Consider the following 288,358-nt stretch of genomic DNA (forward strand, 5'->3'; position numbering starts at 1 on the left):
GTTTAAAAAAGGCGTTTTAGGGGGGAGTGGACGATTCTTAACTTTTATAAAGAATATCTCTTTGGGTTTGAGACTTTAGGGATCTTATTTATTCATGAACAGCTTGTAACACTCCAAAGAGAGAGGAAAACTTGAAATCGCATCATATGACCCCTTTAAAGAATAACGGAGTCTACACCACAGCTATAATGCTAAAGGCACAGAGAAACGATATCGGTGGAATCACTTTCAGAACAATATTTGTTTTTTTTTTAGCTTATGAACCTTAAAAACATTGACAGCCAGTCAGAGTCAATCCTGCGATAATGAGCATGAGACTTTAAAGCGGCAGACAAGAATGCGCTTGGAATAAACAGACTAATAAACAGAAGATATCGTTCACTAGTGTGGACACTAATACAGTTATTTTTATAGTTATCATTCTTGGTATGTACATTTTATTTTTTTATATAGTTAAATAGTTAAGTAAAAAATAGTGTTCTTCAGCATATTAGCGTTGAAATTGGAATTAAGAATTATTAATTTATTACTAATATTATTCTAGTACCTAATTCCTTTGAATGCACAGAATTTTAATCATGAAATCTACGTTTCCATGCTGGTTTATTGTAGCATCATTTTCACTGATCTATAATATAGAACTGGATTGCTCATGACGTCATTAAAGTGAAGCCGCCGTGCCGCCATATTGGTAATCCCTAGTAGGGCTGCACGATATTGGGAAAAAATGACATTGCAATATTTTATTTTTCTGCGATATATATTTCAATATGAAATCTAATCAAATTTTTTCTTAAAATGGGGTGAGCACACTTACATAAATGATTTAAACAATTAATAGGAATTTGTATGATTTTAATGAGAAAACATCACTTAACAAGTCAGCGTTTATAAATATGAAGTATCTCTGTACATTATTACAATGCAAACACCCTAGGCATGTAAACGGTTATTTTTAAATGAATAATAGGAATTTCCCCTACTTATCAAAAAGCTACGTTCATTACAGTAGTGAGCATCATGAACATGATAAACATCAGACGGACACGACCTCAACACATATAACAAACGACAAAGTGTTCGTTCTGAAATCTGAATTTATTCAGAGAAATAACTGACTATATACAGTACGGATTTAAAGACGTAAAGCTTTATTTCCCAGATAGTAAGTTAAGCTTTTCATTTCATTATAGAGCAATATTAACAACATAATTGTATTATTCCTTATAATATATTAAAATCCATTTCTGATACTAATACGTTCATGTTTAATAATTCCTGAATCATTATGTTCATAAAGTAAGGTATATTTTGTGTTGGATCGTTACCTGTGTTGTCAGTGCGCAGCAGACACACCCACCTGAACGATTTAAATATATCGCTTATCCTGCCCCAAAAGACCATAAACACTTGCAAATAACATCTGAAATAAAAATTAATTTATTACACGTAACATAAAAACGAGTCCCGTTTGACTGATTTGCTTCAAATCGAGTTATTTTAGGGCAGTGGTTTGAATGTAACTCAATGGTGCTCTCTGCTGGTAGGGATTAGTAAGATGGCGGATCGGATCGTTGGTAGTTTCGGATCGTTGGTAGTTTAGAACGCGATGAGCGTTCCAGTCATATATATATATATATATATATAGATCAGTGATCATTTTTCATATTTCTCCTTAAACAGCATGTAAAGACAAACAAACAGTTGTTGATGCCTTTAAATGTTGCTTTATGTGCCAGACAGTCTCTTTTTTCTTAGTTTGAAGCTGCTTTATTATGTAATGCAATAAAATACAAAAAAAATAATTTGTGTCTCTTATGTTTCAGCATTGATAAGGTGTCAAAGGTGGCGTCTCCTGTGCTGGTCATCCATGGCACAGAAGACGAAGTGATCGATTTCTCCCACGGCTTGGCCATGTATGAGCGATGCCCACGCGCCGTGGAGCCTCTGTGGGTGGAGGGCGCCGGGCACAATGACATCGAGCTTTACGCTCAGTATCTCGAGAGACTCAAACAGTTCATCACGTTTGAGCTGGCTACCTCCTGAAGACGCCGCGTGGCTCGCAGCAGGCCGAGGCGCACACACACTCACTCGTGTTGTGTAGGGTTCCCCTTTCACCCAGGGCTGAGGACGCCATCAGTACTTGCACTTGCTGACGAAAAAAGCTGAAGTCTCTCTCTTGATATTTAGGAGCAGGGTGTTTTCATCCCTACTGGGGGAAATGTGTTTCAATGATTTCGAACCACTTTCTATTCTTTTATACTTGATGAAGAAACTTTGACATTTTGCACCACATTCAATGTTGTGTTTGATGATTTGATTTTCCCTGTTTTTTTCTTTTTCTTTAAATGCTCCTCAAGGGTTAATTAAACTGCACTTTTATTGTGCAGGTATTTTCAGGTTATATATATATTTTTTGGGAAGTAATTATGTCATGGCATTCCGTTTTATTATGTTTCAAGTAGATTAGTACAAGAGAAACCAGTAACTGACATTTTACATGGACAGTTTATGTGTGTGTGTGTGTGTGTGTGTGTGTTTAGGAGTGTTCATACGCACACTTGTTTGTGTGGTAAAGGGCGCTGTCCAGTCTAAATAATTGCAACTTGGGCTAATTAAAACTGGAAGACCTGTGGAAGTGACTTGTACCGTAAATAATGAGACGAACTATGAATACAGTGAGGAAGAGTCGTATTGTCTTTTTTCAGTGGTGAAACACGGTGCTTTGTCGCAACACAACAGTCAGGGCATTAAGTCGCAAACACTACATCGTTCAAATCATGGGTTATATTAAAAATGTGAAATTTCAAGCTTTCTCCGTTGCTTTTAGCATCGACCTTACAATAAGCCTTATGTTTTTAGATATTTTGCTCCGACATTCCTGTCAATGATTTCTCGGAAATGGGATTTTGAAGATTTTCACCGGACTCCCGCTCGCTGCTACTCTAATGGGAAAATCACTGTGAAAACTGAACCTTTGCTAGATATAAATAAGGTACCGCACCTCCTCACCACTTTGACGTTCATTCGGTTTTCCAAACATCGGACAAATCACAAAACCCAGGAAAATTATTCATTCAATGTTTTTATTTTTCCCCCATATGGAAAATGAAGGCCTTTGTTTGTAGACATTTCACCATAGCATTACACAACAGGATGACCAGAAGTGTTTTCCACGCTAATGAAGGACGTTGATTGTTACCAAACAGGTGCGATCATCTGATTGTGTTTTTAACGCATGGCAGAAGTTGTTGTTGGTAAACTTGACTGTAAGGTTATGCAGTGGCGGTTCATGTATGACGATGTTCGGAGATGAAGCTCCTTGACCTTATGGGACTTGACTCTTTTTAAGGAATGGCAGAAACTGACCACATCTTAGCCTGTCATTGCTTTTGATACTGACATTTTTACAATGTTTTTTCAGTAATGATTAATATTAACACCTCTTTTAATGCTGGTTTGTAAGATAACCGTATTGTACATCCTCTCTATCTCTCTTTCTCTCTCTATATATAGGTCTGTAAAATATGAAGTAAATGGTATTTAGCTTTGATTTTTATTGACACTGGAATCACTGTATGCAAATATGATGCAGAGAAAACCCTTATTGGTACAGACACTTTTGTGTGTAGGTTTCTTTTTTTTTAAATGTATATTTAAAGCCTTAAATGTGTGCAAGAACATTATTGTTCTTTCTGTTGGTTGTTGCTTCATTGCAACACAGTGGTTATTGTATTGCATATAAAGGAATAAAGGATGCATGGAAACCCAAACTAGTTTTTTTTTCTCTCTTTTTTTCTGAAATCGTACAATTACTCATGTTATTGCTTTTTCTTTTAGGTTGAAAACATTTACCTGCAAACAGCTCTGCATGTATTAGAAGGTCATGTGTGCTGTTGTTCAATTCAAGTCCTTACAGAGTGATGCTTCTAGGACCCCAAAAAAGTAGCTGTTTTTAATGCCTAATGCATCTATTTCTAGACTATCAAAATAGCTTATCCAGGTGTGGTTTCTTAGTGGAAGCAGCAGTAAATTATAAAAGACATGTTGTATGCCATGCTTAATTTGTTTATGGAAATAAGGACTAAATCCAGATAGTATTGTCATGTATGCATCATAAAGGGATTTTCTTATCAGGCACAGAAAAATAGTATCACTTCTATTATACTTAGAAGGTTGGGTTTCTGCAGAGGCATGGAATATAGTTTGATGCTAGACGTGATCAATAAAATTGCTATCCAGTTTTCTATTCAATGAAAATCCTACCGTACAGGAGCTTGTGCCTACATATGGTTAGAAACAAGCAAACACAAAATAAAAATATATTTAAAAAATATAAGAGCACAGGCTGGTTATGACTTTATGAGCTTAAAATTAATAGTTCAAAATGTCTGGTATTTCTATTTTGTATCAGACATGGAGAAAATCATATGTCGAAATTAGTTCTGTAGTGCATCAAAAATAGAAATAGGCCAACTGTAGGAGTCCATCATCTAAAAGAGCAACGTGACACAACAGACGCTTCCAGCGCAGACAGTACTATTGATTATAATGGGACTGATCTAGTTTTGACAGCCACATGTCATTTATGGACACTCTATTACTTTTGATTCCGGTGAATTATGTTTCAGACCCATGTACAGAATTATCTCATGTTTGATGTTTAATTTGGAACTTTTTATCCAACAAAGTCTTATATTCCGACAAGGGAAATATTTTTTTTTTTCATGTTTGTTCATTTTACACCAATCTTTAATAGTCAGCACGGTGTAAGACTCACCTGTCTGAACTCATCTTCAATGCAGTTATAATGGAAGTTACATAGCACCTCTCACCTCCTTTGATCCTTCAAACGTCAAACATCATCTTAAATTTAACAGTGAAGTGAATCAGTGCCGTGTCTAGACTGAAAAAAAAAACTGCTGTTCCTGCTGTTGTTTGGATTAGAATACAGTTACTATTGCAGGATTATGTAGTGTGCAGACTCTGCATATGCGCATTTTCTTTCTGTTTATATCCGTATTTCAATGGAAGTGAACTTAATGGCTTTCTTGGCCCATTATTTGATTGGCCAACCATATATGTATGTGTGTGTGTGTATTAAATGCAAAACAACAATTGTATGTGACATGCTACCTTCATGCCCAGCTAACAGGGAACGTTCTCAGAATGTTCTGGTAAGGTTATTTTAAAGTTGTGAACAAATGTTCTTACAGTAACATTAATAGAAAGTTTATTCAAAGTTTTCAAGGTTTTTAATAATGGTTTCAAAATGTTATGCTTTAGATTCTTTCGTTCATGGGTTTTCTAATTTTTACTAAATAAAAAGCAGTAAAATTTCTTCCCGTTGTTAATTTTTCTTGTCTATTTAAATTCTATTTACTAACTCCCCACAAACAATAATGTACAATAACTGTTATTTCCTGAAAGCCAAGAATTTTCTGAAAAAAAAATAAATAATAAAAAACGACACCTTGCACTTGAAGATACCACATTGTTTTATACTCAAAAAGACAAAATGAGTGAAAACGGCCTATTTAAGCTTTAGGTTCTAAAGGGTTCATGGAGTGTTTTTCTGAAACGTTTGATTTTAGCGTTAATATTTTCAGAACATTCAAAAAAAGTGACATTTGCAAAATAATAAAATGGAACACTCAACAATTTTTCTAATGTTGGAAATAACCAAGAACATTTTTGAAATTACAATTTCATACCATAATGGGAAAGTTAGAAAAACGTTCTTGCAACATAATTTTCTTAGATGGGTAATGTCTCGTTTCACTTACTGTTCATACTGTTTATATACATATATATACATACAGGCAGTACTGCTCTGTATTCAGTGAGCCAGTATTCCATTGTGAACCTAGCCTTGTTTTTTCTACTTTATCTATAAGTGATAGTCTCCATGCTAGTTCTTGCTCCAGACTTTCCTCGATTCCATCTTTCTCTTGCTCCATCTCTCTCCCTCACTTTGTAAAAGCCATTTTCATTTAGAGAGCAGCAGAAAAGTTAGGTTCTGACTCATCTGTTACAGCCACTCACGGTTTACATTGGCCAGGTTCCAGAATTCCCGCGAGGGCGAGGAATTGGCAGAGCTTTAGGTTGAACATGTCTGCTGATCCAAACAGTTGGGGAGGGTGAATGTGGACATCCAAGAGAAGCCACTGGGTCACGGGTGTGTATCCACTGTATTTGTAACGTGAGACTGGGCGCAGAGTTGATAACTTGGCTTCCGGTGTCTGTAATGCCGCTTGACATTCAAACTGGTATTTGTTGACGTTATTTTATTTCATTATCATAATCATACTGGTTTGTAGTGCAAAGAGTTACACCGTTTATGGCAATTCTTAGTTATTCTTTTTATTTACCTGCAGCAGCTTATGAAGCAGATGTCTTGCACAATGGCTTTTGCTTTTAAAATGAAGTGGATACATGCTACAAGTTTTGTTTGCTTTGGGTGTGTGTAGGTGTTTTAAAGTAAACATGAAACACTAATATGATGTATATGAAATAGGATATCTAGTGAGGGGAAAGGTAGGGCGTAAGACCAAAAACATGAGAAGGTAATATAGCCCATTTGGGTTTCATTAGATATATACTTATTTTTTGTAAGTTTTTCCTCGAGATGGATGGCTTTAACAGTCTTCTCCATGACATAAGGGCTAGAAAAACGAAGCAGAGCATCTTAAGAAGATTAGAAATGTTCATTGTAGACCAGTGTCCGATCCCTTGTTATCCAGTGTCCCACATTCCCAGGAGGACTGTAGGAGTTCCCACACTTCGCCGGGCAGATATCCACCCCAGATACCCAGACAGGAGGCATCTCAGTCTGCCCTGCGTAATCCGCACAGGAAGTTTAGCTTTCCGGAGAGTTTAGCTTTCCTCTTCCAGACTTGGAGAAGTGACCGTTTCATTGGGAATGGGAAGCAGGCTCGCGCTGCCCGCTCTGCATTTTCCAATGTCTTTATGAGACAACTGAAGCATATTTAACCAGGATCAAGTGCATACTTTCCAAATGAAACCAACAAAACAGTGATTGAAACTTTCATATGCCACGGCACTTTGATTTAAAGGGCTTGTTTTATACTTTTTTCTCTCTCTTTTGAGATTATAAAAAAAAAATGTGTAAGATTCATATTTATATACGGCTTCCTCTTTAGCATTGTGGACGTAAATAGGGAGTCAAATATTAATGCTTTGAGTTTCATATGTCAGAAATCTTCTAGCTGGGGAAGATTTTTCCCCTTCTGCTTAGTACAATGAGTTTTTTTATAGCAAAAGATCAAGCTAAATTTGATTCCTTATAATATGACCCCTTTAATTTATGATTTTTATTTATTCATTGGATCGCATGCACCTTATCTAGAGACAGAAAATCGCACGCAGAGCTCCAGAGACGGCAGTCACACTGTCTTGCGTTCAACTTCGGAGGCCATTAAACTTGACCTTTTCAGTAGCAGGGAGATTTGACTAAGTGAACTCGGATGTCCTTACGCTTGAATGCAAAGGAGGACAAGGTATTTATTTACCTATCTCAGCAAGCCAATGTGAGGCAGCGTCAGCATCTCTGCCGGGATAATCTCCTTCCAGGAAAAACAATGTGCATTCTAATTTTCATCACTGCATTTAATGAGCCCCATGGTTGTAGTTTTGTCTGTTGTTTTGAGTCCTTAGAGAGTCTTTGCTAATACAATTAGGAATGCCGTTGTGGTGTTCTCATATGTTTGCCGAATATCAAATAAATATCCTCAGTCTACATGCATGTGTCCTACAGGCAATAAAAGTGGGATTTTGAAGTGTGTGATGTATGGGTGAAATTTAAATCCACAGAGAGATTTATTTTAGATGTCTGCAAATATTAATGCATCATTCATGGAGCTGATACCATCAGTCCTCTGTGAAATTAAATGTGGCCACATCACAACTTTCCTGAATTTACAAAAGCAACTGCAGGACCATTGGAAATATTGGCAGTTTTGGTTGAAAAAGAATCATTGCCTTCTCTTGTATACTTAGTAAAGAAAATATATTATTAGAATATATATTATTAGATTTTTTTTTTATTTTGAATAAATGCAGTTCTGTTTAACATTTTATTCATCAAATATATTAGACAGCAGAACTGTTTCCAACACTCATAATAAATCAGAATATTAGAATGATTTCTAAATTAACATGTGATCGACTGGATGTTACATGTGACACTGAAGGCTGGAGGAATGATGCTGAAAATTCAGCTTTGCATCACAGGAATACATTCTTTTTTTTAAAGTATATTCAAATAGAAAACTATTATTTTAAATTGTAATAATATATCACACAATATTACTCTTTTTTCTGTATTTTTGATCAAATAAATGCAGGCTTGATGAGCAGAAGAAACTTCTTTCAAAAACATTAAAAATAGTAATGTTTCCAAACTTTTGGTCTGTACTGTATGTGTGTGTATATATATATATATATATATATAAATTTATTTTTCAATTTTGGTTTTAATACTAATAAATATAAAAGGATATAATATATAATAAATAGATATTTTAATTTATTCTTTCACATTTATTTTTTCAATTGCAATATATTCTTCTTCCATAATATCATAGCTGACATGTAAATTGGTAGTCATGTTAATGTTTAAATCTTTTGCTGAGAAGGACTTTTTATATGCATGCTGTTCATTGTATTTGGTATTCTCTGTATAGTAACCAGATCTCGACTACTATCGGAGATATAAAACAACCTCCATCCGTCCATCTGTTGTTTAAATAGATCAAAACCCCTCTAAAAAAATATGCACATTTCTTTTCAGGAAGTGATCATAATTATGTTCAGCATGCTTCTCAAAGCAGTTTTCAGTGTGTAAGGAAGAAAGCTAAATGCAGCTTCATGAGTCATTTAGGAGAACCTGTTTATTTGGAAATTTGGTTTGGATTCTCAAGTCAATATGAATCACAACAGGATGCCACTTTATGAAGTTTTGTCTCTTGGAACAATGATGATAGCGACCTCTATGGATTAAAACTGATAACTGTTATACAGTATGAGTCAACTCCCTCTCCCTCTCTACCGGGTCATAAATTCATAATCATTAGGATTCATACCAGTGCTGCTTTTCACAGATGTAGACAAAACTACAAGCGCATCTTTCCATCAGTGACAAGAATGACTTTCTCATTTGCAAGTCACTTTGACTAAAAGCATCTTCTAAATCAACACAAAAAGTAAATTGAATATAAGCACCTTTGTTGTTGGTGTTTTGAATAAAATATAAGCATCTACTGAAATGTGAGCAGAATAGAACTGAAGTCTCATCATGACGCAGTCATAAGTGCAGTTTGCAGTGTGTTGTTTATTTTTTGGGGCATGACCTTTTACATACTCCCTAATGATTAATCATCTCATCTACAGTCAGAAGCTTGTCGAACGCATGTGCAGTGTTTAGTTGGATATTGTACATTGAGTTCTTGAACCGCACGGGGATCCGTCGAGCCAATCAGATTAAAGTAGGCGTGTCATCGGATTCATCCGACCAATCGTCGCGCTGTGGGCGCGGCTTCGCACCGGGGTTGTAAACAGTGGAAATCGGGAATGGAGGTGTGTATAAATATCAGTGTGTCGCTCGTGCTGTCTTATGAACTCATGCCGCGCATCAGCTGCTTGTAGTCTGCACTGTTTCCGTGGAGCTGACAGCAATCTGCTCACGCTACAGGTTGGTCTGCACTTCTGGACCTTAATCTTTGTGGATTTTGAAACTCATGAATGATGCCACTGTATATTTTCAAGTGTAATCGAGTGAGAAAAGTGCGCTTTGATTTCTGCTATCTGTATCTCACTAGTGGCGGTGTGCGTCAAGGTGCGTCTTTTCTCATTTCGTTCCACGCATTACGCGCTCGTGTGTTTTATCCAGTGCCATTTTTGCATAATGTCAACAAAACCGGCGCGTGTTTGCAAGCAAGACCGGTCAGACATTGAACAGAGAAACCTATTCCAGTTATGTGAGTTTGTGGCAACATGTTTCGCAGGTGCAAGTTCAGACAAAAAGAGCATTAACAGCTCGCGATTGTGACACGCGCATCATTTCACCTGAGCGCCATCAGCACCTGATCGATTTGACAGGTTCATCTGATTCCGAAACTGACAGATTGTTTTCTTGCATTCTCATGTAACAACTGTTAGATATGTAATGTGATATGAAAATGTGGTACAGTAATGTGCAATAGTGTAATAGACTTCACTGAGTGTGATATTGTGTAGAATCACTATAATATTGTGAATGTAGTGCAAAATAGTATAGTATGGTATATTTCGGTATAATGTGGGATCATAGTGTGCTCTATTGAGTTGTATACCTAAAATATAAGCATGCACCTTTACCTTTCCCACGACTCCTGGAAAGTAGGACCAGTGTGAAGGACGACAGTTTCCACACATTTCATCATCTTCTTGGAAATCAAGGTATGTAGAGCTTTATTATCATCTATTGTGCATGTGACAATATTAAAATGCATACTTACACTGCAAATGGTGTAATAGTGCTCAGTATGTTGTGTAAACCAGTTTAGCCGGGAAAGAATTAGATCCGCATTCCACCCAGAAGCTTCACGGTGTCAAAGACAAAAGATGATTTCCATACTGCAAATACTGTGGAAAAAAATCATTTTCTTAATGGCATCTCCGTCTTTGTGGTCACAAGATGACTGGCATGGGACCAAAGCCAGAAGTTCATGTGTGGAATTCATTGTACTCAGGAAGTGTAGGCAGACTCTACTGTGTCCAAACAATGCAGACTGGCAGCAAGTTGTTTTCATGCATCTGTGAAATTACAGCCCCTCGTATGTGGTGCCCAGCTAGTGGGCAGTTGTTTTATTTCTAGCCCCATTCATCAGCCATGATTCATCAGCTAAATGGTGTGTGAAATTGTAGAGGGTAGATATTTCACTCTCAAGATATGCTGTGCGAGAGGGTGGGAGTTTATTTATTCATTTAGACTACTTGTTAGTGGAAACAAGGAGAATGAAACCTTGTCAAAGTGTTATAATTCATTCATAGTGTGTGCAATAGGAGTGCTATTGCTATTTTAGTATTTAATATACTAATAGTTTTAATATACAGTTAATACATTTTTAGTTTTAGTGATTTTAGTACTTCCCCCAGCTAACTCATAATGTTCTCATAACGTTCTAGCAAGGTTCTCTCAAAGTTCTGAACTAACAGTCATATGTTAATATGACATTTGTATAAAGTTATCTGGTCTTTGCCAACATTCTCAGAAACATTTCGTGTTTTATTTCTGAAGTGTTTTAGTTGGACGTTCATTTAATGTTTTTTGATGTTTTTGAATGTTGTTTTCATAACTTAATAAAACGTTCTGAGAACATATTTTTGTTAGCTTAAACTTTTTATTTTATTTGTGCTACAAATAAAAAATAAATTCTAATTCAGTAGAAACTAAAATATCATAGAGACTTTGGGTTTTGCATGGACAAGAACATTGCAAACAATGTTTAAAGCATCACACTGATGTTCCGGTGGCTGCTCCTCATGCTTGAACTTGAAATGGTAGCATAGCATGCACTTTTGAACGCAGTCCAACATTACAGCTCTGCAGAGCTGGATGTTTTATTGAGAGCTTTCAGCTAGTAGTTACTCGTGCAATGTGGGCAGGGGTCTTGTGTGTGAGTGTCAGCTATTTTAGGCTGTTCATTAAACACCTATGAGATGCAATGGCTGGCTTCAGGGTGACCTAGTTGAAGACAGGTGGAGGAGGACAGATGTCCTGTTGCACTGTGTGTGCATGTATGCACGTGAGTTTAGTACACAGTGTTCGAATATGGCCAGTTCCTTCCTATTGCAACAGCCTTTTAGTCAGGTGTACGCCTGTCCTGTCTTGAAATGAGCTTTCTAGGTTGTAGAGTTGTTTTCCAGTTTTGTCAGTTTTGACGTTTTATTTCAGTTAGTATGTTGCTTTAGTTAGTAGATAGCAAGGCAGGACACTAGGTTTTGGCACAAAGCCCTCTGTATTCCCAGTGCCTGTATCTTTCTCTTATTCTCTCTCTTTCATCCTTTCTCTTGCCTCTGGGCTAAATCTAGGCCTGAGTTATAAAACAGCTTGTAACTACAGTCCACGCCTGACCACAACAGATACAATCCTTGAAAAATCACTAAAGTCATATGAAAGAGTGCATATTTTAGCACCTTATCACCAATGACTCACTTGTTTCAAGCTGCAGTTAGAAAAATGTCATAAATGGCGTATCAAAAGCATCGTGAACCTTTATTTCATGACTAACATATGAAGTCATTATTTGCTTGATTCCTTGACAAGCCCTTCTTATCAAAGCAATCTGTAATTATGAAAAGAGTAGTTCACTGAAAAAATAACATTCTGTCATTATTTCCTGTTGTTCCCAATCTAATATTTTTTTTCCAGTGGAACTCAGAGGATAAATGTTTGAAGAATCTTCATGCAGTCCTTTTACACATAACTTTATAGTGATCACGACTGTCAAGCAGTGTTCTTTTGGTATTATTTATACTGTACCTATACTATTATAGTGTTTATAAAAATTTTGAAGTATGTTTCAGTAACTTTGATTTGTGCTTTAGTCATTTAGCTTTAATTTTTTTTGCTTGTTTGTTCAAGTTAAAGTTTTTTTTTCTTTTAAGTTAGTTTTTAATCTTATATTTTACTTTATTTCAGCTTTATTTAAATGAACAGAAACACTATTTTTAATAGTTGTACTATTAGTTAACAAAAACAATACTGCTGTCAAGCTCCAAAAAAGAATTAAAAAAGCACCTGCAATTCACATCTTAAGGATTCGTACTTGTGTTAGAAAACATCTAGACACAGCGGAATAGAGTTGAGGGGTCTAATTATTTTTAACGTGGCGTCTTAACAATGTGGTGCACATGGTGTCAGATGCTGAAAGAGCATTGAGATGTTTTGAATGTTGAAAGACGTTTATGTTTACATGGGTTAAAAATCCAAAATGTGGAAAGCAAGAATGCATCTTTATTTTATAATTCCTAAAAAGAGAGAGAGAGAGAGAAAAAAAAAGAATTGGCATCAATAATATTTTATATTGAAGCCATTTAATAGCTTTGTATTAAGAACACATATGGCCAAAATGTATTCATTGAAATATACTCATTGTGATTAAAAATTTATATTCAGTAGATATGAGGATTATCAGTTAATAACCACTTGCATTTCAGTCTATTCCTTACACAAACTTATTACATGACTGCATATAGTATGGAATCCTGTTTTTGTTAAATAAAAAATGTAAATTTGATTTAGAATCTCACAATTCTGAGTTTGCTAAATAAACTCAGAATTTCAAGATATATATACACAGAATTGCGAGATTTAAACTCAGAATTGAAGATTTAAACTCAGAATTGCAAGATATAAACTCAGAATTTCAAAATATATACACACAATTGTGAGATTTAAACTCAGAATTGAAGATTTAAACTCAGAATTGAAGATTTAAACTCAGAATTGTGAGATTTAAACTCAGAATTGTGAGATTTAAACTCAGAATTGTGAGATATAAACTCAGAATTTCAAAATATATACACAGAATTGTGAGATTTAAACTCAGAATTGCGAGATTTAAACTCAGAATTGTGAGATATAAACTCAGAATTTCAAAATATATACACAGAATTGTGAGATTTAAACTCAGAATTGCGAGATTTAAACTCAGAATTGCGAAATTTAAACTCAGAATTGTGAGATATAAACTCAGAATTTCAAAATATATACACAGAATTGTGAGATTTAAACTCAGAATTGTGAGATTTAAACTTAGAATTGAAGATTTAAACTCAGAATTTCAAAATATATAAACAGAATTGCGAGATTTAAACTCAGAATTGCGAGATTTAAACTCAGAATTGCGAGATTTAAACTCAGAATTGCGAGATTTAAACTCAGAATTGCGAGATTTAAACTCAGAATTGTGAGATTTAAACTCAGAATTGCGAGATTTAAACTCAGAATTGCGAGATTTAAACTCAGAATTGCGAGATTTAAACTCAGAATTGTGAGATTTAAACTCAGAATTTCAAAATATATATACACAGAATTGCTAGATTTTCAACTCCGAATTGTGAGATTTAAACTTAGAATTGTGAGGTATAAACTAATTCTGACTTTTTTCTCAGGATTGCAATATATATATATATATAATATAAATGCAAAATAAACATTTGTGTTATATGGAAAAATATCAGCACCGAATTTGCAACTATTTGTTTATTTATAGCTAGCACATTTTGGTCAAATTGTATTCATAAATAAAGCTGGCACACACCAGCCCACAGTGCACCTGTCGTGTTTTGTATGTCTAGTGCATCTGAGAATGTTTGTGATATTTCCAGTGCGTCTGAGCTTTGGCTTTGGCCTGCTGCAGTCGGGGGGATTGCGGCGTTCATCCACATAATGTCATGACACTTACCCCAGCTCATTTCCATGTAAATGAATAACTACACGGGATATGGAATATTGACATGAATATTGAAAACAGCGAGAAGATGGCAAGTGAATGTAATGATTTCTATCTGCAAGAGGCCCATCTCCATTTATCACGGAGTTGGAGTCAATTGAAAGGTGTAAACGAATTTGAGTTTCTTCTCATGTGTGTAAAATTTGATAGATGGGTTAATTTGTGCTTGAGGTGTAAATGTAGGGTCTGTTAAGATTTGCTAATTGGTTAATTCTAGGCTCTGGTTAAGCCATACCTGTATGCTGTCAAGGGTTTAAAGATGCAATTCAATGTCAGATTGTAGTTAGTGCTGATTGAATTTTAAGTCTCAAGAGGCTGTGAATTGCATAGCTGTGTGTTAAAAACGGATGGCATGTGGTTGTAGCTACTGTATATAAAATAGTGGTCACCTTTATTTATATAGCGCTTTATAGAATACCGTGTCAAAACAGCTTTACAGTGTTAAACAGGAAAATAGTTTGTTTATAAGAAGATAATAACGGAGTCATTATTCCAGCTAAAGTCATTTTATTGATGATTCAGTGATGGCCTGGCCTGTTCATAACAAAACAGGAATTCTTCCATAAAGCAAATCAGTGATTTAAATAACCGGACATATCTATATTACCCCTGAAGATGAATGGTTGGTTTGGTTGCCTTGTATAAACAATATGATTTTGGCCATTTGCACGTTACAAAGTGCACTAATGCATACAAGCATCTGCACATTTACAAGATCGATGAAATTCAACCTGATTAAATTTTCCACCTTGATCATAAACGGACCCGGCAGCATGAAGAAGCTGCACGTGTGCATTCATTTATTATGACCAAAGATCGCCTGAATCCATTCCGAAGAGCCTCAAGGTTATGAATTTGCAGGTGTATCCTGACAGCACCATATCTCTCGGATGGTCTATAATCTCTCAGTTCACGAAATGAACAGCACGTTTGTCAGCCCTGACGCCTGTCAGAAGGTAGAGTAATTCATTGGCTGTCAGAAGGCAAGCAACAGCCTTGTTTTCAACGCAGACTGTCAGATGTTACCAACAAACAAGGTAAATTGAAGAAGCTTGAGGAATACCAACAGCTCTTAAAACTGAAGTAAAGTAGGAGTCCTTTGGCTTCCATTTGAGAAATGCATTTTTGGCAGTGAAGACTTGATGAATCTTGCGGTGTCGTCTCCTAACAAGTCGTAAAACTAACCACCGAGTCGTAAAACTAACCACCGCTAAGAAACATTTATTCATTCTTTTTATACAAAGAATCCTGAAAAAAGTATCATAGGTTCCAAACAAATATTAAGTTATATTAATATATATATTAATATAATATATTAATATAATATTAATATATACACACACACACACACACATACATGTATATCTGGAAAAAAGTCATTTTGCTTCCATTCTGCAAAAGCATTTTTGGCACTGAAGATGTTTTATGAATCTTGTAGTTTAGCGGTGTCAGTTCGCAACAGGCTGAACAACTAGCCACCAATTTGTGGTAAAGGAATGCATTGCGGACTTGACTGCTGTCAGGTAAATGACTGGTGACTGTGAACCCATGTATACCTGGCAGGAGCAAACACCTGCTCCAAGCCACTAATGTATGGGTTGCTAGGAAAGACAGTGAGATTGCTGCATGAAGCTGTAATGATACAGACAGTAGTATTCCCTCAGGATGCATGTTAACAGAAGTGTTGCATGCACAAGGGCCGCTCACTTTCTCCAAGACTGACTTGTAGACCCTCTAGGGATCTTTGTTCCCTAAGACGGAGAAGAATATCAGACCTCTTACTGCCATCTTTATCTGTGGTTGGGGTTGGAGCTCTGCCATCTGCTGACAGACAGAAATGGAGCTATATGTCTGAGAACACCCTGACCATCCTCAACGTGCGTGTGAGAGATATGGCTGTCTGTTATCCTTGCGACGTTTACATGATTTTTGTTTTGTTTTTTTGCCGATCCTCACAGCACAGCCACAGGGTTAAATTATAAATAACGGTGGCAGATAGACAAGAACATGCAACAAAAGATGATTTATGGCATGAGAGATGCCGCTCAAGTGTTTTCTCATGTGAATTGCTCGTGTTTGTCGGGATGCTGATTATTGATTCTGAGGGGGGTTTAGTTTGGGGGAAACGCGGATGATCTGTAATTCAGCTGTATCCTGATAAACAACAGCAGCAGGGGGGTTGTTGATTAGAAACTGTTGTTGAGACAGATCTGGGAAAATGGAAATCAGAATTGTTTGTTGAATTTTAAACTCAACTGAAATGATTCTAGTGATCCTCGCAAAGCAATCCCAGACTTGTATATGTGGAGTACAAATGGTCCGTTTTTGAATTCATGTCTTTTACACATGAGTTGAGAAACTATGGGTCGCACTAACTCGGGTGCGCACTAGGCATGAAACACTCAAAAAAATAAAGGTTCTTTATTGGGATCGATGGTTGCAATAAACCTTTAACATCCATGGAATCTTTCCATTCCACAAAAGGTTCTTTTATAGTGAAAAGAAGTTCTTTAGATTCTTAATATGTTCTCCACGCTAAGAAAAAAAGGCTCTTTTAAGAACTGTTTACTGAAAGGTTCTTTGGGGAGCCAAAATGGTTTTTCCATGGCATATCTGTGAAAATCCTCCTTTAGAATATTCATTTTCGTAAGGTGCAACCAGTTGTTATCACTTGGTTCCATAACCTCTTAAAGGTACAATGTAAAGGAAGTATCAAGAGATATTTTCTTCCATATTGTGCCGTGCTTCAGAGTGAAATGGGTCCTTGTAAGTCGGTGATTTAGTTCTATCCGTTGGTTGTTGATTGGATGGAGGCAAATCTGGAAGCAAGTTTGTAGTGGATTGTAGGAAAAGAGGTGGGGTTTAAGCTGACAAAATGATTGAAGAAGTCCAGCATATGTTACTAGAGAGAGGTCAGAAGTTTCACCTGAAGAGTTTTTGACTTTTTTTTATAAAAAAAATTGGATGAATCGTTCACAATAAGAGTAATACCATGCATTTAAAAAGTAATTACAAATAATAAAAAATAGCCACTTTAAATGCTCAAGCTCTTTACAGTCAGGTTTATTCTGATTGGCTGTCAGTTTTTTTATTTTTTTTATTTTTTTTTTATCATTCATCAGCTGAAAATATCTCAGCTGTGATTCCAACTATATTGTTCTCTGTGTTGTATTCATTACAATTGTGGAGTGGAGTTCCCTGTGCTCATAAATTTAGAATGATTATTAAAACAATCAATATCATTATAGTTATCATACTAGATGTTAGCAATTGATTCAAGCAGTTGTATGAAACCAGTTTGCCAGAAAAGGCTGTCTGGGGTAAATTTAATTTGAAAATCTGTAAGTACACCATTATTAATGGCATAACATTAACATTTCTGCATGCTCCCGGTCACATTTATTATACCACAATACATTTCTCATTGCTGTCTCTAAATTAATTGCCTTTGGAGAGCAGCTCACGTTCTTTGCATCTGTTGCCTGCACCTGTGTCATCACCATTCTGTGTGTGTAAAGTTAGTCTGAAAATCCAAAGGGACAAATATTTCAATAACACAATGAAACAGTATCTTCTCCTTCTCTAGTTTGTTACACAGCTACAGTAGTAAACATATGCCATTGTTGGTGAAGTGCCTAACAACTCCAAAAAGTACATTGCACTTGCCTTATGTTTTCTCCAAATTCCTAAAAAAGTACCTGCTGAGGAAGATGCATTACTTACATAAGGACTCGCTCTAAAACACAAAGCCAAAGCTGCTTCCCCAGGGCAAATCCAGCATCTGCTTGTTCCACTTAGCTGGATGCTAAAATGTGCTTCATATATTAGTTTGTGACCCTTAACCCTTCAAGGGCATGTTTAAGGTCTTGTAAAATATTGCAGCTTGCCTGAGACCGAGAGCTAAATATAGTCATTCGGCCTTGTTATTGTGTTAGTAAGGTGGTTAACAGCTTGTATTTAGATATTATTCTGATACAGATATCCTACAGATAGATATCCTGCTGTTAATGTGAAATAGTCATCCGTTTGAGTACTGTAACAACCCTTAAACTTTTGATAAGTTTAGCATGGTGGCTAATTGCCAACCTGACAACATAAATGGCGGCATGCTAACTTTAGCCATTCAATGCATAAGAAGCAAATGCAGCAATTTTATTACACCCACTCCTCATTAATACCTGCCTATCAAATGTACCAGTCACTATCAGGAAGTGGCTACTACAGGAACGTGTCTGATTATAATAGTTTATGAGAGAATTTCTGCTAATCTGCTAATCCTAACAATTTAGCGTCTACATTGTTCAGCATGTAAGAAATGCAACCTCTGGAATACATGCAGCACTGAGAGTTAATTGCCTCTCTGGGGTGACAACTGGTTTATTTTCCGTTAGTGGAGAATCAAATCATGGGGACACATTTAGCATGCTTGTTTCCCCTCCAGGATGTTGAAGACCCATCAATGAGCGCTAAAAGTGTGTTGTGGTGTCATGAATATCAAGCAAGCTCTGTGTTCTGTTGGTGTATATTGACCACATGTTTGTCCACTGCAGTGACACACCCATTTATCAAGTCCTTGAAATGCAATCTACAGTAGATTGTATCATGTGCCACTGAGTACATTCCTTACTAGAGGTCAACGACTGCCTGTTTTCCTCAGGGAAATGATCACAGACAAGGTCAGGAGTGATCTGTGTCTTGCTTCAGATCATATTCTACTTACTGCCTGGCTAATATTGTTCTGGAACATGGAACATTAGGCAAAGAAAAAGGCAGTATCATAAAAGGCAATGTGCACATTTTTGTCTCAGTGTCTCAACAACCAATTATAACTCAAAAGTTTCTACCATTAGGTTGGGAACTGAAAACCGATTCTGAATCAGAATTTTATATATATATATATATATATCCAGTGAAGCATTCTGGACATTTCTTTGGCCAATGCAGTATAGATTCTTGAGCATTTAAGTTTTCAGATGTTCAAGAGTTTTTTAACAAAATGAAAATCATTCAATTTTAGCATTTTCAATAAATAAATAAATACAACATGTTCTGTGCAGTTACAGTTGGTTTGGGTGCAAATTGGCACTGAGTAATAATTTATGCACTAATAATTTGTGTGTTGCACCAGTAAACCATTCATATTTGATAGTTCCTTAACATTTATTATTTAAAAATACATTTTTTTCTTTTAAATGGTTATGTATCACCTTTGCTGTATCATTGTATCTGTAAAAACAAAAGAGAAGGTTTTAACATGCATAAAATACATTGCTAACCAAAGTACTTCTGTATGCAGATTTAAAGGATGCTTATTGGGTCAGTAGAGGTAAAATTAAAGACATACTAGCTGTTTACTAACCAGCTGAAGTGTGAATTTTACATCCCAACTTCTGATGCATCCTGACCCAGAACTGTTAATAGTACAATTCCAAACCTGTGTTCTCAATATCTTGATTTCCATTCACAACAACCCATCAATCAAAAAGTTTGTTGGCAAGTCCTTGAGAGGAATTATCATTAATATGATTTTTAATTTTTTTTAAAGGGAGTATAAAATCAAGCGATTGGCGGAGGTAGAACGTAGCAAGGCTCAGGCGAATGGAGCGATGAGTTGATCTACGGCCTTAATTTCCACCATATGGCCTTGAGTGTAAAAGCTATTGCTTGATTTCAAACACATGCTTTTTCAGGCCAGTAAACCTACAGGATTGTGGGATGTCAGTCAAGTCTGCTCCCAGTGAACTGGAATCAGCTATTAGCCAGCGTGCTGTTGTGTAACTCTGACTTTCGGCTGGATTTTTGCCCGGTCATTGAAGCCAAGTCTGCAGCCCTGGAGCTCCACCACGAGATTCCGCTTCAGATAAACGCGTCATCCATTGTCTGATATATGCACAGCTTTATGAGTGACTCCACTGTCATCATTTTAGTCACTTCATTAACACAATCTTTGTTAAAAACCAACGGCAGGCCTGTTTGTCTGCGACCACCTTGGGCGACTTAAGCGGATTTGCAATTAGAATAATGGACAATCTTCCATGAAATCTTATAAAACAACACTGAATTAAAGAGAGCTACAAGAGACCGAGCAATTTAAATAGGAAAGGTGGGAAGAAACGAGTACAAAGAACGTCTGAAAGCGATACTTAAACCAGGCCTATAACCTTATTTAGGGGCCCACATGTGGTCTGAGGGGACAAGAGAAAGATTTGCAAATAATTAGTGGCTCTTAATTGAATATTTTCCTCCTTTTGTTCGACGCCGTTTCATTTACAATCCCTCAATCGTTCTACCTTTCGTGCCTCCAATGTTTTCAATAAGATTAGCACTGCGGTTTGAGGTGTATCCCCTGCAGATAAACGCTTTGGTCGCTTGAGATTTTGAAAGTATGCTATTGTGTTTTGAAGTCAAACAGTGTTAATGGTGCAAACATCAAACGTTATAGTAAGGTATTGAAACTCTTGAATAGACGTTTGGTTTAGTGAGGAGGAATGGTAAGTCTGAAGGTCTGTTTTTGTCTGTCTTGGCTGCTATTTTTTTATATATATCCTTGGGTAAAGGACAACTTTTGTCTGTATTTATGAACACTAATAGCGTTTTTTAGCTACTGATGGAGTTTTCAATTGTTTGCTTGTTTGTTTTGTATCAGAAGCAGCTTTTTTCCCTCTGTGACCTTCAGCCTCATGCACTGAACAGATTGAGCAGTTTATTTGTACAGTGATTCACACTAGCGCTGACGTGTTGGCTTTGTGCATGTGTGAGTTTCTGTTTGAGCTAACATGGCAACTATCACTCTCTCAGCTTGGATTTATCTGTTTTCGCCGTCTCTCTGGCTCACTCCCATTATTCTTTCATCTAAAAAGGCAACTCAAAGCCAACATTCTTCGCTTTATTGCTTCAGCTCCTCCTTAACACTATTAAAAAATGTATCCGTGTCATTGCATTAGATATCTAAACATCAAACCAAGTAGCATTTGTGCTCAAATCCAGCAAGGTTTTTTTTTGGCGCTTAATGACTTCTAATCAACTGGTGTTTTGGTGATTTTTAGTGGATATTTAAACTCAGTTTCCCTCAAGTTCAACCTTAAAACACCCTAGCATACAAAATAATTTCAGATCATGCAGGAAATATAAGCAATAGTATTTAATGTCATACCCGAGGACATCTGTTTTTAGTAAATGGTAAATTACAAATGCTTATAACCAAACGTTAAATGCACTGTAACAGTGTTCATCTGTTTTACCATCAGAATTAGGCCGCCTCCCACTCCTTCCAAAACCCACCATCCAATGACATCAGCAAAACCTCATTTGCAAAATGATTGACAGACAGAAAGTGGTTTTGATTGGATAAAAAGTGTAGTCCTCTCCCCTTGACTAGCTTAAAATGTCTGCTTTTGCTGTTTTATCTTTCGAAAATGCCATTTGATTTGACATTTTGTTATCTAACGCAGTGACATTTAGACATTTGTAAGTCTAACTTGTCCAAATACTTTTCTAGATTCAACTCAATCCACAACCTCCCAAGACAAGTCCTGGCACCAGCTCCTGAAATCAGCTGGCTGCTCGGACTGACCTGTGGGTCAAGTCAATAGTCTCTCTGAAGTCCACACACATATATAGCTTACAGCAGCAGGTGCCGCTGGCTGTACAAAAGGCCCAGCTATGTCGCAGCTGCAGTGCATCAGCAGAAAACACATCACCACACACATCTGCTGGTGTAAATCGCAGCTGAAGTCTGCCAAGATACACCGCGCCTAACCTCCAGAAGGCTGTGTCAGGCAGAATTATCGTCCTTGAGGGTGAGTGATTTGTATTGGATCGTTACATGCTCTAATGGCACCTTAACACCTAAGGAGAAGATAAAAAATCCCAATGATTATGTGCAATGATATCAGTTTAATTAATAGCATTAATGAAGTCTGTTTGCAACCCATTTTTGTGAATGCAAAAATGTTTTTGAGTAAATATATATATATTCATTCAAAATTGAACATTTTAATTGGACCATTTTAATTTCTTGTTGAATGGAGTGCATGTTCAAATAGTTGCATTAAAATGTCATAAAGAGAGAGAGAGGGAGAGTGATGTGGGACAGGATAAAAAATTTCAAATTTGAACTTGCGGCCCATTTGACTGCCACAGTTCATTGATTTTGATTCATATACCTTCAAATGTGAACCACACATCTGTTAAGCTTTGAAACTGACTGGTTAATCAAAGTGCTACCATCTTACTGAATGCATAATTTAGTTTTTCAAATAGAAAAAGTGCAAGCAGTCTGTATTCACTGATGCAGTGCCATTTAAAAGTTTGGGATTGGTGAATGGAATCTCTTATGCTCACCAAGGTGGCATTTATTCAATAATAAACACAGTAAAAAACAGGAATATTCTGAAATATTATTGCCCTTTCCAAAAACTTTTTCTTTTTTTCCATGTATGTTAAAATATAATTTATTCCTGTGATGCAAAGCTGAATTTTCAGCATCATTACTCCAGGCTTCAGTGTCACGTGATCATTCAGAAATAATTCGAAAATATGCCTAATTTGCTGCTCAGGAAACATTTCATGTTTTTATCAATGTTGATTAATATTGCTTGGGAAACAGTTTTTTTTTTTGATGAACGGAAAGTTCAAAATAACACCATTTATTTGAAATGCAAATCGTTTTTAACCATAAAAATGTCTTTCCTATCACTCTTGATCAATTTAATCCATGACTCATATTATTTCTTAAAAAAACATACTGACCCTATACTTTTGAATGCTGGTGTATGTAAGATTGCTGAATGTAAAGGAATGTAAAGATGGACACGTGCATGTCAGAATCGTGTCTGGTGTCCCTTGCGTGCCGCGGGTCACTGGTGGAGGCTGAAAGCGGCTCCTGCCTGAGGAGGTTGAATGCCTCCAGCAGTGCATTCAGAAAGCACCGCGGGGAGCTCGGGTTAGTTACGCATGTATGTCACATTATGTAAGCCTCATGTATGGAGAAATGTCCCAATGCAGAAATAACTCAATTAAGTCTGTTTTCTAACCCCCTCTATCATTTTTTTCTCATTATATAACATATTTGATGAATTTGACATGATTTTTCCACCAGTGCTTTGTGACTAAACGCAGAGTTTTGGTCCCAGGGCAATGGAAGAATGTAAAAATTGTAGGGTAATGGGTATTTATGGAGATGAGGAGATCCGTGTCTGTGTTATACTGGGAATTTACCTTTCACCAAGCCAGTTTAAGGCTTTAAACCCACTGACCAGAGGACCTCAGACCGTCTGAGCTGCTGTTGAGTTACTCAGTATCACATTGCAGCTCAATGTTGCAGTGCACTCTTTGATCAAAATGCATATTCTCTGCGAATCAACCCATGACTAATAACCAGAGACGCTTTTCATAATCTTTGATGACATATGTGCATTTTCATTGAGGAGAGTAAGGTGACAATACTGCTCCATTACACAACTTTCCACATGGTTTTATTGACATACTCTGAATGCTTTATAGAAATTATATACATTTTGACCCCCCCCCCCCAATATTTTGTATCATTTTTTTTATTCATTTAAATATTTTTTAAATAATTTGTATCTTCTATATTTTATTTCTTATGGATATTTAATTGAATTTTATATAAAGCACTTTGAATCTATGAGCACCTTTTGTCTATGAAATGTGCAATATAAATAAACTTGCCTTGCCTTAAGCATTGGATACATACATGAAAGTCATTAATTTTGACACCTTCCTCTCTTCTGACTACCAGTATCCATCTTTCCCCTCTTCTTCTGTTTGGAAATGTTGGAATTTTGGCAATGGCTTTGAAAAAAAAAGATTTTAAGTCTAAGTCAGTGGGATAATTAGCAGCTATGGAAATTCGAGTAGCATCATCTGTGGACTGTGTGTGATTGTGATGCTCCAGTTGCCTTGCAATTCTGCCGTCCAACGGCGATTCTGGATCTCAGGCGGTCACGGTAATTACCAGAAATGAATTGACTTGATCGTTGCATCTTTTCTGTATGCTGCCGCTCTAAATTCTCAGCTGTGGAGGTAGCTGTAGCTCCGCTGGTCTTCCGGTGCGTAATTAGGAGTCTACAGGTGCAACAATAGTCCCAGTGGAGGGCCGGAAGAATGATTGACGCTAATGAATTTGGTACAATGGTGTAATCAGTGCTGAACGTGGCCATGTGGGTGTATGTAAGGTGCCTGTGTGTGGCTTTCTAAGCTCTTTTGTTCTGTGTGAATTCTGTCCAGGTCCGCTGGGTTGCTCTCTGCACAGCCTGTCCAAAATCTCTGCCTTACCTTCACACCGATGCCTTTCTTTCACTCCTATTCTCTCCTTTCCCTTTCATCCTTGCCATCTCTTTTACATGGGGTTTTCACATTTAGATTGCTCTACTTCACATGTATTGTGTGAAGTGCTGAAATATGTTTCTGTTAAAGACATTTTGTGCATGTGAAGGGTTTGTCTCTGTGGTAAATGGCTGAAGTGAAGTCAAATGGCTTTGGAACATCATTAGGGTACGTAAATGATGACAAAATGTTCATTTTTTTGGTGGATTATTCCTTTTAATACCAAATACCCACAAGTAAATTTCCACTTATTCAGGGAATATCATTTCACATCAGCTTAGAAAACCATTTGATCTCGACTCTATATTTATTTAGCATGAATTTCAATAGTAAAATACATTTGTAATAGATTCAAACTGCTCCAGTAGCACTTTTCTCCACTCCTCTCCATGAAGCCAAACACTGACCCACATATCTAACCTTTTTCTCCAGGGCTGGTTAGTTTGCTTGGCTGTTAGAAAGCACCGACCCTGTACTTTATGACTGCTTTAGGACCTAATTTTGACTCCACGACTATAATTCAAACCTCGAACACCGAATACTTCAGAGGCCACACACATTTCATGTAAACATACCCTCTGATATTAAAAATATACTTGTGCCATTCACAAATATGAGTATGACTGAAAATAGTTCACACCTGTGTCTGTGGCGCCAAACTTGTATTAAGTCCCTTTATGTCTGAATCTTTGGAGTTTTTTAATCACAGATTCTGTGTTCCTCTCCCACAATCAAGAGGAGATGGTCCCTGTAATCAAGTTCACTCCACATGACAATCATAAGAAACACTGTGGCTCTGTGTAAAGAACATAAAGCCACTGTTTGCCTTGTTTACAGCTGAGCATCTTCCACAGCTATCCAGGCCAAAATGAATCACATCTGAACCTATTTACCCATGTTTTCTTATAGAATTCTGTTTTGTACCCTCCTCTGTATATGTAAATGCACATGTGTATGTGTATGTATATGTAATATGTATATAGTATGTGTATTCTATGCATAAGTCTACATGTATACATCTATGCCTATGCATATGTCTATATTTATGTGTATATGTAATGTAAGTACACAAGATGTGATTCATTTTAAGGCTTAACTAAAAGTAATGTTACTTGGTATATGCATCAACTCTGACTGATTCAGGGAGTTTTTTTTTATGATATACACATGCACTGATCACTCATGCGTAAGACCAGGAGTATTTTTAATTTTTTTGCATGCATATAGTTTTATTTTCATTGACTTTTAGGGTACATTTGCATTTCCATGTCCTCTCCTGCATCCTCACATTCTCTGTGTTCTGGCTTGATTTCCTCTTTAAATGCCTTTAATGGGTAAATCTGGGAAGACGCAGGACCAGGCATCACCGCATCAGGGGTTTGGTTTTGTTTCGCGGTCCTCTGGGACTTGTGTATTGTTTTGCGGTACCTCAGCTTTGAGCTCTAGGGTGCGCAGTGGGACGAGCAGAGCTTGAAAGATGTGTGTGTGTGTGGCATTTTCTCCAAGGAATGAGTAAGGCAGTGCCTTCTCACTAAATTTGTATGAGAAAATAATCAACAGTACAAAAATAAAACAAAACAAATATTATGTAATATGAGATCAAATAGTGTGCACTCAATTCTCTAAAGTTTCACACGAGCAGATGAAGTTTCAGAGGGAAGGAGCATCTGCTTTGAGCTCACCGGGTCTCATAAGACACATTACATGCAACCTAATAATCCGATGGTAATCCAACTGGAAGCTCAGTTGGAACAAAAAACATCATGTAAAGCACCTTTATTTGAAAAAACAATTATGCAAGTAACTTGGAATTTTATCTTTAGGTCACAGGCCGCAATAGAGAGGGAAATTCAGTACTGCAACATTGTCATACAAAAATATAGAAATAAGTTTAGTGATGATTTAATGTTCCATAAAACGTAAATCCTGAAAATAAATGTCAAATAAACTAAGACATGAATTTACATTGGACTGGAGAGTCTGAAGACTCATCATTTCAAAAATTCACTTTTGCTGTGTGTGTGTTGTACTGAAAACAAAATCCATGTTTCAGCCTGGCATCTGACTGGTGTCAAGAAGGAGCTGGGGCGGTACTGGCAGAGATAAAGATTGACTGACACATACTGAGAAACCGGAGATGGAGGGAAGAGTGTGAGATGTAGAGAAGACACTCGATGAAATCTTAGACAGGACGGATGGACAGACAGATGGATAGGAGGAAGGAATACGGTGTGTGTCTTGATAGGCCGGTCATACTGTGTTCTCAAGTTGTAGTGCGGACAGAAATGGGAAATAGAAGATGACAAATTCCCTACCACAGTGTGATGCTGTCTAATAATTATAACTGCAAAAAAATGTGTTGTGGAAAATTCTGAGCCCAGTAAGGGACGGGAACAAACCAATCAGTCTTCATGAAAGTCTAATGCTGAGGCCATGATACTCTCATAATCGATATTTCCCGCCTTCTGGAGCTAAGTTTAGCGTACAGATAGGATGGGCAGGGGATAATAACCATGACAAAGGGAGGTATCTGTTAAAGAAAGAGTCGAAGAAGCATAATAATGCACAATCAATCACCCTTTCTCCATTACAAAGCACAACTATTGATCGCTTCAGCATGTTTTTTCATATTTGTTGTATTGCCGTTGTTTTTTACAGGTTGCATGGCAGTCATAACTCTGACCTTCACATTGTTGTAGAGCCTGTTTGGCACTGTTTGATCCTAATTTACCATTTTTGGCTCTAGTGTGTTTTTTCAATGGCTGCCAGTGTGTTATTGACTCGGGTTGTGTTGCCAAGCGGAGCTATAACCACCAAAGACATAAAATCATGACAGCCTCAATATTCAGATTAGTGCTTCATCGATATGAGTTTTTTTTTTTTTATTTCAGTGGCAACTTGTTAAACTTTTACATTTTGTCTTTCATATTTGGTGGAATTCTTTTCACAAATCTTTCTTCTGTCAGTCAGATCTCGTTCAAAAAAATAAAAATGTTATCCTGTCAGATCTAATACTTCATGCTTACAATGCAATGTTATTTAAAACAAAGCAGAAAAAGAGTGAGCATATGCATGCAACATGCTACTTTTGATTAACTAAGGGTATTTCTTTGCACTTATTGCATTGCATGAAAATCATAATTTTGATCTTCAATGTTGAATCCTTTTGCATATTTGTTCTAACTTAGCATGTTTAACTGTAGAGATTAACTGTCGTTTGGTTGCAATGTCAAAACTCTCTTTATTAACTCAAATCTGGTCGACAGTTTGTCCGATGCTTCACGTTAAGAATGCATTGTCATTTGTTTTGTCTGCCACTGGCCAAGTTCCTTATTTAGAGCTCAAAAGGTTTAAGTGGAATGTCCACACGTGTTTTGACATTTGCAGCTGTCAGTTGAAAATGCAATTAGTTTGGTTTTCTAGACATGTTTGAATGCGTGGGCCAAACATACCAGGTTGAGTCTTGCCGCTCTCCTCACTGGTGATTAAGACTTATGTAATGTTTTGTGGCTGGATGTGGAGTGGACTGAGAGAGTCTGTATATATGTGGCGACTGCGTGTAGGAACTTGCCAGAGAAACACCGCGTAAAAATTATAGCAATGCAAAGCGAGTCCAAGAACCCTAGTCTGCAGTTTCTCATAGCTTGTGTTATGACTGCTTTCTTATGCTCTGGACTCCCTAATAAGGGACACAGGGTGCTTTTTTAAAGAATCGTTATGCATGAACATCAAAGAAGCGTTTTCTCTCGCGCCCCTCGAAACACAACAAATACACATTTGCACACACAATCACGCTCTCAAACTTCACAGCTTTGAGTTTCACCCCCACTAACTCATTACCTACATATAATTAGTCTCTGCTCTTAATTGGCCGTGCAGCGGTGAGTTGCATGTTAAGATCTGTAACAAAATATTCCACCTGCCCTGGCATGACCTAATTATCCTGAGCTCTTACAAACACATCTCGAAATTCAGAAAAAGTGTGATGTGTGGTGATGTGCTTCACTTAGAAAAATGTTGCTCATTACGAATTTACTGCAGTGTAATTTGGAAAACCACTGGCGACGAGACAGAGACCAATTGTGGATAGATGAGTTTGTATTCAGGTGTGTGTGCAAAGGTGTTTGCCGTGTTTGTGAGCAGCACGCTCCTTTGTTGTGAACATGGGTCTCACTGACCTGGTGCATGTATTATGTTGACATGTTAATCCTTCTCTTGGCACCCGGGATGCTGAAGATCTTTCCATTCCTGCAGAAACCTTATGTCCACGTTTGTCTTGATTTATACTGTGTGACGGAAAGGAAAAGAACATTGACAGGACTTTTCTCTCTGAAGATCTTCTAAACATTCAATTCCACTACTAAAAGCGAGAGAAAGGAGAAAGACGAGAAAACTGCAAACTTTGGCCAATTTCTTTTTCTGTCGCTCTCCAATGGAAAGTACTTTCCCTGTAGTCTGTGCAGTAAATAACAAGGCGTCAGGCTGCACAAATAAGTAATTATATGTATGAGCCTTAATGTGAAAGGTACACAAATAGCCCTGTCAAAAATGTCTGCATCAGAGAATGAATATGCTATGCAAATTCCCTCTGTCAGTAGTGGCAACAGCACGCAAACTCATTTATCGCCACTGCAAGTGGCAGGCTTTTAAAAAATTTTTTTATCAAAGTCTAATAAAAAAGATCAACAATAACCGGTGCAAACCTAACAAGCTAACTCTTTTGTAATTGGGATGAATTACAAGTATTTTTAAATAAACATTTTTATGGTCATTTCAATTCGACAATAGATGGCTCATGAAACTTAGCAAATAATCAAAAGTTAGTGGTGAATTATAATGGTAATAAGTTTGTTGACTGTAAGTTGTGAAGCAAAATGGGAATTGTTAGAGTAGTTTATTTTTTGGCTGGGAATTTAATGCAGAAATGGATTGTATGTAATTCATATGTTTCAGGGAGATGCTTCATGAATGTCTCTGTCTGTCTGATACACGTCTCTCCCCAGCGGCCACCATGACTGCATGAACAAGGGGAAGTCGTGGCCTAATGGTTAGAGAGAAGGATTTATAATCCAAAAGGTTGTGAGTTTGAGTCTCAGGCCAGCAGGAATTGTAGGTGGGGGGTGTGAATGTACATTACTTTTTACCTCCTTCAATACCACGACTGAGGTGCACCGAACCCCAAACTGCTCCCCAGGCACCGCCGCATAAATGGCTGCCCACTGCTCCGGGTGTGTGTTCACGGTGTGTGTGTGCACTTTTGATGGGTTGAATGCAGAGCATGAATTCTGAGTATGGGTCACCATGCTTGGGTGTATGTCACGTCACTTTCACAAATCTCAGAAAGAGAACACGAGAAACCATGGGAAGACAAGAGAGATGAGATGTATGCATTGTTTGTGTTTTTCTTCTTTCTTAGCAGTTAAAGAAATTGACTGTCTCTTCAAGGCAATTAGAGTGGTGTGGTAAAGCTCTTGAGAGCAGTCAATAACAGATAATGTGAATAACTGAGGGTCTTACGGGCACTGCTAAGTGGTCCTTAATCAATTAGACTCCACAAAGGCCTTTTGAATCAACGCCTCATGATACTTGGCTTTTCCCCTTTGCTAACAAAGAACAATGTGGCTGAGTAAAAAGTCATTAAAGGGCAGAGATGTTTGATTGCTGTGGGTTCACTTACATACTGCCGCTTTGTGGGGTTGCTTCCCTTTTGTCTTATTTACAATATGCTGTCTTAGTTTAAATTATAAATATATAATTTAAAGAGATGTTTTGAATGAATCATTTGAAAGAGTGACACTCTCTGTCAGTGACTCATTTCAACTTAAATATATCAGTGGTTTTGAACAAATCATTTACATAATTGTTTCAGTCACACTCTTGTAAAGTCAACTTGTTTGTCAGTCACTCATTCAAAATGATTTAAATGAGTGATTCAATGATGCACACATAAAATCAGTGTTTCTTCCTGAATGAATCAGTGTTTGTGAACAAATCATTTGAATGAACGATTCACAAATACAGTAATTTATCACCACCTTTTGGTGTATTGCACCAAAATATAGTAAGCAATATTAAATGTACTTCTTTGTAAGGTAATTGAAACTTGAATCAAAGTTGTTAAACTGTCACTAACCTGTCACTGCAAAAACAAGTCCTGCTTGAAACCCTGATGTGGTCTATTGGAGAAATGGCACATTCTTGGCTCGATAAAAAAAGTGAGAAACCTTTATTATATTCCGTAATCAAATTCCATGAACTGTTTTCTTGGTCCAGCACTCATGCCCTCTTTTCATACACTGACCTTCCAGGTCACAGTGGAAAAAATTAAATTCCTCTAGCCTAACATGAAAGATTTAGACCTATACAACAATTCACTGCAGTGTTTTTCTTGTTCAGCTTACCTCATAAAATAGTCTGTCCATGAGAGTATTGAAAAATCCTTTTTGAATATTATATTTTCAGGTCAGGCATTGGAGGATTATTGCAATTATATCGGCAGTGCTTGCAGCTGGCATGAATCGATGTTCCAGTGTGCTCACTGAGCACCTCAAAAGTCCATTTATTTACGTTTATGTGAACATGATGGACAATTAAAGAGCCTTAATACTGAACTGATTAGGACCTGAAAAGGCCTGATTGGTGGTGAAAAGTGGTACCTGATGAATTGTGCTGAATGTTTTTTTTTTTTCTTTTTTGCACAGCTGCAGCAGTCTGGCCATGGTTACAGTGTTAGACACATTCTTCTGGATGTGGCCTTGGTGGCTTTTTTGTTTTTCTCACTGCTTTGACTAAGAACATCTAGAATCTCACATTGTTGCAAAAAAAGAGATCTGAGCGATTGGAGTGTCGCACACTCATATCATTGTCTTCTAAAAGGATTAGATACTTTCTTTGGCCTTACTTGTTGAGCCAAAGGATGTAAAAAAAAAAAAGTTATATATATATATATATATATATATATATATATATATTTATTTATTTATTTATTTATTTATTTATTTATTATATATATATATATTATATATATATATATATATATATATATTTATTTATTTTATATATATATATATACATATATATATATATATATATATATTTATTTATTTTATATATATATATATATATATATATATATATATATATATATATATATATATATATATATATATATATATATATATATATATATATATATATATATATATATATTAATTATAGGTAAATATGTTTTCATAGTAGTTTATGTATGTCTTCCTAACACATTTATAAAAATTTTGAATCTCATGTGAGAATACAGTTTATATATATATATATATATATATATATATATATATTTTATTTCTTGCAATATTTTTCACTTACTATAACTCAATGTACTAACGTAACTAAATGTAAATAAAATTCAATAAAAACTATATGCACATACTGCAAACTTTACAAATTAAAATGAAAACTTAAATAAAATGAAATTTAATAGTATCTCAATAATACTACATTATATTAATTTATAGTATTATACATTATTAAAATATTATTTTATAAAATAGTAATATTGTAAAATAATTTTAGTAAAATTAAAAAGTAAGTGTCTACTTGAATATATTGTAAAATATAATTTATTCTTTATATAAATATAATTTATTCTATGCTTAATATGTTTGTGGAAACCGCAATACATTTTTCAGGTTTCTTTAATGAATATTGAATAATAATGATTTATTTGAAATAAAAATATTTTGTAAAATACTATGTAAAATATTGATCAATAATTGTAAATTTGTAATTGTAAATTAATTAATACATAATGCTGGTTTTATTATTATTCTTTCACATTTTGGAAATTATATACATATTTTGCTGTTTCCCAATTTTTCTCCTGCAATATCCCAAAATATATAAAATATATGTATATTAATGAATATATTGTTTTTATTGACTATACAGAGATCTGCATTACTGAAGGGTGACATGGTGTGAGCAATAAAGAACTGTAACTAAAGGGCTTTACTGTCATATTCATCATCAAGAGCAGATATAAAATTAACATGAATTGCTATTAGTGTTTATTTTTGCAGTTGACGTCGTGAACCACTTGTGCACTTAATGGCCCCAAGAGATGCAATAACAGTCTGTCAGACACCATCATCTCTGTCGGGCTATGAAGTTTACACATCTCTGCGCTGTAAATGCAATGCTTCATGATTTTGCCTTTTGTAAACAACTAAGTGTGGGAAGTTGAGCATTGTTTAAACTTGTCAATCCAGAGTTTTTAGAGCTTTTAAGTAACTCAGGTCCTGTCTGCACACCCACTACGAGGGCATAAATACATCTGTGGATGGAAAGGGCCAGAATTTAAATGCAAGGCTGCTGCATTTGCACAGGAAAAAATCTATTTCACAAAGAAACCACTTTCTGTTTCATATAGAACTTTTTTTTTTCCAGTCTTGATTTAAAAGCAGATAAATAAGTGACCTAAGGATAAAAAGCCTGTTGGTCTGCAGAATGCTGCAGTTAAAAAAAAAAAGCCACTCTGAAGGCTTTGTGTGTAAATTAAGATGTATATTAATAGTTTCATCTTCCTTCAAACATTTTCCAATAATCTTACATTTCATCAAACAGTTTTTTTTGTTCATTCTTGATTTCATCTTCACCATGCTTCTAGTTTTTAATTCTTGATCTTCATTTGTGGCTTTAAAGAAATGTTATCACAGCACTTTCAGCATCTGTTTTTTTTGTCAGCGGTGGGCGATAATGGCTGTCACTCCCATTATGATGTTCAAGGCTGCTGAAGGATCTGCTTCAAAAGGAGATGCTTAAAATAAACGATAAGGCATTTTTTTTTCTCAAATCATCCTCCCACTCCTGTAAGATGCATCTCTAATCAGCCACCAAGTTAGAATATTTAAATTAAAGACTAGTGCCAAGACACGAGAATGAAACACAGGCTTGATTTATTGGAGCAAAGAGTCTTTGTTCATTTAATTGGCCTTAAATGAAAACCTGCATTTAATTCTGTCCTAACTATCATTTGTTTGGCAGGAGAATATATAATAATGCATCTTCAGGTAATTTTTTTTTACAATTATTTATATAGTGATTTATAGAATACAGATTGTGTCAAAGCACCTTTACATTGTTAAATAGGAAAGATGTGTGCTGATAGTGCTAGTGGACCGTAGAAAACAGTGACAGTCAGTTTGTCAGTTAGAGTCAGTTCATTGTTGATTCTGTGATGTCATCGTCCAGTTCAGTTCTCTTCCAGTAGTGTTTGTGCAATCAAATCAACAACATTGCCAGAAATTGTGTCCCCAATTAAGCAAGCCAAAGGTGAAAAAAACAACCTTGGAATAAACCAGGCTCAGTTTAGGGGACCAGTTCTCCTCTGACCAGATGAAATCAGCATGGTGTGGTTTATTTCAAGGCTGCAAGGTACATCAGATTGAGCAGAGAACTCCTCTGGTTCTCGTGGTCTTGAGCCGATGGCCGATGAGGTCTTCACAGGGTGTCTGTCTCTAGGTGCTAATCCACCATCTAATCTGGATATAGACTGGATCTGGGTTGCTATCAATTATCAAATGGCCAGAGTTTTAAAATCGCAACTGAGTGCACTGTCTGATGCAATCCTGATCTTGGTAGAAGAGAAGTTTATAAAGTTATTACTGCTGTGCTGTTGGGAAATGTCTGTGCCTGCTGATGCTTTTTAGTTAATTTAGCCTTAATAAATACCTGGGGTTTACTTCTAAATGAGATGAAAAGAAAGCTGATCTATTGGCTTTTAAGACTTGTCTGTATGTACAAGTAATTTCTCTCCATGCAATATGAAATACCTCTAATTTAGTTTTTTTCCGCAACAGAATAAAAGTCTTAATTATGTATAATATAAATTTTATAATATAACACACAGATTTTGTCAATTTATTTTTTTATTTTTTATATATTAACACCGTTATATATAAATATATGTATAGTATTAGAATTTCATTCAATTTTCAATACTTTAAATATATAATCAAACAATCTCAATCATTGTACTACTACTTTTACCATTCATATTATATTTTAATGTAGCTATACGTGTGATTTGTGTGTAATATCTGCCATTTTTAAAAATCTTTAAACTTTTATTTTTTAGTTCCAGGTTTAAGTTAGGTTTTTAATCTCAGATTTTCAATGTAGTGTCAGATTTTTGTAGCTCACCGTGTATATACATATGAAACAGCTGATGCCTTTTTTAATAAAAAGATGATTTAAGATTCAAGTGTGACAGCTGAAATGACAGCAGTGGAAAGAGACTAGAATAGATAAAAAAAGTAATATAAAGTATGAAAGAAAAAGATATCTAGTGTGCATGTAGAGCAGCGTGCTTCTCTCATCTAGATTCACCCCAGGGAAGCACACAAGTGCTAGTATACTATGTGCTATGTACAGCCAGTGGACAAAACACAGCATGATAGTGGCTTCAATCAAAATGCAGATTTAGGTTTTTGCTCACCCTGAGCTCTCAACCTTCCCCGGCTTGCCTGCCCCCCGTCGTTAGTGTAGCCTGTCAGTGCTATCACTTGTCTTCCCGTCTGATGGGCGGTGTTTACCTGTCCAAACAATTGCTCTCTTTAAGGTACATTGGGACTGACAGCGGCACGACATTCAACTAAATCTGCTACTCAGTCATTGGATGAGAATTTGGGAGAAAGAGGAAGAGAACGGGATTTTTATTTGTCACCACAGGGTCAGGGCTGGTGGAAATGGTTTCCACAAGCTTCATATACCATTATGAAAGACGGTTCACTCAGAGAAACCTGAAATTAATGTAATAGTTCATCTAAAAATAGAAATTTTGTCATTGGTTACTCACCCTTATGAGTTTCTCATGTTATGGCTGATGATAATAAATGGGCATCTGAAATAAATATTTTGTATGTGAAGTATCAAAGTTTGTGGTTAGAATGTTTTTGAAAGAAGTTAAGAATTTTTATTAAAGCAAGAATGCATTAAATTTATCAAAAGAGTTACGACATTTAAATGTTACAAAAATGTTATATTTCAAATAAACCCTTTTCTTTTGAACTTTCTATTCTTCAATGAATACTAAAATAAATTTTGGTATTCACAAAAATATTAAAGGAAAACGCCACCGTTTTTCCATATTCCACTATGTTCTTCCGTCATCTTAGACGAGTTGGTACTGTACGTACCTCTCCCGTCTCAGTGCATGCATTCAATTGCTGTAGCTCGCGGTGCCAGTATGTTAGCATTTAGCTTAGCACCATTCATTCCTTAGGAGCCAAACAGGGATGAATTTAGAAGCCACCAAACGCTTCCATGGTTTCCCTATTTAAAGACGGTTACATGAGTAGTTACACAAGTAAGTATGGTGACACAAAATGAACCATGGCGATTTTCTAAACAGTAAAAAAAGATAACTATAATGTATGGCGGAAGAGCACTTCGCAGCACTTCGACCTTGGCGCAGTAATATCATCACTCCTGAAAGCTCATAATGTTGGTTGTATTGACAGAAGTTAGAGGGAGAGGGGTAGTTTTCAGGAGTGATGATATTACTGCGCCAAGGTCGAAGTGCTGTGAAGTGCTCTTCCGCCATACATTATAGTTATCATTTTTTATAATTTTATTCTTACTCGTGTAACTACTCATGTAGCCGTCTTTAAATAGGGAAAAACATGAAAGTGTTTGGTAGCTTCTAAATTCATCCCTGTTTGGATCCTAAGGAATGAATGGTGCTAAACGAAATGCTAGCATAGTGACACTGCGTGCTACAGCAATTGAGTACATGCACTGAGACTGGAGAGGTACGTATCAACTCGTCTAAAATGAGGGAAGAACATAGTTGAATATGGAAAAACAGTGGCATTTTCCTTTAAGCAACACAACTGCTTTCACAATTGATAATAATATAAATGTTTCTTGAGCAGAAAATCAGCATATTAGAATGATTTCTGAAGGATCATGTGACACTGAAGTCTGGAGTAATGATGCTGAAAATTCAACTTTGCCTAACAGAAAATAAATTACATTTTAAAATATAGTAAAATAGAAAATAGCTAATTGTGAGTATAACAAACTTCTTTCAAAAAGATTAAAACATTTTATCAATCCCAAATTTTTGAATGGAAGTGTATTCAGACTGAATTTATACCGCACAATATTATAATTAACAGTATGAAATACAAACTGTGAAATATAAATATTTATTCTGTTAGAAAACATTATTATTATTATTTTATATATATTTTTTTTTATTGAAATCAAAGATAGCAGCTAATAACTGATATATCCATTAAATATAATCGTTATTGACTGACATTCTTCCTCCACTGACACTCTGAAATATTAAAAACTGCTTGCTTTTTAGAGTTTTAAAGTTGTGGTGATCTTAAACTGTTGTTGTATAAAAAAAGTGCTGCATATATAAGAGGGCTTTGATTGATGTATTAGTGACAGAATTGTCATGATTTCTTTAATTATGATTATTGGACACATCATGCCACAATTATTCAGTATAAAAAAAGTGTCAATTTGTAAAAAGTGCAACTCAAGTTCTCACCACATCACTTCCACCTGGCACCTGTGCCTGATGGGTAATGTATTCTGTACGTCTAGCCTTCAAGCCCCGCTGCATTACAAACATAAAGATGATGGGAGTGGAGATTAATAGGAAATGCGGTGAGTTTCCATCACATGCGGCATGTCAGGACAGCACGCTAACCAACTGTTTAATACGATGCATCGGGCTTGGAAATTCGTTTGGCTTGGAAATGCCTGTGCCCGCTATGCGTCTGGCACATGGAAATGAGGTGAGCTTGTTAAGAGAGCAAAGCTCGGCTGAAAAGTTATCAGCGGCACACATCACTTCTGTGACGGGCAATACATCAAATGTTTAGCTAGGTTATTTGCCAGCTTGTCATGGGAACTTTGATGCAAGGCAATTTCGCAACCTTGTGAATGAAGGGGCCTTTAAAACAAATCATTTGTACTCTTTTTGAACACTCTACACATTTTCTTAGCTAGGCCTACATGCACTTGTGGTGATTTAAAGGAATTGTTCACCTAAAAATGAAAACGTACTCGGGCCATCCAACATGTAGATGAATTTTTTTTTTTTCTTCAGAACATATTTGGAGAAATTAAGCATTGCATCACTTGCTCACTAACGAATTCTCTGCAGTGAATGGGTGCCGTCAGAATAAGAGTCCAAACAGCTGATAAAATCATCACAATAATCCACAAGTACTACAGTATCCACACCACTCCAGTCCATTAATTAACATCCTGTGAAGCAAAGATATGTATGTTTGTTAGAAACAAATTCACAATTAAGATGTTTGTAACTTCAACTGTTGAATCCTTTACCTTTTCCAGTGAAAAAGTCAGTTTGTATGAATCAGGAGAGAAATATGCAAAGATCAAGCACCGTTTATTAGCAAGAAACAGTCCAAAGTGGATCTAAATAATATGTCAGTGGATTTTGATGTGAGAAGGACAACAGGGGATGGACTTTTCCACTGGAGGAAGTGGATTATTATGAGGTCTTCATAAGCTTTATGAACTTTCTTCTGATTACACCCATTCACTGTGATGTAAAGCTATATATCAAATCTGTTCCCGAACAAATTCTTCTTCATCTCGGATGTCCTGAGGATGAGCATATTTTCAGCACATTTTCATTTCTGGATGAATGGCAACATCACCTTACGTGACTAAACGACACAATCTGTATGATTGCGCTTTACTTTGACCGTCATCCACAAGTTAATTTGATTGCAGTCGCTTGTGGCAGAGGTATCTGAGCTCTGATTTGGAAAGATGTGATTCTTTTGTGCGTCCGTGTGCTTAAGAATGTGTGACTGCTTTCTCTTGTCTTCAGTGCATGCAATCCATTCTTTGAATTCCTAAATGCAAGTGGCAGAGAACGGAAAAGTTTGCGAACGTGTGTCCTGAATGCAAATAAAAGCCTCTTCTTGCTTTTAACTGACGAGGATTGACTCATTCTTATCTCTTATCTTGCCAACTATGTCAAATGATTAGTGTCTGCCTTCATCAACACAGTAGCTCAGAGTAACAACCTATCAGCAAGTGTTGAGCAAACATTCACAGGCGTCTCACCTCTATCCCAGAATATATGCTCACCTGAATCTAAAATGTCATCTCTTATGAACTTGATGTACACACTGATGAAGCAAGTGCTGAAGGGATGACGTATCCTTGTAGGCCAAAATTTGGAAAGACCTTCTCAAATTAGCACTTCCAGTTCCATCTGCCCCGAAGTCAGTTTGTTTGTTTTTGAATAGGGTTTTTGGTTCAAAACTTTTAACTTTAAGCTGAACATTCACTAAACATGAATATAGCAATGTTTTATTCCATTGGTTATTGAACGTATTGCAGTAGTTTGGAAATTAAAGGTCTGGTGAGTGATGTAGTGTTAATTTCGTCACCTATTTTTAATTTAGTCTTAGTCTTGTGCCAATATTTAGTCATATTTAGTCATTCACATATCTTTTTTTTGTTAGTCAAGTTTTAGTCGACTAAAAGTCTCGTCATTTTAGTCTAGTTTTAGTCAAAAAATTGTAGCCTTTTTAAAAAAAATAACCATTATTGCTGAGATTATTAATGATAAACATTTCAGTAAAAAAAAAGTGTTTCACATATCTCAAACATTGGTTAAATGTCATAATTACCTGACAAAATACACTTGTTGAATGATTTTTGTTGAATGCAAATGTTAAACGTGTCTGGTTTTCAATTTCTGATTTAGGAGACACATTTACAAATGATTAACCTGATCTGATTTTTTTTTTGAGCGGCGTGTGGACTAATTCTTTCTACGCACACACTATTTTATTTCTTGATAACAGACCACTGCTAACTATAACACACAAATATGGAGCCTCTTTCTTCGACCTAGCATGTCGTCGTCGCTCGTCACTCGTGTTCGCTTCGGGTGTTGTGTGTTCAGCAGTTTCATGTTGCAGCAACAGGAGTATGAGACCTGTAGCTTGAGCAACAGCATGAAGCCGAGAACTCGTTCTGAATATGTTAAAGGTGTAACAGCTGATTAAAAAAAGCAGAGACGATTGTAGACGAAAATGAAGAGAGATTTTATCTTAGTTTTTATTTTATACAAAACATTTTCATCTCGTCTTTTTCATCTCGTCAACAATAATGCATGTTTATGTAGTCTTAGTCAGTGTTTTTGGACAGTGGTGCAATCTTGTCATCGTCTCGTCTTAGTCATGAAAAAAAAGGTCGTTGACGCTAATATTCCGTCTCGTCTCGTCTGACAGAATTAACACCAGAGTGATGCTAAATGTTAAATGCTCTATTGCATTAGGAAATTATGTACCACCTCATTAAACCCTACTCTAAGCATAACCAATGGTGTTAACAAAAGAAAACCTGAGATACAAAAAAGCGTGTATTTTAGCTTGTATCTGAGTTGTTTTATTATTAATAATCTGGCCCGTAACTGTAATTTGTGTGAAAAAGAGTAAAAGTTGTTAGTGTTTTAGTGCCACTAGTGGTCATTTCAACTGGAAAATGCAGTGAATTGTATGTATAGGTACAAAAAATGTAGGTGGAGGCATTTTGAGCCAATGTTGCCTTTTCCATATAATAGTTCATAGTGACAGCATATCGCATTTTTCTTTTTTTGTTCAAAAAAAAAGCATATGGGTTTGAAATGACATGAGAGTGAATACATGATACATGGTTCTTTTTTTTTTTTTTGCTTTTGCTTTTTTTTTTTTGCTTTTTTTTTTTTTGCTTTGCCTTTAAAATACAAGCTATAAAGCTGGATTATGTTGTTGTGCAGTAAAGCTGTTGGGATTGTCATTGGTATACAAGGCAGGATTTTCACTTATCTGAAGCCAATACTCCAGTCTCTCACTCTCTCTTTCTCTCTGTCTTTTTTAATTAAGCCCGGGCGATGCTTGTGGCATTCTGGCAGATCTCTGATGTACTTTATGGTTTTGTGTTCCCGTGATGTTTGTGTCAAAGGTGTTTAATGCGCACTTTATATTTATCATTTATTGCTTAATCTTAACAATGGTTTAAATCTTTCTAACGTGAGTGTAATTAGCCTTCGTTTCTTCCTCCCAGAGGATTTGTCGATGTGTGTGGTTGAGACACATCACCCGCGCAGTTTTCCTGGAATTACTTCATCATTAACTCAAGTGTTTTTACTGAACCTGAACCTGAAATGTACTGACCCCTCATGGAATATAAGCAGTGCTTAATTTGTTAATGATGAGGTTTCACAATAAGCATCTGGTGACAGATCCAGCATGATGTGAACGAGGGAAGTCTATCCATCCATCCATCCATCCATCTATCCATCCATCTATCCATCCATCCATCCATCCATCCATCATTCTTTTCACCAATATCCATCCATCCATTATTCTATTGATCCATATCCAATCCATATATTGTTCCATCCATCCATCCTTCTTTTCATCAATATCCATCCATTAATCCATCCATCCATTATTCTTTCCATCAGTATCCATCCATCCTTCCATCCTTCTTTTCATCAATATCCATCCATCCATCCAGCCATCCTTCTTTTCATCAATATCCATCCATCCATCCATCCATCCATCCATCCATATTTTCATCAATATCCATCCATCCATCCATCCATCCATTATTCTTTTCATCAATATCCATCCATCCGTCCATCCATCCGTCCATCCAGCCACCCATCTATCCAAATTACACTTATATGTTTTTCTTTGAATTTCAGTTCATTTTACTTGCACTTAAATTTGAATTTGAATTCTACATCCTGTTCTTCAGTTTAAATCCAGGAATTTAATTGGAATGTAAAAGGCATTCTGGTGCACACTTCTGCTATGTAGGTCAGTCATTGAGTTTTGAAACAAATCCTGTTCGTCCCAATATCTCTGAAATTTTGTACTAAGTGACTGTAATGTAACTACAGCACCACAGCCAAAGCACTAAAAATTCATTACATACCATTCCAATGATATCCTGGAACTTGCTTTTAAATCCACCTCCCTGTGCTCATAAGTGAATGTCTGAGATCTGTTGGATCAGCAGACAACAATCTGAACCAGCTGATGCCTGTTTACACACCACTGGTGAAGCGAGTAGAGATGGAGATCATCAAATTATGAACCCTGTCCTAGTTTGGCTGCAAATGTCTGTTGCAGTGAAAAAGTCATGTGGCTGTTTATAGAGGTTACGATTCACATCCGCTCTCCGAACTTGTCTGAAAGCTGATCTGGCCTCTGACCCAGAGGTGTTTAGACACATTTTCATGTCCTGAAACCCTCAGCTTCATTGAACATGACGTTCAATTCATTTCTGTTCCACTAGCACTGCTGTATGGTGCCATGAGTTAATTATATTATGGCTAAATCTACAGCGATTTTACTCTAGATAGAAGCTGCATCAGTTTATAAAAATATATTGTGTTTTGATGAAAAATTGTCAAGTTAAACTGCCTATTTGCGATGTGTGTAGCATATATTGTTTTTTTTCCCCTTGTCACTGAAGCTTTGTGTAACCTGTTGCTAGTTTCCCTGGGGATTAATGTAGTTGTATCATATCATGTTGTCTTAAGTGATAATGGTCCATGGGTTCACAACGCTCGCCCTTTTCTTGAGCCACCGTTGACATCCAGACTTAACAAGTCATCCTTTGAGAGCGGCTCACCTAATTAAACAAAAACATCATTACTGCACTTTTATGTTCTTTAAATGGGTCATAAAAAATGACATTAAAATGAGAGTCGTTTTGGAAAACAACCATAACATTTCAGTGGAGGGTTTCCGTCGTCGGTTTGAGAGATTTGTGACATGCGTCAAAACAGATTAATCACAACCTCTTAGACTGATCTACATTAATTAGAGCCTGTTCTCCACTTCACCCATGCAAGAAGCTTCTCCGTTAATTCTGAAATCTTCGGTAACACTTTCTGTGAAGCTTTGTATCAATTTCACTCGTCACAACAATAATGTCCTATTTTCACTCAAGTACATCTCAATGAACAAACTGATATCATGTGGCCACTTTTTTCAAGGCCAAACCTTTTTGATAATTCACGCTTTTAGATTTCATCATTTTTTTTCATTCAGCATCATTCATTCCCTCAGACTTAAATATTACATTTCTTTAGCTTTTGGGGCTTGGAATTTATGTATTTTTTTTCTCTGTTTTTCCCGGTCTCTATATTGCACATGGGGTGTTTTTAGAAAGGTTTCATCATTGTGGGAGATTAAAAAAGAGAGAAAAGCCACGGAGACGGTGTTCCCTCTCACTGCTGATAAAATGATAGCTTTACACTTTGTCTTATCTACAAAAGGAAAAGAGGCTTTTGGTCCTTTGTCAGCGGTGGCAGGAATAAAGGAATCTGCAATTGATTTTGACAGGTTTGGGCCTTTATTTCACACATTGGAGCTTACACACCCTCTCGCACACCAGGAATACAATGGAAGAAAGACAATTATTATTTTTTTTTGTTTTGTTATTTTTTGCTATCATACATAATCCAATCCACTTATTTTATGGCCTGCGATTCAACAAGGCTTGAAGAGTTCCCACTCATGGGTGTGTACTGTATGTGTAATTAATTATGGCGACAGGAATTTCAGCATCTAGATCTCTTATAGTGTGTCTTTCCTCAAGTCGTATTCATGAGCATGTGTTTGTTTTTTGTAAGTGTGTGTTTGAGTGATGGATCATTCGAATGTTCTTTGGGTTGTGGATTTTGTAGTAGGTGTTCCCTTCCTTCCTTCCTTCGTCGTGACCCTTCAAATATGCTTGACCGAATAAATGTTTCCACCAGCGTCTACTTCTCATGATCTTCTTCTTTGAGTTTGTGCATTTATGACAACTTGTATGACATTTATGGCTTACAAACACGTTTGTTTTTGTTTGTAGTTATTTGTTTTGTAATGCATCGACTCTGAATGACCATGTGGGTTTTATTTATGACACATCATCAGCAGATCCAATGCATCAGCTCCTAACAGAGAGTCAGAGCTGCGTGGAGTCATGTGTTCGTAAGCATCCAATGGCTGTGGGTGTTCAGGCCACGCAGGTGTGTTGCTCATTGAAAGTGACAGTGACATGACATTCAGCCAAGTATGGTGACCCATACTCAGAATTTGTGCTCTGCATTTAACCCATCCGAAATGCACACACACAGAGCAGTGATAACACACACACTGTGAGCACACACCTGGAGCAGTGGGCATCATTTATGCTGCGGCGCCCGGGGAGCAGTTGGGGGTTCGATGCCTTGCTCAAGGGCACCTAAGTCATGGTATTGCAGGTGGAGAGAGCACTGTACATGCACTCCCCCCACCCACAATTCCTGCCGGCTCGAGGCTCGAACTCACAACCTTTCAACTGGGAGTCCAACTCTCTAACCATTAGGCCACGACTTCCCATTGCTCTGAGATAATTACACTTCATTATGCTACATTTGCCAAAAACGTCGAAATGACTTATTTTAAAACCACAAAATGCAGTCAAAATCACACATATAAGAGCATCAGGGGCGTGGAACAGTTTTTAGGAGGTAGAGAATGCAAAAGAAATCAGCAACACCCTGTTCATCCCAGCTTATGTGTCACTTTGCCAGTAATGAAGATGTAATGTTCAAAGTCTGAAGTCATAATGATATTTTTATTGAAAGTGTGGGATTTTTATTTGTATTAAATATAATACACTACCATTCAGTTTGTTTTAAATATTATATTTTAATGATTTTTAAAAGAAGTTTCTTACACTGACCAAGTGTGCATTTATTTGACTGAAAATACAGTAAGAACTGTAAAAGTGTGAAATATCATTACAGTTTTAAATAATTGTTTTCTATGTGAATATATTTTAAAATGTACTTTTATTCCTGTGATGCCAAGCTGAATTTCAGTTATTTTCAGTGTCACGTGATCCTTTAGAAATTATTATTCATGCTCAGGAAACATTTATTATTATTATTATCAAAATTTATATTTTTTCCAGAAAAAACAACAATTTGTTTTGATAAATAGAAATATCAAAAGCATTTATTAGATTATTTTTTTTTGTAACAATATAAATGTATTTACTGTTACCTTTAATCAATTTAATGCATTCTTGCTAACCAATAATAATAATAATAATAATAATATAATAATAATAATAATAATAATAATAATAATAATAATAATAATAATAATAATAATAATAATAATAATAATACATTTCTGACCCCAAACATTTTAACAGCAGTGTTAATAAAAATACAATCCACAGCTCAACCTGATATCTCAATACATATGTATTTGGATTATTTTAATTATTATTATTATTATTTTTTTTTAATGCATTTTTGTGATTTTTGTTTATTTTATTTTTTATTTTTTAATTCTTTTTTTTTACAATAAAATAACTGTTTTATTGAGTTTTTATTACAAACAAAAGAAAAAGCACAGAATAAAGTGTAACAAAACAAACAAACCAAATAATTAGTATTTTTAATTAGTAGTTAATTTGTGTTTTGGCGGGAGTGTTGAGATAGGATCACTTAAGTGTTTGGAGAACACTTTGAACTTATTGTAAACGTTGTAATTCTTGTGCATATTCAAAAATGTAGAAGTGTAGCGGGACAAATGCAAAATTGTGAAGATTCATTTCAGTTATAATAATTGCTAAAACCTTCCACACATCAACATGCTGGTGTACAATTCCACAATTGTATTCTATTGTATTCTACTGCTTTTCATTTGAGCAAATTGAGAGTGAGCATAAAAAGCCAAATCCACAGTTAAATATTTCTTTTATCCAGGAGAATAATGGCTCATATGCAGATCACCACCTGTTGGTGGAAAGCAAAGAATTTGCTGAAAGCTGTCCTGCTGAGTATTGGGATAGCAGATGAAATGACATGAGGAATTAAAAACACTTTTGTCACCGGGTTAGGTTTCTGCTCACCAGTCGACCGTACCAGCGCTGAACCCTCTTATCTCCCATCACATCCTCAGATTCAAGCCTGTACCAGCTGAGCCAGTCAGAGGAGGAATCTGAAACATTCTGCTGCCTTTTTGGATGTGGATTCATAACATTTAGAAGTAGTGCACAATTGCTCACTTAACTTCAAAACCAGCTGCAGCATGTTGGTTAAATCAATAGGAAACTGTTAGGTTAAGCAAAGTTTGCTACTCCTTCTCTGCATTGGGGAGTAACTAACTAAAAGTGATGCTACTTAAGCACTGTGCACACAGCTTTAAGTGATAATCAAAGTATCGATGTGTGAACTTCCAAAAGAACTTGAAAGTTCATAACCAAGAGCTTCCCAAATTGACTAATCATTGATGTGCATCCGATGTCTAGCGTCCTCATCTAATCTTGACTCTTTAGTCAAGCAATCCTTTCTGTAGAAGAGGCATTGTGCTGCCGGAGACTCATCGCACTGTTAATCTTAATGAGTGCTTTTTCACTTTTCTGCCGTTCAGTGTTAACTAATTATAAAGCGCACCTGATGCACATTCTTTCGTGACACATCTGCAGTTTCCGACGCTCTTCGTAGCTTTCCGTAACCTGTTTTCTCTGACGTAATTGTGACGCAATCAATTTGCCACACAGAGATTTCAGTTTTCTTCCTCAGTCACTCTTAAAATCACTTTTGAATGAACAAATGTTTCTAACTCCACAGTGTTGTCATATAATCAAAGTGGGATGCTTTTAGTGCAGTGCAGTGTCTTCTTTGCACCGTGGTGGGTGGAAAAAAAGATGCATGTGTGTTGAAGTAAGATTCAGTTTATATTTTGAATTGATTAAAGAAGGAATGTTTGGTGCATGTGAGGTGACATTTTATACGTTTGAAATAAAATGATAAAAATAGCTGGAAAGAAATCTACAGTACATGGCCAATAAAGTTTACCAGCCAAAGACATTAACCAGTCACTGTGTCTGATAAAGTGAAAAAAAAAAAAAAAAAAAAAAAAAAAAAATATATATATATATAATATAATTTTTTTTTTTGTATAAATCCTTTTTCCTCTTATGTGTACCAATGGGAAATCTGATTCACTGCATCGATTTGGTTTGTTCTGACATTTCATTTCAATCAGTACATTCAAAAAGATTCACATATTCATTTGTTTCCCTGTGCAGCATTTTACATATTTATTTTATTTTATTTTATTTATTATAATTTTTTTGTGTGTGTGTGAAAGTAAGACATTTCAGTTTAAGCAAAACTTTTTTTTTGCTTGTCTCTTCTTCTCTCTGTTTATTTATATTTAGAATTTCAAGATTTTTAATAGTTTTCGTAATTTTATTATGTGCTTTTCTGATTTTTATTATTTATTTTAAATTTCTATTTAAATGTATTTAATTGTACAATTTAATTTAAATGTACTATTTTTATATTTTATATTTTCACATTCATTTTAGTTAAAGTTTTACTAATTTTGTTGTTTTTGTAATTTTTATTGAATTTTTAAAAATGTCTATATCGGTTTTATTAAATTTAAATTAATTATTTTAGTTTAGTTATTTTATTTTAGTACTGCATAGTTGAAATAAATGAAAATGAGAAATGTTTCCTTGGCAACTAGCTTGTTTATTTATTTAATTTAATATTTGTTTTATTTCAAGTAACTTATTTTTTCATGTTTTTTTATGAATTATTTTTAACTATAACAACCCAGTTTAGTGCTTCAACTTCACCTTATTTCTTTCAGTTGACAAGACAACATTTCTAATACATATATATATAAAATACGTTTTTATGTAATGTTTATACATTTTGTAATATTCATTTCCGCGTTTCAATTTGACAAATGACTTTTAATACTTTTAGTTTAGTAACACTGATACACAAATTATATTTAATCAAAGTTTTTAAAGTCTTATTTATTGTCAGATAGTCCTTACAATGTAATTTAAGACAATAGTGGCAAAAAGATACGACTGTTTTCAAATAGGTTGCAGAAATGACACTTCGCCTTTAAGCTGCTAAGCTGCTAAGCTGGTCCAAAGTGGTCTACAAACTCCAAGCATCCAGCCTCGCCGTTTACCAGGTGACCGTGAACCAGTTGATCATTTTTCTAGACTATCTCGGTCCAGCAAAACTCATCGCTACCTGGTTCAATAAGCCTTTGAGAACCACCTCCAAGTCATGTGGTGTTTCTAAAGTGAGGTGCTCAGGTCAGAGGTGCTGTGCTGTGTTAGCAGTAAAAACTCTCTTGTACTTGGATTACAGCTTCCTGGAGAGAGCCGGCTGTAAAAATAGCTGTTTCAAACAAGCTCTTTCTGAAGGCTCAGATTCCCCCTGGCCTCCAGAGAGTGGTTATAACCTTCACTGTCTTCCGTTCTCTCCCTGTTAGCACACATACGGCTCTCATTTAATTAATAATCACTGCTCATCACTCTAGAGGCGTTGTACCTTCAGCTCACGATGCAACGTACAGCTTGTATTCACGTACACAGGAAATGCTGCTGAATCAAGGAGATTTGAGCGAAATATTTATTTATTTATTTTTTTGACCTATGCATGGGTCTCGCAAGCCGAGATAACAGGGCATAAATGCTGATCTTGGCAAGATTTTATTGTAAACTGCCATTTATGTCTGAAGTCAATGTAAACAGACAGGCTGAATCATCTGATATGTAATAACTGATTAATGCAGCAGATCTTATGGTGTAAATGCTGCCTAATAGACCTTCTGCATTCTGTAATGTGATTAATTGTAACCAAACAACAGAAGTGATGAGAAAAAAAGAAGTGATGAGAAAAAAAGAGAATTGCTCACTGCTCTTGTCTGAATAACTTTAATAGCTTTAATCAGCCTCTACAGTTGCGTGCAGAAAAACATCAAGCGCTCACTTTGTTCTTTTGTTTGTCATTGTTGCTTTGTTCTTACTTTTATTACTGAAGGTTTGCTTGTCTGTTTTGAAAAAAAATACTTTAAGGCTAGATGCCATTGTTTCAATGTATTATTTATAATTTATGTGTTTTTTATTATTTAGTTTGCATTAATAATATTAATACAAAGAAATGTTAAAATGGCAATGTTTATGTCCTTCCCAGATGTTTTTATTCAAAGCAATTTACACTGCATTCATAGTAAACATTTATATCAGTAAATGCATTAATGCATAAATATATCAAAGCTTAATTTTTGATTGGTAATATGCATTGCTAATAATTCATTTGGACAGTATTTACAGTATTTTCTCAGTATTTAAATTTTTTTGCACCCTCAGATTTCAGAGTTTCATATAGTTGTATCTCGGCCAAATATTGTCTGATCCTAATAAACCATACATCAATGGAAAACATATTTATTCAGCTTTCAGATGGCAAATAATTCTCAATTTCGAAAAATGTACACTTAAGACTGGTTTTGTGGTCAACGGTCACATTTATGCATTTGCCAAATACACATATTCAAAGTAACTTACATTACATTCAAAGTAAATATCAGCTCACACATATCCTGGGAATTTTGCATTGCTAAAGTGCTGTGGTATTTAAGCTACAGGATTGTAAAATTATTTAATAATTAAAAAGTTTTCAAAGAGTTCAATTAAATTGTAAAGATTTGAAATTTGAATTAATATTTATGAATTTGGCAGATGTGTTTATTCAAAGCGATCAATAATGAAGTTATAATGCATTCAATATGTTATACGTTTTTGCATCTTTTGACTTTTTTTCAGAATAATATAAATACAAAAAAAATGCTTTTGCTGTAGTAAAACTGAGAATTTTGAAATTTAGCTGATTGTGACAAAACTACCGTATTTTTCGGACTATAAGTCGCACCTGAGTATAAGTCGCATCCGTCCAAAAATACATCATGATGAGGGAAAAAACATATAAGTCGCACTGGACTATAAGTTGCATTTATTTAGAGCCAAGAACCAAGAGAAAACATTACCGTCTACAGCCGCGAGAGGGCGCTCTATGCTGCTCAGTGTAGACTACAGCACTGAGCAGCATAGAGCGCCCTCTCGTGGCTGTAGACGGTAATGTTTTCTCTTGGTTCATTTCTCTCGGTTCATGTCAAATTAATTTTGGTAAATAAGTCGCACCTGACTATAAGTCGCAGGACCAGCCAAACTATGAAAAAAAGTGTGACTTATAGTCCGGAAAATACGGTACTTTGGTATATTTAAGCTCGCTATCACAACATGCATATCTTCATGTGGAATATTGAATATGTATACTGTACTGTCATTGATATTTTGGTCCATATCAATCTGTATCTTATGGACTATCTGTATGATGCTTCACATTTTAGGGCCTCTTGTCACTGTCATTGTATTTCCTTTAACTGCTGCTCTGGGTCATTCCTGTTTGCTCCCGTAAAAGTCAGCCAGTATGTTTGAAACACTTCTAAGAGTAATGAAAGGGAAAAGATAAACCTCCCATCCTCTTGTGTGGATTCCCTTCCCTGATCAGCATGACTCACGTTGATGTCTAGACGTATATAAATCATGCCGATGTAGAGATGTGATGTAAAGTAGATATTTTGCTATACCATGTAAAACTTGACACACACACACACACACACTCACTTACATACATACATACATATATATATATATATATATATATATATGCTATTATGATGCATTTTATTTGATCAAAAAATACAGTAAAATCATTCTAATATGCTGATTTGTTGCAAAAAAAAAAGCAGATACACAAATATTATTGTATATCATCTTAATTACAAACTCAATTGCAAAAGAAATGGACAATCAAAAATGGTAAATAGTAATCAACTAAGCCCTTTTTTGTCTTTCTCACTGCTGAGATGTCAGACTTTGTTGCATGTGAGTTCTGCTGGTGCTCTTTTGCTCTGTGCTGATAGGACAGGGTCAACATGAAGGACAGCAGTGGAAGTGTGTTATCTGTGAGGGCCATGGAGGGCAACAGACTCTGTATGAAGATAGACAGCCCAGAAAGAGATATTTGACTCAAATGCAGATAGCATTGGGAGGTGAATCCGGGAGGCGAGGTCTGGATCACAGCAAAGCTTGTCTTCACAAGGGTGATGTAATGTTTTGGAATTGACTTTCTCAGTGTTGGGGATTTGTAATGAAGTCTGAGAGGGCATGCAGGAGTGGCAGAGCGGTCTGCAACAGATCAGCATGAAAAGGAACTCCGTTTGTACACTCTCAGGACAAAATGAGAGGTGTTCTTTAATGTGCAAAACTCACCGCCTTGATGTTAGAGTGATGTGGGTCACTGCTAAGGTTTTTGGGTGATTGCTAGTTGAGTTCACATCCAATTCACTGATATTCACTGATATTCTGCTTAGGGTTCTTCTTATTAGATGTTTTGGTCTACTGTTTTGTTCATCAGATTAAAATTATTTACTTTATTATTTATGCTTTTGGACATTTTACTTATCCTCTGGCCATCAAAGATGTTTGGACTCTTATTCTGACGACACCCATTCACTAAATCTGTTCTGATGAAGAAACAACCCTTACGGAACAAAAATATCTGAGAATATACTGCAAAATATAATGTGATGTATTTCAATATATGGGAAACTACTGCTTATATTTTTCAATATAATCCAATATATGCATTGACCATGTATGCCAATATATTGATACATACAAAAGTATTTAAAAATGAAGACAAAAATAACATTACATGTGATATCCATAAAGTTGTGTCCTTCATTGTGCACATATATTGCACATCCATATAAATGTGAATGAATGAGTTACAGCAGATTTGTAGTTTCCAGCATGCTTTGCTTCTGACTGTTAAAGGAAAGTAATTTTTAAAATTAAGTGTTATTTCATGTGTTTTTCCTCAATATTAATAATAAGAGGAGATCTGTAGGGGGAGTGTAAATGTTCTATTATTTAGGGTTTCCGGTAAGCCTGAGTTTTTGGGGTAACCACTGTGCTGAAGAGTAGAGCCTATGATTACAGGAGGTTGACAACTGGCCTAACACCAGTAAGACTATATATTACTTTATTTTAAAATTAATGGCTATGTGTGCACTCTTAAGCACGCTGATAGTCTCTTTGCTAAATACTTTACTACATGCACGTTTTTCCTGTAGAGTCTTGCCAAAATTAACAGCAGCTCTCATGTACAGAATCATTTGTGCATGTTACACAAATGACGATGGACGACTTACATCGCAAAGCTGAATACTTGGTTTAAATGGTTCGGTTAGATAACGAACTATATGCTTGATTGAGCAACGCCACTAATTGTGTTTGCATGCAACATCCAGACAACTGGTCCACTGCTAACACACATAGTCAAAAGATTAAAATGTGCTTAAATGAAGAGGAAATTTCTCTGGTTAATAATGCACATTTATGTTAAAAATGCAAGCAGAGCTGTGATGAAAGATGCATGTCACCTTCAACGGCTCAGCGGGCGTTAGCCTCATAGATCTTGTGGTATTTGACTCAGGGGAATCGATGTGCATTAGAAAACCCAATAAGGGATTTTTTTCCTGTCAATTTTCACTGAATTCCATCACGCCTGGCACAAAGACAGTATGCTGGAAGCAAGAGAGCAGTCTGCTGTCTGCTGACTTTTACACTTTAGCTGCAGGGAAAGAGAAGGTGGTGCTATTTTTGTGTGCATAGAAGTCAAACTACACCACACCATCGATTTACCTGCTAAACATATTTTCCCTCGGTGTGCTGCATATCTAAATGTGATTTTGAAATGGCAGTTTGCACAGTGTGACATGGAATTACAAACTCTAAAATGTGAAATGTCAGATTTTTAAAATAAGTCTCTTATGCTGCATTTACAATACAGTAAAAACAGCAAGAAGGTGAAATATTATTACAATTCAAAGATTCCTATTTGAATATATTTAAAATGTAATTTATTCAAATCTTTAGTCACATGATCCTTTAGAAATCATTCTAATATGCTGATTTGATGACCAAGAAATATTTCTTATTATCATCAGTGTTTATACCGTTATGCTGCTTCACATTTTTGTGCAAACAGTGAGATGTATTTTTCTTTCTCAGAATAGTCAAAAAACAGCATGCATTTGAAATATATATCTTTGTAACATTATAAATGTCTTTACTGTCACTTTTGATTAATTAAATGCATCCTTGCTGAATAAAAGTATTCATTTCTACTGATCCCAAACTTTTGACTGTGAGTGTATATGTTCAAAGAGCTGTATGCTGCATCTTTTAAATTCATAATCCATAATAACTTCTTATTCTCTTGTAGGTCTCATGAGAAGTATCTCTCTTTGGCTTTTAAAGGGAGAGGCTGCAGTTTGACCTGCCGACACTGTACCTGTTGTGCCAGGTCGACATCTGATAGCAGAATAAATGAGCACATGGATCACTGAAGACTCAAATAAACTCTTATTCCATCCAGCACAGACTCGAGTTTTCATTTTTCACCGTTATTGCCAAAGTGTCATCGCAACCATTGCTTTGAGCCACATTATTTCCTGTAGCACTATCAGATGTACTCTAATCTTAAAAAGATAGTGCACCCAAAAATGAAACTTCTTTCATCATCCACTCACTCTCTGGTTGCTAAAAAACACACAGGATTTTTTTCCTTTTTAGTGCAACACAAAAGGAAAAAAGTGTCTAGACTGTTCTTTTCTGTACAATGGGATGATGGTCTGTCGAGCTAAAAATAATGACACATAAAAGCAGCTTTAAAGTATCCATATGCTATATTCTAAGTCATACGATAGCTTTGTGTAAGGAACAAGCTGAAATTGAAATCGTTGTCTGTTTGTTCGTTCTCCTTTTGCATGTATGAAAAAACAAATTATATGAGAGTCAGCCAATGAAATATATGGCTGGTTATCAAGTCAAATTGATTGTCGCCTTACTGTTTATTCATGCTTGCACAGTTGTAACATATTACATTTTGAATAAACCAGATGAACACTCCTTGCAATATTCCAACAATCCTATGCACAAACCCAGATGGGAACGGATTGCGGTGCCAGTATGATGAGAAGTTAGCAGTTGCAGTTAGCAGTCTTGCACTTTATGTGCAAGAAAACATTTACCTTTTTAAAATCACATGAAGCATCGTGGGGTCTCTTTCCTCATTGTATAATTGGTCTGTCAAGCATAGATGGAGTCTACAATAGCAAAACCATGATACAGGATTCCTGGTATGTCTATAACGGTTATGTATTGTATGTGATATATGTATGTAAATGTTTAGCTTTAGATGTAAATTAAGTAAAATTACAATTAAGTAACTGTGTGATTTATGTGTTGCAGGTGAGGTGCCTTTAAACTCTGGACCAAACCAACAGTGCTGAAAATGAAGATCTGTGTTGCTTTTATTGTAGTAGCTGTTCTTCACATCGCTCAGGCTGGTGAGTTTCTGTCTCTCATGCCCTGATGCATCAGTTTTGTCACAAAGTGCTTCAGTGGCATGACTTTTTGCATAAAATAAAATAAATGAAAAAAGAGAAAATAAAATAAAAATGAATAAAATAATAAATGAAAATGTAAAATAAAAAATGAAAAAAATAATACAAAAATGAAATAAAATGTATCTTTAAACTACTAAGCTCATTGTACTTTGAAAGCATAACGTATGCTTTGAATAAAATAAAATGTAAAATGTAGATAAAATATGTTTGTTTGTTTGTTTTGCATGATTCATATGGTGTTTCAATGGCATGACTTTTTGCTTAGAATAAAATTAATTTAAAAAATAAAATAATAAATTACAATATAAAATAAAAATTGAGTAAAATGAACATCAAATAATACATTATGTAAATATGAAATCCAAATATTTAATAGAAAATACAAATATGAAATAAAATAAAAAATATATATTAAAGTTTCCTTGAACTACACTATTATACTTTGAAAGCATAAATTATACTTTGAATAAAAATATTAAATGTACAATTAAAAAGGCATTATATAAAAAGGAATGTCTTTTTATCTTTAAAATACATGATTAATTTTTTTAGAACAACCATTGAGTTTCTGACATGTTAACATAAGCATTAACATGACTTTGTTTTCATAGCCTTGGTTGCATAATTTCTCTCTCTAATAGCCCTTTGTGTTTGTCATCCCTCTGTTATCTTCTTTAGCTTTCCAGGCTGAATTGTGCTTGATGTACAGTATCAGAGATTAGCTAGCATGTGGCCGTCCAAAACACTGACATCCTTTTAGACTCATTTTAATCCATCCTACAGAGAGAGGCCGCTTGACTAAGAGTCTTGTTACTAAAGAAGTCTCTTGGATTTAGTTTGCCAAACCCACAGAATCCCTTTAAGATTTTTTTCCACCGTATTTCATTGTAGTCCAGCAAACTCTAACTCAGGTTTAAGCCAAAACCCAACAGCACAAACCATATCAGGCCCGTAAATGTGGTGCATTTCTGCTACTTTCAACTTTGTAGCTTTACAAAGTTGCTTTTGCAAAGTAGCTTTACTATAATTTAACAAACTGAAGTTGCTTTCAGACCTTGTAGTTGGAAGTGTGATTTGCAATTATAAAAAAGCAGCACAGCCTTCCACATTAAAAGTAAAAATGGATGTATTCTGCAGTAGACGGTCATAATGGTTGCATGATTCAATACAATCACCCGAATCTGTGCGAAAACATGTTTTTTTATGTGCATTTAGAGCAGGATCGATCCATTCCAGCAATGCCTTTGAGCGAGTGCATTCCTTTGGGGAAATCTGCATTTGAACAGCTTTTTGTTGAGGACACGAAGAATGATGGCTTTTCACAATTTTGTTTTGCGGCATAGATTTTATATATTGCAACTGCTGGGGACAAAATTAATGTATCGCTTCAGGACAGCTAGTTAGTGGTCACATTAAAGCGTTTGTTTGAAATGACAGGCTCCTGTGTTTTCTTTGATTGTGTCATTCTCTGAGAGCTGAGCTCTGGATGAATAGGGTCATTTATTAAAGCCACGTTTTATCTAATAGTTGCTTTGTTCTTTCCTTGCCTGTCCCTAGTTAGCTACTTTTTCAGATTTATGTGTAACCACATTGTGATAGTGATATTTTTGAAGTGTGTGTTTTAAACCTGGTAATTTGCCAATGAAATTAACGACAAAAAAACTATCCATGGTGTTAGAAAAAGTGAAATAAATGCTGATTATAAGTACTTTTAAATTAATTAATAACAAAATATAGCGAGGTATTTACATTTTATGTATGCTATCCGAGATGTACCTGTAGATGAGTTTGTTTCTTCTTAAGAACAGATTTGGAGAAGTGTAGCATTGCATCACTTGTTCACCAGTGGATCCTCTGCAGTGGATGGGTGCCGTCAGAATGATGCCCCGCACATCAAAATCCACCCACATATTTAGAAGTGTTTTCACTTGAGGACTTGTATTTTAGCTGGAAACAACGGTTTGAAGTTGAAACATCTTAATGATGGATTTGTTTCTTGCAAACACGCAGCTTTTTGCATCACAAGACATTAATTGATAGACTGGAGTGATGTGGATTACTTGTGGATTATTGTGATGTTTTTATCAGCTGTTTGGACTCATTCTGACGGCACCCATTGACTACAGAGGATCCAGTGGTGAGCAAGTGATGCAATGCTACATTTCTCCAAATCTGTTTCTATGAAGAAACAAATTTATTTACATCTTGGATGGCCGGAGGGTGAGTTCTTTTTGATTTTTGGATAACTATTCCTTTATTCCTTCATTGCATGTTTTGATTTACAACAGGAAAGACAAATGCATGAGAGTGTGTTCGGACCTCTGCACTATTAGGTCACCCACCACGTCAAATGTCCACCTGAAGCAGTTTTGCAAGTAGCTGAAGTGAATCCTGATTATGAACTTTAGAATTGGTCTGATGCAAATCTTTTGCTCCCAGTAATTGACTTCATCCTCCCAAACATCTTCATGACATGTGCTAAATTCATAATTTTTAATTGCAACTTGGGCTAGAAATCCCTCAGGTAAGAAAAATAAAAATTAGATCTCTTTAATATCTCATCTGTTTGGCCTAGACAGCAAGAAAATGAACTGAAGAGCAATTGGAGATTTCTGCTCAAGCCTTTTCATGCTTCTCTTGACAAAAAAGGGCAATTTCTCATGTTGTGCTATCAACATTTTAATTAAAAATTTTTTTTTTTTTAATTTAACAAAATTATTAATTTACTATTTAAGTTTTTTTTTATCAGTTTAATTATTTCAGTTTAATTATGTTCATTTTCAAGATTTTCCTCTAGTGTTTATATTTTATTTCAGCTAAACACTGAATTACATTTATTTGTAAATGTAATGATTTTGATATATTTGTTTATATATTGATATATTTAATTATTTAATTTACTCTTAATTCTGAGAGTAAACTGTACTCAGCTATTTCTATTTCTTCTATTTCTGTTGATACATACAGTAAATGAACATTTAATATGATAACCCAAATTCTCCTGAGATATGAAAGCGCAATAAGCTGTTCCTCTGGCTGATTATTAGTCATTATTTTTGTTGCTGCATCTCAAGGCCTTGACGTTTTGTAACACAGAAGAAAATGCATTGGAAATCTCAGTGAAGCCCTTTACTCTCATTTCAAAACAGAGATATGGAAATGCTCATGATGACAGTTCTCAGCTGCTCTGGGTCTGGAGATGTGCCGTGTGTATTCGAATCAAGTGCGTGGCTTCTCAGAGGTTTTTACAGCATTAAAGGGAAGAATGAGAGCCTTTTAATATGTGATGACACTTAAAAGTCTGATTGCAGTCAGAAAAATTCTGTGGTTCATCCACTGACTTATTTTTATCAGAGCAGTAATAACAGACAGACCGAAGAGTTATCATGGTCAATTTTTTGTCTAGACATCTGAGAAATAAAGGTCATGTCTGTTGACATCTTAAAATGTTTATTTCATTTGAAGTTTTTTCCTTGCAGTAGGCCTATCATATATTTGTGACCCTAAGGTCAATTTATTATGGTTACGATGTTTTTTTCTTCTTGGGAAGGACATTTTGAGTTCTGAAAGTTGTGGTATGCTTTCATAGTACGTAAAGCTTTTTAATCCCAAAAGCTCAAGGGAGGTTTTATTTCTCTCTCTCTCTCTCTCTCTCTCTCTCTCTCTCTCTCTCTCTCTCTCTCTCTCTCTCTCTCTCTCTCTCTTTTTAATGAACACAACTTGTTCTTTTCAGGTCTTCTATGAGCTTATTTACATTTAAACATCTATATCTTTTCCAGTTTGTCCAGATAGGTTGCCTGGTCTACAACCCTGGACTCCTGGACACAATGAAGCCCACAGAGTCACCATCGGTCACGGCCGCAAAGTCGTCCTCACATCATCCGCGACCGTCCATTCCATCGAGATCCTCAACGGAGGTAGATCTTCCTAATAAAACCTCTTTCAAACATCTCCACAACATTAAAGTGCCGTGAAGATTTACATCCCTCATGATGAAGGCGAAGCTTGACATGAGCCGTGACAGGCTTAAATCAAAACACATTTCAGACGAATCGCCCTGAGCGTGGAATATTCTAGAGTTTGATGGGGGAATTCCATCACAATCCATGCCAAAAAGTAACCATCTATTTGTTCTTTTAGAACTAGAATTGGAGAACCTCCTGCATGCTCACTGGTTGAAAATCAAGCAGGAAAGATCAGGATTGGTTTGATTCTTTTGTTCTTTTTAGGGAAGCTTGTGATCGCCGATTCCAGTCGACCCATTTTTCTGCGGGCTAAGCACATCCTCATCGGGAACAAGGGTGAACTTCACATTGGCAGTCAAGAATGTCCTTACAAAGGCAACCTCACCATCTCTCTCTTTGGCAGGTATGAATATAGGCTTTGAAAAATCATCAGACCTCCTAAAGGAGGAGCTTATGATAAAATGTTATTTGCTTCACTTAAAAAACACAATAAACAAACATTAGGAAGTATTTGAATAAAAATATGGAAATATTTGAATCACAAAGTTTACATTACGTATATGCAATAACTATGTGAATTAAAACATGATAGTGTAGACTAAATATCGCTTGTCACTAGGGCGAAAGATGCCAAATACCGAGTTCTGGCATGAAACTCTAGATGGCGCAGTCCGATAGGTCTAACTTAATCTAACCGTATTACATCATTATCACATGGCAAAGCTGACTGCTTCTCTCCTGTATGAGTAGGTAATGAGCTCGCTGCTCATAATTCAGATATATGACTAGTGCTTGCTGTAGCAGTTGCAGCGTGCTTCAGAAACCCTCCACCTTCCCCAGCTCCACCTGTATAGATCTGCTACGGGGTGATTCATGTATGCTATATGGGTTTATTTCATCTGTTATATTTGCATCAGAAATATTTCTTACGTGCTCACAGCAGCATGTTGTGGATGTATTTGCAGTAGCAAGTCTTGGTACAGCAGCAGCGTAGCAGATCTGTTCCGCCAAGACCAAATACATTAACATTGTCATGTACATTATCATGCCAATCCCTCAGAGAGTTGTCATGACAGAAAAACAAATATTTATTCATTTAAATTAATTGTTTAATAAACTGGTTGAATGAATGATTCAGTAACTCACTCACAAAGTCACTTTTTTTTAATTCCTGAACAAATCAGCAATTCTGAACAAATCACATTAATGAATGATCAAGTAGTTTTTGCATTCATTGCTATATAGTTTTATATGTAACAATATATAGCCATGATCCATGCATATATTGCAGTATATTGAAAAATCTAATCTTTAGTTTCCCATTAATATAATTTAGTACATCGCATTACATTTTCCAGTACATTCCCTTAAACTTTTGTTTAGTAAGAGTAGCCTTGCTGCTGACACAGTGTTAAAAAAATTAATAAACAAAAAATAAACATATCTATGGTGTTAGAAAAAGTTAAATAAATGCTGATTATAAGTACTTTTAAATTAATTAATAACAAAATATAGCGAAGTATTTAAGTGTTATGTATGCTATCAAAGATGTAGATGAGTTTGTTTCTTCTTCAGAAATGGATTCATATCAATCATTTGCAGCCTTAAATTGGGAATTTTAAAAGCGTTCTCTTCAATGCTAAATGCATGGGATTATTTGCTAATCTGTTGTTGTTTTTAAAAAGGTCTGATGACAGCGAGGCCGAACACAGTTATTTTGGCCACAAGTACATTGGCATAGGAACTGGAGGAACCTTGGAGATTCACGGCCAAAAAAAGCTGTCATGGACTTTCTTGAACAAAACCATCCATCCAGGGCAGGGTAATGAGAACAGTTACCGTTTCGAAAGGAGCTGGGGCAACAGAGGCATCATCATTCACGTCATCAACCCAAAGACCGGAGATGTGCTGCACACTGATAGGTCAGTGGGACACCATCTCCCCTCCACATTTCTTGCTCTTAAACTTAATTTCTAATTAATGCATGCTTGCTTCTTGACAGATGAAAGGTTGTTACTTCAGTACATCATGTAAAACCAACTAGCTGATGGCTTTAATGTGCAGTTGGAATTAAAACCGTAATTACAAATCGACTGTCAAAACAAACAGCGCTTCCAAGTTGGCATCTTCACAGGCGATTGATCTATGACTATTTTTCATCATAGAAATGAGCGTCTGTTATTGAATCACAGCCTTAAAAAAAAACATTCATACTCAGTATGCTTACTGGCTTTTGTAATGTTCCTTGACTGGTCTGTTCTAAATCTCTGTGACCCACTTTTACGTTAGTATGTGTGTGTGTGTGTGTGTGTGTGTGTGTGTAGGTTTGACACATATAGGAGCAAGGACGAGAGCAGACGACTGGCCCAGTATGTAGACAAGGTGGAAACTGGGCAGATCTTGGCCATGGTGGTGAATGATGAAGGATCCAACAACCTGGAGGATCTGGCTAAAAAGGCTCTCACTAAGCTGGGTAGCCAACACTTCCATCGACTTGGATTCCGGTACGATGACCCATTTCCAACGTAGCAATAGTTGCTTATCCATGACCAGTCTAGAATTTGCTTTAGCATTAGTTAAGAATTGGACACTGAATTTAGGGCAGTCTTATCCAGTCAGGTACTGTATGCGTGTGTCAGTCAGCTTGGCTGCATTCATATTTTCCCCTTTGCATTGCCGCTGGTCTGAGACCGGTGAAATATATTTCTTGAAATAGCATCTGAATCAGTGGCAAACCCTGTTCCTAGTTCTACCTTCCTGCACACAAATTTAATACAGCTGACAAACTAGAGGAAACTTTTATAAAGTGTTTGATGGAAATGCATAAAATATGCCTCAAGGGTGTGGAGAAAAAGCATAATAATAATACATTTTACTGGTATAGCAATTTCCCTACTTTCATACAAAGTGCTTGACAGACTGGATTATAAAAGGAGGTAATAAAAAAAATAAACAACACATAAAAATACAAAAAGCAAGCCATTTTGAAATCATTAGCTTAATTAATCTGCAATTTATTCTTTTGCACAAAGGATCGTGTGCAATATTAGCCTAAAAAGCATGGAGATGCACATTATGAAAATCTACTAAAGCATATAATCGAATTCTAATTGTATACTATTTAGGAATGATAATGAAATTAAGATGCTGCACGTGATTGGTTGGTTTAGGTGTGTTTGATTAGAGTTGGAACTGAATTTTGTGGGATGGTCCACCTCCAGGAACAGGGTTTGGGAAGCCCTTTCTGTTTATAGTATATAAATTGCATGGATTTATGAAGTCATTACTAGAATTAATTCTAGAACATTGCAAATGGGCTGCACATCGTTATGAATTAGGAATGAAAAATCTGAGATCCAATTAATTTATAGCTGCATGCTCTGTCTGAGCATCAGCAATCATCAAATTAAATTTTTCTTTCTCCTCTGGGATTTTAGGAGAAACAAATGAGACAAAGCTGATATTTAAATGAAACCAAATACATCAACCTCTCAGTTTTATTATTATAATTTTTTTTCTGGGATGGTTAGGAAATTCTGTGGCTCGTTCGAATGAAATTGTTGTTTACATGAGCGAAGCTCGTGTGTGTGAATAGTATCAGCATAGCTGTGACAGATAACAGCTTTGGAGTAATTAAAATGTTTAATGAAACACCAAGCTACAATCCGGAATCTGTGCAACATGTGATGCCATGGGAAACTCGTTTGTTCCTAAACTATACAATTTGTTCACATTTAAATAATCCCACTTTTTTTACTTATTTTTTGTGAGCAGGCAGATTTCATACATCTTTTCCCCTCTCTAATCTAACTCTGCATGCGTACTTGCTTCCTTAGGTGTGAAAATGATGAAGGCCGATGAAAATGCCAGTGACACAATGGCAGGTTCATTTGCTACTAAGTGCCTTGCTACAAAGCTATAAAGAGTATCTTCCAAAAATTCACTGCCACTTATATGACAAACGTGCAAAAGTGGTAATTGTGTGAATGTGCTGTATGTTGAAGATGGTCGGGGAACGTAGTGCTAATAATGTTAATTCCATTGTTTTACTAATGCACTATTAAAATGACCTGAGCTAACCTGAATTAACAATGAACAATTGTATTTTTATTAACTAATGTTAACAAAGATTATTAAATACTGTAACAGATACAGTATATTACTCATTGTTAGTTAATATTAGTAAGTGAATTAACTAATGGGATCTTATTATAAACTATTGCCAAGTAAACACAATTATATATAATAAAATAAATAAATGCAAAACATAAATACAATTTTATTTATACAACAATGTTAAATATTTAGATTATTTATTTTATTTATATAAAATAAAATATAGATTTTGTTAATATTTTTAATTTAATTTATTTTTTTATATTTTCTGTTTTATTTTAATTATATTTTGTTTTTGTATATATAGTTTTTTAAGGGTATTTTATTACTTCAGCTTACACACTTCAGCTTGTGTGTGTGTGTGTGTGTGTGTGTGTGTGTGTGTGTGTGTGTGTGTGTGTGTGTGTACCGTATATAATTAATGTTTAATTTTTATTTTATTTCAAGTAACTCATGTTTTTTTAGTATTATTATTGTTCAGTTTTAGTTATACATACATACATACACAGACACAAACAAAATTGTTTCAATTTTAGTTAACAGTAAAACCAATGGCACTGATTGTTTCAGACCACTAATGTTGGTCACATTCAGAAGCGGATTTAGTGATTTGGGGGCCCCAGGCAAAACATATGAATTGGGCCCTATGTATTTGCAGACATTTACACATTTAACCTGGAGGTTCCTTTTTTGTTGTGATGCTTGCTGCTGCATAATGGTGCCCCAAAGTTGTGTCCGATGTGTAAAAAATTTTCATGTTATAATGGCTTTCTTTAATGTTGTAGACCACAAAATAGCAATTGATTTACAGTGTTCACCAAAAAACAAACAAACAAAAATATATAAAATGATAAACATCACAAATGAGACTTTAAACATTTTTTTTTTTTTTTAAAGAAAAGAGATGAATCGGAAGTATAAATTATGATATTAACTTAAAACAGGGTTATGTGGGTGGATTTTTGCATTGGTCTGAACAAAAACTGCAGACGTGATTACTGGAAATGCACATTGAATCTCCGCCAGCAGGAAGCACTTTTGACACTTCAGAAATGCAGCGTTTTTCCCCGTTAACGGCTGTAAACAAAGCAGCGCTGGGCTCATAAATGCTACTTTATCAGATATGCCATGGAAAGTTTTCTGAAGATAGTTGGTTCCCTTCATTCATTCATATAAAAACTTGATTCGTTGACACACCTTGGATTACACACCTAAGGATTATATCAATTTATACTTGTGTTCTTATGAATAAGGAAGCAGCTATTAAAACAATAAACATAAAATACGCTCTGTTGCTCAATATTTAATTACTTGATTAAACAAGCAGGATAGTTCAAGCAGTGTGTTCAACTCTGACACACAGACGGTTGTCATGGTAATAAACACTGTAAAAAGCAACCATTCGCGTGTCTGCGCTTAATGTGCATCTCGTAGATGAAAAGCATTTTAGGGGGCCCTTGGCTTTTGGGGTCCCAAGGCGGTTGCTTACCTTTGCCTAATGGGTAAGTCTGCCTCTGGTCACATTTAAAATACCATGTCAACAAAGTCTATCTGAGCAGAAATTTGGACTGAGGAACTTTTGGCTTCTTAGAAAAAGCCTGATCTCTCTTTTCTACCAAAATATCTGGATCGTCACGTCTCACGGGCGTCGCACTCCTGCTGGACAGCAGTGACACCTCTTTGGCCTGTCAGTCTGGTCTAGCTGAAGAAAATTATCCTGATGATGGTGTCAGGCTTTTTCCTCTCAGAGTGGAGCAGGGGCTGATGGGAAACTCTGGCGTCGTAATTACCCAGTCCTCTATAAGAAAAGTGCGAGCCGCCAATCACACCTAAAGTCAACATCATTTACAGCAGTGAAAGTCCGAATGTTTGTCTAGAAGGGACAACTTATTCATGGCCAACTCTTCAGACTTGTCTGTCCCTAACACAGCTTCCTCTCTCTCCTGTGTGTGTTTCTCTGCAGGCATCCGTGGAGTTTTATTACAATCAAAGGGGACGTGTCCTCAGCGGTCGAGGATCATGCCGTCTATCAAGGTGCGCATCTTTTGCCCATTTGTTCGCCCAGCGATGGAAAGTAAACGGGAGCAGTGAAACGAACTAACTTGAAGGCGAGCTGATGCTGGAGTTTTGTGTGTGTTTGTGTGTTCAGGAACCAAGGCTTCGTCTGAGGCCAGGTGCTCTCGGGTGTTTCACACAGGTTACGGAGAGCATTTCACCATCACCACCATCAGTCAGTGGGTTCAAGGTACAAACACGCTTCACCACTGCTACTAAACACACACACACACACACACACACACACACACACACACACACACACACACACACAGCACTAGTTTGCAGGTCCAGGTTGTTTTATGCTGGTTTGTTGTTGGTCTAAATGGTGGACCATGAAAACTTAATGGAATAGTTCACTCAAAATGTTTTTATTATTTTATCATCCGTGGTGAAGTCTTATGAAGGCATATTATCTTTGCGAGAGGTAAATCTTTGCATGATGATAATATGGGGAAATTATATTAAATTGGGGAAGTCGTAGCCTGGTGGTTAGAGAATCGGACTCCCAATCGAAGGGTTGTGGGTACGAGTCCCGGGCCGGCAGGAATTGTGGGTGGGGGGAGTGCATGTACAGTTCTCTCTCCACCCTCAATACCACGACTGAGGTGCCCTTGAGCAAGGCACCGACCCCCCAACTGCTCCCCGGGCGCCACAGCATAAAAAAAAAAAAATGGCTGCCCACTGCTCCGGGTGTGTGTTCACAGTGTGTGTGTGTGTGTGTTCACTGCTCTGTGTGTGTGTGTGCACTTCGGATGGGTTAAATGCAGAGCACAAATTCTGAGTATGGGTTACCATACTTGGCCGAATGTCACTTCACTTTCACTTTCATATTTTCATAAAGAAAAAATGCATTAAATTGATCATTTACAATGTTCAAATAAATGCTGTTCTTTTGAACTTTGTCATCAAATATATAAAAAATGGTTTCCCAAAATATATTTACACACACACACACACACACACACATATATTTATACATTATATTTTTAGATTATAATATATACATATTTTTTCATTAATTACATTTATATAGTATTGAAATTATTATTTTACTTTTTATATTATATTTTATTATATAATAATAATTTATTAACATTAAAATTACATCCCATTTATCAGTATATTAAAATATATTTTAGTTTATTATATAAGAAGTAAATATAATTTGTACATTTATTAAAATTATATTTATTTAAATCCATATATAATTATAGATTATATTAAAGTCTTTTTTTACGAATGAACATGTAAATGTATTAAAATTAGATAATTATATTTACATTTTATGAAAAAAATATGTTAAATACATTTATTTATTACAAATATTTTTATATATTTTATTAATAAATAAAAAAAACGGTGTAAGGTCAGCATAATTTAGAATGTTAGGCTCTAAAATGGACAAAAAGCAGCATAAAAGTAACAGATCAAAATGTTTCTCTCACAGTGTGATCACATGACTTCAGAAGACTTGTTTAAAAAAAAATACTGATATTTTCCATTATATTGACTGATTAAAAAGGAGGTATTGGGTCTAGAGATATTTTCACAGTGAAAGATACTAGTGGATTAAAAATGAAGAAAAGGACACTTTAAAGTGCCCCTGTAAAAGTAAATGAGAGAAACAAGTCTAGTCCGGTGGCTGCATTCATGCGATTTTGTTCATTAAATCTAAGGTCTCTTTCACATTGTGAGAGGAGAGAAAAATGAAAAGGCCAAGAACCTGCAACTCAGCGGTTGGTAAAACTAAAAAAAGCTCTTGCAGAACAAGCGTTATTTTCCCTGCAAGAGAACATATCAATGTCACTTTAAAAATGCTAAATGCTAGAGTATTTTACAAATAAAAAAAAATAGAACAAAACAGGAAATGTGCAACCCAGTGCGTCAAAGTGATGGATAATTATAATTTGTAGCACAACCTCTTGTCAGACGAGCTAGTTTTATGGTGATTTCATGTTGAGTTTTTGTTCATGTGAAGCTTGGCATTATAAATCACATTCCACCTTCTCAGACATCTCACATCTCAGATGTAATGTCTAACATCTCCCGTTGTGTTTCCTGAAAGAATGACATGGAAATGAGGCGAACTGTACCTTTAACTAGTATATCTCATGGACCAGTTTGGTCTTTCTTGTCCTGCTGGTTAAGCAAGTTCTGGTGACCAGCTGTGCCAGCCTTTCCAGCAGGGCTTTATAAAAATGTCTGACACCATGTCTTAACCAGGCACAATATGACAATATCATGCAACAATTAGTTGGTCTGAAAGAAAATCCCAGAACAAGATAACATAATCATAGCCAATTACAATATACACCGTATTTCCATATTTGATGTTTAAATAGATATAGAGCTTCTGTTCAGAATGTTTTTTTTTCAAAATGTTAGAATGTTGCAAAAGATTACTATTTCAAATAAATTCTGAACGTTCTATTCATCAAAGAATCCTGAAAATCAATGTTTCACTGTTCCCACAAAAAATATGAAGCAGCACATCTGTTTCCACCATTGATATTAATTAGAAATGTTTCCTGAGCCTCAAATAAGCATTTTAGAATGATTTCTGAAGGATCTGAGGGATTCAGATTTGAATTGAAGAAAATTCAAGAATTAGCATGGAAGAGACCGCAGCTGCTGAGGTCTCTAATATACAAATATCGTAATTTAGCGGTATTCCAAAAAAAGATATTAAAGTAGATTTAAATAATGCTGCAAAAAAATGAATCTTGACGAGTCTTCGCCCATATGATGTGTGAATGATATTAATTAGGATTCATAGGGATCCAACATGCTATATTTGGTTCCCTCCACTTCCAGTTTCTCAATCTCCCTATGAATCTCTCCCAATATCCCACAATTCTCTGTGCTGTTAGCTAATATCCGCGTGGCGTCTGTCTGTCCGCCCCCGAGTCCCAGCAGCTTAATTACCCAGCCCACCACTTACACCTGTACGTCCTCAACAAGTGCCTCGATCATCCCCATTCTGAAGATGCCATCTGTTTGTTCATCACCAAAGTGATAATTTAGTTAACAAGTGTGCAAGATCTTATTATGGGCAGAGAATGAACTCATTTAGACGTAGAATTAAAGTCCTGACGTATGATTACAGTGCACAGATGGGGAAAAGTGGGTGAAATTTGTTCTGGAATTCCAGACATGCTTTAAACTTTGAGACCATTGATATTTTATTGCACTCCTAAAAGTTAACTTTTGTTGGATATACACTACTGTTCAAAAGTTTGGGGTCAGCAAGATTTTTTAATGCTTATGAAAAAGGGGGGGTTTACCACTTAAATATTTATAATAATAGATAACTGTTTTCTTTGTGCATCTATTCTAAAATGTAATTTATTCCCTGTGAGTCTAACCTTAATTTTCAGCATCCAGTCATCAGTTACACATGATCCTTCAGAAATCATTCTAATATGCTGGTTTGCAGTTCAACAAATTTTCAGCAATTAAAAAAAGGAAGACAGACAAATGTTATGTTTATCTAAAGTCATTTTTCCTTATAAGATTGTTTTCTCTCAACATGGGCACAGGAGTGCTGTCAGTCAAAAAATTGCAAAACAAAGTAAATTATAATTCTAATATTTTCTTGTAAATTAAAAATGCATTGCTTTGCTAGTTGTTTGAATAAAGTGTTTCTGATTACGTAACTGACATTACTTGTAATGCTTTACCACTGCACTCTGACAATTTTCATATGTTCATATACACCGTAAAATTTCCACCACACTCTTGGAGTGGATTCTGAGAGCTCTTTTGCACTGAAGGGCTCTTTATAATTTGTTGTAGCTCCTAATCATTTTCAAGTATCCCCCGAACAGCGTGAACACTTGAGATTTCTGCCCTGATCTTAGCTGAGATTGAAGGAGGAACATCTTTTCGATTGCATGGCGGAGTTGTCTTTTTATTTTGTTTGGTTTGATTTGAATGTGATGCAACAAAAGTATGCTGAATTCCCTGTAGGTCTGGCAATGCAGACAGCAAAACAGGGAGGGCGAACTGCAATTATCTCTGCATAAATAGGCTTTGACAGGCGGAATTGCAAAACAGGAAGATTATAGATGTAAATGAGACTAATATCTACACAGAGTCTGTCTGTCGGGCAGCGCTGGAGGGGTGGCAGCGCTTTAATCACTGTGTCTGTCCATGTGTTTTTTTTTAGAGGCTGAATGGACTGAATGGTTTGACCGCGATGACGAGAGGGGGTCAGGTGACTGGGAGAAACTGACCGAACTCCACAAAGCTTTTCCAGAGCGTCTGTGCAGTAACCCTCTTGATATTGAGGTAAAAATGTGTTTGAGTGAAATGGAATACTAACTAAATGCTAATACTAAAACTGTCACTAGGGTGGTACATTTTCATAATCTACTAACATGCACTTTTGAAGTACTAATAGGCACCTTTTATGAGTAAACAATGTATAAAGATGTATCGTTAAGCTTTTGTAGCCCACCTTATGGTACCACCCAAAAGCTTTTTTTAAGATAGTGTACTTACTTAATTACTAAATGTTTATATTTTTACAAAAATTGCACACAGTTTCAGTATTTTCGTATTTTATGTTATGGCCGATAATCAGTTATTTATTGTAAGTGTAATCAGGCATTAAAACCTTATCATGTCCAGCAGAAACAATGACATAGAATAAATGTTGACTGTTTTGAATATGAAAAAAAAACCCTAGACAAAAATAAAATATAACATTGAACTAAGTAGACAAATATTATTTAGAAAATTATAATATTGTTCAATATATTGTGCATACTTAATAAAATAAATCACATTCTTTTGTACACATTACACTACTATTCAAAAGTTTGGGGTCATTTTAATGTTTTTGCTCACCATAAATGCATTTATTTAATCAAAACATATGGTAAAAACAGTTATATTGTGAAATATTTTTACAATTTAAAATAACTCTATTTGAATAGATTTTATTTCTGTGATGCAAAGTTGTATTTTCAGCATCATTCCTCCAGTCTTCAGTGTCACATGATTCTTCAGAAATCATTCTAATATGCTGACTTGCTCTTCAAGACACATTTCTTATTATTATCAATGGTGAAAAAGTTGTGCTTCTACAGGATTCTTTGATGAGCAGAGTTCAAAAGAACAGCATTTATTTGAAATAGAAATCTTTTGTAACATTATAAATGCCTTTACTGTCACTTTTGATCAATGCATCCTTGCCAAATTAAATAATTAATTTCTTAAAAAATAAATAAAATCATATTGACCCCAAATTTTGAATGGTAGTGTATGTGAGAGAATGACTGCTTCATTGAATTTAAAAATGTCTTCCTTTGCCTTAAGGCTGAAACTCTTGACGGCATCCCTGCCAACATGACAGGAGAAGTCTTCTCCAAGTTTGACAGAAAGTATGGCTTTGTGTGCCTCAACAAAGAGCAGGTGGATGGGATTTGCCACAACTACCGCGTGCGTTTCCTGTGCGGCAAGCTCGGTATGTTTGAAACAGTCTGCTTTTGGCTTCCGGAGAAACTATTTTCTTTCAGTTACTCATGTCACTCTAAAAACTTTACAACACTGTTTCATAGAACACAATTGGTAATTTTAGTATAATGGACCTCAAGCTGCTCTTTTGCATGCAATGAAAATGAATAGCAGCAATATGCATATCTGTCTATGCCCGGCACAGCTGCTAACCTTTGTTGTAACGAATGTTTGGATATGGAGTTACATTTGAGCAAACAATTATATATTTCCTATACTGTAAGTAAAATTACTGTAGGTGTTTTTTACTTGTGTGTTTTAACTTTATAATCAACAGCACAGCAGAAACAATGACAAAGAATAGGATTTACTAATTTAAAAGTGAAAAAAATTAATCATATGACTCTGGCTTTATCAGACAAATAATACAATTATAATATTGGCCTATATAATATGCATTCTTAAACAAATCACATCTATTCCAGTTTTGCCATCCTTTTGTACACCGGGTTATTTTTGTACATCAAGTTAAACAAAATTAAAATCAGAAATGTGACCTTGGCAACTAGCTATTTCATTTATTTATTTTAGTTTTTTTTGTGTACATTGCTTTTTTTTATGGTTTTAGCTGTTTTTAGTTTTAGTTTCAGTTTTAGTTAACTTTAATAACCCTGTTGAACACATTACACTAATGTTTAAAAGGTTGCCATAAACCAATCAGATTTATATAATATGCTATTTACATGATGGAATTTACAGTCGGAAAAACGGAACGCTTCTCTAGTGAGGGAACAGTTCTAAAAAAAAAACATTGCAAAATCTATCCATTATTACATATAGGTATTTTATATTTATTTGCACAATAATAATCTTTTACGTTTTAATCCTTTAATTTTTCATTTTAAAAATGTTTGTGGGCTGCTGCGTGTGCCAGACTTTAGACCAGGTTTTGGTCGATCAATGGTGCAGTCTATTTCAGTTGCCTCAAATTAGCAACGTGCCAGCAATGCACCTGAACACACCTCGTTTACAGACCAGCATGCCCATGGGCGCACAAATGGGCGCAAATGCATTTGCAGTTTAAACAACATGGCACAGGACGTGAAAATGACAATACGCGGGCTGAAACTGGCTAAAAACACTTGCGTCGTGTCTGGTGCCGCACTACACCAGGTATATGATAGGGCTTTTGATCTTTAAGGAGAAAGACAGTTGTCTAAGGTAGCAGTGGTCTCTGGTATGGCATAGGGATGAGTGGCACACATTTGGGGCAGTTTTGTGGGATTGAACCCACTCTCACACTTCCTGTTATTAAAAAGGAATTGTCTTAGTGCTTATATTTTTCCAAGCAGCTCCCAGTGCTACATTTTGCCACCCCCATCAATGGATAAACAGCCTTGAAGCTAAAAATGTGGGTAGGATTGATGACAATAGCCCTGTACAGATCAAATCAAGTTAATCAAATCACGAAAGTGAATAAATTAATTAAAAAATATATTTATCTACATCCACGCTTGACAGTTGCTTGAGCTTGAGACTTTCATCACTAATTAGCAATGTTCACACCACTGCAGCTGCATCAGCAATGTGACATCAATGGAAATCTTTTGTATTTATAGATAAATCTAAGATGCATTGTTTCTGTGCCTTTGATTCTTAATTTTGGTTTGGGCACTTTTTTTATTTTATTGTATTTTTTTGTCAAATATTTTCTAAAATATAAAATCGGCATTTCGTTCCTTCCGAACACAATTGTTTTCCAATCCAATTCTTGATTGATTGAAGTCCTGTCCAACATTATTGTCACATTAAATGTCCTGCTTTTGCTTTAACATGTCAGATTATGCAAACAATATGGTGTATGCATAACATTTGATGCTTACTTTAAGATGGCATGGCATAGGGATGAGTTTCTGTTACTTTAAGACGTTGATGTTGAATTTCAGAAGTAATTTCTGTCAAAATTAATGAGAATTTGGTAAAAAAAGGTCCTTTACCTCCAACTCAACAACTCTGAAGCCTTTACAGACAATTTCTGCTAAATGTCAGCTGTTTTCAGTCAACTTGGGCCCTTACACTTGTTGAATAAAGTGTGCACTTTGCAGCCTATATTTAGACAAAAAAAATGGTCGGGAAAGCTTCAGAAATATACTTCCCGCTCTACTTTGTCATTTTTTCACATTGATTTTATTCCACTAAACATAATCTGGAGTGCATGAGTGCACCAAAACTGACATTTTATTGTCAATCAAGTTAAACTGCACTCAGAGATTGCAGGTCCAAATTCCATAAGTGACGCATTTTGTGCTTCTCCTTTCAAGGTCACAAAAAGGCCCAAAGTATTTTTCAGTCACATGTTTCAGTGTTTTATTTTCCCAAAATGGATCAGAAAATTTTGTTTATTGGTTGAAATGGGTTTGTATTAATCCAAACCACTCTCGTTCTGTAAATTCAACCCAGTCTAGTTGATAATGTGCCATTTGTATAATTGCTAACATGCTGCCACGTAGCTTGGTTTTTTTCTCTGTCTGATTACAAGTAAATTCTTCATCTAGTTGTTTTTGCTTTGAAAGACATTTTCAAGAATTCTTGACAGATTGTGGCCATTATATGAACTTATTTAATGTATTTTCTCATGCATAACAAGGAATTCCCAGGACAATTCCTTTAGTTTAATTCCAAGGAAACACATATGAAATACGTTGCTTGAATGAACTGCAAGATGCTTTGGATAAAAGCACCTGCCAAATGCTTAAATGTAAGAATAATGTTCTCATTAATGTTGCCATGTAAAATATGGCAGTGTCATCATGTAACCTTGTGTCTCACAATGACTTATCTTTCGTTAAATGTCTCTATCTGGATTTGATTTATGAGTCAGTTTTGTTTTTAAAGGGTCATCTATCAATCATTTAATTACAAATGAGATCATAAGATCTTGGCTCAGGAGTAACGTTTCTGTCAACTTTTGACTGGTCATGTATAAAATATAAGATTAAATGCAGCTCATGCACATATGTGTTTTGTGCATCTTTAATGGATCTCAGATCAGATTAGACTAACAATGCATATAAATCTTTATATAGATCAAGACAGTTATTGACCATATGTGCATGCTAAACGTGTGTTGTGTCCTTCAACAGTGCGTCCACAGGCCTCCATCTCCATAGACACTTTGTCTAACTGTAGTATTCTGGAGCTCGCGGATGAACCAAAGGGTTGGACATCTGGCGACAGGATCGTGGTGGCCAGCACAGACTACTCAATGCACCAGGCTGAGGAGTTCAGCGTCTTGCCTTGTCCTTCCTGCACGAAGAACCAGATCAAGGTGGAAGGTCAGTTATAGCTCTGAAACTCTTCATTAAAGGTATAAAGCAATGATGAAGTTTAGGTGACTGTCATCCGCCAGCTGCATCCAATGTGCAACCCACTTTTAGTGGTCGACCAATATATTGCCAAGGCTGATATATCAGTCTCCATTAGTTTACGTTGTCTGTTAAACAGTATTAATGCTAAATTATTAGACCGAACTGTTAAACAAATAAAGTAAACTTATAAGGAAAAGGAAATAGCATTTGCTTTTCTATTATTATGGAAGCTTGTTTTCGCCACTGGATGAAAAAGTAATTGCAACTCTTTTTATTTCTTGCAATTCTGTTTATATTTCAAAATTATAAGATATAAAGATATAAACTAAATAATAATAAACGGAGCAATTCCAATAGGGTCCTCGCACTGCAGTGCTCGGGCCCTAAAAATATGAGATGTAAACTCCGAATTCTAAGAAAAGGTCAGAAGTGTGTGATAAAAACTCAGAAATCTTAGAAAAAGTTAGAGATGTAGATGTAAGTGAGATGTAAATTTCTGAAGGATCATGTGACACTGAAGACTGGAATAATGATGCTGAAATCTCAGCTTTAAGTCAGAAATAAATGACATTTAGAAAACAGTTCTTATAATATTTCACAACATTAATGTTTTTCCTGTATTATTGATCAAATAAATGCAGTTTTAGTGAGACTTCTTTCGTCTTACATGTCTTACTTACACCAAATATTAGTGCAGATAGCACACAAAATATTGAGAAAATAACCAATTTATGATTAAATATGAAACTATTTTATTACCTCTTGCTGGTATTGAATGAATAATGTTTTATTCTCAATTTCAATCATTTAACTCACCATTAAGTTTTTTTTTTGTACTAAATATTAAAGAAATATTTCAGATTTTATAAACAACATTTGTGCCATATTTCTTGATTAACACAAAACTCATATCTTTTTTTTGTTTGTTTTGGTTTTTTGCATTTCCCTTTTTAGACAAAATTTATGGGAGGAGAGTATTTAAATGATTAATGCAAGGCGATTTACTAATGTTTGCCATAGACAGATCACTGGTATTTGCGCCATTATTTAACACCCAAATAAAGCATGTCTAAACTCATTTAGTTTGTGTTGTTAGTAGATTACACATACCTGATTATCGTTGGCTCTGCTTGTTTGCATCTGTTCAGCAATTTGTGCAATGTCAGTAGATCACCCGCTCTTTCCACTCCCATTTTCCAAACCCTTTTTTTATGTTAATCAACTTTGTGCCGATTGAACATCACTTGTATTGTAACTGTGATAGGAATTTAAATGCACCACTTTTTATGAAGCGTGTCTAAGATGCATTAAAATGTTGGCTACGTAGGTGGCTCAAGAGATTTTGAAACAGAGCCTATTAAACAGCTTGACAAAAGTTTAGTATTCTGGAAAGGCCCAGCTAGACTTCACAGGCTTCAATTGGTTGAATTGGTGGTATGACTTGCTGAAATTGCAGTCCACTGATCATTACAGTACATCTAATTTGGAGAATATTATTTTAGCATTAAAATCAGGAGGTGTAGCAAGAAATAATTCAAAAGAATTCCACAGAGGAAGTTCTTTTTGCAGGCTCTAAACACCAACCATTGTTGAGTCAAATTCCTGAATATAATTAAACTGAAAGAAGATAAACACAGGTCAGCTTTAAACATCAGAACAAAAAGTCACATACACACACACACACACTTCAGCCTCAAAGTCATCTTCACTTTTGAGTGCAATGTGCTTTCCTGAAACTGATGTAAGACATTCTCGAACCCCGGGAAGACGAGGATGAAGGGATTTTTACAAGTTTTTTTTACTTGAAATGTGAGATGTAAACTTCGCAATTCTGTTCTGGTTTCCGTCAAAACATTTTAATGACAAAAACTATTTTTGAAATTGTTATTTGTATATATAAATATGTAGAATAAATATAAATAACATTTTAGCAGTTATTTATATGCTTTAATTATCTATATAATAAATAGTGATACCATGCATATCAGCTTTGTATCAGCCATCAGCCACTCTGCTCTCCAATATATCGGCATCAGCCATAAAAAATAAATAAATAAATAAATTAATTCACTCAACCACTACCCACTTTAGTTATTCTAGATCTGGGTTATTCAAATCTTGCCCTGGAGGGCCAGTGCACTGCAGAGTTTAGCTCTAACCCCGATCAAACCCACCTACCTGTGATTGACATTGTGAAAGACATTGACTAACAGGCTCAGGTGTGTTTGATCAGGGTTGGAGCTAAACTAAGCAGTGCACTGGCCCTCCAGGGCTAGATTTGAATAACCCTGATCTACTGTAGGTAGTACATTTGTGTGGAAAAGTAACATGTTTTGTTAAAATCTACGCAGTGAGCAAACTTTTTGCATATTTTAATGCACAGTTACGAACTATTTACTGATTTCAATGAGATTGTGTCAAAGCAGCTTTACAGTGTTAAACAGGAAAAACGTGTGCTGATAATGCAAGTGGACAATCAAAAACAGTCCGTTTAATATTAGTCTTACTCAGCACTTACATAAGTGCACAGGAACAAGGATGCTGGAAGTGTGGCTGAAATAACAGCTAGCTGATTTCCGACTTTGTCTGTGACACTTCAGTGCTGTCAACAGGATTTCATCATGGTACAACCCGAATTCCGGAAAAGTTGGGACGTTTTTTAAATTTGAATAAAATGAAAACTAAAAGACTTTCAAATCACATGAGCCAATATTTTATTCACAATAGAACATAGATAACATAGCAAATGTTTAAACTGAGAAAGTTTACAATTTTATGCACAAAATGAGCTCATTTCAATTTTGATTTCTGCTGCAGGTCTCAAAATAGTTGGGACGGGGCATGTTTACCATGGTGTAGCATCTCCTTTTCTTTTCAAAACAGTTTGAAGACGTCTGGGCATTGAGGCTATGAGTTGCTGAAGTTTTGCTGTTGGAATTTGGTCCCATTCTTGCCTTATATAGATTTCCAGCTGCTGAAGAGTTCGTGGTCGTCTTTGACGTATTTTTCGTTTAATGATGCGCCAAATGTTCTCTATAGGTGAAAGATCTGGACTGCAGGCAGGCCAGGTTAGCACCCGGACTCTTCTACGACGAAGCCATGCTGTTGTTATAGCTGCAGTATGTGGTTTTGCATTGTACTGCTGAAATAAACAAGGCCTTCCCTGAAATAGACGTTGTTTGGAGGGAAGCATATGTTGCTCTAAAACCTTTATATACCTTTCAGCATTCACAGAGCCTTCCAAAACATGCAAGCTGCCCATACCGTATGCACTTATGCACCCCCATACCATCAGAGATGCTGGCTTTTGAACTGAACGCTGATAACATGCTGGAAGGTCTCCCTCCTCTTTAGCCCGGAGGACACGGCGTCCGTGATTTCCAACAAGAATGTCAAATTTGGACTCGTCTGACCATAAAACACTATTCCACTTTGAAATAGTCCATTTTAAATGAGCCTTGGCCCACAGGACATGACGGCGCTTCTGGACCATGTTCACATATGGCTTCCTTTTTGCATGATAGAGCTTTAGTTGGAATCTGCTGATGGCACGGCGGATTGTGTTTACCGACAGTGGTTTCTGAAAGTATTCCTGGGCCCATTTAGTAATGTCATTGACACAATCATGCCGATGAGTGATGCAGTGTCGTCTGAGAGCCCGAAGACCACGGGCATCCAATAAAGGTCTCCGGCCTTGTCCCTTACGCACAGAGATTTCTCCAGTTTCTCTGAATCTTTTGATGATGTTATGCACTGTAGATGATGAGATTTGCAAAGCCTTTGCAATTTGACGTTGAGGAACATTGTTTTTAAAGTTTTCCACAATTTTTTTACGCAGTCTTTCACAGATTGGAGAGCCTCTGCCCATCTTTACTTCTGAGAGACTCTGCTTCTCTAAGACAAAGCTTTTATAGCTAATCATGTTACAGACCTGATATCAATTAACTTAATTAATCACTAGATGTTCTCCCAGCTGAATCTTTTCAAAACTGCTTGCTTTTTTAGCCATTTGTTGCCCCCGTGCCAACTTTTTTGAGACCTGTAGCAGGCATTAAATTTTAAATGAGCTAATTAAGTGGATAAAAGTGTAAAATTTCTCAGTTTAAACATTTGCTACGTTATCTATGTTCTATTGTGAATAAAATATTGGCTCATGTGATTTGAAATTCCTTTAGTTTTCATTTTATTAAAATTTAAAAAACGTCCCAACTTTTCCGGAATTCGGGTTGTAGTTCAAAACTAGGTGATTGGAGGCATTAGATGAAATTTTGCATCAGAGAAAATGTTGAGTTACAGCATTTAGAAAAACCCTTCCTCAAAGGCACAAATGGGTTCTGATTTCAAATAAACGCCTTGTAAAAATCCCTTCATCCTTGTCCTCCCGGGGTTCGGAATGTCTTGCATCAGATTCAGGAAAGCACATTGCACTTGAAAGTGAAGATGACTGTTCTGGAGAACTTTGAGGCTGAAGTGTGTGTGTATGTGACTTTTCGTTCTGATGTTTAAAGCTGACCTGTGTTTATCTTCTTTCATTTTAAAGGTCCCGTTCTTCGTGATCCCATTTTTCAATCTTTAGTTAGTGCGTAATTTTGTTGTAAGAGTATAAATAATACCTGTAAAATTCTAAAGCTCAATGCCAAGCGAGATATTTTATGTAACAGAATTCGCCTACATCGAACGACCCGTTTGGACTACATCCCTCTACTTCCTTCATTAATGACATCACTAGAACGTTTTTTGACTAACCTCCGCCTACAGGAATACACAAAAAAAGGGGGCGTGGTCTTGTTGCGCTCCGACGGAGAAGAAGGAAGAGTTGCGTTTGAAGAGTGTCTTTGTCGCCATGTCGTCGAAACGCTGTTATTTTCATCTCCGAGTCCAATCACCTTTGTTTGTGCTTCCCATTGACGCTGTACTTGGAGATCAATGGTTACAATTTATATTTAACTCTGTTCCCGAAAATTATAATCCACATGTAAAACTATGTGCAGCACATTTTGCTGAGGACAGCTTCCTCAATCTCAATCAGTTTAATGCAGGATTCGTACACAGATTATTCTTGAAAGATGGAGCAGTTCCCTCTTTGTCTGGAGAAGGCGTTGTTTATGGACCACAACCGGTAAGTGTATTTTATTTTAAGTTGGTGCGTTTAACAGTTTCTGCAACTTATTACACAAAGGGCAACACTGTTTAGCTTTGTTAACTAGATGGTAGGGCTGTGCAAATAATCGAATGCGATTTTCATGCGCATCTCGTCAGTAAAGGCGTTCTGTGATTAGAAGTACATCTCCATCACGTGCGTTCAGATCAGGATTGCCAGGTTTTCAAAACAAATCCTGCCCACTTGCTTCTCAAAACTAGCCCAATCGCATTTCCAGGAGGGCCGCGTGCACTCAACTGGTGTCAAATCACAACACAGGAACCGCTGGCCCAATCAGAACTCATTACGTATTTCTGAAGGAGGGACTTTATAGAACAAGGAGGTCATCAGCCCGTTTTTATGACCGTGGAAACAGCGGTATACAGATAAGTTAATTGTGTGAAAAACATGAACACATGTTATATTGCACACTGTAAACACAATCAAAGCTTCAAAAAAACACAAAAACGTGACCTTTAATTATATTTAGGAATTTGACTCAACCATGGTTGGTGTTTAGAGCCTGCGAAAAGTACTTCCTCTGTTGAATTCTTTTGAATTATTTTTTGCTACACCTCCTGATTTTAATGCTAAAATAATTTTCTCCAAATTAGATGTACGGTAGTGATCAGTGGACTGCAATTTCAGCAAAGTCATACCACCAATTCAACCAAAGTCTAGCTTGGCCTTTCCAGAATACTAAACTTTTGTCAAGCTGTTTAATAGGCTCTGTTTTAAAATCTCTTGAGTTGCCTACGTAGCCAACATTTTAATGCCTCTTAGACATGCTTCATATGCTGCATAGATGGCATTTAAATTCATATCACAGTTACAATACAAGTGATGCTCGATCGGCACAAAGTTGCTTAACATAAAACAGGGTTAGATTTATTCAACAGGAAAAATTAGTGTGAGATCACAATGCCATAAAAATAGATGGGAGTGGAAAGAGCGGGTGATCTACTGACATTGCACAAATTACTGAACAGATGCAAACAAGCAGAGCCAATGATAATCAGGTATGTGTAATCTACTAACATCACAAACTAAATGAGTTTAGACATGCTTTATTTGGGTGTTAAATAGACTGGTGTTTCGTGGGCGGTTTGGTTTGCACAAAATATAGTATTTCACTTTCAGACCACAATGCTCAGATTTAGTGCCATCAGACTGCTAAAGATTGCCAGTTTTGTAAGATGTCATCTAACAAACTTCAGGTTGGACTTAATGTTAGCCTCTCCCAGAAGTCACTTCTTTCAAGCTGCTCTCAAAGAGAATCTCTTTTGAAGTGTTGGAACGATTGGTGATGTCGGGATAGTTTCTCTCGTTTCATCCAAGTACCATAGGCTGCTGCTTTTCCTTTGTGAGGTTAAGAACGATCTGCTTTAAAATATAGGTTTTAGAAAAGCAAACAAAGCTATGTTTAATGTGCAGTTGACAACAATTGAATATGGATTGGATGATAAAGGAAGACAGGTGTACCTAATGCATAATGCATTGATTAAGGATGTTTATTTTTGTAGGCTAAACAAAGTTTTTGGGTTTGGTTAACCTTAGCAGATCCAGTTGAGATGCTCTGCTTTACTTATTTATTTATCATTCTTGGTGTAATCTCTCAAGAAAACCTAACCTTGTTTAAGAGTATTTTTATGATTTTTATATGAAATGCAACTTTGAAGACCACTTAACATTCTGTCTAGGGATGCATCGTTTAGGGAAAGAATTTAATTATGGTTTTTAGACAAAAATTGCAATGTGATTTTATTTGTTTGTTTTTTATTTTAAAAAAGGTGGTGTGCTTGTTTGTAAGACTTTACAATTTGGCCAAAAATTTGGTGAATTTATATGTGAACATCAATCAGTCAATTAATCAATCGAATCAGTCAATCAATCAGTTATTAAATTATGATAATTATTACAAAATAGAAACTCAAAACAAATAAGAAATATTACGGTTTTAATATTACACTCTAAAATAAAAATGAGTGTTTAAGAAAATACATATAAAAAATAAAAAATATCTTAATCAACATCATCATTTTCAAATCAATGTCAAATCATCATTAAACTTATTTCGGCTCAAAGCCACGGGATGCACGTCACTCTGAAACATGGCTATGTTTATTTTGTCACAATCAATAACTACCTTTAATAATCACACTAAGCAATATAACAATTTCAGGTAACACTTCATTTTAAGGTGTCCTTGTTACACATGTTACATGTACTTACTATTGTAATAATTAATTATGCATTATTACATGCAAGCAACCCTAAGCCAAACCCTAATCCTAACCCTAACCATATAGTAAGTATACACTCACCGGCCACTTTATACAGGTACACCTGTTGCTTGGTAACACAAATTGCTAATCAGCCAATCACATGGCAGCAACTCAGTGTATTTAGGCATATAGATGTGGTGAAGACGATCTGCTGAAGTTCAAACCGTGCATCAGAAATGGAAAGAAAGGGGATTTAAGGGACTTTGGGATATTTTCTTTCCCCTTAGTACCAATTGAGCTTTGTTTAAATGCCACGGCCTACCTGAGCATTGTTTCTGACCATGTCCATCCCTTTATGACTACAGTGTGCCCATCTTCTGATGGCTACTTCCAGCAGGATAATGCACCATGTCACAAAGCTCGAATCATCTCAGACTGGTCCCATTATTCTGCAGGAATTCTCTAGAAATCCTGTTGGGGTACGCCTTAATATAACTTTGCAGCACAGCAGAATGAGAAATCAGTGAGCACTTTCTGACTGCGCTGTTTTGAAAAACGATCAATGCCAAGGAAGATTAAATCGTTCTCAGCACAATATTGACATTGATTTTCAGTTAGTTTATTGTGGCAAAGACAGAGATTTGTGCTAGAAAACCTTCTCTCGGTAACAGCAGAGAATCAGTGACCACAGGATTCACTCTCTTGTTTCTGAACGAGAGTCTTGGCTCCTCCTAAGGTTTCTTGCTCAACAAACCTGCCATCTAGGGAGTTTTTCCCCTGACACAGTCACCTATGGCTCCCTCACCGCTGGTATTGAAGTACTATTTTGAAACAACGGCTGAAAATGCTGCTTCTCAGGTACACTGTAAAACTGAACGATGGATGTAGATCTGAATCTTAAAAATGACTTTTATTGGTGTAATTTTTATTCAGAATGTCATAAGTAATATATTTTGAATCAAATAAAACCAATTAATTTTAGATAAGTCCATATGAAGCTTTTTTTTTTTTTTGATTATTCTAAGACATAAAGGCATGTCCAAATGCCTTAATCGGGTCGATTCGTGGCTACTTAAAAATATTTATTAGTGTTAATAGACTTAATAGACTTTAATGCTATGGTGCATTAAAAGTCTCTCTTCAACCAGATTCCTCAGAAAATGCCTTTATTGTGATAGACTAGGCCTATTATGAATATAACATCCATATATATACATACATGGGTTAATTCATATGTACCATGGTAAATCCATTGTTTTGATAACTGTGGTGCACTCTGCTTATTGTGAAGTCTGTAGAAACTTGAATCCACCCAGCAGTAGTGGACAAACTTAGACAAGATGTTTTTTAAACTTACTGTTTTAGGTTGATATTTGTAAAAAGTGGCTTATTTAAATCTGAATGAGTGCATTTAATTCATACATTTCTGTTTGCTGATGCAGTTGTTGGGTTGAATCAAGACAGTTGTGGATTTCATAAGGGATTTAGATGAAGCATATTGACATGAAGCTGCTGTATTTGCAGTCTCACGTATTTGCTGTGATTTTAGATTGTGCTCTTGAGCTCTGTTCTACACATAGTGTTCCTGTAGCTCAAGTGGTAAAGCATTGTGTTAGCAGCACAAGGTTGTGGGTTCGATTCCCAGGGAGCACATGTTAGGTAAAAAATGTTAGCCTGAATGCACTGTAAGTCGCTTTGGACAAAAGTGTCTGCAAAATGCATAAATGTTAAATGTAAATGTTAAATGTTCTCACTGAAATTGAAACGCATATTGAAGGAACTTAGAGAACAACTTTAAAGTAATGAAAATGTGCTGAACATGTACTCACCCTCAGGCCATCTGAGCTGAAGAAGAGTTTATTTCTTCATCAGAACAGATTTGGAGAAATGTAGCATTGCATCACTTGTTCACCAGTGGATCCTCTGCAGTGAATGGGTGCCGTCAAAATGAGAGTCCAAACAGCTGATAAATACATCACAGTAATCCACAAGTAATCCACACCCATCCAGTCCATTAGTTAATGTCTTGTGAAGCGAAAAGCTGTGTTCATAAGAAACAAATCCAAGAATTAAGAAATGAGTCCTCTATTCTCCTCTAATATTGTATTCTCCATTGAAAAAGTAATCTTGTCTCAATCAAGACTGAAATATGCACAGATCAAGCAGTGTTTACAGGTGAAAACCATTTAACAGTTCATAAACAAATTTGTTGCTGGATTTTTGTATGAGAGGACAACAGGGAATTAACTATTTCCACTGGCCTGAGGGTGAGTACATTTAAATTTTGGGGGGAACTATGCTTTTAAACAGGAAAAGATGTCATGGGGAAAGAAATATTGACATAATTCGAGATAAATTCAAGATTCAGTTCTTGTTATCAAATACAATTTTTGCATCTGCAAACAAGGTAGGAAAAATAAACTTCAAAAAATAAAATATATCCTCTAAAAACAAGGCGTATGCAAGTTTGCATATTTTTTTACTGGACAACAAGACAATAAATTATTATTTTTTGCTGCATTACATTACCACAAGAAGTAGGATTTGAATTCATCATATTTCATGATACATAATCTCATAATCATAATAGTATGAGCAAGTCTCCCATTACCTGCTCATACTAAACACACAACTGTTCTGCACACAAAGTACTTTCGCATTCTTTAAAAATATGTCCTTATTATTTGTGCAGTGGCTCAAGACTGCTGATATATCCCATCATTCCAGTCCTCATCTCTACCTCAAACAGTCTGCATTTTTTTACTGATGCATGCCAGACGAGACTCTGAAAGGCATTACAGATGTATGTACAAAGTATGTGAAGTTTCCACATGGTCTATAATTTAATCATTTTATGATGCTGTTTTGATTTTGATAACTTCCTCTGCACTGTTGTGTTTCATTCAACTCAGAAAAGGCTCACCTTTAACCCTTTTGCTCTGCTGAAAATCCTAATTTGGCTTTCTCAGTCAGAGATGATCGGCCTTTCTAAAAATATCTTGTAAAAATGTCTCCTTATGCTATATTATTACAAAATCTTGGATTCAATCTTTTTGTCAGCATGTTTTCTTTCAGTTGGCATATATTTTTTGTAGTCCTTTTTAAAACTGATTTGTCAGAGTCCTGATTGATCTGAGCTTATGCACCTCAGTTTTTGGCAATAATTTTGCCAATGTTTGCTCAAAAACTGTGGTGCAAAACCTCAAATAAATGAGGCCAAAAAGGAAATACTGTATAAAATCTGTGCTAATCGAAAGAAAACAAGTTAAAAAGATTGAATCCAATTTGTTGATGACAAAAAAAAAAAAAAAATTGGTACTGGGAACCCCACAAGTGTATCAAAGTGAGGGGGAAAAATCCCCCAAAAGTAAAAAAAAATAAAAAAAACAATTAAATATTTAAATTAAAAAATAAAACCTGTTTGAGCAAAGTCAGTAAGTTCAGTGCAATAACATTAATAGATTTTCTGGGAAAAAGAAAAATCTAAATGACTGGAACCCAACATTTCAGAAGCATCCTATAAAATGCAAACAGTTAAGTCATTTCTGAAGCTTTTGATGATAATTTGACACCTGCAAAACAATTGTTAGCTGAATAGCATTGTTGAGCCTTAGAAATTTGGTTACTAAAGCCTGGCTCACACTACAGGATTTTTTGCCTGATTTAGCCTCGAATTCCCCCTCCTGAGAATCGGAGCAAACATCTTGTCATCGGTCCCGATGTTCGGCGTGGAATATCTGGTAATGTGAGGCGTTCACCGATCGAATCTTGCACCTCCCGATCTGCTTGCACACAAATCGGGGCAGCCATGATTAATATCAAACATGTTTGATATTTAGGATTTAAATCGGGATGATGATGGCTATATGATTACGTCAGTACTTTCACAGCCAATGCGCAAAACAGCTGATGTACGGCTCCATTGGATAGTGAAGGCAGAGGAAACTGTTTCTTGACATTTTGTAGGAACACGACAGTCTGTATAATGTGTCGAAAATGCATCACAACCGTAAGGAGAAAGAGAAGCGCTGGAGTAAACCACCTCAGTTTTGAATGCACTGGGTGAGTGCAGAAAGCTGCTAGCATGCTAGCTAACATATGTAAACAAATATCAGTGACGAACTGCTGCGTGAGATCACGCCACGCGCTCCTTCTGGTATGATAATCTTAATGATATCTCGTAGTGTGTATTGCGCCGCGATGTTCAAATCTTGTAGTGTGTGCATGTTTAAGATTTGAGGGAAGATAATCTGCGAAGATTCTCCTAATGTGTGTGCTGCAGCCAGATTTCATAATCGGTTAGGATTTTAAAAATCCTTTAGTGTGAGCCAGGCTTAATGGTCATATTACAAAAGTGTGCCATGTCATAAGATCTGATAACTTCAATATTCTAAATGAGATTTTAATTGAACTTGCCATGGTTACTAAAAGATTCTAATTTAGAATGCTCCTGTAATACGACCCCAAGGGATTATGTTTTTTGATATCCAAACATCTCTAAAGCAAATGCTACTATCCCAATTTATTTCCTAATACAAGTGTTAAGCAATCGAATGTTTTTTTTTTTTTTTTTTGAGATTATTATATTCCACATAATATTCCACAGATTTTGAATGGAACACAGAATTTGCGGTAGCAATTGCAATTTCAAATAGCTTCGACATTTTCCAAAACATTCCAAAGCTTCCTTTTCAAAACATGTCAGCAAGCAAAATATTCTTCTTATTATTTTTTTGGCTTCTTATTATTTTTTAGAGAGCCTTGTACAGGTATTATTTCTTACAAAAATGCTTTAACCCCCCCAAAATTCCTGCTATACTAAACAAAATATACAGTATAATCTTATATGGCGAAAAGCATGTTGTTTCGAACACATTCAGTCTCCAAAGCCACCACATGCATCCATAATTCCAGGAATTAGCCAGCTCTGTTACTATGCATGTCAGTGCAAAGCATTGCTCATATTTAATAAGCAGTTTGGCTGTAATATTTAGCTTTCTCATTGAGGATTTTCCAAAGAGCCTTTTCCCCTTTCTATGCATTAAGTTGCGGGACATCAGCGTAATTGCTCCTGTCAAGGAATAGCAAGAAGGTTCCTCTTTTCAGACACTGCCTCTTTATTTCTAATGTCAGCTCCATCATGTTCTCTTTCTGTTGGAGTAGACTGTGTGTGGCTTGTTAAATGGTTTTTTATGTTCTGGATAATAAATTCAGCTTTCTATTACAATCAAACACAAATGTCTGGAAACGAAGTCTAGTGCTTTATGTCTTTCTTTGCCCATCCTTTGCATATCAAAGGAACTAAATACTTAAGAGAGGACACATAACCGTAGAGCGATCTAATTAAAAATCAGTGTGTAATAGATAGCTCAGCTATTTTTAAATGGCAGAAGTTTTCAGTCATCAAAGAATTGCTGCACAAAATTGAATTGAACTGAACTGAATTGAATCACTAAAGCTAAAACTAGTTCTTCCACTTACATTGAAAAAACATTTGGTTTCCATTGTTACTAGAACTTTCACTAATGCCTTGTTTACCTTATTTTACCAGTTTATACTGTCAAAGGCCAAAGGTCATTTATTAATTATAGACATGACAGATCTCCAGCTGATTTATTCACTTACTTACTTATTTACATTTTATTTTTTCCTTATAATAATTTTATATTTTATAATTGCGTTGTATATAATCTATCTATCTATTAAAACTCATTATACTTTAAGTCACTTATCAGTACATGCATTCTTTGATAATCAAGCTTGCAACCATTACATTTCTAAACCCTTTTGAGCTATAGGAATGTATCCATATACAGTACATAAAATAAAAAAACATAAATAATAAAATACTAAAGAAAATGAGCGATGCCTGACATTTAAAGCATGCAGTATTATGCTGTTTCTTATGTTCATGCATTTTAGTTTGACCAGCACAAAAATAAATAAATAAATAATGCAAATCTGACATAAAAAAATATGTGATTTGAAATCAGATTTTTGCATATAAGAAATGTAAAATAAGTTAAAAAAAATTTGTAATAAAAAAAATACTACACTATACTGTTTAAAGGTTTGTGGTCAAGGCTACATTTATTTAATAAAGAATACAGTGAAAATAGTACTTTTGTGAAATATTATTACAATTTAAAAATAACTTTTCTACTGTAATAAATATAAAGTGCAGGGTGGATTCAAAATGAATTTTTCAAAAATGTTTATACGCATGTAATTAATGTTACTACTTTATTTTATTAAATTTTCAGCCACCAAAGATGCCTTTTGATTTGCACAGAAAGACATTACTCACATTTTCTACCAGAAAAGTAAACGCGTATGCTATCTTATATTGTGTGACAGTTTTTTTTTTTTTTTTTTATCTGTACTGCCAGTTTGCTGATCTCAGTTGTTGTACAACAACCTTAACTTGGTGTCACCTGATGCCTTCATTGCTATTATAACCGGCGCAATCCTGCCAAAAAATGACTGTCTGTACTGCCTGGACGCACAGAGCCATTATTCCTTACAAATGAATGATTTAATAAGTCCTAAAAACTGTCTTTCATATGAACATGCCACCTAATGGGAGCAGGTTTTTTCCGATAAATATGCTTGTGTGTGCAGGCAAACTCTTTTTCTGTGTGAGTTGCTTTGAATTTGTTGTTGTTTTCCAAATTCACACTTTTTTTATCTGTCTCTTTTAGCCTCTAATATATCTTTTCATCTCTCACTTTCTGTCTCTCTCCAAAACAACTGTTTCAGCATCATTAAAAGCATTTCCAGCTGTCCCACTGTTGATTCCTCATCTTCATGCCTCCTCATAATTTCTTGTGGCAGCTATCCGTTCGGCGGACAGGACAGATCTATTTTAAGAGCCAAGTCAGTTCCTCGCTCCTTCAGCATAGTGACACCAGACAAAGCTGGTGTTTAATAAACCCCAATAATGTCTGTTCCTGTCAGTACACAAGTCTATGGGGCTTGGGGTGCAGGTAAATGCCGCTGATTCACTTGGACGATTGTATTTATCACATTGTCTTAACCATGACAGTTAGCTGAGTACACTGCATTTTGAAAATGCTGACATTTGTTGTTTCATTGCAAAGTCATAATGCAACATGCATGACTATGTAATGTGAGTATATTTGCCAGTAAGGTTTTCAGCTGCGTCATGCATCCAAATGATAATTGTCTATAATGCATAGAGACTGGCATCATCTGGACAACATATTCTACTGTAACTGTCAAATTTGAGTAAACATCTACCAGATCAAAAGGCACACATTGAATAGATGTATACATGAATGCATTTGGCTTATGCTTTTATCTAAAGTGACTTACAGTATAGTGCGTTCAAGCTCTGCATTTTATCGGTACATGCATCCTTTGGTAATCAAAACTGTGACTTTGATGTTTCTAGTGCCATTGAGCTACAGGAATGAATGCATACATGTATCTATATAGAGAAGCATCAAGAATAAAATCCTGAAGCAAATGAGTGATGCTTGCCATCTATAGCATGCAATAATATGCTGTTACTTTAAGGTTCAAACTCAAACTCAAAAAGTTGTTTGTAAAAAAAAAAAAGTATCATTACCCCAGTCTTCAGTGTCACATGGTTCTTCAGAAATGATTCCAAGATGCTGATTTGCAGCACAAATAAATAAATAATAAATAAAGCCCATTTATAAATTGTAGCTACTGTATGACAGATCTCCATCATATTTATTCATTTATTTATTTATTCATATATATATATATATATATATATATATATATATATACACACACATACACATGATCCTTCAGAAATCATTAGAATATGCTGATTTGCAGCTCAAATAACATTTATTTTTATTATCAATGCTGAAAACAGTTGTGCTGCTTCTTATGTTTGTGGAAATCTTGATCTTTTTTTTATGATTTTTTGGTGAATAAGCAAGTTCAAAAGAGCAGCGTTTATTTAAAATAGGAATATGTCATTACATTAATTCTCACATTTGATACATGAATACATCCTTGCTGAATAAAAGTATTAATTTCTTTTTTTTCTAACCCCAAATTTCTTAATGGTAGTGTACACATTTTATTGTCATTGAGTTACTTTAGTCACATGTAAGTAACCATATACTGTAGATATACCTTTTTTTTTTTTACAAACAGATATGACATAATCACTTGCAAAATGACAGTCTGTGCTTTATTTGAAAAATTCTGTGCAATATAAGCAAATGATAATATTGTTGTTTTTTTTAAATTGCTTAGAAATGTACCACTTCATTTGAAGTATCCCAACCTGTGCAGAACAAGTTACACACCAGACTTAATAACTTCATGTTAGTGGTTTGCTCAGATCACTAATCACAAGTATATGAGCTATAGCAGTGTGTTAATGAATTTGTGTTTTGCTAATAATCCATATGTTTATGTGCAAGCAGTGTCTTACCTCAGACACAGTTTGTTCCATAACTGAATTAAAGATAATGATGTGCTGTTCTACATATAAATATATATGTGTCTGATGTTGCTGAAGAGTACAGGTCGAGGTCTGCTCAGCTTGTGTGCATGCACTGTGACACACACACACACACACACACACACTAATTAAAGATGGACACTACTCGAACCACACTGAAAGTCTGCTCACGTAGGTCCCTCTGCCAGCAACCCCTGGTTGTTCGGTGTGTGTGTGTGAATGTGTGTTTAATGGGTAATTTTTCAATAGGGCCCATAATTAAGACCTTAATGGCACCGAATGCATGTCTGCTTGAGAATCAAGGCCTGGATGTGTGCATGCACACGTGTTCACGCACCAAGACCTCTGGCGAGCAGAGGTCGCGCATTCATTATCCGCTGGGGTCGTAATTTGTCTCGACTGCCTGCACGATTAGAGCAGGTTTGTGTCGCTCGTGGGCGATGGCAAACAAGCGAAGATGTCATAAAAACAAAGCGCCTGGTCTATTCATCACGACACATTTAAAGATGCGTGTTGCAGATACGGTGCTAATGATGCTCTCATAAGAGATTGATGGGGAGAGCTTGTCTCTCTCTGTTTCTGTCTCTGATGCGGAAGTTTAGGACGCTCTCTCACTTTAAGACTTCTATAAAAGCCATTAGACAGTTTTCCAGCCCTGAGGAAACTCATTTAATCCTCTTCAGTTGTCTATGGAGATTGCTGTCACAAGCTGAGCGAATGCGTGTGTTTGTTTGTCTGAACGAGTGTCGCTCGGCGTTAGAAACGAGCCCGCACTTACAACACAAAGGCTGTTCAGAATGGTAGGCAGCATGATTATTCTGTCTGCCTTGATGCCTTCTTTAGAGCATATTTGTAGAAAACAGTCCCTGAATGCATTGCAATACGTTCAGTGAAAGAAGATGGCAGACAGAACAAGAGAAATGTTGATTATATACCCTATTCAGTACTGAATGGTGGAACTTATTTATTTTGTAAACATATTTCTTTGTTGGCTTAATCAAACTCCTGTATGATAGGACACCATTGTGCATTCATAATGTTTAAAGTAAGTTCTAAAAGTTTCATATTTTAAAATTATAAATAATGTATGTAATATTATAAATAAAACATTTGATATTATAAAAAGACATTTTTATGAGTTTAGTTTTAATTTTATATTATTTTAATTGTATTTATTTAGTTTTATTGCTTATGTGAAGCTTAATTTCACCCACATATTTTTTTTATGACTTGGGAAAAAAAAAAAAAAGTATATATATAAGTATATATATATATATATATATATATATATATATATATATATATATGTGTATATATATATATATATATGTATAATTTTTATTTATAATATAAAAAAAATATTCACTTTCCATAAAATATTTAAATTTTTTATATGGAGCAAAATTCCCTCCATAGTGCTAATGCATAACTAGATCAAGTTCACTTGTCAAGAGTAGTCACACTGCTAAAACAACAGACCATTTAAACAACTGAACAGATGGAGTAACATACAGTTTTCACAAAGGTCAGAGATACTGATGATAGAGCTAAACTTAACCAAGAATATTCTTCTAATTAGGAGGGTCAGACTCGCCCCAACCCACCCAACATCCCACCCTGATTGGATCATTCCATTTGTTCATAAGTGAAGGGAATCGTGTTGATGTAGCATCGTTCTGTGTGCATGTGTAATTTAGCTGGGTGTTGATGGGTGGAGAGTATTCTTGCTAGGCTGTGAATTAGGCGTTGATGTTTTTTGGTGGAGTGTGTAAGTAATTTAGTTTGTATTGGTGTGGATGTAGAGTGACCGGATGAGTGTGTGCATGTGTGTATCGTATTCCATCCCTTTTTCCAAAACACCTCATCTGTTCACACTCTCTTTAGGATCTGAATGCATGTGATGAATCGTCAATGAATCATTATTTTGGAATGATTTTTCATTCAGTTGAACTGATGACACTTATTTTAATTGGTCAACATTTAGCAAAGTGTTAGCAACCAGCCGGAACACTGTCTAGTAAACTGGAAAATGCAATGAGCCAGTTTCATACTCCTATCTCCTGCATGAGCACCAAAGCTCACTGTGTCAGAGCAAATGCACTAACTGCTGGACAATGGCTCAGACTGACTACAGAGATGTCAAATTTGACTCAGTGGGCTTTTGCAGGTGACTCTGTGTGTGTGTGGTGATGGAAATAGACCCATCTGTTGGATTTTCCCCACTGCTGGCTGCGAAGCATTTTCAATCTGTTGACCCCTGTTTGTTCTGAACTTTCACCCTTTCCTCATCTGTGTGTTTGGTGCCAGCTGGCCATCAGCTCATTTGAGGGTGATTCTAAGTGTTCGGATACGCTGAATTGTGTGATTGAAATAGATTGGCATTCATCTTATCAGCATGCAACCAATAAAATGGCGTGCAACAATTAGGCAGCTGCAGACTGCTGTTTGTTTTTAAATTAAAATGGTCAGGGTTATGAAATCCGTCGTCATTTTAGAAACCCGAAAGAGTTTATTTCATAGCTCAGGAAACTCAAGTCCTCAATTAAGTGAATAGGAAGAATTTAATGAAAAAATTGTGGAGCTATAGTTGAACATTTTGTTGTGCTAAATCTTTTTTTGCCAAAAAAACATTTAGAATTATTTTAATAAAATATTTGTGATTATTATATTATATAATAATATTAATTAATTGGTTATTTTATCTTTTTATGGACCCTTAAATTTTCATACAGGGCTGTCATCTTCTGATATTTACATTGTCTTTGACATCTTTGACTTCTGCAAAGATCTCTATGCACCTAGGAGAAGCATTTGAGATATTAAAGAGATCTCATTTATGATTTTCCTCTTTCCTCTGGGTCTCTTTTTCCCGTGTCCTGTTCCTGTCCCAGACACATCTGTAAGCCCCCCTTGATTGTTAGACAGACTCAAGGTCCAGCCGTATAGTGACTGTAGTCATTTTAAAAATGAATGAATGAGCTTTGAGAGGAGCTCATCTATTAGGAGGAGCAATTTGTCAACATGACCCAGTCTCTCGGGACCCGATGGAGGAAGACATTGTGGGAAATGAGAGATCTAGGCATCCCTGTTTGTGATTATCAGATGAGCTCTGAGTCCTGGAGCCTCTTCATCCCAGTATCTGGGTCAGACAGGAAGAATGTCTGAGAGTGGAATCACATCTCTCTCTTTCTCTCTGTCCCTCTACACCATTTCCAATTTGAGGTATGGAATTCCCCCCCAAAATATACGTTAGCTCAAGAATTGTCTCGCTTGCTCTCCCTTATTGTTCTCTCTCTACTTCTTTCAAATATTTCTGCATGTATTGATTCTCTCATAATCTCTTTTTCTCACTTTGCCTGCTGCCAGAGCTCAGTCCTGCTGCAGGACTTGTAGTGTCCAGAAAACTCTGAGAACTTCATATATTATGTGTGAGACTGACTTTTCTGAAGAAGGAGAAAGACAAACAGACCAGACAGAGATTGATTGAAAGATCTATCTAGGGCTGGGGGACTCCTGTCTGTCTGTCTGTCTATTAGTATATCTCTTATATACACTTATGCACTGTTTTCAAATGTCGTGAATTAATTTTTATATGGTTATTTCATTCATGTCATTCAGCATTGTAGTCGAACAGCTCCTTCCCCTCCATTACATAATTAAAGCTGCGACAGTTAAGAACAAGAAATCTGCACCATTCCACACTTTTTTCATTTATTTTTTTATCAATTAAGTGCATCATCTGGGAATTTAAAATGCACCTTTTCTATTTCTAATTTTCAGTCCGAATGCACTACATGCACTTATACTACATGATTATGCAAATTGGAACACACCTATTATAAAAGATTACATAGCGGAGGTGTGATGAAATTGTGTGAAATTTTTGTGTGTGTACACAGGTAAACCAGCATACCTTCACATAGGGGAGGAGGTGGACGGTGTGGACATGCGGGCAGAGGTCGGACTGCTGACTCGCAACATTTTGATCAGAGGCGAGATGGAGCCGACATGTTACGGCAATGATGCCTGCAAGTTCTTCTCCTTCGACACGTTTGGTGGACATCTTAAGGTAGTCCGACCCTCCTGTCACTTCAAACACACATTTCTCTGTTAAACAGCAGCCACAGTTGTCTTGTTATGCCTGCATCCGTACACTAGCTCATCCGAACATGGATGTTCACACCCTCAGAATGAGTTATTACAGCAATGGCACCTCTAGCTAGACATTAACACTCTGTCAAACTAGCAGAATGGATATTTTTTTTGCCTTTGGTTCCTGCAAAGTGCCTGTCATTGTGTGTGTGTGTGTGTGTCTGTGTGTGTGTATGTGTGTGTGTGTGTGTGTGTGTGTGTGTGTGTGTGTGTGTCTGTGTGTGTGTGTGTGTGTGTGTGTGTGTGTGTGTGTGTGTATGTGATGGGGCGACTCAAGCGTCTGACCTCTCTAGTAACTGGCCCAGATCTGACTGTTCCTTTCCCTTCCTCACCTTCGCTGTCATGCAGAAGGTTGGCCCATTTCTCCACTCAAGAAGAGATTTCCAACTGGGTCATCCTGTCTTCAATTTGTGAGGAAACCGCTTTTGATAAAACCCGCCTCACAGTAATAATTTTAGAAGTGATACATGTTAAAATAAGTAAATTTGTTATAATTCTTGCTAATAAAGAATATAAGCCCTAAAAGATTAAATCGGTCATCTTTTACTTAACCTTCCAAATCCAAATGGCTCTCAGCAGTGAGTATCATTTAAATAATATAAATCTTTGAGGCATTGCATTTTTGTTCATTTTAATGTTTCAATGTTTATAGTTCTAGTCTCCATCTAGAAGCAACTGTTCAGCAACTCCATAGAAACCAGCTAAAACATCCTAAAAACTCTTTAGCAACAAGTCAGCAACCAGGCTCGGACAGCAACAGATATTTAGATAATCGATTAATCTTAAGAATATTAGAACGATAAATGGACTAAACACAGATTATTCCACAGATTAATCAGTAGGCATTGGTCGATTATTCAGCTTTTGTAATTCATTAAAATACTGAATTATACATATTCTATACATTTTCATATATGTACATAGAGCTGATGTAAAAATCCACATCCCTAAGATCAGATGCTTTCTTAACTGCTTTTTTCTCACCACTGTCATATTTGTTGTGTGTTTATTTTGTTCAGCAGCATCAGGAGAGTAAACGACTAACAGTAAATGACTGCTTGCTTATATCAAACTTCTTTTTACCTCAAACAAAGAATGAAAAAGAGCTTCAACAAATGACAGCATTTCCTTTTTTTAGTTTTAGAAAACTTTCCCAAACGCCTCCTCTTCTTCTTCTTCTTCTTTTGGTTTTAATGATGGCTGGCAAACCAAATTATAGGAGCATTGCTGACACCTACTGGACAGGAGTGTGGACAGAAGATTGACAGGAAAAAAAAACACAAACAAAATTTTCTCAATTAACCCAGTATTTCTCAGATTTATTAGGAGACTACACAGTTTCTCAGATATATTTCCATCAAATTCTTTAGTGGCATGTTTTATTTCCAATTTGCATCTCTAACTCTGTTCTTTCGTATATTTTGCAATCTAATAGAATGCATGGTAGCACTTGATTTTAAGGACCAATTCTCATTATTAACTAGTTGCTCATTAGCATGCCTATTACTAGCATGTTGGCTGTTTATTAGTACTTACAGTATAAAGCCCATATCAATGTCTTATTCTGCATGACCATATGGATTGCATGGGAAGGCTGAATTACAGTCTTGCTCTACAGCGCCACACTGGTCAAACCATATTATTGCAGGCTTTTACATTAGGTCATATGAGATCAAATGACTATTCAACAACAAAAATATTTGTTGACAGGGGCTCATAAATTATTAAATTATTTGGTTGGAATGAGCTCAGTAATTTAATGAGAGCTGTATCCATGTTTGGGTCAACATGTCAGTAAAAAATGCTCTTCGCTCACATACCCATTTGAAAACATGTTCAGCCTGCTTGTTTAGAGCAGTGAACCCACTGACATCCGACCAGACGATTTGAGCTTGTGTTTATGGTTTTCAACCACAAGGGAGGTCATAAAAACTGCCTTCCGTGTCCGTGCTGTCACATTCTTATGATATTTGCCAGGCTAATCTAATTTATGATACATTTAGAGAAATGTCAGGCCGGGGTGAAATTGTACATTTGGCCATCCAAAAGGATGAAAGACATTAATTGGAGCCAAAGTGTGCCACCTTCCCCTGGGAACCATCAAATCATCTTACTTTCACTCCCATTCTACTGCATTGCACAGATATGACATGCAGCATATTTCAAGTCCTTTGACTTGAAATGATCTGATGTAGGTCACAAAAAAGGCAGCCGTGAAGTCCAAAATTGAACATTCTGCCAGATGTGCGAGAGCTAGAGAAGAGAGGAAATCAATCCGTCTGACACCTTTACTTCCCGCCCATGCATATATTCATGCATAGACTGGCATGCACGTCTCAAATCTTATTCTGAAAGGATTACGATATTTACATTTCTTACTTTTGATGTTCCTTCATCTAGAATCTCGAGTTTCAGATTTTGAATTTCCATATTAAGGAGTACAACTTGCATAGACCCTGATGGGATCACCCAACTTGGATATTAATATCATTGTCCAAAGAGTGTAATTTTCTCCTATGTTTTACTCTTCAGGTGGAGCGAGGTTTCCGCTCTGTGCATATGGAAGGGGTAGAGTTTAAGCACATGGGGCAGCAGTCTATGGGTCACTACCCCGTCCACTTCCATATGAACGGGGACGTGGATGAGAAGGGAGGCTACAACCCGCCAACTTACGTGAAAGACCTGTCCATTCATCACACCTTCTCCCGCTGCGTCACCATCCACGGCACCAACGGGCTGCTGGTGAGTTTCAGGGGAACAGGTTATGTGTGCTGAAGACATCCATAATGAGTCTCTGCTGCAAAATAATAGAATGGAATCTTTAGTTCTTGATTTTGATCAAATGGAATCTTTTATTTATCGTTCCCTTAATTTCCACACAGCGTTGACAACTACTGGAAAAAAATATTCACTGAAAATTCACTGAAAAAGTAAATAATATCTAAAAATCCATAAACGAAGATAACAATTATTTGAGAATCCAAATATCATAAGATAAGGCTTTTCAGATAATGTATCTTGAATTAAGTTTTACGTAACAAAGTGACAATTTTTTTTTTTTTTTTTTGCTTTAAGCATAAAGTAATCTAAAGGGCTGGCAAACAATTTTCCAATGAAGTATGTCAAATAAATCTCATTAATGGGGAATATTATTGGATGGAAAAGCACAGTAGTTTAAGAAAAAGTTTATGATGTGGATGGATGGATTTGTATAAATATCTAATCACCCTTTAAACGAGATAAATGCAGAGATAAATGCAGAGATGAAAAGCTTTTTTTTTTCAAATTTTGCATGAATATCTTAAAATCCTTGATAAATGTACTAGAGAAGAAAAGTTATTTTCTTTAATTTTTTAAAAATATAAATCCTTAAATCAAAAATCCATGTATTTGAGAAGCAATGTTTTTATCTATATAAATGTAAAATACTTATTTTTGTAGAATATATTTTGAATTGAGTTTTTTTTTTTTTTTTTGTAACCCTTTTACGTAACCAAGACTAGTAGTTTAATACAAGCCAAAAGCAGAAAGGCTGAAAAGATGAATCCTGAAAAACTTCTACAATCTAGAATATGGCTCAGTGCCTTCCTGCAGTAGCTGCTCCTCAATTCTTAGTGATCTCTAACTGTCAATCATCTGTATGATTTTGATTGACAGGCCGCAACCCTGCACTCTTTGCAAGACTTACATTGAAGCTTCAGGAATGGAAAACAGGCTAGTCAGGAAAATAAAACCCTGTAGTCAAAACCTTGTAATTGACAAACTAGGCTTTCTGTTTCACACTTGCATGATATCCAGGTGTTTTGCTGATACTGATGCCAACCAGCAGATTTTCCAGTGTTGTTTACATCATACGGGAGCTGAAAAGAGTACTTGGCTTCATTTGACTCTATTTAGTTACATGAAATATGCTTTGTCAGAGCTCAACAGAACTGGAATATGAATCTGTAATTTATTGCACTGCAGTCCGTCCTTGGCTTATTTTCTAAAAAGTGTGGAGCTGCTGTTCAAACACTTCTCAAAGATGCAGGAGCGCTGCTGTAAGCTGCTTTATTTTCTTCACAGGAGACGAGGTGAAAGGTTACAGCACACTGAGGTCGCTTTATTCGTTTGTGAAAGCATGCTATGATTTTATTTCGGAGCCAGTTGGGGGGCAGCATCAACCTCAGAGCTCTGACGTGAATAACTCTTTGACGATGGTTGCCTCTAATACGTTTAACAATGCTAAATGTTCTTCTGCCCAGCGGTAGTTGTATTACACACTGAGGTAGTTTGCAATTCACCTATTTCTTTGAAAGGATTCATGGAATTGCTTTCAGTCCCAAATACCGAGTTTGTTTGCCAGCTTTCATTGAAGGGATGATGTATCCATCAGCGTTGTTTGTGGGGGCAAAAAGTGCAGCATTTCAGCTTCACCTAAGGCTTTTTGAAATGTGTATTCACAGCAGGTGCTCGAAAAGAGAAGATAGCTGGCATCTTTTATGGAAATATCTTGTGGTTGTTTTTATGTTGAGTTGTAGGTTACCATGAGCATTGCATGATGGAATAGAAAATATGAGGATTTTATCATGGTTTACTCACTTTTAAAACCTGTTTGTTTTTCATGACATGCAAAAGGAGATTTTGGATGGATGGATGTCCAAACTTTGTGGATGGGGTTTTAAACTGACATGCTTCAAAAAAGCAAAATGAGAGTGGTGCATACGACTTGTGTGCTATACTGTGGTGGTCAAAAATCTAGGTTTTTTTTTGTGTGTGATGTATTTTAGTTTTGTTAATACTTTTATGTAATATTTTGTATTTTTAGGAGATTTTATGGTACCAAATTATATTTATGGAATAGTTATGATCCATTTATTACCTGTTAACCATTTTGCAAGCATAGACCTGAAAATAACATTTCCAGCTTAACTGTAGTAAATGTTAAATGCTTTTAAGTTATAGAAGTTAAAATGTATTATTATTAAAAACAAGTAAAACATTCTAAAAAACAAAACATATATATCTACACAGATTTTAAATTCTTTATTATAAGTTATAGAAGTTTAAATGTTTCATTATGAAAAATGCACAAAATTATATATTTTTAAACAAGACATTCTAAAAACAAACACACACACATGCAAACACACACAAACAAACACACACACATGCAAACACACACACACACACACACACACACACACAAATATATATACAGTATAAAAATATTTACAAATGAAGATCCTCTACTTCCCTTTTTGATTCAGATTAATTTTAAGAGTAAATTATGAGTCACTGGGTTTCTTTTAGATTTTATTATTTGCCAACTGGACAGTTGCTAAAAACCTCATCTTCTGTCGTAATTTCTGTCTTAATTTCTCGGTAGGTGAAGGATGTTGTGGGCTATGATGCTTTAGGACACTGTTTCTTCACTGAGGACGGACCGGAGGAGAGGAACATGTTCGACCATTGTCTGGGTCTGCTGGTGAAGGCGAGCACACTTCTGCCCTCCGACAGAGACAGCAAGATGTGCCGTGACATAACCTACGGAGCTTATCCTGGATACGTGGCCAAACCGCGCCAGGACTGCAGGTAAAACTCACTGACCAGAGAGATAAACATGGGCAGGACGGTGTGGATGATTGTATCTCAAGAAACCACAAATATTTCACCCTAAAATCAAAAGAAAGAACTATTTTTCCTTAGGAATCCCGAGCTAATATTAAGATCAAAAAACTAAAAATAGATATATAAAATAGCTATAGATCAGAATTGATTCTCTATATTAATATTTAATTTTTGTATAATGTTGTGTATTTTATGTTTAATGTAATACAATATTACACACACACACGCGTTTACTTAGCTACTGTATCTAAATGGGGACATTACAAAGATTTCTATTGTTTTTATATACAGATATTTAAACACTTTTTAACCTAAACACGTCCCTATTCCTATCCCTAACATTAAAACTTTCTGCATTTTTACAATTTATAAAAAAAACTTTGTTTACTTTTTTTAGACCAGTAAGTGGGTACACACACACACACACACACACACACACACACACACACACACACACACACACATATATAAATACTTTTTTTTCAAAAAGCTTTTGTAAAATGTTTTTTGTTCTTTTTAAATATTACTATTTAGATTTAATTTGTTTTCCAGTTTTAGTTTTTATTCATTAAGTTTAGTAATTTTAGTCCTTCAAACATTTTCAAACGTAAAATGTCTTATAAAATGTTTTTTTATCTAATATTTAAATTTTATTGTATCTCAGCTTTATTTCAGATGACAAAATGTTTTTAATAGTTGTATTATTAGTTAACGATAAGAACCCTGATGTTGACTAATTTATGTATATATTTGTATATGCACATAAACATATACTAATATATAAATTAAATAGTTGACTTCATGGAACCAAAGGGCTCTTGGATGACTGGATAATAGCCAACCATCATAAACCAACCCTAGTTTAGTTTAGTTTATTCTTTTATCTTTTATATCTAAGCAATATTATATTTATCACTGCTTTTATATCAAATAAATTAAATGCTAAATTATCATATTAATGTTCAAATTGCATTTCCAGTATTTGTGATACTAACTGCAATATGGCTGTCATGCAGCAAACTGTTCAGCTCTAATTTTTTATATCATTAAGTGTTAACATTGTCATGATCATTATACCTCTGTAGCTATGTTTTGTTGACTCATGCCTCTAACAAACCCTCTTTTAGTTGTTTTCTCACTCTCACTGGTATTCTTTAATCAAGGCTTCCTCTTCAGAAAGCAACTTCACAACATGCGGTTGCACTGATGATCGTTTCCGCCCAAGCTCATTATTGTGTAATGATTTTTATCCTTAGATGCACTCGCATTCTTAGAACCTTGGATAGTCTTTGCTAATTAAAATAACAACATCCCCACATTAAGAGACCCTGCTAAACTCTGGCAAGTGAAACTGTCTGGGTTGGGAAAACCGGGATTTGGTGTTGACAGTAAATATGTTTAATTCGTGCCGCAGAGTTGCAGAGAGCTGGGAATTGCTTTGAAGTGTGGTTAAGTGTGCAGCGTTAGGATGAAGTGAATATGTATGGAATCAGATCCTTCATTTTTAACAATGCCTAGTTACACATCTTAAAAACATTGCCAATGCCACACAAAAACGTCAATAGGCAACAGATGCTTTTATCCCCCCACATTGATTTTTATCTTCATGCAAACACCTTTTCCGTGCATTTATTCCAGTTCCATGTAGCATGTGTAACGAAGAGCCTTCCAAAGCATTAGGGAGTTGAATTGCATTAAATTGCTAATTGCTCTCATATATATTGCATGAACGATGCACCATTTATATTGAAATTCGGTCAATAGAGAGGATGAAGCTTTATAGCTCTTAAATTATAGAGGAAGACACTGCCAGAGATCCTGTAATATCACACATTAAAATATTGCAGTAAGATTTTCATATCACATCATAGACAGATAGACAGATAGATAGATAGATAGATAGATAGATAGATAGATAGATAGACACTTTCTCTTCTCTCTCCCCAACCAATTTCCCTTTCCTGTTAATAATAAATTGGCACAAGCAGAAAAAGGATAAATCGCTCATGTGTTTTTTCCACATATTTAGTTACAGTAGAGCCGAATATGGTTCCAATGAGGTTAAAAATGAACATGTGCTAAATGTCAGCTGTGTTTGTTTATGTTTGTGGCGGCAGAATTGGGCAGCAATAAGAAGCCGTACAATCTAATCAGTGTCCTTCTCTCTCTTTCTCAGCGCCACCTCCACCTTCTGGATGGCTAACCCCAATAACAATCTCATAAACTGTGCCGCGGCCGGATCCGAGGTTAGTCTCGTTACCACAGCGATGTCTCTGATTGATGGTGCCACTGTATCTCGGTGGTTCCTTTCCACCTACCATGCTTATTTGTGATGGATCATACAGCGCCGTGTGCTGCTTAGCTGCGGATATTTTTTATATACCGCTGTGAGCTCATTCTCAATGCGTTTTGTGTCATTAGGATGCACATGTAATGTGTGTGTGTGTGTGTGTGGTCTTGCAGGAAACAGGATTCTGGTTCATTTTCCACCATGTCCCCACCGGTCCATCGGAGGGCATGTACTCCCCTGGCAAGTCCGAACATACACCCATGGGGTTGTTCATTAATAACAGAGCTCATTCCAATTACAGGGTGAGTGTGAGTGTGTGTGTGTGTGTCATCGTGAATGAAAGTGGGCCATGGCACTGGAGATATAGATGCCGCTAGCACCGCTCTCTGTATACACCATTAAAAGGCCGATGCTTGAGATTGATGACCTTGTTGTGCAAGCGAACGTTTTCTCTCGCCCTCCCGCTGTAATCTATGGCGTCATTCTCAGTGCGGCCACCATAATTGAAATATAATTCATTTTGAGCTGCTAGCTACTTAGCCCTTTAGTAAAACATGATTTAAGGGTTGGGGAATCCGGGGTTGGTGCTTTTGTGCTGAAATACAGTACCATCCTCAGTACTGTGCAACTTATCTTTATGATAGCAAGCTCTTACAGTGAGGAAAACTGAGATGTATTTTTATTTATGTATTTTTTGCATGTAATCTGTTTTTTGTTTTTTTTTAAGTTTTAAAGTTTTGTTTGGAAAAATAAATTTGTTTTATGTTTTTGAAAAAGTTTCTCCTGCTCATCAAGGCTAATCAAAAATACAGTAAAATTATGAAATTATGTACAAATTTTAAATAACTGTTTTCCATTTGAAGACATTTTAAAATGTAATAATTCCTGTGATTCAGTACTGAGTCTTCAGTGTCACATGATCCTTCAGAAATCATTCTAATATGCTGATTTGCAGATCAAGAAACATTTATTATTATTATTATTATTATTATTATTATCAATGCTGAAAACAGGTATGCTGCTTAATATTTTTGTAGAAATAGATGGATATTTTTATATATACGGTAATAATATTTTGCAACATTATAAATATCTTTAGTGTCACTTTTAAACAACTACATGTAAGCAATTATGATTGTACTTCTTGGATCTTTCTTATACGTTTTTTTAGTATTTTTTTTAAGTACTAGAAAGTGAACAGAATTTATTTTGAAATAAAAAATATCAATACTTTTGATCAATTTAAAGCATCCCTGATGTATAAAAGCATTAATTCCTTAAAAAAAAAAAAATTTTACTGAGCCCAGACTAATGACTGATAGAGTATAAGGGCAAGTCTATATATAATTTTGTTTTTATTTTATTTTTATATGCCTTCACTAGTTAATTGTAATCGGTTCTCCAGTGTAATGTAAAAGTACAAATATTACATATATTCTCTTAATTAGTATTAACTTATAAAAAATTCATAATACTTAAAGAAGAGTGAACCAATTGCTGTATATATCAGTATTTTAATTAGGGTGTAGCATGACACTCATGTTTTGTTTATGTATTATGGTAGGCGGGGATGATCCTCGATCACGGAGTAAAGACGACTGAGGCTAATGCGAAGGACAAGAGACCTTACCTCTCCCTCGTAGGAGCGAGGTTGGCATTTGCAGTTTCTTACCTCTGCTCCGAAATGATAAAACTTACAAAAGTTTGTCAGAAGTAGTACATATGACCAGTGCTCTATTTTTCAAGTCTTCTGAACCCAATATACCTCATCTTTGACAACCACAAAGATCATGCTGCTAGTTAACCAGCACACTAGCTTAGTTCATAACATCACTATTCTGGTACTCGGTGTGGCATTCTGGTCTTTTTAGAAGGGACAATAAACTGTATAATTAAGCTATTTAATTTGCATTCATGCCAAGCCTTTTTATTGGCAGGTACGGCCCACACCAGGATGCAGACCCCTTCAAACCAAGAGTTCCTGCTCTAATCCACCAGTTTGTGGCCTACAAGAACCAGGACCATGGTGCATGGCTAAGAGGAGGAGACGTTTGGCTGGACGATTGCCAGTAAGTGTTATTTTTATTTTATTTTATTTTAGTTCAGTTAAGTTTATATATACATTTATGCAGACGTTTTTATCCAAAGCGACTTAAAGTGCATCCAGTAATTGAACGCACAACCTTTTGTGCTGCTAACGCAATGTTCTACCACTGAGCCTAAGTTAAGTTAAGTTAAGTTAAGTTAAGTTAAGTTAAGTTAAGTTAAGTTAAGTTAAGTTTTCCACTGGCATTTATGTCATTATGTCATCATCTTAACAGCATATTTAATATATATATTTTTTTTTCCACTGGTATTTATGTCATTGTGTGACATTGTCATTGTGTCATTTTTTTTTAGCATTTTATTTATTTATTTATTTTTCCAAATAAATGTTTACTGTCTGGATTCTAGATGCATGCATCAAATATCACTTACAAAATGCAATGTCCACTGAACGGCTTCATTAAAATTGATTATTTAAATGCACTACATTTTTTAAATAAAAATGATTTGCTTGTGAGTTATTAAACATAGCGTTAGTAAAATTGGCAAATAAATTCTCATTCTTTTGTGCATCTCTGATAGATTTATGACTCCAATAATGCTTGTTTGTCAGTTGTGATTGTCTGCACTCTTGAATCTGTTGAGAGTTATTGCGGTCAGCGTTGACATGTTCCTTCATCTTAATTGCACGCAGGTTCGCTGATAATGGAATCGGCCTGACTCTCGCCAGGTAAACTCGATAATCACCATTTTCCCTTTATTCTATATTCTATTATTTTCTTAGCACACATTTCAGCAGTCTAAAAATGAAATGTGTTCATATTTGCTGAATTCATTATAGTGCAGGGCGTAGTGCCTGTAATTGGAAAATGCCTTATATGGGTGACTTCTTAAGATGCAGGGAGGGAGTCAGGGCTTTTCTGGGAATGTGTAAGTAATTTACTGGTGAGAACGCAGCAGGGAATGGGTGTATATTTTCAAAAGGTGTGGATCCGCACACTGTTTTTCTCACTTTGTGCTTGTGTGTTCGTGCGTAGTGGAGGAACCTTCCCGGATGACGACGGCTCCCGTCAGGAGGTGAAGAACTCTCTTTTTGTGGGAGAGAGCGGGAACAGAGGGATGCCTGACTTGAACGATCAAACTTGGGGTCCGGGCGGCCCCGATCATCTCAGCAGGTCTCTGCCAAGAGGAGTGTGAGTGTTGTGAACCCCAGTTTACCATTTATTTAAAAGTGTTGTGAATGGTGTGGAAGTGTGAACTAAGGTTTCCAGGGAAACATTTGATCATTTCAGTGGCTTTGCAAGAGAAAAATCACTCTTTGACTTTGACCTCTTAATGCCCACGTTTTTCCAAGAGTTAAAGGTTCTATAAGCCATTTTTATAGATTGGCACTTAGAAAATATGCCCATTATCTGACAGATATCACTGAATTAGATGTCCTGAAACATCACAGCCGTCCTAGAACTGGTGAACTGAACTAATTTTAATTAATTTTAAACACTGAAAGAAATAATTACAAATGCCAAGAGGCTTGATTTGTCAGTATGAATCTGCACTTAAAATTAATTTACTTCTGTCAATATATGTTCATATATGGCATTTATATGCATCAAGATCCATTGATTGGAAATAGATTGGACCATAAAGAGTGGATCGAGATGGGTTGAAATATTCAAAATATCAAAAAGGAGTAATGTAAGACAAACAGATTTGGAGGAATTTTGCATTGCATCACTTGCTCACCACTGGATCCTTTGCAGTGAATGGGTGCCGTCAAAATGAGAGTCCAAACAGCTTAACAAAACATCATAATAATCCACACCACTCCAGTCCATCAATCTGTGAAGTTTGTAAGAAAGTAATTAATCATTAAGATGCGTTTTTAATGGCTATAATACAAGTCCTTTATCCATGATATTGCTGAATCAGGAGTGAAATATGCACAGACCAAGCACTGATTACAAGCAAAAACAGTCCAAAACAGTTCTTAAAAAATCTGGGTGTACTTTGATGTGAGAGGACAACAGGGGATGGACTTATTCACTGGAGAAAACATTATTATGGATTGTGGACTCAAAGCCTTTTTTAGCCAGAAGCAAAGGTTTAAAGTTAAAATGCCTTAACGATGTATTTGTTTCTAATAAACATGCTTTTTCACTTCACATGATGGACTTGTGACTGATGGACTGGAGTAGTGTGGATTATTGTGATGTGTTTATCAGCTGTTTTGGCTCTTATTCTGACGGCACCCATTCACTGCAGAGGATTCATTGGTGAGCAAGAGATGTAATGCTACGTTTCTCCAAATCTGTTTCCATAGAGAAACAAATTCATCTACATTTTGGATGGCCTGAGAGTAAGTATATTTTATTTTTTTGGGTAAACTATTCCTTTCAGAAAGTAAAAAGGCCAATTTTAGTAATTTTGACTGAAGGTGAAATGTGTAGTTTCTGCTACACCTGCAATAAACTAAATAGCAAAATAAATAGCTGCAAGCCTTAATTAGTGGAATCCAGTCAGTAGAGGAAATTGCTGCAAAGATGAAATATCTTTAGTGAGTTCTATTTACAATTGGGAAGAAATCAATCCAAAGTTTCAACTTTTACTTTGTTTTCTCTGACGTCTGAGAGCAATTTATCACTAGACTCCTTTATACCTGACAGGGCTTGAGGATTTCATGTGCTTGACTTTCATCTGTAATATTGCAGCTCAGCATCTGTCACTTTATATTCTGTCTTCTGTTCCTATAGAACATGCTGGATTTTGTGTGGATGTGTACAAAAAATGAATGCTAAAACAATTTTACCATCATTTTTATTGCACCCATGAGTCAAACTGAAAAAATCTCTCTCTCTTTCTCTGAAAAGTGTCAGGTGCCTTCTTTAAACTTCAAGCTTTATTCTTTTAGATTGTAGAAAAGAACTTTAATTTGACAGTTCAGCCATCACGGTCATTTTAATTGTTCTCTTAAAGGAACAGCCATTTGTAGAAATGATAAGCCACATTAGAACAGCAATAGTGGTTGTAAATAGATTAGCAAAAACAGCTGATTCAAACAAAATAGCAATTTTGTACCAGTTGTTATTTATAAATTCACTACACATTTATAAAGTCTACCTTTTTGCATTTGCATTGACAAGCTTGCATTTTAATAAATACATTCCAAAAAATGCATCTGTTTAACTTTTGCAAACTTATACTGGCTATTCAAAGATGCCATATATATATATATATACACACACACACACACACAGTTCTCTAGTTGCTAGGCAGCCATACATCCCATCCATCCCAAAATGAAAGAAAATGCAATTAACCCCAGACCCATCATGCTTGCCAAGTTTGGCAAGTTTCCATTTCTGGGAGTGCATGTTATAACTGTTCAAAATGAAGAAGAAAATAGAAAGAAGAAGAGCAGTTTCATTCCTTATAACTGTTCCAAACCCCAAAAAGTAATACGTTAATCTTTTCTGTCTAAAAATAATAATAATAATAATAATTATTATTATTATAACAGTAAAAATGTATCTTAGTCAAAAAAATGTATATTGTATGAATGCACTAGTCATTATTTTGTTATTCAAAACAGGGTGATTACTGTTAACTAAAAATTTTACAAAATAAAATGTAAATATTAGATGGAAAAAACTAAACAACAACGAGAAAGTCTGCAATTGGCAAATAACTGAAATTAGTTTGTTGAATCACAAAAATTACTAATTGGAAATAAGTATAAACTAATGCTAAAATGAAAATAAATGTAACCTAAAGAATAATTTAAAAAAACAATCAATAAATATAATATTCTTATTTATTTATTTTATTTATTACTAATATTTATCATTATTAATATTATATTATAATATTCTTATTAATAACAACAACAGTAAAAAAGTCATTTCAAGATTTTTTTCTTTCTTTCTCAAGACAAGGCAAAAAATATTTTTTTTGTGATTCAATTCACTGTTATTATCATTAAACTATTTTAAAAATGTAATTGAGATAAAGCTAAAATAAATCAAATATGAATATTGGATGAAAAATCAATCAAATACGTTTAGGTTGAATTACTAATATTACTGTCTGAAGATAAAAAAATTAAACTACAAACTTTACTAACTTGACATGAAAAAGTACATAACAAATATAAATATAAATTATATAAACAAGATTTTATATAAAAACTATTTGAGTAAAAATACATTTTCAAGGTGATAAAAGACACTATATAATAAAAAAATGCAAATAAATTGTCATTTTTAATTTAGTGCATCTAGTTTCTCAGAAAATACCATTTCTGTTGATTTTGTAAATGTTTTTCTCCGTTCATATTTGAAACTGTCCACTGTCCATTGCATCACATGGAGCAAGTGTCGCATCCTGGAGGTTATTTGATGAGTGCAAACCAGTTCATGGTTGTCATTGCCCTCTGCCCTGCAGGAACTTCCCCATTCGTGGAATGCAAATCTACGATGGACCAATCAACATCCAGAGCTGCACCTTCCGCAAATTCATCGCTCTGGACGGGCGACACACCAGCGCTTTTGGCTTCCGCCTGAACAACTCGTGGCAGAGCTGCCCGAACAACAACGTCACCGACATCACCTTCGATGAAGTGCCAGTAAGCGCCGCCCCTCGAGCGATGTCCCGTATCATCCAGATCTCTGTGACCCCTGTGGCAAAATATATGTCAGCACTCATTGTGCTCTGAGCTACTCTGATTGATTCTGTGCAGGTTGTCAAAGAGGATTATAACATTTTAGAGCGTCTCCTCACTGACAGAGGTTGTCCTTCCTCTAGTTATAATCACATCTCTCCCACCTTCCTGTCACTTCCAATAGTCAGATATGAAGCTTCATTGGCTGCAAAGTCTAATGCACAGATCTGATTAGGATTGTGTGGCAATGCATATTGAATGCCAAAATAAATATTTTGAGCATTGCTTGTGATTTATGATATATACTTTCTATAAGTGCACAGCATTGCTTTAAGATATTTCAAGATATAAGAGTCATGCATCCCAAACAAGTCAAGGCAGAGAACTAATATAAATGTAACAAACTGTATTTTTAATTTTATTTAATTTTAGGCTCATCCAAATCAGAATTTAAAGTCATACATTTTAAAATGTAATGTTATAATAATACTTGTTTAACTTTTGCTTTATAGTGTTTATTTAACCAGACTATCCAAAAGTAAGCATTACCAAATGGATATTTAACATACTATACTGTTCACAATTTTGGGGTCATTTACATTTAGTCATTTAGCAGACACTTTTATCCAAAGCGACCTACAAATTAATGGGTCAGTAAGTATGTGTATATATAAAGTATTAATTTCTTTAAAAAAAATTAATTATAAATAAATAAATAAATGATTATTTATAATTGTATTTTTTTTAAAGAAATTAATACTTTAAATCAGCAAGGATGCATTAAATTGACAAGAAGTGACAGTGCAGATATTTATGTTTTAAAAGATTTCTATATTAAAAACTAAAAATCTTTCTGTTTATCTAAGAATTCTGACAAAATGTATATTTCTTGAGCAGCAAATCAGCATATAAGAATGATTTCTGAAGGATCATGTGACTCTGAAGACTGGAGTAATGATGCTGAAAATACAGCTTTGATCACAGGAATAAATTACATTTTAAAATAGATTACAACACCATTCAGTCATTTTAAATTGTAGTTGTAATTTTATGTATTTATTTTTTTTGCTGTATTTTTGATTAAATAAATGCATCCTTAGTGAGCTTAAGATACTTTCAAAAACATTAACAAAATCTAACATAAAAAAAATGTAAATGGTACAGCAGGTGTGAATATATCAATAGATCATGTACAATATTCTCAACTAAGATGTTTAAATGTAGGTTAGATATGTGTCAGCTTTAGAACCAATTAGATTTATTGGTGCAAATCAGATGCAAACAAAACAGTTACAAAATCAGATTTTTCATTTTGTAACAAAACTTGTCTTCAGAGAAGTTAAGTCATTTATAAATAATTTCCTCATTTCCCATGTTTACTTATTCCTTGTCTCCAACTGTGGCTCTAGATTACTTCGCGCGTGTTCTTTGGTGAACCGGGCCCCTGGTTCAGCAAGATGGAGATGGACGGTGACAAGACGACCATTTTCCACGACAACGATGGCTCGGTGAGCGAATATCCAGGCGCTTTCCTGGTCAAAGAGGACAACTGGCTCCTGAGACACCCTGACTGCATTGACATCCCCAGCTGGAGAGCTGCCATCTGCAGCGGGCACTACGCCCAGGTGAGTCTGACCCATACCCTCCTGGTACTCCCAAAACACTCCCATGTTTGGTGCAACAAGCATGTTCACTACATGTTCAGTACATTCCCAGAACTTGTGTTTACTTTTTTTTGACAAAGCCGGACACCTGGTTAAACTTCTTTGAAATTTGTTTTCTTTAGAGAAAGGCAAAGCTGTCAAACACTCAAGGGTTTTTTCACGTGCACTTAAATACCATGCAAAATATTCTGCCCCCCACCTCCAGATTTACATCCAGACCCGAAACCCAGCCAACCTGAACATGAAGATGGTGAAGGATGAGTATCCAGACAAGCCGCTGGAGCTGGTTGGTGCTCTGGGAAAGAGGAACCACTACCAGCAATTCCAGCCTGTGGTCATGCTGAGTAAAGGATACACCATGCACTGGGACCAAGCAGCTCCTGCCGAGGTCACAATCTGGCTCATCAACTTCAACAGGTCAGCGAGCGAGCGATTCCATCGACTGAGCACTGCACTGATGATGCATTTTTGTTTGCCAACCCAGGAGCTCACATCACCCTGGTTCCCTGGACAAAGACCCAATAGGATTTCTCCATTGGATTTTGGAATAATGCAGAAAATAATGCCTGTGACCAACAAAAGCATGAGATTCTTAAACATTTTGGTCCATCATGATAATCTTCACAAATTAGTATAACGTCCACACACTAAAAAGTGTTGGGTAGTTTCAACCCAACTTTGGTCAAATATGGACTAACCCAACCATTGCGTAAAATTTTTACATCACATTTTTAACCCAAAAGTTGGGTTAGTCCAAATTTGACCCAAAGTTGGGTCGAAATAACCAAGCATTTTTCAGAGTGCAGCCTAAATAAAATCACCACAAGAAAAGAGTTAAACATACTCCACCATGGTCAAGTTAATTCATTTTTACCATCACTAAGCTTCTGACAACTTGTTCAGGTTTTATTTAAAAAATAAAATAAAATATTTTCCTGAGTTTGGATTAGAATACTCCTTTTATATCTTGAGCTTGTGTTCACCACAGACTTCAAAAAACACATTGACTTCAGTACGATGGATCTAGAAGGGAAAAAATGCATCTCGTTTCTGGGTTTTAGCCGACAAAAATTTTGTCACTTCTGCAGCACACTATAGTCTTGATAGTTTTCACTTTGCTCAGGTTCAAGCTTTTCTTGTTGACAAAGTTCGGGTTGAATTTATCACCTTTAATTATTGATATCTGTTTTCAACAAGAGAGCATTTTAAAGGTCTCCCAGCAGTTTTCCACCAAAATAAAAAAAAGTTTGATTATAAATAATAATTAATATGAAATACTTATATTTATTTTTCAGTACTGTTGCAACAGTAGTATATTTCTTTATTGATGTTTTTAATTTGTATAATTTAAAAATGTCATATTGAATTCCTTCTGTTTTGTCGTTAGCTGATCACATGTCTGTTTCTTCAGCTATAAGGAAATTGGGGGCGGGGCATTCTGTTTGTCCAAGCAGTGGGTGTAAATGCAGCCTAATAGACCTGTCGCTATATCATTAATTATAATCAAACCACAATATTAACAGAAAATCATGGAAATTACTCACTGCTCTTGGCTGGATGACTTAAGTGGCTGTAATGAGCTCACTAGGATCAAATGTGAGAACTAATTTAGAAAACTGTACAGCTGAATTTAATTTAAAATCTTCTTGTCAGTGAAACTCCAACATAATCACTGGTAATGTATCATATTAAGATATGAATTCATGTATATCGTTGTGAATGTGATTACTTCATTATTAGTTTGATTTCTGAATGTTTATTTGAATATTTTATTTTATTTATTTAGTATCTGACTTGCTTGTAATTAGTTTCTTTGTTCTTGGTTTAATTACTGAATGTTTATTCGTCTTGATTAATTCCTTGTTAAAACATGCAGCGGTTTTTACTTAATTAAGAAACAGTTAAGAGAGCTGCATGCTGTTTTTATTTTCTTTGTTGATATTTATATTTATGTTTACTTTTTAAATGAAGGATAATCCAATATTACATGAACAGGTGCCAGAATACAGCATTATACATAAAATATGTGCACAATTATGTCCAAATAGCAAAGTTTATAACAATGATTATCAATTATATTTAATAAAATACACATCAATCCAGATCCTCTGAACTAGGACTGTTGCGCCCCCTAGTGACTGAGTTAGCCAGTTAGCATGCTTTACTCATGACAGTATTGTTGTTGATTTATTTACAGGAATGACTGGATAAACATAGGCGTCTGCTACCCAAAAGGCACAGAGTTCACCGTAATCTCTGACATCCACAACCGCCTGACCAAAGAGACGAGGAAGACCGGGGTGTTCATGAGGACCACTCAGAGAGAAAAGATGGGCCACTCTCACCAGACGAGAGGATATTACTACTGGGAGGAGGACACTGGGTAAGAGCAGATGTGTCTCTGCGTGGAGACTATCCTCACTCCTGTCTGCAGCTGCAGGTGTGGTGCTAGTGAATGTGAACAAAATGTCATAGCAAATAGAAATGGCCTTCTTTAATGATAAGAATAGTTGAGAGAAGACAGGAGATGATGCAGAGAAGTGTGGGATCAGGATCAGGAAAAGACGACCCAGTCTTGGGTCAGTGTTGGTGCATGTGTGCTAAATACTCCAAATGCAATACTGATAAATTGAATCACTACACAAGTAATTGAATAATCAACATAATACAATACAATACAATACAAACCCGTCAATATGTATATATATATATGTGTGTATTGATAGTATTATATGACATTATATTTGCAATTTATATTAATAATATTTATTAATATAATAAATTTTATATAAACATTTAGTTGTCATTTTACTTACACAAATATATATATATATATATATATATATATATATATATATATATTTGTGTAAGTAAAATTAATTAAAATTAAATAAAGACAAAGCTGAATATTCAGCAGTCATTATATGTAAAAAAATATATAATAATTGTGACATAATGTGTCTTTACTGTGATTTTTATTATTATTAGTTTTTTTTTAACAATTGAATGTGTCCTTGCTGATTAAGAGACAATTCTATAAAAAAATAATAATAATATAATAAAAAAAATTTAAAGTGATTTTTGAAATGCTGAGGCACGGATTCCACAAACAAATATGTTGTAATCACAGGTATAAATAACATTGTAAAATATATTAAAATATAAAGTAGTTATTTTAAATGTGTGTGTGTGTGTGTGTGTGTGTGTGTGTGTGTGTGTGTGTGTGCGTGCGTGCGTGCGTGCGTGCATGCGTGTGTCACTTGTTTTGCCCATGGGTGATTTTTATTTTGTTGTTGTTGAACTGGTGATAATTGTATTTGACCATAAAAAAGAGCAAATGATTTCTTCAAATGATACAAATGTCCCATCTGGCTTCATTTTTTTTTATCAATGACCCATAAAGAAGGTCTTTCTCCATCTTTTACTGATGAACGGCTGCATTTGTGATAGCTAATAAACTTATGATCAGTTAAAAAAAAAACACACAGAGCAGAATGAATCCATTATAAAGTCAAATTAAATAAATATGTTTACGGCATTAAATAAAATGGATGTTAAATATATTCAACTAAATGTTCTATACTGAGCAAAATAAAAGTTTTTATAAGACATCTGTGTTTTCATAGAGTATGAAAAAATAGCTTTTCTTAATTTAGCTATGTCAGTCTTCTTTTGCTAATAAAATATAATTAAACTGTAGTGATGAGGAATATCACTCGATTGGAACTGCTGTGAAATTACCCAGGAGGCTGGATGCTAAATGCTGCAGTTTTGTCAATTATAAGTTTTGATGTCGTTTCAAAAGTCACAGCTTCCAAACTCCCGCTGTTGCTCCCATCCGTGTGCTGATCTCTCTCTCTCTCTCTCTCTCTGATGTCTGTCTGCTGTGTTCCCCGCAGGCTGCTCTTCCTTAAAATCAAAGCGCACAATGAGAAGGAAGACTTTGCGTTCTGCTCGGTGAAGGGTTGTGAAAGAGTGAAGATCAAAGCGCTGATTCCCCCTGGCAGCAGCCCCAGTGACTGCATGACTGAAGCCTACCCCAAACACACAGAGATGCCCATCGTAGATGTGCCTATGCCCAAAAAACTGCCTCGCTCCAAACTGGTGAGGAGACACTTTTGACTCTACAGAGCATCTGTGTTTGAAGTCTAGTGTGATGCTGCGGGTTCCTTTGAGAAACAAACAACAGTGCTTCTGTCAGCATTGCAGGTGTTTGATGGTCTCCTGGCAATCAAATTGTCCAGGATAAATGAGAATATGCAGTGTTAGCGTTTGTTCAACAGATAGTCCTCTTTCTGTGAACTGGTTCCTCCATTGTGGTTGACTGAAATGGGTTTTAAATGTCTATACCCACATATATATGAATTTATGTGAATTATACAAAGATAATATACAGAATATATGATAAATTATATAATGATTAATATTATCGATATAAATTTCTTCATTGTGTGTGTGTGTGTGTATATATATATATATATATATATATATATATATATATATATATATATATATATATATATATATATATATATATATTTATACACACACACACACACACATATATATATATATATATATATATATATATATATATATATATATATATATATATATATATATATATATATATACACACACACACACACATATATATATATATATATATATATATATATATATATATATATATCAAAATGTGTCTATTTATATGTGTCAAAATAAATAGTGGTCAACCAATATGGATATTATTATTATAAAAAATCCATACAATACAATTGATATATTATACATTTACAATTTACATTTATAAATTATTTATAAAATATATCAATGTAAATTATATATAATTATTTAATATATTTGTATATATTTACATATAGCAATGATTGCTATTTTAAATTTGAATAAATAAATAAATAATAGATCTAACAAATGACAAGAAAATTACACGAGAAATTATAATTAAATAATTAATGAAAAATAATTGTGTGTTTTCCATTGTCAATAGGGTTGAAAATGAAAGGAGTGCTAATGCTTATTCAGTCAAGTGGAGGAAGCATATTAGTCTATCACTTATCATCATCTGCATCTGTGTTCATATGATGTTATTTTTCCTATTGGTGCAGTCAGTTTTCTCACAAGTTCAATTGCTATTAGTTTAACCACAATGGCTCTTCGAGTTCTGATATTATGGTATATGCAGGTTGTAAGTGCAATCATCTAGAAAGAAGATATTATTAAATGTATGATTATTGTAATCTCCTGTTTCCTTTCCAGCCTCACACGCCGGAGCACTTCCTTGAAGTCAAACTAGAGTCCTATAACACGCGCTTCTTCCACATCAAAGAGGACTTCGCCTATACTGAGGTACAAACTCTTAATAATGTGCTATTAACACCTGCAGCATCACTTCTCATTAGCTGGTTAGCTTGCCTACGCCTATGGTGGTTCGCTGGAGTTTAGCTGGTTTAGTCTAGGTTTAGCTGAGCATTAGATTATATTATTTTTTTAACTAATTATTTATTTATTTGTGAACCCTTGTCAAAAAATCCTATTGGAATTTCACTTTGTCTTATTGGATCTTACTGGATTCTTAGAATCCTATTGGACATTCTGATTGATTTTATTGGAATTTCACTTTGTCCTATTGGATTTTACTGGATTCTTAGAATCCTATTGGACATTCTGATTGATTTTATTGGAATTTCACTTTGTCCTATTGGATTTTACTGGATTCTTAGAATCCTATTGGACATTCTGATTGATTTTAATGGAATTTCACTTTGTCCTGTAGGATTTTACTGGATTCTTAGAATCCTATTGGACATTCTGATTGATTTTAATGGAATTTAACTGTGTCCTGTAGGATTTTATTTGATGCTTAGAATCCTATTGGACGTTGTGTTTTATTTAATTGGATTTAATTTTTTCATGTAGGATCTTTTATTGATTTGTATCATATTGGACATTGTGATTTTTAAATGGAAATTTATTTTGTCTTGTAGGATAATAGTGATGTTGTTGTTGTTTTTAGATTTGTGGAAAGATGATTATAGGGATAGAGACAGACCAAGATAAAACAAATAAAAACAAAGCTTTTGTTTCTGTAGGTGAATGGCAAGAAGATCTACCAAATGGAGGACGGCATTCATCTGACTGTGATCGAAGGCCACAGCGGTAAAATCCTGGAGTCTAAAGGCTTCAGGAACTCCATACTGATGGGAATTCCAGCTCAGCTAGAAAACTACATCACAAACCTCAAAGACGAGTAAGAATAATATAAAATATATGCATGAATAGTTAATGGCCATACAAAGTCAAATGCATGTGCAATGAAATTTCTAATTACTAGGGTTTCTATTCAGCAGGGAGGCATTCAATTAATCAAATGCCAATTGTTCCTTAAGCAGCAACTCAGTATATTTGAATGATTTCTGAAGGATCACGTGACACTGAAGACTGGAGAAATGATGCTGAAAATACAGATTTGATCACAGGAATAAATTACATTTTATAATATATTCAAATAGAACACAGTTATTTTAAATCGTAATAATATTTATCTTCTCACTTCTCCATTTGAGCTACAAGATTGATAGAAAGATTAATGCTGCATATATTTTCATGTATAATGCATGAATCAACAGATTACATGCATACAAAATCAAAAGAATTATATACTGTGTCATTGAAGCTGTTGTTTCTTGTGTAAATCAAAACAAAACAAGGTTTTCAAGAGGTCAGCAATGATCTTTTTGTTTCAGTTTTTAAAGAAACTTTTTGGGGGGGGGGGGTTTACAGCATCTCATTATCAGCCATCAGAGATGTTTCACTTCCCATAGCACTTCGATGTAGAGAATTATATGTTGAATTCGAGTGGATCCCACAGGCTTTGTGCGACACATGGCACTTTCCAAATTGGTCTGTGCTGTGAAGTGGGAGTGCAGATATTTTATCGGTTCTGCACAGTTAAGTCGGATAGCGCTGGAGTGTTTGGATTCTCACATAAAAGCACTGAACAGGAGAAAACCACACAATCATTCAGGGGAAACCAATTGTATGTTTACATATGCATCAGTGGCCTTGAAATTTAGCTTGGGTGGTCACTGAAAAATGGTCAACTAAACTACAATATCACAAGTTTTATGTAGGTAAAGTAAAACAAAGTGAAGCCTAATTTGAGGGGTGTAGCAGCCACGTCAGAGGGTTTTTCTTTGAATACTTTTAATGTGTTCCTCCTCTATTTTTAACCGCTGTGTCTGACTGAATCTCATTTTTTGCACTTGTAGGTCGGTGGTTTTGGTAACGTCTAAAGGGAAACTGGTCACCAGAGGGCCATGGACCAAAATCCTCCAAACCCTCAGAGTAGATCATACGGTGAAGTTGAAAGGTAATAAGATTCCCTCGTAATAATTCAGCATTGTGATAGACATCTCTCATTATCAGTACATGAGGGAATTTACATTATTTATAGGTATGAAACAAATGTGCATACTAGGAAACGCTTGTAGCCAATCAATGTAGATCATATTATCTAGTACGTAATGTATTTTGATCTACCACACTAAAAGGTTTGGGGTCAGAACAAATTAATAAAGCTTTTATTGATCAAGATTAAATTAAATGGATCAGAAATGGCAGTAATGTATTATGTTAAAAACTATTTTAATTTCAAATGTAATGACTACTGAAAATTCAGCTTTGCATCGAAGGAACAGATAAAGTTTTAAAATGTATTCAAATACACAGTAGCTCTTTGAAATTGTAATAATTTTTTTTTAAAGTTGTTTTTTTCTTTCAAAAACATTACAAAATCTCACTAAAACCAAGCTTTTGAACTGTTGTGTATCTGTTAGTGTCTCAGATAAGGATCCACACTTATTTTTAGCTATAGAGTTTCATCCCAATGGTATTTGGGATGCTTTATGATAAATTACCATTACATTCGTTAACAGCACCAAATGTTGCACAGACCATCACCGCATGACGAGTCTGTACTGAAATGAAAATGAAAAATACTCCTACACAAGCAGATTTTCTGATCCTGATCATCTGCCTTTATATTTTCCTGTTATTTTGATGACTGAAATGAATGAATATTGATTGATTTGAGATTATTTTATTCTATGAATAAAAGGTTTTGAATGATATGGGAGAAGATGAGACTAGCACAGCTGAACTACCGTTTCATACAATATTTTAAAATAAGAAATAATATTGTTCAACAAGGATGCATTGAATTCTGAGAATTGCGAGATATAAACAGAATTACAAGATTTAAACTCTAGAAAGCTGTTAAATAAGCACCACAACATCAAAGACTGTATAATTAAGTAATTGACACTTTTTACAGTTTGGCAAATGTTGACGCACATAGTAGAATCTCAAACTGGCCTTAACCAAGATTTTTGTCATGAATGAGGTAATTAAAACTCATTTTGTGGCCTTTTTTTTCCAGATAAACTTGCCTTTGTGGGCTTCAAAGGCTCTTTCCGGCCGGACTGGGTGAAGATGAGTGTTGATGAAGAGCGGGCCAAACTCCACCTAGTGCTGCCCATCCCTGTGATTAAGATGATGAAGCTATGAAGACGAGCAACACACACTGCAGGACTTCTCAATCTCGCTGTAGCAGCACTGCTGGACTAGCCCAGCTACAGAACTACTGATCCTAAAGCACCAATCACAGCCCAGCATGTGTTTATGTTACCTAAAAACCCCTCCCAGCAGATTACATTGTATGTGACAACGTGGACGTTGTGATTTTTGGATTGTGTCGTCAGTTGAGTTTCAAAAAAAAAAAAAAAAAGCGAACGCAACATTCCTTGTTTTTATCCATTTCTGTGATGTTTGCTTTCATGTTACATGTTTTTTCTAAATATGTAGAAAAAGAGGTTTCAGATTGTAAATGTCGTGAGGGTTTTCTCATTTTAATTTTGTTAGTGTTGAATAAGAGAATCAGCAAAACAAACAAACAAAAAAATTATAATCTAGCCTTAAAGGAACAGGTCACCCAAAAATGAAAATATCACTCATTTAAATTTAAAATTAAAGTTAAATTTTCCAAATTTAACTTCCAAAAGCACTATGAATGTAGTCCATGCATCCATATTTCACATCTTCTGAATTAATCCAATATTTTTAAGTGAGAAACGTCATGTGTTGTACATGAACATATTTAAAAATAACAACTTCTACATTTTTTGGTGAACCGTTCCTTTAAATCGAATAATCAAGAATGGATTTGAATCTGAGCATAAGTAAATGCGAGTCTATCATAAAATGATCAAATCTGGGATTAATTGGCTTTTCTTCCATTTGGCAAGAAGTACAACATTGTCCCTTTGCCGAAATAGCTGGTCTTTTTTCGGAGCTTGTAATTTGTTAGTGTTTTTGTATGTTTTGTGTGTTTCTAAAAAAAAAAAAAAAAAAAAACCTAATCCTGATTGATAACAGAGATATATTTTGTACTTATTTATTGTACAGGCACTATTACACAAATCCAGAAGGGACATCTTTTAAGGGACTTTTAAGTTGTAATGTAATTCTGTTCTATCTGTAAAAAAAAAAAACTATAATTTTCAATTCAAATATACATGACATTAAGTTGTATATGGATGTGATGTAAATGTGAATGATTAATAAAACCGTATTACTTTAGATAAGAAAAAAATATATAAAGACTTTTGTACACAAATAAATCTTTTTTTCCTCAAAATTTTGTAGTTATGCTGTGTTTCTGTATATGTATTTTTACTTCGCTTTTTTATTACCTGGAGATGACTTGGAAAAGCACATGAACCATATATTGTTTTAATCGTGTGTTTACAGTCTTCACGTTTCATCGGTCAAATCGTTTCTTTCTACTCGGCTTAGTTACAGCTGAGGTTGCTTTGGCTACAGGGAAAGCTGGATGCCTTTATCCATATTAAGGATTTCCTGGTACATGTTTATGCCTCGGTCTTGAGTGTTTTTAGGGAATATTTGAATTTGTTCACATGCTACTCATGCGCTGGACAGTCATGCATTGGACTCTACTGAATGATGCACTTCAGAGGGGATTTTGAAGTGTGAATATGCAATGATGACTAACAAAGATATTTGTATATACCCTCCAGACAGTAACATAGTGTCGACCCACATCTGGTATGAGTGGAATCCACATACCCATACAGTTTCCCACATCTGAAGAAGCATTTCCACAGCGACTGTAGAGCACTTCATGGTGCTTTACTGTGCAAACATGTCCAGATCATTAGGGTGCATGCATGTGTGTCCTTTATGGTCATATTTCCAAACCATCTGCTGAAGAAACTCTTCATGGTCCCCTACCCCAACATGAACACACAAGACATGTACCATCAATCAACATCAGCTTATTTTAAAGTAAATTCCAGCATCACTCTTGTGATGTTTGAAATGCCTTTGTGTGATAGGAATCTGTACTTGGACCCACGTGTATATCTAGATAGATAGATAGATAGATAGATAGATAGATAGATATACACACATACATACAGGTCCTTCTCAAAAAATTAGCATATTGTGATAAAGTTCATTATTTTCCATAATGTAATGATAAAAATTAAACTTCCATATATTTTAGATTCATTGCACACCAACTGAAATATTTCAGGTCTTTTATTGTTTTAATACTGATGATTTTGGCATACAGCTCATGAAAACCCAAAATTCCTATCTCAAAAAATTAGCATATCATGAAAAGGTTCTCTAAACAAGCTATTAACCTAATCATCTGAATCAACTAATTAACTCTAAACACCTGCAAAAGATTCCTGAGGCTTTTAAAAACTCCCAGCCTGGTTCATTACTCAAAACCGCTATCATGGGTAAGACTGCCGACCTGACTGCTGTCCAGAAGGCCATCATTGACACCCTCAAGCGAGAGGGTAAGACACAGAAAGAAATTTCTGAACGAATAGGCTGTTCCCAGAGTGCTGTATCAAGGCACCTCAGTGGGAAGTCTGTGGGAAGGAAAAAGTGTGGCAAAAAACGCTGCACAACGAGAAGAGGTGACCGGACCCTGAGGAAGATTGTGGAGAAGGACCGATTCCAGACCTTGGGGGACCTGCAGAAGCAGTGGACTGAGTCTGGAGTAGAAACATCCAGAGCCACCGTGCACAGGCGTGTGCAGGAAATGGGCTACAGGTGCCGCATTCCCCAGGTCAAGCCACTTTGGGCTACAGAGAAGCAGCACTGCATGTCATTCGGAAATCAAGGTGCCAGAGTCTGGAGGAAGACTGGGGAGAAGGAAATGCCAAAATACCTGAAGTCCAGTGTCAAGTACCCACAGTCAGTGATGGTCTGGGGTGCCATGTCAGCTGCTGGTGTTGGTCCACTGTGTTTTATCGAGGGCAGGGTCAATGCAGCTAGCTATCAGGAGATTTTGGAGCACTTCATGCTTCCATCTGCTGGAAAGCTTTATGGAGATGAAGATTTCATTTTTCAGCACGACCTGGCACCTGCTCACAGTGCCAAAACCACTGGTAAATGGTTTACTGACCATGGTATTACTGTGCTCAATTGGCCTGCCAACTCTTCTGACCTGAACCCCATAGAGAATCTGTGGGATATTGTGAAGAGAAAGTTGAGAGACGCAAGACCCAACACTCTGGATGAGCTCAAGGCCGCTATCGAAGCATCCTGGGCCTCCATAACACCTCAGCAGTGCCACAGGCTGATTGCCTCCATGCCACGCCGCATTGAAGCAGTCATTTCTGCAAAAGGATTCCCGACCAAGTATTGAGTGCATAACTGAACATAATTATTTGAAGGTTGACTTTTTTTGTATTAAAAACACTTTTCTTTTATTGGTCGGGTGAAATATGCTAATTTTTTGAGATAAGAATTTTGGGTTTTCATGAGCTGTATGCCAAAATCATCAGTATTAAAACAATAAAAGACCTGAAATATTTCAGTTGGTGTGCAATGAATCTAAAATATATGAAAGTTTAATTTTTATCATTACATTATGGAAAATAATGAACTTTATCACAATTTTTTGAGAAGGACCTGTATATATACACACATATATATATATATATATATATATATACATTCAGTGTAGAATCTATGCAATGGATTTTGCATTAGGGTTCTCCATTATTCTGCCATTATTATCAGAGTTCTGTAAGGATTAGACATACAGTATGTGTCAATGTAGGAAGATGAAAAACAAGTGCATGCAAGAATGGATGAATGTTTAATGGATAATTGCAAACAAAAAATTCTTTTTTTATTTCAATTAGATTACATTTATCATTTAGTAAAGTGCTGAAAAGCTCAGTTTTCCATGAGGTGTACTTATGTTTTCCCTGGTATCATGACATATGGGGCTTCAGACGGGAAAGGATGATCGATGTCTCTATTAGCGCCTAATGTTGCTCTCTTTCAAACTGGGGCAATGACTCCGCCACTGCTAAACTCATTTTCTTTTGCCAGAAGCAATTTGACTGATTCCAGATCAGTTCGTTTCTGTCACATCCTCCAAACGCATTCCAGCATCCTTCAACAAGCTAAGTAAACCTTAAGATAAATCTGATATTCTCTACTGCTGCTGAGACCAGACTGCTCATGTCCTAGCTTGTTGCATAAAAGAAAGAGAAATAATGTTCACTCAACATTAATTGATGTGGATTATTGTTATGATTTTAATTAGCCGTTTGCATAATTTCACCTAATCGGTTCCCACGAACAAACTAACTCAAAAATACACATCTTGGATGGCTTGAGGGTGAATGAATTTTCATCTAACTCTCATTTTTGGGTGAACTATTCCTTTAAGTGCTACACTTTTTCTGCATTGGAAAATGTGACACCAACTGTATCCAATCATCAATGCAATGCACGAGACTGCACAAGATTATTATAAAAGTGGTTTATTATTTGATTCAGAGTGGGAAAAAATTAGGCGAGTAACAGTAAAACAAATTGAGGAACTGAAACAAAGATTGCTGGTTGACTCATCAACCTGTGTGTCAAAGTACCTGGTAACACCTGTTAGAGAAACACTCCTTCAGTCCCATTAAAACACTGCGCCTTTGAGGCTCATGTATCAAAGCTCCTGCTTGCTTTTATTGCCTCTGTTGGCTGCTTTCTTGTCTCCTTTCTTCTTGGTTTTATTTTGCTCGTTCCCCTTGGCATCTTTCTTGGCGGTTTTCCCGGGGTACACCTGTCCTTCCACGGTCACATCCTCACAGCGGTCCTGAGCAATCAGGAAGTCTTTAATCTCCCAGGCGTAGCTCCCATCACGCAGCATGAAGATGACACGGTTGGATCCCACCACAAATCTGATGAGGAAGATCCAAGATCATTTCTAAACAAACCTTTCCAAGACTTTATGTTCAAACAGTTAAATCAGTTTTATACAGTTGAACTGAATCAACGCTGAACTGGCTGGAGCTAAACGAGCAGCTGTTTTACATTTAATTTTTCCTGTTATGAAATATCTACACTTGATGTTACACAGACAATGAACCTATAATAGAACTGCTTTGGCAGTCGATCAATACCTTTATCGGAAACATCTGCAAAGGAATGTGGTTGTTACCTCTGAACATCAAAGTTGGCATTGAAGAGGCTTCCCTGCCACAGGCTGGTGATCTCTTCCGTCTCCTTCTCTGTGGGGTTTCCTGACACGGTGGCAAACACCATCAGGGTCCTTCCTTTCTTGGACATCTTCAGAAGATCCTCTGGTTTAGACGCATCTATTTTAGAGAAGTCGATGGGTGGAGGAGACCGTTTGTGCTCAGGTAAGTCGCCTTCCTCAATTTCATCATCTTTCTGTAATAAATCAAAAGATGTCAATCACTGAAGAAAAAAAAATATTTTTTTTAAGATCTACCGGCAAAACTTAAATTACTGGTAGATATAGGACTGGGCAAAATAAATGATATATAAAAAATTTCAGCTTATTGAATGCATTGCACAGCCCTGCAGTTGGATTTCATGCAAGAAGGAAAAATGTTAACACAAATGAAAGATATCAGAGTGCCATTAATAATTGATTTTCTATAGATTTAATTTATTTTCAAACTCGGTTTTCATTCAATATTTTATATGCATACTTTAAAACTTCAAAGCTTATTTTATTAATACACTTCTTACATTAAAATACAGTATTTAATATTTAGAATTTAAAACTTTAAATATTTTATAGGCTTGCTTACAATATTAAATATTTTCAAACTTTAACCATTTAGTGTAGCTTCAGAATACAAACATATGCAGAACATATTTCAGCTTTAACTTTCACATCATTATATAATTTGATACTTTTTAAAGTAGTCATATGATGCGATATGATTTAAAGTTTTCCTTTCTCTTTGGAGTGTTACAAGCTCTTGGTGCATAAAGCAGATCTGTAAAGTTGCAAAGACTAAAGTCTCAAATCCAAAGAGATATTCTTTATCAAAGTTAAGACTCGTCCACGCCCCCCCCCCCCAAAACAGCTCGTTTAAACACGCCCACACATGTCTACGTCACGATGTGGGAAGTTTTTCATAACACCAATCAAATGTTCACGCAAAGAAAGATAGCTTAACTTTTATTCTCACTATTACCGCCGCCGCCATGTCATGAAGGCACTGTGTGTTTCGTTGTGAAAGCGAAGCTACTTTGTTTGGCCTTCCAAAAGAGGACAAGAGTAGAAATCAGTGGTTAAGTTGTACTTACAACACTGCTCCAGAACTGTTCAAATCAAATATTCAGATGTGTGCAACACATTTACCAGAGGACTGTTTCCTGATCTGCCAGCTGTTCTGACTCACAGCCTGAAAGTACATTTTTATATTTAATGAATTTTCCATTGATGATTCAAACGCTAGTTTTGAGGAGTCTACAGTAAGCTTTGTTGTTTGTCATTTCTCCAATCACAAATGCAGACATGGTTTTATGTTTATGCAGCGCAATGCAACGCAATGCGTAAAAACACAGCATAAGTCATTATAATCAATAATTATGTCCCCACTGGATACAACAAATGCCACGTTTGTAATAAGTTTAAATGTTTTTGTCTCGGCACTTCTGTGTTCTCACCAGGACACGGCACGACGGTATGGTGAGGGGTGTAACATTTTCATCACACGCTAGATGTATTCGACCAATCACAATGCACTGGATAACTGGCCAATCAGAGCACACCTCGATTTTCAGACCGATGAGCTTTGTAAAAATCGATGCGTTTCAAAGACGCAGGGCATAGAGGAGAAACAATAATGTACAGTATGTGGAAAATAATGTTTTTTTTTTTTTTTCCTCAAACCGCATAAACATTTCATCACACCAAATACACAAAACAATGTTATTTTTTAGCAACATCATATGACCCCTTTAAATGACTGCGACTATCTGTCTGTCTGTCCGGCAGTCTATCTATCTTTCTATCCATCTATCTATCTACCTGTCCATCTATCTATCTATCTATCTATCTATCTATCTATCTATCCATTCATCCATCTATCCGTCTGTCTATCTATATATCTTTCTATCTATCCATCTATCTATCCACCTGTCCATCTACCTGTACATCTATCTATCTATCTATCTGTCCATCCATCCATCCATCCGTCTATCTATCCATCTATCTGGCTCATCTGTATACTGTGTATGCAATAATCATGCAAAATAAGACAATTTAATACAAGAATAGTACATCTGACATTGTGAAAATCTTCATGTGTACATAAAGAACTAAAAATAAGTAAGAAAATCTGACAGCGTGAATTGAAATACACTTGTTGTCATAGTAAGAACCGTTTTCGTCAAAATACTAGTTATGACACTATGTTCCTACAAATGAAGCGTAGAGTTCACCTCAACATCCAAACGCGTCAAAGAACAAACCAAATGACAAAATGAATTCTGAAAACTCGTCTGAAAGAGATCCCATATTCGTTTGCAGTGGTTTTGTAGTAACGTTAGTAACTTTAGTTCTTCGGCGGTTACCATGGTATGTTACAGTGACTGCAGTCCGTTCATACCTCCCACTCCTCCAGCAGTCTGGCCATATCCGCGTCATTATAATCCCTTATGTCTTTCTTCTTCCTCGGTTTAGTGTCTGTACAGTGAACCGATATGAATAATATGAGAAAAAGCAAAACTGATACAGTCCTGCAGCTGACGGGTGACGCCATCTTTAAACATGGAGCTCGCTGATTGGTTGAAATCTTTCCTCTGGTCACGGGTTTAAGGAAGGGTGCGTGTCGACGTGATCACGTGTTGTACTTGTCGGAGGTTTTTGAGTTTGTTGCACAATCATAATAATAAATCATCACATAACGAAAATAAAAACTAAGTTTAATCATATACAAATGATGCACCGAATTCAAAATAATGCAAAAAAATTCTGATGCAATGCATGTTTTTGTTTATTTTTTGCATGTACTCCTTACATTAGCCCGAGTACAAAATAAACATGTAAAACGAAAAGATGTGCTGTATGGAGGCCAAACACATAATATAAAGAAAGTCATTGAATGTGCATGGTAAATAATCATCACATTTGAAAAGCTTTAGTGGTTTTTTGTTCAGTTTTTGTATCTCTGAAATAGGTTAGTTTCAATGCATAGGCCTATCTTGAGTTCAGTATAACTGGTAGACGTGCAATACACTTACATAATAAAGTAACAACATGTACTTACATAATAACTCTATTTTTTTAAAGCTGTTTTGAATGATCTATAATTAATTAATAATTAGGGGGGAAATGCTGACATGCACAACACTTATGCTTGTCACTTAAGCCTAACACTTATGCTTGACTGATTTTTCTGAATAAAATTATAAGTGGGCTACTTGTTATATATATATATATATATATATATATATATATATATATATATATATATATATATATATATATATATATATATATATATAAATATATATATATATATATAAATATATATATATTTGAAAATATGTATATATATGTATATATTCATTATATATATATATATATATATGAATATATATATTCAAATTTCACATTCAGAAATTCTAATTTACTAAAAATAAATATGATTTTGTTGACTGAAGACTTTACATAGAAAGAAAGCAAAGTTTGAATAACACTTGATAGTGGAACTGTTTATTTATTCATTTTTGTAGCTGTTTTTTAATTTTAAGTTTGATGTAGGTACGCATAATAAATGTTCAATTTTTCTGAAAATGCATGCATTATAACTATACTGACATACAAACTAAGAGGTAACCAAATATAATTGTTTTATGTTTTTTCAGCTCTGCACAGGCTAGTGCTTGTTCATGGGATGCATATGAAGCGTGAGGCTCATTCAACAGAATCGGAACTGTTTCCTCTCAGGACACCCCACCCAATGGCACTGTGCCCTGCAGTATTCACTGCCTCAGCCCCCAGTTCACATCTAACACACTACATACACATGCTTTGTGTAATACAGTAGCTTTATTCTGTTGGAATTGAATGAGGAATCAGACCAAACAAAGTACATCAAGGATTTGCACTGAATATCTAGAATATTTGTTTGTTAAAACTGATGTAGAGCAATACACTGCTGTTGAATGTAATGTCAAGGGTTAAAGATAAACTAAAATGTATTATGTCTTCATAATATGTTTGTAAGTCCTAATAATGCAATGCACTTAGATTTGTCATCATATATGTCCCTATAGGTTGCTTAAAAGCCCTTCCCGTCCCCAGAGAGGAGGGTTTTCAGTGCACGAGCCCCGCCCTGTTGATTCTGATTGGCTCCTTCGCACTCCCAGAGTCTCTTGTTATCTAATGAAAAGTACTCTACTGCATTTACGTCATAGTTTTTGTAGCGGTGAATCCGGTTTCCCTGTCCAAGATGAATTAGCTGTTGTAAACCCAGTCTGGGTATTTTTACATGCGCGGTAGGGTGATTATTATTATTATTTTTTTTTACATTTATTTACATTAGCGTTATGAAAACCCCTCGCCACAAATATGTATACTTGGGTTACTTAGGTGCAATACAAAAGAGGATGAGTGAAAGCAAAACAAATGAATATATATATATGTATGTATGTATGTATGTGTGTATATATATATATATATATATATATATATATATATATATGTATGTATGTATGTATGTGTGTGTGTGTGTGTATATATATATATATATATATATATATATATATATGTATGTATGTGGGAATGCACTAAACTTAATTGTTTCTGGGTTAAATATTGAATATTATAAGTCAAATCATTGGTAAAGTAATCCCTCTTGATCCAAAATTGTGTACATATTACAATATCCTCTGCATTTTAAAGTCATCAAACATGAAAGGTTGTTGTCAATTCTCTGTTTGCTAGAAGCTAAATGAGTAACTGTATGTCTGGGAAAAAAATAAGGAAATTCTGGCATGACTCAATAGATAAAGGTTTTTCTGAGGCAAGGCATGATGACCTCATGCCTTGCCTCAGAAAACCTTACCTTTTTTATTGAAAAACAAACTTTGAGTATTTTGGTTAATTTAGAAAGTGTTCTATGACTTTGTGAAGAGTCTAGATGAAGACTTCTTTGGGGAATTGATGGACATTGAAAGTATATAGACAAGTATGTTGATGCTCTGTTATTTTTTTAAGGGTATTGAGTTGTCTTTTATTCATTTATTATTATTACATTTTATTTTCTTTTTTCTTTTTTTATACAGTTACAATGAATTGTTTAAACCTATATGACAATGTATGACAAATAAAAAAAAATGTATATAATGTATGTATGTATATGCATGTGTGTGTGTGTGTGTGTGTTTATTAAATTAATTCAAGAAAATAAAAACAAATACATTTTCAGTTAAGAAGACCGACGTTTGAAAATAATTAAAAATAATAATTAAAACAAATAAACAATAATGTAACCGGCGTTTCCGCTAAACTAAAAAATACTCCGCTGTATGCCGCACTGAATGCGAACATTGTGAAAGTAATAAATAGCCACACGCGAGAGTACCTGTTGGATTTACAGGGAAGAGGAAAAACACCGGAAACAAGAAAAAAAGCTAAACAACCAAAAAGCCGCAACATAAGGAACTTATCTGGAATTCCTCTTTGGGTGTAACTTTTGCAGTTGTAGTTGAGTCTCACATCGGGGCCTCGGGAAACGATGACTGGCGAGGAATGCACGCGACTTCACGCGCGGCTAACGTTACGTTACGTTACCTCAGAACAATAAGCGTATCGTTTTGAGCAACTGCCGACTTCAAAGGAGGGATTTCGTATCGCTGACCGGGAATAATGCCTGTGGAGTGTATACAAGTGTCAGAGGTTGAGGGAAGCTAACAGGCTATTCAGCCACACCCTCCCGCCGCTTCCTGATACGCAAGATGTTGCGGGAGACTACAACCGACGCGCGAGACTCTCACTAGCGAACGGACTTCGTTGTCGTCGCGGAAACGGCATTAAAACCTTCAGCCGAGCGTTAAAAGAATGGCAAGCAAAAGCGAAACTATCTGCCACTGGACAACCGTTGCTTTCCTGCTGGAGAGGGCGTATGGACAATAGATATGTATAAGGAACTGAGTTTGCCCGCAGAACTTGGATTGTGTACGAAAAAGAAACGGCTGAAAGTCGTTCGGGAACTTTTTATAAATATCCGAGGAGTCGTGGGATGATGGTGCAGTGGCGGCGGGGCGCGCGCGCGTCTCCGCTTCGGTCTGCGGGTCAGCAGGACGGTCAATATATCAGCAGCAGCAGCAGCAGCAGCATCACATCGCGACAGCACATGTATTTAAATGCATGTAATGTGCATGACACGAAGAAAACCTGAAATGACAGATTTCGCACAGCTAAAGTAGCGATTCTGGAAGTCAACCTGCACTTTGCCTTAATCTGGGCATCTTCTCGTACATGGCACTGCAGTAGCCTTTTTTATTTTTCTTTCCTTTTGAAGAGTTTTGGTTTCTTTGCATTGTTGGAGCAACATTGACAACCTGTGAAACTGATCAGACTGTAGCCTACCTTATCAGAGGTAGTTGTGAATTCTGTTTTATTTTTATTTTTTTAATTCTCATTATGCACACCTAAAACCAGATTATTTAAACATTGGGCAATTCTGAGTTTTTCATTTGAAGGGATATTTTAATTACAGCTCTCATCAGCCTCTGTTTGCCCATGTTGTATATTTTTTTAAAAACAATATCCCAATATTTTTCTAAAGTACTTCCCTTATTCGTGCATTGAGTGAAGTTTCATATCATTTTGAGAAATCAAACCCAATTGGACTTTTTCCTGAAGGACGTTATTGACTTTTTGGCCAGTTTCTCTCTCCCACTGAAAAGGTGTGGGAATTTTTTTACTGAAGAAAATGACATAAATCACATGTTCGCACAAGAGAACGTATGTTGTGATCTTTATTTTGAACATTAGCGTGACCACACTACTATGGCTAGTAGTGGCTCGGGAAAATCAGATAGTGAGGTTTCTACCAACGTCATTAGCGGCAGCTTGCAACAAAGAAAAAGACTTTCATTCATCTGTGACGCATGCAAGAGCAAAATGCAGCTGGTGGCGGACCTGCTCCTGCTGTCTAGTGAGACCAGGCCGGTGGTGAACACCGATGGCATGCCTGTAGCAGAGACGTTCGAGAAATGTCGCGACACGGTGATCGCGCGAACCAAGGAGCTGTCGATTATCGTTCACGATATCCAGAGCCAGCTCAACATGGGGAAGTACGTGGAGGTCGGGGACCGACTGGTTGAGATGGGCAACCTGGTGGTTTCGCTGACTGAGTTTTCGGCGCATGCCGCATACCTGGCGGCCGTGGAGATCCCGGGCTCGCAGGTTGCCGTTCCCGGTCTGGTTGACCGCTACAAAGTCACCCGATGCAGACACGAAGTGGAGCAAACGTGCAACGTTCTCCGCCTGACGGCTCTGGTCGACCTAACGCCGCAGCTCCTTCTGGAAGTCTCGCAGAACATACTGAAAAACCTCACCATGCTCACGGACGCCTCTTCTCTGGCCAGTGATAAATCCAAGGACAAGTTCGCCAAGGAACAGTTCAAAGCCAGCGTCAAGTGCATGAGCACGAGCGCCACGGCTTTGTTGGCGTGCATGCGCGAGCTCAAGACCTGCCCCAGTGAGTTGACCCGCAACCGCTGCGTCCTCTTCAGTGGGCCGCTCGTGCAGGCCGTGCACGCCTTGGTGGGTTTCGCCACCGAGCCGCAGTTCCTCGGCAAAGTCGCCACCATCACCCCCGAGGGTAAAGGGGTGCAGACAGCTGTACTGGGTGGCTCCATGAGCGTGGTTTCGGCCTGCGTGCTCCTTACCCAGGGCCTCAGGGATATTTTCCAACATCCCGAGAGCAGCTCCCAGATGCCAGTCTACCGGGAGCGGCTGCGGAACTCTGCATGTGCCGTCTCGGACGGATGCACACTCCTGTCTCAGGCACTAAGGGAACGATCCTCTCCTAGAACTTTACCGCCAGTTAACTCTCATTCTGTGAATTAAAACAACTCCCCGGCACGTTATTTTGAAGTACCAAAGAATCTAATCAGGTTTCGCCCAAACATAAACTTAAAAATAAAGGTTCTATAAAGGGTTTTCGCAACGATTCCATTGAAGAACCATTTTGGGTTCCAAAAAAGAACCTTGCAGTGAACGGTTCTTAAAATAATCTTTATATTCCTAGCGTAAAGAACATTTTAAAAACCGAAATAACCTTTTCTGCATTTGGATGTTAAAGGTTCTTCGTGGAATCATCAATGCCAATTAACCTTTATTTTAAAGAAAGTAAATGTAGTGTTTATAAATCTGACTTTTCACGGCAGTCGGCTTTACTCAAGGTCACATTTGTAGGTTTTACTCAAACTGGACGTTATTGGGGGGAAAGTAGCTTTTACTAAAACTGACAGCTTTTGCAAAATCTCTGTCGGTTGAGAATATAATATGGCCAAAAGCGGTCGTTACAACAGAAGCCTTAAAATGAAACTGAAAGTCTTTACCTCAGTGTTTAGCTGAATGGATGTCTTTTAGATTTGTAGAAATCATCAGCATTGTATGTTGATGTTCGTATTCCATGTTTGAATTTGTAATGAGTAAAAGCTGCTGTGAGTGTGTGCCATAGGTTTTACACTATTTACAAGACTTACTATTATATTTTAATGTGCTGTGTTTTTTCCCTTTGTCCATGCCCTAATTTTTTATCATGCATGTACTGGAGTATTTATTTCAAGTAATTAAAAATGGTGTTTCTCATGACTGTTATTGTGCGACAACTTAGTCAAAAGATTTAAATACTTGATTATTTTAAATCTACGAAAAAAAGGCTGAAAGTTTTCACTGGATGAGCAAAACGTCAAAATATGTGCTCAGAGCAAATAAATCTATTCATCAGGAGCACTAGAAATAAGAGGAAATCTGGTATGTTGATTCAGTCATTTTTGTGAAAGAAACTAATTTAGTGAAGCATTTGATGTTGTCAAAGAGTTTCTTTTTTTTTAATGCATGTGCTAAACCTAATAATCCTGGCGCCTTTAAAGGGCTTTCTTTTTACGTAGATCTTCTACTAGTTCCTGGTGTTTTCCATTTGTTAATTATAGTCCTCGATAAGCCTCCTGCTACCTTCATCTGTGTGTTTGAAGTCTGGAATGTTTATCTCTGCTGTCGCACATCTTATGTGTAGCAGTTTATCTCACACATTTCCTGGACAGAAAAGCATTGATAAGTCCATTAATGCAAGACACACTAGTGTTTTCAAGCGTTTGGTCAGATTTCAATGTTAAAGTGCTTTATATCTCAGGTATTATTAATGGGAAAATCTTGAAGTGTCTTTTCCTTTTTTTGAAAGCCAAACTGTAAATGCCACAATCTACGTTGAGGTTAATCTCACTAAACCTATCAAGAACATGCTGTGTCATGTTATATTATAAAAAAAAAAAAAAAGACAACACATTTATCATGCATATTTACATGATGGTATGAATTATATTTTAAATACTGTAAAAAAAAATCACAATTAAGCACAGATAGCCCAAAATTTTACTAAATTTGTAATTAAGATTTATTTATTATTTAGCATATTTCTGCAGTTCCCTTTAAATTGGGTTAAAGTTTAAAATATTGTAAGACACTAAGTATTTTACTATTTTATAAGTTTTTATTATATTTATTATTTATATAAATATTGTACACGTTATAAAATTCTTGATGTACTATAATTCTTGATTTAGTTTATTTTTATAAATCATATATATATATATATATATATAGGGCTGCAACTAACGATTATTTTGATAATCGATTAATCTGTTGATTATTTTTACGATTAATCGGTTTATGTACTTATATTTTAGTTTTTTCCATTTTTCCCCCAAGTAAATTATTAATAAATGGCCTTTATCATTCAGCATAGATTTAAGAGATTTTAACCATTTTGCACTGTCATATCCTCATCAAAAATATACCTGGAGTTGTTTTATTGTGTTAGTAATCCTTTGTCGAACTCTTCTGCAATCAGAACACTGACCCATACTCTAGCTAATTTCACAAGATTTCAAATAATGTTTTCACCATGGCAGTCCTTAGACCTCCTAAAGTAGTTTAACATCCTGAACAAAGCTTATTAAGGAATCTTTCCGAACATATTTTCACGAAGAATAAGGATAAAACAGAATAAAATTGCAGTACATTGTATTTTATTATTTACTGGGAAAAAGCTTTATAGCTTTTGCTGTGAAATTGTAAACAATCCTTCAAAAAAAGTGCCAATGGCATGAAACCTGAATGGAACTCACAATTTAAAGTAAAATCCATCAGAAGGTTGTCCAGAAAAAAAAATAGGACACACACAAAAAACCTGCTGTGTGAAAAAGAGCAGTGAATAATACTTAGAAAAAAAGTGCATTTCAAATATCTACATTTACCTCTCTCATTCAGTCATAATTAGGCTGCACGACTGAATTTTGAACTGTTAAACGACAAACTGATCACAGAACATGTTTGTAAAGCTTTAAATGTTAACTGTTAAAAAGCAATGTTATCAGCTTTTATGACTAAACATTTGCAAACAACATTGTACTGGAGAATCTGCACAAATGAAAGTCTTAGGGGCCGTTCACAAATCGCGCCTAAAAACGCGTGGAAAACGCTAGGCGCACCGCTTTCTCCTTCTTTCCAAAGCGCTCGCGCAGAAGCGCCCCTGAGGCGTCTGCCTTTGCTAAGCAACCATGACGTGCTCTCTCCTTGAAGACGCGGAAATTTCAGCAAAGGATAAATGGATTTGCAGCTCAAAAAATCGCTTGCAGTAGCTCTGCTACTAAATTTATTTCAAAATGGAAATCCATATACAACTATGATCAGCTGTTCCTTTCATCTTGACTGAGCTTTTAACGTTGTTACGGGAAAGGATGAAGCTGATTGGTTAGTTCTTGTCACATGACCCGCGGTGCGGTTGCTGCATTCTGAAAAGTTGAGATGTTTTTAACTCGATGCGGTGCGGTGTTGGAAATAACGAACTTGAGCGCGCAAAAGACGCGATATGTGAACGTCCCCTTAAACAGTGCAGTAGTGCAGGTTACTCTTCTTTTTTTAAAGGCTCAATGTAAAGTACTCCCACATCACGCTGAATGCTGCAGACATAGACATCATATGATGTCTATGGCTGCAGAGACGCTGTTCGGGAAGCACGTGACATAAAACAAGGCCAGCTATTGGCTATTCGCTACTTCTCCTGTTGTACTGGCTGAGTAAAACCTCCGGTGGCTCATTACTGCCACACTTTGGTCACCGCAGATTTGAAATATGCACGAAATGAGCCGCTTACGGCAAATAAAAGTTATTTAGCAACGAATCGATGACTAAATTAGTTGACAACTATTTTAATAATCGATTTTAATCGATTAAATCGATTCGTTGTTTCAGCTCTATATATATATATATATATATACACACATATATATATATATATATATATATATATATATATATATCAATATATATATCATTTAGCTTTGAATTACAGTGATGAGAATTTTGCATAAAATGCATATATATATATATATATATATATATATATATATATATATATATATATATATATATATATATATATATATATATATATATATATATATATATATAATATATTAAGGTTAAATTTGACCGGCACACGTTTTTGTGATACTAATTTGGCAGTCTACTTTGTTTTAACTACAAACCCCCTGACCCTTCCTGTCATACTCTTCATGCTGAAAAACAACAACAACAAAAAATTAAATTGTTGCAGCACAACAGGAAACCAAATGACCTCTTCTATCAGTTGTCACTTCCTTCACAGCACAAAATGTCGGAGAAATAATTTCAGCCCAGGTTTCGCCCATTTCCTGCAAAAAGAGTAGTGCAAGCTCTTCCCTGGGCCTATTATGTGAGTGGTTCTCCTCGAAAAATGTTTAAAATGTTAACGTTTTGAACATCTGAAATGAAAACTGACTGACATGTTTACATGGAAAAGCCAAAGTCTGAAAGCTTTACTGTAAGCTTAAATGTTATATTCACAGAAGCAGTCATTATTGCCAATGTAGATAAATACATCATGAACTAGATGTGATTGGAGCTGGTCCAGGCAAAACTCCCCGATCGCTTAGAAAAGTAATAACACAAAGCGCAACTGAATTTGAGTTAAAAGCATCTGTTAAAAGAAATAATGTAGAGGTATTTTTTATGCCTGTGGCACAAATGATGCACAATGAGACTCAAAATGTAATACTTAGATTTAAATTCACTAATACCTGGTAAGTTTTGCTGCTGTGGATTTTGGCCTAAGCTTTAGAGCGCCATGGATTTGTTCATGTGTTATTAACACTTTGTTACTCATTTGAGATCTAATAAGATGCCAAGTAGTGAGAGTAGAATGAGCTCATAAGGAAAAACCTTATCAAATCTAACCACATGCCGCCTTGGGGCTATAAAGCACTGTGTGAGGGGAATTTCCTGTTTGACGCACATAATTTTGTTTCCCTGTTCTGTTCTATCCACTATGCACTCAATGCAAAAATAAATCAATTGAATGAATGAATTGCATTAATTTGGATTACACAGTTTGAACATAAACATACTGTAAACTAAATGCACATTTGTCAGTCATACATACATGAAAGAGGTAAAGAACACAAGTAGTTAATTGTGTAGTCAAACGGATTTCAATTTGTTATGCAGTTCAAATGAAATCTTAAATATTTGACCTTTTTCCACTTGTTTGGCATAAATCGGCCGATATAGACGTTACAAAATATACATTTTAGTAGATTAGAAGACTTAAGTATGAGAGTTGAAATGCAGACTACATTTTTGATAAAAACTCTGATATAGGTTGGTTTAGGATTAGTGTGTCAAACAACAGCTGTGCTCATGGTCAGAAGTGATGTCTCTTGGAAACCGAGGCCAAATGTCAGTGTTGTGTGATTTGATACCAGTGGTATCAGATGTCCCTCTGCTCACATAAAACACAAAGCCAGGTCATTATGCCAGCATTTGCGTAGGGCAGGTCATGTTTCATTTTCAGCATTTTAAGGAATCTGCATCACAGTTGGTAAATATAGAAATGTTTTGCTAATAACTGCTTAAAGGTCATATATCTAAATATTTACATAATGGCTTAGTAACAGAGAATACATGCACAGGTGATTTATATTCAGTTTCCAATACAATATTAGACAGGGTTCAAAGCTGATTCATTCAGGAATGTAACAAAGTGTAAATACTTGCCATACTGACATTGTATTGAGAGGATTGATCCTCAAAAAAAATATTGATGCCCAATATTTACACTAGTCATTATTTTGAAAATGAATGTGCAAAATAAACTAAGTGGGGAAAATGTAACTGGCAGCACTCATACAAACAGACAGAGCTGATACTGACAGACAAAAAAAACCATAATTATATTATATACGTACACATATGCAACAGCTAGGTGACTTATTATAATGGGTTTAGCGGAAGATTGCTTTGACTTCTCTTACAATGGTATATTTTAAAATATTCTGTAACATTTTAGGTCTATTAAAATGATGGCATTACTGTTGAAAGGCTATATTTATATATTTAGGCTTCAATATTACTTCATACAACAATACTTCATTTATAGTAAAAAGATGACGTGAAATAAATATTTAAAATATACTATTTTTATATTGTTTCTACATTCATTTGGAGATTCGGTATGAAAATATATGTATGATTACAAACTGTAATGGTAGGAGCAATTAATCCTGATTAATAACAGAATAATTGTGTGATTCATTAAATACAAGTTATTCATTAATATATATATATATTTTTAATTAAGCTTTTTTTTTAACTTGACACACACATAAAGTATGCACGCACGCACGCACGCACACATACACACACACTGCATATAATATTATGCAAATTTTAAAAAATGGCCATTCGATGACCTTTGGGAAAATTCTGAGAAATTAAGCTTAACATATTATTAAGATTAACTTCTTCTTCCTAATTTCTAATGTGAAATATATACAATATTGTATAAATATATATTTCCTGACATTTCCAGGACCTTGTGAATTGTGATGATCAGTTCATTTCCTGCTCTAAGTGTCAATGGAAATGCTTCTTTTTAAATAGAACTATCATTGAGTTTTAAAAGGATGATTTCCACACTGTAATATGAACCGTATATTGGGAGTACTGTAATATTAATGTGAGTGGTGTGGAGAGGATACATTGTCCTGTGCCATCTGTTAGCTGTACATCTGCCCTAGCTGAATATTCAGCAGAAACCACCCTGAAATCCTCCGAGCCAGAGAGCTAAAGAGAGAGTTTGGCAGGAAATCAAACGGAGCTGAAATTCCTTATCCTTCCCCTTTGGCTGACCTTGGACCAGACGTTTTTTTTCACACTGCCCTCTCACATACACCAGGACCTACATCTGTATACCAACTGCTCTGTTCCTCAGCATTATATTTCCTCATCTCTTGTCTTACAGTAGCTCGCTCTTACGGCTTTGTGTTTGTACACAATTCTCAGTCAGTCATTACAGCCGAACCTTTTTTCTCTCCAAAAGCTGTTATTGTCTCTCCTGCAGGACCAAAGGTTAGATGGCGCGGTTCCTCATTGTCTTTATACAGCCTCTGCACTTGGGAGGATGACAGTTGAGAAACCTTTCCTGACATTGTCTGTATGGCCTCATTGTCTAATGAAGCCTGGGAACAAAGTTATTTCCCTGCTATGGGCCAGACGTGCTGCATGATGCCAAATGCAGACGTCTGATTACGTGTGTTTGCTTTTGTCAGATGATGAGTTGAGGAAATACTCTATAATAATATAATATAATATTATAAAAGCAGAAGAGATCGTCTGCATCTTGAACCTAGGATTTTATCAGTTGATAAAACTAAAACCAAATAAACATAGACTGAAATGAAATATAAAACATTTTTTATGTTTTTGAAAGATGTCTCACTAAAGCTGTATTTATTTGATAAACAATACATCAAAACAGTTATATTGTGAAATATTATTACTATTTAAAAAAGGGTTTTCTATTTGAATATGTTTTAAAATGTAATTTATTCCTGTGATGCAAAGCTGAATTTTCAGCATCATTACTCCAGTCTTCAGTGTCACATGATCCTTCAGAAATCATTCTTATATGCTGATTTGAGCACCAATGATAATTCAAAACAATTGAGCACCAACTCATATAAAAAAAAAAATTGAGAAAGCTCAAATTATGCAACTTCTTTAGAAGATGAGCGCGATTATTTTTCAAAAAGATTGCACTGTTTTACATTTTTATCAGATGTTTCTTTGGAAAATTTTAAAATATGGCTCATAATGTTGTTTCATGCATTTTTCCTTGCATTTTGATTTCTGCATCAATGATTCAAAGAAATAAAATTCAAACATCACACAGCAGCTTCTATCTAATTCAATGTGAAACATTGAACAGATTAAGGAACAGAGAAAAAAAATAGCCTTGGCTGCATTTGTGTTGTAATTCATCTTTGTCCTTCCCATTGGCTAATATGAAACAGCACTATGAGCATCCTATGGGAACATTCCCAGAGAATGATCTCATTCCTCTCTGACAGGCAACATGCTGAACAAACATAAATAATGTGTTTACTCAAATAGGGCTCAATTGTGCAATAGACAAGAAAGAAATGATTCTTGACAGAAAACTAACATCTGTTAGCTAAAACCTCAGAGGAGCTGCCACACACACACGTGCGCATGCACACACACACACACGCGCGCACACACAGGCTGCAGTATTCCTGCATGGGCCTTACATTCACACACATGCACACAGAGTGTTATGGCAGGTGAGAGAGAGGATTGTGAGTGTGTTTAATTTGATCCCAAAGTCTCCGACGAATTTGAGGTCAGAACATCACACGTAATGTTTTGCTACCGGCCAGGGTTTACACTTTTACATTTATTTATTTAGCAGATGCCTTTTTCCAAAGTGAAATAAAGATTATAATAAGCGAAGCGATAACAAAAGAAGTGCTAGTAATATAAAGTTTCAAACTATATAATTAGAATTGTGTATGCATAATGAAATAAATATTTTAATATAATGAAATCATATATATTTAGCATTTATCATTATCTATTGTATTTTAAATATATTTTCTATAATATATAAATATCTAATACAAATGAGTTGATTTTTTTATTTTCTATTTTATGTTGTCTGTACATTTACTCTTTTAAATGTACCTTTTTAGAATCTTTATTAAATCGATTTTTAATTTAATTTAATTTTAAATGTAGGTATACAGTATGTCAGAACCATTGTTTGCTGGATACAGACCTGAGGCAGCAGTACAGTGGCAGCATATGCACATGTACGTGTGTGTGTGTGTGTGTGTGCAGTTATTGTTTAAAAATATATGCAGCATATGCACATGTACGTGTGTGTGTATGTGTGTGTGTGTGTGCAGTTATTGTTTAAAAATGCTACATGCTGAAAGTGGTGTTGGTGTGGGAGGGCAGAGAGAGGGGTGTTCCTTTAGCAGGGCAGCCAAAGTACAAATGTCTTCCTCTTGGCTCTGTGTCTCTCTCTTTCTCTCCCTCCCCCACTTTAAGGTGGGGCACGTTTCCTCTGACACACACACACACACACAGACACACACACACACGGTCTTACAGTTGAAGACCATCACCATCTATATACGCAGCCCAGTTCTCTCTTTACTGTCTCTCTTGCACCACAGGATGACAGTAAGGTCAGTATGAGAATAAGAATGTGAAACTGAGGTAGGGATGTTTTGAAGAATCCAAAGAGCATTTTGTTGTTGTTGTTGTTGTTGTTTTTACAGGCACTGGGTACAGTTTACAGAGGCCCAAAAAATTATTTGAACACTTAAGTCCCATTTAAATGTGTTTGAATGCCATTGTATTACCTAATAAAATTTCTAATTAGCCAGTCAAGACCTTGAGAAAGCTAGGTGTTAGCTTTCACATTTTGCAAAAGCTTGGTATCCAAATGATTTCAGGTGCCACTGACTCTCATAGCATGGACAAAAATACTGTGGAGGTCAATGGGACCCGAAACTGTTTGGTTACCAACATTCCTCAAAATATCTCAATTGTGTTCCAGGTTTGGTTTTCTTTCTTTTTTTTTGAGCATTTAAATCAATTGGACATTCAGTGAACATTCCTGAAATAACATTTTGTGTAAGCTGGGACATTGCTTAATACAGCACAGTATACTTCCTGTATACTATTTTTAAAATATGTGAAACAATGCATTGCAAAGTCAAGTGATTAGTCCCATGACATTTACAGCTCAGGTGTTTGGCTCTTACATGGTCCCTTGAGTAAAGATCTCAAATCATGTACTTCGAGACAATTCTGTGCTATTTAACAAGTGGGAATGAAAACAAATTATTATAGACCTGCTTGGGACATTTGGGTATCTTATGTTAATGGAACATGTGCCTACTGTAAACAATATACATAATACATAACGGTATTATGATAGCATGCTATTCTGAACATAGCCAGTGTCATGTGTCTTTTTAAGTAAAAGAGAATGTGGAGCATTACAGTTGATGGTCACCAGATGGCAGTAACAGACTCGAAATCCTGTACCTGTGCGCGCTCTCTCTCTCTCTCTCTCTCTCTCTCTCTCTCTCTCTCTCTCTCTCTCTCTCTCTCTCTCTCTCTCTCTCTCTCTCTCTCTCTCTCTCTCTCTCTCTCTCTCTCTCTCTCTCTCTCTCTCTCTATAAATAATGCTGCTGTCTACCATGAGAGGGCGACACTGTCAAACAAGCAATGTGATTATGAACTGATGAGTTTGCCTACTGTAATGATTGAAAGTCTTAAATGCACAAAAAAATTGAGCCTGATAATTACAATATTTTAGAGTTGCTTTCAAGTAGAATTTTAATTCTTCAGTCTTATAACTGAAGAAGTTTGCACCACTGATTCTGTAATTTTTTTAAGCTGCTTGAACCATTTATATTGTATAAAGTGCTATATAAATGAATAAATGGGACATGGATTTCTGGTGATTTGAATTTGCATTGTTTTAATGATCACTTTTATAATTATTAATTCAATTCAATTCAAGTTTATTTGTATATCGCTTTTTACAATACAAATCGTTACAAAGCAACTTTACAGAAAATTACGTTTCTACAATATTTAGTAGTAGCTTATAAGTGGTGACTGTCAGTTTGTGCAGTTTAAACAGGATTTTTAGTAAGATGTATACAAGACCTAGTCAGCCAGACGATGAACATTATTAATATTATTAATAATTAATAATTATTATATGATGCAGTCACACTTTTTTATAAACTATTTTTTTATTAATTATTATTAATATTAGTAGTAGTAGCTGCAGTAGATTAAAGATAAACAATGAATATATCAAGATTACCGCATAGGCAATAGGCAAATTTATTATTAAAAATAGACTAAATGGGAAAAACTAAATGGGTAAAAATTATGTCAATCATTATAAAAAAAAATAAAAATAAAAAATACAAAATGGAACAATTGTGGATGTGGGTTCATAGTGCTTAGTGTGTTTTATTAAATTTTTAAAAGGTATTAAATTTATATTACTTTATTATTTTCCATACCATAGCAGACCTGCAACCCATTTTCACGACTCATAGCGCTGATATACATTTTTTCAGCACTGCATGGAAGCTTGTTTTCTACCACGGAATAAAGGAATAAAAAAAGGTAACTGCCTCATAATTCAGACTTCTGAGACAATTTGAGAAAACAAAATCAAAATTGTGAGATATAAACTATTGTATTAATTACAGTTATAATAAAAGCTTACAGTATATGTCCCAGTTCTGAGTTTATATCTTACAGTTTATCTCACAATATTTAATTGTGAGATAAATAGTCACAATTACCTTTTTTTTTTTTTGCATTAATGTATTGATATTATAATGATATATAAGTTACTGGAATGGAACAGGTATAAAACGAAGTCTGTTTGTGGAGTCCTCCCTGGACTGTGTATCCTGTTTATCCCATCAGAAATGCACTGCTCTGCACACACAGACTCATTCAGGCTAGCCATGTGTGGGTAAATGTGAGAGTGAGTATTTATGTGTGTGTGCGTAAACTGAGAAAATATAGGACTGGGATTAGTTACAGTAAATTACCCCTGCAGTTCATTTAACACCAACCCAGCATGTACAGCAAAGCTGCATCTACTTACTTAAACAGGCACTCAGTCAGAGAACTCCATCATATCTACAAACTCTCCAGACCTGGACACTCAAAGACTAAAGTGATATCAATGCAGGATACAAAAGCATACTCATACTGACTAAACCTGAAGGCACATGCATGAAAATGATCAGATTTGACTTGAAACTATTTGCAATTCCTGAAGGACATTGCTTGCTAGGTAGAAATTGTGTTGAAGTGTTAGGTGCATTTAGCTTGTAAGTTTTGTTTATTTTCTGTCAGCTGCACACAAGAATCAGAACAGGTGTGAGATGAAAAGGTATGTGAATAGTTCAAATATGCAAAAAGAATAAACCAATGGCAATTCAGTATGCAATTAGATATAAGAAAGAGGACCAATCACACATTAATGATGTCATTGCTGTCAGTTCACTGTCTGATTTTGAATCACTGAACATTCCTTAATTTTTTTTTTGTATGATTATAAAAGACTAAAATGGATAATAAAAAAAAGCTGCAAACATTAAATGAGAAAAACTAAAATGACGTTTACATTTCCACTTTTCAGGTTTTTCTGAATAAAAAATCTCTGCTAATTTAAAGAATGTCTCGTCTAGAGTTTTAGAAAAGCTGTGCTCAAATTCACAAAGACACTAAAATCTGCAATCAAGTTAGAAATTTCAATATGAACTCAAATAATTTGCATCAAATTCTTCCAAATGAACTGAGCTGTCATCTATGTTAATCTTACAAGTCTTTACTCCCACTGTATGTCAACGAATTATTCATATGTATTTATTTTTAAAGTCTCCAAGGGAATTTTAAGAAATCCTATGAGACAAACCTGATACTTAAATGAAACACGACAGAGAACTCCATTAAGTTTCCCGAGCTATTAAAGAGCAACCTCATGGCAATCAGATATTCCTCTGGGTGAAGCTCTTATAGTAACTGCAGCAGTGCTAGTATTTATAGCATTACTGCAATCTGCCATCATATAGTCCCACTCTTCTTACAGACGCAGTGAAATCATGTGTAGAGTTTTGCATCTTTTATTCTGCTTTTTATCTTTGATGCCATACTAAAGTTACTACACACACACACACACACACACGCAAGCACGCACACACACACACACTGAAAAGTTTGGGGTGGGTGAGATTTAAAATAATGTTTTTAGTCCCTTATGCATGTATTTCTATTTGGAAGAAAGCAGCATGAACAACCTTTAGAGAACAAACATCTCTATTTGTTATCTTTAAGGAAAAACCAAAGTCATGTGGGTTTTAAAACAACATCAGCAAATGTTAACAGAAATGTATCTTAACTTCATCATTCAAATATAACTCCATTTATAACCAATATGCAACTACAATAATCTATTATCTAAGAATGCATTGACTGAGTCACAGAAATCCTCTTCTCTGTCATCTCTGGTGGCCAGTAAAGGAAAGTGTTGCGTGTTGACTATAAGGTCACTTACAGATGGAGAAAGCCTCTTTCTTCCTCTCTCTTTAAACTGTCAGACAGGAAGAGGGCTGTGATTTGATGGCTGGCTCTATGAGACGCCACTTGTGTTCATCTGGCCACTGGAAAGGGAGAGTAGGCGGCAGTTACAAACGCTCCTCTTAACTCACTGACAGCCTCTGGCACTACTCTGAGTGAGAGAGGGCGAGCAAGAGAGACATTTCTGAGCATAGAGGGGGAACTTGTTCAGCAGTGGACTTCTATCATGCTGAACTGACCCGCTTCTTCCTTCTGGAATACTCTACCAAACTGCTGCTAGGACGAGAATCACAACGCATGGATCATTTCACTGCAAGAAGCCAATAATGCTCAGCTTTGGTGAGTCTTTCATTCCTCTTCGGTGGAAACTTACATGCGACGTTTAGCCTCACCTGATTCAGAGCTCAGAAACAGATGTTTAAGACACAAACACACATAAGTTCACCATATCAGGTTAAATGGCATCAACAGAATGAATGCAGATTTAATAGCTTTGCATGCAATCGCTGCACACGTATCCCAGAGCTTGTGCATGTTTCCTTTGATACTGTCCTGAACTCCAGACGCTAATGTTTGTCATAATTAGATCGGATGGAGACAGATCCATCAACATGGTCCCAGCTAAACCATGCAGTCTGCCCAATGCATCAGTGGAAGCATAATATGCGCTGATTCATACTGAGCGTAACATACAATTTATTACCATTATAAAAAAGTTGAAAGTTGTGTCTCAGAATAATTGAATGCAGGGTTTGCTGGGACGGCTTTTAGTCATTGCATAATATGGAAATGGTTTGATTTTAAAACACTCTGCTTGCTGGGATCTGACAAATGCTTTCGATTAAAACAGGAATTGTTTATACGGTCATAAACAATGGCAGAGGTGTTTAAGAAAGAGGGGTAATAAACAAGGGAAACGTGAAAACAAAACAATCTAGAGTTAAACTAGCTATTCAGTTAGTTTGCAAATATCAATAATTACCCTAGCAACCACCAAGGGCACCCTAGCAACTACTGTTATGTTTCATGCATAATTCAGTTGTATTGTTTTTGATAAAAGGCCGTCTGATCAACAGGGAGGACAGGAACTAACAAACAAACACATTTTCTTAAAGGTTTTAATGGCTATTTATTTATCTAAATGCTACTTCTGTCAAATCATCATTTCACGTCATCATTTCCATGAAACAGTGTTATTTTTGGTCTTTTTTTCTTTCAAAAGTCTTTTAAACTTAAACTAAACAGTATGACGGCTCTGTGCCATTACATCAATGTTTAAGTCAACACATTTCAAACGGGAAACTATTTCATACTGTGCCACTGAAATTACTGCAAATTATATTCTGCACAGTTGGAAAATATTGTTGCAAATGACAAAAATAGAATGAATATGCCATTAAAACTTACCATTTTAGGTCAGTTTACTTTTTTTTTTTTGTTTATTTTTAATACAACATTATGTACTAGTTAACTTACACACTACAAACATAGTTATTCTTGGAGGTAAATTAAAATGCATAGCTCAGATCACATTAATTTACCAATATTGCAATGTGCAAATTTTTTTTGCATTTTCTTTCACTTTTTTTATTTATTTAGTTTTTAAGGATCATATTAAACAATTTACAATTTAAAAGTTTTAAAATGTTTACAAAAAATGTATAGACAAAGTGAAGATTCTTGTTGCTTTGGATAAAAGTGTCTGCTAAATGAATAAATGTAAATGTATACTACCAGCCAGAGAGCTGATCTCAGTGATTGCAAGAAGTGTTGGCAGATTTGCTACGTTTGCTCCGGCCTAAAGTAGGCAAGCACAAGGCTTTTTTCCTCGTGAATAACCCATTCATCTCAGTGATACATCCAGACAGCATTAAGAAAAACAGAATTAGCTTGTGCAAGACCCCACAAACATACAGGCTCTGTTTTAAGAATTAATTCTAAGTATTTATTATTTAAAGCATTTCTCTCACTTCATTTGCCATCTTTAATGTATTTTGCCATACAATATTACTATAAGTAGTCACAATAATTTATTCCAAACATGCAACATTCAAAAATATGTGATAGCTTAATGTAAGAAACAAAGTGAAACTCAAGGTTTCAATCGCTAAAAATCTCCTTGCTCTGTGAACTGAACGGTCACATTCACATCTCTTTTAATAGATAAATCCAAACTTTAAAATTACAGACTGCGTTGTTAACAGACGCTTTTATGCTGCCTTCAAGTGTTAAATAGCGTGTAAATAGACTGTCTGGCGCGATGAATCTTTATATGGTTGTCAGCCAATGGAATGCTGCATTATATTCTTTCCGACAACAAAGCACTTGAATGCGACAAGCTCATAACCATGACTTCATAAGTGGGAAATGGGAATTTTCCAATAGCACATGCATGCAGCATTAGTGTCTTGACCCGCGTTTCTTGTTGATACGAGACAGAATGTCTTGTGAATAATCATTCTGCCTACCTTTCTGAACATCTTTCACATCAGCAGCATGTCTATGATTACTTTAAATGCTGTCTATGTAAGTAAGCAGCTCACTAGGTGTTGGAAAAGAGCCTCACTGTTCATTGCAACAGGATCCAAGCTGCTAACGAGCCCAGACAAAGCTCTCTCGGTAGACTAATTACCCTATCAAACTTCAGCAGCACCAGAACCTTAGAACACTTTGTGGACACTGGAGTCATTTGTCAGTATTTGAACTTGGGACTTTATGTGGCAACCAGTGCCAGAGAGAACAAAGGAGCTGCTGGGTAATGTAGTGTTTAAAGTGAAGTGAAGAAGAAGAAGTGATGTGTGTCCCATGGTTAAACTATGGTTAGTGTAGCAAGCAAGACCCCTACCACCCCACCACCCCAGGAGGCCAGGAGTGGGAGCTGCTCTCATAAAGTCTCATTTGTCGAGGTCATAATATTTCTAGACTTCAGACAGGGGAAATGTTTTAATTCTCATATGAGCGGTCTGAATGATACTGAGTGTCATGCCTTTCCATATAAGTGATTGATGTAAAAGTGATGTGGATTCAATGTCAAATAAATGTTTGACAGATAATGGAGAGAATGTGTTATGACTATATATTGGCCTCAGAATATAGTTGAGGGATAGTTCACCCAAAGATATCTAACCTAACCCACACGAGAGCACCCCTGCCCCTACGTTTTACTGAAGGACAGAAGCATAAAATGAGTGAATTTTATGAATCCTGCCATGATAAAGTAATTATGTCACATGTTATTTACCGGATCTGTCTGTACTGTATCTACCGCCCCTCACATTTCAAAACTTGAGTGTCATCTGTGCAGTACATAGGAACAATATCAGCAAATAACTGCTGACTCCAATGCAGTTAGTTTACTAACTGAGTGTCCCGACAGAATCAATCTGTTGAGTCTCACTCAGACCTGAGAGCTTCTTGCAGACAATAGCACAAAAGGACTTCATAATGCATGAATATCTGAGAGGTCATGAAATCTTCTCTTTGTGGTGCAGTAATGCTCACTATCACCACCAGGTGACTATGACTTCATTCTCACCAAAGTACATCACAGTTTAGACGCCAGCAGTCACAGTATATTCCCCCATGTCAGCATGAATATGAGCTCATCTCACATGACTGGTAATGTATGTGCAGCCACTCATTTATAATGCATGACGGATCCTGTCATGCCTGTAAGGAAAGAAAACAACAAAACCATGAATATTGTGCTCATAATAATGATTACATTTCTGTTTGCATTTGAGAGATTTGTATGATTTTATTGCCTTTTCTATTTAGAAAGATACAATTGATAATCTTACATTTAAATGAAGAGCCAAAATCAAAATGTCTTAAAGGGGCAGTTCAACCAAAAATAAAAGTTCTGTCTTTATTTACCAACCCTCAAGTCCGATCCAAATTCTCAAGTCCTAAGAGACTTCATGGTGCTTTTTTGTTCTCATTGAAAACTCTGTCACATTGAACGATTGTTTGTCTGAAAAAAAGCTGCATGATGCAGTCTTTTGTGTTTAAATGAAAAACAATACAACAACTAAACAAATAGTGGAGCATTACTTTGAAACAATTTACACTTAGAAATTGCTTGTACATTTCACTGATAAATACAAAGGTACTGCAAGTAAGACTGAATTAAATGCAAAAATTAGTAGTACACTAAAATACTCTTTTTACAGTGTAGAAAGACTGAAATAATATTTTTTTGTGAAATGTACTTAAATCATTTTTGTTTTATTTACAACTTTTTTACCGTTTAGAATTAAAACAGCATGAGGGTGAGGAAACAATGTCAGAATTTTTTCTATTTCTATTGTATTCCATTCTAATTTTATTTTTGCTATTTTTATTTTATTTTATTTACGGTTAACTAACCCTTCATGTCTGTGCAGTCCATTTCAGCTGTATATATTTCCCTGATTTTGAATGCACACAATAATAATAATAATAACAAAAAATTAAAATAAAAAAAATACCTCGCAGTCATTGGGCAATACCTTCTCCTTTCCCCCCGTCATGGATCAGCGAAGAAAAGGGCTCTTATCTTCATCTGTAGCATCTGTGATTTCTGAGAACACTTAGGGCACAGGAGGATGGAAGAATGGACTCCTAACTGAATTTTCTAATTTCTCTCTTTTGCAGAGCGGCCCCCTCCATTAGCAGTGATGCATCCTGGGACAGAACCTCCCTCTGTGGCCATCCTGCCTCTGAGAAACTCCGACCACCAGCAGCAGCATCACAGGAGGAGAACCAAGAGGATGGAGAGGGGCAAACCTGGACTGCACTCCAAGAAACTGGCCATCCTGTCACGGTCGCTCATCATCTGCAGCTCCAGCAACAATGAGGACGCGTCCAGTCCAGAAGAGAGGTACCATGAGCCCTGGGACGCAGGGTTGGAGGAGAAACACCACTGGGACCCACTGGAAGGGCCAGTGGGAAGTTCGGAAAAGTACATTACGAGGAGCGTCAGTGTCCAGGCACCTCAAGAGGGCCCCAAAAGAACTATGAGGAGGTCCTTCTCCATCAAGGTATGTGTTACTGATGACAGCACAACAGCTGAGTTTTCCTATTTGTTGCCTGGGATGACATCACAGAAGTGAGCTGCACAGATAGAATGAACTTATGTCAGATGTAGAAAGACCTGCATTTAAGTTTCTATGACTCTTTTTTCAATTGTGAATAATTCTGGGTAGCTATATATGTTTTGACACTTACATTTATGCATTTAGCAGACTTAAAAGGGAACAGTTTAGGCCTAATTCATGAATTAATAAAAAGTAGTGGAACCTCTTTATAGCTCAGGGCATTGCATTGGATTGCATAGAAGAAAACATATGTGTTTGCCAGTCACTGAAGTGTTTATATATTTGTAAGGCGAGTTTGTTTATTATATAGCACAATGCAAACCAAAGAGAAAGAAAACATAAATTATTAAATAGATGATGGCACAATAATACAAAATAATTTGTTGTATCACATTCTGTGAGTAAGTTGTGCAGAACAAATATAAAATGTATATTACATTACAAATGACCATGGACAAAAATTCAGTGCAGTAATCATACAGTGTGTAATAGGAGACGGACACCTATAAAACTTTTAGAAATTGTATCATGGTGATGATATCTGCGCATGCCAGAGTATTTCTCAAAAGTTTTCCATGCAATGTTAAACCTGGCTTGCCTGGCTGGATCACAGGGATGTCTCCTGCTGAAATGAATCATTATCACATGGCTGGTGTGTTGGGAGATTCTGTGGTTCTGCCCAGCTCATTACTCCTGCAAAAAAGAGAGCTTGTTGTGATACAGAGAGTCACAGAACGCAGCACTTATAGAGCTCACACAGGACATTCATGTGAAGTCTTAAAGCATAACATACTGATAAAATACCACGTGACCTTTGCACAACATTTACTCTGTAATGGCACTGCTGGGACATTATGAATAAGAGATAAGCTATGTTCTGAAAGGAATGATATAGCCAGATGATTGACATGTGGCATAACTTAATCTGGCCAAGATCAGCCAATTTAGACAAGAGCGGACACCAAAACAGTAACAACCCATGTTATAACATCATGTTATAAGATCACCAATACAAGTTCAACCTAGAGCAATTTAGATGAGCAGTGTAGCCAATAACAGACATATCTGTTGATTTCTTAAACGCAGTGGCCAATCAGAGGCGGTAATTACAATCCATTCACTGCTCAGAAAGGTTTTTTTATTTATTTATTTATTTTTCTACATGCTCACGAATCCATTGATTATAACTAGGGATGTAAAGATTCATTCAACTCACTATGCGATACAATTCACCATACGGATTTCACGATATGATATTGTCACTTTTTTATTCTATTTTACAAAATGAGATTCAAGACAAATTCTAAATTAAAATATGTCATCTTATTATTGCTTGGACAAAATACTGTACATTTCTTTGTGAAATTTATATAACGTATGCCAAATTAAATCAATAAATAACACAAGCCAATTAAATCTCTTCATTTAATAAATAAACTAAGGCTTTGTCTGTGCTCTTTCCCTACAATTAGAGGCAGGGCCGGCTCTAGGTTATTTGGTGCCCAAGGCGAGAGAAACCCCCCCCCCCACCCCCGGGGGGAAAAAGAAACTCCACAGTTATTCCATAGTTATTCATTTTTTATTTTAAATGTTCACACAACAACTCTTTAAAAGCAACAACCTGAAGGATACAGTAGAAAACAATAGAGAAGCATTAAGATCTCACCTCAAGGAAAAGCAGTTTTTAAAATTTTATTACGTGTTTTCATTTACCCCATCATTTAAAGCACTAAAACCAGCTGTCAGATGTTTTCGCGCCACTCTCGGTTGCTGAGCAGCTGAGTTTGACAGCTGCTTGTCAGAGTGACTCAGTCGTTTTTTAGGATTGTAAATCTAGTAAAAGAAATGGACAAATACAAGCAGTGTGTGGACAGTGCCCGGTAAAAGTGTACAGCGTGTGTGCAGCTTTCATAATACGATACATACATTTAATTAACTTTTTTTTTTTTAATTCTGCAATTTTGCGCCCCGTCCAGCAGATGGCGCCCCAGGCGGCCGTCTGTGTGGCCTGTCGGCAAAGCCGGCTCTGATTAGAGGCAACCACTGGATTTTAATCACGATCCAAACAAAGATTCTGCATTCATGCTGCATGAGCAGTTTTCAATCTAAATTAGATTGCATTATTCTGAAATTTGAAGCAGAATGGTCTGACTTAAATTTTGTGAAATTATGCTACATGAAATATCTGCACAAAACAAAAACAGCAGATGGGTTGATTGAGAAGCAGATTCGCTCTCTGCCAGCAGGTGGCACTTATGGAACAGCAGCGATACAGCGTTTCCTTGGTTACCACAGTAAACAAAGCATTATAAAAACTGCTTTAATATGCATTATACAAAGTCAAGATGAAAAGAAAATATCATACAAACTTTTCTGAAGACAGTCAGTTCCCCTCAGAGATACATTCATATAAAGTTCTATCCCCAACTGTATCGCAATTCATTTAATATCTAAAACGAATCTAAAATGAATTTTCACATATTTTAATAGATTTTTTTTTCAATATTTTTTTAATTATTATCTATCTATTTGTTTATTTTAATAATATTATATATTATATTATATTTTTACTTTGGCTTTTTTGGGAAAAAAATGCATTAATCAAAAATGAAAACAAACAAAGTGAAAAATAAGTGAAAAATAAATAAATAAAAAAAGTTCCCAACCCCTGCTGTATGGTGGGCTATTTAAAAAATCCATGTCTATTCAGGCATCACTGTCTCTGACTGAATTAAAAAAAAGGAGAGAGAGAAACGTTTTGAATGATGAAACTTGAAGACAATAAACTGCGACAATGTTTGATCTGTGTTCTTTAAGCCATATCAGGTATTTTCACACTGATTAAGTATTTTTATAATCCATTGTCGCTAATCAACATAGCCTTCAATAGAGTATAGCGTACATTTTCTGCCTCATTCAGTGACAAAAAGCCACATCAGATCAATAAAGGAAGTTATTTCAAACATTTGACTGATGTTGTTGAGTAAAAACATGTTATGTTCTCTTTTTTATGGACAACAGGTTTAGAAACACTTCTCATTAAGAGCTACCTTATTAAAAAATACAAAATAATATGTATGTATATATATATATATATATATATATATATATATATATATATATATATATATATATATATATTATTTTGTATTTTTAATAAGGTATAAGGTAAGGTATCCTTGGTACTAAGGTAAAAGAACATCAAAATCGCAGCCAAATGATTTATTCATCAGACTGAAAATGAAAGGTCAAATCAACCATATTGCATTGTGGGATAGTGTTTCACAAATGATCTCGTGAATATTGCATGCATACAGAACATTTGCATACTGTGCAGAGCAAACATACTGCAGAAATAGTATGAGTATGTTAGTGTGGTATTTCCAGCAAAAGTCGGAGTGAAGATTTTATAAGCACTTGGCAGTTTTGATCATGATGATTTTTGTTTCCTAAGCCCTGTATATATGAAGTTACCCCGGTAAAACGAGCCAGTGGCACTCTTTATTACTCATCTAGTTAATTCGGTGAAACATTGCAGCTCTTTATAGTAGGGCCTGTAAAGGTCAGAGATGTGGTTCATGGTCTTAAAAAGCACAGCTGTTATGGTCATATTTACCTCAGCTGTCAAACCGTAGATATTTCTGGTTGTTAACAGCTCTTTTTATATGGAGGAATAGTAGTGCCTTGTCTGCCTGATCTGATGGCTCCTCTGAAACAGGAAAGCAGTTTCTGGAGAATGTGTGTCGCCACACGGGAAGAGGCTCTACAAGTGGGTGATAACAAACTTCAGTCCGGCAACAGTGGTGCTACTGTTGGACGAGAGTTACACAGGTAATAATCAGCTCATTCAGACTGGTTTATATGTTTTCCAAACACAGGGTTCAACAATAAGGATCTTTCTGCTGGGTCAAAAGAGCAGGTCATTTCACTGAAGCATTTTTATAGTTAATACACTGTAAAAACAGTTAATTACAAAGATAATTGTAGTGCATTTTACAAGAATTACTATTGCAGTGTTTATTTCATCTTTGATTTAAATTCAAATTAAATCCTACAAAAATGTTTACACTCTGACTCTGATATTTTCTCACAAGACAAATATGCAAAGATAACTTTTATTATTAAAAGTTAAATATTATTGATAAAAAATGGTATATTTAAAAGTGATAAAAAAAATAGTTCAATAATAAAATAAGAATAAGAATAAAAAGAACAAATGAAATGTATTGAGGAACTCTAAATAAAATTATTTCCATTAAATAAAAATGATTTTTTTATAAACTGTAATTAATTGAAACAAATTAAAATGTTTCTTATTAAATAATAATAATAAATACATTTTATGGTGGAACTCAAAATAAAGTTATTTACATGAAACAAACATAATTATAATATTGTTACAAATACATTTTAATTGAAATTAAAACAATTGTAATAAATAATAATAATAATAATGCACAGTTTTCTTCTTCTTCCTATTATTAATAGCAGTAAAATGTGAATAATAATGATGACAAAAAACTCTTAAATCATTTAAATAAGATCCACACCATCCTTATTGTTGAATTAATGTCCTATTCACATGTTCCCATGAAAAATGCAAGTGTGTAAACATGCACCACACATACACACAGCTCTCTGCATATAACAGGATAAACGTAAGTGCCTTAATGCACATATTCTGTTGTTTTCTGTCTCTAGGGACACGTTTATCTACTTTGGAGACAGACTTGCCCCATTTAATGGACAGGTTATAAACGATCAAACAAAACTGGAGGCTGATCCAGAGAAAAGGCCTGTGCTGAAGACTGTGTGTAGAACCACCAGCACTGAAGTAAGACTTTATCAGCTGTGTGTCTATTAAAAACATTCCTCTGATCTGATCTAAGGCCAGTTCTGTGGGTTGGGATAGATGAACGTCTATTCTAAACATTCTGAAAATGTCAGACGACCGGCCGAGATCCCAAATAACTCCTACACTCCTACAAACTCAGCTATGCCTCTGTAAGCAGGCGCACATTGCTTTACAAAATCAGAAGGTCTATTTCTCTGATAAAACCATCTATTGTTCTTGTTTGAAAAGTCAAAATGACTGCTGTTTAGTTGAGATTGGTTTCAATTAGCCATATTACAGAAATACTAATCAGTGAACTGGAAAAATATCATGAAGTTGACTGCTTTGGAAAAATGTATAGGAACTCTTATAAATGTCTGGAACAGTTTTAATAACTGCTTGATTCTTTTCAGTAAAATTAACCATTTTTCTATGGAGTTAAGGAACTATATAAGTTATGTTCACTCAAACAAGATAGGCATTACAAAAAGAAAAAGAATGAATGTCAACGACTTTCATGAGTTTACAGTAACTGAATAAAATGTCAATGCAAACTCGTCATTTTTTTTTACACTCAAAATATACAAAAAATAGCCAAAAAATTAGTTAACATATGTTTTAAAATATATGCAATATATGCCACTTTTATGTATATTTTTAAAAGTATATATGTTGCCCTCTATACAGTATTTTAGATTAAGAAAAGACATATCTCACATTTGAAGAAAAACTTAATTTGTTGTATATAACACAATGCCCCCCAAAAAATTTATTTATTTATTTATTATTTTTTGTTTCTCTCTCTCTCGCACACACACACACACACACACACACACACATATATATATATATATATATATATATATATATATATATATATATATATATATATATATATACTGTGAATCTTTGCTTGACTACTCCTTTTATGTTTCATTAATCCTAAATTAAGGCTACTGTAGTTAAAAATGTATTTTGTATTTACTGATTATAAATGTATTTTCGTGCCCCTGAAATATATTTTGGTATATGAAAGTTGAAACTAAATATATATATATATATATATATATATATATATATATATATATATATATATTTTTTTTTTTTTTTATATATATATTTAATTGAACTTCAATGTTTAAAACATAAATTTAAATACATTTTAGCCAGTTTTTTTTTCTCCATATGGAAAACTTTATCTCCATAATTCCAGACTGTTATTTGTGGTTGCTAGGTTGTTTCTAGGTGGGTGCTTACTGGCATCAGTCAAAAGAGCCCACCATAAATTTGCTAGATATGGCTTGGGTCCTTTTTTAATGTAAAATATGTTGTTATTATTTAGCCTTTATCATATACCACATGACAATTGCATCTCTGATCACTTATAAAATTAAAAATATACTTATTTCCAAAGCGACATGATTTGAGGTATAATCTGTTGCACAAATGGTGTGAGACAAGTTATAATCAATTATGGTTTCTTCAAATCACTGACCAAAAGTATAAAAAATAGCAATATTGATGCTTACCTTAGCAAACATCACAGAACCATCTAAGCAGACTTGGTTGGACCTCTCTTCAAACAGATCTGAAATGCACAAGTCAAATGTGATTAAACAGACTTTAACCAACACAGAATCCATTCAAGACACTGAGCAGATCCCAGATGCAGCAGAAACTAATTTAATTCAGGACGGAAAAAGAGACACAGAATGGTACAGGGTTTTTGGAATGGTCCATTCAGACTTTGAGGAGAATCATGGCATGTTTATCTGTTGTTTGCACTGCAGGGTTTCTCTCCATGTGAAAGCAGAGCTCTGTTCGCTAATGTCAATGAATCACACCAGCTTGGCTACACTTTCGGAGAAAAGGAGGCAATGGGAAACAACAATAACTTGAAGGTGCTGAGCAAACCCTGTTTTTCCCTTCAGCTGGAAAATCCTCAGGTTCAGTGACCTTTGTGAACTTTAGCTTAATAAGGGTCAGATGTTTCTATGTTTTGAAAGAGGGGTGGGTGGTATGAGTGAAATGGATATGTTATGGATGCCAGTTTCTTATGTTTTCTTATTTATAAAAAGTAATGTTTTGAGATATTTACAGTTTGAAAGTTTAGGGTCAAAAAGGTTTTTTTTTTTTTTTTAATGGTCCAAAAGTTTTTTTAAAAATCTCTTATGCTCATCAATGATGCATTTATTAACTAAGGCACAGTAAAAAGAGTAATATTATAAAGTGTTATTACAATGTAAAATATCTGTTTTCTGTTCAGATACACATTAAAGGGTAATTTATTATCACTACTCCAATCTTTATTGTCACATGATCCTTCAGAAATCATTCAGATATGCTGAAAATAACACACACACACACACACACACACACACACACACACACACAGTCTCCTTGTGAGTTATATTGTCATGATTACCAGCAAATCAGTTGCAAGAGAATAGCGTCCCAACTGTGAGATATAAAGTAGCAATGACAAGAAATAAAGTCACATTTTTAAGGAATAAAGATGCACATGTGAGATGTAAATACAATTACAAGAAATACATTTACAGTTACTCGTGGTGATTTTACTGATTTTGATTTAGGTCACACTCTATATTATACTAATACCATGTGCGTGTTTGCAGATGCCAGTTATTAAGGTATCAGACGATGACAGCAAGAACTGCGACAACGAGGATCAGAGCTGCCAAGAGACGTCATGCAAAAGATCTCGCTCCAACTCCACCAGTGAGACAAACCTGCATGAACACAACCCAACTCAAGACACCTTAAACTCAATGCAAGAGTCATAACACTATCCTGATGAATCTCTCAGTGTTGATTTTTATACAGTAGTATCATTTAATTGTGCCAATCCCAATGCACTGAAGAATAGCAGCCTCTTCATTACATAACTTCATAAACTCATCGCAAAGCAGATGTGAACACATGTTTTTGTGCTCGGACTCTTGCTACACTGATGATTTTCATGCTTTTCAGATTGTCCAACATCGAGAGCACGTCTTATGTAACTTCACATATCCACATGGTTTCAGGTGTTCACCCGTACTGGATCGGAGACTTGGATACCATCATTATGAAGACACCAGAGCTGTTCCCATGTCCCACGCACGCCAGCGCAGGCTTTTACGGCAACAGGAAATCTCTCTCACAGCAGCTGGAATTCCCTCATACCATTCCACAGGTGAGAGATGGAGAGACGCTCACAGAATCTGGACTCTTTTGGTTGCATTAAATGGATATATAAAGTCAAGTCAAGTCACCTTTATTTATATAGCGCTTCTAACAATACAGATTGTGTCAAAGCTGCTTTACAGTATAGAAAAATAGGAAAAGAGTGTGTCAATTCAAAGAGGAAATTGATATGAGAGCGATTCGGTTCCAAACCTACATGAGTTTCTTTCTCCTGCTGAGCACAAAAGAAGATATTTTGAAGAATGTTGGCAACCAAACAGTTTATGGTAGCCATTGACTTCCATAGTATTTTTTTTTTCTCCATACTATGGAAGTCAATGGCAACTGTTTTTCAGAATTAATTTTGTGCTGCGTTGGCCAGTCTCAAGATGCATTTTTTTTATGTATTTTTTTTAAGTTGAACTTATTTTAAATTGAGTTGCTCTTTTATAATAAAAACCGGTCATACTTTAATGTTCATATTAATACAAAGTATTTTCTCATGTCTGCCGAGATTATTTATTTAAACTAAGCTGCAAAAATTGGTCATTCAGAAATTGTCATGGTCTATCACTCTATTATGGTCCTGTGTTATTTATATAGCTACTATTACAGTATTTATTAATATACAAAATTAGCTTTTCCATATATATATATATATATATAGTTTTCATTTTAAATTTGAATTTAAGTTTTAGTGATTTGATGTTTTTGTGTTATAGTGACTTTAGTACTTCAGCTCGAACGTATTATATTTCCAAAGGCAACGTTATTTAACTTATGTTATTTGCAAAGACAACATGTCAAATTTTCTTTTGCATATTTACATATTATTTTATTTAAAATTTATATCAATTAACATTTAATATATATATATATATATATATATATATATATATATATGTGTTTTTTAGGCTTAATTTACAGTAACAATACTTGTATGGTCAAAATTACTTTATATATTATACATATAAATTTTAAGTTATACACCACACACACACACTATATAAATATATATATATATATATATTGCTTTAAGTATAAAATTAAAAGTATTTTGCATTTTATGTTATTGTTTTATGTTATTTTTTTACATTTGTAAATGATTATTATTTTTTAATTATAAAATCAAATGCTCAATTCTAAATTCTATGATTTGTTTCTTTTTTCAATTGTGTCCGATATACCAGATGTAAAAAAAAATCTCAACATTTTTATTGCACAGTATACATCAAGTGATACAAACAAGTTCACCGTGCCGATCACTATTTGTCTAGCATAGTCCCTCATCTTGCAGGCCGATTGTGAGTTTAAAGTTGTGGAGGACTTCACTGAGAAAAAGAATGAAAATGAGCTTAATTATATCCAAGTGCCTGGTTAAACTGGATTGCGGAAGGTTAGTGAATAAGTAGTGGGTGTTTCCACTGAAATAAATTAGTGTTGCATCTGTTTAGTTCAGGACTGAACAGTTCTAGATGAGAGAACGGCAGTGAATGGTGAATGCCTGGCCTTTCAGCTGTTGCATTTTATTTGATAAGGTCATCATTATACTAGTAATCAAATAAATGGCTGTTGCAGTAAGTGCTCAAAGCATCTCTCGTTCTCTAGAAGTGCTCTCTACAAAGTGCTTTCCCTCTCCACATCAGTAAAGTGTCTATTTTTAATGAATGTCATGGGAATGGCACATGTAACTCAAATACACTATGACTACTTCTGCTTTGTGTAGCAGAATTTGATGAAATGAAAACATCTCATATCATCCTTTTTGGCCCTGAATATAGGCCCTTGACCTGCTTACCACATTATTTGTGCTCTTTCTGGTCTCTGCAGGCTGTGGTTAGACCATCTCGCTCTCTAAGTGCAGCACACTTGGTCCCTTCCTGCAGTGGCGTACAGGCCTTCATCATCTCCAACATCGTCCTCATGAAGGGCCATGGAAAGGTATCCAAACACATATATGCAGCAAAGAATATGTTGCATTGAATTTTAATATATGAATGGCTGTTCCCGGTATTCCAGGGTCTGGGATTCAGTATAGTTGGAGGAAGAGACAGCATGTATGGCCCAATGGGGATTTACGTGAAGACCATTTTTCCTGGAGGTGCAGCGGCTGCTGATGGACGACTACAGGAAGGTGGACTCATTAAGTTAAATATCACACTGTAATTTGTAATGCATGAGTATATCTATGCAGATCTATCCAGACACTTAGTTCAAAATGAAGCTTTCCCCATCAACACTCACAGCTGCATTACCCAGAAAATGATCGAAAAAACTATATTACTGTTTCTGGTTTACAGGAGACGAGATACTGGAATTGAATGGTGAATCTCTGCACGGCCTGACCCATGAAGATGCCTTACACAAGTTTAAAGTTAGTAACCTCACCTGGATGGCTTCATATTTTAAAGTTGAACTGCCAAAGAAACATATGTATATTGGTAGACTAATGGGATGTTTTAAGGGCTGATGGCTGATATAACTTTAAAATAAAAATGCCACAGTAAAAACTCTAATTGGTTAACTATAAGTGGAAAAAAAAACATTTAACCTAAAATACATTTTTACAATTATGTGTATATGTATTATTTTTTTCCATTTAATATTTACATTTTATTTTCAGCTTCAAATATATATATATATATATATATATATATATATATATATATATATATATATATATATATATATATATATATATATATATATATATATATATATATATATATATATATATATATATATAACTTTTTTATATTCTATATAATTTTTATATCTAAATTTTTAATGTGCAAAAAATATGAAAAACAAAATACAGTTACAATACAGTGTAATTCTAATAAAAACAATCATAGCGACCCATTTTTAACATGAAACTTAGACAATATGTCGAGCTATCATTAATCCATCAGGTTTTACCAGCAATAAACTGTGTTTGTCTTTCTGAAGCAAGTGAAGAAGGGTTTGTTAACGCTGGTGGTGAGGACCAGTCTGCGGATGGGTGCCGTGCCGGGCAGCCATGGCCAGGTGTCTCAGTTATGCCGATCCAGATCTCTGAGCTCCAGCACTGGTATCAGTCGAGTCAGTGCTGATCTGGGAGACTATAACTGCTTCAATAACCCCGCAAAAGCCCAGGACAGAATCATGATGGAGATCACGCTGCAGAAGGGTGAGCATCCAAATCTCAGTGATCAACGCTCTGTTCATCACATACACAGTAGTACAATGGCCGTGAAATATTTTGTCAATCAGCCTTCCAAACTGTGCAAGGCTATAAAAATTAATTCAGTGCCATTCTCATGCAAAGCTACTTTGTGACTGAAGAAGAGTATTATACAATGCAAAGGTGGACTTGTTTTATGATATTGTAATGATGATTTATCATGCTTTTTGAAGCTTGAAGACTTTAGTGCCTATATTTGCATAGTAGAAATGACTAGAAATGACTAGAATTGAGTTGCTTGTTTTGTGTTTCACAGTAGAAAGAAAATCATTCATGTGAGTTGAGTACAGTAGTTTGCATCACTGGATATTACAGTGTCATTTGACATTTTTATTATGAAAAAAGTTCAAATGTTTCATGTCTAGAAATATTTAGAAAATCTTACCCCGCACTCTTTTACTGAAGCTCCGCTGCGCTGGGATCTCGGTCATTTTGACGCTGACGAGTGCTGAGGCAGGTCAGCCTAAAAATGTGATTATTTTGGTTAAATAATACATATTGGAGGGGACAGCTTGGCCATTTCTAATTACTTGCTGGTTACAGCCTTGCTAAAATCATATGTTATTGTAATAGATTATGATGCCTACAAACATCTGAGAAGATAATGTAAAAATGTATTTCTAAACGTGTCTTTTCTGCTTTTTCCCAGAGTTTGGTGTAGGTTTAGGTGTTGGCCTGTGCTGTGTACCTTCAGCTGGCAGCTGCCCGGGAATCTACATTCACACGCTGTCACCAGGATCAGTGGCCCACATGGATGGACGATTAAGGTATGACACATTAATAGAAAAGACAAAGATCATATGGGAAGCTAGTTAGTTAGGTCAACAAAAACGATATATGTAGTCTCAACACAAAATGATTGAGTTAACTTAAAGTTTACAATATAAATGGATTGGACGTAATGAAATTAAGTTGTGGCAAAATGTTCAAGAATGTTGGATAAGCTCTTTTCAACAATGTAATGTGCTCTGGTTTTATCAAAGCAAAAACTATTTAAATTGATGTTGAGAGGCTACTTCCAGGTAGGGAAGCTTCCACAATGTTTTACTTCAATATTAAGATGCTTTAAGCTGAAAAGGCCTATATAAACTGCACATTGTGTTATTCATGGCAACATTCTTTTATTTTCACGAGTTGGTTATTTAAAAGGAACCAAACTGCAGCGATGTGAATTGTTGTAATAATGTGTGCAGTTGCTGGGTAGGTAGTAAGTTGTTTATGTGAATGTTTGTTAGATGTGGCGATGAGATCATGGAGATCAATGACACGGTGGTTTGCAACATGACGCTGAACGATGTGTACACGGTTCTGAGTCAGTGCAGCCCAGGACCGGTTCAGATCATCATCAGTCGACACCCTGACCCAAAAGTAGGTCTGCTTTCCTTTCAGACATGTAAGAGATTATCACAGGCCAGATTTACTAAGTCACACTAACAAAAGCTGTGCTAAAACAATTTACACTTCACTGTGGCTGTGATCAGTCAACTTTTGTCTTCATAGCTCTAAGTTGTCAGAGAGTGTTAAAACATAAAATTGCATGTGTTTGAAGGTTTCTGAGCAGCAGCTGAAAGAGGCCATCGCTCAGGCGGTGGAGCACAGCAGACTGAGGAGAGACAGGAGTCAGTGGAGTATGGACGGATGTAACAGCAGTGAGTTACTGATCTTTAGTTTGCTCTGAAATCAACTTGTGACAGTCATTTCCAAGGCCTGTTTCACACATCCTGCATCTGCAGTTTTTAAGTAATGTTGCAGCGTAATTGCAACTCTAACTGTAGCTCTACTGTATGCAGCATGTCAAGTGATTTCGAGGTCACTGAGTACTTCTTTTATTAATGCTACCAGGAGTGGATCAACATTTTCAGTAAATCTAATTAATATTATGAGGACCACAGTTGCATCCAAATAGTAATGCATCTTAGCATTAGGTGGTTGTGTTTACATGAGCGAAACAGGCCAAGTTGAACACTGTTTTAGTTATAGTGTTAACATAGAAGTGGGAACTTGAGACTCATGACTAAAAAATAGATGAAAATATTACAAACAATAAAATTGCCCACCTGAGACATCATCATTTATAACAGGACTTGAAGGGTTCCTACAGTCGTGGAAAACTTGGAAATGGATGGAAATAATCAGATTTTTAGATTACCAGACCTCAAAGGAAATAAGTTAATAATACTAATAATACTAATAATACTAATAATAACTATATATATATATATATATATATATGTGTATGTATATATATATTAACTATATAAATATTTGCATGTGTGTGTGTGTGTGTGTGTGTGTGTATATATATATATAATAATTAATCACATTACTCATAAATATATATATATATATATATAAATATTATACTACTCTGTTAGATATTGTATTTTGTAAGTGTTTGTGTAGAGAACAAATAAACTGCGCAGTCAAGATTTAAATATCAATTTGTTTGTATAATAATAATAACAATAATAATTTAAATCCAATTAAAAGGATTGGCACTAAATGGAAACCTTAATCAATTATTATTATTATTTCAATTAATTTATTAATTATGAACTCATGGAAATTCATACGTCAAAAAGTTCTGGAACCCTGGACATGAATTAAAGGCTCAGATGTGTCATGTATGCTTAGTGTCTTGGTTAAAAAATTAACTTGTCCATGATTATTTCTACTGTGAAGGAAATCAGTAGTTGGTTTAGACATGTCTTTATCTGATCTCAGGTCTGAAGAGATCCGATGCCTGTTCTCACAGCAGACAGAAGTGCATCCGCTGTCTGGACCGGAGCACCAGTCAGCAGACCTGTAGACGAGCACAGAAACCCATGATCCGATCGTGCAGTGAGGGAGGCTACAGCCAGCGCTGTATACCGTCCAGCCTCACCACCCAATCCTTCCTCGAGCCGGAGCATGTCTCCAGAGTCCAGAGCATGGACGTCTCTTTAACAACCAACAGTGAAACTTCACTTAATTACACATTGTCTCCAGCCTCATTCACCGATGACGACTATAACATCCCCAATAAATGTCCAATGAATTTCACTGGACAACAAACATTAGATGTGCATGCGGGTGTGGTGAGGAGCTCTATGCAAGGAGCAGCAAACCAGCCATGGAGGTACTGCAGACGACAGGAAGTCAGCAGTCAGGAAGTGCTGACTGATTCAAGCAGCTCTAGCCGAGGTTCACCAGTGAAAGAGGAAGATCTGCTGCTGTCTCAAAGCAACTGCCAGGTAGGGCAAAGTCACATTTATGAAATGCAACATTTTTATATAAACAAAGAATATTTTGGCTCAGTTACAATGTTTATTTATTTGTTTTCTCTTCCTTATGTAGTTTTGCAGAGCAATACATATGTCAGTAAGGTTATGCCCAGTGAATTAATTATATACAGGTTTAAATCTACACATTGCATTGCATATCATACTACTGAATTTGTGCTCTCTGTCAAAGAGACTATAAAAGTAGGAGGTTTTCACTTTAATACTGATGCATTGCCCATAAATGGTAGCTGAGTAATTCAAGACATGATTGGCTTCACTGCAACCCTTGCCTTATTGGAAATTTTTTATGGGTAATGCATGAGAACATCTTGCACCATAAATGTCCAAGCTGTAATATTTATCAAAGTAAAAAAGGGCATTCATTTTTTCGTCTCATATTGTTTGACTGGATTTTTTAATCGATCTGACTGGAAAGCAAATAGAAAATTATATATAAACATAACAGTGTGTGTCCATTGTTTAGTTTTATATGAAGTCATTTCTGATAAAATGATACAGTGAATATTTTCACACCGTAATATGTCACACCATAGGATCATACTGAAATAAACTAAATGGGGACTGATGTAAAACATGTACCTGTATATATATTCACAAATGTATTTTCTTTATACTAATATATATTTACTTAAGAAATATATACATTTATGCCTAAATAGACATCAATTTTACAGTGGCTATCATTATTTAAAATCTTATATTGCCTCATCCATTGTTTTATTGTCTCTCCACATGCATCTAGTTTTTCTGCAGTCTATACAGGGCTTTGAGAAAGATCTCAAGGCTTCTGTTTAAAAATGTACGTAGAATGCTCTCTCTTTCTGGACATGTTCATGTCAGTGTTCGATGACAATTGTTTGAATTGTTTGAAACATTTATTTGCACAATAGTGCATCTTTTTGTCATATGTGTGATTCAGGTATTAAAATGCTCGAGTGTTTGGCATGAGGCATGGCTCTAATGTGTGAATATGCCTGGGTTTCTGTACGCAATGCATGACGAAATGATGCCGGATGCATTTCTACACCTTTTCGAATTCTTTGTAAGACTCAAACTCAGCCAACGATTTCCTGTTTTTGTGACAGGAAGTGGTTGAATGCGCAGAAGTCAGAACTAAACCATCTGCCTGTATCTCTGAGCGTAACAGAGTCTCAACACAGAGAGGGGACAGACAGCACAGAGGTATGTTAACCTGAAATACACCTACTACTGATTTGTTAAATAACAAAAATAAAAACATTTCATGTATGTTGCATAACTTCGATTTAGATGTTTATTTTATATTATTCTGAGTAAGTTCAAAACATGAATGCTGAGACTTTACATTTCCGCTAGTACATCTGATATTAGTAAGGTCCTGTATAGCAAGGTTTTTTAAAAAGAAAACCAACATCATTTTATTTTTTCGTTTAAACATTAATATTATAGTTGTTCTATATTTGAATGAAAATAAAACAATTGTGACAAATATTGGATGTGAGGCAGCATGTGAGTTAGTTCTCACTTTGCACTTCTCTATTCGAAAGCTCATTAAAAGAAAATTAAAAGGACGTGAACACTGTTATGTTACAGGTCCAGAATCCCCATCTAAAGTGTGTAGTCCAAGTAAGCGGGTTGGCCTGATACGTCAGGCTCATTTAGAGGTCAGTACAGATCAACCACTTGACCCCTGGGTAAAGCTGACCGACAGCCCAGAGAACCAGCCATACTGCTACAAAACCATGGGTGACCATATTGGAGATAGTGAGGTTAACGGCACTGCCTCTGAAACCACTAACACCACCTCAGACTCCAAACCTGAGCAATCTCCCAATGTCAAAAAAGGCCCCCCGGTGGCTCCAAAGTCTGCATGGGCACGTCAGAGCATTAAGAACATTAAGTCTGGGAAGCCGATAACAGAAGCTTTGAAGCATCCGGATGACAGGAATCAAGATACTGCCAGGACTTTTGGGATAAGTCTGAGGGCCGCTTCATCGGGAGCCAATTTGTCAATCAGGCAAAGGATCAGCTCATTTGAGACTTTCTCTAGTGCAGATGGATCTGAAAGGCCAAGCAGGCGACTGGCCCCAACTGCATCACTTCCTGCAGTGGAGAAGACTGCTAAAACCTCATCTGCAGACTACAGCAGTGCAGGGAGAACTAAAGTTACCACATGCAACTTACACAATACTGATGACTGCCAGTCTACACCAACAATTTCAGCCACCACCCAACCTCCAAAAGAAGAAAAGCAGCAACCAGCTTCCATCGGTTCAGATATCATTTCAGAGCCCCATCCTGCAGAGGAAGAAGAACAATCAACTTCTCAGAATTCAGAGCCCTGTAAGCCGATAACTGCTGAGGAACCTGCTCTTGACTCTACAAAAGAGGTTCCACCTGCTACAGAGACTGAGCAAGAACCCTTAACTTCTCAAGACGATTTGTCCCTCTCAAGCCACGTCCCCAGGAGATCGAGCAGCTCAAAGGAGGGTCCTGCAGAAAAAAACGAAGGTGCAGGAACTCATGCGGTGAGCTTGAGGACCCGGAGTCTACCCCTCAGTCCCTCTTCAGATGCCCCCATCTCAAGCGGCCTGGACGGGGAGAGCCTAGGGATCATCTTGTCCTTCAGCAACCAAGTGTCCAATGCATTGATGCGGTCCATGCAATCCCTGCCGCAGTCCCCTTGCATTCGGTTTGGGAACCCCTGGAGTGCCCCACTAGAATCCTCTATTGATGACCTAATAGAGGAAGACTCTCCTGGTGAAAAGCCCCCACATTCAACACCACTAGAGAACAGCGAAAAGGGTTTCTCTGTAAGGTATGCAACTTATCCAAGCATGTTATCTCTGAAAATGTTGTAGGACAAATGCGCTTGGAAGATGAAAGCATTTGGGGTATAATTACACTCTGTGCAGTGTTGTGTTGGCTGAAGGTAGGGGATAAGATCACTTGCAGGGACTGAAGCCAACAATGTCAACTTCTTTCATATTGAGAACTGGCTGCATGATAAAGGCATTGCAGAGGTTTGAATCATTCGGGAATCTGTTTTAAATGAAACAAGAAGCGGAAATGCAGCTCTTTTGAGTTAGTCACAAAGAACAGACCATTTCATGCTAATATCTTGTAAGTTCTCATACTAGTTTGTATCACCACTAGAAATAAAAAAAAAACTCTTTCCTGTCATGCATATTCGAGCTAAAGTTATCTACACATAAATGTGGTGAGATGTTAGTCAACTGGCCACAACATGTGCAAGTGGAACATAAAATTAGCTTGTAGTTCGAAAAAGTGTAATGCTGGCCACACAACTGAAGATTTTAAGCCCGATTTGGGCAGGGGGAAGGGGGGTGGCCCGGTTCGAGGCTTGTCACAATTTCATGGCTAGGCACAGTTTGCGCATTCTGAGAATTATAATGTTAAACTTTGGTTGAAACAGTCTTTAAGACTGTGGTCTCCACCAGTTTTAAAAACGGTATAGTGTGTCCCAATCCCAAGTTGTCCAATCCTGCTCCTGGAGGGCTGCTGTCCTGCAGAGTTTCGCTTCATCCATAAATAAACACACCTGACAAAGCTAATCAAGGTATTTAGATCCTTTACTAGAAACTTTCATGCAGGTGTATAGGAACAAATTTGAGTTGCATTCTGCAGGACATCAGATATCCAGGGGCAGGATTGGACACCCCTGCTCTAGAAACCAACCTTGCCTTGGCAGTGTCCCAAAAGGAAGTTGAGGGGCTGCGGATGCAGTGGTTCCTGGAGCCATACCCCACTCACCCCCTACGTTTTGCATGTCTCCTTAATGAATTCTATAACACCCAATTCAGATCACCAGCTCATTAGTCGAGACTCCAAGACCTGAAATGGGTGTGTCAGACAAAGGAGATGGTCAAAATGTGCAGCGTTGAAGGGGCAGGAACGTGGTTGGTGTAGGGGAATTTACAGTTAAAACGCAAGGACGAGATATGTCGCAATGAAGACCAGGAGTCAGAGATGAGTTCAATTAATAATAATAATTTTACTTGAAGAAAATAGTTTGCAATTTCATCAGCAAAAGTCAGCTTCAATACTCTCAACGGAGTTCGTAGGCCGCCCCCGTACAACTCAAAATCAACCACAGTTATACCCTGACAGAGGATACTAATTGCGTCAGTACATAAGTCAACAAAATTCTGATTGGTTCCAAAACCTAGATAAACTCTCCAAAGACGTGTACAGTATCTGATACGCTGGACACTGGCAGTTGATCGTTTGTCCTGGGACTGTCTGAGCTTCTCCCTGTACAGACAGATACTAACACACATACACAGAGAACTTATCTAAAATTCAAGGCTTTCTAGCACTGGCGAGTGTCTTATCATTACGGTTGGATACACACACATAATATGTGGACATTAATCTTGAGGAAAAGAAATACAGGGTAGAACAGGATTCTTTAATATCTCATAAGCGCACATAAGGTTACACATTTCACTCTTGCCATAACTTGATTAATAGTCGAACAAGAAATCATGTAATAATATAATTAATATCAGTATGAAGGATATGGCAACTTGGCATCCACTCCTTCATTGGGAACCAGTGGTCAGGGCAGGGACACCTTCCTACAGAGCTACAACCCTGCTCCAAGACATATTTTCAAGTAATTCTGAACACCTTGGTCAGCTGGTTCAGGTGTGTTTGATTAAGACTGGAGCTGAACTCTGCATGATGGTCATCCTCCAGGAGCAGTGGTACTGTAGCACTTTCAATCAAGCTAACTTATTATATCTGGTCTACAGCTTGGCAAAATTGAGAGAGCGTACCATCGAGAGAGGGGAGGAGTGCGAGAATGAAGAATGTAAACCTGAACGACCGCTCACTTCAGCCTCTGATGTCTGTGCCCAGTCCATGATCTCAGCCCTTCCACCACAGGAGATACAGCAGATGATCCAGGAAGTCAAGGATCTGGATGAAGACACGCTAAGGGTGGGTTATGATCTGGTTTGATACAACAAAGTACATGCTGTTAGCTATTATCTAGCATTGATTACTTCCATATCCTGCTCTGCAAACCTGAATATGTATGAGATGTGTGACAGAGGAATCATCGGTTCTTTATAACAAAACAGCAAAAATGAAGTCCTCTTAAAGATCAGTGAGCTTTTTTGTGTGCTGCTACATTTTAAAGCTCATTTGCTAACTGAGTTGAAAATATACAATAAAACATGCATCTCTTGGTCAAGAGTGTGACTTTCTGATCACAGCAGTGTTGTAATCTCCCTCTTGGGTGCATTTGCTGCACTGTTTTGCATTTATGACCGTTTCCTTGACCAATCATTCCTCTGCTATATTTTCTATCTGCAGTTAAACAAAGCTGTCTATATTGCTTCAGGTTAATTAGGTGATATACACTGTTTACATGTCCTTAGACATAATGTGCTTTGTGCTGTAGAAGCAAAATGCAGAAAAAGAGGAAGTGTCAATATTTAGCAGAAATTTATTGAGGACATGCCAGCTTTACATTTGGTTTTATAAATAAGGGAACTGTAAAAGCTATCAAAGATGAGTGGTTAGCTATATTTGTCTAGTTAGCAGGGTTGCATTATGGACTCAATGAATCAAAGAATATTTTTAAATTTTCTATAGTTTATTTTATATGGTACTGTGGTGTGACAGATTTTTCTATGCAGTCTCTCAGTCATTTTAGATGGAGTTTAGCAAGTCATGTCACAGGATAGTTTTAACTCTAACAACTAGACTAAGGCTTTCAAGTCCCTTAATATAATTACATTTTTTGTTGTATTTATAAATAAATAAACTAAATAAAAGTTTGTTTAATGATCAAATTACTTTGGTAGTTCTTATAAATAATATAGATTATGATAAAAAAATAAAAGAAAAATAAAAACAGTTTAGGTCAAATATGTTTGAATAAGCTATATTATAATCATGTGATTTTGACATAATAATTATTAATGAGATTCTTATGTGCTATTAAACACTAGGGAAGGCAATTTCTCTATATTTCTCTCAAAACTCCATGATGTAATAGAGTGGGAACAGGATTCAGCCCGCCAAATCATTGAGAGAGCAGTTCTTTACAAAGCATGTTTCAGAATAACTGCAATGCTAAATGCAGCTCTGCAAAAGTGTTTTTGAACCACAGAATAAGGCTGATTTGGATTTCTTAATGTCCACTAGCAACTGGAACACATCCACGTTGTGATTCTACATAAAGAAGAAGGAGCTGGCTTGGGTTTCAGCATTGCTGGCGGTATTGATCTGGAGAACAAAGCAACTACAGTGAGTGACGTCTCTGTATCTCCATAAACCCCACACCACAGTTCATCTACTTCACCTGTCAACAGGAGACACAGCCTCTTCCATTTTGTCATCATTTGCACACAAGCAGATCGGTATTATTTTTCTTGCTTCCCTGAAACACAAATTAAGATCTTGGGTAGAATATCCAAGCTTTAAATCTCTGGAAATCTCATTCATGTGTGCACTCAATTAAAAAAGATTTGATGTCACTGACAATAATCGATCCCTATGCTTTCACAGTTATTTTTGCACATGAAATGTGAAATCTACACCAGAAGGGACGATTTTGGTCTGTTTCTTAGCCAAAATCGTATGTCACAATATACTACTTCTGAGGACATTTTTTGAGCTCGGCAGTGAATATCATTATGAACTTTTATGTATGAAAAAATACAAATTTTGACATCGTGTTTTCTTACAATCTAGTACAAGAAAAAAAAAAAAAAAAAACGATGACCTTTTTAATTCACATGCACACTTTTTTTCATAAGACTTTTATTCAGCAAGAATGCATTAAAAATACATTAATGTTACAAAAGATTGAAATGAACAGCACAACAGTTTTCAACATTGATAATAATAAGAGTTTTTTTATAATGAGTAATGATGCTGAAAATTCAGCTTTGCATCTCAGGAATAAATTACATTTTACAATCTATTCAAATCGAATACAGTTATTCTAAATAGTAATTAAATATAGTATTTTTGACCAAATAAATGCAGCCTTGGTGAGCATAAAGGCTTCTTTCCAAAAAAATAAAATAATAATAATATTCATACTGACCCTAAACTTTTAGAATAATTTAGGATACAGTTACAAATGCGTAGTGGTTCCACTGTCTCTGTAAATGCAACATTTATACAGTTAATGCTAAACAATAGTTCATTTTATTTATTGTATATGTACCCAAACATGTACCTTCAGGTTCACAGGGTGTTTCCCAGTGGTCTGGCTGCTCAGGAGGGCACCATTGAAAAAGGAGATGAGGTGCTGTCCATTAACGGCCAAACACTAAAAAACATCACACACAACGATGCCACAGCAATTCTCAGGCAGGCCCGCACCATGAAGCAGGCGGTGATAGTGGTGTCCAAGAACAAAGATGCAGAAGGGAAAGAAGGCACTAACATTGAGCCCAGCTGCAGCAGCGGGGCAGAGAGCAGCGTCACAGGTGAGCCAACATCACTGACATCAGCACAGAGATGGCATTAATGTTTAATGTTAAACGTTTGATAGGGCTCAAAAAGAATACAGGAATGTTACAAGAGCTACATGTTGTGTAATAAAAAAACTGTATGACTAGAGTCAAATAAAAAGGCCTTTTTGACTAGTTTTCACTGAGGAGGTGAATTCATGTTTCACAAATGTACTTATTCTATCCATATCCAACACAACAGTTGTCCTTACACAACTTTGGTAGAAAATGCAGAGAAAATTTACAGTTGTAGATAACTTTGATGGAATTTTATTTTTACACAATGCTTTATAATTAAAGCCAAATGTCTAGTGCTGCCATTATGGATTTAGTCTTTTAATATATTATTTGAGTTTTAAGATGTATCTGGATGCACTATTTTAAGAATTGTTACTCAAATGTCATTTAGAAAATGAATCTTATCCAAACAGTGCACAAATATAAATATGCAAAATATGCGTCCATTCATTCTGTATGGTTATTGATTCCAAAAATGACTCTTAGGGGACGATGGAGGTGAAGTTGTAACATTCGAGCTGGAGAAGAACGCAGGTGGAGTTGGATTTAGTCTTGAGGGAGGAAAAGGCTCCATTAATGGAGACAGACCACTAACCATCAACAGAATATTTACAGGTGAGCCTATGTCTGAACCTTACAGGAAAAGTTCCCCCAAAAATGAAAACTTGCTTAAAATGTACTCACCCTTAGGCCATCCAAGGCGTAGATGAGCTTGTGTCTTCATCAGAACAGATTTGGAAAAATGTAGCATTCTATCACTCGTTGGTACACTGTTGGATGCTCTGCAGTGAATGGGTGCCGTCAGAATGAGAGTCCAAACAGCTGATAAATACATCACAATAATCCACAAGTAACCCATGCCACTCCAGTCCTCCAGTTAACATCCTGTGAAGCAAAATGTTTTTATCAGCTGTTTTGACTCTCATTCTGACGGCACCCATTCACCGCAGATGATCCATTGTTGAGCAAGTGATGCAATGCTAAATTTGTGTTGAGATTACTGCACCGTAAAAATGTTTTCTTCTAAGAAGGAACTATAGAGTACCCTTTACAAGGAAATACTATTTCAGTCTTTCTGCTTGAAAATGTCATGTTTAATTCAAGGTTGCTTGTTTCTTTGGAAAAAATGTGAAACATTTTCAGATTGTAAAATTCTGGACAAAAAGTGTTTTTCAAAACCTAATTATTTTCAGTTAGCTGAAAGCAAAATCAAAATAATCAAAATACAGAGGTGGAAAGAGTACAAAAATATTCTACTCAAGTAAAAGTACCATTACATTAATGAAATTTTACTTAAGTACAAGTAAAAGTACCAGTCTAAAAATCAACTCAAGTAAAAGTAAAAAGTAGCTCATTTAAAATTTACTCAGAGTAAAAATTACTTAGTTACATTTTAACAGTGGGAGGGAGTCAAAAATGGGACAGGCCAAGGGTGTCAAACTCAGTTCCTGGAGGGCCACAGTCCTGCACAGTTTAGATATAACCCTAATTAAACACACCTGATCCAGCTAATCTAATCATTTAGGTTTATTTGAAAACTACATGATATGTGTGCTGGAGCAGGGTTAAAACTAAACTCTGCAGGGCTATGGCCCTCCAGGAACTGAGTTTGACACCCCTGGTATAGGTCTATTAATCTCAAACTAGTTGTTTTTAATTAAAGGAATCAGTTATTTAGAATAATAAAACATTTGGGCTGTTACCAGGCAAATCAGTATCAACAAACTCATCTTTTAATGCAGAGGAAATGCAGAAGATTCATTGGAAGTGGCATTTAGATCTATTACACTAGTGCAGGACAAGAATGCATTTAACCTGCAGTTACAAATGCATGAATAATGTTTTGATATACAAAACATAAAATGTTGAATACTCATTTGAAATTATAAGAAATTAATTATTTAAAAAAATCAAAAGATACTTTAAATGTGATATTAAAATGGCCAGTATGTGTCAGCAAGTCACTGTTAATAAGTGAGTCATTGCGATTGAACCGAATCATTTAAACGGTTGATTCATTCAGGAACGAAACACTGTCACGTTGCTCAGAGACGCAAAACTGTGCTTTGGTGGCTGTGTTTGGAATTATTTTCTGTTTTAGAAATAGAGCTAAAAAAGGCAATATGGTGTCTAAAACGCAAGTCTCTTAATTAACTTGTTTACTGAACTGTTATATATATATGTATGTATGTATATATTCATGATGATTTTTGGAGGAAAAGACGGCATTCTTTGTGTGATTTTGATTTAATGTATGAAATTATATAAATATGTGAATTTTCTGCCCCTATATCTTCAATTTTGTGATCATTCTAAACATAGGCGCCGATTTATGTTTTTCTCCGTGGGTGCTCAAGGGCGCAAGCCATTTAAAAAATAAAAAAATAGACTAGGCTATTAAAAAAATATTGCATTTCAGAACCTTAGGCTAATGGACAGCGGCCGATACAAACACACACAACAGCGTCACTTCTCAAAAATACAAACAGGATTGGAGATGAAAAGTTTAACTGACACGTAACCGCTAATGCGTTCAGCTTCTTGGGAAATTAATGTTTTGTAAATATTGATTAAAAGACTATTGCGAAAGGACAGCGTTTCCATTAACCGATTGTTGCGACTAAAATAATGAGTTTCTGGGAATGTCTACCTCATTTATGTTTCGAGGTTTCTTTTGATAGTGGCATGGCTTTTCTTTGAGGTTTCGAATCCATTATTCATATAGGCTAAAAAAATATTTTTTTATTTTATGTATTTAACAAAGAACTTGTATTCTGTCCAAAAGTAGGCTACTTTTGTGTCCATTAGTTTTTCCTCTTTTAAACCGTATATAGGCCTATACTTGAGCAGAAAAATGTTCCCATTTAAACCCTGTTACGAACTTTAAGGAGTCTAGGGAATGTACCGTAACATTTACATATTAACGTACTGCTGGGTATGAAATGAGGTGGAAGAACATGACAGACAAAACTTTGAAAGAGAAAAAATACTGGACGTTTATTCACAAAAAGCCAAAGCCACTAGATCCAGTAAAATAATGTCGATATATCAATATTAATAGGTTTGGCTTTTTTTATAACAAATCTGTCCATTTTAGTCTGATTAATGATTAGTGATTACGGAAAGCAGTAAATGATTAGCCTACATACTCGCACGGCACTGTAAAGTGGGGGATGGGACGTTTTCAGAAACGCTGTGATTGGTGGATAGGATATGGAACATGCATGCGACTGGTTATGTCACTGACACTGACAACAACATAACCAATCACAGTGTGGCAGACGCTTCATAGCGCCAACTGCAATGTTTAATTTTAAATAAATGTAGCCTACTGGCAGTCTGGCACTGGCACACGTGGGTGCTCATTTTCCGTGGGTGCTCGGTATTTTCCGTGGGTGCTCCACGGTATCGGCGCCTATGATTCTAAATGCATTTTAGGAGACTGAATCACACAGTGAAAGAACGCACTATAAGCGCGCACATCATTAAAACAAAAAATATGATATTATCGCAGATGATATATATAGCACACTCCTCACCACTGTCTTTTTGGCTAATTTGTGCAAAACCTCTTGCTAAAATGTCAAAGCTTCATTTTAACCACCAATGCAACGATGCAATTATTTAGCTTACCTCTACATTCTTGCGAAGGGTTGATGTCTTGTCGAGATTTTATAAGCTGCTAGTTTGGTCTTCCTAAGCAAGTACAGCTTACACTGCATAATAGAGCATACATATGGCCAGGGGTTCACTTCATTTCCTTCGAGTTCAACTTCAGAATATGACGGGGTTTCGTTTTCAGCGGTGTCTGCACCACTAACGCCTGTTTTGACCGTCTGCATCTTTCTTGTGATTTTAGCGCCAGTTTGCCCTCCTGCCCATTATTTACTGACGTAGTTTCCAGGGAGCGATTTTTTTTTTTTGTTTTTTGTTTTTTACTCAGTAATTAATGTGTTTTAAAATGTAGCGAAGTACAATACTTTAAACAAAATATACTTAAGTAAAAGTAAAATTACAGATTTAAAAAAATACTTTAAAAAGTATTAGTACACAAAAAAGCTACTCAATTACAGTAACGCGAGTAAATGTAATTCGTTACTTTCCACCTCTGTCAAAATATTTGATAAACCAACAAACATGGTGTAGGGTATGTGAAGAACATTCTGAATGGTGGTTTTCCCATTCTGCAGAAATCTTTTTGTGAAGTTATGTGGGTGCAGATTTCATGTGGGTCTAAAAATAAGTTTGTAACGTGAATCATATAATTTTATACTGTATTTTCTCTTGCAGGGAGTGATGCTGAGCAAAAGGGGCTGACGTCTGGTGATGAGGTACTGCAGATACAGGACTCGTCTCTGCAGGGTCTCACGCGCTTTGAGGCCTGGACATTCATTAAAGGCCTTGATGATGGGCCATTTACACTCGTCATTAAGAGAAAAAAATGCGAGTAGAGCTAAACTCCACTCAGAAGCACCCAGAAGAAAATACTGGACTTACAGTATTCCAAATTTGAATCAACTTTAAATTATTATATTAACTTAATTTAAGGCCTAGAGGAAATGCGTCCACTTGCTAAAAATAATAGACATTACAAGACATTGCAAAATTTCTTAAAAGCTGGGTTCCCATATATTTGACCAAACGTTTTTCAACCAATCCATTTTTATTTCACTTTAATTTTTCTTACAGAGACTACAATCAAAAATAAAAAAATTCTATCCAATTAAATGTTTCGGAGTTGAGCAAGAAAAATGTTTTCACTATAAACATTAACATGGTTTTTCCCACCACTTTCCTGAGTTTTGCTAGCCTGGGAATCCCATTCCTTGATATTTCCAGGTTTTCCATGACTGTTGTAACCCTTCAGTTGCCTTGATTGCTCTATTTTGCCATGAATGCATTTTGACAGTATGACTTTCATCTCTCATGTGCATCACCGCATGATGTAGTACTACATAATCAGGAAAGCTTGTTTTTCTGAGCAGAGTTTTATAGCGCATCACTGCGCTGGTATTCTACTGTTTTACTGTCACAATCAGGGATTCATAAAAAAATTAAAATAACAAAAAAAGTCAAGTCTGCCTGTTTTTATGCAATGATTTGCACAAGCCTGTAAATAATTTCAGATATATTTCTATACTATTTCACCAAAGCAGAATGTAACGAATGTGTCGCAATGCATTTGTGGCACAAAGTTTTCAAGAGATTAGAAATAGAATATTTCCCTCGGTTTTTTTTTGTTAGTTTTTTTGCCAAGTGCTCCCCCTAACAGTATAGTTATCTAGTTTTTCATCAAAGGCTTAAAAATAATAAATATATTAATTTGATATTTAAAAAAAAAAAATCTATTATCTAACAGAATCCATCTTTGACAGTTTAGTACAAGTACTGTGCTTCTAATATTCTGGTCGTTTTTCCTCTTAAAAACAGCCTTAATATACTGAAATTGTGTCAGCACAAATATGTTTTACATGTGATTTCTTAAGGCTTGTAATGTCCAAATAAAGTATGACACAAATTATAAATATGGTCAATCATTTTTAATATCTGAAAACAGAATCTAAAAAGAGAATCATACAATGGGTTTATTAAACAGTGCACAGATGTCCCACAGTCAAAGGCAGGTGGACATATAATAAACTGCATTGAGCAAAAACAGATTAGAAACATTTGAAGTCAACATGAAATGAGAAATGACCTGATTTCAATGCATATTTCCAGGTCCATCAATGCATGATTTTAAAAAGGATGTACTATGAAAACATACTGACTTGCTCCACCTCTTACAGTATATGACTTTTCTTTTTGTCTGCTGTTACAAATCCCTCATCCTCATCCCTCAATTCTCCCATCCAATCAGCTGCCTCCATTTTGGCTTGTACCGCCCACTTTTCACCATCCAATAAATTCCAGGAGGATAAAATCAAGTACCACCAAATCTTTTATTCTAAATACAGTTTACAGAAGTAAAATGGCTTTCGAATGACATTTCATGTCGACTTCAATAATTTTTTTTTTTTGTAATCTGAAATAATCAAAACCTCTTGCTTGACAGAATTGACAAACTGAATACACTGCCTTTGGAATGTAAAACTGAGTGCACGATTAAAAACATATAGAGAACTTTGCACAATAATACTGAAGGCAAGCACAAAATCTTGATTCCCAAAATAATCCTGAAATGCAGTAGAGCATACTGCTCATTTACAATATATAAAAATAATTTTCAAAAGCACAGAACACATCTCCAGGCCATGAGCATGCGTTCACATTAATTTCACTGACGTCATACAGGCCAAAAAAAAATACAAAGTACCTACTGGTTAAGACGCATGTCAGGACAATCGTGCAGCTAGACACAAAGAGTAATTAAAGAGATCAAAAAGAAGCAATAGGTTCTCTCTGAGGTCAGTCATAACAGTGATATACACAGCATTAAACAGTGCCTTTGTCCATGTGCGATAACATTAATTTCTATGCACTTATAGGAGAAAAATGTCTTAGTTCCATATTTTTGGAATGTTTTAAAAAAATGTGAATTTAAGAAGAACTCCCTTTTCATTTATATGTGTACATTTGAATTGAATTGGCCAAACCCCACAGGTTGCAAAACTGGAATAGAATTTCGAATGAAATTACTAATAGTGGAATTGAGATACAACAGAGGAATCCATTAAAGTAACACTAATGGATGACTAATGGAACTAAAGGGCGAGTAAATAATGACAGAAATATTACATTTTTGGGTAAACTATCCCTACGCTACTATAGCTTCCACCATGATCCATGAAATGATTATCTGATTATGTAAAAGTATGTAATATAAGGACTTCTTTACGTTATTGTTTAATAAAACTTATATAAATTCGAATTCAAACGCTCCATCTGGTTCTCTAACTCAGTTTAAATACAGAAAAAAAAGGAATTTCAATCATTCTTAATTATTCAAATTCCACACAGGATTCCACTCAACTCCCTGTTCCATCAGGATTCCCATTCATCTTTATAGTAGTTGCTGGTCTGGCTTGCACAGAACCCTGTGAATACTTGTATACACAAACACAAGGTTCACGAGTTCACACTTACATATAATTAGCTGAAGTATTATAATGCATATTTGGTTTGCTGTCCGGTGAAGGGCTCTGAGCTCGGGAATGGCCTGAAACTAGAATACCCCATATATAAAAGTGTAAAATTTACTCTAAGTGGAGGAGATGGGGTAAAGGGGGGGATGTTGATAAACCGTCAATGGAGACAGGTAAGTCAGCTGTATTTATACCCTGGGGTTGATTATCTTAAGTGTGCTCCCACCGTGCTAATTAGGCTAAGTATCTAACGTGCTTCTCCCAAACCTTGTTAATAAAACTTCATATAGTGTTCCTGTAGCTCAATTGGTAGAGCATGGTCATATCAAGCACAAGGTTGGGGGTGCGATTCCCTGGGAATACATAATAGGTAAAAATTGATAGCCTGAATGCACTGTAAGTCGCTTTGGATAAAAGCGTCTGCTAAATGCATAAATTATTTTTTTTTATTTAATATAGTTTTAATTGGCTATTAGTGGACAAAAATGCTTTATACTGACTACATAATCACCAGCAGGGCCCAACAGAGTCATGCTAACCAGCTAAACCTTGAGCCTGTGGGTTCTTATCATAATTCTGTCATAATTGTTCTGGCCTTTTTTTATTGTCAGTCTAAAAAATACAGTACATAAACTCAGTTATGTTAACCGAGAACAGCAGCAAATGCGATTCTTCAAGTGTATCTGAAGAAATGTGTCTGTCAGTAAACACTGATTTGCCACAGCCATGTATGTGCTAAAATTTCACAAAAAATACAGAAATACTTATGGAAAGTTTCAGCATATTTAACAACCAGACTTTATATGATATAAGGGGTCAAGCTTGGGCATCTATCAAGAGCTCAATTATTCAATTAAGCAGCATCGTCCGCCATGGTTGTTGTCTATCTTCTCATTCCCGCCTACTTCAACACAGAATTATGACGTTTGTAGTGTATCAATGACGTACGGAGTCGGATACATGTGACCTGGCCGTTCAGACGGAGGTCGCATTTCAAAAGATCGGATACGTATCGGATTTAGGACCACATACCCAAGTGGCCTGGGTCGCATTTGAGAAAAGATCGGATCTGTGTCGTTCAGACTGTCATGAAAAGATCAGATACAGGTCGCATAGGGGCAAAAAAAACGGTATTGGGTCGTTTCAGCCTGCAGTGTGAACATAGCCTTAAGACAACTGTCCTCAAATATGTGACTAAAATTCTAAAAACAGCTTATTAAAATAAGACTCTGTTACTAGTGAACTGCCTATTTAGGCCAGACATAAAACACACTCTCCTGAAACAGATGCAGTTTTTGCAGGTTTCTATGTACATTTAAGACACTTTAAGACAATGTCACAAATTTATGGAATAGAGTGAAATGATCACAAAACCTCAATGCTCTCTAAATGTAAATGTCTAGGTTGTAACAGTTTGAAACTTCCAACAAAACTCATTAATTTTTTAATGCATTTTACTATAGCTTATGGGTTAAATAGCTATGCTCCCAACCATAAATAATATGGAAATAACTTATATTGTAACTTCTGAGCACACTGCAAAAAAATAGATGTTCTTCTTCAGGTATTTTGTCTTGTTTTCCAATGCAAACGTCTAAAAATGTTCTAAAGGGGTCATATGATGTGATTTAAATTTTTCCTTTCTCTTTGGAGTGTTACTTTGGATTTTAGCATAAACTCACTTCATTTTGTCCAGTTAAGTTTGGTTTCATACTTCATATATTCAGTTTGCACTGAATGTATCTTGATGAAGTATTTTCAGATATTTGATCAGCCACAATAATAAAGACAAAAATACTGAGGAAATGATTAATTTTTGCAGTGCATGCAACGCATGCAACAGTTAATGCCATAACTTAATTAACTTTCTGCACCTGTTTAAGACATTAATTTTTGTAGGAGTGAATTAAGACTTATATCAGCAGAAATCCTGTAAAAAAAAAAAAAAAAAAAAAAAGCATCTGCCAAATGCATAACGGTTTGTGCAATATTTCATCGTTTGAATTAAGTTCTCAGAATTTCTGAAATACCATGGCAAACAAAACGTACCAGAACTCTGTACATATAAAACTGGCTTTGTGCAAGTGTGTTTGTACATGTGTATACCAAAGTGTATTGGAAGAATCAGGAATAAATCTAAAATAAATTCACTTTCTACTAAAGCTTGATTAAATGCAATTAAGTGCATCCAATTCTTAAAATATTCACATTTTGAGTGATTTTACGGCTTTGGTCAGGTTACTGTAAAACTCCACCATATTAGTGGGGAAAAATGAATCGACAACCGAACGAGGAAGCAAACCTCCAAGATCAGTCTGGAAAAAACTAAACAGCTGCGTTTTGCCTGGTTCCCTACAAAGAGAGAGAGAGAAAAAAGGTAGAAATTGTATGCTATTGATGAAAAATTCCAATGTAGTTTTTTGCCACCATCTGCTGTCTGATGGTTCAATTACATCAACCAAAGACATGAGAAACTCACCCAGGAACAAGAACACAAGAACAGCCACAGGGATGGTTGAAGCCTCTGACATAGCCAGGTTGAGGAGGACAGTTTGGATGGCTTACATTGGTGGCTACAAGTTATCAATAACAGCATTATTAAGATAGATATCAGGTCTGATTTTTATTTATAATAATCCTACTCAGAACAGTGTCGGATTCAGATCCAATTAAAGGAGAAAGGCTGTGTATACCATTTGATGAAACCGTGCCATCCTCATAGCGTTTGATGGAAATGACATCAACAAAATCTCGAGGCGATATTATACCCATAGCAGCTGAAGGCGTGACTGTCCGAAAGACCGAAACAGCCTAGGAAATGACAAAGAAAAGCTTAAGAAATGTATAGATCTCCACATCAATGCAATTCCATGTGCATCATGGCATTGGGATTAGAATTATTAATGGTGGTGCCAAGTGAAATGGCAAGAATAATTACTATTTTCAAACAGGTATCCCAGATGCTTCTCTTGTCTGACATTGATCGAAGGAACTCCCTCAAACTCACGCCACTGGTTGAGCCAATCGCCCCTTTCACACAGAAATACCAGTAAATCAGAATCAGAATCAGAATCAGAAAGAGCTTTATTGCCAAGTATGCTTGCGCATACAAGGAATTTGTTTTAGTGACATAAGCTTCCAGTAAACAGAGACAACAACACACAGACCAAAAAAAAAAAAAAAAAAAAAAAAAATTTACAGGAGAATTACAAATTGGCAAATAAATAAGTGTATAAACAATTGTGCTATAGATGATAATGGAATAGGATTGAGTGAGATGCAGGAATGTTCTAGGATGGAGGGGTAACAAATAAATATAAGGATATTGCACATTTTTGCATAAGCATAAGTTTAAGTGGGAAACATTTAACTGTTCATGAGGTAGATTGCCTGGGGGAAGAAACTATTCTTGTGCCTTGCTGTTCTTGTATTTGCGGCTCTGAGGCGCCGGCCAGATGGCAAAAGTTCAAAGATGGGGTGACTTGGATGTGAGGGATCCAGAGTGATTTTCTGAGTCCTTTTCCTCACTCTGGATGTGTACAGTTCTTGGAGGGTGGGCAGAGGAGCACCAATAATCCTTTCAGCAGTCCGAACAGTTCTCTGTAGTCTTCTGATATCTGATTTTGTAGCTGAACCAAACCAGACAGTAATTGAAGTACATAGAACTGACTCAATGACGGCTGAGTAGAACTGTTTCAGCAGCTCCTATGGCAGGTTAAACTTCCTCAGCTGGAGAAGGAAGTACAACCTTTGTTGGGCTTTTTTCACAATGGAGCCAATGTGATTGTCCCACTTCAGGTCCTGAGAGATGGTGGTTCCCAGGAATCTGAATGACTCCACTGCAGCCACAGTGCTGTTCATGATGGTGAGTGGGGAAAGTGCAGGGGGGTTTCTCCTAAAGTCCACAGTCATCTCCACTGTTTTGAGCGTGTTCAGCTCCAGGTTGTTAAGACTGCACCAGACAGCCAGCTGCTCAACCTCCTGTCTGTAAGCAGACTCGTCACCGTCCTGGATGAGGCCGATGACTGTAGTGTCGTCTGCAAACTTCAGGAGCTTGACAGAGGGGTCTTTAGAGGTGCAGTCGTTGGTGTACAGGGAGAAGAGCAGAGGGGAGAGAACACATCCCTGAGGGGCACCAGTGTTGGTGGAGCAGCTGTTTGACATGAATTTCCCCAGTCTCACTAACTGTTGCCTATCTGTCAGAAAGCTGGTGATCCACTGACAGATAGAGCTAGGAACAGAGAGCTGGGTCAGTTTGGTCTGGAGGGTTGTTGGGATGATGGTGTTGAAAGCCGAACTAAAGTCCACAAACAGGATCCTTACATAAGTCCCTGTTTTGTCCAGATGTTGCAGGATGAAGTGCAATGCCATGTTGATTGCATCATCCACGGACCTGTTTGTTCGGTACGCAAACTGCAGGGGGTCCAGTAAGGGTCCAGTGATGTCCTTCAGATAAGCCAGAACCAGTTTTTCAAACGACTTCATGACGACAGACGTTAGAGCCACAGGTCTGTAGTCGTTAAGTCCTGTTATCTTGGGTTTCTTTGGAATGGGGATTATGGTGGAGCGTTTGAAGCAGGAAGGCACTTCACACAACTCCAGAGATCTGTTGAAGATCTGTGAAAAGATGGGGGCCAGCTGGTCAGCACAGATTTTCAGACAGGCTGGTGTAACGCCATCTGGGCCTGGTGCTTTTCTTCTTTTGTTTTTCTTGAAGACCTGGCGCACATCATCTTCACAGATTTGAAGAGCAGGAGGTATGGAGAGGGGGATTGCAGGAGGTGTTAATGGTTGTGTAGGGAGATGGTCAGAGTGGGTGTTGGGGGTTTCAAATCTACAATAAAACTCATTCAGGTCGTTAGCAAGTCGTTGATTAGCCTCAGTGCAAGGGGATGGTGTCTTGTAGTTTGTGATGGCTCTCAGTCCTCTCCAAACTGAAGTAGAGTCGTTGGAAGTAAACTGGTCTTCCAACTTTTTAGCGTAGGTCTTTTTAGCCGCTCTAATCTCTTTGTTCAGTGTGTTCCTGGCCTGATTGTACAAGACCCTGTCCCCATTTCTGTAGGCATCCTCTTTGGCCTGACGAAGGTGTCTGAGTTTTACTGTAAACCATGGCTTATCATTGTTGAATGTTAAATAAGTCCTGGTAGGAATGCATATATCCTCACAGAAACTAATATAGGATGTTACAGTCTCTGTGAGTTCGTCCAGATCAGTGGTAGCAGCTTCAAAAACGCTCCAGTCTGTGATGTCAAAACAAGATTGTAAATCCTGCTCTGTTTCGCTGGTCCATCTCTTCACAGTCTTTACTACAGGTTTAGCAGATTTAAGTTTCTGCTTGTAGGTCGGTATGAGATGAACCAGGCAGTGATCAGAACGTCCCAAAGCTGCTCGTGGAACAGAGTGATATGCATCCTTTATTGTGGTGTAACAGTGATCCAGTATATTACTGTCTCTGGTGGGACAGGTAACATGCTGTCTGTATTTTGGCAGTTCACGGGAGAGATTGGCTTTATTAAAGTCCCCAAGAATGATTAAAACAGAGTCCGGGTGTTGTTGTTCTGTGTCTGTGATCTGATCAGCGAGTTTCTGTAAAGCTGAGCTCACATGCGCTTGAGGAGGGATGTAAACACTAACCAGAATGAACGAGTGAAACTCCCGCGGCGAATAGAACGGCTTGCAGTTGACAAACTGCATTTCTAGATCAGGACAGCACATCTTCTTTAACACAGTTACATCTGTACACCACCGTTCATTGATGTAAAAGCATGTCCCGCCGCCGCGCGATTTCCCCGTTGATTCTGCGTCGCGATCCGCTCTGAACAGCTGAAAGCCCGGCAGATGGAGCGCGCTGTCCGGTATGGCGTCATTCAGCCAGGTTTCCGTGAAACACAGAGCAGCAGAGTGAGAGAAATCCTTATTTGTCCGAGAAAGCAGAAGGAGTTCATCCGTTTTGTTGGGTAGAGAGCGGAGATTTGTGAGATGGATGCTAGGCAACGGCGTTCGAAATCCGCGCTTCCTGAGTCTGACGAGCGCTCCCGCTCGCTTTCCCCGTCTGCGCGTCCTGAAGCGCTTGATCAGCGCCGCTGCTCCTCCGATAACAATGTTCAGTAAAACGTCTGTATAATAGAAATCCGGAAAAATATCATGTGGTGTGTTCTGCCGAATGTTCAGCAGTTCATCCCTGGTGAAACTGATCATGTTTGTTAAACAAAAAACAGGAAAAACGAACAAAAACAGTACAAACACTGGAGAGCCAAGCACTGAAGCAGCCATGTGCGGCGCCATCTTGGATCACTATCCAAGTTGCCGTAAAATTGCCGTAAAATTACCATAGTGACTTTACCAGTAAATAAAAAAATGTCAGTGTACCGGTCAGCATTTTTGCTGATGTTTTCATTTTTGTGTCAAATGTCCACATTCATGCAGATTGGCCCAGAGACATCGCATTAAACGACTTTAAACATTTCTTTGACTTCCATAAATAACGCGGAGTAAATGCATCAGAAGAATGTTATGATTGACCCAGAATAGACGTCTTTCATCATCGCGTTTTGCACTTGTACATACTCATGCAGATGTAATCTTGTGCTGTGTTCACACAGAGCGCATTACCGGTATTGATACAACTTCTCATACCAGTATATTGCCGGAATGAATTTCTGGTATTTTTAAAAAAGGTCCTGTTCACACATGATCTCTTAACGGTAATTTACCAGTAAATACCATTTGAGCGGAAGGGGCTAATGTTGCTTTTGGGCTGATTTGTAAACAAACAAACAGATCAATGTGCTATTGAGAGTGAGGAGTTGTCGTCATAGCACAGAGCCCCTCCCTCGATATCACAGTCTCCGCCATGTTGGCAGGACACCGGCGGCGAAACAGGATTGTTTACATGTGTTGTTAACTCGGTAGTAGATGAGGTTTTTGCAATTCTGCACTGTTTTACCATGCCTGGAAGTAACTGCTGCGTTAAAAACTGCTGTAGTACCTCACACGTTACATATGAAAAACATAGGAACAATGGAATAAAGTTTTTTTAGGTTACACCAAGCGCAAAACAGCGGTATTTGGCGAAGCTCTCAGGCATCCAAAATATCGACCCATTCGAGCTCCCTGCAGCTGAATTTGTGAATTATCTTGTTTTTGGTGTAAGTTACTACACAATGCAGGAGTTTAAAAGCCACAAGTCTTTGGAAAGTTACGAGGCTTTCTGCAGTGGCTGGGTCCATCTACAAGCCTCCAGGTGGTGAAAACTGCGTTGTACTGGCCAAAGTAAGTTTCTTCACATGCGTTTAAGCGTGTTGTAATTGCAATACATTTAGCAGACACTTTAGATTAGATTAGATTTAACTTTATTGTCACTGCACATGTAGGTACAAGGCAACGAAATGCAGTTAGCATCTAACCAAAAGTGCAATAAGCAGTAAGTACAGAATATACAAGGTCTATGTACAATAACTATACAGATTATTATTAGTATTATGGACATAATTTACAGATTTTAAATACTATTAGCATGATATACAGATAGGTGTACTATGAACATACTATACAGATGGATTATGTAATAGTGTATGTACACTATAGGCAGAACTATGAACATATGAACATAATTACATTATTGCAATGGACAGTAAAGTGCATAGAAAATATTTCAGTTTGCAAATGGATTATTCAGTGTTCCTGGATGAACAGACAGTAGTGCAAGTAATAACAAGTTACTTTTTTTTGCTTGTTGTGAATAAATAAATAAATCAGTCAGAGTGTTGAAGAGGGGGAGGAGTCTGTGTGTGTGGTGTGGGGGGTGTTGAGGGCTGTCAGAGGGCAGAGTTCAGCAAGGAGACAGCTTTAGGGAAAAAGCTGTTCCTGAATCTTGTGGTCCTTGGGCAGGAGGTTAAACAGTCCAGTGTCAGGCTGAGAGGAGTCCTTGAGAATGCTGCGAGCTCGTTTCCTCTGGATGTCCTCAAGAGCAGGAAGTGGTGTCCCTGTGATGCGTTGGGCAGTTTTCACCACCCTCTGCAGTGCCTTGCGGTCAGCCACTGAGCAGTTCCCATACCAGACTGTGATGCAACTGGTCAGGATGCTCTCAATCGCACACCCGTAGAAGTTCACCAGGATGGATGAAGACAGCTGGTTCTTCTTCAGTATCCTGAGGAAGAAAAGGCGCTGGTGAGCCTTCTTGACCAGGCTGGAGGTGTTTGTTGCCCAGGACAGTTCCTTCGAGATGGTGGTTCCCAGGAACTTGAAGCTGGAGACACATTCAACAACCATCCCGTTAATGTGGATGGGGTCATGCGTGCTTCCTTTCTTCTTCCTGAAGTCCACAATGAGCTCCTTAGTCTTATTGGTGTTAAGGAGCAGGTTATTATCAGAGCACCATGTGGCCAGGTGCTGTACCTATTCCCTGTAGGCAGTCTCATCGTTGTCTGTGATGAGGCCAATCTCCGTGGTGTCATCTGCAAACCTATTGATGGAGTTGGATCCATGCACAGGCTTGCAGTCGTGGGTGTAAAGGGAGTAGAGGAATGGGCTCAGCACACAGCCCTGTGGTACGCCAGTGTTAAGTGTGATGGTGGTGGAGTGGGTGTGGCCTGACCGAACATGCTGAGGCCTGTTGGTCAGAAAGTCCATAATCCAGTTGCAGAGGGAGGTGTAAATGTCCAGGTCTCTAAGTTTTGTGGTCAGCTTGGAGGGAATGACGCTGTAAAATGCTGAACTGAAGTCAACAAACAACATCCTAACATACGTGTTGTTATGGTCCAGGTGGACCATACCTGTGCTCCTATTTCTGCGGTAGGCAAATTGGTGTGGGTCCAGTGTGGGTGGGAGGCAGTCTTTGAGGTGTGCTAGGACCAGTCGCTCGAAGCACTTCATAATGATGGGTGTGAGTGCTACGGGGCGATAGTCATTCAGGCACGTTGGATGTGGACTTAAAACATGTTGGCACAGTTGCTTGGGTGAGGGACAGGTTGAAAATGTCTGTGAAGACCCCTGCAAGCTGCTCTGCACATGCCCTAAGCACAGGTCCAGGTATGCCATCAGGGCCAGCAGCCTGCGTGTGTTGATCTGGCTCAGTGCAGTGTGGACATCTGTGGAGGTGAGTTTGAGGGGTTGGTTGTCTGCTGAGTGTATAATTTTGGTGGCCGTCTCCTTGCTGTCTTGAAGCGAGCATAAAAGTCATTTAGCTCGTTAAGGAAGGAGACGTCTGTGACCATTGGAGTGGAGTTGCTTGACTTGTAGTCACTGATGATCTGGATGCCCTGCCACATGCTTCGGGGGTCAGAGTTGGAAAAGTGTTCCTCTACCTTCAGCTTGTAGCAGTACTTGGCCTTTTTGATGCCCCTTTTCAGGTTAGCCCTGGATTTATTCATCTGACCTGAAGGCAGTGTTGCGGGCTTTCAGCAGAAGTCGCACCTCCTTGTTCATCCATGGCTTCTGATTAAGGTATGTTGTTATCTGTTTTTCTGTTGTAACACTGTCAATGAAGGAGTTGATGTGGTCCAGTACAGAGGAGGTGTAGATATCAATGTCCGTGTGAGAGCCACAGGCAGCCTGAGAAGCAAACATACTCCAGTCAGTGTGTTGAAACCTGTCTTGAAGTAAAGAGTCTGCTCCAGTTGGCCACACTTTGATGGTCCTCACTGATGGCTTCACATGGTTGATGAGGGGTGAATACTTAGGGGTGAGAAACAAAGAAAGGTGATCAGACTGTCCGAGGTGGGGGAGGGGGGTCGCGATGTAAGCTCCATTAATGTTTGTGTATACCTGATCCAAAGTTTTGTCTCCTTTTTTTGGTGAAATTTGGGGAGCACTGTTTTTAATTTGCAGTGAATAAAATCACCCGCGACAATAAAAACAGCCTAGTTTACTAATGGCTGCATGAAGTTCGTTCAAAGCAAGCTTGGCATTAGCATCCGGTGGAATATAGACTGCGGTTATTATGGTGGAAGTGAACTCCCGTGGCAGATAAAAAGGTCTATATTTAACCATGAGAAACTCTGTTAGCTGAGCAGTGTCTCCCAACAATGACAGTGTTCGTACACCAAGTTTTGTTGACATAAATGCACAATCCACCACCTCTTGTCTTGCCGGAGTCATCTGACGTTCTATCTGCCCGGAACGTGTAGCGTCCGACTAGCTCAATAGCATTATTGGGTACGTCGCTGTGTAGCCATGTTTCTGTGAAAACCATGACATTGCAGTCCAAAAGTCTCTTACTGTGGGTGATGCGAAGTCGTAACTCACACTTCTTACCAAAATGACAAAGTAACTTAAATAACTGTGACTGTTTCGTAAACACTAGATTGTAACGAGATGATCAATGTACACAAACGTTTCCAACATGTTTTGATGTAGGCTAAAGCTGTGTATGTTTAGTTATAATTTGATTTTAGCCCAATGACACATATTGTACCAGGTTTTTGTGTTGGGGGCTGCAAAGTGGACAAACATTTCTGGGTTGGCTAGGGTATTGTTAGTTAAATGTGTGATTGCAAGATGTAAATGTCCTGGTTAGATTAAAGCCATTAACAGCGTGAATGCAAGGTGACTTACATCGTAAACAAGATAATTCACAATGTCCATATGTGTGCATGGAGGTAAATGGTCCAGGTCTCTGTGCTGCTGCAGGGAGCTCGTATGGGTTGATATTTTGGATGCCTGAGAGCTTCTCCAAATACCGCTGTTTTGCGCTTGGTGTGAGCTTGTTCCTGTAAGGTCCCCTTTCTTTCGCCTTATCTTTCTGCATTGCTTTACTTTCTTCATTTCTTTCTCGTATTCGTAGATCCGTTTCTGTTCTGCCGACATAATAAATGTGCAAAAATTAAAGAGCTCTGGAATGTTTAGTCGCACCTCTGTGAAATTCTGAAGGCGTTTCCCCTTGCAACCGATAGCGTGTCCTACCATCATGGCCGACCGGCTCAGACCCCGCCCAAATCAACCGAAATCGGCACGTGACTCCTCACTCTCAATACACCCAGGAAGTTAGCTAACAAATGGCTTAGGCTACTTAAAGCTGATTGTGCACATTAAACTGGGATACAAGAAACGGTTTCAAAATAAAAAGTACAATCACCAATCTTCGACAATCTAAGAAAACTGAAATAAAACACTGTTCCTTAAACCTAGCTGAAAGAGGAACTGGTCAGGTCATATGATTTAATTTAACAACAATCTCCTTTCACATGGGTGTGTATCTGGGTTTCTCTTACCGTCGACACCTGCTCAAGCAGCTCAAACTTTTTTATATTAGAATCCCATTTCACACGTAGTCCATTGATTTCAGGTTTCAAGCAGTCCCACACTTTCTCTGGACTGCCATTGACAATCCCCTCCCCCTTATACCTGAAAACCCCAAAGAACACACAATCACTGCTCATGCATATTGGGGACGAAGGTTAAAAGTCACTGCTGTTATGTTTGCACAAGATGTCGACAGCATGTAAAATGCTACAAAAAACAAAATTATATATAATATAAAATTTAGATATATATTAATTAATGCTGTCAAATTGATTAATTTTGATTAATTGCTTACAAAATAAAAGTTTGTGTTTACATAATATATGTGTGTACTGTGTATATTAATATGAATCGATAAATACATACACATACATGTATATGTTTAGGAAATTTTTTATTTTGTGATGGTTGTTTTTATCTTTATTTGTTTGAGCAGTATATATCTCATCCAAAATAGACATTGCTGTGTATATTTATATGTATATATAAATAGATATATATACATAGGCCACAACTTTGGGAAGTTGTGTATATTTATATGTATATATAAATACATATATATATATATATATACATAGGCCACAACTTTGGGAACTGCTCCGGGTGTGTGTTCACAGTGTGTGTGTGTGTGTGTGTGTGTGTTCACTGCTGTGTGTGTGCACTTTGGATGGGTTAAAAGCACAGCATGAATTCTAGTATGGGTCACCATACTTGGCCGTATGCCATGTCACTTTCATATATTTATACAGGTAAATACTATAAATCATATATATCTATCTATCTACAGGTCCTTCTCAAAAAATTAGCATATTGTGATAAAGTTCATTATTTTCCATAATGTAATGATAAAAATTAAACTTTCATATATTTTAGATTCATTGCACACCAACTGAAATATTTCAGGTCTTTTATTGTTTTAATACTGATAATTTTGGCATACAGCTCATGAAAACCCAAAATTCCTATCTCAAAAAATTAGCATATCATGAAAAGGTTCTCTAAACAAGCTATTAACATAATCATCTGAATCAACTAATTAACTCTAAACACCTGCAAAAGATTCCTGAGGCTTTTAAAAACTCCCAGCCTGGTTCATTACTCAAAACGGCAATCATGGGTAAGACTGCCGACCTGACTGCTGTCCAGAAGGCCATCATTGACACCCTCAAGCGAGAGGGTAAGACACAGAAAGAAATTTCTGAACGAATAGGCTGTTCCCAGAGTGCTGTATCAAGGCACCTCAGTGGGAAGTCTGTGGGAAGGAAAAAGTGTGGCAAAAACACTGCACAACGAGAAGAGGTGACCGGACCCTGAGGAAGATTGTGGAGAAGGACCGATTGCAGACCTTGAGGGACCTGCGGAAGCAGTGGACTGAGTCTGGAGTAGAAACATCCAGAGCCACCGTGCACAGGCGTGTGCAGGAAATGGGCTACAGGTGCCGCATTCCCCAGGTCAAGCCACTTTTGAACCAGAAACAGCGGCAGAAGCGCCTGACCTGGGCTACAGAGAAGCAGCACTGGACTTTTGGACAAATTTTGCATGTCATTCGGAAATCAAGGTGCCAGAGTCTGGAGGAAGACTGGGGAGAAGGAAATGCCAAAATGTCTGAAGTCCAGTGTCAAGTACCCACAGTCAGTGATGGTCTGGGGTGCCATGTCAGCTGCTGGTGTTGGTCCACTGTGTTTTATCAAGGGCAGGGTCAATGCAGCTAGCAGTGTTGGGGAGTAACTAGTTACATGTAACGGCGTTACGTAATTTAATTACAAAATTAATGTAACTGTAATTAGTTACAGTTACTAAGAAAAAATTAGTAATTAAATTACAGTTACTTATGAAATTTTTGACGATTACAAAGGGGATTACATTTGAATATTTACACACATCCACATACAGATTTAACTGATTTCTTTCCCAAATTGAACTGACTATTCTGAGACATAGGCTACGCCCTAATAATTTCCGGGATGCGGAAACACAGTCGTAGAATCCAGTCATAAAAACGAAATGCCTAACGCGGACGGAATATGCCACATTTTGGATGACTAAATCAAAAGTAGGTCAGTACACTTGAATCAAAACATGACATGGACTAGTGTCTGTGAATATTAAGCCCCAAAAATGCAACATATGACTCCTGCACGTTCTGTGTGTCTATAGGAAATCAGGCGCGGACTGGACACCGGGAGAACCGGGACACTTCCCGGTGGCCTGGCAGCCGATTTGGCCCGCTATTTTAATATCATTATTGTATAATTGCCTGCCGAATGTAATAAAGCGATCATTTGCGAATCCGCCATTTGATAATTAAATCTCTAATAAATCATGAATTGTTAGTCATGACTCGCGCGCTCTCCGCGCCTCCGCCAAACGGTTTGGATCAGACTCAGAGTAATCAATGCGAGAGAGAGAGAGAGAGAGAGAGAGAGAGAGAGAGAAAGACTGAGAGAGAGAGAGAGAGAGAGGGAGAGAGGGAAGAGAGTGCACTGTGGAAGCGCACAGCTGGAGCCGAGAAGTTGAACTGTTCAGGGTTTCAGGTCAGTTTCATCTGTAAAGATGCTTTTTTGTCTTTTTTTTTATTATTTAATCAAGCAGCAGCACGTTGCTCATTAGTCATCACTCAAAATACTATATAAAGGACATCATTATTATCTGTTGTAATGTTACAGTAGTAATTTAGCTGAAAAATAATCAGATTTTTTGTGGAAGCTAGGACAGACAACAACACAACCCTTACGAAAATTAAAGTTTTGTTATTTTACTAATAATCCAGAGAAAATGGTTACTATTGTTTAACTGTGATAACCAAAAATTATTTTACAAATTTATTTATTTAAAAATAAATAGAAATCCATTTGCAAAACAAAAAACAAAACAAGGTTATTGTACTTTTATATAGGCTAATAAAAGCATGGTCAATTTTTGTAAGGGAAAAACATGACTCGTGTACATTATTAGGATTTTTCTATAAAGATATTATAGTATTGTAGAGTATTGTATTGTACAGTATAGTTTTGTTCAATCTTGAGTATTAAAGTCACGAGAGAGATGGATAACAGGGCAAAATAAAGAGACTGAAGAGAAAAATGGAAGTGAAGGTGCAGTTCAGGAGAGAACTTTTAATTATTTAGCATTTCCCCAAATTAAAGATTTAAACCTTTTTTTATGTCAGGTCCAAACAAAAAATAGTTTTGTCCATGAATTTGTTTGTATGAGTTAGAATTTTCCAGTCTGAATTTTTTTCCCAGTCCGTCCCTCCTGTAAATTAATGGCAAAGACATGGTTTCATTTACTACACATAGGCCTACTGAAGCTCGCAGTGTTTTCAACCTCAACGCCTCAATATAGGAGTACACGAGCACATAAACATAATTTCTAGAACTGCTCTGTGTCACTTCATGCATTTTACTTATTTTGAGAAAACTATCATCACATCATATACAAAGAGACAGCAGTTTAAAAAAAACACTAATGTTTCAGGAGTTTATTATACAGAATATGACACATGCTTATTAGATAACTGTATTTGAGTTGATGTATATGATTTTATTTATTATTATTTAATTTTCACAAATTTAGAAATGTAATCCAAAAGTAATTAGTTACATTACTTTAATAAAGTAATTGAAAAAGTTACACTACTATTACATTTTAAACAGGATAACTTGTAATCTGTAACCTATTACATTTCCAAAGTAACCTTCCCAACACTGGCAGCTAGCTATCAGGAGATTTTGGAGCACTTCATGCTTCCATCTGCTGAAAAGCTTTATGGAGATGAAGATTTCATTTTTCAGCACGACCTGGCACCTGCTCACAGTGCCAAAACCACTGGTAAATGGTTTACTGACCATGGTATTACTGTGCTCAATTGGCCTGCCAACTCTTCTGACCTAACCCCATAGAGAATTTGTGGGATATTGTGAAGAGAAAGTTGAGAGACGCAAGACCCAACACTCTGGATGAGCTTAAGGCCGCTATTGAAGCATCCTGGGCCTCCATAACACCTCAGCAGTGCCACAGGCTGATTGCCTCCATGCCACGCCGCATTGAAGCAGTCATTTCTGCAAAAGGATTCCCCACCAAGTATTGAGTGCATAACTGAACATAATTATTTGAAGGTTGACTTTTTTGTATTAAAAACACTTTTCTTTTATTGGTCGGATGAAATATGCTAATTTTTTGAGACAGGCATTTTGTGTTTTCATGAGCTGTATGCCAAAATCATCAGTATTAAAACAATAAAAGACCTGAAATATTTCAGTTGGTGTGCAATGAATCTAAAATATATGAAAGTTTAATTTTTATCATTACATTATGGAAAATTTTGAACTTTATCACAATATGCTAATTTTTTGATAGATAAATAGATAGATATGATTTATAGTATTTACCTGTATAAATATATGAAAGTGACGTGACATACGACCAAGTATGGTGACCCATACTCAGAATTCATGCTCTGCTTTTAACCCATCCAAAGTGCACACACACAGCAGTGAACACACACACACACACACACACTGTGAACACACACCCGGAGCAGTGGGCAGCCATTTATGCTGCGGCGCCCGGGGAGCAGTTGGGGATTCGGTGCCTTGCTCAAGGTCACCTAAGTCGTGGTCAGAGGTGGGTAGTAACGAGTTACATTTACTTCGTTACATTTACTTGAGTAATTTTTTGGGGTAACTACTTTTCGGTTGGGTCCCTGCCCATGTAGGTGTTGATGGAAATGAAGAGGTGGATATTCTAGCTAAACAGGCCTTGAAATTGGATGTGGTTAACATCAATGTCCCTATGTGCAAAGCTGAAGGAAAATCTATTATTCAGGAAAAAGTGATTGGGATGTGGCAAGAGCAGTGGGATAGTAATGACACTGGCAGACATCTTTACTGTGTGCAAAGAAATGTGGGAGGGGGTAGATCTAGGGATGGAAGTCGGAGAGAAGAGGCAGTGTTTAAGGATTGGCCATTCAGGTCTCAATAGATCTTTGTTCCGTATAGGGAAACATCAGACAGGAGTTTGTGATTATTGCGGACAGCCAGAAACAGCTGAACATGTCCTAATAGAGTGTAATAATTACATGGAAGAGCGTAGTTGTTTAACATCAGTCCTATATAAAGAAGGGAAAGCGCTTACTTTAGTTAATCTATTAGGAGATGTATCTAAAAGTGTTAAAAATCAAGTTATGAGGTTTCTCAAAAATACGGGGTTGTTCTACCGAATTTAATATGTAAATATTTATATCATAGGAATGCGCATAGGTGAATAATTCCCTCTGACTATTCTCGACGACCACACTCATATCCGGTAGGTGGCGGTAAATGCACCTTAAGTTGGTCTGCCAACCGCCAGTTAAACTCTAAAAGAAGAAGAAGAAGAAGAAGAACTACTTTTCGGAGTATATTTAAAGATGGGTACTTTATACTCTTACTTGAGTAAATTTTGGGGGGGAAATCTGTACTTTTACTTCGTTACTGTGGGCGACGCTCCTCTCGTTACTTTATCTTAATGCAATAAATGTTATAAATGTTTATTCCAAACGCGCCGTCTACTTTTCTCTGGACAATGAGCGATGCCCAGTCGCGGATGATTCATTCTTTTGAGTCAATTCTGTTCAAAGGCTTGATCAAACCAATTGGCAAACGAGTGAATTGGTTCATGAATCAGTTTGAATGAGTCGTTCAGTTCCCTGCCGCGCGCGCTGAGCGTCTCTGAAGTGGTTCACTCGGAGTTGTAACGTTTAAGAACAGAAAGAGCGCTGAAAACGTGGCTGGAACTGCACTGAATTGAAATCTGCAAAGGTTATTATTTGCTAGCGATGGAGATCCTTATTAGATGAACACCGCGTGTGCTGTCTACTGTTTAACAGGTAATAACTTGGGCTACATTCGATTACAATACACGATAGCACTGTGAGTTTGTCGTACGTGTGTGGCTTACAGAGGGGAGTCAAGTTGAATGCAGCTTCCAAAAGACAAAAAATAGCCGATTAAGATTTTATTAATTTTAATACAGTCACACCATATCATCAGCTGCTAAATTCAGATCTGTGATTGCTTGCTGGCGCTGAGCCAGAGATAGATGTGTTTTTACAGCACTGCGCATTATAACCAATCACACATGATTCTTTTGAGCTTATTAAAGCATTGGCCAATCAGAGGTGTTCCGATGAGTCATCGCTAAAATGCCGGTGCTTCCTTCACTCGCTCACTGACTGGAGACCTCTTTCTGGCGAATTCTCTCGTCAGAAACAACAAAGTGCAGATGTGTGTACGAATCTATAATTAAGATATTGATTTCACAGTGTTAACAGTTTCAGTGATTTTAATGGGAGTTTCTGAGAGTGATTGAAATCTAGACTGTCAGTGAAAATGATCTTTAATAATGTAAATGCTATTTGCTCTCTTTCGAAAACAATGAAAGATTAGTAGCAATATTTATATCACATTAACTTTCAATGTTAAATTCACATTTAATATAAAGTCAGTCATATTAAAAATATGTTAAGGCATGACACCTATATCTGTTACTTAAGTAAACAGACAAGGTTTTATAATAAATTACATAAATTGGAGTAAAGGCTGATGAAATATATACATTTATACACGCACACATACATTACATACATTTTATCTATATATCTAAATAAAAATAGGCTCAGTATGACCCAAAGTAACTAGTAACTAACTACTTGAGTAGATTTTTTATCCGATACTCTTTTACTCTTACTCAAGTAACTATTCAAGACAAGTACTTTTACTTTTACTTGAGTAAATATTTCTAGAAGTACTTTTACTTTTACTTGAGTGCAGTTTTTGGGTACTCTACCCACCTCTGGTCGTGGTATAGAAGGTTGAGAGAGCACTGTACATGCACTCCCCCCAACCACAATTCCTGCTGGCCCGAGACTCAAACTCACAACCCTTTGATTGCGAGGCCAACTCTCTAACCATTAGGCCACAACTATGTATATATATATATATATATATATATATATATATATATATATATATATATATATATATAAAAATATACACAGCAATATCTATTTTGGATGAGATATATACTGCTCAAACAAATAAAGGGAACACTTAAACATACAATGTAACCCACAAGTGTTCCCTTTATTTTTTTGAGCAGTATATATTACACATATATGTTTTTATATATACATATAAATATACACAGCAATGTCTATTTTGGATGAGATTAATCGATTTGACAGCACTAAAATAAATGTAAAGAAAAGAATAACTTTACATATTATTTTACTATATATGTTTATTATGCACAAAATTACAAGGTTCCCAGCTTTAGACCAACAATGACTTTTTTATGACTTTTTAAAGACATTTTGGTAATTACTCTTTATTTTTTATAAAGCATTTTATTTTATATGCCCAAACTAATGGCATTCTGGTAACTTTATGTTTCATATTATTTAATGTTTAATTATAGAAATGTAATTAATTTTAGAAAAAACAATAAAATAAAACTAAAGCATTTGTTTACAAATTTAAAAATCCATATATGGAATAAACATTTAATTTTGGGTACTTTATACCAAAATCTTCAAGTCTTAAAACTTCAGAACACCATACAGTTATAATAATTCATGTCGTCAAAATGGTCCCTATTTCAAGACTAACCCGGTGATTATACCAAATCAATATTTGCCAAGTTAAATAACTGAGCATTACTAAAGCAATGCATGTTCAAAAGAGGAATGTCCTTGACTCTGTTATTTATGTTTCATACCCTGACAGCATGAGTATGGATATGCATTGATCTCAGTCTCACAGGCTGAATAATGCCCTTTTTTATTAGCACGTAATATTTCTCATATGATATGTAATAGGAGTTTCCCTAACTAGAGTATTTATAAGACAGAAAGACGAGAAGTCAGCACATATGACATCACGATGACAAATTCAGGATCGTACTGTAATTTACAAATTTATACTCACACATATCCCGCGAATTCACAAGAGGGTCTCCAATACACCACGACATCATTCTAGACAAGAAAACCAATGCTTGTTTATTGACAAACAGCTGCAAAAGATGCAAAATGACACATTTCTATTTCACACCTACAGTTTTCTTGCATGCTTTCCATCCGGACTAGTCTTTTCTGTAGCTCAAGAGACGATTTTCCACTGATCTGGCCGTGTGCATATAATCCATGATTATGGGGAGCGTGTAGTTTTATTTTATATTACTTTATTGGTTTGTCTTCAAACAGCACACGCATTCAAAACCTTCTCTCGTGGTTGGGAGCTGTTAAATATCGTCAAATTACACAATTTACCTTCGATTCTTCCAGGATCTTTGTTCAAGTACGTCCAATGTCCAAAAACTAACCGTGGCTACAGTTAAATCTGCCAGTTTCTGGTCTAAAAGGTCAGATGTTTCCAGTTCATTCATCAGTGACAGATGATCACAGAGTGACTGTCATCGTGACCGACCGGATAATAATTGATACAGTTCTATAGAGATCAACAGAACGATTCAATTAAACATGCACGATCAGAACAATAAAAAATAGACAATTAACCCATGTAATTCCATAAAATCATCATGATTTAAAAAATAAATGGGTAAAAGGCAACTTCCTCAGTCTGTTCTCGGAATAATGTTGCATTCTGGGAATTAGAGTTTTCTGGGTCGATCCTTTTACAGTACATTAAGGTCAGGAAACTTTTTTGACCAAAGAGCCTTTTTCACCCATTTTTGGTTAATGCATTCCCCCAAAAGAGCCACAGTAAAAATTATGCATTATTATTATTTAGATTTTTTTCTGAATAGAAAACAATAAAAAAGTTGCAATATAGAATTAGTTGTGCAGAGCGTTTACCGTGAACGTAAGTTACCACATGAAGAGCATAAATCCTCTATTCAGAGTGTGTTTTTGAGTAAAGAACAACTCACAGTGCTGACATCGACTAAACTCATTTAGTCATATTTCTGTCACACAAAGAATCTCTTATTTACATTGTGTAATCTCTTATTTGTTTGTTATAATGAATGGATTCACAAGCTTTTTGATTACAAATCAGTTATAAAGAGTGTGTGCTAAAATGACGAATGGGACACCCTACATCAAACTTAATTCCTGGAGGGCTGAGCTGTGCTTGGCATAGAAGTACAGCAGGAGCGATTCAAAAGCATGAGGAGTGGCTGCTTTCTACAGCTAGAACCAATCTTCCCTATTTGCAAAATCTTGTCAGGGACACGTCCGGGCAAAAGGGCATGTCACCCTAGCCTATATGTTTGCCTGATGGTCCACAGTGACAGCGTTTTACACCCAGTCTGCTTGATGTGTGTTTTTCACTGGTTGATTCTCACATTTTTTATTTAAATGTATTTTATTTTAATACACACCCAATCTTGAAGATGTTTGCACCCTTGCATCACACAACAGAATCTACAAATGTCCAAACATTATAATTTATACATATTTATATCACATTTAGACATGCAAAGAACACTCATATAGACTAGTCATTTCTTTGTGCTTTACAAGGCAGAACTGCAACTTTTATATGAAAAAACTGTATTACATAAGCAGTTAAAATATAGTGGAACCTCATAAATGACGGATTTGGAACACACCTCATAGACAGCTACTGACACTCAGTGTCTGTCATTTGCATGTTGCTATGCTATATGCTAACATTTTTTAATTAATATTTTTCATTATTGAATGAAATGCACTATATTTGTAATAAATATTTCTCTCAACTTTATCCACCATCTTGGATGGATTTATTCTGCGTTTCAGATGTAGTTGGAGGTGGGAATACTCAAGTTCCCCATTTGCAACGTAAACATTTTCTAATCATGATGTGTTCCAAACAACTTGCCTCACCTCCACTTAAAATAACCAATGGAACATCAACTTTAGTTGCCATCAACTTTGATTCTCCTTGAATCAGGGATTGATTGACCTGCTCTGAATGAGTTGGATATCTAACCTCGAGCACCATTCAATTGGTTATTTTTAAGTAGAAGTGGGGGAATCTCATAGACATGTATAGGTAGATGCCACATTCGACTGCTCCGGCACGTTGATGTGTCCGCAGTCTTGGAATGGTCAATGTTTCATCACTTCCAGTAGAAATCAATGAGTTAATCCAAGATGCCACAACATTGTGCAGCCTCTGGTTGTAAAAACCCCCAAAATTTTAATTCCATAATAAATAGGATAAACTTTTACAGGTGAGAATATGTTGGTTTGTGCTTTTAACAAGTTTTAATCAAGTTTTTTAATGTTGTGTTAGCTAATGGCTTCATCTTCTTGTATTCTGTTAGTTAAACAAAATTGTCTTCTTAAGTCTATTGCAGGTATAGATATTCATATGCGTATAACAGCGGTTGCAGATGCACAGCCAACTTACTCTCAAGTGTTCATGGTCCGGCTTTGACCCCACCAATATGGAGGTGAGTTACATACAGTATAGTGGCCCATAGATATAGCTACTAACAAGGCATCTATGTATGCATGTCTATGGGAGAATTCAAGTTGTTTGGAATGCTGAATTACTCATGGTGCATTCTGGTAAAGGATGCATATACAGGTGCTGGTCATATATTTAGAATATCATCAAAAAGTTGATTTATTTAATTAATTCCATTCAAAAAGTGAAACTTGTATATTATTTTCATTCATTACACACAGACTGACATATTTAAAATGTTTATTTATTTTAATTTTGATGATTATAACTGACAACTAAGGAAAATCCCAAATTCAGTATTTATATAAGTACAATTTTTTCTGCCACATATTTTCTTTCCCTTCGCCTCTCTATTAATGTGTTTGGACACAGAGCTCTGTGAACAGCTAGCCTCTTTTTGCTCTTTTGTGTCTTGCCCTCATTTTGCAAGGTGTCAATTGTCGTCTTTTGGACAACTGTCAATTCAGAAGTCTTCTCCATGATTGTGTACCCTACAGAACTAGACTGAGAGACCATTTAAAGGCTTTGCAGGTGTTATGAGTTAATTTACTGATTAGAATGTGGCACCAGGTGTCTTCAATATTGAACCTTTTCACAATATTCTAATTTTCTGAGATACTGAATTTGGGATTTTCCTTAGATGTCAGTTATAAACATCAAAATTAAAAGAAATAAACATTTGAAATATATCAGTCTGTGTTTAATGAATACATATAATATACAAGTTTCACTTTTTGAATGGAATTAGTGAAATAAATAAACTTTTTGATGATATTATAATTATATGACCAGCACCTGTAAGGCTGCTTTACAATTTGGCCAGAAGAAGGCCTTTTAAGGTTTGAATACTTTTGTCCACAATTTAGCCCTGATTCGCAGTCTAGACAAGTGGACCATAGTTGCCAAAATCAGAGTCATTCAGTAGATTTACTCAAGCAGTCAGAGTTCACAGCAAATTGTGAAGTGGTGATGTCACTGACTGATTTTCTCCAGCTGGAGGATATAAAACGTATTTGTTATTTTGAGCCTATTTTAGAACACATATTGTTTTCATTTGTTCCCTAGCAACGACTAGGAACAACTTAAAAGTCATCAGAAATCTATTCCGATTTTAAAAGCCTTTAGAAGGCAGGATAATGTTGCAACCTGCCTCATGAAACAGACTTGGTGTTGGTGTACACCTAAAATGCTTCCTACATAGAAAGCTTACCGGTGTTTTCGAGCAGAGCCATAATCTTTAAACACGTTAAACGTTGGAGCAGACAAGATCATTAGTTCCAGGAACATTGAGTTTAACACTGCTCTTGGATTTCGTTTTGGTCAGCTTGGCGCTGGACTTCAGGTACTTCTTTTTGTTGTGAATGACCTGGATGTACTGGTCTGTGCTGCTGTTTTGTTGGTCACTACTGGACGCCAGCGATGCCGAATCCGACTCGGTCAGAGACGGCTCCACTTTATGCTTGGTCTTGGGCTTGACGTATGGTTCACCGCACCGAGCCGATTCCGGACCTCGAATGTTTGTCTGAGGGTCGTTCACCCAGTCTTCTTCATGATCATCCTCTTCTTCATCGCAGTATAAACCCTGCTCCATAGACAACTGACTGTTTGTTGTATCGCCAATGTAGAATCGCGCGGTCTGATGGAGATCCGACAGTGGTCGTGGACGTTTCGACTGTCTGAACGACGCCCTCTTCGTGCTGCTCTTCGGATCTTCCTCCTCCTCTTCCTCGTTGAGGTGTGGCTGGTGGCTTCGGTGATGAGGACGAGGAATGTAACATTTCACGTTACGTGGATAAAGCTCTACGATCTCCGTTGGTTCGTCTGCGAGGCGGTAATGTCTCGGTATGCGTGTATTTGAGCGCATGAGCTTCTTGCGAGCTTCGTGTTCATTGACAATGATGTAACGTGTCGAATGTGCCCGGTGGCCCACGTAGCTCTGAGCTGTGATTACGGCGGGCTTGGTGTGCATGGGCCGAAGGGTCTTCTGAAATTGTGGATCGGAGTGGATGTTTTCAGCATACCGTGTACACGGGTTGTAGGCCATGTTGTGGTAGGACTTGGAGCGGCAGGAACTGCTGGTGCTGCCCAAGTACCCAGAATGCCTGGATATCAGAGAATGCAACATATAACATAGGTATGTATGTTTGTACATTTTCACCCTACCTTTTATAAACTCAAGAAACAGACATTTACCTTTATGATGCAGCTTGTAATTTATGTTAAAGGAATAGATCACATAAAACTGAATTTTTTTGTCATTCCAAACCTGTATTTTTCTTTCTTTGTGAAACAAAAAGGAGATGTTAAAAACTGGATGGTGATTTTTACTGTCAAGGACTAAAAGCACCATAAAGCAATCTGTCCACATAAAATAGAAAATAATATAGGTTTGGAATGTTTTCAGTTTTGGCGAACTGTCCCTTTAAGTGGTATGAAGTGAATTGCATTTTGTGGAATGAAAGGTGAAGCCAAATGAAATTTTACTCTCAAAGTGCAAGTACTGAAGTCCTTATCCATGATCTCACAATGCCAAGTATAATATGTAATAAAGAAAAGTACAAGTTTTTGACTTGTCCCTCAGTTAAAAAAAAAAAAAATAAGTGAAAAAGCACATTTACAGTAATGCCCATAAACAATTTAAGTCAAGCGCGCCAGTGTTCTGAAGGGTTTAAGACCAGAAATATAAATTTTGTATTCTGTTAAAGCACTTAACATTAATTATTCAGGAAAACTTTACTACAGTTTATTGTTTGGTCAGTAAAGCTGTCTAAATCATACTTTTTGAGCTGGGACTAATTTTCTAAGTGTATGAACATCTGGTTATGAATTACTGATATGGATTACTGCAGAATCCTTTAGTGTTTTTAAATCGTCCCTTAAAACTTTCCCTTTTAGGGTAGCCTTTGTGTGATTTGTGATTACTTTGTTATTATATTGGATTTTTATTGTATTGTTTGGTTAGTTTTTTAATGCCTGCACTATTATGTGAATCTATTAATTTCATATTTTTTATGTAAAGCACTTTGAGGTGCTACTTTTAAAGGTGCTATATAAAATAACGTTTTTTATTATTATTATTTCTCCAATACATTTATTTCTCCACAGCATTTACAGTTTTTATTTACCATTTTAGTTTTAATAATTTTGTTAAGTGCTTTTGTCATTTTTGTGTTTTGTTTTAATATTTATATTTAGTTGTATTAATTTTAACACTCCAACTTAAACGAAAATGTTACGTAGCAACTAACTGAAATAAAGTTTACGTTTTTCATCATCTAATATTTAGATTTAATTTCAGCTTTATGAAAATTAAGAAAAAATATTTTTAATATTTTTAATTATACTTAACAACACTGCTGTAATCATGATTTGCACTTTAAAATAAATAAATGAATAAATGAGGACAGACATTATTTTATGCATTAATCTATATTATGCCACATTGTTTTTAGCAATGCTTTAAAAGATTACTGTCATAGGTAGAAACAAGATGCAGAATTATGTTTATTCATAATAAAAACTTCACAAAGATGCCAAACCTGATGGGTATGTACTCCACTCGTCGTACTTGTCTTTGAGGAACTGAAGGGCTGCTGTGCATTCTGAAAGAACTACATGGACAAAAATGGAGGGCAGTGAAGCTTAATGAACTGCAGATGTATGGAAGCTAAGCAGCAGTGGAAAATAAACCCAGAGAGCAGGACAGACCTACTGGCCATGGGCTCCGATTTGTGTTTCTGCCGCACAGGGACAGTGGGGCTCTGCGTCGCTCCAGCAGCTCTAGCGATGTCAAGCCGTGAAGCCGACTGCGTTATGGTCCGGATGCTGTTGCCCTGGCGGACGGGAGATTCGAAGTTGGTGATGCTGCCGTTGCGGCGTGGAGGGGAGGCAGAGTGGGCGGACGACTCCATACTAGTAATGTCGCTCTCTTGTTCTGACTTTTTATCACCACCCTCAGGTCCCTGCAGACGCGCTGTAAATCACACATTTACACACCCAAACTGGTGACAAGCTTAAGCTCAAGGTGATATTGGCTTATGACGTTATATATTGTGAGTACATAACTTTGGCAGGTACTGAAATGTGTCCGAAACATTCTCTTGTATTTGTAATGAAGATAGTTTATGGACAAAATACCTGCAGCTAACTGAAATACTTTCTTCTTGTCGTCCGTGCGTTCCTGCAACAGGAGATTTAATTAACGTTATAAAATAAATTGCTGGAGAAATGAGATTATATGAAATCCAAAGACCTTATCCTGTTTCGCTCGGGTTCCTCGTTGTAAATCACGGATCTGTTAAATGAACTGAAATACATCATGATGATATTCAATTCAGAGTAACTCACGGTCTGCAGCTGCATTCTCAGCTGGCTGTTGGTGACTTTGAGTGATCTAGCGATGGATTGGAGGTAGTAGATCAGCATGCTGAAAGAGACAGTGAGAAACAGCACAAGGTTGAGTAACTGAAGGCATTTGTCCTGCTCGCCTGGTTGAATTATGTCGGCTTGACGAAACCAACATGCTGATATTGTACAAACAAGGGAACGGATTTTTTCTAACTCTCTAACCATAGACCAAAAATTGTAGATGTAACTCCTAGAGTTTCTAATCTAAATCCTCCAAACTCAACAGCAATGAAGCTATGCTGAATTAGTCTGCTGTAGGAAGAACACAGGTTATCAAAAACACCATACATACCATATATCCCACTTATTGTTGTGAGGGGGGAAGGGAGGGGGTGGACACATTAAATTGATCAAAAGTGACAGTAAAGAAATGTATTTACTTATATACATATATACACACACACACACACACACATATACATATATATATATATACATATATATATATATATATACATATATATATATATATATATACATATATATATATATACATATATATATATATATATATACATATATATATATATACATATATATATATATACATATATATATATATACATACATATATATATATATATATATATATATATATATATATATATATATATATATATATATATATATATATAAGACTGCATTTCTCTAGTTATTTTCTGTGTGGTAATTAAGGCCAGTGTAGACTGAAGTACTTACAAGAGCAGGAGCAAAGCAGGCAGCACCACCACAGGACTGGTGACGTAATTCATCACTTTACTGAACCACAGTGGGAAGTCATTGGAAATGGTTTCGGAGATGATGTCGTAAATCTTCTCCTGGCCACTACAGAGCAGTAGATGAGACACGAAGAAAGGCAGCTATGTATTTTCACGTAAATAATTCTTATACTGTGCTAAAATATGATTCTTAATGCTGAATTGTCCTGCAGTCAAATATCTTTGTCATGCTAAACTGTATGAAGCAGGCAAATTAATTTCTACATATCGATGCTGGTCAATTTAAATTAATTTCAAATTGAATCAATTTCATGTGTGTTTATTCATTTAGTTATAAAGATAAATGTACAGTCCGCTGGCCATCAATGCAAAAAAAAAAAAAATATATATATATATATATATATGTAATAATAATAATTTAAAGTACTGTTATAGTTTTTATTCATTTTAATTATTATTATTTTAACTTATTAATACATTATATTTAATTATTATAATCATATTTATTATTAATTAGTTTACATTTTCTAATTTCCATTTTAATTTTAGTCCGTTTTAGTAATGCATACATACATATTTTTATTATTATTAATTTAATTCATTTTTAGTTATAGTTATTTTAGTACATCAAATTAAACTTAATGAAAATGAGAAATGCTGATTTGACAAACAGCTGAAATAAAATAAATGTATGTTGTATATATATATATATAATTTATATAAACACAACTATGGTATATTGCAATGTCTTTGCATTTCTGTTAACATATACTTGTCTCAGGGATAGGTAAAAGTATTTCAACACATAAAAAGGACACACATCACATTAAAATGATGTAAACAGTGGACAGTTTTTTTTTTACCTGAAGGGTCCACAGTACTGAGACGGCCGGTACCTCACAATGGCAAAAACGGTCGGTAACATGCACAGGAAAAGCATGAAGAGAAGCATCGTCAGATAGAAGTTATTTGATCTGGGGAATAAAATACATTTCAATTAAAGACAGTCCCCGTGATCGACTTTGAATTCTAGACAAAGAAACTACACTAATTTGACTGTTCCATAATATCTGATAAGTTACACACTCCCTGCCTGCAGTGGGATGATTCCTTTTTATTGCATAAAACAGCACTATCACTGAAGATAAGTATGCTTAGACTGCACGGTAATGTTTTGCCTCACATCTGCAACTACCTGATAAAGCTATGAAGATTTAATTACATAAATCTGAAACAGAGCGAGACTGATGCTTTGACCAACCCAGTCGCTTGACACATGAAGCATCCACCGTTATCTCTGTAGTCACCGCACTGGAAAATGAGAGGGATTTGAATTCAGTCAAGCTGAAAAAAGTGTAGCGTTCAGAGAGTCCCTGATCCATACACTGAATGCTGGCTGATTTTAAATGAATCTCACAGCTCGTAAAACCAAAAAATGATTCACACTGCAGCTCCTATCAGAGAAACGTACACTCTTCTTCGTTCTCTTACGAGAGCTCTCTCGTACTGCGTCTTAGCTAAGACGCTACGGGAAAAGTCTCTTTTCACGAAATACTGAAGCAAAAAATTATCCTTAATTTTGTATTTTTGTAAAGCGCATTTGCAGCAGTACACAGCCATAGACGAGACGGCTCGCTCGCTCATTGGCTGTTCTGCGGCAACTGCACAGCCTATCGAGCGCAGGCTGATGCAACATCAGACCAATAAGGGCGCTTCGCGCCCTTCATGCCACTTCCTGCCGAAACGGGTGTGGCCCAACCCTATAAAAGGAGCTCGAAAAGGCTGACTCACCTGATTTTTCATCTCTTCAGCGAAGCTCACGCATCCTTGGATCTCGAAGGAAGCAAGCGCCGTCTGATAGGCATCTCATCCTGCTGCGCTCTCCGGCGCCTATATCCTTTTATATCCTTTAATATCATTGTGAGTGTTCGCCCTGCGATGCACACTCATAAAAGAGCTGCGTCTTTTTAAAGATGCCCTCGTGCGGCTCGTGCAGAGCCCCGCTCAGCGAAGGAGACCGTCACGTCATCTGTGTCTCCTGCCTGGGAGAGGATCATGCAGCGCTCGCACTCGCTGACGGTGGCTGCCCTCACTGCGAGCTACTGCCGATGGTGACTCTGAGGACTCGCCTGGCATTCTTTTCCAAGCCTGCATCCTCCGCTGCGCCGCAGCGCCGTAAAAAGCGCCGCTCCCAGCGTTTACCGGAACCGCCTCCAGCTCTACCGAACTCGCTGGTTCTCCCTGATGCGAGTGCTCACGCTGCACCAGCGCCCCCCTCTCGTTCCCGGCTGGATGGTAGCTTTCTCCCGGACGAGCGTCTTTCTCCCAGCTCGAAGCACGCCCCCTTTCTTCGTGAGCTTCACGAAGAAGTGGCGAAAGCTTGGAACGCTCCGTTCTCGGCTAGAGTTCGTTTATCTGTTTCGCCAGCATTCTCCACACTGGACGATGCTAAAAACAGAGGCTACCAGTCACTTCCGCCGGTGGAACAGGCTATAGCAGCGCACCTTTGCGCGCCCTCTGCTGGACGGCGGACGAAAGCGGCGTTGCCATCGAAAGCCTGCCGCATGACTACATCGCTGCTCGCACGGATCTTCTCTGCTGCTGGGCAGGCTGCGTCTGTACTAAGTCCGCTGCACAGGCCATAGGACGGGTAATGGCTTCCGCTACGGTGGCTGAGAGGCATTTGTGGCTAACGCTTTCGAACATCACAGAGTCTGAGCGCGATGCGTTCCTCGCCGCGCCGCTGACTCCTGCTGGCCTCTTCGGATCGTCTGTCAACGAGTTTGTCGAGAGATTCGTCGAGGATCAGAAAGCGTCACAAGTGTTTAAGCACTTCCTGCCAAAGCGCTCCGGTTCTTCAGCGAGCCGCGCTAGACCGGCCCCACAAAGCTCTCAGTCACACCCATCGCCTCCAGCTGCTTCATCGCAACAGCGTCAGCAACGCAGCTCGGGACCCCATTCTCGCTCTTCCAGCCGTCGCCCCGCGCCGCGGGAGCCGCGGCAGAGGATTGCGGTGAAGCCGGAAGCCCCGAAGTCATCCTAGCACTGCTAGGAAAGCGCCGGTGTACGAGTTCCGCTGCGGCCGAGCTCTCACCCAAGCGCGCCGCTGTTGCAGTTCCAAGAATTGTCTCAGCGTCTTCTGCAACGCGCAAGCAGTGTTGGGAAGGTTACTTTGGAAATGTAATAGGTTACAGATTACAAGTTACCCTATTTAAAATGTAATAGTAGTGTAACTTTTTTAATTACTTTAATAAAGTAATGTAACTAATTACTTTTGAGTACATTTTGATTACTTTTATAAATTTCTAATGAATGTTAATTTGCAACTGTTAATCATCTTCAACCATTTTACACCATGCAGGTTTAACCTTACAGTAGTGCTCAATACTGTCAGACTTTCATCATTCTTCATCACCTAAATTAAGATGATCAAATTTGAACACATCCACCACACAATCAGACTTTAGTACTGCCTTTTACTTAGAGATTGATCTGAAGTTCAAAGCAGATTTAAAATCAAAAGAAATAGTTTATAGATACTGTTTTTGAAACCAAATCTTTGCATAACTACAGGCATCTAACTGCATTTAACAATGGTTTGGGGAAAAATAGTTAATAAAAAAATAAAAGCATATACATCAACTCAAATACGGTTATCTAATAAGCATGTGTCCTATTTTGTGTACTAAACTCCTGAAACATTGGTGTCTTTCTGAAACACTGCTGTCTCTTTGTATATGATATGATGATAGTTTCTCAAAATAAGTAAAAAATGCTCATGAAGTGACTGTTCTAGAGATTAATTTCCATGAGGGGCAGACTGGGAAAAAAAATAGGCTGGGAAATCTCACACTCATACACCCACAACCCATTCTGAAACATGGACAAACCTATTTTTTTTTTGGACCTGACATGAAAAAGATTTGAATCCTTAGGTTGGGGACATGCAACATAATCAAGAGTTCTCTCCTGAACTGCACCTTCACTTCCATTATCCATCCATCTCTCTCATGATTTTAATACTGAAGATTTTTATTTGACTTTTACCATGTTTTGTAAGTGCAATTTTGTTTTTTTGGCAAATGAATTACCACTTGTATTTATTTTTACTACAAATTCCATAGTTAAACCACGGTTAGTGCCATACCATAGGCTACATTAATTTTCCTAAGGGTTGTGTTTTTGTATCCACTAGCTCCCCCTAAACCTATGATAAAATATGATGATTTGTCTGCTAACTTACTACTGTAACATTACAAAAGATAATAATGACGTCGTTTATACAGTATTTTGAGTGATTGCGAGCAATGTGCTGCTGCTGCTTGACTAAGTAAACAAAGACAAAACTACAATAGCATCTTTACAGATGAAACTGACCTGCACCTGAAACCCTGAACAGAAGTGTCGCTTCTCTGCTCCAGCTGTGCGCTTACACAGTTCACTCCGGTCTCTCTCTCTCGCATTGATTACTCGGAGTCTGATCCAAACCGTTCGGCGGAGGCGCGGAGAGCGCGCGAGCCCAACCATTGCCAGTCACGACTAACCGATTCATGATTTATTAGAGATTTAATTATCGAATGGCGGATTCGGAAATAATCGCTTAAGTATATTCGGCCTGCAATTATACAATAACAATATTAAAGTAGAAGGCCAAATCGTCTGCCAGGCCACCGGGAATAGTCCCGGTTCTCCCGATGTCCAGTCAGCGCCTGATTTCCACAGACACGCAGAACGTGCAGGATTCATATTCAGTCTTTTTTCGGCTTAATATTCACAGACATCAGTCCATATCGGGTTTTGATTCAAGTGTACTGACCTACTTTTGATTTATTCGTCCAAAATGTGGCATATTGCGTCCGCGTTATAGGCTGAATTCCATTTTTATGACTGGATTCTACTAATGTGTTTTCTGCGTCTCGGAGATTATGGGCCATATGTCTTAGTGCAATTTGGGAAAGAAATAAGCTGTATGTGGATGTGTGTAAATATTCAAATGTAATCCTCTTTGTAATCGTTACAATTTTCATAAGTAACTGTAATTTAATTACTAATTTTTTTTAGTAACTGTAACTGATTACTGTTACATTTATTTTGTAATTAAATTACGTAACGCTGTTACATGTAACTAGTTACTCCCCAACACTGCGCGCAAGCTTGCACGAGTGCCCGCTTGCCTGCACACAAAAGCCGTTATCACGGCTACCCAGATATTTCCCGAAAAGAGTGTTACTTCTGGTGTTCCGGCCACGGCCGATGGTGCTATAAATGTAGTGACGATGCCCACTCCTCAGTACCCATCTCCACATATAAGCACAGCCCTGCACACAGGGCTCGCGCAGATAAGATTGACTCAGGTCGGTCGCGTGCGCCATATAGTAAATGCGCCCACTCCTCAGTGCCCACATACACTATGTCACATACGGCGCGTGGCTTCTGTAAAAACGAAGCCTGTGCCATACGCTCTGCCCAGGCAGACAGCGAGTCGAAAGTGGTAAATGTGCACACTTGCAGCCCACAGTTACTCGCAAACATTACGAGTCCCACGGGACCCGCTCAGCCTTCCCCCAATCGGTTAAGCATCGGGACGGGGTTGAGGAGGAGCGATCTGCCCGCTGTGATCAGCGCGCTCCCCGACTCAAATGCCACAGGCGTAACGCCCATGGTGCAGCGCACCCAAGCGCCGCCGTTGCCCAGTCAACAGAGCGCGCTTCGCATCCAGCCCTTAGCCATTCATGCAGATGCATGGTCAGCGCTTCCAGGGGTTTCGGATTGGGTGCTAGGCATTATAAAGAGAGGTTACTCGCTACAGTTTTTTTGACGCCCTCCGAAAGTGTGCTGTCACGGAGATGGCCGTGCTGCCCGCTTTATGCTTTCCCTCCCGTCTCCCTCCATAGAACGGGTGAGAGAAACGAGATGTTCAATACTGCTTGTAGCACCTTTTTGGAAGAACCAACCCTGGTTCCCAGATTTGATGCAGTTAGCAGACATCGCCCCGTGGCCAGTGCCGTTGAGGAGGGACCTCCTTTCGCAGGCCAGGGGCTCGATTTGGCACCCTCAACCGGAGTTGTGTGGGCGCTCAACGGTTACCCGCTGATCTCTCAGTGGGAGTGCTAAATACCATCACTCAGGCTAGAGCTCCGTCGACACGACGGCTGTATGCCTCGAAGTGGTCGGTGTTCTCCAGCTGGTGCGCAGCTCGGGGATGTTCACCCCTTAGTTGTGAGGGGACGGAGGTTCTCTCCTTCCTACAGGAGCTGTTGGATAAGGGCAGAGCCCCATCCACGCTCAAAGTTTATGTGGCGGCCATCGCAGCGTTTTCTGAAACAGCGCTCGGTCAGTCAATAGGAAGGAACGATTTGGTCATCCGCTTCCTTAGAGGAGCTAGGAGGCTGAATCCTCCCAGACCTCCGTCAGTCCCTATGTGGGACCTCGCGGCGGTTTTGGAGGCCATGAAGGGTCCCCCTTTTGAGCCTATCCAATCAATTAGCCTCCAGCATCTGTCGTTCAAGACAGTATTCTTGTTGGCTCTCGCTTCAGTGAAGCGTGTGGGTGACCTGCACGCGCTCTCTGTGAGCCAGTCGTGCTTGGAGTTTGGGCCTAATGACTCAGGGGTCATACTCAAGCCTAGGCATGGTTATATGCCGAAGTCCCTCAACACGCCGTTTCGGGCTCAGGTTATTGCCCTGTCTGCCCTGTCGGTGTCAGGAGAGGATAGAGACTCAAGTCTTCTTTGCCCTGTTAGGGTTTTAGGAGCTTATGTGTCTCGCTCCGCTGTCTTTTGACAGACTGAGCAGCTGTTTGTCTCATTCAGTGGACGTTCCAAGGGAATAACTGTTTCGAGACAGACTCTATCCAGATGGATAGTTGACGCCATAGCGTTAGCTTATGCTTCCAGGGGCCTTCAGTGCCCACTGGGCGTCAGAGCACACTCCACAAGGGGCGTCGCCTCGTCGTGGGTGTGGTCTACTGGGATCTCCTTGCAGGATATATGTATGGCGGCAGGTTGGGCCTCGCCGTCTACATTTATCAGGTTCTATAACCTGGAGGTTCCCGCCTTGCAAGCAAGGCTGCTGTCGGTATAGTCGAATCAGGGCCCTGATGGGAATTCTGAGTTTGTGAGCGTTATGCGCTGCCGACTGTTATATGGGCAGTATTGCATAAGAACCGCATTGCCACAATGGTCAGGCCTTGCCTCGGCTGTGTGATGTCATATTGCCGCATCTACGGGTGCTGCTAGATATGGGTGCTGCTAGATATGGGACGGAGGACTTCCCCCCTCCTGTCCTGGGCTCTCTGTGAGTCCCTCGGGTGACTGTGCACTGTAAATCCTGGGCGTTGCTTCAGGTTTATAGGTGTGTGATCCCTGCGCGCACGGCATTTTACATGGGGTTCCCGTAGCGTCTTAGCTTAGACGCAGTACGAGAGAGCTCTCCTAAGAGAACGTACTCGGTTACTAACGTAACCTTGGTTCTCTCTAGAAGAGGGAACGAGTACTGCGTTCTCTGCCGTGCGTACGATTCACTCTGGTTTGCTTCGGCGATGAAATGAATCAGGTGAGTCAGCCTTTTCGAGCTCCTTTTATAGGGTTGGGCCACACCCGTTTCGGCGGGAAGTGGCATGAAGGGCGCGAAGCGCCCTTATTGGTCTGATGTTGCATCAGCCTGCGCTCGATAGGCTGTGCAGTTGCTGCAGATATACAGTATATTAAATATACATGTAAACATTTTGCATTATTAAAAATAAATAAATAAAAACTTACAATACTTAATTAAATTAATTTCAACCTGCTCAATTGGCCCCAGGATTTAGGGAACCAATATTTTTATAGGTTTTATATGTTAAAAGCAAATGATGGCAGATTTTTTTTTTTTTTTTTTTTTTTTTTTTTAAATGATGGCAGATTATACAAGGTCAGCTACACTCTTATGTTCTTATATCAAAACATTAGATAACTACTGGAACAGCGCAGCACTGACCTCAGATCAGTGCTCAATGAATGTATAAGCTTTAATGACCTAATTTTGCCTCACTGACCTGGAGGCCTTAAAGACCTGCTGATGGGGAACATTACAGGTCAGCACAGCCCAGCTGCGCAGGTACATCAAGCCAATGAGCTTCAAGACATTAAAGGCAGGCAGACAGGGTGAAAAGAACGCTCCCATCCTACAGGGAGAGACAAAGACACCGGACCGATTTATTTCCCATCTTAAAGGAGTTCTGCTTGTGCACCTATAGCTTCAGACAAGTCATTATTGTGTGATTACAGTCTGAAGCTGGAGGGCAATGGAGCATTGAGAACCTGTGTAAGGAGCACCAAGGGAAGAGGACAGTTTAGTGCAGATATAATAATAATATAGATATAGATAGGTAAGCTCATATACAATAATATACAGAGACAAAGCTATTTTAAATTAGGAGTTTTATCAGAGATAAACAGCAGTCACAGTAAATGTAAATAAATAAAAAAAAATATATATATATATATATATATATTGTGATGCATTTCCTTTTATACTGACAGTCATATCTTAGATAATGTATTGATAAATTATAAATAATCACTCACTTACCATATCATTCCCTGGTTGTATATCAGATGAAGAACATTTTCTGCTATTTTAAATTCACCATATTCTGGCTGGAAAAGGAATTTAATTTAATTAAAAAGGGAATTTATAAATGCATGGTATAGAACAGGGTTTCCCAAACTGATGAAGCTGATGAAAAGCTAATAATTAAATACATCTTAAAAATGTAAGATTTAAATAATCAAAGCATTTAAATAAAAAAACCAATGACAATTAAACTTACTAAAAAAAGTATGTTATGTAGTATGTCATGTGACCATTAATCAACATTAGACTGCTAAATTAATTCAGTTCCATTAACACAATGCTTTTAGTCATATCAGTAGGCCCATATGAAAACAGTTTTCAGTTACATCAAAATAAAAAAGTTTAATAACTAGGATCTGTTGTAAATGTATTACTTTATATCACAGATATTGTCTGTTTATTGAAACTGAGGTATTAGTTATTTGTTAAGGAAATCACATCACGGATGCTGACTAAAAACCTTAAAAGTGATATTTTGAAATACTTCTACTTCAATGTTTGGGAAACCTGTTTGAAAACATTGTGCTATTCTGTTTGGTTTCGCTAGTGGCACAGATATTAAACACCTTATGGTTAACTTGTATTAAAACTGGAGCATTGCTTTAAAGGTGTTAAATATGTTAAATATGCAAAAAAAAAAATAAAAGAGCGAGCAAAAATATGTGCAATGTGACCCAACTGGAGTCCTATAGTGTTTGAAATAGATTCTATCTATTGCTTAGATATCTGCCTGAAAAAAACTCTGAAAATGTGTTTGTGGAACAGAAGCGACGGACTTACAAACTTGCTCTCCAAGTCCCAACAGCAGCAGTCACTCAAGTATCGAACCACCAGTCCCCGGATGAAATCAATGAGCAGGATACTTGCCACCGTGAAGATCATATCAATGATGGAGAGCTTTAACATCTCCTGTAAATAAGATAAACAAAATAAACAGCCTGCATTTACCTTCCTTGAGCAGGATGCAATTTTACCCCTCCGCAGACCATCAGTATCTTCATGCAGGACTCTCAATCAGACCTTTGGATCTAAACCAAGAAAAAGACAGCGCTGACAATACTTTCATTAAATAAAAGCCACGCTGGATATTTCAAGCCATGTATCCAATCCATATTCCTCTCCTCCAGAGGGAAACATACTTTACACTATTTGTCACAATAATGCCTTTAATAAATAACCATGTTGCCCGTGATTGAGATGCTTCATTAGGTCACTCAACTCATAGCTGGATGATGCTAAGCGTGTCTGCTAGCTTAAGTGCTCTGTATAATGTATCTGATCTCACAGAAATCTTCAAATGTGCCTGGTTATGTCTGAATATACAGTGGCCCCCAAATAGTATTTGGACACTCAGTCATATATATACACACTTTTCAGGCAAACATTTGACAAAATTAGGTTTTGTTTCAACTTATGAAATAATAGTTATATTGTTGAAAGCGAAGACAAAAAGTCTTTGACAATTTCTGGCTGTCAGACTCTACATATACATTTGTTAATGTGATGAACTACATTACATTCATACTAATGCAATGACATTCAGACATTTTTAGTTGTGACTTACATACAATTTTAAGATTTTTTATTGTTTTTGTTTTTGGAAGTAACAAAAGAAAATAATACTTGTTTTCAGTAAGGACAAATCAATCTTATCTAAAGTGAAAGTAAAGCAATGCATCTAAAAGATTAAAATATATAAGAGATTATCATTTCAAATAGTACCATTTAATTACTAATGCTGAAAATTCAGCTATGACATCACATGAATAAATTACATTTTAATGTATATATTTAATGTATATATTTTAACTTGTAGTAATTTTTCATGATTTTTCTGTTTTTACTGTACTTGTAATCAAATAAATGTAGGCTTGATGAGCGTAAGACCTTTTTTCAAAAACAAATCTTACCTTTTGAACAGTAGTGTACATAACTACATAATATTTGTTAAGAGCTTCGTTTTGTTTGGCCATATTTTCAGAGTGAAAAAAACATTTAAAAAACAAAAAGAAAACACCACCACCAACAAAAGCTATATATATCACCACCAACAAGAGCTATATATATATATATATATATATATATATATATATATATATATATATATATATATATATAGCTTTTGTTGGTGGTGGTGTTTTCTTTTTGTTATATATATATATATATGTGTGTATGTATATATATGTGTGTGTATGCATCAGGAATTGACTCATTCAAATACTAGGAAACATTTTGTTTACTTTGTATAATAATGTTGCTTTGTGTCAAATGAAATTAGAATATAAATAAAAATAGGCTAAATTTTATTTTTAGGTTTCAACTATGCTATGCGATAATTCTATGGCTAGTGCCTATGAAGGGTTCATTCATAACCTCCAGTCAGCACCTGGCTGTGTACCTGTCCGACATATGTTTCCCAGCAGGGGTCCTGTTGTGATCTGGTGTTGTACTCATACAGGACGGTCTGGTTTAGCAGAGATTGCATTCTCATTGGCTGTCTGGAGGATGTGGTGCTCTTGTTGGTGATCATGCTGTTGTTGAGCTCCAGAAGAGTCATGGTCAGTGTGGTGTTCTCCTGCTCTGTGATATCTGGGATGATGGTGGACAGGTTGTCCTCAGTAGACTGGGAAATCGTCGCTAGGAACGATGTCGAGTCAGACAGGTTTCCCGCACCCACAGAAATCTAAGATTATTTAAAACATGTAAAATTCGTGTTGAATTTAATTTTTACTAACTAATGAGTGGTAAAAAATCTGAATAATATTTTTACTGCACAAATATCAATCCTTTGATGTTAAATCAATGTTCTGATTTCATTAAAACATTATATATTTCCTGCTGAGTAATACATCAGAAAAAAAAATTAGGGCTGCTCAATATGGGGAAAGAAAAATGTTTGTCTGATAAAAATTGTGAATATAATTTTTTTTTTAGGTTTGCTGCTTGTTTGTAGGGCTGCACAATTTAGACAAAACATTGTGATCAAACATCTATATCAATATAAAATATAATTTTATATATAATATATATATAAATATATATAAAATTGCTTGTGTGTAAAAGAAAACTGCCACACTATATGCAGTGGATATATATATATATATATATATATATATATATATATATATATTAATTAAAGGGGTCATATGATGCAACTAAAAATAACATTATTTTGTGTATTTAGTGTAATGAAATGTGGTTTATGGTTTAACAACACACTATTTTCCACATACTGTACATTATTGTTTCTCCTCTATGCCCTGACTTTCTGAAATGCATAGATTTTTACAAAGCTCATCGATCTGAAAAGCAAGGCGTGCTCTGATTGGCCAGCTATCCAGTGCATTTTAATTTGCTGAATACCTCAAGCATGTGACGGAAATTTTATACTCCTTACCATACTGTGATGCCCTGTCCAGCCGGAGCGATGATTAAAAAACATTAAAACCCATTATAAATGAGGCATTTGTTGCATCCAGTGGAGACATAATAATGGATTATAATGACTTTTTCTCTAAGTCCTGTTTTTTCTCATTGTGTTGTTTTATGAATCCCCTCCTTTGCATGGAATACCTCCTCCTCCTGCTGGAGCAGGGGAAGAAATCACTTGGGGGCCACACCAGACTGTTCCTGCTCCTGGCAAGCTTCACCAACTACCCAGACTTATCACCAGTGCCGCTCCTGACCCAGAGCCCAGCCCACCATCTCCCCATGGTTTGGAGCATAAGCCCGAGCTCACTGATGACGGCGAGCCATTTCCCACCATGTTCCACTAGCCAGAGCAAAGTCAAGTGACTGAGCATAAGATCACCCCGGAAGTTGAGCCCAACTTATCAGACCAGGTGCGAGAGCCAGCTACAGAGCCCACAACGAGGGAGAAAGCCACGAATGGTGTGAGTGTGGAGAGGAGCTTCATCCCCTGTATCGCGGCTGAGGGTGGGCTGAGTATGGTACGAAATTGGTCCTGTCCAGCCCTTGGTTCCCTCGTCCAGCCCTGCGGGGGCTTCTGATCCTCCAGTGCCTGCACCTCAAAAATGCCTGCCTTCCCACCCACTCCTGCCTCCTCCACCGCTGTTGTCTGGCAGTACCTCTGCTAGCCTTCAGCCCACCATCATTAAGCTGCGAGCCCCATGGGACTGCCATCCCCCAGCGTCGCAGGGGGTCGGAGTATCCCTCACCTCTGCCTTTCAGCTTCCGAGTCCCAGACTCCGCCTCGACCCGTAGACCCAGTGGCTCCACTTCGGAGTCTCGTTTCTCTGCCCTACCGGCTCTGTTGGGCTACTTGGTCTCTGGATCTCCATCTCTGCCTTAGTCACCAGAGCCCCTGGCTCCACCCTGGCCCCCCGGATCCCCAGCATCCCCCTTGCATGTTGGCTCTCCATCTCCACCTCGGGCTCCTCCTCCACCTGCTCCACTGCTGTTGGTTGGCCCCTGGAGTCGGTGGCAATCCTTCCTCCATGGCTTCTCCCACTGTCGGCTCCACTGTGAACCGCTGTTATAACTGTGGCCTGGGTCCAGCTGGACTCCTCCTTCTCCAAGTCGCCCCTTGTCTCCTCCGTGGCTCCTCCCTCGTTCTTCACCCCCAGAGTCTCTGTCCAATGGCCTCCACTCGGACATCCATTCTCCTCCGGAACCCCCACCCAAGTTCCCACCCACGCCTCCCTCTGATGTTGCTACGGTGCGAAGACCACCTTCCAGGAGGGGGCGTTATATCAGGTTTATGGACCCGTCTGTATGATATTGAAGAACTCCTTGTTTCCTCGTTCTGTGCGTAAGTGAATTGTGACAGTAACACTCCAAAGAGAAAGGAAAATGTTAAATTGCATCATATGACCCCTTTAAAACAGCCTTTTTAAAACTGCAATTAGATAAATGCACTAAACAGCATTGCAATTTCAATTTTATTTATTAGTCAAACAGCCCTAGAGAAAAGGCTGAGAAGAATGAACATATGACTCACAGCAGAGCTCATACTGTTGACTTTATCCAGGAGGGCTATAATCAAACTGTAGAGGTTTCCAAGGTACAACACCAGAACTCTAAACAAAAAAAGGCATATTTCCCTTATGATAAACATAATATAAAAAAGGTCAAGTAATACCAGAGCAGCAAAGGTGTTCATGTGATTTTCTCACCTGGCAAGCTGGAAGCGGAGACTCGTTCTGGGGTGGTACATCTCCAACTGAGCCACTAACTCAAAGGCTGAAGGAGCAATCATTGTAATGAGGGACACCACCACACTCACCTGATGAAGAAACCCAATACACATACAGCATAACATCACTCATCTTCCTCAAATACACACAACATCATCGCTAATACTAAAGGAAATATCTGGATGTGGCAGACATCAGTAAAAGCAAATAATAATTATACAATTAGAAGAAAATTAAATATAAGAAGAACGAGAGGAAAAGAAGAACAATAAAAAGAACAATGCTGTGACCCGATTTGCATACAATCAGTCCTAAATAGTATTCAAAAATAGAGATAGTGTGTCCAGAATCATAGTATGTTGAAATGAGTATCCCAAACATACCAGTATGGTTTACTATTTCTGATAGAAATTTGAAATGCAGATCCCCACTGTCACGGCTTACGCTGCTGGAAGGAACACGGAGCCGAGGGATAAACGAAACAAGGATTTATTAAATCAAACATAGGCAAGGTAAGTAGCAAATAACAGGTGGCAAGTGGCAAGTGGCAAGTAACAGGTAACAAGTGGACAAGTAGACAAGTTGACAAGTAACAAGTAGACGAGTTGACAAGTTGACAAGTGGACCCGACCAAACAGAACTGAAAGGACAAGGCTTTTATACCAGGGATAATAGGGAAAACACAGGTGGATGGAATGACTAAATTAACAGGGACATGGAACACATGCGGAAATGACTAGACACACCTGGGAACTAATCAAACCACATAGAGACAGAAACTGGGTCACAGGGGCAAAAACACACAAAATGAGTCCAGGTGTGTGACAGTACTCCCCCCTCCCGGTAGGTGCGTCCTCGCACCGTAGAAACAACAAAGGGAGGCGTGGGTGGGAACTTGGGAGGAGGTTCCGGTGGAGGACAGCCTCCCAGGAGGGGGCCAGCAGACAGGGACCACAGAGGAAGGAGCCAGGGAGGAGACAGGAAGGATCTGAAGCAGGAGGCACCCAGCAGGACCCAGGCCACAGCCATAACGGCCCAAGGTGGGGCCGACGGAGGAAGGAGCCATGGAGGAGGAATGGTCACCGACTCCAGGGACTCGACCCACAGCAACGGAGCAAGTGGAGGAGGAGCCCGAGGCGGAGACGGAGAGCCGAAGAGCCAGGGTGACGGGGAGGAGCCGGAGGTCCTAGGCGGAACTGATGGCTCTGGTGACTGACGCGGCGATGTGGATCCGGAAGGCCGCGGTGAGGCCAGAGTGACCGAGGACTGAGGTGTAGCCGAGGGGATGAAGGAGCCTGACGGAGCCGGAGGGACGGAGGGATGAGGCGAAGCCGGAGGAGTGGAGTCCCGAGGCATAGGATGGACGACGCCAGACCAAGGCGGAGCCGGAGGGACGAGGGAGCCAGGCAGAGCCTGCGGACTGCCGGGCCACGGCGGAGAGGAAGGAGCTAGGAGCCATGGTGGAGCCGACGGGTCAACGGAGGCTGGAGGCGGAGGTGAGGGAGACGCCGACCAAGGCGTCGCTGGAGGATGGCGGTCCCGCTGAGCTCGCACCACAATGATGGTAGGCTGAGGGCGAGCAGAGGGGCAGCCAGACGACAGCGGAGGAGGAGGCAGGAGTGGGTGGGAGGGTGGGAATTTTGGAGGAGCAGGCATTGGAGTAAGCTCTGGGGCTGGAGCCCTTCCTGGGCTTAACGGAGGATCAGGAGCCCGTCCTGGGCTTAACGGAGGATCAGGAGCCCGTCCTGGGCTTAACGGGGGTTCAGGAGCCCGTCCTGGGCTTAACGGGGAATCAGGAGCCCTTCCTGGGCTTAACAGAGGATCAGGAGCCCGTCCTGGGCTTACAGGAGGATCAGGAGCCCGTCCTGGGCTTAACGGAAGATCAGGAGCCCTTCCTGGGCTTAACAGAGGATCAGGAGCCCGTCCTGGGCTTACAGGAGGATCAGGAGCCCGTCCTGGGCTTAACGGAAGATCAGGAGCCCTTTCTGGGCTTAACAGAGGATCAGGAGCCCGTCCTGGGCTTACAGGAGGATCAGGAGCCCGTCCTGGGCTTACAGGAGGATCAGGAGCCCTTCCTGGGCTTAACAGAGGATCAGGAGCCCGTCCTGGGCTTACAGGAGGATCAGGAGCCCGTCCTGGGCTTACAGGAGGATCAGGAGCCCGTCCTGGGCTTAACGGAAGATCAGGAGCCCTTCCTGGGCTTAACAGAGGATCTGGCATAGGTGAATTGAAAACCCCCTCATTTTGACCCATTTGGCGCTCCACATTTTGCTCCCTCGTGGTGGGCAGTGTCGCCGGCTCTCGCACCTGGTCTGACGGGTTGCTCTCTGGCTCTCCGTCATCGGTGGGCTCGGGCTTATGCCTTGTACCGTGGGGAGATTGTAGGCTGGGCTCTGGATTCCAGAGTGGACCTGGCGAGATCCTCCATTGGGCCGACCGTGAGAGGTGACCCATTTCTCACCAGATTCCACTCTATGAATGCGGCGAAATCCTCCCGAGGACCATCTTCGGGCGACAACGCTCTGCACCTGGAGTTCAGGCTGGCGTGATAAAAGGTGCAGAGCGCGTGGTCCGGGTAGCTGGTGGCATTAGCTATCAAGAGAAACCGTCTAGTATGGTCCTCGAGAGAAAGACCCTCCTGCTCCAGCAGGAGGAGGAGGTATTCGGGGCGATAGAGGGGATCCATGACACACTACCGAAAGAAAAAGACTGTGATAAAACGGAAAACAAAACGGAGGGAAAACACGCAGTTTTTTTAACTTTTTAGGTCGGGTCTTCTGTCACGGCTTACGCTGCTGGAAGGAACACGGAGCCGAGGGATAAACGAAACAAGGATTTATTAAATCAAACATAGGCAAGGTAAGTAGCAAATAACAGGTGGCAAGTGGCAAGTGGCAAGTAACAGGTAACAAGTGGACAAGTAGACAAGTTGACAAGTAACAAGTAGACGAGTTGACAAGTAACAAGTAGACGAGTGGACCCGACCAAACAGAACTGAAAGGACAAGGCTTTTATACCAGGGATAATAGGGAAAACACAGGTGGATGGAATGACTAAATTAACAGGGACATGGAACACATGCGGAAATGACTAGACACACCTGGGAACTAATCAAACCACATAGAGACAGAAACTGGGTCACAGGGGCAAAAACACACAAAATGAGTCCAGGTGTGTGACACCCACACACTCGAATGGCAAATATTGCCCATAAGCCATTGTGCTTGATTCCTAACCCACCAGTACATTTTTTAAAAACAGTAAGTTTTTTTTAAAACAACCTAACCTGATGAAAAATCTTTATTTGACATCTGATCGGAGCCCTGCACATGGCATCCAGGAAAAAAATAAAATAAAATTAGGCTAAATCGAAGAATGAATTAGTAAATTGTGTGCACAGTTTAGCAAATCAAGGGAATGAAATGGTAATCGTGTGCACATTTTACTACATTGAGAGAATGAATTAGTAAATCGTGCGCACTATTTATTTATTTTTTCTTGCATGTCATGTGCGGGGGTCTGATAAGTTTGGTCGTTAATTTTTAAATGCTTCATCAACGTGCCTCTTCATTTCAATATGCTAGGAAATTAAATTGAATGAAATGTGGATTTGGTAACTTTGACAAGATGATTGACAGGTCAGTTGAAAAATGGTGACAGGATCCACGTAATAAAGCAAAAGAGTGGTCAGTTAAAGACGTAATTATAACAAAGTAGTCCCAAAGCTTGCCTGCTATTCTGATACACACTCAAAGTATGCACTTTTTCCTTCAAAAAAGCAAATACAAACAAGAGTACATACATTAAGGATATACTGTAGCATAAGTAGGTGAAAAAGAAAAAGAAAAGAAACTATGACTTAAGTAAGAAAAAGAAAATGGAGCATTAGCAGAAAGCATATGTAATCTCTAGGCCAAGATGTATGTGATGAGTGGGGCGGGGCCGAGAGACGTGGGAACAGGAGCGAGGCCGGTGGAGTGATTGGGAATGAGCAACACCTGCTCGACCCACCGGTCTCAAGTCCCACGGAGGAGATGGAGGGATATAAAACCGGAACGACGACAGTGAAGGACGAGAGAGGACAGAGAGAGGAATACACTGGATCATTGCTACACTCAGTTTAAGAATGCCTACAAAGCTCGCTCACTACCGGCTTTCGGCAGATCGGACCATGCCGCCATTTTCCTCACACCAGAATATAAACAACGGCTCGTTAAAGATCCCCCGGTGCAGAGGGTGGTGACGCGATGGTCCGCCCAATCAGAAGCAACGTTACAGGCAGCTCTTGATGACATAGACTGGGACATGTTTCGCACAAGTTCATCTGACGTCAGCGAGTTCACGGATGTAGCGTTCAGCTTTGTAAACATGCTAGCCGAACAAGCCACGGATACAATAACTACAAAGTCATTCTCAAATCAGAAACCGTAGGTGGACAGATCAATCCGTGCAGCAGTAAACAAACGAACTGCTGCTTACAGTGCCGGTCTTCTGTCAGGAAACATGAGCGAGTACAAAGCATCGTGCAATGCTCTCCGGCGCGCAGTAAGAGCCGCCAAACACAGATACAGGGAACGCATAGAGTCACATTTCCAGCTAAATGACTCCCGACGCATGTGGCAAGGACTAAGGACCATCTATGACTTTGGAAATAAATCCTCTGCAGAGGTGAGAGCAGATCCGCCGCTGGCTGATGAGCTAAACACTTTCTACGGCCGCTTTGAAAACAATCTAAGCAGTGCGAGTCCGCCGATCAGCGCGTCAGGAAGCAGCAGTCAGATCAGCGATCATCATGCGATCACCGTGTCGGAGGACGAGGTTCGGAGGGCACTAAAGCGAGTGAATGTAAGGAAAGCAGCCAGACCTGATGGGATTTCTGGCCGTGTTCTGCGGTCCTGCGCTGATCAGCTCGCTGGTTTGTTTACATCCATTTTTAATGAGTCTCTTGCTACATCGGTGGTTCCCACCTCATTCAAAAAATCAGTCATCATCCCTGTGCCTAAAAACAACAAACCCTCTTGTCTGAATGACTATCGTCCAGTTGCCCTCACATCAATAGTCATGAAGGTCTTTGAGGGACTGGTTAAAAACGTCATCTGCTCCTCCATACCGGATACTTTGGACCCTCTTCAGTTTGCCTATCGCCCTAACAGATCCACTGATGATGCCATCTCTCACATCCTGCACTCTTCTCTCACACACATTGACAGCAATAACAGGAACTATGTAAGGCTGCTATTTATTGACTATAGCTCAGCTTTTAATACTATAGTCCCCATAAAGCTAGCTTCTAAACTCATTGACCTCGGCCTGAATTCTTCACTCTGCAACTGGATTCTTGATTTCCTCACCGGCAGACCTCAAGTGGTGAAACTAGGCCAGTACACCTCTAGCTCCATCACCCTGAACATAGGAGCCCCACAGGGCTGTGTCCTGAGTCCCCTGCTCTACTCTCTCTACACACATGACTGCGTGTCTTCGCACAGCTCCACATCCATTATCAAATTTGCTGATGATACTGTGGTTCTGGGCCTCATTCACAACAATAATGAGACCGCATACTTGGATGAGGTAGAGAAATTGACATCATGGTGCAAGGACAACTGTCTCTTTCTGAATGTGAGCAAAACTAAAGAGCTGATTGTGGACTTCAGGAAGAAACAGCAGCAGCCCTATACTCCTCTTATGATCAGCGGGACCCCTGTGGAGAGGGTGAGCAGCTTCAAGTACCTTGGTGTAAACATCTCCGAGGACCTGACTTGGACTACTCACATTCAAACACAGGTTAATAAAGCCAGGAAAAGACTGTACCATCTGCGACAGCTGAGGAAATTCAGGGTCTCACCAGCAATCCTGAAAACTTTCTATTCTGGGGCTATAGAAAGTGTATTGACTCAGTGCATCTCAGTGTGGTATGGGAACAGCTCCAGTCAAGACTGCAAAGCACTGCAGAGAGTTGTGCGCTTAGCTGAGTGCATCTCAGGGTCTGCTCTCCCCTCTCTACAGGACATCTACCTCAAACGCTGCAGAAGTAGAGCTACTAAAATCATCAAGGACTCCATCCACCCTAGTAACCATATTTTCACTTTGCTGCCATCTGGTAAGCGCTACCGTTGCCTGATGGCAAAAACCGAGAGACTCAGGAGGAGTTTCTTCCCCCAGGCCATCAGGCTCCTAAACTCTTAACCAGCACCTTAACATCCTCATGCCTCCACTTAATTTTTTTTTAATTTGCTTCTTGTACATTCCTGTGTATCTTATATTTAAGACCACAGTAAAATGCATAAATGCCCATTGTACATCCCTGTACATCTTAATATTTAAGACTACAGTTTACGTTCATGCACATTATTTTGCGTTCTATATTTAGTATGTGATGAATAAAAATCTTGAATCTTGAATCTTGACAGGCCTGGGTTTTAGTTTGTGTTTTGATTTTTATTTGTGCACGTCAGTCGTCCGTGAGGGGCTGGCGCTGTTTTTGTGTTTATTTTGATCATTAAAATATAATTTGATTGTCCGCCGGTTCCCGCCTCCTTCTTCCCGATGATCATGAAGGTTTAATTCGTTACAATGTATAAGACAACGTAAAATCTATAAGCATACTGTACCTCATTCTTCTCCCAGAGTGTTAGCTCAGGTTTCTCCTGCTCTAGTTTTTGAGAACGATCCACCACAAAGTAGATGATGTAGATGCTGCCGGTCAGAGACATTAGGACCAGAATGTTTGCCAGAATCCGCAAACTGATCAGTACAGCTCTGCTGGGATAGAAAACAACACAGTCAGATACACCTACAGACATCTGATCATGTATCATCCTGAACGGCTGACTATACTTACATAAATCATGTGACATAAACTATTGATTATTCACTCATAATTATTTTATGTGAGAGTTCAAAGAGTTATTTGAGAAACCTGAAACTAGCACTAGGTAACTAAGTGCCATCTGCATAATACTGCAATGGACCAATCAGAATCAAATATTATAGAGAGCTGAGTATATAAGAAAATCACATTGTATGATATGATTTACCATATGCCTAATATGTAGTTTCAAATGTCGATTGAATCTTGATTTAAAGAAGTTTAGCTATTTGTATTGGAAAACAAGACAGAAACACGAAGGGAGATTCTCATTTTTGCAATGGATGCAACATGCCATGACTTTATGAATTTAAGACTTTTTCTAAGACCTTAATTTGAAAAAAGGGTGAATTAAGACTTCTTAAGACCCACAGAAACCCAATACTAAACCTGATCTCATTAGATTAAACCACAGAGTTTAGCTATAATTGTTTAGAGATAATGTTTAAATGTTAGCATAACCCTGTGTGGATGGCTATGTCGCACTCCCACAACATATTCATCGGTTTTAATGTGTGAGCAGGTCTGCTGGCGATTTAGGAGCAGTCATCTGCCTGCAGTAAAAGGCAGTTTTCATAAAATACGGCAGGATGTTTTCCATTTCGCATGTTCTGCTGCGACTGCATTGGACGGGGAGGAGATGTATAAATCAGAGAGGTCTGAGGCAGCATTACACGTGCTGTGAACAGCCTCAGAAAGGGAGAAACAGCACAACACTGTAAGTCACTTATTGATAAGATCATACTCACCCTCAAAAGACAGTTTTATTAAACATGCACTTCTGAGGGTTTTTGGAGAAAACACTTAGTCAGCACTTTAACAGGTTATGTTGGGGTGATAATGGAGACACAAATAAAGAGGAAAACTTGCAGGCTTGTGTCTTTCTTTTTTTCTTGCTCCTCTACAATGGCTTCCTAAAAACAGAAGCAGAACAATTTTAACCATAAGGGAAAAAAAATAGTTGAACTTGACGTATTAAAATAACCAAAACTACAATGAATGAAAATTATATAGACGTATACATATGAAAAAAAGCTAAATGGCTAAAACTTTAAAAATATAAAAAAATATGTAAAGAAATTAAAATATAAGAAAAAAATCAAAACAGATTCAAAATACAAATAAAAAACATGAGAGTATCTCAATGACACTAACATAACACTGGTTAATATCCAAAGCACAGTTCAAAATCCTGAAATCATTAATCATAATTTCTGCCAGATAGGTATTATAGTATTATAGTATATAGGTATTACAGATATTATAGTAACTGTTACTTCATTAAATTGTGGTAATTGTAGAAAGAAAGAAAGAAAGAAAGAAAGAAAGAAAGAAAGAAAGAAAGACAAATACTTTGTAAATGATTAACCGATACGGTTGATTCTGCTACAGATACCTAGAAATTATGCCCATTTACTGTGCAATGTGGAAATGTGCAAAATGGCCAAATCTTGTCTAGTTAGTTGACCTGACCGATACATGTTTATCACATACTGAACATCTGAGTGAAATCACAACTTTTGCAACTTTTAAAAACATGCAACAAGTGCAACATTTGTATATGAACAAATTGAATGCTATTCTAAAGAAGCATTTGTAATTTAGCATGACAGTGATGAGACTCATATAACATGTTTTCCATTGAGTAAACAGCACTAATAGTGTAACATAAACCTCCCTTGGAGGCAATGCTGAACTGAATTAAATCTGTAAAACAGTAGATGCTCACTCTGATGCTATTGACGATGGCTGCCCCTTTACTCTCGGCCGCCTCTGGGTTCCCAATCAGGTAGTCCCACGCACAGAAGACACGCCAGCAGAAGGTGTAATTCTCATCAGAGGCGCCGGCTAAACTCATGCGGGAGTTTTTAGCCATTCTGATAAAAACAACAGCATATGAGGAACACAAACTGAGCTTTTTCTAAAGAAACATAGTACATATCTTTGTGATCCTGACTGTGAAAAAATTACCACATGGCGAAAAATTACTTAACACTCATGTTGTGTTCTGTGCAATTTGACCTGGACAGGATGTCTGGAAATGCTATTTCATGTTATCGCATTGGAATTTACTGACTGCATTTTGCTCAAAATATTGATAATTTTTCCCCACCTTGTTTTGTGATAAGCTATATTACTAACAGATCTTGGATAATTTAAAGAAAACAAGATGATAAAAATATTGAATCCAAGATTTTGTGAAATATTAGTGTAATGAGAGATTTACAAGCAACACCACATTTTCAGCACATCAAAAGGGGTTAAAAAAGCACCGTCAATGTAGTCTAGGCAATTAACTAGTCTAGCTTTTTTAGCAGATACTCTCATCAACTCTGCTCAAAAGACAGGTCAACCAGATCCTTAATTAACCAGCTTCAACAGCAATACCATACCTGCTCTTTTCAGCAACCAAACAAATTTGCATTATGAATCACTTTGGATAAAAGCATCTGCCAAATGCATAAATGTGAATGTACTGAGATTAATCAGCAATTTTAAGCAAAGCGTCTTCGAAGTAGCGATTACTTTCTTAGCAAAGTGATGAAGCTGTAGGCAAAAACAGCCATCCCGACCAGAAAATAGGCCAAGGGCAGTCTGTAGCCAGCACTGCCGATTTTACGCACATTGCCGTAGTAGCCGTAAAAAAGCACCGAATATTGAAGATATCCCTGAAATACAGACATAAAACAAAACCTTTTGACAAGCTGACAGACTGAACATAAAAAAAAAAACATTTGCGATTATACTCCTAAGATCCACTGATAATATACACATCATATTGGTAAAGCTGTAAAAATGAGAGATAATAGTCTTGCCCCCAGCGACCAGATGGTGTCCAGGTCTTGTGCAGAGGTAAGGTGCTCCTTGGGGATGGTCTTGCTGCGGGTGGTACCAAACGGAGCGCCGGCCAAGAGCTGATTGGACAGATTGGAGAGACAGAAGGAATGTTAGAGGACAACAGATGAATGCAGAGCAGAAATTACATTGTGTCTCTGCACCAGGAGTGAAATAAATCTAACCATATTTTCCATTTTCAGGCCCATTTTCCACAAGTTTATATTATTCTTTAGGGTCTTAATGAAAAGTCTGTAACATAGTTTGGTTAAAATTTCTCAATGGTAGTGTAAAAAACAACTTTTTAACCCTGTCAAAAACAGCTCTTTTCAGAGGAAGCCGTTTTGTAGCATTTTCCTTTAAATGTTAATGAGCTCTGCTGACCCCGCCCCTCTCTTCCGAGCCACTCTCTGAGGGACTGTTTGGTTTATCCGCATTCATCGTGAAACTAGCTAATTAGCACATTATTAGGAAAAGCAATTTGCAACGATTAATCATAAAACCTAATACCCACTTCTTCTGTTGGTGAAGCTGGATCACGAACGATTTGCATGAACATAGATGCATTTATGTAGATTGGAGGCACATTCCCTTCAGAAACAAACGTAATCCACTGCATCTTCAGCGGTTCAGATGTCAGGAGTAAATAACGACTGCTATGTTCATTATTACATCCAACAACAGAACACCTCAATCACTTAGGAGACATTCTTGTCTACATCTGCTCCGGCGGTGAAACAATGGTGGACTGATGACAGTTCACTCAGGGCGGAGCTAAGATAAGACACCAGTCCAGTCTGTGCTGAAACACTACTGTCAATCAAACTATCATGGGAGGGGCCTGTCTGTGTGATGTCACAAACACAGGCATCTGAGATTGGCTCGATTGAAGAAAGGGGTAAAGATTTTAGTAGACCCAAAAAAAATATTAAATAAAATAAATAAATAAAAACACCAGGTGGATTTTTATCATTATAGGTTGGTTGTGTACGCACACTGCCAACACACACTTCAGTTCAAACAACTTGTAAAAGTGTATGTAGCATCTGAAAGTGAGCGTGAAGTGACATTCAGCCAAGTATGGTGACCCATACTCAGAATTTGTGCTCTGCATTTAACCCATCCGAAATGCACACACACAGAGCAGTGAACACACACACACACTGTGAGCACACACCCGGAGCAGTGGGCAGCCATTTATGCTGCGGCACCCGGGAAGCAGTTGGGGGTTCGATGCCTTGCTCAAGGGCACCTAAGTCGTGGTATTGAAGGTGGAGAGAGAACTGTACATGCACTCCCCCCACCCACAATTCCTGCCGGCCCGGGACTCGAACTCACAAACTTTCGATTGGGAGTCCGACTCTCTAACCATTAGGCCATGACTTCCCCATCTGATGACACCTTTAATAAAATAACTACACACAGTAGGATCTATATATCTGTACATGCTCTCGGAAATAACAATAAAGGAGAATAAAGGCATGTGTAATTTTTAATAGATCATTAGGCAATGCACATTCAAATTGTTTGACACTTTTTATTTCATAAATGTTAATATCTGAATATACAGCCTATTCCTGACTGTTCAGAATGAAAGCAGTGCATACTAACCTCAGGCAGTACGATAAAGGCTCCAGTCATAACAGTGAGAACTATGTTGATCCCAAACAGCCATCGCAGAAATATGAAATAAGAGGCCACACCTGATCCAAAGTGACCTTCAAAAAACAACATATAGCGTACATTTAATGAAGTATGGGGTTATTTTGACCTGATCTGAACCTTAAAATACTTTACGTATAGGGTCATTTTAATTCAGTCTATTTATTTTTTTATTCATTACTTTACTCACACTACTGAATCTGCATAACGTCTCATATATTTACCAAATCAGGAGCTAGTTTGTCATTCATGAAAATTCATGTGATCCGAATTATGTTTTCTCTATGCCTTGCAATAATAGGTTAACATTGATATACAAATATCTAGTGCATCTAGATACTAACTTTCAATCTTTTTGATCCTCATCTCCCAGGGAATGAACAAGACGACAATGTTGTATAAGAGTCTTGAAATTTTCTTCAGCAACTAAAAAAAAAAAAAAAAAAATGTACATACAAATACAACAGTTAAATAATATTTTCACAAAAGCAAACAGTTTGCACACAGAGGACTCCACAAAAATAAATAAAGATTTAATTCAAACTGTGTTGAAAGACCTGTGAGACCATGTATAAAAAAATAATAAGATCATATAAAAACAAACATTTGTTAAATCAATGCGTACCAGTATCTGATTTTCAGTCTGCCATGATAGAATGAATAATATACCATCAAATCCACTTGCTTAAAAGTCAATTAATTTTAATGGTGCTTGGGCAGCCTTGGCGAATGCCATTGGACATTTTAATTAAACCAGGCTATAACAACAGGCTATAAATTTGAGTGCAGCGTCTGTGAGCAGATGAGGAGCACCGCTGAGGCAGAGACACGCACAACCTTAACTGGAAGCTCACATAAACACAGAGCTGATGAAAAAAAAAAAAAAAAAACTTACAGTGAAAGGAAGGGGTAGCTATAATATGAATACGACAAAAACTGTTTTTATAGTAAGATCAAATGAATGATAGAACGATAGATTGAACGATAGAACGATAGATAGAACGATAGATAGAACGATAGATAGATAGATAGGTAGATGGATAGATAGATAGATAGATAGATAGATAGATAGAACGATAGATAGATAGATAGATAGATAGATAGATAGATAGATAGATAGATAGATAGATAGATAGATAGATAGATAGATAGATAGATAGATAGATAGATAGATAGATAGATAGATAGATAGATAGATAGATAGATAGATAGATAGATAGATAGATAGATAGATAGATAGATAGATAGATAGATAGATAGATAGATAGATAGATAGATAGATAGATAGATAGATAGATAGATAGATAGATAGATAGATAGATAGATAGATAGATAGATAGATAGATAGATAGATAGATAGATAGATAGATAGATAGATAGATAGATAGATAGATAGATAGATAGATAGATAGATAGATAGATAGATAGATAGATAGATAGATAGATAGATAGATAGATAGATAGATAGATAGATAGATAGATAGATAGATAGATAGATAGATAGATAGATAGATAGATAGATAGATAGATAGATAGATAGATAGATAGATAGATAGATAGATAGATAGATAGATAGATAGATAGATAGATAGATAGATAGATAGATAGATAGATAGATAGATAGATAGATAGATAGATAGATAGATAGATAGATAGATAGATAGATAGATAGATAGATAGATAGATAGATAGATAGATAGATAGATAGATAGATAGATAGATAGATAGATAGATAGATAGATAGATAGATAGATAGATAGATAGATAGATAGATAGATAGATAGATAGATAGATAGATAGATAGATAGATAGATAGATAGATACATACATCTGCCCCTGCTGCCTGGTAACCTCTCGTCCTGGTCAGTCTGCCCTCATACTTCAGGACAATCTCTCTAGCTTGCCTGAAACACACAAATACAAACAATCTTCACCAGACTGACTCCAGGGCAATAGTAGAAGGCTTTCCCGTTCTGTGATCATGAACACAGCTCTAGCACACTTTTGTTTTACCCATTAAAAATGGTGAATCATGGTGTCTTTATTAATAAAAATGAAAAACAAACCAGCAACACCAAAATTAGGCCATAAAATTCAATGACAGCTTAATAGAGGAATCAAACTCATACAGATTGAAAATTGATTTTGGGGGGTTATTTCTTTAGAAGGTGGGTGTATGTAATCATGAGCGCTCATCCAAAGATGATGAGGACACTCGTAAAATGGAACATGTATCTTTTCCACGCACCATCAGGCAGAAACCCGCCAGTTATAAAAGCATAAGTTGGACAAACGAACATCATCTTTGGACTTTATGATGGATGCAAATGCTCAGAGCCCCTGAAATAAATTGCTATAGAAATCATATTTTGGTAGCTGACATAAAATCATAAAAAAAGATACATTTCGAAATTTGATATGGTATATAAAAGTTATATATATGAAATACTTAAAAAGAAAAAAAAATATGTAGCTGTATTGTATTCACAGTATTTTGGGAGTGCTATGCCAGTTGCATAAATCCAAAGAGTTTGCCTGTACACTGTACCACGATAAAACCACAATGTGATCTTGATGTGACCCCGGTCAATCACAGCGGGTACATTTGCGCATCTTTGTCAAACGCCCAAAGAAACCGCAGTGATCGCTACCCAGTAAAATGAGAAACTGCTGGCCAGGCTAATGAAACAATTACTCAGCCAATTTAGTTTGTTCTCCAAGCACCATGTTGTAAATATGGCGGCCGCTTTCAAGCACTGAAAGTTAATTGTTATTTACCTTACGGGTTTAATGCGAGGATGCTTTCCTAAGCCATTATCATCAGTTTTAAACATTTTCGAATGTCGTTTCTAAGTAGGCTAATGGCAGTAATGGGGTCAAATAATCATTTTAGAAAGAAATAATGCTTAGTTCTTTTCATTCCCCCTATTTATGTAATGAATCTAACTCACTAATAACCACATCTACTGCTGTACAAACACTGGCATCAGCTGAAAAAATACCTTTACAGCCCATTTAGTTGCACATTCTACACTCACATTTTGGCTTTATGAATGCTGAACTTATAAATCCTTTATCCTTGTTTTTATCTCATGCCATTTAAACTGTTTCACTGGAGAACTATTCAATTTTATGATCTGCAATAATTTCAGTACAGAATGTGCATTAGTTCTGATGGCATTTCCCTAGCATACACTCGGTGGGGTCTCACTTGAGCACTTTTAGCTTGCGTCTTATTGGCCAGGGTTTAGTTCGGATGTTGGTGATGATTTCCTTCTGAACCTGAATGTTCTGGAACATCTCCTCTGGATCATTGCTGTCCACTCTTTCTCCATCCTTATCCTCATCATCAGATGGTCTGCAACACAACCAAAGATCAATAATCACAGCAATTAATATTAGAGTAATGTAGTATCATAAGACCCTTATTTGTGCAGCATATAACAAAACTGTTGATTTATACATATGTGCATAAATTCCTTTATATATACACTCACTGGCCACTTTATTAGGTAAAATAAAATAAAAAACACTTTGCTAGTACCAGGTTGAACCCCCTTTTGCCATGAGAACTGCCTTAATTCTTTATGGCATAGATTCAACAAGGTGTTAGAAACATTCCTTAGAGATTTCGGTCCATATTGACATGATCGCATCACGCAGTTGCTGCAGATTTGTCGGTTGCACATCCATAATGTGAATCTCCCGTTCCATCACATCCCAAAGATGCTCTATTGGATTGAGATCTGGTGACTGTGGAGGCCATTTGAGTAAAGTGAACTCATCCTAATGTTCAAGAAACCAGTCTGAGATGATTTGAGCTTTGTGACATGGTGCATTATCCTGCTGGAAGTAGCCATCAGAAGATGGGCACACTGTAGTCATAAAGGGGTGGACATGGTCAGAAACGATACTCAAGTAGGCTGTGGTGTTTAAATAATGCTCAGTTGGTACTAAGGGGCCCAAAGTGTGCCAAGAAAATATTTACCATTTTACCATTTACCAATAATACCATTACACCACCACCAGCAGCCTGAACTGTTGAGACAAGGCAAGATGGATCATGCTTTCATGTTCTTTACACCAAATTCTTGCCCTACCATCTGAATGTCGCAGCAGAAATCGTGACTCATCAGACCAGGCAATGTTTTTCCAATCTTCTATTGTCCAATTTTGGCGAGCCTGTGTGAATTGTAGCCTCTGTTTCCTGTTCTTAGCTGACAGGACACCCTGTGTGGTCTTCTGCTGCTGTAGCTCATCTGTTTCAGGGTTCGATGTGTTGTGTGTTCAGAGATGGTATTCTGCATACCTTGGTTGTAACGAGTGGTTATTTGAGTTACTGTTGCCTTTCTATCATCTCTAACCAGTCTGACCATTCTCCTCTGACCTCTGACATCAACAAGACATGTTTGTCCACACAACTGCCGCTCACTGGGTATTTTCTCTTTTTCGGATCATTCTCTGTAAACCCTAGAGATGGTTGTGTGTGAAAATCCCAGTAGATCAGCAGTTTTTGAAATACTCAGACCATCTGGCAACAACATTAAATTTTATAATAAACGATATTATTAATACATTTATTTTATTCATATGAAAATTTAATATATATAAAAAATAATTATATGGCATATTATTTGGATGTTGCAAAATCTGTAGAGACACTTTTGAGCATGAAAGTGAACAAGATTCAGAACCCTAAAACTGTATAACCTGATATATTATATAGTTTGTAGATAAAAAAAAGTCACTTTCCGATCTCTAGTTTGTTAATGTTTACTTGTTATAGGCAAAAATCTGTATTTACGTGAAGCAGTGTGGACTGTGTATATAAAGCAACAGATCCACATACTGTATATAGGCATAAGACATGGATTTTTATTATATAAATACCTTATATTGTAGAAATCAGATTTAAAAAGTATGAAAAAATTATATACAAAATTTTATAACATTTAGAATTATATAAATGTTTGTATATATACTATAATGCAACCAGATAATATCAGATTTGCTTGAAAAGCTGGCTTACCCATTATCGTCCTGATATGGGGAATAAATTCTTCTGGAATTCTTCCTTATGCTCTTGTGTCGCTTGGAGGAAATCAGGGGTCTGGTTATAGTTGCTGGTTCTGCCATTTCACTCATTTCCCAGCCTTAAAACTTTCTGCCGTCTTCAGTGAGCATGCGTCCCATCTGTAGGAGTTCTCCCTTGCCTGTGTTGCTGACGGGACTCTGGGGGGAGCAAGAATAAGGAGTGCTACCTGCACGATTGGATCCTGCTGAAACGCTGCATAAGCTCCTCCACCAGAGGAGTATAAGCTCAGACAATTACTCCAATGACAGCTGGACTGGCTTCTTAAAGGGACAGTGCGAGGATGACAACCTGCTGATGAATGCAATGCATCTGTACAAAGTGATTCTAATGACAAAATGATGTAAACACTATTCTCACACATCTCTACAAATATTACACATGAATACATCAGTTAACAACCAAATATTAAATAGATTCATTCTTATTTAGTCACCCATGTTATTTGTTCTTCCACAAAAGCAGAACATCAGCTTAAAAAAGGCAGCATAAAATGTTTTCACAGCAGTTCATACAACTTGCTATATTATTTCAATGTCATACAATACCAATTTGTATTTTTAAAGACTTCATAATTCACAATCATAACCTTCCCCTCTATCGTAGCTCTTAAATGACATTTGTGGTCATGTTTATCCAAGTTGCAACGTCACAATCAGGAGACACATTAGATGATGTTAAATCTTGCGTGATACGTCTAAATATGTCGTTTTTTAATTGCAAACCAACATAAATTTTCCTATTCCTTTTAACAGTCTATTTTAAATGCAATTTTCAAAGTCCCTCTGGAAAGCCACAAACATATCCAATTTTCAGTTTTCCTCTTGACATTAGTCTGTGCCACGATCGATCATGTTAATTTACTCTGGAATTTCATCTGAGCGGTAATAAACAGACAGATAATATAGATGAAAAACACACAGTGAATTTTAAGTAGGCACGCATGGGCATATTTCCAGTTTTCCTTATAAAGTGGCCTTAGAGTGCATTGAAATGAAACAGCATTGTCACGCACAAGGAAAATAAACGTCCCTATTTTAAAAAGAAAAAAGCCATAGTAGCTCAATATGATAATGTGCCATATGTAACACTAGCTCACCAGTTTCACTTTTTCATAAACCAATCTAATCTAGACTCTTGTATAGAGCACATCAGGAAAAAGGCCCATGAAAAACACCAGAGTGCTGTGCTATTTTTCATATTTTCACATTTGTTAATGATGCTCGAACGGACACGTTTTACACACACACACACACACACACACACACACACACACACACACATTTACAATAAAAAAGTGAAAAAATATAGAACATATGTAGATAAGAAAATAAAGAAATAAAAAGGTGTTACTTTTAATAAACTTCAACTTCAATAGTTTGCACCCTTAAATTCATCCACCAATATTAATCAGGAATCAATAATCATTTTATACAGTTTATTAACATGTTATGAATCTTGTCCAATAAAGCAATATTTTAGCACCAGCAATTTGGCAATTGTAGAAGGGACTTTAAAAATAATTGATGAAATAGCTGAAAATTCACAGATTTTTAAGTTCACTCTATTGTCTTAGTAACTAAACAACTGTCCTAAATTACACTCATTTGTTTTGTTCGATTTGCTCGTTCACTAAATGCAAAATGCCTCATTCAGACAATAAGACTGACATCATTTGTACTAGTTTTATAAGACACTTTAAAATCTTTGTTTCTGAAGCAATCATCTTACAAAGCAAAGATATCTGGATTATATTTAATGCTTGATGCAAACCTCAGAATGGTGACAATTAACAAATGCAAACATCACAAAATAAGAAGTAACTAACAATAGTAATAAAAACAAAAGTATGAATAAAGTCAGCAAACAGCAAAACAACAATCCTATAGAGCCACACAGTAATGCCACAATGCAGATTGTTTGGATTTGGAATTTGGAACTCCCAAACACTTCAGCTATAGCAAATGCTATTGATACTGTGACAGTAGACAGCATAGAGCAGTATAGTCTAAAACAGGAACTGGTCAGGTGGTAAAATGTATTCAAGCACTGAATAAAGTAGCTTATGCGAGTACAATTCTTATAATTGAACATCTCTTTACAACATCTTGAAATGCTTTTTAAAAAAGTATACAAACATATGGTAGCAAGATCCAATAAATAAACATGCAATTGTAAGATATAAACTTGCAACTGTGAGATATAAAGTTGCAATTAATCCTGGGAAACAAATAGAAGAAAAGAAAACAGAATTCATAAAAAGAAAGTTAGAATTGTATTTTTTCCTCATAATTTCATTTCAGACTAGCAAGACTGACTTTCTCTGAATTCGCAATTCTGGTTTTGTTCCAGAAAAGTATTTAGAAGAGAAAGAATGCCAGAAGTGTGACAGAGATATGAACTCAGAATTGTGAGAAACATGAAGTTTACATCTCAATGTTCAGTTCCTGCAATGGATTTTAAATATACATATATATTTGTGAGAAAAAAAGTTCTGAATTGCTAGATAAAAAATTGCAATTTATTATTATTTTTTATTCCACAGTGAAAAGATGCATCCATACATTTGACTTCCACACATTTAACTTACTCTGCATGTCTAGTGCATTTTTTTTCCCCAAAGAGTGTGTTAGGGTGTCCAAGTGTTCAGAAATTAATTAAATGTAAAAGCCTATTCCTAAGAGTACAGTTTTAATAGGACTTGGTTCATGTCTTCTCTTTAGGTTCGTTCTCTATTCTTCACAATACTGGTGGACTTTTACAGATTACATATATGTACAGTACATTTACTGTATATAGCAAAATACACAAGGCGGCAGGAGTTACAGGTACTTTAAAAATACCTCTAAAAGCACTGAGGCCATCATTGGTCAGAATCATATGTATAGAGCCATTATGTTGTGCTTTTTCCACAGACGAGTGTCTATCTTGAGCCCTGAAACAAATGACAAATTACAGTCCCAGAGGTCAGGTTTCAATTTAACATTTAACCCAATAAACACAAATCAATGAGGCTTATTGATCACATATGAGCTGTGCTGAAACAGTAACATAAAATGGCCCTTTCCCAAACATAGCATCGGTTATCAATCCAGTCTTATTATTATATCACTTATCATGCAAAGAAAAGTCAAATCTACTGTACTAAATACATCAATGACAAACATATTTACAAACATAATCTTCTATAAATTCAGTTAGGAAATGATGATTATGATTACTTTTTTTATATTAGTTGTTTTTTTGTTTTATAATCAGAGCATTTTACAAAAAAAAAAATAATAATAAATACATATATATATATATATATATAGAAGTTAAACAATTACAATAAATAAATAATGGTGAACATTGGTGCAGGACGTACCAATCACATGCATAGTGTGAACTATGGGGGAGCTAGGGGGAGCTTGGCTCCCCTTAATAAAACATGGGCTCCCCTGAAAACGAGAAATGTGAAATTTTGGGGGGTCTCAAAAAATATTGACAATGTGAATATTTTGAAGTACAATTTCAGTTGTGTAATATGATCATGATGGATTATTAAGTGTAAAATCGCGCCCTTCATGCCACTTCCCGCCGAAACGGGTGTGGCCCAACCCTATAAAAGGAGCTCGAAAAGGCTGACTCAGCTGATTTATTTCATCGCCAAAGCGAACCAGAGTGAATCGTACGCACTGCAGAGAACGCAGTACTCGTTCCCTCTTCTAGAGAGAACCGAGGTTACGTTAGTAACCGAGTACGTTCTCTTACGAGAGTTCTCTCGTACTGCGTCTTAGCTAAGACGCTACGGGAACCCCATGTAAAACGCCGTGCGCGCAGGGATCACACACCAATAAACCTGAAGCAACGCCCAGGATTTACAGTGCACAGTCACCCGAGGGACTCACAGAGAGTCCAGGACAGGAGAGTGGGGGAGCCCTCCGTCCCATATCTAGCAGCACCCGTAGATGCGGCAATATAACATCACACAGTCGAGGCAAGGCCTGACCAATGTGGCAATGCGGGTCTTACGCAATACTGCCCATATAACAGTCGGCAGCGCATAACGCTCACGAACTCAGAATTCCCATCAGGGCCCTGAATCGGCTATACCGACAGCAGCCTTGCTTGCAAGGCGGGAACCTCCAGGTTATAGAACCTGATAAATGTAGACGGCGAGGCCCAACCTGCCGCCATACATATATCCTGCAAGGAGATCCCAGTAGACCACGCCCACGACGAGGCGACGCCCCTTGTGGAGTGTGCTCTGACGCCCAGTGGGCACTGAAGGCCCCTGGAAGCGTAAGCTAACGCTATGGCGTCAACTATCCATCTGGATAGAGTCTGTCTCGAAACAGCCATTCCCTTGGAACGTCCACTAAACGAGACAAACAGCTGCTCAGTCTGTCGAAAGACAGCGGAGCGAGACACATAAGCTCTTAAAACCCTAACAGGGCAAAGAAGACTCGAGTCTCCATCCTCTCCTGACACCGACAGGGCAGACAGGGCAATAACCTGAGCCCGAAACGGCGTGTTGAGGGACTTCGGCACATAACCGTGCCTAGGTTTGAGTATGACCCTTGAGTCATTAGGCCCAAACTCCAAGCACGACTGGCTCACCGAGAGCGCGTGCAGGTCACCCACACGCTTCACTGAAGCGAGAGCCAACAAGAATACTGTCTTGAACGACAGATGCTGGAGGCTAATCGATTGGATAGGCTCAAAAGGGGGACCCTTCATGGCCTCCAAAACCGCCGCGAGGTCCCATATAGGGAATGACAGAGGTCTGGGAGGATTCAGCCTCCTAGCTCCTCTAAGGAAGCGGATGACCAAATCGTTCCTTCCTATTGACTGACCGAGCGCTGTTTCAGAAAACGCTGTGATGGCCTGTGATCACCTCACAACTAAGGGGTGAACATCCCCGAGCTGTGCACCAGCTGGAGAACACCGACCACTTCGAGGCATAGAGCCGTCGTGTCGACGGAGCTCTAGCCTGAGTGATGGTATTTAGCACTCCCACCGAGAGATCAGCGGGTAACCGTTGAGCGCCCACACATGGAGGGACCACAACTCCGGTTGAGGGTGCCAAATCGAGCCCCTGGCCTGCGAGAGGAGGTCCTTCCTCAACGGCACTGGCCACGGGGCGATGTCTGCTAACTGCATCAAATCTGGGAACCATGGTTGGTTCTTCCAAAAAGGTGCTACAAGCAGTATTGAACATTTCATTTCTCTCACCCGTTCTATCACCTGCGGAAGGAGGGAGACGGGAGGGAAAGCATAAAGCGGGCAGCACGGCCATCTCCGTGACAGCGCGCTTTTGTTCTTGGAAAAGAACGCGGGGCAGTGAGCGTTTTCGTGGGACGCGAAGAGGTCCACCTCCGCCCTTCCAAATCTCTCAACAGCCGGACTGTTTGCGGGTGTAGAGACCATTCGCCCGTGGGAATGTTGTTTCTGGACAGCCTGTCTGGACCCAGATTCTGTAGCCCAGGCACATGAACTGCCCTCAGCGAGCGCAAGTTGCGCTGAGCCCAAACCAGGAGGCGTTCCGTCAGCCTGTACAGGTTTCGGGACCCGAGACCGCCCTGGCAATTTATGTAGGACACCACAGACATGTTGTCCGAATGGACTAAGACGTGGCGGCCCTTGATTCGGGGACAAAAGCGCGTCAGCGCGTTCTCCACTGCCAGCATTTCCAGACAGTTAATATGTTGGAGCTTTTCCCGTTCTGACCACAGGCCAAAGGACGGTCTGCCCTCGAGCAGCGCTCCCCATCCCGAAGTGGAGGCGTCCGTCGACACCATCTTCACTTTCGAGGAAGTCCCCAGGCTTACACCTGATTGGTACCAGTCATTTGCTGTCCAGGGTTTCAGGGCTGTAACGCAGCCCTGATCGACCTTGAGACGCAGTCGACCAGGTACCCGCGCTTTCAGCCAGAACTGCAGGGGGCGCATGCGGAGCAGGCCCAACTGCAGAACCGGAGATGCTGAGGCCATGAGACCCAGCATCTTCTGACATTCTCTGAGCGAAACGGTCGTGCCGCAAGCAGAGAGAACTCGCTGCGCACTGAATGCCCAACGCGCTCTGTGGTGACAGCCGCGCCGTCATGGAACGTGAGTCCAGAGCTATACCCAAAAACAGTATCATCTGACTGGGGCTCAGCGAACTTTTCGTCCAGTTGACACCGAGACCGAGTTTCTCGAGGTGATCGAGTAAAACGGCCCTGTGCTCCACGAACTCCGCTCCATTTAACATTTACAAGCCGAACGGCAGGACTGTAAACTGGTATGCCTGGCCCTCGAAGGCGAATCTCAAATATCGCCTGTGACTTGACGCTATCTGTATTTGAAAATACGCGTCCTTCAGATCTATTGACATGAACCAGTCTCCTCTGCGAATATGCGCGAGGAGCTTACTGGACGTAAGCATTCTGAAACTGCGTTTCACCAATGCCTTGTTCAGCTGTCTTAGATCCAGTATGGGCCATAGACCCCTGTCTTTCTTGGGCACTAGAAAGTATCTGCTGTACAGCCCCCCCTCGCTTTGAGCTCGAGACACAGGCTCTACAGCCCCTTTGCTCAACAGTTTTGATATTTCGGCCCGAAGTATGTGTGCTACTTCTGTTTTGGCCGTAGTTTCGACGCGCGCTTAAAAGCGCGTAGGGCGTCGAAAAACTGTAGCGAGTAGCCTCTCTTTATAATGCCTAGCACCCAATCCGAAACCCCTGGAAGCGCTGACCATGCATCTGCATGAATGGCTAAGGGCTGGATGCGAAGCGCGCTCTGTTGACTGGGCAACGGCGGCGCTTGGGTGCGCTGCACCATGGGCGTTACACCTGTGGCATTTGAGGCGGGGAGCGCGCTGATCACAGCGGGAAGATCGCTCCTCCTCGACCCCGTCCCGGCGCTTAACCGATTGAGGGAGGGCTGAGCGGGTCCCGTGGGAATCTTGATGTCTGCGAGTAACTGTGGGCTGCAAGTGTGCACATTTACCGCTTTCGACTCGCTGTCTGCCTGGGCAGAGCGTACGTGCACGGGTTTCGTTTTTACAGAAACCACGCGCCGTGTGTGACATAGTGTTTGTGGGCACTGAGGAGTGGGCACGTTTACTATGTGGTGCGCGCGCGCGACCGACCTGAGTCGATCTTATGGGTGCGTGCCTTGTATGCAGGGCTGTGCTTACATGTGGAGATGGGCACTGAGGAGTGGGCATCTTCACTACATTTATAGCACCATCGGCCGTGGCCGGAACACCAGAAATAACACTCTTTTCGGGAAATATCCCGGTAGCCGTGATAACGGCTTTTGTGTGCAGGCAAGCGGGCACTCGTGCAGGCTTGCGCGTTGCAGAAGACGCTGAGACAGTCACAATTCTTGGAACTGCAACAGCGGCGCGCTTGGGTGAGAGCTCAGCCACAGCGGAACTCGCCGGGCAGCGCTTTCCTAGCACTGCTAGGATGACTTCGGGGCTTCCGGCTTCACCGTAATCCTCTGCAGCGGCTTCCGTGGCGCGGGGCGACGGCTGGAAGAGCGAGAACAGGGTCCCGAGCTGCGTTGCTGACGCTGTTGCAATGAAGCAGCTGAAGGCGGTGGGCATGACTGAGAGCTTTGTGGGGCCGGTCTAGCGTGGCTCGCTGCAGAACCGGAGCGCTTTGGCAGGAAGTGCTTAAATGCCTGTGACGCTTTCTGATCCTCGACGAATCTCTCGACAAACTCATTGACAGACGATCCGAAGAGGCCAGCAGGAGTCAGCGGCGCGTCGAGGAACTCTGCGATGTCCGAAAGCGTTAGCCACAAATGCCTCTCAGCCACCGTAGCGGAAGCCATAACCCGTCCCATGGCCTGTGTAGCGGACTTAGTAGCGCGGAGGGAGAGATCCGAATGACTCCTCAGATCCGCGAGACAGATCGCTTCAGGTTCCATCTCATCCAGCTTGTGGAGGAGATCGCCCTGGAAAATCACCATGGTGTGTAGCGCAGACGCAGCCTGCCCAGCAGCAGAGAAGATCCGTGCGAGCAGCGATGACGTCACGCGGCAGGCATGCCGCCTTCGTTCGCCGTCCAGCAGAGGGCGGGCAAAGGTGCGCTGCTATAGCCTGTTCCACCGGCGGAAGTGACTGGTAGCCTCTGTTTTTAGCATCGTCCAGTGTGGAGAATGCTGGTGAAACAGATTAACGAATTCTCGCCGAGAATGGAGCGTTCCAAGCTTTCGCCACTTCTTCGTGAAGCTCAGGAAGAAACGGGGCATGCTTCGAGCTGGGAGAAAGACGCTCATCCGGGAGAAAGCTACCATCCAGCCGGGAACGAGAAGGGGGCGCTGGTGCAGACCACTCGAGGCCGAGGCTCACCGCGGCCAGCGTGAGCACTCGCATCAGCTCCTTGTCGATATCAGCTCGTCTGCTGGGCCTCTGAGCAGAAGGCGCAAGATCCGCGGAGCTCGCCCAACCCTCACTGCCCGAAGCTAGCAGAGAGCACGTGTCCTCTTCCTCCGACGCGGCCCTGAGATCCACTTCCTCGGAGGACGCGGCAACAGACAGCGGACGCTAACCATCGGGAAGCGATGCAGGGGAGGCCGGTGAAGCAAGGAGAACCGGCGAGCTCAGTAGAGCTGGAGGCGGTTCCGGTAAATGCTGAGAGCGGCGCTTTTTACAGCACTGCGGCGCAGCGGAGGATGCAGGCTTGGAGAAGAACGCCAGGCGAGTCCTGAGAATCACCATCGGCATTAGCTCGCAGTGAGGGCAGCCGCCGTCAGCGAGCGCGAGCGCTGCATGATCCTCACCCAGGCAGGAGACACAGATGACGTGACGGTCTCCTTCGCTGAGCGGGGCTCTGCATGAGCCGCATGAGGGCATCTTTAAAAAGACGCAGCTCTTTTACGAGTGTGCGTCGCAGGGCGAACACACACAAGGATATAAAAAGGATATAGGCGCCGGAGAGCGCAGCAGGAACGGCAGTGGAAGGCGATGAAGGCCAGCAGCTTCAGAAGTGGCTCGTCCCGCTGAGATGCCTATCAGACGGCGCTTGCTTCCTTCGTGATCCAGCGATGCGTGAGCTTCGCTGAAGAGATGAAAAATCAGGTGAGTCAGCCTTTTCGAGCTCCTTTTATAGGGTTGGGCCACACCTGTTTCAGCGGGAAGTGGCATGAAGGGCGCGAAGCCCTTCTGATCCCTTATTGGTCTGATATTGCATCAGCCTGCGCTCGATAGGGTGTGCAGTTGCCGCAGAGCAGCCAATGAGCGAGCGAGCCGTCTCACCTATGGCTGTGTACTGCTGCAAATGCGCTTTACAAAAATGTATTTCGTGAAAAGAGACTTTTCCTGTAGCGTCTTAACTAAGACGCAGTACGAGAGAACTCTCGTAAGAGAACCTAATTTACTTCAATAAAGATTACTATACAAGCTATTCTTGTAATGAGCATCAAGGTGTGGGGACGCTGCGCTGCAAATTCCACGTTAGTACGCCATATATTCGTAGAAAAAAAATAAACGTTGGAGGCCATTTTTCACGCGCAAAGTCCTTAATTCATTCTGCAGTTATAGCATCATAGCAATGGTAAAAAGAAAACAAGGCAGTTTAATAAATTTTGGTTTTATTAAGAGATTGTGTAGTGATGACGTTAATAGCACGACTGATTCACCTGCTGCAAGACCTCCCGTCGCGCGCCCACTGTGACAAAGCAAGAAGCTGAAGAAAAGTCATCTCTGGCTGAAGATGGTAATAGCTCGTCATAGGCCGGTCACGATCCTAACCCCTCTTGCTCCGAGTCCTCTCTCCTGGAACAGCCAGCAGTGGAGAGACTGTACGAGCCGATATACATGGCTGTTTGTTAAGGATGGAAGTTTGGGGTGCATCTCATTTAGGGTGTACTCACACTAGGCACGGTTGCCATGAACCGGGCCTGAGTACGATTGTCCCCCCTCCCCACTCCCCCTCTGGCCTGCACTCACATAGGGTTTCAGCATTCGTGCCGGAACACGCTTACGTCATTATGGTGCGCGACGGTTTCGGGATAAACAGGAAGAGCGGCGCTCTCTGAACACAATAGAGTCCATCGCTCTGTTTTCTTTGTGGATAATTTTGTGTCGTTTGGTCCACAGCCCTCTCACAGCCTGTTGTTAAACAGATGTGTCGCCTTAGTGGCGCGAAAATTTTCACGTAATCGTGCTGCTCGTATGAGGAGGTTTGCAAGGTACCAGCTGAAGTGCAGCAAGGGCTTTGCAGCTGCACTTTTGGAGCGTCGCAAAACCGTGACGCCACGCATCCTTTTCCGTGCTCCAGCACGGTTAGCGCTCACACTGCATGCGAACCGCGGCCGAGTCCAACTTAACCGTGCTCTGGCCCACCTCTTCCAAGCGGGCCAGGGCCGGCTAATCGAGCCGCGCCCGGGCACGGTTCGGAGCACTCACACTAGTCAAACGAACCGCGCTTTGGTGGTCAAACGCACTCGGGCACGGTTCAAACTGGCTAGTGTGAGTACACCCTTAGGGACGCAAAAAACCTTCTGTCTGAAAAGGTACCTGGCACGCACTTGCCTGAGGAGTGGATTAATAGGGAAATAAGCAGCGGTGCTCAGAACAAGTTGCGAAAAAATATATATAAACACATAGGCTTTTTGTGGGTGGCTGTTTGTTTGCTGTTTGACCTATCAATTTGTGTCAATAAAGTATAATAGTGCATATACAGTTGTAGCTTTTATGTATCTTTGTAAGTCATTGTAAGTCCTTTTTTGAGGCACTCGTGTCGATAATGTATAATAGTGCATACACTTGTAGCTGTTGTAAGTCCTTATTTGAGGCACACGCAAGCGCACAAAAAAAAAGTATACAGGACACGTAAAAGGACACGGTATAGTTCGAACACTGATCACAGGTCAAGTTCAAGGTCACTCACACACATACAGATGCATCTCAACAAATTAGAATGTTGTGAAAAAGTTCATTTGAGTAATTTAACTCAAATTGTGAAACTGGTGTATTAAATAAATTCAATGCACACAGACTGAAGTAGTTTAAGTCTTTGGTTCTTTTAATTATGATGATTAATTGTGATGATTTTGACTCACATTTAACAAAAACCCACTGATTCACTATCTCAACAAATTACAATACTTCCAAGAAAAAAAAAAAAAAAAAAAAAAACCTTTTTAGCCCTTCTGGAAAGTATGTTCATTTACTGTGCATGTACTAAATACTTGGTAGGGGCTAGGTTTGCTTTAATTACTGCCTCAATTCAGTGTGGTGTGGAGGTGATCAGTTTGTGGCACTGCCGAGGTGGAATGGAAGCCCAGGTTTCTTTGATAGTGACCTTCAGCTCATCTGCATTGTTTTGTCTCTTGTTTCTCATCTTCTTCTTGACATTAGTCCATAGATTCTCTCTGGGGTTCAGGTCCTGTGAGTTTGCTGGCCAGTCAAGCACACCAACACTATGGTCATTTAACCAACTTTTGGTGCTTTTGGCAGTGTGGGGAGAATCCAAATCCTGCTGGAAAATTAAATCAGCATCTTCAAAAAGCTGGAAGGAAGTGCTCGAAAATTTATTGGTAAACGGGTGCAGTTGGTAAACACCAGCAGATGACATTGCACCCCAAATCATCACAGATGGTGGAAACTTAACACTGGACTTCAAGCAACTTGGGCTATGAGCTTCTACACCCTTCCTCCAGACTCTAGGACCTTGGTTTCCAAATGAAATACAAAACTTGCTCTCATCTGAAAAGAGGACTTTGGACCACTGGGCAACAGTCCAGTTCTTCTTCTCCTTTGTCCAGGTAAGACTCCTCTGATGTTGTCTGTGGTTCAGGAATGGCTTAACAAGAGGAATACGACAACTGTAGCCAAATTCCTTGACACGTCTGTATGTCTTGACCCCAGCCACAGTTCATTCCTTGTTATGTTCACTCAAATTCTTGAATCAATTTTGTTTGACAATCCTCATAAGGCTGCGGTTCTCTCGGTTGGTTGTGCATCTTTTTCTTCCACACATTTTCCTTCTATTCAACATTCTGTTAACATGCTTGCATACAGCACTCTGTGAACAGCATGTTTCTTTGGCAATGAATGTTTGTGCCTTACCCTCTTTGTGAAGGGTGTCAATGATTTTCTTCTGGACAACTGTCAGATCTGCAGTCTTCCCCATGATTGTGTAGCTTAGTGAACCAAACTGAGAGACCATTTTGAAGGCTTAGGAAACCTTTGCAGGTATTTTGAGTTGATTAGCTGATCAACTTGGCATGTTATCATATCCTAATTTGCAGAGATAGTGAATTGCTGGGTTTTTGTTAAACATGTGCCAAATCATCACAATTAAAAAAACCAAAGACTTAAACCACTTCAGTCTGTGTACATAGAATGTATTTAATACATGAGTTTCACAATTTGAGATGAATTACTGAAATAAATTAACTTTTCTACAACATTCTAATTTATTGAGATGCACCTGTACATTTCTCCCATATTGGCATTATACAGTCATGGCCAAAAGTTTTGTCTCTAGATTATTGTGTAGAGTGATCAGATCCATTTTAAATAATTGCTAAAATCATTAGCAAAAAAAAAAAAACTTTTCACAATAAAACACATTTCACTGACACAAAACGACCACTAACATTTATTTACTAATCATATCAGCAGCACTCGTGAAAGTGTGAATGAGTACTAGTCGACACGCTTCCAATCATTGTGTTCTTGTTAGCAATGGTAACTTCCAAACAAACACGTGCAGCCATCATCGCTTTGCATCAGAATGGCCTCCCATGCAAGGAAATTGCAGCTGAAAAAAAAAAAATTACCTGATCATCAAAAACCTCAAGAGAGGTTTGACTGTATCGAAGAAGTCTTCAGAACGTCCCACAGTGTCCAGCAAGTGCCAGGACTGTCTCCTCCTAAGGAGTCATCTACAGAATCGTGTTACCAGCAGTGCAGAGCTTGCTCAGGAATGTCAACAGGTTAGTGTGAGAGCTTCTGCAGCACAGTGAGGACAAGACTTTTGGACAACGGTCTGGTGTCAAGAAGAACAGCAAAGAAGCCACTTCTCTCCAAGAAAAACATTGAGGACAGGCTGGAATTCTGCAGGAAGTACAAGGATTGGACAGCAGAAGACTGATGCAAAGTTATTTTCTCAGATGAAGCTCCTTTCTTATTGTTTGGGACATCTGGAAAATTGATTTTTCGGAGAAGAAAAAGTGAATGCTACCATGAGTCCTGTGACGTGCCAACAGTGAAGCATCCTGAGACCATCCATGAGTTGCTCTTTAACCAAGGGAGTGGGCTGTTTCATAATTCTGCCCCGAAACACTGCTATGAATAAAGAATGGTTCAAAACGTCCTGCAAGAGATACTTCTTCCAACGATCCATGAGCAATTTGGTGATCCGTGCATTTTCAAGCATGACGGTGGTCCATGTAACAAAGCAAGAGTAATAATGAAGGGGCTCGAAGAACATAACATAGAAATTTTGGATCTGTGGCCAGGCAACCCGGATTTCAATCACAAAGAGAACCTGATGTGGCCAGATCCCCAAAATTGAGTGGACAAGCAGAAGCCCACAAATTGTTATTAACTCCGAGAACTAATAAAACAAAAATGGATCGCCATCAGTCAGGATTTGGCCCAGAAGCTAATATCCAACATGCCAGAGCGAATTGCTGAAGTTATGAAGATAAAGGATCAGCACTGTAAATATTGATTCATTATATATATTTTTTGCCAAAACAATCATGGTTTTTCATCATACCATAGAGACATGTGGAAAAATAATCAACAAATACTGTAGCAGCAAACAAAACTTTTGGCCATGACTGTAGTTTTTACGACAGGACAGTACTAAAAAGAGTAGAGTCAAGTCAAATGTATTATTCCATAGAAGGAATTGGGATTGCAGGCAAAGTGGGTAGTTTAGCCATTGCTATAACTCTAAAAGACAATCAAGGCTGGCCAAAGTGAATTGAGTTGTGATATAACCAATGTCAATTGAAAAGTAATTGCATGCCCCTTCGTAAAACCTATACAAGATTTTATCTGCTTTCCAGTAATGCAGTTCACAATGGGCAAAGGGAAGGACATTGGGTCTGACATACTGATCTATATAACGACTGGATTGCTCATTGGGCTCTAAACTGCCATCAGGTGGTGAAGCCACCGAAAGTGTTTGGGCGGCCATCTAACTATTCCCTACTGGCAGAGGGCATCATTGGCTGACAGCCAAAACACTAACACTGCTTTCTTTTATTGACTTCCTTTGTGTTGTTAACTGTATCATTGATATTTTTATTATTATATGTGTGTATAGCACTTTGATAAACACTTGCTGTTTTTAAAAAGTGTTTTATAAATAAACTTTGACTTTGATTTTGTACCTAAACTCACCTGATTTAAAGCGTGTCAGTAGAACTGGATTAAATTTGTAAATTAATTCTTACTTCGTATGTTATCTGCAATGTTTATGGTCTTTTTAGGCAGGATAAGCAATATATTAAAATTGTTTAGGTGGGTGGGTCTGCTGAGCACTTGCCAACACAGGTAATTGATTAATGCAACATAATTATGCAGGAAATATTAAACATGAATTAGTATATCTGGAATTAGTATCAGAAATTGATTCAGAAATACAATACATATCACATTACAAGCCTCTGTTGAAATTCAAAGCTTACCATGAGTCTTCTTGGAAATAAAGCTTCATGTCTTTAAGCTCGTACTGTATGTAGTCAATGCAAGATGTGATGTGTGTATTTTATTTTATTTTTTTCCCAATGGAGCAACATCTATTTCAGACTAGCATTTTACTAGCATTAAAGAGTTTCCATAGAAGTATGTTTACATTTACATTTAGTCATTTTTGCAGATGCTTTTATCCAAAGCGACTTACAACCCGAATTCCGGAAAAGTTGGGACGTTTTTTAAATTTTAATAAAATGAAAACTAAAGGAATTTCAAATCACATGAGCCAATATTTTATTCACAATAGAACATAGATAATGTAGCAAATGTTTAAACTGAGAAGTGTTACACTTTTATCCACTTAATTAGCTCATTTAAAATTTAATGCCTGCTACAGGTCTCAAAAAAGTTGGCACGGGGGCAACAAATGGCTAAAAAAGCAAGCCGTTTTGAAAAGATTCAGCTGGGAGAACATCTAGTGATTAATTAAGTTAATTGATATCAGGTCTGTAACATGATTAGCTATAAAAGCTTTGTCTTAGAGAAGCAGAGTCTCTCAGAAGTAAAGATGGGCAGAGGCTCTCCAATCTGTGAAAGACTGCGTAAAAAAATTGTGGAAAACTTTAAAAACAATGTTCCTCAACGTCAAATTGCAAAGACTTTGCAAATCTCATCATCTACAGTGCATAACATCATCAAAAGATTCAGAGAAACTGGAGAAATCTCTGTGCGTAAGGGACAAGGCCGGAGACCTTTATTGGATGCCCGTGGTCTTCGGGCTCTCAGACGACACTGCATCACTCATCGGCATGATTGTGTCAATGACATTACTAAATGGGCCCAGGAATACTTTCAGAAACCACTGTCGGTAAACACAATCCGCCGTGCCATCAGCAGATGCCAACTAAAGCTCTATCATGCAAAAAGGAAGCCATATGTGAACATGGTCCAGAAGCGCCGTCGTGTCCTGTGGGCCAAGGCTCATTTAAAATGGACTATTTCAAAGTGGAATAGTGTTTTATGGTCAGACGAGTCCAAATTTGACATTCTTGTTGGAAATCACGGACGCCGTGTCCTCCGGGCTAAAGAGGAGGGAGACCTTCCAGCATGTTATCAGCGTTCAGTTCAAAAGCCAGCATCTCTGATGGTATGGGGGTGCATAAGTGCATACGGTATGGGCAGCTTGCATGTTTTGGAAGGCTCTGTGAATGCTGAAAGGTATATAAAGGTTTTAGAGCAACATATGCTTCCCTCCAAACAACGTCTATTTCAGAGAAGGCCTTGTTTATTTCAGCAGGGCAATGCAAAACCACATACTGCAGCTATAACAACAGCATGGCTTCGTCGTAGAAGAGTCCGGGTGCTAACCTGGCCTGCCTGCAGTCCAGATCTTTCACCTATAGAGAACATTTTGCGCATCATTAAACTAAAATTACGTCAAAGACGACCACAAACTCTTCAGCAGCTGGAAATCTATATAAGGCAAGAATGGGACCAAATTCCAACAGCAAAACTCCAGCAACTCATAGCCTCAATGCCCAGACGTCTTCAAACTGTTTTGAAAAGAAAAGGAGATGCTACACCATGGTAAACATGCCCCGTCCCAACTATTTTGAGACCTGTAGCAGAAATCAAAATTGAAATGAGCTCATTTTGTGCATAAAATTGTAAACTTTCTCAGTTTAAACATTTGCTATGTTATCTATGTTCTATTGTGAATAAAATATTGGCTCATGTGATTTGAAAGTCTTTTAGTTTTCATTTTATTAAAATTTAAAAAACGTCCCAACTTTTCCGGAATTCGGGTTGTACAATTAGGAGATACATAAAGCGATTTTGAGTCCAGAACAATTCTTACCAGGGACAGAAAAACGTTATATATTTAAGTTATTTTACAATAAAAAATTTTTAATTGTAGCCTATTTGTGTAATTATTTAAAGTCCCCACATAATCAAAATGAAAGTTTTAGTATCAATAAGTTAGTCATAAGGTTATCTACAAGGCAGTGTGCTACAAAACAGTGACAAAATTCACATTTACAAGATATAAGAATTCAAAGCTTGCAAATCGCTCACTTCCACCAAAATGATAGCCATATTGCTCGCATTTGACTTAATTTTTATCTATATGCCTCAAAAAAAAAAAAAGAAAAAAAATGCATATCTTTGGACATATTGTCAAAACAAGTATAGACATAAAAGTTAAATCTGTCATTTTTGCTTTTTGCAGCACCCAGCAATTGGGTAGAAAAAAAAAAACTGTAGACTGTATTTTTGATTTATACATCCCTAGTTTGGCTATTGCTACAAATATACCAGTGACTTAAGACTGGTTTTGTGCTCCAGAGTCACATTTTAGTATTATTTGTATACTATTGTATTCATTGGTATTTAGAAATGGTGTTTATTTTTATATTTTCAGTTTTGATTTTAGTTTAGGTTTTCTTAATTTTATTATGTGATAATATATATATATATATATATATATATATATATATATATATATATATATATATATATATATATATATATATATATATATATATATATATATTTCTATAATTTTTTTATTCAGTTTTAGTCATTTTAGAACTTCAACTTATTTAATTTATGTTTAGTCATTTTATGTGCTTTTTAACTGTATTATTTAATATTTCTATTTAGCTTTATTTATTTATTTTTTGTTTTAGTAATTTTAGTACTTCAACTTTTCAAATCACTGCTTTGTTTTGTCCAATTCTATTATGTATGCGAATATGCCTATTAATAGCTATGAATTAAACTATTTCTAATAAATTATTCTTGTTCTGAAATTTGAGTGGAAGTCTGTGAGTGTAATAGTAACTGTATTTTAATAGTACTTTTTTAATACCGTTTAAAGAGCACTGCTGACACCTAGTGGACATATATAATATTATATATCAGCTTGACGCCAGTAAATATTTATTAATGTGCATATGCACAAATATAAAGTAGCTATAGCTGTTCATTAGGAAGGACATAAACTAACTTTGCGAAGAAGCACTTTTAGCCATAACAGTAAATTCTATGAGTAATAAAATAAAGGAAAACCTTCCTGTATGCCTGCAAGAACCACATTAAAGTATGGGGATGCAGTAAATGGCAATAATTAGAATCCAAAAATTTTGTGTTATGTTATGTTAATCAATGTTAATCAAAACAGAACAAAGAAATTACGTTTATTTTCCAGCTAATTATAGTAAGTATAGTCATTTTTATTTTTTAAATTTTTATTTTTTCATAATTCAAAGAGAAAATGAGCGTATAATTTTATGGAGGCTGAAAACTGCAACATTAAATATTGAGCTGGTTTGATGTACAGATTCAGTATGAAGTGGAGATTAGATGTTTTTTGCTGCTGCGAGGCTGTGGGCGGCTGGGAGACAGACATGAAAGGGTTGTCATATGAAAGGAAAGCAGACATGAACTTCCTGTGAACTCGTCTCATTTTTGAGTATGCTGAGAGATCAGCTCTACAACCATAGCTGCTGCTAAGAAGAGTTTCATTTTTCTGCAATAATCTTTATTAGGCGGAGTGACCCTATGAGCCCACTGTTTTGTTGTTTTGCTGAATTAGCTTTTATTTTTAGATTTCAGAAAATATTTTTTAGAAATCAGTTTTCATTTAGATTTCAGTATGCTTTAATTATCTTGGAATGTTCTTTTTATTTTTATTTTAAAATTTTATTTTAGTTTGGTAAAATGTTAATTCTTTAAGTTTTTAAGTTAAAGTGTAAGTGAATATTATAATTTATTTTATTTAAATTTTTTTCTATTAACAAATTTGAATTCGCACTCAAAAAAAAAAAAATATTATCGAATCTATAAATATTCTCATGGACTTATAAGGAACAGTGTGATTGACATCTATTGCTCTTAATAAGCCCACTAGACTGACAACCATTGAACACTTAAAACCTTTACTTCCTGTAGAGACAGTATGGCATGCTGAGAGAAAAATTATAAAGGCTACCTAAATATAAGGGAAGCCAGCTGTATGTACGCTGTAAGTCTCACAAACATGCTGCACTAGCAGAAATGTGGAGCTGATAGAAAGACTATATCTCAGAAAAAAAAGTGAAAGAGCTCAGGAATTTAAAACGTACTAAAAAAGAAACATGCACAGAAAGAAAGGTTGTAGACAATCCTAAGGAAAAATATAAAGTGCCCTTCAAGTGGAGTCATAAATATCGAAGCCAAGTCATGTTTGCAAGTGGAAAGCTCTGAATTCTTGATGATACAGAAGTTGCTGAGTTGTGACGTTGGAAGGGGCATGTTGATTTGAATATAGATATGTAGATCTATAATCTCAGTGAGCAGAAAAGATGTCTGTAGCAAATTATAGTAAATGATTTTGCAAGTAATTTTAATTTCACATACTGTGTTTCATTCATTTTAAAGGTAGACAACACTTAAACTGTAAAACATGAACTGGTTTATTGTTATCGAATGCCCCACTCGGAGGTGCAAGTTTCCCAGGTGCATTTGAAGCAACAGAAGTCACTGTGCTACAGCGTCCTCTGGTGGTGTGAAGCATTTCTATGACTAGATTTCTCAATTTGATGTTTTCTCTCTACTAACCTTTTGAACCAGCATAAGGTTGTTGTAGGCTGAAAGAACAACACATGGTTAGACAGTCCAAAAAAAAAAAAAGGAATATCCAGATAGTTCTTAGGTTAATTTTAGGATTAAGACAAAACAGGAAAGAATGACTCGTGGAAGAAATGACAAAAATGAAATGGATGGAACAGCAATGGTCTTAATATTCCTCCTCTGTGATCTGGAGCTTTAGATTGTCGAGTTTAATTTAATATGGTTATTGAACTGATTGAATTCATTGTCTTTGCAGTCTTATTGTTTATCTTTGAAAACATTTTCTGAAAATCTGCTTTGCATCAGATGTGCAGATTTTCCAATAATCGAGGTTCAAGCATCTGTGCACAAATGTAGTTTTTCCTGTAGCTTGATATTTATGCGTGTATCAGAAACCCAATCCCTCTTTGTGTTGTCGAAACAGGCCTGAAGTCAGTTCTGTATCTACATCAGCAGGTTTATTCTTTTCAAGGGACCTTGATACTGCATTAAATAGCTGATTTATGTTTGCTAATCGCATTGGTCATCTAACCAGCAAAATTTATTCGATCAGTTTCTTACAGATGTTCACCTACACTGTACCATGAAGGGAACGGATTGTGCCTTCAGTGTTTTTTTTTAATCTGAAAAAGGGTCTTATTTTCCTAGCTGCCAAGTCTCTTTTGCATGCTTCACAAATCTAAGTAAAAGTAAGAAGATTTAGCACTAATCTGGAATTATATAGTCAACCGCAATATACGTGAAAAACCTGGGCACTGTGATGCCTAACCTATAATGGAAGAAGGTGTACAAAAACACATGGTAAAGATGACTTGAACAACTTAGTGGTTTGGAACGCAATGTACTTTATCGTATCAGATTATAAACCATTTTAAAGGAATATTCTGGGTTCAGTGGAAGAATCACTTTTCTGTTCTGTGTAAAACAAATCTATTTTGTAGCAATCAATACTATTCCACAAATGCTGTCAGCTGAGTTTAACTTGTTCTGAAACCAAATATTGCTTTAGGCTAGGATAGGACCACTTGTGAATATCCAGCACAAAATAGATTAGATAAATAATAAATAAATTAGAATAGTTTTTTTATATATACTTCAGCAATGAGAGTTGGATAAGACAAAAAACATCATTATGTGCTGTTTGCTTGTTAATGAACGGAGTTGTACCAGTGGCCTGGCCTCAACGTCTGCATGCTTTTCCCCAGCCTCCTTCAGCTAATCTCCCCTAGTGCATAATAACAACTTCATTGCTGCTTTGCAACAGCTTCTGGATTGTGTCGCTGTGATTTGCAAGTCTCTGGGGACCTAAACCATAGACTTCCTTTTGACCCCTGTTCCTCTTGCCCCTTTAATTAAACCTGCCCCACCCAACCCCAGAATCCATCTAGGACTGTCAGACCTAAAGACCTCGCCAAAACAAGTGGCCTCTGTATCACAGCCCCAGGTTTTCTTCCTGTGAGCACTTAACCCCAGATGCACAATGTGAGCCTGTGTACTCCACATCTGTATAATGACACACATGCATATTATCTGTCATGGCTATACTTCTGTTATTCTTTCCCATAATGACCAGGACCTCAAATTAGACCTCTAAGCATCAGCCGCCTCCTTAAAAGCCATTTATTTTCTCTTTAGTCTTTAACACTACATATGTATTGTTTGCTTTAGGCTTTTACTTCTGGGCTTTTGCTATTTTGTAATGTCACCTTACTATCATGTGTAAATGTTGTATGGTTTGCTTGGGAAAATAAACACGGCTGTCTAATCTATAAGTGACACAGAGAGTCGTTGTGAACCGGAGGTAATGTGGACTCTGGTGGGATGTGAGATCACCATGTTCACCATTTCAGATGGCAAGAACAGTACAGTTTCATCACCTCCAGGATTCAATAATACTGGACACTGGTCCAGTCAATTTTACTTGCTGAATTTTCCCTGCACCCATCAATCTTTATTTTATTTTTTTTAGCAGTTTTATATTTGATGGAAATATTTAATTGTCTCATTATGTTAATATATTATTCTTAGCAAGCTTTTTCCCCTTATTCATCTTGAAAACAATTTCTGAAGAACTGTCTGTCTTTACAATGATGTAATTAATGAATGACAGGTTTATCTTGTAATATTTTGCCACTAGGGGGCAGTCGCAAGGTATCAGAAATTGTACATCTTGTCCAGTCTTTTGTTGGGTCACTTGTTCTTATAACACCCACTTACTTACATGTCCATTCAAAAAATTTTAAATATAATATCATGCCTGTATTATTGCCCACTGACAATATTACATCTTTCTCATTGCTGTGTGTGCCCACACAATTTTGGGTAGTTATTTGTCACAGATCTTCAGCCTACGTGGTGCAGGTCTGATTCATGAAGAAAGGTTGCGTAACTGTTAAACCAGCATGTTATGAATGATTGTTGTTCATTATGCTGCAGGGGAACCAAATCAGGTTCCTAAAATAGCAAGCTATTCTGTAATTCCAAAAAAGGTTTAATATTCCAGATGAATGCATGCTGAAATACTGCAGTAGATGCTGAGGAAGCTCTCTGCGATTTTTCTGTAATAATGTCGCATTAACACATTGTTAGCAGGCTAGCCGGTTTGGGACATGAAGTATTTTCTGGCCCATTTAAGACGGTGCTCTACTGTTAGTCTAGCTGTCCGTGAGGGAGCGTCACGTCTGGCGTGGCCCGGCAGAGATCAAAGAGCATTACTGATGAAGGTTCCTCATCACACCTCGCCAAATCTGTGCTGTAATGAGGCCAACTGCAGATTTATGAAGATCCTGTAGGATGGGTTGCATTGATAAGCATGTAGTATGCCAAGTTAAAAAAGTGATTTAAAAAACACGCTCAGAGCATTGCTTGACTTGTTTATATGAAGGGTAATGGAAAAGATTAAATGATTTAGGGGATTCAGACTTACAACTGAACATGTGTGCTAACCCATAGACCACGTTTCCAAGTAGACTTAAATGAAGAATTAGTAGAATATGACAGAATTTTTCCGATTGTTTGCAATCGTGAGAAAATGTTTTCATGCTACCGACGGTTTTTGAGATGTCATCTCTCCTTGAGTTTGTGTACTTGCTGCAATTACATCATCACACTGAAACAGCTTTCATTGTGCACACCTTGATGAGCCATGCACACGAATCAGTGTAGATTCTTAACCACAGCAGTCCATTTCTGCCAGTATTAGTAAGAGACTCTGTGCATTAATTAAGGTTCTTCGTAACAGTTTACTCCCTCACATAATCGTCTTACGTCTTACATCATATAAAATGTATAGCAATGTGAAAATTAAATAAAACGTTTAATAATAATGTCCATTTTCCATAGACAGATTGTCTATGTCTGATCTGCCGGAACTAGATGTTCAGAGTCCACTATCATTAGCCCATGAACATTCGCGATGGATTTACCAAGGCGCAAAACGATCTGAGCATGCAAAAATAAAGCACCCGGTTTTTGTAATTTTTGTAAGTCAATCATTATATTTATGTTTATTTTAAATCGGAGATGCCCAGAGTTGGCCTGTGATGAGCTTTGATTATGGAAAACATAGACAACATGCGGTTGGAGCATCTTCATTTCTATTTTATCTCAGTTTTAACACGTTTTGTTTTGTATTTACTTTGAAATGTTGAAAATGTAAGTGAATTTTATAAAAAAAAATAAAAAATAAAAAAACATTAATATATTTTGATATAGTGTTAATTTCGTTAGTGAAAACTATGCCGAAAAATGTTTGTTGACAAGCTTTTTCCCCAGTGACTAAAAAGAGACGATGACGAGACGACAATAAAAATGCATGTCTGTTCTGTTTTTACTGTAAGAAACTTGCACTGACTTATCTTAAATATGTTATTGATTTGTCTCAGGATGCACATCAATAATGTTTATTTTTTCTTTCCAAGGCACATTAATAAAAGATACTTAAATGTCCTAATTGAACAATGGCCTAATCCTTCTGGCTTATCCTAAGCCCTGTCTGTGAAACCTGGCCTTAGTCGGCTAAAACTTGACCAAACAAAAACAGGACAAAGTTGACTAAATATGATAATAACTAAAAGATACATTTGACACAGGACTGAAACTTGAATAATAAAAAAAAAGACTGAAAAAATTAACGCTAGTTGGATATAATGCATAATTTACTTTACACACATGGCCTTCAATCAAATTAGATTTTGACCCTTCATTGTAAAGTTTCACACCTCTGTTTTAGATACAGTAGTGCTAGATACAGCAATACATGCATGCATAATTGTGTATTTTGTGCTCTTTACAGCTGTTTTGCACTGAATTTTCCTTTGAGGCTCCGTAAACTGTTAATATTGTTAATATATAATGTTAATATACCATTGTGTCTAAAAAGCATGCACCTGTTTGAGACTTTAAATGTGTAACATGATTTTACAAGTAGGTCAGGAGTCAAAATGTGATACACAAGAATAACTGTACAAACAGCCAGAAATCTGGTTTATTGGTCTTGGGAACAGACCAGGATGGGTAATTATGGTCCGTAGAGTATCTGGAATATCTATTATGGATGTGCGTTTTAGTCACTTTTGAGTGCTTGACAAATAAATCAGCTGAGTGTGCAAGAGTTCATGCATTGAGAATTGTTTGGACTGTGTAAAATGGGTGTAACAGACCAGGATGAAGCCGTGCGGTTTGTAAATGAGAGTTTTGGGGATTCACAGACAGTTTCAGAGGCTGATCAAGTTATGACGATATCAATAAAAGATTTTAAAGATAAACAGTTTAGTCTGTAATTGTGTGCACCACAAGTTCATGCAAAATAAGACCAGGAATGTTAGTTAAAGTAATCAGCCTTGATTTTGATTTCATGTTGACTTTAACATGCTCCTCGTATATTTGTGATTGTGCACAGCTAGATTGCATGACGCGTGTCTGGCTGTGTCTATTCCTGTCAGCCAACAAATCCCTGCAGTGTCTCTCTCTTCTTTCTCCCTCCCTCTCTCTCTCTCTCTCTCTCTCTCTCTCTCCCTCTCTCTCTCTGTTGTTGAAATCATGAACAAAAGATAGGCAGAAACAAAGGAGACATATGGAAGCTCAGCAAGCATGTCGCAGTAGGCCTACAGCCTGACACCTTCTCAAAATCTACTTATACAGATGATAAACACATCAGCTTTACACAAAAGGGTCTGCATTTCAGTGAACTGAAGCCAAGAACTGTTTAATTGTCTCTCACCCGCACAGACTCCTTAATGCAGTCTAGACTGTGCTCAAATGTAGCCCGAGGATAAATTTGAATTCTTAACATGGTTTTGGCAAGAGTTACTGTAGATTTTTAGCAAGCGATAACAAATAAAAAGTGAACAAGCGCTGAATAAGTTTAAATGAGGTTTATTTGCTTGGGGTTGTTTTTTTTTTTTTTTCTCGAATGGACAGAATAGGACAGGGAAAGCATACTTTGGATCAGCTCAATGTTTGTGATACCTGCAGGCAACTGAATCACTGTCAAGAACGCAGTGATTCTTGCAACTGATTTCACTCGATTCACTTGAGACTTAAACTCTTGTTCTGAAGCAGAAAAGATGTTTTGAAGGGAGTCGGACAACACCGAACCCCTTTGACTTTTACTGAATGGAAAAAACACATTGTTTAGAATATCTTTTGCAGAAGAAAGAATGTCATACAGATCTCGAACGATGTGAGGATCGCAACCCTTCAGAAATGTGGAGATTTTGGCTGCATGATTTTGTTTGTTTGTTTAAGTCAGTCTTTTTGATTTGGATTCACAAATGAAGAAATTAAGAAAGCCATAAATATTAGTATTAAAATTTTACATTTCTATTATATTTAGCCTGTATGGCTAGATCTGACACATTTACATGATGGACTTGCTCATGTCAATTAATACGCATCGTCTCTTTAAAAAATAATAATAATAATAATCTGGTAAGTTATGTAAATATGGTCAATTATGTAAAAAAAATATATATTATATAATTTTTACACAAGATATAATTTTTAATTGCATTAAAATACTACAATAGTAATAATTCTTTATTTAATACATTTTATTTTGATTGAGTATTTTTTATATTTTGATTTAGTTATTATTATTATTTACTTATTTGTAATGGCCAAATTGTGCAGCCCAACAAGCAAACAGTAATTTTCTTAAAGCTTTTAAATTGCAATCACATTTTTTTTTCAGACCCAGAATTGTGCAGTCCTAGTGTCTGTGTTGAATTGTAATTTTTTTTTTGTATTAATATATAAACTCTGTGTATTGATCACATAGTGAGAATGTGGATGTTTTTTTTTTAGATGAATGGAGTGCAAACGTTGTGTCTGAAATCAATGTGTTTGTGCGCTCTGCAATAACAGTGTTTTGACTGCGTTTAGGTAGTGGACTGCGCTGACAGGAGATGAATCAGACCCAGAGAGTGGGAAATTATGGGGGAGGCGCATACATCCGGCGCCCCACTGTCTCCCGTTGTCTTGCTGGAAATTAATTTGCATTTGCCTTGCTTTCTTAAAATTCCTCTCTCTGGTGAATTCCTCTTCATATCTGGGCTCATTTAGGAAAGCCTGTTTTTTGGACACCCTCACTGCTCGGGATCGAGTCGAACACCTGTGTGTGAACATCACTTTGCAGACAGACCAGATTATTACTGTCAGATTCTTGACGATGTCAATGCATTTTATCTGGCAAGCCATCCAGAACCGATCTGCTGCGTTTGAGCTGATGCAGCTGGGAGCGAGAGACGTTTCACAGTCTGATCAACTCACAAGGATCATAAAATGTGCAGATAAGGACTTGTTTGCAAACAGGGGCATACTGTTTTGCCAAGCCAAACTACTTGTTAATGTTCAAGTACATGCTTGACTATTTCCTTCAAATGTGCAGGAACAGAAAAGCGCATGGAGATGAATTTAAATGCATGACAAAGCAGTGGCATCTGTCTGGAATCTGATGAGAAATACACCAGCATAAAGAGAACTGAACTGCATGTAATCTGTTCAAGTTGAATCTATCGAATTTCTTTTGATGAGCTTTTAATGGCATGTCTGTCAACATAAAAAATGAAATATTGGACTGGCAACAGGCTGTTGTCATGATCCTGTCATGATCTTGTCTCTTTCTCTGTCTCCCTCTGCTGGTAACTCTCTTCCCCTTTTGCCATCACTCTCCGTTTCGTTACCCACAGCTGTTTTCACTTTCCATTAGGCTCGTTTCCCTCCACTTGTTCCTCATCCTGTCTCGTTATTTTGGCTACTTCTACCCTCTCCTCTTTTCTCCGTCTCATTGTCAGATTGTTTGATGTGACCGATGAGTATCGACCATTGTCGTCTTCGCGTTAGTCTTGTCCTGTCCTGTCCTGTTGAGTTGGGGTTTTGTTATTAGTTCACTACTACTGCTGGAATTACTCTGTGCTCGTGATTTGCACCCACAGAACCTTACCTGCTGAGAGCTGCTTCGGCTTCCCCGCTCTGTTAGCACCGACCGTCTGCTCCTTCGTGAGTGTCAAGTACCTCCGCCTGGCCAGTCCGCTGGCCACCCCTGCCACAGAGGTCTTCTCAGTTCGTTTATGCTACCCAGTCTACGGGTTATCTTCAGTTTGTCTATTTCTCCCTTGCTTCTGTTTGGAATACCTGTGGCCAGACTTTGTTTCATTAAAGAACAGTTATCATTGCACTCGCATTTGAGTCCTCTCTCTCTCCAATATCATCACAGAACAATATGACCAAGATATGGACTCAGCGAGTGGCAGCCCGTTCCAGACTGCCGTCGAACACCAGGGTGTCCTTCTAGGGAAGCATGAGGAGGACATCTCCGCTGCCTGACATGCCGTCGAGACACTGGCCGCCCAAATGTCCGAGCTTTCCAGCCAGGTTCACAGTTTGCGCCTCCAGCCTTCCGCCTCTCATGGTCCTCCCGTTCCGACGGAGCCACGGATCAATAATCCTCCGGTCTTTTCGGGTGAGCCAACACAATGTCGCTCTTTCCTTACCCAGTGTGAGGTGGTGTTCTCGCTACAGCCCGTGGCGTATGCTAAGGAGAGAGCCAAGATCGCCTACGTTCTCTCTCTCCTCAATGGACGGCCTCGCGAATGGGGAACGGCTAACTGGGAGACTGAGACAGAGTGCATCTCCAGTTTTGCGCGCTTCAAGGAGGAGATGATTTGGGTCTTCGACCTCTCCGCCTACGGTGAGGAGGCTTCCCGACGGCTTTCCACACTTCGGCAGGGGAGGTGTTCCGTGCCTAATTTTTCCATTGAGTTCCGGACCCTCGCCACCACCTGCGGATGGACCCAACCCGCGTTGGTCGCTCGTTTTTTGGAGGAGCTTTCACCTGAGGTTCGGGACGAGATCCTCGTCCGCGAGATCCCCACCCGGCTCGACGATCTCATCGACCTGGCCATTCGGGTGGAGAGGCGTTTTGACCAGCGGCGCCGAGCTCACCGCCTGGAGGACACACTTTCTCTCCGCCCCTTGTCAGCTCCGCCCATTCGGAGCCTGAACCCCTGCAGCTGGGAGGTCTTTGGATCTCACCTAAGGAGCTTGAGAGGAATCGCCTCTGCATGTACTGTGCCAGCGCAACTCACTTTGTGCCTTCATGTCCGGTAAAAGCCAGCGCTCGTCAGTAGGAGGAGGGTTACTGGCGAGCGCCATCACTAAGGCCATCCCTTCTAGTTTCTGTACGACTCTTCCAGCACATCTCCAGTGGGCTGGGTCGTCAGCTTTCTGCGCTGCCTTGATCGACTCTGGGGCCGAGGGGAACTTTGTGGATGTGGCCGCTCCAACAAGGTATTCCTCTCACACATCTAAGAGACTCCACCCCTCTATTTGCCCTTGATGGCAGTTCCCTACCTAGGGTACAGAAAGAGACTATTCCATTGACTCTTACCATTTCTGGTAACCACAAAGAAACAATCTATTTTTTTATTTTTCAGTCTCCTTTTACTCCCGTAGTGCTGGGCCATTCTTGGCTAGAACTCCATAATCCTCACATTGACTGGGCTAAGGGATCTATTTTGTCTTGTAAATTGTCATGTCATGTTGAGTGTTTAGTCTCTGCTGTTCCTCCTGTGTCTTCTGTTTCTGTTTTTCAGGAGGAAGCAGGAGATCTGACGGGAGTACCGGAGGAGTATTACGATTTGCGAGGGGTTTTCAGTCGTTCCCGAGCTATGTCTCTTCCGCCCCACCGCCCGTATGACTGCGCCATTGATCTTCTCCTGGGTACCACGCCTCCACGGGGTAGGCTTTACTCCCTTTCGGCTCCAGAAAGGGAGGCATTAGAGAATTATTTATCCGAATCTCTCAGAGCCGGCACCATTGTTCCGTCCTCGTCTCCCACCGGCGCTGGTTTTTTTTTTGTCAAAAAGAAAGACGGCTCTTTGCATCCCTGCATACATTATCAGGGGCTGAATGACATCACCGTTAAGAATCGTTACCACTTGCCACTGATGTCCTCAGCTTTTGATATCCTGCAGGGGGCAATGGTCTTTACCAAACGCGACCTCCGCAACGCTTATCATCTCGTGCGTATTCGGGAGGGGGACGAGTGGAAGACCGCCTTTAACACACCCCTCGGACACTCCAAGTATAGGGTTCTTCCCTTTGGATTGGTTAACGCCCCCGCTGTCTTTCAGGCACTAATCAATGACGTCCTTCGAGATATGCTCAATCTATTAGTTTTTGTCTATCTCAATGATATTTTGATTTTTTCGCCCTCTCTCCAGATTCATGTACAGCACGTTCGCCGCGTCCTCCAACGTTTGCTTGAAAATCAACTTTTTGTAAAGGCCGAGAAGTGCTCCTTTCATGCGTCATCGATAACGTTTCTTGGCTCTGTTATCTCGGCAGAGGGGATAAGTATGGACCCTGCTAAGGTCCAGGCTGTGGTCGACTGGCCCGTCCCTGACTCTCGCGTTTCGCTATAACGCTTTCTCGGGTTTGCTAATTTCTACCATCACTTTATACGCAATTTCAGCCAGGTGGCCGCACCGCTTACCGCTCTAACCTCCGTTAAGTCCAGTTTCAGATGGTCCGGGTCTGCGCAGGTGGCTTTTGACCCTCTGAAGACTCTTTTTACTTCCGCGCCTATCCTCCTCACACCTGATAGCATGAGACAGTTTATCGTCGAGGTCGACGCCTCCGATGCAGTGGTGGGAGCCATTCTTTCCCAGTGTTCAGCATCTGATGGTAAGATAAACTTTGCGCATACTTTTCCCACCATCTCTCCACCGCAGAACGTAATTATGATGTCGGTAATCGCGAACTGCTCGCCATCCGCCTGGCATTGGGTGAGTGGCGACAGTGGTTAGAGGGTTCTACTGTCCCTTTCATTGTCTCGACAGACCATCGCAATTTAGAATATATTCGTTCCGCCAAAAGATTGAACTCACGTTTCGATTTTGTCATCTCATACCGCCCGGGCTCTAAGAACGGTAAGCCAGACGTGTTGTCCCGTCTTTTCGATTCCTCAACCGCCATCACACCCCGGGAGGAGATTTTTCCTCCCAGTCGGGTGGTGGGTACTACGGTTTGGGGAATCGAGAGACAGGTTAGGCGCGCCCTCTCTCACATCACCACTCCCCGTAACTGCCCTAGGGGCAGCCTCTTTGTCCCGGTACCCACACGCTTAGCTGTGCTTCAGTGGGCTCATTCCTCTAAATTAGCTGCTCATCCTGGTGTCCGGGGTACTATCGCATTTATTCGTCAGCGTTTCTGGTGGCCGACCTTAGACCGTGATGCGCGTCGTTTTATCGCCGCCTGTTCTATCTGTGCCCAGACCAAGGCGGGCAATTCCCCACCTGCTGGTCTCCTGCGGCCGCTACCTGTTCCCTCTCGCCCATGGTCCTATATAGCCCTCGATTTTATGACCGGTCTTCCGCCCTCGGCCGGTAATACGTCATCCTGACCGTGGTCGACCACTTTTCTAAATCGGCTTACTTCATTCCCCTCGCCAAGCTCCCCTCTGCCAAGGAAACTGCCCAGATTATGGTTGATAAAGTGTTCAAGTTTCATGGGCTGCCCACCGACGTCGTGTCCGATAGGGGTCCGCAATTCGCCTCGCAGTTTTGGAGAGAATTCTGCCGCCTCATTGGTGCCACGGCTAGCCTTTCCTCGGGTTTCCAGGCTCGTTTCCCTCCACCTGTTCCTCATCCTGTCTCATTATCTTGGCTACTTCTACCTACTCCTTTCCTGTCTCGTTGTCAGATTGTTTGATGTGACCGATGAGTATCGACCATTGTCGTCTTCGCGTTAGTCTTGTCCTGTCCTGTCGAGTCGGGGTTTTGTTATTAGTTCACTACCACTGCTGGAATTCCTCTGTGCTCGTCATTTGCACCCACAGAACCTTACCTGCTGAGAGCTGCTTCGGCTTCCCCGCTCTGTTAGCACCGACCGTCTGCTCCTTCGTGAGTGTCAAGTACCTCCGTCTCGCCAGTCCGCTGGCCACCCCTGCCACAAAGGTCTTCTCAGTTCGTTTATGCTACCCAGTCTACGGGTTATCTTCAGTTTGTCTATTTCTCCCTTGCTTTTGTTTGGAATACCTGTGGCCAGACTTTGTTTCATTAAACAACAGTTATCATTGCACTCGCATTTGAGTCCTCTCTCTCTCCAATATCATCACAGCTGTGGTTTTATAGGATTAGTTTTAGTCTGACAACTTTCTGATGGTGCACTCGGGAAGCAAGAGGATAAAGACCAATATTCAACCAATATTCAGTTACAGCTGTAAAGTACAAATGATCTTTATCTCATGGCGTCCAAACAGATTTGAGAAGTACACACTGAAACGTCAGTGCTATTGTTGTTCTAAAATGTTTTTTTCCTCAAATTCCCATTTGCTTCTGACATTATTTTGGATAATGTTAATGAATAATGTTATACCATAACATGTTTGATCCAGTCAGATCCTGCCTTATTTTCTGCTGAAGTTAAATGTATTGCTAATACAGTTTCATGTCTTTAAGGTAATGAAACACAGTAAACTGTTTTGCTTTTGTGGTGAAATAACATAAAAAAAATACTCAATGACAAGAAAACAGAATTTGATTTTATCAGTAAAATCTTTGTTTTCTTGGGTTTTTCATGCACAGATGAATCATGCACCTTAAGAGCAGGAACGTGCATTAAGAAAGAAAAGTACAGTCCATTTTGAGTTTATGTTCACTTTTATTGCCTTAACAGTAGGACCTGAAACATCTAAATAAATTTAAGCTGGAGACATTTTATGAGCTGTGCCCTGAAAGCACAGAGGCTTCTTTGAAACTTGTCAATATACTCAATTCTGAAGCTGTTTTTTGTGGCTCGGGGAAGAGGTGAGGAGAATTATTCTGTTAAGACAATTAACAATATCCTTTAGTGTACAAGAGTATTTAAACACTGTCCTCAAGGAATGAAACACTCACTAGTGGTGGTTAAAACAACACGTTTAATGCAAGGATATTTAATTTTTTAATAAATTGCTCTTATCAGAGTACACTAGCCATAATTCAAACAGAAAAATATACACCTACATGGTTCCAACCTGTACTTAATCAGCTCTCATTTATTTTATATACTGTATGTGTATCTGGTTTTGATTAAAGCGCACTGGTAGACATGCCATGGTAAAGTCTGCTTTTTTCAAGAAATACTACTTCTATTCGCTTTACTTCCGTGAGCAAATATCCAGGACGTTGAGTTTAAAGAGGACAAAGAAGGGGAAAGTGGAAGGTTGGGAGAAGTTGCCAGTGAAAAGAGAGGCGCTTTTGTAAACACCCTCTGCCACCCTTCTTCGGGCTGAAGAGGTGATGCTGAACACTGCGATGAGGGCACCTGGTTTTGATTTGGACTGCATGTGATCAGCTTAAATACACAGTGATGAGTCTAGCAGAGCTCCACCGCTATTAGATTCCACTGAAGCAAATCAAAGGCACTAACTCACCCATCTCTCCTTTATCTTCATTGTATCTGTAGACTTCTCCCTCCATCTCTCCTATAGAGTATTGTGCTTTCCCTCCGACTGAGGGACATTACAGGAGTAGCGGCTGCCAGGAAAAATAAAGCAGCTGGCTGGATTAGGAATGTTGGAAAATGAATCGGCTGCCAGGGAACAAAGAGATGTAGTCAGGAATTTGCATCAATTGCTGCGATGGTAAGGATGACCTTGTTGCACAGCTCCTAAACAGCCTCAGACTCCAGCAGGGCCTTGAATGGTTCACAATTGTTTTAAAACCTATAGCACTTTTTTGCTGTGTAGGATAACCTGAATTAATGTGAAAGTATTTCAAGTATTTACTTTAGACATAAAAAAAAAGAAGAAGAGGCTTTTGTGTTCCTGGGTATTCAAGTGACAAATGGATGTCTTGAGAAATTTCTAGTGGACAGAAAACTCATGTGCAGTGAAGCTTCAAGGAATAGTTCACCTTACAATGAATATTATTTAGTCACCCACACGTCATTCCAAGCCTGTAAGACTTTGTTTTTTTGTGTGTGCCACATTAAAGAAGATCTTTTGAAGAACACTTTTGGTTGAATTACATTTACTTCTATTCTGTTTTTTTTGTTTTATTCAGTCTATGCAAAACAAAACTTTGGGGTGAATGAGGGTTGGGGTTGGAAGGGGGCAGAATATTTCTAAAATTTTCAAGAATTTTTGTGAACTTTCCAGAAATTTACCAGAAGCTTTCTGCCCCTTTACAACCCTAGTAAGAGTGAGTTAATTATGACACAACTTTCATTTTTGGGTGAACATAACAGCTATATAATTATTATAATGCAGTTTAATTTATTAACTGATAGTAGTTCGTCAATTCTTGGTCAATTAAATTTGTTAAATGTTGGTGTTTTTAGAAGCAATATACTTATTCAATATCAAAATAGAATTACATTTACTGTCAATTTAAAACAGTAACAAGAGTTTGATAAATGTTTGATATAATGTTAATGCGCCGAAAGCATACATGCTCCACAGTGCCCTTAACGCGCACCAAATCCACACTATGGAAATAAATTGTGAGACTTTTTGCAGAGATCTCACACGAGTTCACGGAAACCTTTCCAATGTATGTAAATATTAATAATAGTTTGATATTACATATACTTTGGCAGTAAAACAAAGAGTTTCACATTTTATCCCATTTTGTAGGGACTACTGAACTGACATTTAGAAGTTTTGCAAATAAAAATAAAGCTCTATAAACACTCTTGGACCAAATACAGGAACTGCATCATGAATACAATACATGTGAGATCCAGCGTGAAGTGCTTGAATTCGGCGAAGAACACAAATGACTCCAGTGATATAAACTAATTTAAAGCCATATAAAACAGCACTGGCAAAAGCAGAAACACTGTCCGCAACTATACAGTCAGACCAAGGACCATACTGCAAAAAAAACAATTTTGTCCCTCATCCTTGTTTTTGTTTGTGTCAAATTATATGAGCCGTTCACTTTGTCTAACCCGAGACAAATGAAAGCAGATTATCATTATCCAATCTAGTATCTTTTAATGTCATTACATTCAGCCAAAAAAAGAGCTTTTCAGCTTTTCCTCACAAATGCGCAGAGTGAGACAAAGGAAGCACATTTAAATCTCATTAATTACTACCTGTGCTGAATGAGAAAGGGAAAAAATAGATACCGTGAAACTGAAGCTGTTCCTTCTGTCACTATTGCCAAAAGGCTGCTGTGGGGAAAAATGTTGATTGGAAAGATGCTTCATTAAAATTCAATAGAGAAATGTTCTCTCATTGCTGTTAATTGGGTGCTGCCTCTTTCAACTTAGTCATCACGAAGCAGTTTACATATCTGCTTGGTTCATTTGCACAGTCTGTCTTCTTGAAAAAAAGAGGAAGATGTTTTGCTCATCTGAGTGTGTTCAGAGCATCCGGTACTCAAACAACAATCTGCTGTTTAATGTCTTGCTTTGGAGGTTGCTAATCTTTAGTTGTGTAAGCAAGACATTGATCCCTCCAGCAATCAGGAAGACTTTCTCACTGTCAAATTGTTTCCATTTAGCTTCAGTATTACGTTCTGTTGTCCTTGTTTGGTACCTATGTAGTGTAGTGTTTTTGTTTCAGAGCACCCTCAAAGGAGAGACAAGTTTTGACATGTTCCTCGATTCATTAAATCAAGATTCAATTGTAACCAAAAGCCAGTATTACTTTTAATAGTTAATTCAATTAAAAAGAATGTTCTATTTGCAACACAATTGACAACGTGTGACATAATGTTTCTCATTTTATGCTCTTACAAATATTTTTTGATTATTTTAAAAGAATATGAAACATGGTTTTCAGAATCACCATGATATGTAAGACTTTTGGATTTGTCAGTTATCAGGTTTCCCTGCTTTATATGGTCATGACATTGAAGACTGGTTGTATACAGTAACAGCTTATGATGTTAATTTCATGCTAACACATATTATGCCATACAGATATACTTTTAAAAATGTATTTCATGTTTTCCCCTTGCCTCTTAACTTCAATGTTGTTTTTTTGTAAATTGAGTAGCAAGATAAATGATAAATGATAAATGATATTAAGCCACAAATGCTGTCGACATTTTTGACATTTAACTTGTCTTAAACTTGTCCGGAACATTCCTTTAAGGCAAAATTGAATTTAAACCTTTGCATCAGTGAGGTGCCAACAGATCAAAATTATTCCTAACGCTGCTCATTGGATGAGTTATTAGGTAAACCTAAAACTGTCACCTTTTATGTAATCCATAAAGCAATGTCTCGCAGAGGAAATGACCCATATGTGATTCAGGGCAATTTATCGTCTTTCCACCATGCACTGCAGTCCCACATAATATATAATCACATCATGTTACTACTAAAACACTGTGTTTATTTTCAGAAATAGCAAGTTGAGGTATCATCTGGACAGAACTAGGTAATGTTGAGTGATCTGAAAAAGTAATAGGGCTTAGCAGGAGAATTCATCCACTGTATGCGTCCTGTAGAGGTTGGCAAGATATTTATTGGTTCTTGCCAAGCATCTCTTACTATGGAACAAACCCTTAACCCTAAGTATTAATCTTGAGCGTGCAAATCATTGTGCGCTGTTTGTGCTACAAACATGAATGATACCTTAAATCATGACTTATGGTTTGCTAAAAATTTCATTTCCTTTGTCACGGGCCAGGGCTTCTCTACAGACTTTGTGTGTTCGTGGGTTACAAGCCAGTGTTTAATTTAAAAGTGCTTGGGAGCAAATGTAGTCTTATGTGGACAAATGAACAGTGAGTGATGTAGTATTCATTACTCGGGCAGCTGAAGTGTCTACGTTTTCAGGGCTTCTGCAGGGAGAAAGAGGCAGTTAATGAAGGAGGAACCTAGTTACAGCTGCTCTGAGGAGCCAGGAGCAGAAATCTCCAATCCAATCAGCTTGAACCTGCCAGCCACAGCAGGCCCTGGCGCCCAATTAGAAAGCACAATTTAGATCAATTTAGAGCAGGTGTCTGGAAAGAAGTCCCAAAGAGGACGATGAGCTCTCGTGCAATAGAAACTGTATGACGTCATCTCTCTCCTGATGCTGATAGTAATAAGAGTGGAAGAGATGTGGACACTTGTTTACACCTTGTAATGAGGACATGACGCCAGACGTTCCTCATTTTTAGTGGATCTAGTATGTAAACAAAGACCTACAGTATGATTCAGATTTTTATTTTCCACAAAAGTCACAATGGTCAATGGTAAAGGAACTTGGCTCGCTGTCCTCGGAGTTCAACCCCCACATTGCAGAACTTCATAGAGAGAAAATAACAGATAGAGAGGAGAAATGTAGGGAGAGGAATAGCGGAAGAATTGACGATGGGGCAGTGCAATAAGTGCTGCTTATATATGGTCGTAATGATGATTGACAGGACTGAATGATTAGGCTCCTCTTAAACCTACATTTAGAACTGTATTAATTCACTCAACAATATCTATTTCCCCCCATCTATTTATCTATCTATCTATATATCTATCTATCTATCTATCTATCTATTTATCTATCTATCTATCTATCTATCTATCTATCTATCTATCTATCTATCTATCTATCTATCTATCTATCTATCTGTCATTTTATTGTTTATCATACTATTTACTGTTCTATCATACCATCGCTATTAATCTATAGTTACATCTGTTCATCACTACTACTGTACATCACTACTGTTCTATCATTATATCAATGTTTCTATCATCATTCATATCTATTGCTCAGTCTATTAAAGTTATATGAATTACTTTATATTTTAATTCACTTTAATTTAATGAAGTTTCCTCACATTCAAATTCAAAGTGCAATTCTGCATTCTGTTTTCCACTGCAGTTTCCCTGACACCCTGCAGATGTAACACAAGAACATGTCTGGTATTAATGGAGTTCATGTTTGTATTATCTTCCTCATCAGAAGTTTGGTTTTTATTTTGTACCACAATGTTCTGGATATTCTAAGGAACAGGCCACAGACTGTCATGCAGAATAATGAAACGCCCTGTGCTCTGCCGATTACTACTGAAGTGCTTCAGGGCTCCTCTTCACAGTCACACTTCATAATGTAAAAACTTAAAAAAAAATTAAGTTACATAAAATTGCATTTAACATTAAAAAATGCTGTACGTGAGAAATTATCAACTCCATTTCATGAGAAAACAGCTGTTTGGCATTTGATTTCGTATGAATTTGTACGATTTAAAAACTTCATGAAAGATGAGCACTTATTTTATTTTAATATTGATTTAATTAATTTATTCATTCCTTTTTTATATTTTATATGATTTTTATTGTACTGAGAATCACAATGTTTCTAAAAAACTTTCTGTCGGATGTTTTGTCTTGTCAGAGCGAGACAGCAATGTCAATTAGACATTCAGACAAACATTTTAAATTCATGTATTGTATTTAACTAAGAGGTGAATGAGGTCATTGCAGTCATAAAGTGTCCTAAAATTAAAAGATCTCAAAGTCTAAATTTAGAAAAGCCTGTTTGATTGTGCACTCTGCCATTAAATGCTATGTCAATCCTGTGCTTTTTTTGTGTTTTACAATTTCTGTTAGATTATATGAATTGGGACACTTAGGCCCGGTTTCACAGATGGGGCTTAGACTAAACCAGGATTAGATCATAGTTCAATTAAGGAATTTAAGCAATTTTTATTAACATGCTTAGAAAAAAAAATATTACTGGTGTGCTTGAGACAAAACAAAGGCACGATATATTTTAAGATCAGTCAGTGCAAGTTTCTTTCAGTTGAAACAGCTCAGACTTACATTTTAGTCTAGGACTAGGTTTAAGCCTTCTCTTTGAAACTGGGGGTTAGTGATATAATTCTATGATGATAGCACATTTGATGTGCCTCAATACATGTCATATTGCAAATATAAACTTTAATGTGGAAAAGTACTGTATTTTGATGTCTGTGGTTATGAAATTTGGCTAATGCTTTATAAAAAAAAAACTAGCAAAGCAGTAGGGAGTTTTAGTCTAAATTAGCCTTGTCAAAGTTTCATTCTTCCTCTCATGTCTTTCCTTGTTTGTACTTTTGAATAAAAACAGCCTTTTCTCCAGGCTGAAGTGATTAGTGTTGATTGCGAGGCGAGAGTTAGTTTGCATGCAACGCAGAGGCAAAGTGACAGTCTATTACACTGACACACACTGTTGTTTATTCTGTTGTGACACCAACTAATAACAACGACAATTATAGATAAAAATCATTGTGCCACAGTCTGTGTTTCAGAGACGTGAGGGTCACTGTAAAAATAAATTCCAGGACAAATTACTAATTGCTCATGGAAAGTGTAATCAGAAGTCTTATCTAAATGCTGTATTATGAAAGAAACTTGTAGTAATTTGTAGCAAGAATACTTTTGGTTTACCTCAAGGCCACAGATCCACACAAATGAAAAGCAGTATCTGCTAGATGACTTTAATTTCTTATGTAACAGGGCTCCAGACGAAAAGAAAAAACACTTAAGGAGCCATTGGCTTCTATTAGGAACAAAATTAGGCACCAAATTATTTTTATGTGCCACAGTTTTTATTTATTTATTTATTTATTTGTATTTTTTAAAAACAGAGGCCGAAGTCCGGCGGTTCTGCCAAGCCTGCACAACCTGCCAGCGGACCTCACCACAGACCCCTCCCCCAGCCCGCTGATACCGCTGCCCATCATTGAGGTGACCTTCGAGCAGATCTGGATGGACTTAATGGGGCTGCTGCCTAAGTCCGCTCGGGGGCATGAACACATCCTGGTCATCGTGCATTATGCCACCCACTATCCTGAGGCCATTCCCCTCCGAAAGGCCACTATCAAAGTCATCGCCCAGGAACTCTTCCTGCTTTGTAGTCGGGTCGGCATCCATCCCAGATACTGACTGACCAGGGCACCCCATTCATGTCCCGGATGATGGCAGACGTATGCACACTCCTGAAGGTCCAGCAGCTCCGTACCACGGTGTACCACCCCTAGACCGACGGGCTCGTCGAGCGATTCATCCAGACCCTGAAACAGATGCTGCGCAGAGTGACGGCCGAAGATAAAAGGGACTGGGACAAGATGCTGCCAATTCGTCCTCTTCGGTGTTCGGGAGGTCCCTCAGGCCTCCACCGGCTTCACACCGTTTGAGCTACTCTTCGGCCGCCAGCCCCGTGGTCTGCTCGACGTTGCCCGAGAGGCCTGGGAACAACAACCGGCCGTACACCGTACCACCGTGGAACACGTACGTGAGATGCGGGAGCGGATCGACAGAGTGATGCCCATCGTCCGGGAGAACCTCGTCAAGGCACAACAGACCCAGCAGCGACATTATAATCGGGCGGCCCAACCACGGGAGTTCTAGCGAGGAGACCATGACCTGGTTCTGGTCCCCACGGCTGCTTGCAAGTTCTTGGCCACCTGGCAGGGGCCATACACCGTCACCGAAAAGGTCAGCCCCGTTACGTACCGAGTGCGGCAGCCCGGAGGACGGAGGAAGGACCAGGACCGCTGGGTCGGAACTGGTCCTCAGCTCTCGGCCTACACCAAGGCGACTCCCATGGTTGTGGACATGGACCCTCAACTCTCCGCCGCCCAGAAGACCGAGTTGCAGCACCTGGTCAGTCAGTTTCCGGATATGTTCTCCCCCCAGCTTGGGCGAACCCACGTCTTTGAACACAACGTCCGCACGCCACCCGGAACCATCGTCCGGCAGCAGCCCTACCGTGTCCCGGAGGCTCGGAGACACGCCATCGAGGAGGAGGTACAGGAGATGCTGAGGTTAGGGGTAATTGAAACATCTCACAGCCCATGGTCCAGCCCCATCGTCATGGTTCCAAAGCCCGACGGCACCCTCCGCTTCTGTAACGACTTCCGCCACCTCAACGAAGTCTCCGATTTCGACTGCTACCCCATTCCCCACGCCTATGAGTTGTTGGACCGTCTGGGAAGGGCCCGGTTTATATCAACCCTCGACCTCAGTAAGAGCTACTGGCAAGTCCCTCTGTCGGAACAGGCCAAGCCGAAGACGGCCTTCTCGACCCCAAACGGACACTGGCAATAGCGGGTCCTTCCCTTCAGCCTCCACGGAGCACCGGCCACCTTCCAGAGGCTGATGGACATCCTCCTTTGGCCGCACCAGGCCTACGCGGCGGCCTACATCGATGACGTCGTCATACACTCGGAGACTTGGGAGGACCACCTGGAGCGGCTGCGGAGGGTGCTTTCGGAACTGCGCCGGGCAACCCCCGGAAATGTCACTTGGCCCTCTCTGAAGCTAAGTACCTGGGGTACCAGGTGGGTCACGGCCTAATTAGACCTCAGGAGAAGAAGGTGGCAGCAATCCTCTCCGCGCCGCGGCCCACCTCTAAAACACAGGTACGGGCCTTTTTGGGGTTGGTGGGGTATTACCGCTGCTTTATCCCTAACTTCTCCTCCTTAGCCTCTCCCCTGACAGATCTGACAAGGAAGGGGCAACCGGAGAAGGTCCCGTAGACCCCCAAGACGGAGGCGGCGTTCCACCGGATAAAGGCAGCCCTCACAACGGAGCCGGTACTCCGAGCACCCGACTTCAACTGTCCCTTCCTGGTGCAGACGGACGTATCCGACACTGGGTTGGGAGCCGTCCTTTCCCAGGATCACGACGGCGAGTAACACCCAGTGATCTACATAAGCCGAAAGATGACCCCCGCAGAACAACGGTACGCTACGGTGGAGAGGGAGGCGCTGGCCGTCAAGTGGGCAGTCCTGGAGCTCCGGTATTACCTCCTCAGCCGCCCCTTCACTCTCATTACAGATCAAGCCCCCCTGCAGTGGATGGCCCGGGCCAAGGTGACGAACGCGAGAGTGACGCGGTGGTTCCTGGCGCTCCAGGACTTCAACTTCACCATGCAACACCGAGCGGGGACGGCCAACGCCAACGCCGATGGACTCTCTCGGATTTGGGCAGCTTTCGCAGGTCTGTCAGGGTCCACTCCCCGCCCTCCCCCAGTTTCCCCGCTTCTCCACAGGACTAGGACGACACTTGGGGGGGGGGGGGGGTGACACGTGTCCCGAGCTCTCATCAGCGTCGCCCTGGAAACCGAGCAGTCACACCTGCTCCTGCTCGTCACGGGCTGAGCGGCCACACCTGCACCCCATCAAGAGCTGCCTTCTTAAGCACAGCAAACGAACACAGAGGTGCGAGATGTCTCCACGAGACTCGGCTAATCCCAACTATCTGTCTTGCTTACAGAGAGCAGTGTGTGACCGCCAGCCCCACCGCACACGGGAGAGCACAACGGACTCACACCGCCACAGCGCACAGACCGAAGAGGAAGCCGAGCACCCTGCACCAAACCACCTCACGCCACCGCCTACGGGCCCACTCTTTGTCAATAAAATACTCATCGTGTCCTTCTTCACCTCGACCACAATATGAAGTTTACAAATTAACAGTATCGGTTATAAACAAAAATTGTTAACAATTTTGTTAATGTCTACACAGCTGACAGCTATACCTGTAGTAGTTTGTTCAAGTTGTGCATGAAGTAGGCATTGTTTTTCTGCACATTTTCAGTCTCTCTCATGCTGCCAACCGGAGCTGCTTTTAGCAAGTGTGTCATCAATGCTGTATCAATGCGGCAGAGATGAGGACTTTTTGATAGTTTGTTTGTTTTTTCCCACTAAAGCTTTGGTGTGCATCGTCTCAGGTTATTAGGCTACGTCAACATAACAAAAGATGTGATCGCAAAACAAGCAGGAAAAAAAGGCATTACATGCAAAATGTCAAGTCATAACATGTACATTTATATAGTCACCAGTGGCAATAAATATCACTCGCAAATTAATATTTTTGGTCGCAAATGTGAGTGTTTTAGGCGCAGCACTGTGTAACCCAGCAAAACACTAACTAGGATTGTTTTTGTGAAAACAATGGCATATTGTGATTTGCGAGTGATGATCATAGATGATGCTTAAAGTTTAAAAAAAGCTGCTCAGGACAAAAATTGGAATTATTATAGCTTACAGGTCATTTGCAAGCTCTTCATTTAACTAATTACTAATGATTAATTGCCTCATATTGTTCACTGCTGGGTTTTTATTTTTTGTCTGTTTGTTTTTTATGATCAATTATGATCAGTGTATTTTCACTAAAGATCTAGCAATTCAAAACCACAAAATGCATTACTCAGTTTATTTTCTGTAAAGGTTTATGCTCTAATGCTGGTTTTGTTTGGAGCATCTGTTAGATTGTTACCTCCATTAGACGTGACAGCTTTACTGCACCCAGAGTATTGTCTAATGTCTTTGCATGTTCTATTTTTGCACATAGTCCATTGTTATTGCTTATGCTGTGTGTCCTTATACACATGTGGGTAGTTGACCTGAAATACTTCTGAGGAAGCTGACATGTTCTGCAGTTTGCGCTGCTGAACTAAAGCTACTTTATACAGCATTTTTGAGATTATTCGTTAAGTGTTTATGACCTCATACTTCAAAACAAATCATTTGTCACGTTTGTGGGACAATTGAAATGAACAAGTGAAGACAAAAATTAAATATTCTCTAATGAAAGTTACTATTCTTCTGTTCACTGGCCTTAAATTCTCACTCTGGCCCTGGGTCAGTGAATTATTCTTATTGTTAAGCTATATTACTTGCTAAGGATTTAAGAGACAGTTTTCTTTTCCAGTTTGATGCATATTCTTCTTATGCTGCCATATGAAATGTATCTGTAACTCAGTGGTTCATGCTCTACAGATGTGAAGAACAGTTGGTGTTAAACATTTGCCATCTATTTCACCCGTCTCATGTGGACTGATGTGAACCATTGTCAGTTTGTAAGTGGGTAAATGTGAGCATCCTCTGTCAAGTTTATCTCCATCACATCCACAGCACCAGATGGATCGAGCTACAGACCGATTTATTTTTAGCCGATTGGTGCCGTGTGGTGGTAAAATGGTCTACAACAGTATAGGCGAAGATGGGATTGTGTGATATTTTGGGTTCAGTACAAGTTAAGCTCAGTCAACAGCATTTGTGTGATAATGTTGATACAGACAGAGTTTTAAAACTAGATATAATTTGACAAAAAAAAGTTTATTCCTTTAAAAGAAATTATGCGTTTAAAAGAATTAGCCTGTTTATTATGGACATAACGTTATAATATGATTGTACTGAAGTTTATACTTGTGAAAGTGTCCTTAACTTTCAAGATGATGTCAAATTAAACAAAATTTTCTTTATAGCCTCAGTAAATTAAGCTGGAGTTGCGTAGCATCGATACACCAAAGAGTATTTTGGATTAAAAGCACACAAGTAATAAGCAAGCAAGCAAGAAAAAAATGAATTTTTATAGTACCTTTCACAGACAAAGAGTCACAAAGTGATTTACAATTATATCAGTAAAACAAGTCAAATATACAACCCGAATTCCGGAAAAGTTGGGACGTTTTTTAAATTTTAATAAAATGAAAACTAAAGGAATTTCAAATCACATGAGCCAATATTTTATTCACAATAGAACATAGATAACGTAGCAAATGTTTAAACTGAGAAATTTTCCACTTTTTCCACTTAATTAGCTCATTTAAAATGTAATGCCTGCTACAGGTCTCAAAAAAGTTGGCACGGGGGCAACAAATGGCTAAAAAAAGCAAGCAGTTTTGAAAAGATTCAGCTGGGAGAACATCTAGTGATTAATTAAGTTAATTGATATCAGGTCTGTAACATGATTAGCTATAAAAGCTTTGTCTTAGAGAAGCAGAGTCTCTCAGAAGTAAAGATGGGCAGAGGCTCTCCAATCTGTGAAAGACTGCGTAAAAAAATTGTGGAAAACTTTAAAAACAATGTTCCTCAACGTCGAATTGCAAAGGCTTTGCAAATCTCATCATCTACAGTGCATAACATCATCAAAAGATTCAGAGAAACTGGAGAAATCTCTGTGCGTAAGGGACAAGGCCGGAGACCTTTATTGGATGCCCGTGGTCTTCGGGCTCTCAGACGACACTGCATCACTCATCGGCATGATTGTGTCAATGACATTACTAAATGGGCCCAGGAATACTTTCAGAAACCACTGTCGGTAAACACAATCCGCCGTGCCATCAGCAGATGCCAACTAAAGCTCTATCATGCAAAAAGGAAGCCATATGTGAACATGGTCCAGAAGCGCCGTCGTGTCCTGTGGGCCAAGGCTCATTTAAAATGGACTATTTCAAAGTGGAATAGTGTTTTATGGTCAGACGAGTCCAAATTTGACATTCTTGTTGGAAATCACGGACGCCGTGTCCTCCGGGCTAAAGAGGAGGGAGACCTTCCAGCATGTTATCAGCGTTCAGTTCAAAAGCCAGCATCTCTGATGGTATGGGGGTGCATAAGTGCATACGGTATGGGCAGCTTGCATGTTTTGGAAGGCTCTGTGAATGCTGAAAGGTATATAAAGGTTTTAGAGCAACATATGCTTCCCTCCAAACAACGTCTATTTCAGGGAAGGCCTTGTTTATTTCAGCAGGACAATGCAAAACCACATACTGCAGCTATAACAACAGCATGGCTTCGTCGTAGAAGAGTCCGGGTGCTAACCTGGCCTGCCTGCAGTCCAGATCTTTCACCTATAGAGAACATTTGGCGCATCATTAAACGAAAAATATGTCAAAGACGACCACGAACTCTTCAGCAGCTGGAAATCTATATAAGGCAAGAATGGGACCAAATTCCAACAGCAAAACTCCAGCAACTTATAGCCTCAATGCCCAGACGTCTTCAAACTGTTTTGAGAAGAAAAGGAGATGCTACACCATGGTAAACATGCCCCGTCCCAACTATTTTGAGACCTGTAGCAGAAATCAAAATTGAAATGAGGTCATTTTGTGCATAAAATTGTAAACTTTCTCAGTTAAAACATTTGCTACGTTATCTATGTTTAATTGTGAATAAAATATTGGCTCATGTGATTTGAAAGTCTTTTAGTTTTCATTTTATTAAAATTTAAAAAACGTCCCAACTTTTCCGGAATTCGGGTTGTACAATAAATCATAAAATCAAAACAAATTAGATACCAAATATTGAAGAAATGTAATAGCAGCCTAACTATACTGTTAATTAAAAACTTGTCCAAAGTGGTGTGACTTTAGGTGTGTTTTAAAAGACTCGAGTGTTTTAAAAGAAGTTCGAGAGAGAGAGAGTTCCAGAGCCTCGGAGTCACAGCACAGAAAGCATGATCACCTTTTGTCTTAAGACGTATTCTAGGAAAAGGACCAGGTCAGAAGACCTTAAGGACTGACAGGAGAGTGTGCAAGTAATAAATCCTGAATATGGAAAGGTGTCTGACCATGCAAGGCTCTATACGTAATAACTAAACATTTTAACTGCACTCTAAAAGAAATAGGAAGCCGATGAATGTCCTTAAGTACAGGAGTAATGTGGAACCTCTTGCCGAAACTAGTCAAAAGCCTTGCAGCTGCATTCTGTACAACTTGTAGCTGCTCCATAAAAGATTTGTTCAACAGAACATTGCAATAATCCAATCGTGAGGAGATATCCTCAATCCATCTCTTTTTTTTTTTTTTTTGAAAAAGCTCTGTCAAAGATACCCAGGTTTCTTATGTCACTGCGGTCAGAGAAGGCTAAACCCCCAGGGGCAAAGATCATCATCTCCATTTTAGCGTTATTAAGTAGTAGAAAATTGTCAGCCACTGGAGACAAGTGAATTCTGCAGAACAGACAGTTTATCTAGACTATCAAGAGTAAATGAAATATATAACTGGATGTCATTGGCATAGCAATGATAAGACATTATTTTGAACTGTTAATAATCTTGCCAAGAGGAAGCATATACAGACTAAACAACAGAGGCCTGAGCACAGAGCTTTGTGGCACACCACAGGACAAAGGAACAGAATCTAACATATAAGATCCTATAGACACACACACAAAAATTTTTTAAAAAACTCCTGCCATACAGAGGATTACCAATCCAAAGCTGTAAATGTAAATTAAAAATCAAGCCTATTTAGAACCCTTATATGGGTTCAGGAGTCATTCACATAAAAAAAATACTGCATCCATATGGTTATGTAACCTGATTTATTGCCTGCTTTCCCAGAAGACAGTAGAGAAGAGATGAAGACAATGTCATAGTAAAGTGGATCTGAATAAAATGTAATAGAGCTGGAAAAAAAGGTGGAGAGAAGGAGGACATGTAAGAGGAAATATGTGCTTTTTTTGGTTCCTGAAGCTGATGCACCAGTGTTATGGCCTCCATCTCTATTCTCTTGCTTTCAGCCCCTCAGGGCTTTGGCTGTGCTTCTAACAAGCCCAGCATCAATCACATTGCTGCTGAGCATCTTATATCGGAGTGTGTTGTCACCGGGTGCATGCTAAGGATACTTTTACCTATCATTTGAAGAGCAGACTGAAATAAGCCTACAAGAACAAGAGCAGAGAGAGCAGGAAACAGTGAAGACATCATATGGGAGAGTCTTCCTTGACTATTGCTTTGATTTGGGAGAGAAATCTGGTGAATTCTCTTTGGACAGCCTCTAAACTGGGTACAGGATTGGAATTTTTATAATATTTTAGTTTTATAAGAGCAATTAGTAAATCATATGATCAGTAGTGATCACAGCCAATCTGCAGATTTTGAGCAGTCAAAGTTGACCGAGTTCACAGAAAATCACAATAATGGGCACAGACTCCTCTTTTTATTTTATTTTATTTCTTTATTTTTACGCTTCATATTGTGAATCCATACAGATGAAGGATATCAAACTTTATTATTATTATTTTTTTATCAGATTTTAGAATGCTCAGTTTTCTTCATTTGTCATGCGTCTATGGTAAAGAAGCGAGTTTGTTGTTTTAGGAACAAAACATAATAAATCGGCAAGTGTACGGTGCCTAGTATTTTAAAATCTGTTCAGATTTGAAAAGTTCTGCAGTATTTAAAAATAAAATCTAAAATTCTCTTGGTTATGACATCACAACTAGTGGCTAGCCAATGTAGATTTCACAGTGGACGATTATAATGTATACTGAAACATTTATATGCGTATAATACATACACATTTTGATAAAGTTCGTTAATGTTTTATACATGCATTTATATTTTACATTTAAATATCTTTGTTCATTAAATATTCTGTCTAAGAGAGAGAGAGAGGGAGATTTGCTCTGTATCTCTAAACTATTCACATCAGCTCATGTGGTTTTGATGAGTTCTTAGAAATTACACAAAACAGAATTAATCATTTATAATGTCAAATTAGATAAATACATTAATGGTAATAAAAACTAATTAACTGAATGCATTAATGCGACAGATAAAATGCGAGTTAATTATTGCAAATTGGTCATTTACAAAATCACTCCAATAAAATGAAAACTTACTTCATGCAGTATTTACTGGATATTCACTCAAGAAATTTGAAAACCAAAAATGTGCTCTATGCATTGCAAAAAACTGTCTGCTAATCGTCCTGGTCTTTATAAGGGTCTGTCACTAGTGAAGCATATGCTCTTTTATGTAAAATATTAACAAATATTCAGTACTGTATGTCTAGGCAAATGAATCTGTAGGTGTAATAATATCTTGCATGTCTTTTGCTTTGGCTCTCATTAGCTTTTCTGCTTGTGATAACCACATATGAATCTGCATGCAAAAGCAGTATGTGTGAAGGCCTTTGTCCCTTGCTGACATCTTCCCCATTTGCACAGCGATCATCTGGGTGGGTTTTCTTTATGCAGAGAAAGACATAAATTGCCAAAACGCATCCACTTTGTTTGGAATTAGAATCCATGCATAACTTATGATGCTTATGTGTGGATACACATAATGGAAAGGAAAAGGTTGCACCAGTATTAATTGCTTATGCATTAGCTTACAGGAAAGTTGGCACAAAACAAATAAAAGTATTTAAAAAAAATCAGCAGATGGTAAAAATATTATGCTTAATATGATGCTTCATTCTGTATGAAAATATGAGAAATGCAGCAAACATCACATTTACTTTCATTTTTCACCAAATGTCATGGCATGTGGAATATTATTACAGCTGGCTGTTTCCTCGGTGCAATTATATTAAAGTGGTTGACACAAGGGCACAGTATCCCAGTCCCACCGAGTGCTGGTTTGCATTTATACTGAAATAAAACCTTGAATGCAGCTTACTGGGATACTAGTATTTAAATGATTCTACTATAGCTTTGGAAATGTGGTCTTTTGAAAAATTATTGAAATGAACTTGGTAAATGGATCTAATCAGGGCAAATACATTATACTAAGAGTACTACCAAACATGACGAAAATATGCAGGCAGACACCGTGTCAAATTGGCAATTAAGAAATTAACCGATACCCTCGAAAAAAACACATGTATCTTTCTCAGTATCAACAGGCAGAATATGCCCATTTAAAAGCAAAATGTCTCCAATATAAGTAATCAGAAAAAGCAAAGTAATTAGCAGGTATTTCACAATCGTTCATGCACACACCAAGCAGGCAAAACTCTGCCATTTATTGATATATACTGTACAATAATCCAATAATAAATAAAAATAACAACAACAATAATGTGCTTACCTTCGTGTCACACTTTAACTTCAGACAGAACTAGAGGAAGCCTTTCGTGGGTTACATATTGTAGAACATAACACAGAGAATTGCACAGTCAAAACTAATCAAGTCCAGCAGCTTTCGTGGATATACCAGTCTGGCCTGTTTAAAATATTTCCTGATGCAGCACAAGATCACATAGGCCAAGTTATTCAGTTTCAATTTTGATAACTTTATTCAGCTGTGCTCTGATTTCAGAGTTGCAGTGATATCTTTGTGTCCCCAGACACAACTAGTAAAAGTGTAACTGGGAATTCTATCCAGTCTCTTTCAGTCAATACCCCACATACTGTAATGTGTAAATCTGTACTTTTGAAATGATTATATGGCACACATAAGCATTTAGCATATTGTTCAATACAGTAACTGTCATCCAAAATGTTGCCATAGTTTACATCAGAACATCCCTCCAGAGTACAATGTTATATTGACAACATGACTAAGCAATTTGACTGTCTTATATGTAAACTATGACACAAGGACTTTTCATTCTGATGGCACTGATATGTTCATTGACACAGATATTTATTTTTGAGATACGAACTAAGGATTTTGAGCAAGAGATTGGCTTTTGCGGGTAATCCATGGTGTTTTGTTATTTGTACGAGTTGTTTTGAGAAATGCACTTACTGTTTTGCAAATCTCAAGGATGATTCGTGAAATGTACCAAAGCGACCGAGAAGATTAACCATTTTACATTTAATGACTTATACGATGAACTAAAGACAAGATGTTTTGAGGGGTAATACTATTGCACAGAAATGTATATAATAAATTTTGAGCGACATCACATTAGCAATGATAATGTAGGAAACCGCTGATAAATGTGCGTAATCAATTGCATGAATGTAAAAAAGCAATCGCAACTTGTTCAAAAGAATGAGAAACTGGTTTTATGATGTGTATAAATGACAAGGTGATGTGCAGGTTGTACAAGTAGTTTTGAGAATTTCATTTCTGATTTGAGAAATGCACCTAAGTGACTGAGAAAAACTGTAATGCTGTACATTTATTATGTTTTGATGCATAAGTTCACTTGTATAATTTTAAATGTTTTGTGTTTCTAGCATCTTGTTTTAAAATTTTGATGAAATTAAGTAGAATTTTAAAATCGGTCAGAATTTAGAAAATAATTATCGGCTTGGCCTGTTTTAATTGTTTTTGCTCAAAACAGATATGTAGTTTTGTAAGAAAGAAGTCATTTAACAGACTCTTATATTCCAGTCAGATGGAATCTGTAGATTTTTTATTTCTTTATTTAATTTATTCCATGTACCAATTTGGGGGGATATCTGTTAAAAATTGTCAAATTTATTAAACAGAGTTTCAAGTACTTCATTTTTTTCTTCTGGTAGCTGAAAGGATGATGAATTTGCCAAAATATTTTATTTAAAATGGGCAAGGGAAATGTCCCTACACATGGGAATCGCTCCAATGACCTTTTAGTTACCAGCTATGAGCCTTAAGTAATATATCACACCAGTGCTTTGCTTTAGATGGAAGTCTTGATATTTACTTCCAGAATGATTGCAGTCCTTTTGTTTCAGGGCCAACTGCTTTATCATTTTTATCATTTATAATGTTTTATAATAGTTTATAATGCTGACCTAATTCTGTGTAAGAGAGAGACAGAGCAGGACAAAGCATCTTTTGAAGGAACAGAGAGGCATGGAGATGGAAATGTTCAAAAAAGGTCTCTTGGGCCATCTTGAATGTTTATTTGGGATGTTGAACATGTTTTTCTGTGCCAGAACCCCATCAGGAAATAAGCCAGACGAGGCATGTGACCTCTCGTGACCTCCCTCATTTCTTTGAGATGTCAAAGTAATATCTCAGCAGACTGGCCGAGTGCAAGCCGATAGCTTTAGCGCTTTTTTTTTTGAAGTTCAGCTGCAGCCTTATCTAAAGCAGAGTTTAATACCTGGTTAATGGGATGTCTAGCCACTGTGTGACCTTGTCACAGTGCCAGCTGACAGGATTGCATTTGCACTGATATCATATTGCATCGTTAAACTTATCCCAGTGTTCATATGTGTGATGCATAACCATGACATCTCATCCATTTCAATGCAAACTTGACAAGTGCTGAGCAAAGTTGAATTTACTATGCTTATTCTGATAAATCTCCTTCAATGTCAATATTTAGAGATGTTATAAATATACATCAGCCACGTGATTGAGGTTGAGGTCCATAGGAAAAATGTTTTCCAAAAAATGCAATAAAAAACATTAAATAACTTATTTTATGAAGCTGCAATGGAATGCAAATACAAGTATTTGTAGCTAATTTTGTAGCCCTGAAAAAAAAGAAAAAAAGTAGTGTATGAGTAAATGAGTAAAATATTTTCTTATTAATGCATTCTTTTATTATGCTGCCAGCACACCTCATCTGCTGTGTATAATTATTTGTAAAACAAAAAAGGCTTAAAATGTAAAAGAATGTTATGCACAATTACAGTTTTAATGTGGGCGAGAGATCCATATAATACTTGTAATAATAATAATACAGGTGTGATTTCACCCTCAAATTCATCAAATTAAATTAGAAAACCTTTAGAAAACAATTGCAAATTGTTAAGGTTTCATTCTCGCTGTCTTGATGTTAAAAATAAATAAATCTTGAGATAACTTGAGATAACAATTTCCAGCATACAAAAAAGACATTGCTATGCAAAGTATGACTTTATAACTAGCCAGGGAATAGGATGAGAAGGAAACGAGGAAGAGATAAATGAGGATCAAATGAGATAATTACATCCATGTGGTGTTCTTTGGATGCTTTGTTTGACGGATTTCAAAGGAGTGCTATTTAGCCCTGGCCTAATACCTAAAGTCAGGCAAGATTCATAAGAGCAGTACAGTGTAGTTTAACTCCAGTGAACTCTGTGCTCTCATGGGGCTTGGCATGAGGGGTCGGTGAAAGGAGGAAGATCTCTTTCAGCATCATAGCGCTCCACACCAGACTGCAACTTAATCCAGACCTTTGCCAGGAATCAGCTGTGTAAACTGGAAACTAGATGTGAGTTCACTGTATTGAGATGTCCACACATTTCATGATGCACGCTAACAACAAAAGGTGTATTGTTATCCCCCAAGAAAAATGTGTTTTTATGGCAACATTAAATCAATTTACCAGTGTTTGCTTTATGTTCCTAGTCTTATTGTGCACTGATACGTTAGTGCATGCCATTTTATACAAATTCAGAGACTTTATCTATCTCTGAAATGACTTTTCATTTCTGCTAATGTAACCAAACAAAGGTGGACAGAGAGGGGTTTCTGATTAAGCATCCATTACATGAATGCAGCATTTATGGACCCTTTTCACATTTCTGGGGTTCTCAGACGCGGAAGTCATTATATTTGGGTTAATTTTCTGTAGTAGTGTATGAAAACTACAACAAATATATTTTTTTGTGTTCCCATTTTGTCCAATAGCAAAATAATTACCCTGACTGTGCAAAAGAGGAACAAATATAGAGAGATTGATTATGCTGGTCAGAAAAGCAAAATATGTACAATTTGTCGTCACTCCCTCAGACATTGTATTAGAACTAGTTTTCTGTAATTTAATGGCAAGGTGATAAACCACCAAGTAGTTATAAATGTATATAAACCTTTGCTAGATTTACAATGTTATTAACTGTAAACACATCACCATAGTCTGTGAAAAGGGTTAGGGTTAGGGCAACACCTAGACGCATTTGTCAACCAATCACAATCAAAAATAAATAAATAGGTCTCATACAATCCTCTCTATCCACAGAAAAGCTTGAGACTTTTTTTTCTAATCAGTAGAACAATATTCAACACTGTATAAAAAAAATCTAAAATTTACAGTAAAAAAAACCCTCTTTATTTTAGCGTAAAAACACAATAACATTTTTAAAAATAACATTGTATAGAAGGTGCACAGTGTCATTCACACGATCACTAAACACCATCATGGTAACACACATGAAACTGCAATGAAGCAATACATTTTTATTTAACAACATTATGTGTAACACACAACCCTAATATACAAAACTGATAAGAAAAAACTAAGAAGAAACATAGTTATTTCAACAAAAAACAAATTTGAAATGTAACTCAGGGAATTCTGTGAATGTCAATTTATGGTTATTCACCATATATATTGGAACAGGCTCTTACTGTCGCATTTTTTAAGTCTTTTACTATTAAATTGACAGTAATTTTTTTACAGTGAACAAGAGCCTGTGAATCTCATCAATGTATGCATTAATAGTTTTTACTTTCTCCAACCAGTCTTGTTGACCAGTGGTGGGAGAGGAAGTGAGATCACTGGAGTCAGTTGCTGAATAAGCACGTCCTCCCAAGCCCCTTCCCATCATCTCTTCGCCATCTCCATCTCTCAGGGTCAGACTTTCCATTCATTAAAATCCCCAGGGGGATTCCTTTGATAGATGGAGCAATGGTAATGGTTCCAGTCGAAAGGGTTTATCCTGTATCTGCTCTGGGAATGGACATGATATGTTGATGTTTCACATTGGTTGTGTGCACAGTATAGAGACGGGTCATTCAGTTCACTTTACAAAGCTTATATAGGAGTATATAGCAGAGTATAAAGAAAAACAAAAGCTATATTTCTGATCAAATAATTAATTTTCCATAATGCTTACATGACCGTATTGACCTTATTGAGGTGAAAAGTTAAAACCAGGCAGAGAATATTGTACAGTATATATGGCAAGTTAATATGCAGTATGAATCATCTAGGTAATGAAGAAGAGATATTAGACCAGTGGCTTTTATAGTGTCATTCTCAAATGGCAGGAGCACAAACGGATCTTTGTGATTTTTCCACATTTGCTTTGAAATATTCTTGTGGCATTTAATAGCATGTCAATCAGGTATGCATATTTTGCTTAGTTTTCTTATGTCTAGTCACCTTTTTTCACTTTATGTTGAACAGAAGTTCTGATCATGGTCTAGACAAATTTTCCTCTACATTGTTTCTTTTGCAAACGTTCACAGATGCACCATTTTTCTCCTGATTTTATTTAAAGTTTACAGTATACATTTTTACACCTTTTTTTTTTAGTCTATTTCACGGTATTTTTTTCAAATGGCAACCAATTTTTGTAGACAAAAGTAATATTTTAGTTGATGAAAGTGCAAAATTAA

General features: G+C 37.6%; 6 protein-coding genes and 1 pseudogene across 8 annotated transcripts in view; 4 read left to right on the forward strand and 3 right to left on the reverse strand.

The window, feature by feature from the left end:
- The window catches only part of LOC132101375 (alpha/beta hydrolase domain-containing protein 17C-like), a 21,862-nt gene extending 18,089 nt beyond the window's left edge, over positions 1-3,773 (forward strand). The window contains exon 2 of the mRNA XM_059506300.1: positions 1,827-3,773. Within this exon, the coding sequence (XP_059362283.1) occupies positions 1,827-2,046 (220 nt within the window). The 3' untranslated portion in view covers positions 2,047-3,773. The remainder of the gene's footprint in view (positions 1-1,826) is intronic.
- A 5,800-nt stretch (positions 3,774-9,573) lies between these two features.
- LOC132101384 (cell migration-inducing and hyaluronan-binding protein-like) lies at positions 9,574-118,286 on the forward strand. The gene is made up of 29 exons (XM_059506312.1): positions 9,574-9,712; positions 54,123-54,220; positions 58,060-58,197; positions 58,510-58,648; positions 59,931-60,167; positions 60,570-60,749; positions 64,325-64,395; positions 64,511-64,606; positions 68,588-68,709; positions 69,742-69,889; positions 73,023-73,214; positions 92,982-93,151; positions 95,767-95,976; positions 98,603-98,808; positions 101,021-101,090; positions 101,308-101,436; positions 102,699-102,784; positions 103,072-103,203; positions 103,875-103,910; positions 104,218-104,373; positions 107,621-107,801; positions 109,247-109,462; positions 109,707-109,918; positions 111,699-111,884; positions 113,401-113,605; positions 114,782-114,871; positions 115,615-115,772; positions 116,794-116,894; positions 117,963-118,286. The coding sequence occupies exons 2-29, from the start codon at positions 54,166-54,168 to the stop codon at positions 118,088-118,090; spliced, it is 4,050 nt and encodes a 1,349-aa protein (XP_059362295.1). The 5' UTR covers positions 9,574-9,712; positions 54,123-54,165; the 3' UTR covers positions 118,091-118,286.
- A 4,098-nt stretch (positions 118,287-122,384) lies between these two features.
- Positions 122,385-125,684, reverse strand: LOC132096437 (LRP chaperone MESD-like). Of its 2 annotated transcripts, none has more exons than XM_059501787.1 (3): positions 125,503-125,684; positions 123,072-123,304; positions 122,385-122,811 (listed from the first exon to the last, which is right to left on the reverse strand). In XM_059501787.1, exons 1-3 carry the CDS (start codon positions 125,653-125,655, stop codon positions 122,577-122,579), a joined length of 621 nt encoding a protein of 206 aa, XP_059357770.1. In that variant the 5' UTR covers positions 125,656-125,684; the 3' UTR covers positions 122,385-122,576. The 2 variants fall into 2 exon arrangements, with proteins under 2 accessions (XP_059357770.1, XP_059357779.1); XM_059501796.1 differs by lacking the exon at positions 125,503-125,684 and adding an exon at positions 125,336-125,496.
- Positions 125,685-128,450: 2,766 nt separating this feature from the next.
- On the forward strand, positions 128,451-131,730 carry LOC132101392 (talin rod domain-containing protein 1-like). The gene has a single exon (XM_059506322.1). The coding sequence runs from the start codon at positions 129,915-129,917 to the stop codon at positions 130,977-130,979; it is 1,065 nt and encodes a 354-aa protein (XP_059362305.1). The 5' UTR covers positions 128,451-129,914; the 3' UTR covers positions 130,980-131,730.
- Positions 131,731-143,857: 12,127 nt separating this feature from the next.
- LOC132101400 (pro-interleukin-16-like) lies at positions 143,858-176,298 on the forward strand. Of its 2 annotated transcripts, XM_059506343.1 has the most exons (23): positions 143,858-144,011; positions 148,308-148,693; positions 152,469-152,581; positions 153,452-153,584; positions 155,375-155,485; positions 156,221-156,323; positions 156,632-156,780; positions 158,601-158,711; positions 158,790-158,904; positions 159,071-159,144; positions 159,720-159,939; positions 160,643-160,760; positions 161,229-161,361; positions 161,543-161,642; positions 162,718-163,226; positions 164,020-164,076; positions 164,363-164,459; positions 164,850-166,074; positions 168,035-168,221; positions 169,437-169,538; positions 170,485-170,731; positions 171,260-171,388; positions 175,064-176,298. In XM_059506343.1, the coding sequence occupies exons 1-23, from the start codon at positions 143,999-144,001 to the stop codon at positions 175,222-175,224; spliced, it is 4,593 nt and encodes a 1,530-aa protein (XP_059362326.1). In that variant the 5' UTR covers positions 143,858-143,998; the 3' UTR covers positions 175,225-176,298. The 2 variants fall into 2 exon arrangements, with proteins under 2 accessions (XP_059362326.1, XP_059362317.1); XM_059506334.1 differs by lacking the exons at positions 143,858-144,011; positions 148,308-148,693; positions 152,469-152,581; positions 153,452-153,584; positions 164,020-164,076 and having other exon boundaries at positions 155,381-155,485.
- A 3,764-nt stretch (positions 176,299-180,062) lies between these two features.
- LOC132095388 (stAR-related lipid transfer protein 5-like) lies at positions 180,063-197,286 on the reverse strand (annotated as a pseudogene).
- A 3,009-nt stretch (positions 197,287-200,295) lies between these two features.
- On the reverse strand, positions 200,296-235,359 carry LOC132101413 (transmembrane channel-like protein 3). The gene is made up of 23 exons (XM_059506355.1): positions 234,851-235,359; positions 233,033-233,179; positions 231,650-231,725; positions 230,166-230,247; positions 229,771-229,877; positions 228,141-228,239; positions 227,851-227,993; positions 227,054-227,201; positions 226,195-226,238; positions 225,068-225,215; positions 218,436-218,545; positions 218,261-218,339; positions 215,699-215,983; positions 214,081-214,209; positions 213,256-213,323; positions 212,720-212,848; positions 205,549-205,659; positions 204,666-204,791; positions 203,907-203,985; positions 203,697-203,739; positions 203,268-203,532; positions 203,099-203,170; positions 200,296-201,661 (listed from the first exon to the last, which is right to left on the reverse strand). Exons 1-23 carry the CDS (start codon positions 234,964-234,966, stop codon positions 200,806-200,808), a joined length of 3,462 nt encoding a protein of 1,153 aa, XP_059362338.1. The 5' UTR covers positions 234,967-235,359; the 3' UTR covers positions 200,296-200,805.
- Positions 235,360-288,358: the final 52,999 nt, after the last annotated feature.

Source organism: Carassius carassius, chromosome 2 (genome assembly GCF_963082965.1).
Source record: "Carassius carassius chromosome 2, fCarCar2.1, whole genome shotgun sequence".
In the NCBI taxonomy this organism is placed as follows: domain Eukaryota; kingdom Metazoa; phylum Chordata; class Actinopteri; order Cypriniformes; family Cyprinidae; genus Carassius; species Carassius carassius.

What these genes read in the sequence shown, in the direction of transcription:
- LOC132101384 (XM_059506312.1), top strand. Translation starts at nt 54,166, where the DNA reads ATGAAGATCTGTGTTGCTTTTATTGTAGTAGCTGTTCTTCACATCGCT. An exon ending in CATCGAGATCCTCAACGGAG is followed by an intron (nt 58,198 to 58,509) that starts GTAGATCTTCCT and finishes TGTTCTTTTTAG; the next exon opens with GGAAGCTTGTGATCGCCGAT. An exon ending in GTGCCGCGGCCGGATCCGAG is followed by an intron (nt 101,091 to 101,307) that starts GTTAGTCTCGTT and finishes GTGGTCTTGCAG; the next exon opens with GAAACAGGATTCTGGTTCAT.
- LOC132101400 (XM_059506343.1), top strand. An exon ending in GGAGGTCCTTCTCCATCAAG is followed by an intron (nt 148,694 to 152,468) that starts GTATGTGTTACT and finishes CCTCTGAAACAG; the next exon opens with GAAAGCAGTTTCTGGAGAAT. An exon ending in CACATGGATGGACGATTAAG is followed by an intron (nt 160,761 to 161,228) that starts GTATGACACATT and finishes AATGTTTGTTAG; the next exon opens with ATGTGGCGATGAGATCATGG.
- LOC132101413 (XM_059506355.1), bottom strand. Translation starts at nt 234,966, where the DNA reads ATGAGTGAAATGGCAGAACCAGCAACTATAACCAGACCCCTGATTTCC. An exon ending in TTCATCACTTTGCTAAGAAA is followed by an intron (nt 227,202 to 227,850) that starts GTAATCGCTACT and finishes TGTTTTTATCAG; the next exon opens with AATGGCTAAAAACTCCCGCA. An exon ending in TCAACAGTATGAGCTCTGCT is followed by an intron (nt 215,984 to 218,260) that starts GTGAGTCATATG and finishes AAATAATCTTAG; the next exon opens with ATTTCTGTGGGTGCGGGAAA.
- LOC132096437 (XM_059501787.1), bottom strand. Translation starts at nt 125,655, where the DNA reads ATGGCGTCACCCGTCAGCTGCAGGACTGTATCAGTTTTGCTTTTTCTC. An exon ending in GACTGCTGGAGGAGTGGGAG is followed by an intron (nt 123,305 to 125,502) that starts GTATGAACGGAC and finishes GATTTATTACAG; the next exon opens with AAAGATGATGAAATTGAGGA. An exon ending in GCCAACTTTGATGTTCAGAG is followed by an intron (nt 122,812 to 123,071) that starts GTAACAACCACA and finishes CTTCCTCATCAG; the next exon opens with ATTTGTGGTGGGATCCAACC.
- LOC132101392 (XM_059506322.1), top strand. Translation starts at nt 129,915, where the DNA reads ATGGCTAGTAGTGGCTCGGGAAAATCAGATAGTGAGGTTTCTACCAAC.